The sequence below is a fragment of the Podarcis filfolensis genome, assembly GCF_964270895.1.
Source record: "Podarcis filfolensis genome assembly, chromosome: 8".
Taxonomy (NCBI): domain Eukaryota; kingdom Metazoa; phylum Chordata; class Lepidosauria; order Squamata; family Lacertidae; genus Podarcis; species Podarcis filfolensis.
The window spans coordinates 62289815-62575805 of NC_139611.1; the positions used below are offsets into that span (position 1 = coordinate 62289815).

At 43.7% G+C, this 285991-nt stretch overlaps 10 protein-coding genes and 4 long non-coding RNA genes across 30 annotated transcripts in view; 6 read left to right on the forward strand and 8 right to left on the reverse strand.

Moving 5' to 3' along the window:
• Positions 1-10112: 10112 nt before the first annotated feature.
• LOC310767964 (uncharacterized protein) lies at positions 10113-16810 on the forward strand (the record flags this gene model as incomplete). The annotated part of the gene is made up of 3 exons (XM_083625647.1): positions 10113-10463; positions 13424-13632; positions 14086-16810. 3 exons carry the CDS (start codon positions 10113-10115, stop codon positions 14087-14089), a joined length of 564 nt encoding a protein of 187 aa, XP_083481773.1. The 3' UTR covers positions 14090-16810.
• On the forward strand, positions 14104-16810 carry PNRC2 (proline rich nuclear receptor coactivator 2; the record flags this gene model as incomplete). The annotated part of the gene is made up of 1 exon (XM_083625661.1): positions 14104-16810. One exon carries the CDS (start codon positions 14104-14106, stop codon positions 14518-14520), a length of 417 nt encoding a protein of 138 aa, XP_083481787.1. The 3' UTR covers positions 14521-16810.
• A 3341-nt stretch (positions 16811-20151) lies between these two features.
• On the reverse strand, positions 20152-27803 carry SRSF10 (serine and arginine rich splicing factor 10). 3 transcript variants are annotated; one of them, XM_083628321.1, is made up of 6 exons: positions 27604-27803; positions 25813-25919; positions 24027-24128; positions 22571-22733; positions 22249-22302; positions 20152-22114 (listed from the first exon to the last, which is right to left on the reverse strand). In XM_083628321.1, the coding sequence occupies exons 1-6, from the start codon at positions 27666-27668 to the stop codon at positions 21820-21822; spliced, it is 786 nt and encodes a 261-aa protein (XP_083484447.1). In that variant the 5' UTR covers positions 27669-27803; the 3' UTR covers positions 20152-21819. The 3 variants fall into 3 exon arrangements, with proteins under 3 accessions (XP_083484447.1, XP_083484446.1, XP_083484448.1); XM_083628320.1 differs by having other exon boundaries at positions 27598-27803; XM_083628322.1 differs by lacking the exon at positions 22249-22302 and having other exon boundaries at positions 27598-27803.
• A 165-nt stretch (positions 27804-27968) lies between these two features.
• On the forward strand, positions 27969-31272 carry LOC310769306. 2 transcript variants are annotated; one of them, XR_014551608.1, is made up of 3 exons: positions 27969-28773; positions 29688-29750; positions 30926-31272. It is a non-coding gene; the product is annotated as an uncharacterized lncRNA (long non-coding RNA). The 2 variants fall into 2 exon arrangements; XR_014551609.1 differs by having other exon boundaries at positions 27969-28119.
• A 542-nt stretch (positions 31273-31814) lies between these two features.
• Positions 31815-37691, reverse strand: LOC310767973 (interferon alpha-inducible protein 27-like protein 2A). 7 transcript variants are annotated; one of them, XM_083625675.1, is made up of 6 exons: positions 37551-37669; positions 36780-36995; positions 34630-34661; positions 33532-33561; positions 32176-32337; positions 31815-32072 (listed from the first exon to the last, which is right to left on the reverse strand). In XM_083625675.1, the coding sequence occupies exons 3-6, from the start codon at positions 34643-34645 to the stop codon at positions 31996-31998; spliced, it is 285 nt and encodes a 94-aa protein (XP_083481801.1). In that variant the 5' UTR covers positions 34646-34661; positions 36780-36995; positions 37551-37669; the 3' UTR covers positions 31815-31995. The 7 variants fall into 7 exon arrangements, with proteins under 7 accessions (XP_083481801.1, XP_083481800.1, XP_083481798.1 ...); XM_083625674.1 differs by lacking the exon at positions 36780-36995 and having other exon boundaries at positions 37551-37691; XM_083625672.1 differs by lacking the exon at positions 36780-36995 and having other exon boundaries at positions 33532-33564; positions 37551-37690.
• A 3293-nt stretch (positions 37692-40984) lies between these two features.
• Positions 40985-54946, reverse strand: LOC310767974 (uncharacterized protein). The gene is made up of 5 exons (XM_083625677.1): positions 54785-54946; positions 44037-44066; positions 43212-43244; positions 41346-41507; positions 40985-41242 (listed from the first exon to the last, which is right to left on the reverse strand). Exons 2-5 carry the CDS (start codon positions 44047-44049, stop codon positions 41166-41168), a joined length of 285 nt encoding a protein of 94 aa, XP_083481803.1. The 5' UTR covers positions 44050-44066; positions 54785-54946; the 3' UTR covers positions 40985-41165.
• An 8421-nt stretch (positions 54947-63367) lies between these two features.
• On the reverse strand, positions 63368-70076 carry LOC310767972 (fatty acid-binding protein, liver). The gene is made up of 5 exons (XM_083625669.1): positions 69975-70076; positions 68087-68269; positions 66591-66763; positions 64424-64513; positions 63368-63494 (listed from the first exon to the last, which is right to left on the reverse strand). The coding sequence occupies exons 2-5, from the start codon at positions 68151-68153 to the stop codon at positions 63444-63446; spliced, it is 381 nt and encodes a 126-aa protein (XP_083481795.1). The 5' UTR covers positions 68154-68269; positions 69975-70076; the 3' UTR covers positions 63368-63443.
• Positions 70077-72841: 2765 nt separating this feature from the next.
• MYOM3 (myomesin 3) lies at positions 72842-218887 on the reverse strand. 4 transcript variants are annotated; one of them, XM_083625442.1, is made up of 38 exons: positions 118335-118532; positions 113962-114098; positions 113342-113416; positions 111467-111626; positions 109888-110045; positions 109225-109320; positions 108481-108569; positions 104985-105029; positions 103378-103518; positions 102692-102853; positions 101472-101613; positions 101187-101386; positions 99597-99653; positions 98175-98302; positions 96177-96360; positions 95328-95502; positions 93472-93593; positions 92708-92895; positions 92487-92613; positions 91772-91950; positions 90678-90792; positions 89627-89783; positions 89375-89484; positions 87989-88033; positions 86934-87070; positions 86035-86179; positions 85477-85536; positions 84418-84485; positions 83212-83322; positions 82896-82983; positions 82079-82117; positions 81680-81785; positions 79805-79968; positions 78586-78622; positions 77312-77334; positions 76572-76627; positions 74825-76018; positions 72842-74724 (listed from the first exon to the last, which is right to left on the reverse strand). In XM_083625442.1, the coding sequence occupies exons 2-37, from the start codon at positions 114066-114068 to the stop codon at positions 75743-75745; spliced, it is 4272 nt and encodes a 1423-aa protein (XP_083481568.1). In that variant the 5' UTR covers positions 114069-114098; positions 118335-118532; the 3' UTR covers positions 72842-74724; positions 74825-75742. The 4 variants fall into 4 exon arrangements, with proteins under 4 accessions (XP_083481568.1, XP_083481566.1, XP_083481567.1 ...); XM_083625440.1 differs by lacking the exons at positions 113342-113416; positions 113962-114098; positions 118335-118532 and adding an exon at positions 218812-218887 and having other exon boundaries at positions 111467-111845; XM_083625441.1 differs by lacking the exons at positions 113342-113416; positions 113962-114098; positions 118335-118532 and having other exon boundaries at positions 72842-74720; positions 74831-76018; positions 111467-111910.
• Positions 110242-162219, forward strand: LOC310767977. 4 transcript variants are annotated; one of them, XR_014551127.1, is made up of 3 exons: positions 110242-110379; positions 161742-161860; positions 161953-162219. It is a non-coding gene; the product is annotated as an uncharacterized lncRNA (long non-coding RNA). The 4 variants fall into 4 exon arrangements; XR_014551128.1 differs by lacking the exon at positions 110242-110379 and adding an exon at positions 111921-112053; XR_014551129.1 differs by lacking the exon at positions 110242-110379 and adding an exon at positions 141384-142663.
• On the reverse strand, positions 129132-148150 carry IL22RA1 (interleukin 22 receptor subunit alpha 1). Its single transcript, XM_083625543.1, has 7 exons — positions 147840-148150; positions 145212-145344; positions 137042-137220; positions 135779-135966; positions 134170-134305; positions 132997-133121; positions 129132-131742 (listed from the first exon to the last, which is right to left on the reverse strand). Exons 1-7 carry the CDS (start codon positions 147880-147882, stop codon positions 130795-130797), a joined length of 1752 nt encoding a protein of 583 aa, XP_083481669.1. The 5' UTR covers positions 147883-148150; the 3' UTR covers positions 129132-130794.
• Positions 155329-171852, reverse strand: IFNLR1 (interferon lambda receptor 1). Its single transcript, XM_083625545.1, has 7 exons — positions 171714-171852; positions 167913-168036; positions 165891-166084; positions 164647-164795; positions 162498-162645; positions 161699-161814; positions 155329-158124 (listed from the first exon to the last, which is right to left on the reverse strand). Exons 1-7 carry the CDS (start codon positions 171778-171780, stop codon positions 157258-157260), a joined length of 1665 nt encoding a protein of 554 aa, XP_083481671.1. The 5' UTR covers positions 171781-171852; the 3' UTR covers positions 155329-157257.
• LOC310767990 lies at positions 207142-230260 on the forward strand. Its single transcript, XR_014551147.1, has 3 exons — positions 207142-207379; positions 218334-218473; positions 229467-230260. It is a non-coding gene; the product is annotated as an uncharacterized lncRNA (long non-coding RNA).
• Positions 230261-257244: 26984 nt separating this feature from the next.
• GRHL3 (grainyhead like transcription factor 3) overlaps positions 257245-285991 on the forward strand; it is a 49753-nt gene continuing 21006 nt past the window's right edge. The window contains exons 1-9 of one of the 2 annotated variants that reach the window (XM_083625540.1): positions 257245-257411; positions 275045-275231; positions 276638-276699; positions 277938-278274; positions 279932-280011; positions 280967-281120; positions 281769-281880; positions 282436-282530; positions 284521-284679. In XM_083625540.1, the coding sequence (XP_083481666.1) occupies positions 257395-257411; positions 275045-275231; positions 276638-276699; positions 277938-278274; positions 279932-280011; positions 280967-281120; positions 281769-281880; positions 282436-282530; positions 284521-284679 (1203 nt within the window). In that variant the 5' untranslated portion in view covers positions 257245-257394. Of the gene's footprint in view, positions 257412-263468; positions 263592-275044; positions 275232-276637; positions 276700-277937; positions 278275-279931; positions 280012-280966; positions 281121-281768; positions 281881-282435; positions 282531-284520; positions 284680-285991 lie in introns of those variants that run through there. The other variant, XM_083625541.1, reaches the window with a different exon arrangement.
• Positions 285927-285991, reverse strand: part of LOC310767982 — a 20124-nt gene continuing 20059 nt past the window's right edge. The window contains exon 4 of the long non-coding RNA XR_014551137.1: positions 285927-285991. This exon is cut by the window's right edge and continues 224 nt beyond it. This is a non-coding gene — a long non-coding RNA (uncharacterized lncRNA).

Here is a 285991-nt window from a genome sequence, read left to right on the forward strand (position 1 = left end):
TTTGGGTTCCTTGTGATTACTGATAGAACTGTTTGTAACCTAAGACAGCCAATGAGAGAGATAGACGGAGTCAGGTGGCCAAGATGGAAGACAAGCCAGTGGAACACAATGTCAGGAGCTGCGGGGATCTGTGCACAGCTTGCCTCCTGTGGTGATCTGGTGAAGTGCAGGTAGCAACTTCTCAGCTCCTTTGGGTGTTGGACAATTCCTCCCATCCAGGCAGACCATTGGATCACTCTGGAAAAGGAGGAGTATAAAGGGCTTCCAGTTCCCACCAAGCCTTGTCTGAACTAGAAGGTCTTCCTGAGCTCTACTGTATTCCTGTAGCCATTTCACTTAAGTAAAGTATTATTATGTGTCTGCACCCCAATCTTTTAGCAGCAAGAGACTCCGGGGGGCAGGGTACTGTGCTTACCCCGGGTTTGGTTTCCAAATGATAAATGGGTTTCAAATAATAATTTCTCCCTTTCCCCCAGATATGTAGGATGCGAGTTCCAGTAACACTCAGAGCATTTAATGGGCCTTATTCCCATAGAGATACGGGTTACATACGCTTCAGGTTACAAACTCCGCTAACCCAGAAATAGTACCTCGGGTTAAGAACTTTGCTTCAGGATGAGAACAGAAATCGTGCTCCGGCGGCACAGCAGCAGCAGGAGGCCCCATAAGCTAAAGTGGTGCTTCAGGTTAAGAACAGTTTCAGGTTAAGAACAGACCTCTGGAACGAATTAAGTACTTAACCCGAGGTACCACTGTATATACTTATATTTGCAGCCTTTAGTGCCATTCCAAATGAGGAAAGAATTCTATGTATGCCTTTACAAAGAGTAATTCAGTGAAGTCCATTTCTGTCACAAGGACAACTAAGCAGGCTAGGACAAACATATATTTTTAAGCCTGGGATGCATAAAAGAAAGAAAGAAAGAAAGAAAGAAAGAAAGAAAGAAAGAAAGAAAGAGAGAGAGAGAAATATAAGGAGAAATAACTAACGCATCAAGCCCCTGACAGAGTATTTAGGCTATAAAGCCAATGAAATATCTTTGGCGCTGGCAGCGAGTGCTGAGTCTCCTGGCTGCTTGTTCAGACTAATAACTCGGTAGCCATAGAATTAAGTAATGGAGGCCATTATCCTACACAGACCCAACAGTAGGCAAAAATAAAAGCAGAGAGAAAGAGAGCAGATGACTAGGGAAGACAGGGTCCAGAAGATTTGTGCCAGTCTGCTTTGCAGCGGCGAGGGAGGTATGTGTGGGAAATACTTATAACACACTTATAGTCACTCTGGGCGCCTTCCAAGTTCCAACACATAAAACACATATAATTAAATAAAAGTTTTTAAAAAACCAAAAAAACTTTACAGGTATTGTTTATTAAAAGAATCTGGAACACAGTTAACATTGGCTTTTCATTCTGAAGTAAAACCTGCACTGCCAACTACTCTGCAGGGTAAAAACACCCCTGATTTGACCTTAAGGTGTGCATCATGGTTTCAAACAAAAAGGTAGATGCCAAGGCAATGTAATAATAATAATAATATATTTATTATTTATACCCTGCCCATCTGGCTGGGTTTCCCCAGCCACTCTGGGCGGCTTCCAATAGAATATTAAAATACAATAATCTATTAAACATTAAAAGCTTCCCTAAACAGGGCTGCCTTCAGATGTCTTCTAAAAGTCTGGTAGTTGTTTTTCTCTTTGACATCTGGTGGGAGGGTGTTCCACAGGGTGGGTGCCACTACCGAGAAGGCCCTCTGCCTGGTTCCCTGTAACTTGGCTTCTCACAGCGAGGGAGCTGCCAGAAGGCCCTCGGCACTGCACCTCAGTGTCCGGGCTGGATGATGGGGGTGGAGATGCTCCTTCAGGTATACAGGACCGAGGCCGTTTAGGGCTTTAAAGGTCAGCACCAACACTTCAAATTGTGCTTGGAAACATACTGTAGGGAGCTGCCTGATCCCAAAGTCGGACCATTGGTCCCTCTATCTCTGTATTGTCTACTGAGGTTCTCCTGGGTTTCAGGCAGGATTCTTTCTCAGCTCTACCTGGAGATTCTGGGGGTTGACTCCGGGACCTTCTGCGTGCAGATTGGATGCTCTGCCAATGAACCGTGGCCCTTCCTCTCCACCACCACCATGCGTGCAAACGCAGGCATTTCCAGTTAATGCTGATATTATTCCTTTCAATACAAATTGGAAGTACGTTAGCATGGAGACATTTGCGGGCATGTCCACAGTGGAGTAAACTGTGGATGCACACCGGTCTGTCTCCCCATTGATACAGAGAAAAGGACCAGGTAGGGCAAACTGGCTATAAGCTCCTCTCCTGCAGCTCATGTGTGTCCTGACAATGACATCATTGTTCCTGCTCTAAAAAGAGGCCCAGAATAGCACTGCCCCTCCACTACATCACTAGGAGCACTCCTGTGTTAGAGGATGAATGTAATACTCCAACATTTTGTTGCAGGTGCTACTGGTAATAATATCATACAGGAACTAGACGACTGGTAATTCTAATTGCACCCCAAAATCTGTCCCCTGAGGCAGGCTGCTGCACCCTGCCTTATGATAGGGCCGGCCTGCCCAGTTCTCCTCCACTATTCCTGCTCTGTGACAGTTTTATGATTCATCCAGTAGTTCTCTGACCGTATACCGCCCCTGAAACTAGATAGGGGCAGCAGCTGTCATCTCTGAGTCACTAAGCTTGGGTAATATATTTAGCCACATTTCCTGCTGGGAATTTTGCCAAGCCAGTTACCTGAGATTGCAACGACTGCACTGGATATTTTCTGTGTGGAAAGCTTCTGCTTTGCCACTGCCTCCCGTGAGAAAGATAGAGCCACCCTATTCTCCCTGGGCTGGGTTTGTCCAAGACTGAACCCAGGGCCTGTTTCAAAATACCATACATGTCTCATTTTCTGTCTTTAGTTTGTTTATTTAATAGCATTTATCAACTGCTTCATAGTTCAAAAGTCTCCAAGTGATCTGTAGTCTATAAAAGCAAATAATGCATCATTAAAACATTAACATGAAAAAACAGCCTAAAACCAATAAAACAGCAATATGAAAGGAAATAAAACAGATATCCAGAGGATTCAAACATGTAAAACAGAGTTCCATCTTATCAGGCAGAGAAAGCCTGGGCAAAACAATAAGTCTTCACAAAAGGTGTGGAGCAACTGATGTTTCTGCTCTTGGGCAAACAACTGCTTTGATTGAGGTGATTTAATCAGGGAAATGGTACCAGAGGAAAGGGTTAAACAACCCTCTCCTTCCAATCAAATCCTGAGCCCCCCTGCCACTGCTTTGCATATCTTAATGCCCTCACCCAGATCTTCACTATCTTGCATTTCTATTCTATTCTATTCTATTCTATTCTATTCTATTCTATTCTATTCTATTCTATTCTATTCTATTCCACCCTTCCTCCCAAAGGAGTCTAGGGTGCCAAACACAAAAAAGTTAAAACAATACAATTAAAAATGAAAACATTTAAACATATATGATCAATTAAAAATATAAAACGAAGAAGAAGAAGAAGTTGTGCCCAACTAAGTTCTACTCAAAATAGACTCACTGAAATTAATGCAACTAGGTTAGTCATACCCATTAATTTCAGTGGGTGTGCTCTAGCAAAACTTTGTTGGAGCCAAGCCCATAATGGTACTGCTGCTACTAATAGTAATTGTTGTTGTTGTTGTTGTTGCTGTTGTTGTTATTATATTTCTTCCCTACTGGGAGCTCAAAGTGGTGTACATGATTCTTCCCCTCTCCATTTTTTCTCACAACACACTGAAACTGTAGTTATATGAGGAGAACGGGGTGGGTGAGTGGGTGTATCTCCTAACAACTCTCAGCACCCTTAACAAACTACAGTTCCCAATATCCTTTGGGGCAGCCATGACTGTTTAAAGTTATATGTTACTATAAATGCATAATGTCAATGTGGCCTGAACAGTTCAGTAAGTAACATATGTATTCTGTCACTGAGCTTTGCACTCTCCCTGACTTGTGTAGGTTTGCAGAACTTATCAGAAGGACCAGGATGTGACTCATAAGCAGGTAGCAATGCTGAAGTGGGCACACGTCAGCAAAAGGCCTTTCCTAGGTTGCCTAAGAGAACATCCAAGTGACCTTAGGTGAGTGATTGATGTAGCTGAACTCAGCTTTGGTCTCACTAGCCATCTCCATGGCAAATGGCGCCCACCTGAGCATAGCTGTCAACTTTCGGATTTGAAAATAAGGGATCAGCAGCTTCACCTATCCCGGAGACAGTCTACGGGATATCTAACAATCCGGGATAGCAGCAGGAAACAGTGCTGAAATAAGGGAATTTCCCGCAAAAAAAGGGAAGGTTGACAGCTATGCCACCTGAGAGGTGCTGGAACTGAGCGGAAAAAAGCCCTGGGTGTTGTCATTCAAATGGTTTGCGTGTGGTGTGCCGCATCTTGTGATTGATTATTCAGGGTGGGGCTTACCTGCCCCCCATATTTTATCCAAGTTGGCGCCCCTGCTTCTGTTATACCCACATACGAGTGAGGAAGTTCCATTAGGACTTACTTTTAAGTAGACGTGTGTAGAATTGCCCTGTTAGAATTCTAAACCTCTCCCCCCCAACAAATTTGGTATTCACTGAAAACAATGTTCTACTCTGAGTAGGGCTTAGCTGGATACAACCCAAGCTTTTTATAACAAAATAATAATAATATGGGCCACTTTCATTTCTAGTTTCTATTTCTGCTTTTTCTACATGTTCCCTGTTGTTTTAGTTGCTTTTTCTTTTATTACTTGCCACCCACTACCTCCTCTGCTTTACACTTCTGCCCAGGTTTCATTTCTGGGATGATAGACATGCTTTGCATATCAATAACATCACAAGCACTTCCCCAAGGCCCAAAGAGGCCCATTGAAATACCAAGATATCCAGTTATTTCAGGTTTTTTTACTAGACTATCAGCCTTGACACTGTTTCAATCTTCATCCCCCATGAGAAACTTTCCTACAATTAGATGGTAAACAATGACAAGAGTTCCTTTTAAATCACCACAAGGAAACAAATAAAGGAAGTAAACTTGTTTTTACTGAGTCACCAAGAACCTTTACAAAGTCCAAAAGTCTAGAAATTGCATCAATGAGATTTAACAAAGCACAGCAGAATTTGACAGATGTATAGATATGGGTGACTGAGAATATGTGTGCATAAGTGACTTCATAAAGAATAACAAGTTTATGTTATGATTATGATTATTGAATTTATGTGTCAACTACACAGGAGCTTATTGCTAACTTACATTTAAAAACAAAACATATCTGTCTAAAGCGCAGATGATATAGCAGCCACAGTAAACAATATTTAGTCACTGGCCAAGAAAAAAACAAGTATAAATAACAAAAAAACTGTTGCATTGCTTAAAAAAAATACAATCCTGATTCAGGCTTTTACTTAATGTGTTCTTATATACAGTATTTTCAGTATTTGTTTTTGTAAATGTGATTTACTGTGTACCATTGAGTCTGTTTTGAATTTTTGCAAAGAACATTGGCAATAAGCAAAGAAGGTTTGACCTGCCCTGTTCTAGCTTTTAATACTAGAAGGAAAAGTCTTCACTTAGGGCCCTGGGCATGTAAAGTGGGTATCAGGCAAGTTTCCTTGGGGAGAGTGTTCCACAGGTGTGGCACCACCAATGAGAAATTCCTCTCTCGTTGCCACACTCAAAATCCCAGCAAGAGGGGGCACACTGAGCAGGACCTCCAATGACCTGAGGTAGGCTCATAGACCCTCAACATTTTACAGGCATTTACCTGTTAAAGGAACCCAGAGATAGATGTAGAAAGCTGGTCAGTGGTCAGCACTAGTGGACATCACACAAGTCTTTGTTCTTCCTGGGGTGCTTCTCAACCCATCAATCAGAAGTGACCTAACCCACATAATCCTGCTGTTGTGAATCACCTAGAAATGCCACAGCTGCCTGCTGGTAATCCCCATTAATTAACAGCACAGTCCTGTCTCTTCCTATTTAGGAGAACATCCCACTGGTGGATGTGTACACATTACTAGTTAGTCTGGCTCCAGTGTGGTCCCACTGTTGGTGTTTGGAACAAAATACACACAGTGTTAGCCACAATCCACAGGTGGTCTGTAGCTTCTTGAGAGATACTCCTGTTTGGCTCGCTTTCCCTTCAAACAGCCTCCATCACTTAGGAAACAGAAGCAGCAATTAATCTGAGGGGTGCACACTTCACACAATCGCTGCAGACGACAGGTTCAGTGAACTGGAGTTTGGTGCAGGGAAACAAATCAGGGTAAGACACCCCTGCCCCCTCTCTGGTATGACCAGCAACATTAAAAAGTGACTTGAAAAGCGGCATGTGGGGGGAATGTCACTGTGTTTTGAGTCACTAATATGTACATAGTCTGATTCCAGCTTAAACCCAGAAAAGTGGGTACAGGACTGGAGTGTAATTGTCCCAGAAGAACCTCTGAATTTAGCAGCCCTAACCATTTACAGCTGCTTGCTAGACTCCAGCTAATTATTGAACACCAAACATATACATTTATTGATGCTATGTCTTTTTCAAGGGGATGTACCCGGTTCTCTCCCTCTCAGTTTTATCCTCATAGCCAAGCTACCTCGCAGGGGTGTTAAGAGACAGCAACTGGCCCCAGTGGCGTAGCGTGGGTTGTCAGCACCCGGGGCAAGGCAAGTAATTTGCGCCCCCTAACCCGTGGATTTGCGCCCCCTAACCCGTGGATTTGCGCCCCCTAACCCATGGATTTGCCCTAACCCCAGATGTTGCGCCCGGTGCGGCCGGCCCCCCCTGCACCCCCCACGCTACGCCACTGACTGGCCCAAGGTCACCCAATGAGCTTCGTGGCTGAGTGGGGATTTCAACCCAACATCTTTCAAATTAGAAGCCAATATAAGCAAGAGCATTTTTGCTAAATTAGTATTTGAAAGATGGTGGAACTACCACTGAGCTTTTTGGCAGTGTAACCTGTATTATCTTCACTCTTCTTAACAGCAGCGAAAGTTTCCTTGGCCGTCAGCAGACATTGTGCTTTATGGAGTTCTCCCTGACCACAGCACAGGGCACATCGCTTTTGCTGTTGCTGTTGATGGCAAGGGACTTGTTTGCACTCAGCAGAAAATAAGAGAAGTGCAAGTGAGGCAGCCTATAATTTCCCCATGATGAGACAGGAGTTGTTGCTTCATTTCTATCAACCTTTTTGCGGAGCCGCTGACCCATTATTTTCCTGCTTCATCCTTCAGTAGTTTTGGAATTGGATAACTTTTTTTGCTATTGTAGTTTTTAAAGTGATATTTAGAATGGCAAGTAATTACATTTCTGACAGCCCTAAGGGGCTCAAGTCGGTGCCATTTAAAAAATGGAATTCTACCAATAATCCAGAGGCCAATCTGTACGGCTTTGAGGTGGCTTAGGCCTGTCTCTTGCTCACGATGGATGTGAATGTTTCCCGAAGTAATGAATCTGCATTGCGCAGATCGGTTAGCTGCTGTAGGGTGTGGCTTTCCAAAGGAGGACCTCTGTCTGGCACATGCAGCCTTGGGAGGGAAAAGAGCATGTAGACAACCTTCTTCATGCTCCATGGAAGTACATAGATAGGCCAGATGGCTAGACACCAGGAATTCAGAGCTGAAGAAGGCGAGATTGGCAATGAGACATTGAATGAATCAGTCATCAAATGAACTTTGACTAAGGCTATGTAAACATTACCATTAATGGCTCCAGTGCACTCCCACTACTGGTCTTTGAAGCCATGTATGCATGACTTTAGCCACAGTCCATATCTGTCCTGTTGTTTCTTGAGTAATACTACTGTTTGATGTGTTGTCTCTCAAACCAGATTCCATTCAATCTGAAAGCACAAGCTGCATTCATTTTGCAGTTAAGGTGAGGTGTGTATGTTTGAGACAGCGGTTGCGCATGTGCAGATGACAGCTTCATAGAATAGGAGTTCGACGGGCAAGGAGTGGGGCTGCAGGCATGGGAAAACATAAATGTGTGCCAGATTAAGACATCCCCACCCCTTCTCTGGGGTGTACAGCAACATGCAAATGTGACTTGAAATGCACAGGAGGCAGGAATAACCTTTCTGCATTTAAAGCCACTAATGAGTACCTATCCACATGTTTTTGAACACTTGAGTTGGGCTTTTGGCACCCATATAACCTGTGCCAAGAAATAAACAAAAAGTAGAGCCATAGCTTAATGGTAGAGCATCTGCTTTACATGTGGAAGGTCCCAAGTTTGAAGCCCCCAACATATTTCGGTAGGACTGCCTGAAACCCTGGAGAGCGGCTGCCAGTCAGTGTCTGCAATACTGAGCTGGATGCTCCTTGAAGCATCACTAGCTTGTCTCAATGACAAAACATATGTACTTGACCAGGTCTTTAGACATGCAGGTACCATACTTAACCAATTTGGCTGGGCCATTGTCTTAACAAAAATTAAATAGTTAAAAGAGTTAAATTCTTAACAAAGAGTTTGACAGTTTCTTATATTTATTGTGAGCCACCCTGAGGTCACAGAATTGGGCAATTCTATTTTTAAGTAAATAGATAAATCTTAAAAATGTTTGTAGGGGGGAAACATTCCATTTTTAATGAATAGAATAGGAGCTAAATTATCTGGAAAGTAAGCTAGAGCAATCCTTCCAATCAAACCGTGAGCCCCACTGCTGCAGCTTTGCATATCTTAATCCCTTCACCAAGATCTTCACTATCTTGCATTTCTATTCTATTCTGTTCTATTCCACCCTTCCTCCCAAAGGTGCCTAGGGTGCTAAACCCAAAAAAGTTAAAACAATACAATTAAAAATGAAAACATGTGTTATAGGAATTCTAAGGTCTTATATATATATAAATTAAATCTACATAAATGTACAAGGTAAACACATACATAAGTATACAAGCCACGTGTCTGAAATAGTGCAGGAGAGCAATCCTGATGCCATTTTGACTCTTTCAGTGACCTCAAATATTCCTCTGCAGTAAGGGAGGCCATTGGGAAAACCTTCCCATTGTCTTTTTGCTTGCAACTCCTGTCTTAAGGGCGTCTTATGGGCGTATTTGTGTATGAATAGGGTGAGCCTGTGACCTGGATTCAGGAGCCAAAGTATTAACCATCACAAAAGGATGGCCAGATTGCCCAGGTAATGCAATCAGTGACCATTATCAGGTATCCTGGCAGACAGTGATGTGATGTATGTATGATTTTTTTTGGGGGGTGAATGGGTCTTGGGCTACAGGGTGGGCAATTTCAAGAGTCTTGCTTGCGCACCATTGTTCAGGGTTCTCCTCCCTCCTGCGTGTGGTGAGTGGGGACCCTTTTGCAACAATTCCTTTAATAAAGATCAAGCTTACTAGCTGTTTTGCTTCTGAATATACTCTGGTTGGCCTCTGTTACTTTCTCCTAGGATAGGGAACCTTAGAAGGACTCTATATGGGCTCCTGGAAACCAGGAAAGAGGAGCAGTTTTTCTTACAACACTCTTTAACTTGAAACATGGTGAAACTTGATCCTTTGGGCATATTCTCCTTATTTCAACTTTGATATTTGTTACACGAAATTTTACAGCCCAATTCCTCAAGGGACTTGAGTCCATGATCGGTCAGAGAAGAATGGATGGAGGCAGGAACGAGTTTAAGAAAAGCAAGGCAGTTCTTTTAATTTTTCTGTTGCAACAGAGTTCCCCCTCCCCACTGCAAGACGAGGACCCAGAACAAGAGTGTGTAACAACTCTTACTTTAAAAACTGCCCAACCCCTTCGCCAAAGACCACCCAAAAGCATCATACACGCATTCTCCCCCAGAATTCATGAGAACCGTATTTTGTTGAGGCCGGTGCCGTGGAGTGTAACTGACGGGCCAAGCACAGTTTCCAGGCTTTTTTGGAGGGGGGACAAATGTACTCTAAATGTATGTTGTGTGATTGTGACCTAATGCACAACTATCCTCTGAACTGTTGATGAGTAAAAACAAGATACGTGCAAGACCGAGCAAGAGAAGCAGGACACCTCCCTCTCAGGAGCTGCTACAGTCCCTCCGCCCCACATCACATCCTCAGCTGCTCCCGCATCCCTTCATTTTCCCGACATGCCCCTCTCTCGAGAGGTTCAAATCGAACAACAGCAGCAAAAACAACTCCTCCGCCTGCGCCATCCTCCTCCTTTCCTTTTCCCTTTTAACCACTCCGAGTTCCCTCCCAAGCCTAGCAACAGGCGGACGCAATTCCTATTGGCTATCTGTTCTCAGACTTCGCTCTCTCATTGGTTAGCCCAAGCGAGAGAGGACGAGGCCCTGTTGTGCGTGGCTCCCCCCCCTCCTCGCTCGTACGTAAGCGGGGAGAATGTGGCCGCCATTTTGTGTGCGAGTTTGCTTCAGCGGAAGGCGAGAGCGGCAGCGGCGGGAGGCGAAGAGAGGAGCGGAGCGGGCTGCGCTTTAGCGGTGAGGCGAAAAGGACTGCGGCTCCCGCGGCAGTCGGGAATGTGTTGGGCGGCCGAGGGGAGGCTCTGGGTGCGGCGGGTGGAGGGAACCTCCTGGTGGGTTCGCCGCCATGTTGTGTCTCCCCCACAGGATGGTCTTTCTTCCCTAATCGGTGGTGGAAGTGTTAAGAAATGATAAGGTTTTTAAGAGGGGGGGGGAGAGGAATCCGGGGTAGCTGGCGCTTAACTCTCTGTCCGTGTTTATGCGGAACTGAACCTCAGAGGGTTGTCTCCTCCTAAGCTCTACTCTTGAGTAGGCTTATTGAAATGGACCTACGTTAGCCGCATCCATTGATTTCAATGGGTCTTTGAGTAAGAGCTCAAGTGGGCTGCGCCCCATAGAGTTCAGTGGGGGCTTTACTCCCAGGTACTACTGTGCGTGGGGTGCGCGAAAGAAACACAGGCAAAGGATTGGGAGCAGCTCGTTTCTTCCTTCCCTTTTCTCTAGGCGGAGGAGAGACTTCGGTTTCCTTCACTCGCGTGAGATAAATAAGGCAGCAACAACAGGGCCCTTTAATACCAACAGCTACAAAAACCCGCATCGGGTTGTTCCTGACCAAATCATACACTGAGAGTAGACTCGCTGAAATTGGTGGACTTGGGTGATAGACCGTGTCCCATCTATTTCCTGAGTATGACTTCGTAAGATACAAGCCCGTTTCAAGACGTTGACCAGTACAGGGCCCCCCCACTACTCCTAATAACGTTGGAGGGCTGTTTTCTTGTGGGAAAGGAGGAAATCGAAGCCCCCCCCCCCCGTGTTGGCGGCGGGAAGGGAAAGACTTTAGGCATCGGTTTCCCCGGAGGATTGGTGGTTTCTTTTTCAGTAGTGAGGCTTTACGAATTCCCCTTTGTGTTTGTGTGTCGCGGTGGTAAGGCTTTACTTGGGAAACGAATTCCAAAAGTGATAAGTATATAGGAGGTGGCTAAAATATCCTGCCTTGTTTTGAACCCAGGACCGATCCCCCCCCCGTAGTGGTAAAGGTGGTTAGATAAGGAAGCAGGGTTGGGGGGGAGGTCGCTATCAAAAACAATATGAAATAAAATTTGGTGAAGAGTTTGCCGTGTCCGCAGTTAGGAAAATATGTGATCCTGCTGAGGATTTTGTTTTTATTCCTTTGGTCATGTGAGTGGGCAAAGAAAGTGGAACAAGTATGTATCCTTGATTTAAAGATCTCTCCAAGTAGCACACGAAAGAAACTAGATAAAATGCAGCTTAAATCTGAAAACCAATCAGAAAACAAATATATATGAAACATTGTGATGGTGTTGTAGTGCTCCCTAAATAATTGAAATAAAGGGGTTTAAGATGCCACCAACTGCATATCTGTGTGAGAGTATACTTGGCAACGGTGGATAGAGGATTTGCTTGAAGGAAGAGAAGTGCTGCCATGTAGTTTCTATTGGAAGGAGGGAAGAAACGTTTTGCATGCAAAGGATACCAGGTTTGTCCCTGGCATCTTAGAAAAATAATAATTAGGGAGCAGAGCAGTAGTTGGTGAGACACCTCTTCTGGAGAGCCACTGCCAGTCAGAGTAGACAGCATAGGAGCCAACTCCGGAGGGCTTTGGCCTCCATAATAAAATATTTGGGGGGGCTGGGCCCCCACAAAGTTGATGGGCATTCCCATTCAAATTGTTTGTATGCACTGCATCATGTGATCGATTATGCAGGGGGTGGGGCTTATTTGGGCCCCCCACAATATTTTATTCAAGTTGGCACCCCTGGTAGACAGTCCTGGACTAAATGGACTGGGTATAAGACAGTTTTTGAATCTACCCCCCCCCTTCATATTGACTTGAATGGGAGTACTGGCTTCTTGAAGAAACTTCTGTTCAAAGATCTAGCTGTGCTTTCTTTTTAAATAAATAAATAAATTCTGGAATCTTACTCTTCCTGAAAAAGGAGGATTCTGGTAGTCATAATCTCAGGAAAAGGACTATCTGTTTTAAATTTGATTGACTCCAGTTAACGACCGTAATGATTAAATTGTTGGATACTGAGCTTGTTTAAATAGAAACTGTTTAAATTAATTAGTTTCAGCACTTGTTGCTAAATATCTTAACTACAAACCATTGAACATTTGCACTTATAAGGGTTTGTTGCTAAAGTTTTTTTTTCATTGACATGTTTCTGGTTAATGCAGCCTTCCTTAGCCTCGTGTCCTCTAGATGTTTTGATGGGAATTGTATTCAAAAACATTGGGATACAGCACATTTGAGAAGTCCAGGTTAATTTACTATTGTAATGAGTGGGGAGTTAAGAGAGTACCTTTTGGAGTTAAAAATAAATACAGTGGACGCTCGGGTTGCAAATGTCATCCATGTGGGAGGCACGTTCACAACCCACAGCACCATGTCTGTGCATGTGCGATTTAGCGCTTATGCACAAAGCGCGTTTTAGTGCTTCTGTGCATGCGGCGAAACCTGGAAATAACCTGTTCTGGTACTTATGGGCTCGGTGCGGTGCGCAACCCGCAAATGCGCAACCTGAAGCGTCTGTAACCCGAGATATGACTGTAGATGGACAAAGGCTGTAGTCCTGTGCGTACTTATTAGTAAGCTTCCTTGAGTACACTGGAACGTCTGAGTAAGCATGCATAGAACTGGGCTCTTCCAGATCCAGGCTGAAAATCTACAGAAACAAAAGTGAGATCTAGCCCACAAATTCTTATGCCACAGTCTATTTTAGTCTGTGCTTTTGCTAATATGGCTGCTCCTCTGAAATTTGATACCCACACTGAAAGAAAAATAATTACTAACTAGATGTTTTTTTAAAAATCAGATGCAACTGAAGGTTTAGAACAGAGACAATGTTGATATTATTTTTAAGAGAATCAAAATTCTATTTGTTCTCCAAACTGTATTTCTGACTAGGAGCTATATCTTATTTGTTTTTTTAAAAAAACCTTTATCTTTTCAGAGCTGGGACTTCTACCCTAGAAGCCCGTGTGCCGAGAATCCGATGTTGGGCTCGGCTTCGTGGCTGAAAACAGCAAATCGGCCCATGAGAACTACCATTCTTAGCCAAAGGAAGGGGTCCAGCAGGAGTCAGTATCTATTCCTTCAGGTCTGGCAGCAGGAAATAGAACAGGAGGTGGAGACTGTGGAATCTGAAGAGAGAACTGAAAGGTAGAGGACAAAACAGCATTGGAATATCACAAGTACTCCTAACCCTCTATAGTTAACACCTGGTCTTTGAACCACTTGAAACCTACTTATCAAGCTTCTTGAAGCCTTCAAATTATGTCTTTGGGAGGGACTAGGGATTCCTTGGCTTATAATGCAACCTTTAAAAAAGTTTGCAAATTAAACTTTTAAGTCATTATGACTTGTTACATGGTGTGCCTTGCGGCTCTTAAACCTATGGTTAATGCTGTAGTTTTATTTTTTTAAAAATAGTAGTGGTATGAAAGGCCAGTAAAGTCATTTAGATTTTTGTCTTTTCAGTTTGAAAACACAAATCTGATAAATAATTTAATCTCTTTAAGACTATATCATTTAGAGTGTGCTTTGTATCTTCAAGAAATTTTATCTAGTTTTCTATTGACAATTGCATTTGCTTTCTTCTCTGCCTTGCCCTAGGTGACACTTAAGTTGAAGATGGGGGGTGGAGAAAGGTTCAACATTCCATCTACCCAGCCCAGAAATACTTCGAAGAACCACCAACAACTGAACAACAGGAAAAAAAGCAAAGATCAGAATTCGCAGATAAAGAAAATCCACAAAAAAGAGAGGGGACATGGATGCAGCCCATCATCTGTAGCATGGCAGGCCATGCAGAATGGGGGGAAGAATACAATGCACTTCCCAACTAACCAGACTTGGAGTCCAGCTTTATCCCATTCCCTCTTCATGCCTCAAACCAATGAAAATTATGCTGGAGCAAAATTCAGTGAGCCACCATCACCCAGTGTTCTTCCTAAACCACCGAGCCACTGGGTAACTGTTTCACTTGACCCTGCTGATAAAGAAATCATGACTTTTCAACTTAAGACCTTGCTTAAAGTCCAGGCTTGAGATACAATCTATGAATACATTGGGATAAAAGATACATGTTATCATTTCAAATTCCATAAGGTTGGTCTGCATTGGGTTCCCAAATGCAAACCAAGGCACATCTTATGGAATTAATGAGCTGTGTAATAGAAGTTGGGTCAGTTTTTTATGTCATGCGGGGAATCCCCACTTGGAAACACCCGTTTGGGGGTTTTGTGCACTGGTTAACACACACCTATTTTGGGGTTCTGTGCACTTTTATCAACTTCTGTGCTACTGATGCACCATTGTAATCAGTATGTAGTCTGAAACAACTCCTGGTGTGGTACTGGAATTACAAACACTACCGGACCTTCTTAATAAATATTTCAGTTGCCTTCCCTTTTGGAACTGCTTGATGGAGCATGTATTTGGGGGAATTAAAATTTAACACCAGCTGACCAAATTTACAACCACTGCAATGCAAAGTAATTGCAAAATATCATTGATTTCCCCCACATACTGTGAAATGTTAGTAACTTTTTGCCTAGAGTTTCTAATTAAAAACACACAAACACCTAAAATTGTTTTAAGAAAGCCATTTAGATTGTGATGGATTTTATTAGTTTACGAGACCTGTATCATTTGAACTGGTGGTTTGGGCGGGTAGGCATCCATCCAGAACCCTGTGACCAAAATGTAAACACTTAAATTTGGAAATCTGTATAGAACTTGTTTAATAAGAATGAAAACATGGGCATGCACTTGATTTCTAGCTTTTTATACAACCATAGAAATGTATTGCATTGAGCAAGTCTATGTGTGCCAGGTCAAGAACATTTTTGCATTGCCGGTTGACTGCCAAAAGCTTTCAAAGTGTTTTTTGTTCACAGAATTTCACTGAGCTGTGTGTTTGAAACACATTCTGTATGTTTTGTATCTTTTGCTGAAACAGAACTGTTGAGGCCAGTCTGAAATTGGATGATATGAACTTGTTTAAATGAACTTAGCAAGTGTAAAACATCCTTTATCTAGGGAAAAAAGAGCCATGTAAATAAATGTAAAACTTTGTAGCATATGTAAATTTATGCTGGGCTTTCCTGCCAAGATGAAATATTTTTAGTACAAAACTGCTGAATGTAAGAAGACCATGCTAAACACATGGCATGATTTTTTTAAAATAAAAAAAAGTTTAAAAAAACCTTAAAAGCACATGTCTGTGCCATTGCACTCAAGTATCAGTGAGGGTATATGCCCCCATTTTTTGGCTTTGGTTGTTAAGTTGAATTTTAAAGTAACCTTGGTACAAAGAGAAGCTGCTTTTTAAAGGTAAAACAAGCATTTTTAAAAAAGTTCTGGGTGCAATGGAGCTGAATTGTGTCCTTGGGCAGCAATTCTAGGCACACTTAACTTGAAAGCAAGCCTGATTACATCTGAACTACTCAAGTGTGTTTAGGATTGGGCTGTTGAGGGAAGGCTGCATTGTAGCCAGTAAATGCTTTCATTTTGAATGTACTGAGTAAATAGCAGAGACAAACCATTATCAGAAATTTAAATACCCACAATGGTATTTAGTGTAAAATAACGATCTGCCAAAACCCCATCTTTTATTTGTGACAGTCTAATCTTAGTTGTGACTCAGGTTGGATATTTTATTTGGTTTAAGAGTATGCATTTGAACTCATTACCTTTCCTAGCAGTGTTGAATGATGCAATTAAGGGTTGTATACCATGTTAGTCACACTTGAGTAGATCCATTGGAATTAATGGGCACGACTAAACCAGGTCAATTAATTGCAGTGGATCTGCTGTGTAGAACTTAGCTCTCTCAGGCCTGTAGTTCAACTATCTCATGACACACTTGAAAACCAATTTTCAGTTTCTGCCAGCATCCAATAATCTACAGAATTGGATATAATTTCTTAAATTGTATGTGGTGCGTGACTTGGTAGCAATGGAAATCTTAAATTCCTTCCATGATGAATATCTGGTGGTGATACCAAAGGTGGATTTCTACCAGTAGTTACTAATAAACATGTTTAATTCATTTAGAAAGTCTCTGCAGCACTTGACAATACAAAAGTGCATGTTTTATCTATTTGTACATTCAAAATGTTTGCAACCGTGAATAAACTTTCCATATTCCCAAATGAAATGTATTGGGCATCTTGAAAAAACATAAGTATTGTTTCCCCAAATTGTCATCAATATGTTGAAATCATTGTTATAGCCCAAATGTAATTCTGATCTAAATTTCATGTTTGAAGTACTGCTTGAATTTGAATTAGAAACAAAATTTAAATAAAAAATCGTAATGTTTTCTCTCCCCTAATAATGTGTTGGCTTATTACTTTTACACAAGCTTTCCCTTTTCTGGGGTGTGGGGGTTCTACACACTTAAAATGTACTGTAAGCTGCAAGATTAAATCACTTGGTCACACTATTACTTAATTTGCTTTATCTTAGAATTATGGATTTGGGTTTGTAAATTGAATATGCCTTACTCTTCTCAATCTGAGTTTATTAAAGAGTAAAAGACTAGACCTTATGTATATGTTGCTAAAGGATCCTTGGAAAGAATGAATGGGAGAAAGACAACAGACAACTCAGGCTATGGGAGGGTAGCCTGAGTTTTCTGTTGTCTTTCTCCCATTATTCCTCTGCAACTGGAGCAAAGAAACTATTTAGACAGGATTTGGTGTGCTTAATAATAATAATAATGAATTTTATTTATATCCCACCCTCCCCAGCCAAAGCCGGGCTCAGGGCGGCTAACAACAATAAAATAGTGCAACATTCTAAAAACATTTCATTATGAAAATTAATTACCGTATTTTTCGCTCGATAACACGCACCTGACCATAACACGCACATCGTTTTTAGAGGAGGAAAACAAGGGAAAAAACATTCTGAATGAAACAGTGGATGTATCATTTTTGTGCTTCATGCTGTGGCCACAGACATGTGATCTGATGGTGAATTTGGGGTGACCCAATGCAAAAATCCTGAGAATCCCTGTGGATCCATGCTTTGTAACCACGTTTTTGCACCATTGCAGCCCCAGGCAACAGTGGGTGTGTGATTTGGGGGGGGGGCAGGCTGTAGCCATGGACATGCTATGTGCTCTGATGGTGAATTTGGGGTGACCCAATGCAAAGATCCTGAGGATCCATGTGGATCCATGCTTTTTAACCACATTTTTGCACCATTGCAGCCCCAGGCAACAGTGCATGTGTGATTTTTGGGGGGCAGGCTGTAGCCATGGACATGCTATGTGATCTGATGGTGAATTTGGGGTGACCCAATGCAAAGATCCTGAGGATCCATGTGGATCCATGCTTTTTAACCACATTTTAAGTGGGGAAGGAAGGAAAAATACAGAATGGACAAGGAGCACGAGAGGGGTGTGCAGAGAAGCAGCTGGCTAAGAATGCAGGAGAGGGGTATAACGGGAGGGAGGAAAGGAAGGCAAAAGTTTTCCCTCACCTACCCACCCAAGCCAGCCAGCTCTCTCTCTCTCTCTCTCCCTCCTGCATGTTTTCAGCAGCACCGGAGCACAGAGACGACACTCTGCTTTCCCCTCTGCTTGCCTGGAGGGGAGGGGCTTTCCCTGCTCTTTGTTCCGTTTGAGCAAACACAGCAAGGAAACAGAGGAGGGTGGGCAGTAAGACCCTGAGGCAGAATGCAGGAAAGCAGCCACTTCCTCTTTTCAGGTTTCCCTTCTCCGAGACGCGCGATTTGATTTTTGCCTGATTTTTTTTGCCATTTGGCTCCAGGGACCACACATTCGCTCAATAACACGCACAGACATTTCCCCTTCCTTTTTAGGAGAAAAAATCTGCGTGTTATAGAGGGAAAAATACGGTAAAATCAAGTTGATGGCAACCATAAGCTTAAGTTCTGTAAAGATTGCCAAAGGAGGGAGTCAGGCTGCGCCCTGCCAAAGGCCTGGTGGAACAGCTCTGTCTTGCAGGCCCTGCGGAAAGATGTCAAATTCCGCAGGGCCCTAGTCTCTTGTGACAGCGCGTTCCACCAGATTGGATCCGCAGCCAAAAAAGCCCTGGCTCTAGTTGAGGCCAGCCTAACCTCTCTGTGGCCTGGGACCTTGAGGATGTTTTTATTTGAAGACCGTAAGTTCCTCTGTGGGACATACCAGGAGAGGCGGTCCCGTAGGTACGAGGCTTAGCCGTATAGGGCTTTAAAGGTTAAAAACAGCACCTTAAACCTGATCCTGTACTCCACCTGGAGCCAGTGCAGCTGGTATAGCAGTCTCGCCGCGGCATTCTGCACCCGCTGGAGTTTCTGGGTCAGTCTCAAGGGCAGCCCCACGTAGAGCGAGTTACAATAATCCAGTCTGGAGGTGACCGTCACGTGGATCACAGTGGCTAGGTCAGGGCGAACAAAATTAAAAGCAACTGCACAACTTCAGAGTGCTCTTTCCCATCTCTGGTTTGTCAGGTCTGCATCGTTTGGATGACAAAATGCAACAAGGACTCATAGCTGCTCACTAAATCAAATGTGCATCCCAGGGACCTCAACAAACTTACAAATCAACCAAACCTAAAGTGATTGTTATGGCCAAATAAGAAGTTGAAACACTTGTCTGCCAGGAAACTAGTGGTTATTTAGCTTACAGTGTAGACACATGGGGAATTTGGAAGGGTGAGCAATGAGCAATACTGGCTTTTAGAATTATAATGTATTAACTTCATTTGAAAAGGAATAATGAAAGAACTGTAACTCACTTCTTGTGTGGTATGTAGCCAGTGGAAAATGATAGGAATTTATAGGACTGTATCAGTTTTAGGATACCTGACCCTCCAAAATCATCCCTATACCCAACAACCTCTCTTACTTGCATCATGGTATCTTGTAGCAGTTACATGGTTGAGGGATTCCCTGCTCCCTGTACCCACAAATGCAGCACTGGAAAAGCACACAACCCTGTTGTAGTAGCCAACCATTCTTTAATTTTCCAGGAAGCTTCTGCCATATAGTAGCCCCAGTGCACATCTGAACTGAGGTATGGCATGGATGTAAAGATAGCCTCTCTAGTGTAATACATATGTACACTGAATATAAATGCAGAATGAGCCCTTAAGACTATGAATATGGAGGTTTGTGCAGGATGCATTTGGCATGATTGTCTCAAAGGACTGCCTGTCATTGCATCAAGGAAACTTTGCAGAAAGTGTAGTCAGAGAACAAAGTTTGGGTCAAGAAAACTTTCTTTTCTTAGAAAAGGAATCCTGCAGCTTTATGTGCCACAATGTGACTATCATAGGGTCAGTTATTGCAACAGGACGATGAATGACTTCATATAACTTAGCACTGTGCTAGGGAGAACAGGAGCTTTTTAGGAACCAGGAGTTCTACAGTGAGCACTACAATCTGAAGGCTTATTTTAGCTACTTGATTTGACTAGCATTTTGTTTTTTAAACTGGTCAAATGCAATCCTATACAAATACCTACACCAAACTATCCCATAATAATATAAGAATTATTTTGTTGATCAACCTTCCAATCATAGTTGGAAATACATCATTGGTATGTCTTGAGCAATACAACTTAGTACCCATTTTTACGCAATACTGATATAAAATTTTATCCCTCAGCCACAAACCGATACATTTTAAACAGTGTTTGGAACAGGTTAAGATTACAATGCAGAATCACTGGATCTCTTTTATTACAGCATGTTTGCTAAATTTACAGCAGATAATAAGCTGGGTCCTCCTTGATCAAAACATTGATGTTTTAAAGTAGTACACAATATTTTAAAAAGAACATATAAAAATACCCTTTTAGAAGCCTCTATAAGAAAGGAAATACAAAGTTTATTTCCACAACTTTCATCTGACCAGAGCTGCACAGTAACGCTACCATTTTACACTTTGTTTTAAACTATACATCGGGGAAAGTCTACAAAATTAAAGGAACGCAGATATAAATGATTGCATAGCAGAACGTTAACTTTTAACATTAAATGAAAGTTAGAAACACTATCAAATATACAAAGGTTCTAGAATCACCTCTTAAACACATTCCACAGCCAGAATTTTAAAAGCCAGCTTTATTTAGAGTGGCCGGTTAGAACTAAAATTGAAACAAAACAATTCATCAACATTCAATTATCCTACCAGCATAAGTGGAGGGTCTTTAAGTGTTTGATACTGGCTTTCACATTTGAATTAAAAAGCTATGGTTTGTAATACAATAGAGCTCTCTGTAGAAAATACTTTGAGATTATGCCATGGCAACTTTTCATATTCAGTTCTGATACTGTATTACAACAAACCAAAAGTAGGATGTGGCTCTTCTTCATAGGGATGAAGAAGCTCACATTATGATAAACTATACTGGAACTGGATATGCTACATTGCAAGTGGAGCACAATTTATAATCACCTTCTGGGTAAACAGACTAGTTTAACCTACTATGATGTAGGTTCTGACATGTAAACTCAAAACTGTCAATTATAATTTTTAAAGATAGGAGACTAGAAATTGGTTCTTATGGATACACAGGCTACCTATGAAGTCATTGGCAAAAAATATTAATTCTTACATATTGTACACATTAATCAGATGTTTTCTTTGCAGTTTTACAGCAAGTAACCCTATGCAATTTTGAGGTCAACTGTTCACTAGATACAATACACTGGATATAAATGTATACACATTCACCTAATTATGTAACTAAATATTTTAGGTGTCAATATAGTAGCCGGCAAAAAGTACCTGGAACCTTGACAAATTCCACAACAGTCTCATAGCTGTTTTATCTCCTTTTCACTATGCTACAAGAACCATCCCTTCAGATGTTATCAATGAGAATCTTAATACTATTTTTCACAATGCCTTAGGAACGAGCCACCTTGGCACAAGTGGGGAAGAAAAATGCAAATCCCCTCCCTCTCAAATGTCAAAGTACTAATTTCTGATTTCACAGCAGTTACCAGTGCATCACAACTGCAGTTTTCCAACTGTACTGCAGGGATTATTGGACAATTTAAATATACATGAAACAGTTATTGTTTGTGGGTGAGTTCATTAGGACAAGCTGTAAACTACTGTCATAATCAATGTGCCATTGATATTTGAAGCATAAAAATGCAAGTCTTTTACAAAAATATACATAGAAACACCACAAGAACCTCAGTAGCTGCCCATGACATTTAACAAAGCGGACTCTTTTGTATAAGATTCTCAATATTGTGTTTTAATAGTATTAATTGTCTGCTAACAGGATAACTGACGAAAGTTATTTTATGCAATGTTGCAACATCATAACTCAACTGTGTAACTGGATGATACATGCCTAAAAAACAAGGTACATTGTTAGTGGCCACTGGACTTGGGACTAGCCCATGACCTGGATCTGGATTTTGATCTAGATCTAGAATGCGATCTCGACTGAGATTTGGATCTAGCTGGTTCTTTTTTCCTTGATTCTTTTTCATATCTTGAGCTGGATTTATATTGTGTTTTAGAATCCGTTTTAGAGGTGCCTCTAGATTTAGTGCGAGATGCAGATCTAGAACGTGATTTAGCCTTCATTTCTTTTTTGGGTGATTTAGATCGTGATCTTGAATTGGACTTTGACCTTGAAAAAGATCTGTTACGGTGTCTGAACCTATCAGAAAGAGGAAGATAATACATTTGAATATGGACAAGTTGCTAGGAGTTGGGTATCTCACATCAAAATAGCTTACTCTTGCAGGCACAGACTAGTCTGATTTTGAATTTGTTATATAAAAGAATGTTTACCTATCATTATCTGAACGACTTCTGCTACGTCGACGTCTTCCAGCAGGTCTACTGCTAAAAAGGTACATCAGAAAAAGTAAACAGTGGCATATACCTTTAAAATTATTCACACACACCCAACTACGTTAAGTTTCTTGAGAGTTGCATTTGTTTTTCATTTTTCTTCAGTGATGCACAGACTTTTGGATGGTCCATGCAAGGTACAACAACTTCCATGCATGTTATTACAAAGGTGACTTGATATCTAGAAGTGTCAAACAGTCAATATGATCTCTCTTCTCCATTACATGGCAGCATAGGTCAATCCAAGTACAACACTTACTTTCTAGGACTATAAGATCTGCGATAGCTGTAGTCAAAAGAGCGGCTTCTTGACCTCCTCCTTTCGTAACTGCGGCTTCTAGAACGTCTGTATCTGTCATAGTCATCGTAACGGGAAGAGCTGTATACATTTCTTCCTTCCTTGGCTTTCATTTGGTTTGGTGCTACAGAAGAACAGAACAGCAATTTTTTAATGTTACAATAAAAATTCTCAGTTGATGTTTGTAAAATGCAATACATTTTAATCATTAAGTAACAGACCCCTGAAATGACTTCCCCCCACCAATGGATCTTCATCTCTGAAATGGAACAATTTAAAAAACATACTATCCTGTCATTTCAGTTTATTTTAAGATATATGGAGGGCCAAATGTTTCCCATCCATAATCAACAGCAAACCCTTTCTATAGTACTCAATTACAGTAAGTTATTGTATGCACACGCAAATACATGATTATATGAATACATTTCCTAGCTGAAATACACATGCACCATGCAGAAATTATCAGAAACATATGCAAATCAACTTTGCATCCTTTATTCGGCATCCAGCATTCTAGTTTATGATCTGCACTCTTCTTGACAAATGAGGAAGAGTTGGACTATCAGACTTGGGTAGATACTAAGTTAGTTATATTAACTTCAATAGGTCTGCTTTTGAGTATTGCTGATATTGGATCCAACCCACTAGCTTTGCTTCCAGGATTTTCTCCTTGCCTCCAATCATACATGTTAGAACCTTAAAAATGGCAAGTAGCACTCACTCCATCAGCTGTTGTGATAGACCAACTCCATCTGGCCTCCTCTCCCTGGGAACAGACATTCCATCAGACTGTCTCAGTGGGATGGATAGGAAGCAGGGTTTATTCCACCCACTTTGCTGAATGCCTAGCTCAATCAGGCTTTCCATAATATTTAATAATAATAATAAATTAATTATTTGTATGCTGCCCATCTGACTCAGTTGCTCTAGCCACGCTGGCTGGCACCCAACAGAGTATTAAAAACACAATAAAACATCAAACATTAAAAACTTCCCTAAACAGAACCCTGAACTGTGCCATCTAGTCATTAACAACTGTTTAGGAATAGGTGCCTAAACCGTGCCTCTTCTGCTTCCCTCCATGTCCCTTTCCCTTTGTGTCATTTTTATTTATTTAGTGTAAGCTTGTGGGTCTTATTTATGTATTTCATAAAGTTTATATACCGCTTGTAGAAAACCCCCTCAAAGTGGTCTTGTTTTAATTTATTGTACCATTCACAAGCCATTCTGGGAGCCTTGTTGGCTGAAGATTGGGACAGAAATGCTTTAAATATTCTAATTTATTTATTTCGCAGTGCTAAACCCGCACCAGATTTTGTCTTCTTCTGACAAGTCTGACCACACATTTAATACATAGCCCTGAGTATTTGGCTTTATATTTTACACTACACAGTTGTTAAGACAGTATACATACTTTTACGATCTCCTTGAGCAAACTGGATTTCTATTTGGCGGCCACAAATCCACTTCCGGTCCAAATTATGAAGGGCATCTTCAGCATCACGGACATCTTCAAATGTGCTAGATGTTAAGGTACTTGGGAATTTGATGTATTTACAGCTACACAGTTAGCAAGCTTTGTCTTTCCCATAATGTCATCACACACCCTTGTTTACCAACTTGTCCTCATTTTTTGGCATGTTCTATGGCATAACAAAAATTAGCTGACATTAACAATATCTATTTGAGACAAAAGACAAATTTCAGTTTAAAATAATCGTTCTATAGTTGTCTATATGGGTATTTCAAATATAGCTTCTCTGAAAATCTGTTTTGCTTCCCTCAGCAGAGACTCATTAGAAGACATCAAAATGTTGCTTTTTGCTGATGAAACTAGTACTAGATGTTTCCTAGATTCTTATACAGTGGAACCTCAGGTTGCAAACGTGATCTGTGCGGGAGGCACATCTGCAACCCGCAGCGCCGCATCTGCGCGCGTTGCGATTTGGGGCTTCTGCGCATGCGCCAAAAGTAACCAGTTCCCGGTACTTCCGGGTTCAGCGCAGTGCACAACCCAAAATCGCATAACCTGAAGCGTCTGTAACTTGAGGTACCACTGTACTAAGGTTTTAAAGTATGAAATTATACCAAATTTTATTATATAATGTAATAACCCATATCCTGCATACCTCTAAGTAGCCTAAACAGGTTGTCCCTATATGTTCATGTACCAAATCCTAAGCCAAATTTCACCCTATTACAGGTATACTCATCTCAAATAATGAGTGACTGCATTTCACTGAGAACCATAATTTCAGAAGATACTACCAAAGTAAAGCAAATTATTACAGGGCCCACAGCTAGACTAAACCAGAAAAATTGATTGGTTAATCACTTACACAAGCAGCCAGAGGACAGCTCTTATTCTGTAGGATACATCAGGTTTGGCTCCTTTTATCTTGGCCACCAGTCAACTTCATCTTGACCTTTAACTCTTTAAGTGCTTGTCAGAAGGACTTGTCATGAGATGCTTGGTCAAAAGTGACAGATGGCTTTATCTTTATACTTTGAAAAACAACCTTTTCCCCCATTTGCAGATAAAGCGAAGCTTTGTCTCCCATTATGGCTTGTCCTTCTTCCAGCTTTTTCTTTATCTTTTCTTTTCCCAAACTTTCCCTTCTCTTCAAGCCTGATCCTTAAGAGGTCTTTGGCTTGTCTACTTGCCTTAATTCTTGAACTCTACTCTAAAGGTTCTTTCATGCTTTCTCTTTGGGGTCGCCATTACTGTACAGCTTTACACTCTGAGGCAACAACAGAGGACAGTAAATTAGGGGACAATAATCAGAGCAAAACTTTTCACCTCATTTTTATACAAATCTGCTTTTGATCAAATTATTCCAGTTTCCATGAAGTTAAACAATAAAATATCAGCCACATTTTGCTAAGCACAAGAACAAGTTTATCAATGCCAGTGATATAAAACTGCAACGATACACTTGGAGGCAGCAGCAAAGGCCATTTCAATGTTAAAAGCACAAATCTGTATATGAAGCTTGCAATAACAAAGCACATTTTACTTGATGCAATTTAAATTTTAACTTATAGAAATTTTGTAAAATAGTCATCTGTGAGGGAAATGGAGCACACTACAATGACAACACAGAAGAAAACAGCTTTTTCATTTAGGGTTGTTACCTCATACACAAACGTGAATTTCAAACTTCAACACCCCTCACTAATCAGCCATCTGAAGAAAGGATATTGAACATAAGCGAATCCTCTTGGACGGCGAGTGTAGAAATCCAGAGGTACATACACATCTACTATCGGACCGTAACGACCAAATTCACGACGTAAATCTTCAGACCTGAAACAGAACACTGACCATTTGAATGTCTTTACTAATATAATCAAAGCAAGCTGAGAAGAAACAGGCTACATGAACACATACTTAAGAGACAATTGCCAAGCCACTATTTGCACGTGTCCCCAAAATCTGCTTTGGAGAGGAGTTTTTGTGTGCAAGTGGAACAGTAATGTTGGATACAACCCTAAGGGATCTATCCAACTAAGTTAGGCTTAGAGCCACTGAAATTGATAGACCTATTTTAGCTTATGTCCACTGTCCAATAATATCAATGGCTTAACTTTGAGTGGGATTCATGTTGGATACAACCCTAAGGCTACAATTCCATGCTAACTCAACAGGGAATATAACCCACTGAACATAGTAGAACTTACTTTAATGTGGGACTGAAGACTTTTTCCTTAGCATTTTGTGGTAACAGTCCATTCCCAAATACAAGTATATCAAATTATTATCAAAGTGTATCAATTAGATGAAAATATTTTCAAGCTTTTTTTTTATAAAAAAAAAATCTATGCTAAAGTGTCCGTCAAGACTTTTAGGAATTATTACAGAATAATAGCGGATAAAAAAGCAAAGGAGCACATCCACCATCGCCAGGAGCTATGAACTGCTAACCGTAAAATACTTTAGAGTTGTGTTAAGGCCTATTGAAACAATGTACTTTAGATACTGAAGGAAACGGAAACTGAAAACCTAAAAAATTGTAGATTTGGATTAGAGAAGTAATTAAAACATAACATCCCACTAGATCAGGCCAATTGCCTGCCTAGTCCGGCAATTAGTTCTCAGGGACCAACCAGATGCCTGTAGAAAACCCTCAAGCTGGATTTAACCACAAAGTACTCTCCCTTCCTTATTTTCCAGAAATGGGTATTCAGAAGGATACTTCCTCAGAGACAGAGTATAGCCATCGCAGCTGGTTGAAAATATAGGCAAAACAATCTAATGAGGATAAATTCCAAACAGAAATTAGATGGTGCCATGAATAGAAAAAAAAGGTAGACGAGATTCAGGTGGGGATGAAACAATATAAAGAGGGAAAACGAAAGAGACGAAAAGAGAACAAGAGAAGAAAAAGGACAAGAAGTGCGCGCGGCGGGGGGAAGAGAAAAAAGTCTTTGAAAATAAACGCTGCTGCGATAGGGTTTTTAACATTAATTTGTAAGCTACTCGGGGGACTGTTCCGGCTGAAGAGCGGAGCCTAAATGCCTATTTTCTTATTGTGTTTTGCCAAGTCACGTTTGGCTCCAAACGGGAAAGCTTGAGAACAACACACAGAAGTTCAGCGGCGCTTACTTCCAGGGAAGCCGCGTGCTGAGACCTCAGAACGACATTGGCGGTTAAGCGCCACGGAACAAACGCGCTGAAGTGGGACGTGAAACGAGGGGCATGGTGTGCAGAGGCCCGACGAAGAGTACACAAGAAGCGCGAAGAGAAGACAAATGGCGGGAAGGCGGCTCGCGAAGACCTCCGCCGCGAGCTTTCCCCCCGGCTTAAACGGAGGCCTGGCGCATTCTGCATAATGCCTATGCGGGACGGGAAGAATCAAGAGCTAATGGCGGCGGGGGGGGGGGAGGGGGCTCCTCTCTCTCTCTCGCTCTCTCTTTCTCCGCGCCTCGGCCAGCAGGCCCAGCCAGGCGGCTGCCATGCCCTCTCCACCCCCCGCCTCACTTACACACACCTGGTGTCGTCGGCCACGTTCCGCACGAAGAGCGAGGTGTTGGGAGGCCGCAGGTAGCGAGACATGGCTCGTCCGGAGGCGGCTGGCTCGAAGGGAGAGCGAGGCAGAACGCGAAGGGAGGTCGGCGAAGCGACCCTCCGACGAAAGAGACACAAGCAGAAAGCGCCTCAGGCCAACCGCCTTGTGCTGACCTCTCGCGAGACTCGAGCCGCGCGGGGCGGCAAGACTGGCGCTCGCTCACAATAGGAGCGGAGAGAGTGCGAGCGCGCAGGCGCCGGAGAACTTTCGCCGGCCGTCTGCCCTCGCGGGGCCGTATGCGCAGGCGCCGAAGTTTCTCGCGTTCCCCATCCAGCTCCACCCATTTCCTTCTCTTTGAGGCCTCGTCATTTCTTATTCAAGCGGGTGCTCGCGGAGTACGCATGCGTATCTGTTGAAGTGGTCGCAAGTCTGTGGAAGCGAGGGGCTCATTTCCCCGCGTTTAAGGCGCGCGTTGTGTTGGTCTCTTCGGGGGTCGGGGTGAGAAGGTTGCTATTGGCCGTTGGCCAGGCTTGCATTCATCTGGGCACTACCTTGCAGGACACAAAACCTTTCAAGGATATATTTCTACGAAAAAAATATTTTCGTAATCTTTTGTAAACCTTTATTAGGTTGCATGTTATAAAAGGTGACCTTTAGAGGTTAACTCTTCACATAATGCTCATAAGCCCTCTGCATGGGCCTAGCGGGGGCAGATGCCTCCCTAAATAATAAATAATTACAAATCCCCTGCCCTTCCCAACAAAAGTCTGCCCCCGCCCCAAATCCTGGGTATGCCCATGGCCCTCTGGTTTCATTACATTGGTACAAACTAACTTGGATCCCCTGTATGGGAAATACACACTGTTCAGAGACACTGTGCCTGTGGTTTCACTGATTTAATAAAAAATAAAATAATAAATCTGGAAAATGCCCTCATTGGTAAAGGGAAGACATTTTCTGTTGAAGCAATACTCTGCATATCCTGAGAAGCACTTTGCCTGCCTGTAACCACTTTTGATTCTTTCACGCGTAAAGCACTGTCCAGTAAAGCCTGCAGCCTGGGGGGTGATTCATGCAATGATATCCTAGGACAGAGTGTTTCTGAGGCTTGCCAGTGGAAATAGAAAGATGGTGGAGAAAACTACAAGCAAGGTACTCAGTGCTGAGGCCAATGTAATGATTAGTGATTCTATGGCTACAATCACTTTGTAGTAGATACATAAAAGTGTTGCTAGTACATCACATAAAAGTATTGTGCCAAAGGTAATGAGTCGAGTGAATAAAGCACTTTGGAGTAGAAGCCTAGCTAATGTTTGGCTTGTGTATATTTAAAAAAACCTTCAACCAGATAGAGTCGTCACAAGTCTCCACATGCCCTTATGCTTCTGAAATATGATGCTGCCAGCTACAATGCGCTTGTTTTTCAAACCTCTTTAACGTCCTGCCCTTGCTGCTAATTATGTTTGGAATGCAGTGCCTTAAAAAATACATTTTCATTGAAAGTTTTTTTATGGTGCAAGTTACATAACACAAAACAAATCCAATAGGATAACAATATACTTCCCAAAAAAGTGCAGCAGTTTTCAAACCATGTTTTAGGGGAATCTTAGCATTCCTTTTGTTTCTCTGACAATATACACAACTTACATTTAAAGCGCATACCCTCTGGCAAAGAGTCATAGCGACTAGTTCATTCCTTACAGAGCTACGATTCCCAGCACCCTGGGAATTTGGAAGGGCTGTAGATAAGTTGTAGTGTATCTGCTTTGCATGCAGAAGGTCCCAGATTCAATCCTCAGCATCTCTAGGTGGGGTAGGAGAGACTCCTGCCTGAAACCCTGGAGAGCTGCTGCCAGTCAGTGTAGAGAATACTGAGCTAGAAGGATCAATGGTTAGGTCAGCAGGAGGAAGCTTCCTACATACCCTTAACAAGTTTCCAGGTTTCTTTGAAAATGGGGGAAATGTGCTTTAAATGTATGGTGTGTATATGCACCATACATACAAGGAAGCTTAGGATTGGTTATAGCTTCAATTTCTTTAAATACTTGTTTCTGCTCTTATTTCAGTCTACCAAAGTGAGTGGCAAAAGCACATCCAGTTCTGAACTTCAGATGGCAGCACAACCTATGGTACTTTTGTTTTTTCAGTTTTATCAGTTTTATCAGTGCATTTTTCTACACTGGATGCCATGCCTGTACATGTGTTTGCCCTTTTTACAAGACTGGTGCTGCTTTATGGAGGAATTTAAGCCAAGCTGCAGCAGAGCTGTGCATTCGACCCACTGAGATAACTTTGCTCCGCATTCCTGGGACTGACCTTGTTCCCTGCAGATACAGTAATCAGTGGCTGACTGTACTTTGCTGTCTGCAGCTCAGGGTTGCTGATGAACTCCAAGCGTGCTAGTCTGCTAGCCCATTGCCCTTAGTATGTGTTCCTTTCACAGCTCTTCCTCCCCGCCCCACCGCTAGCTGTTCAGCACAGCTTCATCAGTGTCAGATTCAATTCTGTGTACACACCAGGGGGCTTTCAAGGATGTCTACCCTGTGCAAAATGAACCTTGGCTAGTAATGAATTAGCAATGGCTAACCCAATTGGCATGAGCAGGTTTTCACAGGGAAAGCTCTGGGCAAAGGAGAGCGATCAGAACTTTAAGGCATGGAACTCAGTTGGTTAGTGTCTGGTGCTAAGAACTCCAAGGTTGCAGGTTTGATCCCTGTAAGGGACATTTGCATAGTCCTGCAATGCAGGTTGGACTAGGATGATCCTAGGGTCCCTTCAAACTATGATATATGACACGTGCCTGTAAAGAGCAGGGCAAAAAGGAAGTGTGGATAAGCCCTTTGTCTAGTCTTTAATGAGCATTAATTCTAATTTGTTTATGGGGCAGTTCTATCTGTTAGGATATTTCCGTTCCACCTTAAAAGGGAGCAGGCTATGTGAGTCACAGAGTCTGCACATTTCCTGTTCACAGGATGTTTATGTTTTCTATTGCTTTCGTTTCCCCCTTGGTGTCGAAGTCACTGAAGCAGGCAGTCATGTTTTTTTTTTGTTCTGATCAACGCTGAATAAAACTTGTAAATAATGCTCTCCTGAGTGTGACTTTTGCTGTGCATTATCTGCTGATAGAGTGTGCATGAGCTCAGGAATGTGGCAATCTATTTTCTGGAGCTCGTGTCGCTAATTGCTGAAACTGCGTATCTACGGGAGATCGGTGATCGTCCAGAGTCGACGTGGAGGCAGTGATGGCCTTTGTCTCCCTGGCAGTATCCCAACACTATCAGCATTCTTCTTGAATTGCTTGCAGGTTGTTTACATGTCTTCCCATTAGTCATTCATTCCACATCTTCCAGTGCATGCCCCTGTCACTCTTCAAACTGCAATAAGTTATTAAAAGAAAAATGTGGATTTGTTGCACTAGGGGAAGAGAGTTGTTTAAATGCATAGACCTCTGGTTCCAGTTTGTGCTGGAATCACTCACATAAAATACTGACCATCTGGAAGAACCCTAGGTCTCCTGTTTGTCATTCCCAGTGGTGTTCCAATTCTGTCTGGTGTTTCCATTTAACATTGTTGCTTTTAAGTAGCACATACCCTAAGTTCAAAAGTTCTCCAAACAGTTTGTGGTAAGTGCTGAAAGACCATCCTTGAATGCTTAACTGTCCTATGCCTGTTCCCAGTATAGTCTGCTCAATGTTCCAAATAACTGTTGTGATTAATAGTCATCAACAGCCCTTGGGGTCATAGAAGCATAGAGTTGGAAGGGACCCTGAGGATCATCTAGTCCAACCCCTGCAATGCAGGAATATGCAACTGTCTCATATCTGCCGTCCATCAATTGGTCTGATCCTTAATTATTATTTTTTAATGGCCCCTCAAAGCTATTGACCATCACAACTTTGCAAAGGAGTGTTTTCCTCTATTGGTTCTGAATCTATTGCCAGTTAATTGCACTAGGTGAATCCGAGCTCTATTACTGGGGGCCTCAGTACATGTCTGGACTCCAGTCAGAATGGGACTCTCAACTAAGAAGCTCATAATTGTGCAAAGAGGGGAAATGGAGTTTCCCCCAGTGCAGCACAAAACACTGAAGTCAAAAGCCTGCTAAGGAAAACATGGATCTTTTCCTCATGGGACAGCAAGTATTTTACATGTGTGTTGTATGATGCCACCGATCAGCTTTCTTGCTAACACACTTGTTGTTGTTTAATTCTCAAAGCTTTATTTGTTGTTGCATATCTCGGCCAGTAGGAACAACATAGCATTGATTAAAATCACATTTTGCTTAAGGTAATTTATGCCATTGACGGCAAAGCATAATCTTCCAAGTACTGCTTTTCCAAGTAGATATGGCCTCTGCGTATGTGTGTCTTCTTCTTAAGGGAAGATGGCAGCCAGCAGTGCTCCACCAGCTGTCACTGCAGCTGTGGTAGCAGTGGACAGCCCAGCAGCACCTAGAAGAAGATCAAGGCACACCATTATTGTGATGAAGAGCTCAAGGTGGGGAGACTGGCTCTGCCAATCATGTGGTTCTTGTCCTGAGAGCAGCAGACATACCGACTGACTGAAGTGCGGCAACAGCGCTCCCAGCGGCTACTCCTCCACCATTGGCGATGGCCGCTGCCGACATCATTTTTGCAGCCAGAGAGCCAGCTGCAATTCCAGCTCCAGTGAAGCCTGCTGCTCCCAGTGCTACTGGGACAGCAATTGTGGCCACTGCTGCAAGAACACAGAATAAGGAATATGTTACATGATAGAAGTAGGGGAACTGACTACGATATATCATCATCATCATCAAACCTTTTATTGCCATCACATACAAACATCCAAAACAAATCATTACAGAACTAACACTTCCCCAGTGGCACAAAACATTTGCTAAAAGAAAGGAGGCAGAGCAGACTATCATCACATCTCTAGGTCTCCAGGGAGATCAGACGTCTGCAGTGTATTTCAATGACAAAAAACCAAATAGCTATATTTAGCTACTAACTTGGTGAGGAGAGCTCTTGATCATTCCCCAGTAAAAGAAAATGTATGAACTCCAACTCTGGTTTCCATTTGGGGATACAGAGTTGATCTAGAAATTGCTGAAGGAGATCAGCATATAGTTTATAATGAAGAACAATGTGTGTAAGGGTTTCCACCAGGTGGTCTTCACATGGGCAAGTTCTTTCTCCTTCCACCCTAACTGAGAACCTTCCCCTGCCTGAGGTTTGATGGATTTGAATTAAACCTGGCCATCGAGAATGCCCTTTTTCTTGAGGGTTAAGCAGAAATTCAAGGTAATTGTGGTTAGTTTCATGTGCCCAAGAAAGTTGAAAATAAAGAGGGAAACATGTTTCCTCTGCTGCTGCTGCTAGTTCTTGTCGTTCAATATCCCACAACCTAGTTTTTAATATAGCCTTGGCAGATGGTAGGGACACAGATCACAAAAGTTCCACTGACAGCCTGAGTTGCAGTACCTTCTTGTTAAACTGTTGTAGCCCTGGGGAAAGAAAGGGATCTAACAAAACATTACTGAGGAGAGGATCTTTATCTGATGTAAGGCAGATGTTTAACCAGGATAGAAGAAATCTTGCCCAGGCAACAGCCTTTACCTTGTGTTGACCTCCCTCTAGACACAAGGCTCCATAGGGTGCACAGCGTGGGACTACTACAATATGTAGATATTTGCTTAATGCAGAAAGGGCATCCAAATTTTGTTAAATTTAATGCTGTTGGCTATCCCTTCAGTTATTCTGTTTTGATATGCCAGGTGTTCTGTCAAAGCCATTTCACAGATCTCATCAAGCCAGACTTTCATTGTGAACTCCACCATTTCCAATGACTTGCAAGCTTCATTCATGCTGCTGCAAGCAAAATAACCACCAAAATTTGCCTAACTGGAAATCCAGATTACTGAAGACTTACCCAAGCCGGCTGCACCTCCCAAAGCTGCAACTACTGAAAGAGAGACTTGTTTTAATAAGATATAATGGATCTCAAGTACATATACAGTCATACCTCGGCTTACGAACTCTGCTGGTTGCGCGTTTTCGGGTTGCAGACCGCGCAGAACCCAGAAGTACCGGAACAGATTGTTTCCGGGTTTCGGCACTCGTGCATGTGCAGAAACACAAAATGATGTCACACGCATGCGCAGAAGCTCCGGATTGCATCATGCATGTGCGCAGACATGGTGCTTCAGGCTATGAGCACTGCGGGTTGCAAATGTGCCTCCCGCACGGATCACGTTTGCAACCAGAGGTATGACTGTACAATGCAAAAAAGCATCAGGTGAGCTACAACTGTGATGGGCATATTTGTCAGTTTCAGTTACTTTCTGTTCCTCATGTTTTCCAGTCTTAGGTTCAGTTCACATTTCCATATCAGCTTGATTTAAAAGCAAATACAAATAAATTCTCATGAAAATTTCCTCACCATTTTAATGCTGATTTCCCAAAGTTGTACAAGATTTTAAAATACATCATTAGCATTTCGAGGTAGCTTGCCTGGAAACATTATTTCAGTTTTCTGATGACTTTTTATCTTCTCTGTGTGGTCTCTTTTTAAAAAAGAATTGCTTAGCAATGCTAATGATTCAGCGGCATAATGATTTAGCCCTAAATTTAACAAAGTCAAGACAACTTGTATTATGAGAAGGTGCTGGACCCAGGTAAATGTATATTCATGCCCACAAGAGACCTCCAGTTTCAGAAACAGGGAAATTCTAGTTGAGGTGTGAGACAACACACACATTTAACCAAGTACGGCCTACTGGTGTGGATGGGAAACATCAAGATAGATTTGGGAAGCATGAAATCAAAAGCACTTATATGCGGATGAAGGCGCACAAATACACACTCAGAAACTCAGAAACTGTTTCAAGCGGCTTTAAGAGAAAACGAAACAAACTCGCAAGACGTTTTCGTCTTGCGAAGCAAGCCCATAGGGAAAATCGTCTTGCGTAGCAACGCAAAAAACGAAAAACCCTTTCGTCTTGTGGGGCACCACTGTAGGCTCTCTTACCTGGAACACCCACCATGTTGGCTTTAAGAGACCTGAAGAGAGATGCCAGAAACTCAGTTAGGCTAATGCAGTATACAATTGTGTGTTAAACTATGGAACTTGATCCCACAGGAGGCAGTGATGGCCACCAATTTGGGTGAATTTAAAAAAGGACGGGACAAATTCATGGAGGATAAGGCTATCAATGTCTACTAGCCACGATGGCAGCAAAGCTTCTGAATAGCAGTTGTCTGAAACCACAGGAGGGGAGAGGGTGCTCTTGTGCTTGAGGGTTTTCCAAATGCATTTGGATGGCCGCTGTGATAACTGGACACTGTCTATTTAGGATACAGTGGCACCTCGGTTTACGAACTTAATCTGCTCTGGAAGTCCGTTCTTAAACCAAAGCATTCTTAAACCAAGGCGTGCTTTCCCATAGCAGCAGGGGACTCCTTTTACAAATGGAACACACTGAACAGGAAGCAGAACATGTTCTTATTCCAAGGCAAAGTTCACAAACCAAAACACCTACTTCCGGGTTTGCAGCGTTCTTAATCTAAGTTGTTCATAAACTAAGCTGTTCTTCGACCAAGGTACCACTGTAATTCTATACATCTGACAAAGTGGACTCTGGTGGTTTAACTACCAATCCCTCTTCCCAGTTAAGTCAGGGTATTGTAGTTTTTTAAGAGAGTTAATTAAGAACTCTCAGCACCAAGGCTGGCTCAAAACATTTTGGTGCCTGAGACGAACCAGAAAATGGTGTTGTTCCCTTGGGAATCCTGGGAATTGTAGTTTGTCAGTTTGTAGCCTGACATGTAGATAAACAAAATGCTGGGAAGAGGGTTCCCAACTCCGTCATCTGTCTGGCAGGAAAATATTAAGAAGAAGAATTCCTGCATGCCAGGTTGCTGCTAAAAGGCATAGAAGGACCAGCAAGTATGGTAGCAATCCCAACACACAATACGGGATAGTCTGAAGTCTGAAAATAGGCATATGCCCTGTGAAAGACAGGTGTACTCTTTTAAAGCCTTCTCAGACATGTAATTTTATTATGTACATTGGTTTTTTAAATCTGTTGCTTTTATCTCCATTTTATCTCAATCGGCTTGAAAGCAATATTGTCTTTATTGCTATATAAAGTCATTATTGCTATATGACTATTTCATACAATTTTATGTATACAGTTTAGAGGGGTTGTTTTTTTGTAAGTGCTATATAAGGGATGGGTTTATGCGTGCAGCACCTCCATTTTCAGAGGCAAATATACCAGCAGCTGCAAAACTGCAACTGCCCCAAAGAATAAATGCTGAGAAACAGCAGAAAGCCAAGATTTGATTTTTAAATGCAAATAAATAACCATGAGTATGAAATAAGGGGAAATAAAAGTGCTTGACAGCAGCACTGGACACCCACAAGCTCAGGAGGAGGATAATATTGCTTTTATTTGTGGTGTCTGGGATTGTCTGTAACAGCTGTGTGGCAGACAGAAATGCCAGAAGGCCAGCTCTCCCCATCAAGGCATCCTCATGCTGGGAAAAGCTGCACCCTGGTTTTTGTTTTTCACCCAGAAACAGATAACCTAAATATGAAAGCATGAGATGTCACCTTCCTTGCCTTTTTATCAGGAGACATAACACTGCAAACAGTGTTAGAAACTGAGATATGAAAGCTAGGAGCTACGTAAATGGAATCTTGAACCTTTGTTATGGGCGCCGCAACAGAATATCTAGGCACGCTTTTTTATAACAAGAATACAAAGCTGAAAATGAACGAACCGCAGCTAAAATCTTATGTTCATTTTTCACATGGTCTAGTCCTCATCTGAAGACTGCAAAAAACACAAAGCCATGCTTCCTTTGCCCACACTGCTAATATTCTTATGAGGGTCCCTTCGCCCATCTCCAGAGAGTGGCTGGAAGTGGGGAGGCAGAAAAAGGTCCTCCTTTCCTTCCAGCAGTGGCAGTTTTAATCTGAAATCTGTGGCGCAGTATTGCACCCAGAGCCCAGAAGCTGCTGGAAACAAATTCCCTGATGCAAAACAATGGGGAGTTTCGAGACAGAAGAGAGGAGCCTCCATTTCAGTTTGGATTGCGTCAGAATGACAGGATTCAAGTCTAAATCAGGGATGGCCCAGCCAGGCCCAAAGCCCTGCTCCCCACACCACCCACCTCTCTTTGTTTGCCTCTGGCTCGTTCTGCACAGGCAGCAGCTCCCAGCCAGCGGATGAGGATTTTTTCTCTGGCTTCTCCCCGCTCCTGCTGCCCCCAATGTGCTTGCCGCTCACTCTGCACAACAGCGGCTACTCCTCAGCTGGTGTCTTGGCAACAGAAAGCGAAGGCCAGAGGACCCCTATGCTGGCCCTGCAGTCCCCTGCAAGGCGTCACCTAATGTTTCCATATAGCTTTAATTGGTTCCAAAAATTTAACAAGCGGCTGCCGGTTATCCAAAGGGTCTCCTTGCTTCAATCCATCCAAAAGTGTTGCATAGAGCTAATACATTGCTAACAATATAAACAAGTTACCTCTTACCTGTGTTTCCTTTCTGAAACGCAAATGTTTTTGTAAAAAAATGGCATTCAGTTTTTACATTGCAAGCATCCTATTAACAATACTTTTACAGCTAGATCTTTTATTCTGAAAACATCCTTAAAGTTGTCTAACAGCAAAAACGGGGCCAGTGTTATTCTTTAATTCCTTTTACGCTATCCTGCCGAAAACACTGCATATCTGTACATATCGACCAAACATGCTTAACATCTACTTAATTCTTGGAAAACAGACATTGGGGTGGGTGTGATACTTGGTCTTGCATATGAAGAGAAGTCAGCTCTCCAAAACAGAAACATCTCTATGCTCAATTGCTGAGCTGGGGAAGGAACTGATCGAGTCACCAATTTCCCTTGATTGTTTTGCTTACCATTGCTAGAAGCTGCTACTTACCCACGCCTCTCCTCGGAAATCTGCAGCTATTTCCAGCACGTTCTCTATATTGGGGAGAGGCTAGTGATTGACAGTATCCTCCGCCAATGGAAACAGAACCTAGACTCTCGTTCCATGCTGAACCCCCCCTCCCCCAGTTTTAAAGTGATTCTCAGAGACCAGCCTACAAAACCTTTAGGTTTCTATTTCCCCGTCTTCTGAGGAGGAAGGGAGGAAACGAAAGTGGCATTGATACCACGTGGCTTGTAATTTAATGATTCAGTTTTCCCTTTTGTAGCTTGCCTAGGAGCAAGAAGAGATAGACTGAGCTACGTCTCTAAGGGAATATTCACAAATTAAGCATTTTCATCAGGAACCATGAGAACGTGAAAAGCATGAAACAAGGACTTGAGTCTATGAAGTGTTTTGAGCATATACTGGTAATGAACCCTATTAAAACACTTCTCCCCACCATTTTTTAAAAAAGGACAATCCAGTAACTAATTGTAGCTGTAAAATTTCAGGAGATGAATGGAACTATGTAGGGGAGGAATGAAATGATAAAGCTGAGTCATGATGAGATTTCAGTACTTGTATCAGAAAGGATTCAAAATTCTTCAGACAAATCCTGGGAGTGTGAAAGAGGAAAAATGTGGCAGTGAAGGGCTGGTATGGCTCTTTGTAATTATGCTAGAAGGTAATGGAAGCAATTATTACTGTGATTCTGGAAGAAAACTGAAGCCCAGGCAACACCAAGTAAAAATAAACCATTCTGCATCTGCAGTCAGCATGGGTGTTACTAGCACATTTTTGGGGTTGGGTGAGACTTTGTCACCCCAAAGTGGTGACATTTTGGTGAGTGATATTTTTCACCATTAACTTTCAGGAGGAGTTTTAAAATATTCCTGCATACCCATACATTTGATGCACTGGTAGGCAAACTCCGGCCCAATCGCCTTCTCAATCCGGCCGTGGATGGTCTGGGAACAAGCGTGTTTTTACATGAGTAGAATGTGTCCTTTTACTTAAAATGCATCTCTGGGTTATTTGTGGGGCATAGGAATTTGTTCACCCCCCCAATATAGTCCGGCCCCCCACAAGGTCTGAGGGACAGTAGACCGGCCCCCTACTGAAAAAGTTTGCTGACCCAATTGATGGCTGAAAGATACTACTCCCAGTAAACTAGACATTACTAGCTTTCAGAGCATTTCTTAAGTTTTTGGATGTTTTTAATGTTTTCATTTTATTTACAACTGTGTTGCAGACAAAAGGTCCAATGGTGGGGTGACCTGAGCCATTAATCACACCAGGATTGAGAAGGAAAGATTTAATCAGACAGCAGGAAGAAAGTATGGGGAAATCGAGTTCCAAATCCTATACGTACACCATTTGTGGCATGCTCACACAATTTATACAGTTAACTCTATATGTAGTAATACTTATGATGATTCAATTGGCTATCAGCATCGGCATATGCAATCCCCTTAAGCAACCTACTTTTTTTTTGGTCTTATCTTGCACAGCCAGCAGTGTGTTGTTGTTTAGTCGTTTAGTCGTGTCCGACTCTTTGTGACCCCATGGACCAGAGCACGCCAGGCACTTCTGTCTTCCACTGCCTCCCACAGTTTGGTCAATTTCATGCTAGTAGCTTCGAGAACATTATCCAACCATCTCGTCCTCTGTCGTCCCCTTCTCCTTGTGCCCTCCATCTTTCCCAAAATCAGGGTCTTTTCCAGGGAGTCTTCTCTTCTCATGAGGTGGCCAAAGTATTGGAGCCTCAGCTTCACGATCTGTCCTTCCAGTGAGCACTCAGTGCTGATTTCCTTAAGAATGGAGAGGTTTGATCTTCTTGCAGTCCATGGGACTCTCAAGAGTCTCCTCCAACACCATAATTCAAAAGCATCAATTCTTCAGTGATCAGCCTTCTTTATGGTCCAGCTCTCACTTCCATACATCACTACTGGGAAAACCATAGCTTTAACTATATGGACCTTTGTTGGCAAGGTGATGTCTATGCTTGTTCTCTTGACAGAACTCTATTAGCCTTTGCCCTGCTTCGTTTTGATCTCCAAGGCCAAACTTGCCAGTTGTTCTTTTTATCTCTTGATTCCCTACTTTAGCATTCCAATCCCCTATAACGAGAAGAACATCCTTCTTTGGTTGCAATCACAGAATAAAAAACTGTCAGTGATCTACCCCTTTTGGAGGTTGTTGAGCTTTTTTTTAGGGAGGAAACCCAAACTTGTAGAATTTAGGGGGGAAAGATAAAAGTCGCTTACCAAAAGAACGCTCAGGATCATGGCGAAAACTCTGTCTTCCGTACTAGCGATTGTACACAAATGGAGGACGGGGCAAGGGGGCGGGACCGGATGCTCTTTTGCCCCCGCAAAGGAAAAAGAGCCCAATTGGACATCCCTGCACGAGGGGAAGTGTTGTTTAATCCACTTAAATACATAGACCTTACGCTCCACTTTGTGCTGGAATCACACATAAAATACTGACCATCTGGAAGAACCCTTGATCTCCTGTTTGTCAGTCCCAGTGGTGTTCCAATTCTGCCTGGTGTTTCCATCTAACACTGTTGCTTTTAAGTAGCACATATCCCAAGTTCAAAAGTTCTCCAAATACAGTGGTACCTCGGGTTACATATACTTCAATTTACATATGCTTCAGGTTACAGACTCCGCTAACCCAGAAATAGTACCTCAGGTTAAGAACTTTGCTTCAGGATGAGAACAGAAATTGTCCAGTGATGGCGCAGCGGCAGCGGGAGGCCCCATTAGCTAAAGTGGTGCTTCAGGTTAAGAAGAGTTTCAGGTTAAGAACGGACCTCCAGAACGAATTAAGTTCTTAACCTGAGGTACCACTGTAGTTTGTGGTGCGTGCTGAAGGACCACCCTTGAATGCTGGCAATATAAGTTTTGTGAAGCTTAACAGGCAGGCCTGTCCCATACTTGTTTCCACTCTATTCTGCCCAATGTTCCAAATAACTGTTGTGATTAATAGTCATCAACAGCCCTTGGGGTCATAGAAGCATAGAGTTGGAAGGGACCCTGAGGATCATCTAGTCCAACCCCTGCAATGCAGGAATATGCAACTGTCCCATATCTGCCGTCCATCAATTGGTCTGATCCTTAATTATTATTTTTTAATGTCCCCTCAAAGCTATTGACTATCACAACTTTGCAAAGGAGTGTTTTCCTCTATTGGTTCTGAATCTACTGCCAGTTAATTGCACTAGGTGAACCCAAGCTCTATTAATGGGGGCAGAATGGGATTCTTAACTAAGAAGCTCATAATTGTGGAAAGAGAGGAAATGGAGTCTTCCCCAGTGCAGCACAAAACACTGAAGTCAAAAGCCTGCTAAGGAAAACATGGATCTTTTCCTCATGGGACAGCAAGTATTTTACATGTGCGTTGTGCGATACCACCTATCACCTTTCTTGCTAACACACTTGTTGTTGTTTAATTCTCAAAGCTTTATTTGTTGTTGCATATCTCGGCCAGTAGGAACAACATAGCATTGATTAAAATCACATTTTGCTTAAGGTCATTTATGCCGTTGGCGGCAAAGCATAATTTTGCAAGTACTGCTTTTCCAAGTAGATATGGCCTCTGCATATGTGTGTCTTCTTCTTAAGCGAGGATGGCAGCCAGCAGTGCTCCACCAGCTGTCACTACAGCTGTGGTAGCAGTGGACAGCCCAGCAGCACCTAGAAGAAGATCAAGGCACACCATTATTGTGATGAAGAGCTCAAGGTGGGGAGACTGGCTCTGCCAATCATGGGGTTCTTGTCCTGAGAGCAGCAGACATACCGAGTGACTGAAGCGCAGCAACAGCGCTCCCAGCTGCTACTCCTCCACCATTGGCGATGGCCGCTGCCGACATCATTTTTGCAGCCAGAGAGCCAGTTAGAATTCCAGCTGCAGTGAAGCCTGCTGCTGCCAGTGCTGCTGGGACACCAATCGTGGTTACTGCTGCAAGAACACAGAATTAGGAATATGTTACATGATAGAAGCCTTAAATCTAAATTGGCTAGACCACAGTGCTTAACCGTCTTGGCTGTGGGTCCTAGGAGACCTTGCAGGCCCTTTCCCACCTGGCCTGGGATGGTGGGGCCCTGACTGACAGACTCTAATTTCAAAAGCTAAGGCTCTTGGGCTGGGGTATTTAGGGCAGTGGTTTCCAGTTGGGGGGGTGTGTGGTCTGTTGCACCCCCCCTGAGAGAACGTGCTTATCTTGGTAATTGGGGAGTGAAAGCCATCTGTGGATCATTGAGCCTCCACGCACTATCAGGGAAAGTTGCTGGATGGCAAGAGAGTAGGGATTGGGGGAAAACCTCTGACATCATTTTATGGCTCTTGCAATTGGTACAAGGAGAGAGTGAGAATGCAAATTGCTTGCTCCATGGGGCAAATTCATGGAGCCCTGCTAGGACGAAAGGGGAAGCAGCTCCTGGTTGCTTCTCATCTAAAACAGGCTTCCTCAAACTTGGCCCTCCAGATGGTTTGAGACTATAATTCCCATCATCGCTGACCACTGGTCCTGCTAGCTAGGGATCATGGGAACTGTAGGCTAAAAACATATGGAGGGCTGAGTTTGAGGAAGCCTGATCTAAAATAATTAAACTAGGAGCGCCTAATTCAGACGACTTGGCGTGTAAAGCTCTCCACCTATCGTTGTCATCATCATCAATCCACCTTTTACCCCAAGGTCCCAAAGCAGCTTACAACAATTAAAACACAATATTTAAAGGCAATAGAAAACAACTTAATGCCATATGAATAAGGTGGATTTTAAAAATATGCCCAATCAAGCAAATGCATAATTTTGCGTCCAGACCTCATTGATTTTGGGAGGGGGGGGGCGGGCAACCAGGTGCCTAGAAACTTGGGCTTGGGGAGAATTTGGTTCAAGTCCCTTTTTCGCTTTAAAAAATCAGAGTAGCCCTAGACCAGTCACTGTTTCTGAGACCAGTGGAGTGAGGGGGGAACAAACCTTTTCACCAGCACTAGGTGCCTCCGTTGCTAGCACCTGCTCACAACAACTTGCCATAACTTCAGCTGCATTTCTGACAGTCAAGGCAGTTTGCTTCTCTCCTCCATCCACCCACCCCTGTCATCCTTCCTGCTTTGGCTATCCCGGCTACCAGTGCTTTTTTTCTTGAAAAAAAGGTGGGGGAACTGACTACGATATATAGATACAGTGGTACCTTGGGTTACATACGCTTCAGGTTACATACGCTTCAGGTTACAGACTCCGCTAACCCAGAAATAGTATCTTGGGTGAAGAACGTTGCTTCAGGATGAGAACAAAAATCATGCTCCGGTGGCCCGGCAGCAGTAGGAGGCTCCATTAGCTAAAGTGGTGCTTCAGGTTAAGAACAGTTTCAGGTTAAGAACGGACCTCCGGAACGAATTAAGTACTTAACATGAGGTATCACTGTATTTGCTTAATGCAGAAAGGGCATCCAAATTTTGTTAAATTTAGTGGTATTGGCTATCCCTTCAGTTATTCTGTTTTGATATGCCAGGTGTTCTGTCAAAGCCATTTCACAGATGTCATCAAGCCAGACTTTCATTGTGAGCTCCACCATTTCCAATGACTTGCAAGCTTCATTCATGCTGCTGCAAGCAAAATAATCACCCAGACTTGCCCAACTGGAAATCCAGATTACTTACCCAAGCCGGCTGCACCTCCCAAAAGTACAGCTCCTGAAAGAGAGACTTGTTTTAATAAGATATAATGGATCTCAAGTACATATACAGTCATACCTTGGTTTACGAACGCTGCTGGTTGCGGGTTTTCAGGTTGCAGACCGCGCCGAACCCGGAAGTACTGGAACGGGTTACTTCCGGGTTTTGGCCCTCATGCACGCACAGAAGCACAAAATGACATCATGCGCATGCACAGAAGCTTTGGATTGCATCATGCGTGTGCGCAGACGCGACGCTTCAGGCTATGAACACTGCAGGTTGCGAACGTGCCTCCCGCATGGATCATGTTTGCAACCAGAGGTATGACTGCAAAATGCAAAAAAGCATCAGGTGAGCTACAAGGTGATGGGCATGTTTGTCAGTTTAAGTTACTTTCTGTTCCTCATGTTTTCCAGTCTTAGGTTCAGTTCACATTTCCATATCAGCTTGATTTAAAAGCAAATGTAAACAAATTCTCATGAAAATTTACCAACATTTCAATGCTGATTTCTCCTAATATATACATTTTTATGCAATATTCCTTAGTGCACACATTTTTTTTTGCAAAGCAATTTCTCTAAAACAATACATTTTTTAAAATGTTATTTTTACTAATCTACACATTTTTAACACATTAATGCCATAGTGTCAACAGATCCTAACGGTGAAGCATGGTTCCAATTTTAATCTGCGCTGAGTGGGGGTGGAGGCGAGGAGAGTTTGTGTCACTGACTGAGAGTTTGAGACAACTGCTTTGGACTGTAAGGTTACAGTTACCCAACCCCCAAGAAAGTAAACAGGCTCTCTTACCTGGATTAACCATGCTGGCTTCCTAAAGACCTGTATAGAGGTGCCAGAAACTCTTGTTAGGATAATGCAGTGTACAATTGTGTGTTAAACTATGGAACTCAATCCCACAGGAGGCAGTGACGGCCACCAATTTTGGGTGGCTTTAAAAGAGGACTGGACAAATTCATGGAGGACATGGCTATCAGTGGCTACAAGCCACGATGGCTGTGCTCTGCCTCCAGTTCAGAGGCTGCAATGCTTCTGAATACCAGTTGCTGGAAACCACTGGAGTTGCGATTGAGAGTTTTCCAGATGCATCTGAATGGCCATTGTGAGAACAGGATTCTAGACTAGATGGACCATTGGCTTGATCCAGCAAGATCTTATGTTCTTAACTGACAACCACTCAGACTCCCACTGCGTCCAGAACCCACTCGGACATTATGCCACTACACTGTTAAAATGATTTGCTTAAAACAATTCCCAAGGTGGGAAACTGCTGTGTTAATTCTGTTTCACAGCAAAAGCAACCAAGAGTCTCATGGTAACATAAAGACTAGCAAATTATATCCAGCATAAGCTTCTATGAGTTAAAAAAGGACTCTGGTTCATGGGTGTAGCGGGGGGAGCAGCTCCCCCCCCGAGGAAGTAAAACAATATACTGTAAATACTTAACTAACTGACCAATCATGTCGGTTCTGCCCCCCTAACAAAAGTCCGGACCCCCCAACCAAATCCTGCCCCCCCAAAGATCCTGGCTACGCCCATGAGCTGGTTGACAGTATTATACCACTTTAAATGGTCATCATGGCTTCCCTCAAAGAATACTGGGAACTATAGTTTGTTGAGGGTGCTGAGAGCTGTTAGGAGATCCCTGTTCCTGTTTGAGAGCAACAAGTATCAAAGTGGTTTAACAGACTTCCGGGGGCGGCGCGAACGGTAATGGCGGTCTCCTTCCACTCGTGAAGGGGAAGCTCCGCAGAAACGGGTCGTCCGCTACGGCAAAGCGGAGACCCCTGCTAGAAACCCACAGGTGGGGATAGCCTGTGGTCGTGGGACTCGGCGGGCGCCTGTAGCGCTCCTCCGCTACGTGAAGGGACCCCGTAAGGAGCTCCGGATCGTGTCGGGGGTGGCGCGGCGTTGTGAGTCGATCGCTCTTTTTGCGGAGTGATGCCGCTAAGCTGCTGCCGGTGAGCGCTGACCCTTTTCCTGGGACTATTCGGCTACAAACTTCAACCCGTAAGTGGGGGACTTTATTTGATTTATGAAGACAAATTTAAGAATTTGGCACACAAGCGGGAGACGCAACCAGGAAGTCCGTCTCCCGGGTTTTGTTTCAAGAACAAAGCAAAGACTCTTTAAAAACCCAAGCCCCAGACTTTGGGATAAATAAGTTGCAAACTCTCACATCAAGCTTTGAAGACCCCCTCTCAATTTTATTGAGGGGAGGAGGGTGAAAAAAATCAGCTTTTTCCAGCCGATTCCTTTGAACTTCGGGACCGTAGAACATTGAATCCCTGGCTACTGAGCTGCCAGGGTTTGGAATTTGAAGGCTACTTTGGAACTGTTACTTTATATCTCGCACTTTGCTGAGACAACTTATCTTTGCCAAAGAGTAACTCTGTGGAAATTTAAGGAATTTAAGAGGAGTCTGAAGGTCTTTTATAAATTGGATATTGTTTAACGTCTAGAGGGAACTTTTAACTTTTATGAACTGCGACATTTCTGAGTTTTCCTGACTACAGTATCCCTCTAGTGGAATAATTTGGTTTGGCAACCTACTGGGGGAATTTTCCATCTGTTGATTTGGGGATTTCCATGAGAAAGACAGACTGTGAGAACGACCTTGACGTATAGATAAGAAGGGTTATGAGCGGAAGGACAAGATCAGCCAAAGCCAAAACACTGCAAACTACTTTAACTTCTCAGCTGCGCAGATCCTCTGTCCCCACAATCCCTGTGGCACAAGTGGAAGATATAGAACAACCTAGGCCGGAAGGAATGGCCTCAGGTGGGGACTTTACTTCAGTATTAAATAAAATATTTGAAAAGTTGGAAGGTTTAAGTAAACAAGTTTCTGACCAGTCAGACAAGATAGACCAAAACACCGCAAGCATTAATAATTTGACTCAACAAGTAAACTTAAATGCACAAACTATTGGAAAGTTGGTGGAAGACACTACCGCAAACCGTAAAATTGCTGAAGAGGCAAAGCAGAAAGTTGAAGAAGTTCAGGGAGAAATCAAACCTATGCGCAAACAGATAGGAGAACACCAGGCACTGCTGTCTATGATTGAACTGAAAAATAAGGAAATCAATTTAAGGATCAGATCTGTACCGGAAATTGACAACGAAAATCTAACTGAGTACCTCACGAAGGAATTTACACAATCTTGGCCCTTGGAAGAAGAAAAGGACTTTAAAATTGTGAGCGCATTCAGACTGGGAAAGGGAGGGAGGAAGATTAGGTCGAGAGACTGTCTAATCTCCCTCAGAACGAGGGAGGAAAGAGACAAAATCCTGAGTGCGCACTTTAAGACGCCATTAGAGATCCAAGAATCAAGGTTGGAAATTTATAAGGATATTCCTAAGCATTTGTTGGAGCTCAGAGGGAATTACGGTGATCTGGTGCAACTTCTGAGAAGCAACAGGATTATCTTCAGATGGGAATTCCCCCAAGGGATTTCCTTTACCTTCAGAGGGAAAAAAGTTAAAATCAAATCGGTGGAAGATAAAGACAAATTTTTGCACGACTACGGAGAAGACCTTCAGAAAGGGATTGAAGAGCCAAGCGATCCAGGATCGGGATCATCAAGTCTAATACCTGCACCTGGGGAATTGAAAGATCCTAAAGACACGCCACTTCTGGGAGCAACAGGAGGAAAATAACACCATCTCAACATGTCTCTGCAACTACTAAGTTGGAATACCAACGGTCTAAACTCCCCGGAAAAAAGGAAGAAGGTTTTTCATTTATTAAAAAAGGAACAATTGGACATAATTTGCTTGCAGGAAACACATGTGACTAGGCTGCACAGAAAAGTGTTAATTAATAAAAAATTAGGCCAAGAATTTATCTCATCAGATAAGGTTAAAAAAAGAGGTGTGGCAATTTATGCAAAAGAAAGCCTATCACCAAAGCTTCTCTTTAAAGATGAACAAGGAAGAATTTTGGCAATAGAAATCCAAACACAAGGAGAGAAATTTCTGATCCTAGGAATTTATGCACCAAATGAGGGGAAATCAGAGTTTTACAAGAAATTGCATGAGACGTTGATGGACTTTATTGACTATAACAATATTATTATGATGGGAGACATGAATGGAGTGGTGTCCACGAACATGGATAAAGCACAAAGACAGACCATAACGAAAGAGGGCAGACTACCAAAAACCTTTTTTGAACTGACTGACAATATGGATTTGATTGATATTTGGAGGACTAAAAATCCCCTAGGTAGAGAGGGAACATTCTTTTCTGAAGCCAAAATGACATGGACAAGGATCGACCAAATTTGGACAACTAGAGGCCTGGCACCTAAAATAAAAAAGGTGGAAATCTGCCCAAAAACCTGCTCCGACCATAATGCGGTAAAGATGGAAATGAAACTAACACCTATCGGCTCCTTCAGATGGAGGATGAATGACACCTTACTAAGAAACCAAGATATCGTAAGGAAGGCCCAAAAGACTCTGAAAGACTATTTTGAAATTAATATGAGAACTACGGTTGAAAAAAGAACGGTTTGGGACGCAAGCAAAGCGGTCATGAGAGGGTTCTTGATTCAACAGAATGCAATAAAAAAGAGATCTCAAAATGAGAAGAAAATGAAAATTTTGGAAAAAATAAAACAAGGGGAGAAGAAGTTAAGAGTTAAACCAAACTCAAAAGAGACTCTAAGAGAGATTAAGTTATATCAGGTGCAATATATGAAATTGATTAATGAAGAAATAGAGTGGAAAATTAAACAAATGAGACAAAAGACTTTTGAGTCAGCTAATAAATGTGGGAAACTATTGGCGTGGCAACTGAAAAAAAGACAGAAGTTAAATACGATCACAAATCTTGAGATCAACGGAAAAAACATACAGAACCCCGAGGAGATTAGAAGGTGCTTTCAGAGATATTTTAAACAACTTTATACGCAAGGGCCGCAGAAAGAAACTGAGATAGACCAATTTTTAAGAACCAATGGATTACAAAAAATATCTTCAGAAAATAAATTAGTATTGAACCAGCAAATTACAGAACAAGAAATTGAAGGTGCCATTCAGAACATGCAACTGGGCAAATCTCCAGGACCGGACGGACTAACCTCCAAATACTACAGAACTTTGAAAGATCTCTTAATTCAACCATTAAAGGAGGTGTGTAATGAGATTTTGGAAGGGAAAAAGGCGCCTGAATCGTGGAAAGAAGCATACATCACATTGATACCCAAGACAGAAGCTGAAAAGACACAACTAAAGAACTACCGTCCCATCTCCCTTTTGAATGTGGATTACAAAATCTTTGCAGACATTTTAGCTAGCAGACTTAAAAAAGTATTAATGGAAGTAATACATAAGGACCAGGCAGGCTTTCTCCCAGGCAGACACCTGTCTGATAATACAAGGAATATAATTGACATTCTGGAGTTGTTGCAAAGGAATATCAACACGAAAGCTGTTTTAGTTTTTATCGATGCGGAGAAAGCCTTTGATAATATCTCTTGGAGTTTTATGAAGAAGAATTTGAAAGGGATGGGAGTGGGTCAAGGGTTCGAAAATGGTATAGGAGCAATATATTCAGAACAAAAAGCAAAATTGATTGTAAACAATGTGGTGACTGAAGATTTTAGGATAGAAAAAGGAACACGTCAGGGCTGCCCTATCTCTCCATTATTATTTATCTCGGTCCTGGAGGTGCTGCTAAACATGATAAGAGGGGACCGATTTGTAAAAGGCATTCAGGTCGGAGCCAAACAATATAAATTGAAAGCCTTTGCAGATGATTTGGTTCTAACTTTACAGGAGCCGGAATCCAGTATGAAAAGAGCTTTGGAATTGATTAAAGAATTTGGTCATGTGGCGGGATTTAGACTAAACAGGGTAAAAACTAAAGTATTAGAGAAGAATTTAACTCCAATGGAAAAGGATAGGTTTCAGAATGAAACAGGTTTAACGGTGGTTAAGAAAGTGAAATACCTAGGGATTAATATGACGGCGAAAAATTTGAACTTATTTAAAGAGAACTATGAGAAATGTTGGGCAGAAGTTAAAAAAGACTTAGAAATCTGGTCTAACTTGAAGCTTTCCTTGTTGGGTCGAATTGCAGCTATAAAAATGAATGTATTGCCTAAAATGCTATTTTTATTTCAATCCTTGCAAATTTTGGACAAGATGGATTGTTTCAAGAGGTGGCAGAGAGACATCTCTAGATTTGTCTGGCAGGGCAAGAAACCTAGAATTAAGTTTAAAATTTTAACTGATGCAAAAGAAAGAGGTGGATTTGCCCTGCCAGACCTTAAATTGTACTATGAATCAGCAGCATTCTGCTGGCTGAAAGACTGGCTGCTTCTTGAAAATACAGACATTTTGGATTTGGAAGGTTTTAATAATGTTTTTGGGTGGCATGCATATCTTTGGTACGACAAGGTTAAAGCTCATAAGGCATTCAAAAACCATATTGTCAGAAAATCTTTGTTTAATGTCTGGATAAGATATAAAGACCTGCTGGAAAGTAAAACCCCAAGGTGGTTGTCACCTATGGAAGCTAAGGCTCAGAAAAAGCTCAATATGGAGGCTAAATGGCCAAAATATTGGGAAATTTTGGAACAAGAAGGTGACAGATTGAAACTGCAGAGTTTTGAAAAATTAAAAGACAAAGTGCGAGATTGGCTTCATTACTATCAAATAAGAGAGGCCTATAATTTGGATAGAAAAATTGGCTTCCAGGTGGATAAATCGAAATTGGAAACAGAACTGTTAGAACCAAAAACTAAGATTTTGTCAAAGATGTATAACTTGCTGTTGAAATGGAACACGCAGGATGAAACGGTCAAATCAGCAATGATCAAATGGGCGCAGGATCTAGGTCATAATATTATGTTTGCTGATTGGGAGCAGTTGTGGACCACCGGTATGAAATTTACGGCATGTATTGCCTTAAAGGAGAACATTATGAAAATGATTTACAGGTGGTACATGACCCCAGTCAAGCTTGCTAAAATTTATCACCTGCCTGATAATAAATGTTGGAAATGTAAAGAAGCTGAGGGAACATTCTTTCACCTCTGGTGGACTTGCCCAAGAGTTAAGGCTTACTGGGAAATGATATATAATGAACTTAAGAAAGTACTTAAAAGTACCTTCCCCAAGAAACCAGAGGCCTTTCTCTTGGGCATAGTTGGCCAATGGGTGCCAAAGAAAGATAGAACATTCTTTATGTATGCAACAACAGCAGCAAGAATACTTTTAGCTAAATATTGGAAGATACAGGATCTACCCACCGTGGAGGAATGGCAGACGCAAGTGATAGACTACATGGAGATGGCTGAAATGACTGGCAGAATCCGTGACCAGGGAGAAGAATCGATGGAACAGGACTGGAAAAAGTTTAAGGACTATCTACAAAAATATTGTAAAATCTTTGAGTGTCAATAGGATGTGGGAAGTAAAAGTAACAGGGTTTGTGTGACCTTGGCCAAAGGTGTGTGAAAAGAAGAATCTAAGAAAAAAAAGGATAAGGGGTTATGAATAGAACAATATTATGTCATACTTTATAAGATGAGGTACGGATTAAAAAATGGAAAATGGGGACATAATAATTAGAATATAACATTAAGTATGGTTGAAACAAGGTTTTGAATTTGCTGAATCTGATTGGAGTAAAGAGGAACACAAAAAAGGGGGATGTGAGGAGGTCAAGACAGAGGGGCATGGAACTTTACAAATTTAAGAAAGAGTGTTTTTCTTTTTTCTGTTTTTTATTTTTATTCTTTTATTTTTTTCCTTTTTCTGTTACATATTGTTGTTTTTCTTGAGCTTTATGTATGGAAATGATACATTTTGAAATGATGAATTCTTTGTTTTCTAAAACTTTAATAAATATGTATTTTTTTAAAAAAAAACAACAAAGTGGTTTAACAATCACTCCCTAAATAGTTACAGTGACAATTATCTGCTGGTCTCTGTTTCGGGAAGTTTTTACTGTGTGACATATTATTGTTTTTATATTTTGCTGGGAGCAGCCCAGAGTGGCTGGGTATTTATACCCAGAAGGGCGGGGTATTATTATTATTTCCCTTTACACGATTACCAACTGCCTGGTTTGTTTGTTTTTTGCATTTTGTTTCCCTCTTGACCTCTCCATACCCTCTGCCTCCCAAGCATTTGTGTGTACATCACTTGGCCAATTTAGGATAATTCTGCGCATCTGATAAAGTGGTTTAGCAATCAATCCCTCTTCCCAGGGAACTCAGAAAATGGTGCCCCCTCATGGAATCCTGGGAATTGTAGTTTGTCAGTTTGTAGTTTGGCATGCAGATAAACAAAGTGCTGGGAAGAGGGTTCCTCACTCTGTCATCTGCCTGGCAGGAAAATATTCAGAGACAGAATTAATTCTGCAGGCCAGGCTGCTGCTAAAAGGCATAGAAGAGCCAGTAAGAAGGGCACTGGTGGAAAAAGTTAGTTGGATAAAAAGTTAGTTGGGGGTAAGGGTGGGGGGTGGGTAGCCACATTTTTTTTTGCTGCCTCCAGAGGGGTGTCATTTTTATTTTATTTTTATAATAATTTTAAGCATTTTTGTTAGGGATTATAGGGAAAGACCTGCCAAAGAAGCTGAAAAACATTTTTATGTATGCGATAACTGTGGCGAGAGTCTTAATAGCACAAGGATGGAAGACTGAGGAAACCCCGACTAAAGAAGTATGGCAAGAGAAATTGATGGATTATGCAGAATTGGCAAAATTGACACATAAACTACGGGACAAGGATAACTGTGATTTTAAAGAGGAATGGGAACCTTTTACAAAGTACTTAAAGATGCAACAAAGTGAATTGGATTCCTTGGCAGGTTTTGAATAAACACTCACAAACTTTTTATTGATAATAACTAGTCAGACAAATTAAGGATCTATACAATTTTGTAGCATGCAGAGAATAGCATTTATAGAGAAACCAGAGATTGGAACTGAGGGAAGTCAAGGGGTGGGGTGGGGAGGGTGGATTGTTTTATGGGAGGGAGGGGGGAGGTGGAAAAATAGGGGGTAATTAAGGATGATATGTTTTAAGATAATATGTTTTGTTTAAATTCCTAATAAAAATTTATTAAAATATATTTTATAATATTTTTATTAATTTTCAATTATAATTCAATAATAGCCTCATAATAACAATACCAATTTATAATACAATTAATAATATCAATCATTAAGATACCAAATTATATAATTTAGATAAGGTGGCCCCCAGGTGCTGGAATTGATGATTTTCTTTATTATTGTGTTCCAAAATCTTATTGATTTCAATTACATTCCAGTCATAATAATCCCTATCCTGAGGGGTGTCATTGAGGCTCCCAGCCTGCAGGGCTTCAGGGATTAGCTTGCATGCCCAGTCTTCCTGTTCGTAAGTGAGCAATCCTGATTCACGTTTCCATGCACGTATATTGTTCTTTGCACTCTTATTCCCCACCCACCCCCATCCTCAGTCAGTTTGGCTCTGGCCTTTAATATATAAGAACAATTTATTTATCTCACAGCTAACCTGCAGCAAAAACATTATAATGCTCTAAATAGATATAAATTATATCCCCTAACACTGTAAAAAAATGCATACTTTTTATTACTTGTTGATAAAAGTTATTTTGGATATTCTGTTGTGTAAATTATGCTGGGTTTTTGTTTTTTTTTAAAGCAAAACTTTGTATTCAAATAATATTTTGTCTACTTGTTAGGAACAAATGTTTGAGATGTGTTTGTGTATGCAAATGCCTATGGCGTGTTTGTGTGTGTGTGCCAAACTGTGTCTTTGACCTCAGTGAAATAAAGCATAGTTTCACCCCGGAATACTGTACTGTGCTTTTAATATAACCAAATGTAAATTTAAAATGTGCAAACTTATATGATTAAAAATTCATAGTATCAGGAAAACAACCAACAGCCACCAGGTTATACTCAGGTGAAGAACGTCCTCGCAGCCAAAGAGTTACAGTGGTACCTCGCAAGACGAATGCCTCGTGAGATGAAAAACTCGCAAGACGAAAGAGTTTTTCGTTTTTTGAGTTGCTTTGCAAGACGAATTTCCCTATGGGCTTGCTTCGCAAGACGAAAACGTCTTGCGAATTTGTTTTTTTTTAAAAAAAGATATTTATTAAAGTTTTACAAAAACATAAATTTAAAAAGGTCATATAAAAAGAAAGAAATACAAAAAAACCATAGAAAAATACATGAAAAATAAAAAGAAGAATAAAAACAAATCCATTTTTTGTAACCCTAACTCATTATCTTATTTCCTTGGCCTCCTCACACCTCCCCTTTTTGTATTCCCATTTAAGTAATCAAATCAGCAAATCCTTACCCTCTTTCGTTTATCTTAACTCTGTATCTTAACATATTATAACTCTATATTTTCATCCATTATCAATTCAATTTTGCATACTCTTGTTAACTTTGTTGCTAATGCCACTTATTTTCAATCCAACATCATTTTAACATTCATTAATTTTACAGTGTTTCTGCAGATAGTCTTTAAATTTCTTCCAGTCTTCTTCCACCAACTCTTCTCCCAGGTCTCGGATTCTGCCAGTCATTTCCGCCAATTCCATATAGTCCATCACCTTCATTTGCCACTCTTCCAGGGTGGGTAAATCTTGTGTCTTCCAATACTTTGCAATCAGTATTCTTGCTGCTGTTGTTGCGTACATAAAGAAAGTTCTGTCCTTCTTTGGCACCAATTGGCCGACTATGCCCAGGAGAAAGGCCTCTGGTTTCTTCAGGAAAGTATATTTAAATACCTTTTTCATTTCATTATAGATCATCTCCCAGAAAGCCTTAATCTTTGGGCACGTCCACCAAAGGTGAAAGAATGTACCTTCATTCTCTTTACATTTCCAACATTTATTTGTTTCCTTTTTCTTAAAACCGGGCGCATTGCTTGAAGAGGTGCAGTTCTGTGCTTCGCAAGACGAAAAATTCGCAAGACGAAAAAACTCGCAGAACGAATTAATTTCGTCTTGTGAGGTACCACTGTAATCTTTAGAATTTCCTACCTAACATTTCCATATGACTTTAATCCAGAAATTTAACAAGCAGCTGCTTGTTTCAATCTATCCTATATATGTTGCATTAAGTTAACAAATTGCTAACAATATGAGCAATTGTATTAAGTTACCTCTCACCAGATTTTCTTTTCTTAAACGAAGGTATTGTTGCTTTTAAAAAGGCATTCAGTATTTGTGTTGAAAACAACCTATTAACAATACTTTAACAGTTAGATCTTTCATTTTAAAAACATCCTTAATGTTGTCTAACAGCAAAACCAAGGGGGCAAGGGAAGCTCACACCCTGCTTTTTCTTTGATTCCTTTTATGATACTTTGCCAAAAACACTACGTATCTTTACCTCCCCACCAAATAAGCTTAAAAGCTACTCAATTATTGGAAAGTACACATTCTGAGAAGTGATACTTGGTATTGCGTATTAAGAAATATTTCTCCAAAATAGAAACATCTCAATATTCAGCTGCTGGGGAAGGAACTGATGGAGTCACCAACTTCCCTTGCTTACCCTTTGGGTAATCCTCCGAGAAGTTCCTACTCACCCACTCCGCTTCTTGTGTATCTGCAGCCACTGCCACCTCTTGTTTATATCCTTCTCTGTAGTGGGGAGAGGCTAGTGACTGACAGCATGCTCCACCAATGTAAACAGAATCTGGACTCAAGTTCCATGCTGCAGCCCTGCTCTAGTTATTAATTAACGTCCAGGGACCATTCCACAAACCTTTAGGTTTCTATTTCCCAGCCCTCTGAGGAGAAGGAGGGAAACAAAAGTGATACACAAATATTTGAGCAAGATTGGATGACAGTCGCTAGAACACGAGACTCTTAATCTCAATGTTGTGGGTTCGAGCCTCACACCAGGCTCCTTCCAGCTCTACAATTTTACGATCATGTTTTTTTTTAAATGTATTTTTATTTTTAAAAATTATTGGTTTACAAAAGTATGAGAAGTGTTCCTCTTTCTTTTCTTTTCCAAGTAACATTTTTACAGATCAGTTTCATTTGTTGAGACATTAGTGTTACATTAATATGAAAAGGGGGAAAGAGGTGGAGGGGGGAAGGGCGAGTGGGGCTGGGGTGGGGTGGCAATGTTTCTATTTTACTTAATATATGTGGGGTTTTGTGTCAGCATCGCTTGTGCAGGTTCTCCGCTATTCGCTTGTGTTCCTTTGGTGGTGAGAGAGGTTGGGGTTGGCCTAGGGTGTGGTTGTTCGTTTGTGATTGGCTGTGGTGAGCTTTGTTTTCATGTGTGAGTGGGGTGGGTGGGTGTTTTGGATCAGGTTAGCCATATTGATTCGTATGCTGTTGGTGGATTTTTGCCGTTGTCTTGTGGGGCTGTGTATGTGATAAAGGGGAGCCATACCAGGGTGAAGGCGTCTTCTTCTATTTGTCCCTGTGTCAGTTTCAGTTTATTGGTTAATTTTTCTAGTAGGGCTGTTTCCCATACTATTTGGTACCATTGGTCCATGCTTACTCCTGACAGGTCTCTGCAGTGTCTGGTTATGATGTTTCTGGCTGCTGAAAGTAGGCGGGTTATGAGTTCTTTGTGATGTAAATGGGCATTATTGTCTTGGAAGATGTTTAGTAGGGCCAGTTCTGGGGTGATTTCTAGTACTTGCTTAGTTATTTTACATATTTCTCGTATGGCTGTTGTCCAGAATAGTTGGATTTGGGGGCATTCCCACCACATGTGGAGGTATGTGCCTGTGGAGGTGCACCCTCTCCAGCATTTAGGTGAGGTTCCTGGGCGTATTTGCTTCTGTTGACAGGTGTCTTTTGTACAGGTACTGTAACGAGCTGGGATTACAGGTAAGACCTCTCCCTTACAGCAGGTGCTTCTAATCTCAGCTCGTTACATACAGTGAAGATACCAGGTAGCCTGACATCTGGTTGGTTGATAGAGGATCAAATACTTAAGAACAACCAAAGCAAGAAGATTTGCAGGAGACTGTTTGATTACATTTAAAGATAAAGAAATGAGAAATATGATCCTACAAAAGAATAGAGAAAAGAGACTGTGTATAGATGGGATTTTCATGATCATTTTTAAAGATACACCAATCAGATTACTCAAACGAAGAGACCCATATAAACCATTGGTACAGATGCTGAAGAAAAACAACATTGAATTTAGATGGGAGTTCCCGGAAGGAATTTCATTTGCGTATAGAAGCAAGAGGCACAGATTGACAAGCCCAGAGGAGACCGGGAAATTTCTGAGGAAATATAAGGAATTAAGATCAGAAAAGGATGAAACCAAAGGAGCAGACGGAGGAGCACCAGGGGGGTCAGAACCAGAGGAAGAAGAGGGAGAGAATGGAAAGAAAACAGATGAGGAAGAAGAAGGGGAAGAAGAAGAAACAGCTAAATTATAGATATATAAATAAAAGTTATTTGAAATCAGGACATCATGGTGTTAAAAATTTGGAATTGGAATATTAATGGGATGAATGATAAAAAAGAGGAATAAAATTGAACAATTTTTAAAAAAGAAAAATTTAGATATCATTTGTTTACAAGAGACACATGTGGCAAGAAGACACAAAAAAATACTGATTAATAAAAGATTAGGAAATGAATTCATATCTTCAGACAAGGAGAAAAAAAGAGGAGTGGTCATGTATATAAAAAATAAAATTGAAGCTCAACAAATCTTTAAAGATGAAGAAGGAAGGATAATAGCAGCTCGGATCAAATGGCAAGGAGAAAATTTGATTATAGTCGGGATCTATGCACCTAATGGCAATAAGACTGAGTTCTACAAAACTTTGGAAGAAAAACTATTTGAGTACATGGATCAGAAAATTATAATAATGGGTGATATGAATGGAGCGGTCTCACTAGAAATGGATAGACTTAGAGAGGGAACAAGTAAAGAAGGGAAATTACCCAAATCTTTTTTTTCAATGATAAAGAATTGTAACTTGATAGACATTTGGCGACTTAGACACCCATTGGACAAACAATTTACTTACTATTCAGAACCGAACCAGTCAATGTCAAGGATAGATCAAATTTGGATTTCGAATGAATTGACTCCAAGAACCCTACAAATAGAAATTCAACCGAAAGTGATTTCGGATCATAGTCCAATAAAATCTGAACTAAAAGGTTTTGAGGAAAGAGCTTTCAGATGGAAGATGAATGACTATCTCTTAGATGATCAGAAAATTACAGAAAAAGCACAAAAGAGGTTAACGGAATACTTTGTTGACAATTGCAACAAGGGCACAAAGATAAATGTGGTTTGGGATGCAAGCAAGGCAGTGATGAGAGGATTTTTCATCCAGCAGAACTCAATCAAGAATACAAACAGAGAAAAAGGTAAAAAAGAAATTTTGAAGCAGATAATGGACAATGAACAAAAATTAATTAAGCAACCAAACAGTCAAAAAATAAAAGAAAACATTAAAGTTCTACAAACTCAGTTTGCAATGATAATAAATAGAGAAGTGGAATGGAATATCAAAAAATTAAGACAAAGTTTTGAATTTGCGAACAAATCAGGAAAATGGCTTGCATGGCAAATCAAAAAAAGAAAAGAGCAGAATACAATAATTAAAATTATAGTGGAAGGAGAAGAGATAGTCAATCCGAAGGAGATCAGAAAAGGATTCTTGGACTACTACAGAAGATTATATAAAAATAGAGAAAGAAACAATTTGAGGAAAATAGAGAGATTCTTGAAGGAGAAAGAAGTGCAGAAGATCCCGACAGATAAAAAAGAACAGTTAAACGCCCCAATAGAAATTGAGGAGATAAAAGAAGCAATAAAAGATTTAAAGAGGGGAAAGGCTCCAGGTCCAGATGGATTCACCGCAAGTTATTATAAAGAAATGAAATCTGTGTTGACGACGCCATTGAAAGAAGTAATGAATAACATTTTAAGGGAAAGAGACATTCCGGAAACATGGAAAGAAGCATACATTACATTTATTCCAAAACAGGATTCGGACTTAACTCAAGTTAAAAATTATAGGCCGATCTCACTGCTAAATACGGACTATAAAGTATTCGCAGGGATCCTTGCAAAAAGAATGAAAAGCATACTACTAGAAATCATTCATAAGGATCAGGCAGGTTTCATTCCAGGTAGGCAGATGAAGGATAATATAAGGAATATAATCAATATTGTGGAATATCTGTCTGCCAGGAATGAGAAACAAGCCATAATGATGTTTGTGGATGCAGAAAAGGCTTTTGACAACATAGCATGGGACTTTATGCTGAAAAATTTAGAATACATGGATGTTGGTAAAGAATTCTTCAATGGAATAAAGGCAATTTATACAGAACAAAAAGCTAAACTTATTATAAATAACGTAATTACAGAAGAAGTAAAGATATCAAAAGGAACAAGACAGGGATGCCCACTTTCGCCATTATTATTTATAACGGTGCTAGAAGTCCTTTTAAATTCAATTAGACAAAATGGAAAAATAAAGGGAGTGACAATTGGCCAAAATGAATATAAAATTAAAGCGTTTGCAGACAATTTGGTAATAACGATAGAAGATCCAATAAGTACTGCAAAAGAAGTATTGGAGGAAATTGAACAATTTGGAGGAGTGGCAGGTTTTAGACTAAACAAGAAGAAAATGAAAATGATCGCGAAGAACATGGACCAAAGTGTAATAGAAATAATGCAACAGCAAACAGAGATAGAGGTGGTTAAAAAGGTGAAATATTTAGGAATATGGTTAACCTCTAAAAATATAGACTTATTCAAGAACAATTATGAACCGGTATGGAATGGAATAAGAAAGGACTTGGAGGTGTGGGGAAGAATGAAACTGTCCTTTTGGGGCAGAATATCTACAATTAAGATGAATGTGCTTCCAAGGATGTTATTCTTATTTCAGGCTATCCCCATAATTAAGGGGAACAGGATTTTCAAAGAGTGGCAAAGAGCGATTTCAAGATATATTTGGCAGGGCAAAAAGCCGAGAATTCAATTTAAGCTACTAACAGATGTGAGAGAAAGAGGAGGCTCTGCCCTGCCTGACTTGAAATTATACTATGAGGCATCATGCCTTTGCTGGTTGAAAGAATGGATAAAATTAGAAAATAAGGAATTGTTAGACTTAGAGGGGTTCGATAACAGATTTGGATGGCATGCGTACCTATGGTGTGAGAAGAAGAAAATCCATAAAGGTTTTGAGAACCACATCTTCCGAGGTCCTTTAATTGAAGTTTGGGATAGGTATAAAAACCTATTAGAACCTAGAGTACCACACTGGTTATCTCCATTAGAAGTTATGAGTGTAAGGAAAATCAATATGAGAGGTAATTGGATCACATATGGCCAATTGTTATTTAAAGAAGGAGGAAAATGGAAAATGAAACCATATGAACAGGTTAAAGAACATGTATATGACTGGTTGCATTATTTTCAAATAAATGAAATGTTTAGGAAAGACTTTAAAGAATGCGGTTATGCAGACAAGGATTCAAAATTTCAGATAGAAATAATAAATAATGATTTTAAAATTTTATCCAAAATGTATAAGCTGTTGTTAGAATGGAATTTGAAGGATGAGGAAGTTAGGGCCAGAGATTTCGGTTATAACATGCAATTTGAAGACTGCGAAAGGCTATGGAAGGAGAATTTAAAATTTACAGCATGTATGACATTAAAAGAAAATGTTATGAAAATGTTTTATAGATGGTACATAACACCGGTAAAATTAGCGAAAATGTATAAGACATGTAATAAGTGTTGGAAATGTAAAGATAAAGAAGGTTCTTTTTACCATATGTGGTGGGAATGTAAGAAAGTGAAAGGCTTCTGGGAAATGATATATAATGAATTGAAGAAGATATTAAAATATACATTTATAAAGAAACCAGAGGCCTTTCTGTTAGGAGTTTTAGGAAATGAGATAAAGAGAAAGGACAGTAAATTTTTTCAATATGCAGTGACAGCTGCAAGAGTGCTACTGGCTCAGAAATGGAAACAACAGGAAATACCGACGATGGAAGAATGGAGAATGAAGCTGTTAGACTATGCCGAGTTGGATAAATTGACTGGGAAGATTAGATATTTAAGAGACCAAAAGTTCATCGAGGACTGGGGAAAGTTTGTGGAATATCTGAAAAGTATAAGTGAGGGACAGATAACGCTAGAGGGATTTAAAGAAGCACTGTGAAATGTGAGAAGTATTGTTAAAAGGGAATAGAAAAAGAAAGGTTCAAATAATGACAATACAAACCTAAGGAATGCGTAACTTAAATAATGACTATGAACGATTTACGGAAAAGCTAAAGGAAGTCCAGAAAAGAAATACTTTGTGAAAAATTGGATGTGAAATTATTGTGTGTTTTTGTTTTTGTTGTAAATTAATAAAAATTATTTTTTAAAAAAGATAGAGGATCAAATACTTATTTCACTCATTATAATGCACATCAATCTCTAACTTTTGTCTTCTGGGTTTCTGGGGGTTTTCCTGTTGTTATTCCATCTCTCACAGCAACAATAAACCTACCATTAAAAGTATGGACTGGTCATTTCTTCGTCAGAGGGCAAACGGGCAAATTTAGCAGGGGATCAAATACTTCCCCCCCCTCACTGTATGTCTGGCACCTTCGTTATACAGTTTTTAATCGTATGCTGATGATATGCCTCTTTGCCCTGGCTTTTGACACCTGAGAAGTGTGTTTTTGGGACCTGCCCTACTCTTGTGATTTGCTTAAACTGCTTTTAGCATTGCATTTTAGATTACGGTAACACACCCTGGGACCTGCTCGTGAATAAATAAATTTAATGCTAATAATATGACAGACAGTTTTTGCAAAGCAATTTTCCCAGACACAATGCATATTTGTATGTATGCATGTTTTTGTTTTTTGTTTTAGTTTTATTACTAATATATGCATTTTGTGGACGTTACTTGGCTGGAGAACTGCATTCCAAAATTCAAAGAAGTGCAGATTTTGAAGAATGGGTCTGTTTCACTTTGCATGTGGTTTCAGAATATGTGAATAACGTAGGTTTTGCTTTTAATCTGAATTGAATTTCTCCCAAATCTCTAGCTACATATGACTACTATAATAGGTACTGTTTATGTGCACAGTCAGACTAATTAAAAATAACAGAATCATAGACTGTAGAGTTGGAAGGGATCCTGAGGGTCATCTAGTCCAACCCTCTGCAATGCAAAATCTCAACCAAAGCATCCATGACAGATGTCCATCCAACTTCTGTTTAAAAACTTCCAAGGAAGGAGAGTCAACCATCTTCCGAGGAAGTCCATTGCATTGTCAAACAGCTCTTACCACCAGCTTGTCAATATCCTTCTTAAATTGTGGCACCCAGGACTGGACACAATATTCTAGGTTTGATATCACCAAAATAGAATAGAGAGCCGTCTTATTATTTCCCTTGAACTGGGCACTATACTTTTGTTAGTGCAGCCTTGAATAGCATTAGCTTTTTCCGCAGCTACATCAGATTGTTGACATGCTAAGACTGTGGTCTCCTAAGACCCTTAGATCCTTTCCACATGAACTACTGACAAGCCAGATGTCCCCCAATCTTATATTTGTGCAGCTGGTTCTTCCTGCCTAGTGTAGAACCTGACATTTGTCCCTATTGAAATTCATTCTATTAGTTGGGACCCAGTTCTCCAATCTGTTAGGATAATCTTGAATCCCGATTCTATCATCTGCAGCATTAGCTGCCCCTCCCAGTTTAGTGTCATGTGCAAAACTGCAGATGTGTGTGTGATAGTAATTCTGAACTTATTTTTAAGGTTCTTACCATGTCGTTAATTCTAGCGTTCTCATTTTTTTAAGGGTGCCACAATTACACTGGAGGCAGAATTGTGAATGGGTTCTTGGATGTATGGATGATGTCAATACCAGCACTTATCTATGCTGGAGGAGTGTCTGAAGTGAGCATTGCTATCCTATTCTAGTCACTCTCAGAGAGCTATTAGGTGAATGTACCAAGTTTTGGCCCTCTAGCTGAGGATTCACAGTAACAGTGTTCCTTGCTCTTCTTTCTTCTCAGCTGCTGCAGGTCTGTAATTAATTGGCACAGCTTTATGGGCAGCTATAGGGGCACTATTGGGAATCTTATATGAGGGCTTTGGCATGAAAGAGGCAAAAGGCAGGAGATGATGTCCTTTGCAAGAGGAGAGGCACTTGATGCTTAACGATGCATCTTTGCCATTTGATGAGAAGCCAACTTCACATGACTAATTTGTGGTTGTACCCAACTGAGTTTTATGTGGAGTAAAGCCATTGAAATGAATGGGCCTAAGTTAGTCATGCCCATTAATTTCAGTGGATCTACACTGAGTAGCACTAGCGTCGGCAGCAACCCATGCTAACTCTATTCCATTTGGTGACACCAGAGTTCTTTTCGTCCCAAAGCTTTCCTTGGAATCTTTTCAAAACTAAAGTCCTCTCAATTTCAGCAACGTCCCTTTACATTTCCTTTAGCATTGCTAAACTTAAGAAGAACCTTACTGCTGAAACACACCAATGGCCCATCTAGTCCAGCATCCGGTTCTCACAGTGGCCAATGAGATGCCTGGGGGGAACTTGCAAGTAGGATCCAAGGGCAAGAGCACTCTCTTCTCCTGCGGCTTCCAGCAACTGGTGTTCACAAGCACACTGCCGCCGACAGTGGAGGCAGAACATATTGATAGTCTTGTTAGGATTTTTATCTCACCAGCTGCTCAGCAAGTAGCACTATGGTTGTTTATATCATGTGAGTGTCTGAGAGCGTGAGACAGGAAGTCTCATTACTGTTGGAGTACTGATAGAGGTTATTTCACTTCTGTGTGAGATGTTGTTCTGTACTGATGCTGAGAGAGAGCAGACATGCTGTTGGAGTCTCTGTATATAGACTGTTAAATAAAGTAGTTTATAGCTACTCATTGTCTCTTTCTTCTGCAATGAGATGCCAGAAGACGAGCGTGCTCCTCTCGGGGGGGGGGGGTCGCTTATCACAGGTCTCTCTGGACTGAGGAAGATTTACAGCCAGAGAGTGACCACTGGAGAGACGCCCCGGTGTCTTGGGAAGGTAGTGGCCTTCCCGGGCATTTTTCCAACAAGTCTCACCCTCCATAAATAAAAGGAAACATTATCAGTGATGGACAGGGCACTTTATTCCCCAAATATAAAAAGTTTGCTACAAAACTGGGTTGTCTTTTGAATCTTTAAACCTTCCGGCTTCGTCTGGTGAATGTTGCTGAGCCAGATGTGATGGTCTGTGGAAGATAAATTGGAAGAGGTTTCTCTAAATTACCTCGTAACCAGCAGGTGTAAGACTTACCTAAGCAACGCAAAGTACATCAGAACGTGTTCCAAAACACTGCAAATAACCAGGTAATTGGGGCAATCGTTGAAGCCAGGGGACCAATTAAAAGTAGATCCCTTAGTAAATTAATTGACACATACAATTTAGCTTCAAAAACATTCCAATGAAACTATTTTGTTTGGGGTGAGTTTTCACCTTTGTTCAAGCCATGGCTATTGTTGGAGCATATTCCTGATGAGATCCAGTTTGCTGTAGTCTTGAATTGGGGATAGGGTGGCCATGTTCAAAATGCTCTTGTATGCATTAGCAACTAGACCTGCTTTGATTCTTTCTTTCACATTTGCAATAGTTAAAGGAGCAGGTGCCCTTTGAGTATGTGCAGAGTGCCTTTCTCTAGAAGGCCTGCAGTATTTTGCAGAACCATGTGGCACGATGCAAAATGCCAAAATAAAAGTGAGCAAAATGCATGATGTAAAATGCCAAAATAAAAGTGAGCAAAATGCTTGCATTCTTGACCAATACTTCCCACATATCTGGGATTGGGAGAACAGGAGCTTCCAAAGGCAGAGGCACAGACATTCTCCCAGCCCCTCTTTTGGAGAAAGTGACACTTCAGCAACTGTTCATCTTAAAATACAGTGGTACCTCGGGTTAAGTACTTAATTCGTTCCGGAGGTCCGTTCTTAACCCGAAACCGTTCTTAACCTGAAGCACCACTTTAGCTAATGGGGCCTCCTGCTGCTGCTGCGCTGCTGGAGCACAATTTCTGTTCTCATCCTGAAGCAAAGTTCTTAACCTGAGGTACTATTTCTGGGTTAGCGGAGTCTGCAACCTGAAGCGTCTGTAACCCAAGGTACCACAGTATCAGCATTTACTCACCTCCACCATTTCATTGCCAACTACTTGCTGCTCATGGACGAATTTATCTGCTTTGGCTATTAGTTTCCCATTTTCCAGGGTTACTGTGCACTGTTTTTTTAAAAAAGAAAAACCATTACTGCACAAGGTTTGGGTAGCAACAGATCAGATGCATAGGTGGCCACAGCCAAATGGCCAGCAGAAGGCAGAGTTGCACCAGAACGAAGGAAATGAATACAGGCAGTTACTGTTTTAGGCACCTCTGATATGTGCATGACTTCACATGTCCACATTGCACTGAACCCAGAAACACCCAGAAAATGTCACAAAAAAACATCACAAAAAAGGGGCAGAACAGGACAGGGTGCCTTACACAGGCACCACTGATGTGCGCAGGGGTCTGGAATGTAAACCCACACTCAAATCAGTTGCTGCCTGTATATACATTCTAAACAAATGTGTACATTATGGAGCCCCTAAAGCGAATAGAAGCTTCTCCATACACTGCAATGGGAAAGAAACAGGTGCCTCTTGGGAATACTGTGCCACAAAGATTAAGGGTTGCCAGCCAGGCCCAGAGTCTGTGACCACCATTCATTTATAGCACTTTGCTACCATGTTAAACAGTCATGGTTTCCCCCAAAGAATTCTGGGAACTGTAGTTTTTAAGGGTGCTGAGCATTGTTCCCAGACCCCTGTTCTCCTCCCAGAGCTTCAGATCTCAGAGTTTCCTATGAAGAGGGCTTGGCTGTTAAACTACTCGGTGAACTGTTGCTCTCTGAGGGGAGTAGGAGCCTCTTAATGGCTCTCAGGATCCTTAACCACCTACAGCCCCCATAATCCTTTGCGGGAAGCCATGCCTGTTTAAAGTGGTGCCATAGCACTTTAAATGTATGGTGTGACTGTGGCCTCTGTGTCTAGCTTTAAGAACCCACCCATGTGGGCTCTCACATGCAGGTATGAGTAGGGATGAGTGAACCTGTTTTTCATTGTTCCATTCTTCAGTTCTCTACATTTTCACATCGGTTTGATTTTTTTTAAATGTCCTTGTGAAAATTCACTAGCATTTAAATACAAATTTATCCTCAAATATATACATTTTAATGCATTTTTTTTTACTAATAGACTCAATTTTGAGAAGCCATTTCCCCAATATAATGCATTTTTTTCTTTGTTATTTTCTCCAGGATATGCACTTTAATGCACACTTCACCCTAGCAGATGCCTTCTCGTACCCATTACTTGACTGAAAAACCTGCAATGCAAAATTTGGGAAGTGTGGATTTTGAAGGACGTCTGTCTTTTGCCTTGCGTATTGTTTCAAAAAGTGTGAATGAGGTAGGTTCACCCTGAAATGAAAACTGGATCAAATTTCTTCCTCGCCTGCCTATTTCTCTGGGTTTGGCAACTCTACAGAGAATTCAGGACTCATGCACACTTTTGCTTGTCCTGTGCGTAGAAAGGAGACGTCTGAGTGCTTTCCTGCTTGTCCTGTATTTTCTAGGTGCAGGTCCAACAGGTTTTGCCTTTGTCCCACCACTTTCCCCCCAGGAAACCTGTATTTTAGTGCTTTATTGGAACAAGCAGCAATCTGAGGGAAACCTGACGGCCAGTTGTTCCAATTCAGCGCTAAACCACAGGTTTCCCCAGGGGAAAGCGGCAGGGCAAACAGAAGAAGTGTGGATGAGAACAGCAGCCAGGTGAGGCAGCTGCACCAAGTGGCAGCTGCATCATATGCCTCTGAGGATGGCAGAGTAAAAACAGGTAGGGCAGATTTGAGTCAGGAGGCACAGTCCTGTGGGATTTTCTCTTGCTCAAGCCCCAGTGAAATGAGCAGCAACTGCAGCTTAGTGTCGCAGGAGATTGTGCACCCTGTTAAATTCATTCACGTATGAGGAGCGATCAGTTTTCTACATTATGCACCAAAATATCTTGGACTGGCCCTTTTCTGTACATTACAAACAAGACAGTTTTAAAGAAGTGTGGTTATAATGTCTTTCCAGCAAAGAACCTTGGAAACTGTAGTTCTGGCAAAGCATCTGGGAATCTCCACCAGCCACAGTTTCCCAGCAACTCTCACACTGGAACCAACTCTGCTCTAGTTTGTGTTGCAGATGTGCCTGAGTAATTGATCGGCAGCGTCAAGAGCCACCTGCTAATGCTGTTAACTCTCAAAGCCCTTAGTTACCTTCACTTTCTTGCCATCCATGGTGGTCATTTCTGTTTCTTTTCCCAGAGTAAATGAATTTGTGACGGATTTGTTGGGGGTTTTGGATGTGACGACAAAGCTGTTCCCGGTTTGCTGGATTTCAGTGATGGGCTTAATGTCTTTAGCCGCTTTGATGATATCGTCTGACAAAGCTGGGGAGGTGGAGAGAGACAGAGACACACAGAGAGATGTGGTGGAACAAAAAATGGAGAACATGAAAGATCCTGACTGGATCAGATCAAAGAACTGCTTATTGGAGCATCCTGCTTCCCCCAAGATACCTCTTGGGACGCCTTCTAGTAGGAGCACAGTCTCCCCCCAATATTGCTCTCCTGCAGCCATTGTTCACAGGCAATGGAAGTTCCATTTTGCTATCATTCCTTCTATTTCCCAGGCTTCTGGTTATGAGTGCCAATCCTTTATGTAGCCCAAACAACACCACCTCAACGTGACTGGGAGGTATATCTACAGGCTTGTGGGGGACTCCAGATTAAAGGACCCCCAAACTGAGCATGCTCATTGACCACAGAATGACTGTAGGAAGGGGGAGAAGCCATAGGGGAGGTGGGGTTGGAATCCTGAACAGCAGCCCTAGAAAGGGCAACATTTGGTTGCAGGTGCCAACTGTGCATGGCTAATAGTCACTGCTAAGCCTCTCTTCCTCCATGTATGTGTCTCACTCATTTTTAGAAACACAGGGAGCTGCCTTGTACTGAGTCAGACCCACTGATTCATCTAACTCCATACCAACTGGCAGCAGCTCTCTAAGGTTTCAGACAGGGGACTGTCTTCCAGCCCTCCTCAGAGACCCTGGAGATTGAACCAGGATCTTCTGCATCCTTATCAGATATCTGCCATTGAGCTATGGCCCTTCCTTTTAGATTTAACACCTTCTAAAGCAGTGACCATCACCCCATTCTGTGGTGGGGAACCCTATGCATGCTTTCTGCCTGAAGGATTGCTTCCTCTTGCCTGGAAACAAGAAACATTATATTCTCAGTAAAAGAGCAATTCTGAGGTTGGAAAGGTTTCGGGAAGATGTCTAAATTGGGGTGATGGTGAATGTATGGTGAGGAATGATGTAGAATTGGAAGGGACCCTCAGGGACATTTAGTCCCACCCCCAGCAATGCAGGAATCTTTTGCCTAGCATGGGACTTGAACCCATGTCCCTGAGATTAAGTGTCTTAATTGCCAACTGAGCTATCCTCTAAAACTGGAGGGAAACAATCACAGAATTGTAGCAAAGAAGGGCTTTCTAATTGCAGTGAAAGATTGATTCTGTAGCAGAAGATGCTGCTCACCTTGATCTAGCAAAGAGGTCTGCATGGTTGCTAGCCCTGCCCTTTGCCGCTCTGCCCAGAGGACTTTACAAATTCTATTAGTCCTCAAAGCAGAGAGAGCAGGTCTCCTGTGGGACCCCTGATTATACTCCAGCGAACTTGTCTCTTCTGGAAAAAGCAAGGAGCTGCTTACCAATAGCTTTCAGGAACTCTTCATATTTCTCTTGGCTGTAGACCTGCCACGTGCCATTGAATGCCATTTTGGAAACCAGGAATGACAGGCTACTGGTGCAGGGCAAAAGCAGTTGTTGGTGTCCCCAACTTAACTGGGTGCCATTTATAAAGATGTGAATCCTGCATCCTGTCCAGATTCAAGCTGCAAATGATTATACTAGGAACTATCAATAATTAATCCTAATTTTTGGCTTTGTGGAAATAACCTTCCGGTCATTGGGTCGGTGCAAGCCTTGACTGATTCCTCACAGGAACAGGCATTGGCAAATCACACATTATTTCAAGATCCAGGGTTTATGTAACAATGAAGGCAGGAAGCCCCAATTTATTTAGGGTGGGTGAACCCAATGCAAAGGTGGTTGAATCTGTCAATTTCAGTTTCTCACTTTCCTACCCTTAAATTCATTTGCTACATCTTCACATCACTTGGTGATTTAAAAACAACAACATGTCCTCATGAAAATGCTATTTTCACTAATTAGGCATTTTTTGTGTATACTTCACCCTGGTATATCATATATCTCCTCCACCCTCACTTCAGATTTTTACCACAGAACACTAGAGATGGATGAATCTGTTGATTTTAGTTTCTCATTTTCCCAGTCTAAAGTTAAGACCTGCAGTTTGCATTTTTTAAAGTCCTTATGAAAATTTGCCAACATTTAGGTGCACATTTCTCCTAATACACACACTATTGTATGCAATTTTGACTAGTATGCACATTTTTGCAAGCAATTTCTCCCAATATATTTTGTGTTATTTTCATTCATGTGTGCATTTTTATGTATGCTTCCCCTAATATAAGCATTTCTGAACAAATTTATTTGGTTGGAGAACCACATGCAAAATCTGGAGAAATGTGAATTTCGTAGGATATTTGGAAGTATCTTAGAGAGCAGCTGCCAGCCAGTGTAGACAATACTGAGCTAGGTGTAAGGCAGCATCCTTTGTTCCTAGCATAGGCTTAAAAGCAAAAGCAAAAACAACAAACTACCTTGCAGCTTCCAGCTTGTGAGAGTTTTGATTCCTGATTGTCTAGAATCACCACAGGCAGCCAGGTGAATGTCTATTGAAAAACGTGGCCTATCAGGTGGGAGGACAGAATGCTTGATGATCGGTCCTTCAAAGCTGAGATTTCTGGTCTTCTGTTTGATGGGAAATCAAGTGGATCATATAGGACACTAGCATGGTGGCAACCTTCTTTCGTACTTAGACATCTTGGGCAAATTCAGAAGTTCATGGTCCGTTTATGATAGTCACAGCCATACCCCAGTTACAGCCACACCCTCTTCTAAGATTATACAATACAGTGGTACCTCGGGTTAAGAACTTAATTCGTTCTGGAGGTCCGTTCTTAACCTGAAACTGTTCTTAACCTAAGGTATCATTTTAGCCTCCCGCTGCCGCCACACAGCCATCATGCGATTTCTGTTCTCACCCTGAAGCAAAGTTCTTAACCTGAGGTACTATTTCTGGGTTAGCGGAGTCTGTAACCTGAAGTGTCTGTAACCCGAAGTACCACTGTAATAATAATTAGGGGCTAATTGCAACAATCAATGCAGATCTCCCTGTGTTGCTTTTCAGCGAGAGCTATTATTTTCTGTGCGTGTAAATGATTTGGAGTGCTCCAATATCTTCCTTTGCAGTGACTCAAGCTGTGTTTTCCTTAAAGTTCCATTGTGCATAACAGAACTTGCACACTATTCTCTTGAAAACAGAGGCACCTTGTATTTTCAGTGTTCCTAAATGCTCAGTTTTGGAGCATATGGAAAAACAACTCCTTGGTGTTCTTCCCATGTGCCTTCTCCAGGGTGACCCTAGGAGCCAATCCTCAGTGGCCAACTCACCTCCTTTCACTCCGATTGGCTCCAATCAGCACAAATGGTAAGAAGACTTCTTCTCAGTGGCTACGAAGCTCCCCTTTCATGTTGATTGGATGGCTCTAGGATACTGGAGACAGGGACCCTGCTGCAGAAATAGTAACAGGTCTTTGACCCCACCCCCCATGACTCCAGACCTCTACACCTTTTGGGCACAGGGCCAAAGAACAGAGATGAATCATCACTCCAGGACGATGGCTTGTTAACTTTGGCAGGCTTTACACTGCAGTGTAACCTTGTATGCCACAAGATTGCTTAATTGAAGTAGTATTTGTGTACTACCAGGTCTGACCTACCTAGGTCAACATTTCTACTCCTGCATACTACACAATGCACCCCCTTTTGATAGCAGAATGGAAGAGTAATACTTCCCCCTCTTTTTGTAGCTGTATGCAACTTGTTCCCCCCCCCCCAAAATGCCAAGAGGTGGAAACCATCTTAATACCCCTGCGCCATACTTTGAGAAACACCATACCATGAGTCCTGGTTTGGAGCAGCTTTGCACTCCAGGCTCTCACTAAAAACTCCTTGTTAGCAATAGCACCACGGGCTACTGGCCTGTTTCCAGGCATAAATCAGTGCTGGTTTTGACCTACAAAACCTTATATGACTTTGGTCCAGGCACTTTTGGTGAGGACACAAGAGAGGGATTTCTCGGTGGTTCCTCCCAGATGGTGGAACTCCTTTCCATGGGAGGCTAGGCTGGTCCCCTCTCTGCTTTCCTCTCACCAGCAGACAGAGAGCTTTTTGTTCAGACAGGCCTTTGGCTGTTATGGCAGAGCCTTCTGAGGGTGGGTCACAATTAGTGATCCTGCAGCTGAGGTAGGACATAAAAGTCTTATCTACAGGGTCCTGGAGCAACTGGCAGATGTACAGGGAAGGGCTGTAGCTTTGTGGTAGAACATTGACCTTGCATAGAAAGTTCCATCTTCAATCCTGGACATCTCCATGGATTGAAGGTCTGGGAAGGACTGCTGGCTGAAACCCCAGATCAAAAGTCTGGCTCAGTTTAAAGCAGCTTCATATATTTGTATGTTTCTATTTTTATAGCCTAGGTATTTATTGAGTAGAGGCCCCACCCACTAAATGCTGTATCTGGTCAGTTGATGGGCTGATGCCTTCTGTGGCCATTGGCTTCTGCTAGGCCCTGGGGTTTCAAGCTGTGGGGATATCTCCTCAAGGCTCTCTTCATCATCCAAGGAATCTGTTCTGGGGAGATGTGGACTCTGGTACACACAGTTCTACATGGCATGGACCAGGGAGTGGAGCCATCTTCTCCTCAGAGAACCTGCAAGGGTTCCTGGACTAGGACCAGTAGCAACTGAATCATGCAGACCATGCGTAGGAACACATTTTCAGAGCTAGCTTTGTATCAGAAAACATACGTACGTATGAGATGGAGATTAGGGCTCTCTCAGACAGGGTGGCCATGTCTTACTTTACAGAAGACAGTCATACATGGCTCTCCGGTTCCAGCCTAGTTTAAAAAGAAATAATATAGGAAGGGAGAGCAGGAGTGGCCTTGAAGAAGCTGTCCATCAACACTTAGCACCTTGACAGCAGACCTGGAGAGTAGGTACACAGGTCACTTGAGCAGTCTTTCCCACTGCAGTGAGAAGTATTGTGTTTCTATTTATTGTAATTATTTCTGAATTTGCATCTTTACATACAGTATAAGTTAGCATATGCCAATTTCTTAAAATCTGCCTCCTCTTTTGGGTTATGCAGTTCCTCTTCTCATGCTCCCCAACGGTATCGGAATTGTCCTTTTGTGCCTGAAGGCATTTAGTGCATAACAGGACATATTCAGCTGTAACACTGGAAAAGTTATCTCTTAAGCAATCCTGCTCAGTTCTGCCAGTTACCTCTTTTGACTTCTGCTGACCCTGGGGAGCTAAAATTTAAGCTGCTGTGTCAAAGGGACTGTGGCATTAGCTAACCAGCCCTAGCCACTAGAGTGGGTGAGGAGGACATGACAAATGGCCACAAATGCTTTTAGGAGCATTTATAACACAAAATAGCGTGGCAGATTTTGGCCACGTCTACACCTTATATTTAAGGCTAATGACTTTCCCCAAAGAATCCTAGGAACTGTAATTTATCCTCCCACAGTTACAATTCCCTAACACCGTTAACGAACTATAGTCCCCAGTATTCTGTGGGGGATCCCCGTGCTTTAAATGTATTACGTGCATATGACCACACTGTGGTCCATGGACCACTGTCAGAGAAACAGTATAGAAATGAAAGAATTAAAGAAAATTGAAATGTGTGTGAGAGGGGGTTGAGCAAGCGAAGGTTGTGTTTGCAAGAGAACTGTGAGAGAAGGGTGGAACAACAGGAGCTATCGCTGTAAGTGTTAAGGACAAAGGGAAGGGAAGCTAAGAAAGTTGCTATGTCTTGAGATCAAACCAGTAGAAGCTAGTAGAAAGAAGTACTGCCATATATGGAGATAACGGCCCCTTTGCTTGCACATGTACAAATGCTTGTGCCTTTTTCATATTTGGTGTGCCATCCTCTCAACTACTTGCTGGTTGAGGTAGCCTTGCAAAGCTTAAATAAACACCCTTCGTGACCGACAATTGAAGTATGGATTTTATTGGCCATCTAGGCTGAACTCATAGGGTCTTGGGTATTGAACCCCAATATTTCCCCAACACCAACAGCGGTCTGTGTGCTTCTTTCAGGTGGTCCGGTGTGTCTGCATTAAATATTCACCTATATTTGGCCCATGGGGGGGGGGAGTTGGGCAACCCCTGTTAGCCCTTTTCATAACAAAGGAGGACCTTCAAACTTCTTTAGATCTAGGTAGCACACAGGTGAGCAGCCATGACTTCGGGTTTTAGGCTTCTAGTTTATTAATGCATGCTTCATCATCAAGCATCATCATTTGCTCTTGTCTTGTCACATTTATCTGTTTTCTTTCACATGAATATTAAAAGCATAGCATGAACCACGAAACAGCTCACTACAGATTCTTGACCAATAACACCAAATAATAAATGCATCAGAAGTCCACTCAAGCCTTCTTTCTGAAAAAGTGTCACCTGGACTCTACATCCAGAATAGAGCCACCGCTATTAACATAAGCAGGTCTCTGACCTCAGACATATCAACATTATTCAGTTAAAACATACTTAAACCAAAGCACATGACTTTACCCAATGAATCCTGGAAGTATACCCCTCACAGAGCTACAATTCCCAGCATTCTAAACTATAGTTCCCAGGATTTATTTATTTTTTTGGGGGGGGAACCATGTGCTTTAAATGAATGTTGTGGATGTGACCCTAGTATATAGTGCTGTAGACTGAGACCTCAACCATCAAACTCAATAGGTGACCTTGAGCCACACACCAACTCTGCCACTAGCCTTCCTTTCAGGGTTGTTACTGTGAGAATAAAATTAGGGGATGGGAATAATGTATACTCTCCTGAGCTCCTTATAAGGTGGTATGATCATGATCATAATAATAATAATGATAATTCAGGTAATAATAATGCTGCTGCTGCAGACATTTGATTTCAGGTTTGTTTTTCATGAAAAACAAATTCAGCATCTTCTGTACTCTAGTTCAGGCCATGCTTGTCCTGTAAAGAGATCCAGCTGTAGGCCTGTCACTCTTTCCAGGCACCCCCCTCCCCCCCTTTCCCCATTCTCTAAAGTACACTTTCTTTTCTCTCTGTCTGCCAGGGCTGAGTCATGCATGCATGCTCGTCACTGGGCAACCGCAATATCATGTTATAAGTTGTGAATGAGCCACTGTAGACCTAACATCACTCTTAGACCTGGCTGACATACCACCCAAGTCCCTAAACTTTCCAATAAAGCTTGATTGACAAGTCCCTTTTTAACATGGTGAACCCAGATTTTTAAAATTGCGATTTCATGATGGGTGGGGTATAAATAATAACATTATTATTATTATTATTATTATTATTATTATTATTATTATACTATCGGGGGCGTCATATGCATTCCCACTATTTGCACCTACAAAAGTTGGGGCAGTCACACTATTTCATTTCCAATCAGTACACATCCTGTGACTTCCTGCTGAAATTCCTTGACTTTTCGTGCTACAAATGTTCTGGGTGTGTCCCACTTTTGTTCTTCTGCATGCAGCCTTTCCAGACATCAATAATGAGGTAGCATTGGGGAAGCATCACAGAACTAATGAGCAGAATAAAGCCACCACTAAAACATAATTATTGTGATAACACCCACAATAAAGCACCAGTCTGGAGGGGCCCTTAGCTTGCAGTCAACATTTTCCAAGTGGGATTTTCATGTACAGTACTGTTCCTATGGATGCTCTGATGCAAGTCCTCGTAGCTGTGTTCTGAAATATTTTCAAAAAGTGGGCTACCAAGGGATGTGGTGGTGGTTGGCACTTTCACAGGCTTAGATCACTACGACAAAATCAACTAGGAAGAGTCAGAAATTGTATGCTACAGAATACCAGCTACTGGGTGTGTGTGTTTAGGTGGAAGCACAATGTGGGGAGAGCTATTGCCATCCTGCCCTGCTTTTGAGTTTCCCATGAGGCATCTGTCTGGAAAGATGCTTGACTAAAGGTGGACCCTCATGTCCATTCATTGCAGAAGTGTCCTTCAGAGGGACTCAGTAGAATGGGGAAATCCATTGCCCATGCCTCTTACTTGTGTAATTCCTGGGTGCCCACAAGAAAACTGGGCTTCATTTCCAGCCTCCTAGCTTGACTGCAGGAGGCAGTGGAAGACAGGAGTGCCTGGCGTGCTCTGGTCCATGGGGTCACAAAGAGTCGGACATGACTAAATGACTAAACAACAACAACCTTGACTACCAAGTGCTGCCTCCAACCTCCAGCCATTTCATTGCAACTGTCCCTTGGCACCAACTGTTCTATGTTTATGAAGGAGGCAGTACAAACTGTGCATGCCCACTAGTTAGGATAGATAAAAAAACAGGAGGATGGATCCAGATTAAGGTTGACACCCCAAACAAATTTACTGGGTCAACATATGAGGAATTTTGCTGGCTGAATTCAAGTTTTATTTATTTCAATGCAAGTTACGGTAAGTCATGACTTCCCCAACTCATTGATTTCTATGGGACCCACATTCAATTAGCTTAGCCTGGATCCAACCCAATGACACTGTCCATCACAGATGGCCTTTACCATGTAAAAACAGATGGGTCTCCACTGGTTTTTGATTCTTCATAGGTATTTATTTCCTTCCCATGTATCTATCTAAGTGTGCATGCATGCTGTGTTAGGAAATACTGTCAGGATATTAATCAACACAAGAGTAGGGGCTGGGGAATTATTTCTTTCTAGTGTTTAATTTCTAAAAGGAGAGGAGTTGCGGCTTCAGGCAGTCGTAAGAACACAAGAAGAGCCCTGCTGAATCAGACTGCTAAAGGCCCTTCTAGTTGAGCATCCTTTTCTTACAGTGGTGAATCAGATGCCTATGAAAAGCTCAAAACCGAGTGCAACAGAGCTCTCACCCTTTGTGATTCCCAGCAGCTGCTATTCTGACAGTGGCCTCTGTCAGTGCCTCTGACAGTGGAGGTAGAACATGGCCAGCATAGCTGGTAGTCTGTCCTGGAAGCACCAATCCAGATATACTGGTGGCAGTTATCTGGCAGTGAGAGAAATGCTCTACAAATGGGGAAGGAAAATAAATCTCTTCTATCTGATTATTTTATGTGAGCTCTGGAGTTGAAACAAGGCGCTGGGCTAAGGCCTAGCTCAGATCAAGGCCTGCTCATCTCTTAGCTCCTTGGGCTCTTCTCCATGCTTGTACACACTGACGGTAACCCTGCCAGTTTCAGAGCCCCACTTGTTCTTGACAAAGATGCTGAATTTCCCAGAGTCCTCGCTGCTGACATTCTCAATGGTGATGGTGATAACGGTCCCTTTCACTTCCATCTTGTACCGATCTTTGAATGTAATGACCTGCTCGTTTTTGTACCAAGTGATCTCCGGATAAGGATCTCCAGATATGATGCATGTCAAGCAGAGAGTCTGTTTAACAAACAAACAAACAAATAAACAAACATAGCATTAGTGATAAGAATTCAGGTTTTACAAAAGAAAAGCAATACAGATAAGAAAGGTCTCTGAGTGGGAGAGTATATTAAACTTATGCCCTTATAAAATGGATGCAGCACCAATTCAGTTGTTATATGTAAGCCTTAGTGAGTGTTAGGTTCACATACTCCACCTCTGTTGCATGCAGAGGAGGTTATTTTAAGCTTCCAGACTCAGCTGGTAACAAACCATAGTTTACCATTTTCTCTGAATATGGGAAACTGTGGTTTGCTACTAATCACAATCAGGAGCTTTAGATGTCCTCCCTTTGTGTGTCTTTTCCCTGCCTCATACATACACAGAGAAATGTAAATATGAGAAAAATATTTAGACCATGGTCCTGTTAATGAATTAGGGTGCGGAAAGGGGGTATTATTGTATCCATGGTATTATAAATTGTAAGGGCTCTCAAGCAGTTTAGGGCATCCAGTGGAAGAAGTTGTTCCCCTACTATTAGGGCTAGAGTTAACCTGTCCATTAGAATTACCTTGTTCTCCATTATGGTGGCAACATCTGGAAGGCCCCGAACAACTTTTGCTCGGCCTAGCAAAAGATCAAACATCATAATTATTTATTCAACTATCACCTCACCTTTTCCCACCAAAAGAGGAATGTCTACTAAGCTTATATATTAATAATGTTATGACTGCTGCTTGACTGTTCCTTGGTTAGGCTACTGACTGTTTGACCAGGACATCAGCTGATGCTTCACAGCTGAGAGCTAAGGCCAGAAGATGATCTTGTGATAGCTGGGAATCTCTGTCAGTAGCTTTCAGAATGCATTGTACATCAAAGCTCGGAGAAGGTGATACTCCTCCAGCTGCAAAGAGGAGGCAGATAGACAGCAAAAAAGCAGCTTGCAGTTTGAACTTAAGAGAGTTTTCCACCTGGAGTTAATTGAAATGGGAGGAGCAGCCTTGATGGCAGGGGTGGAGTTGATGCTGCTGCAGAAGATTATCCCTTTGGACCTGCTGAAAGAGTGTCTGCTTGCTTCTTATATGCCCAACTTGTATATTGACGAGGATATTAGAAAGACAACTTTCATATTAGAAAGACAACTCTAAGTCTCCAATACTTTTGGATCCATAGGTAACTCAACCCACTGGTACTGCCCCCTAGACCTCCCCTCCATGACCAAGGGAAATGGAAGTGTGTCACAGTACAATATATAACACAAAACAATGCATTTTGGTTCAGTCAACAAAGATTGCACTTTTGTATACTCACGTTCTTCCACAACAGCTGCTTCCCTAAAATGAAAAATGATATTGTGAAATCAGCATAGGCTTTTTCTTATTAAATGAGTATCTAATACTCATAAAGAGATTTCCTTCCTGAATCTCTGCTTTCCCCTATTCTAAGGAGCCAACTCATTTAAGCTGCATAATAACCCCGTGATAAAGGTTGGAAGGAGGGGCAGATGCATGTGCCAATTCCAGTTTCTCTCAGTTTCTCATTTTTTTCCAGTGTTAAGCTCGGTTCTCCATATTTCCACACCAATTTGCAATTTTTAAAAGTCCAAATGTATACAATTCCAAATGCAATGTTGCCTAATATGTACATTTTTGCAAAGCAAATTTTCCTTAATGTAATGCATTTTTGCATATACCCCCCACTATATTCCTATTCAATGCACATTTTATTGCAAAAAGTGTATTTCTGTACCCCCTACTTGGCTGGAGAACTGCACTGAAAATTCAGAAAAGTGCAAATTCTGAAAATGGCTATGTTTTGGTTCTCATATTGGTTTCAGAAAGTGTGAGTTAGGTAGATTGACCTTTAAATGTGACCTGGGTTCAATTTCTCTCCCTCCCAGCCAGAAGAGAGAGTGTGTGTGACATCCAAGGCCCACCCAGTTGGCTTCATGGCTTCATCAGGTATTTGAACCCAGGTCATATTCAATGCTCTAGCCACTACACCCTGTACTGGCTTATTACATAAGATTAGAGAGTTCCACCATAAATATCCAAAGCCCTCCCATCCTTAATTAAAATTAAAACACTAACAAAGACACCATCACCCCAACTGTAGGGCAAATAAAACCCCCTCACATCCCTCAAGTAACTGGCATTTCAATCTTGCATGTCTTCCCACCCTACTTTCTGGTGTGTTTTTTGGTGTGTTTTTTAAACAAAGCTTGCCATCAGTGCTTTTTTGACAAGATCTAGTTTGGCAGCTGTTAGAAGAACAAATTACACCACCCTTTGTTTAATGGTAGGTCCAGTGCAGAGTACTTTGCTCCAAAGGGCAGGTACCTCTTAAAAAAAAATGTGGCTGCAAAGGATCACTGCAAAGGGTGAGCAGGCTGGTGTAGATGCCATACTAACTGCTTCCTATCTCAGGATGCACATTTTGTCATGAAGTACACAGGGCATCAGCTTCACACCCAGATGATTGGAGCATGCTCAGAAAGGAAGCAAAACCTTCCTCTGCATTGAGTCTTGGTTAAGTGACAAGTAGAGATTTTCTACGGAAAAGGAAAGTTTGGAGCAAAAACTTACTTGAGCCTTTGATGTTCAGCCAGCGCATCATCAAAAGCTGCAAAAAGAGAGAGATTTTGACTGAACCATGTTTTTCTTTACTGTTGAAATATGAAAACAATACCAGGTTCTTGTCCTCTATGCACAGAATTGTCATTCATCTCCAAGGAAGTGCCCATACTCTTTTCCCCCAATATATATATATATATATATATATATATATATATATATATGCTTTAAGGCAAATATACAAGCAGCCAATGAAAGGGAAAGATTGTCAGCAGTACAATGTTTTTTATTATCCCACCTAAGCCCATAAATCTGGATAGAAAATGCTCAGTGGCCTCTCTAACACAGGGAATTAGTCTCCATTAGTGAAAACAGAGCCTTGTTCATTGGGAGAGGAGAAGGGAAGGTACTTGTAGAAACTGGAGGTAAAAAATGTAGAGCTGAAATGACAGAGACGAGGAATTCTAAATTTCCTGCAACATCTCACGTAGGAATGCTAAGTAGGAACCAAAGTGTTATTGGAATAAGTACACGGAGGAAACCAGTTCTGTGGAACACCAACAAGTAACTGAAACATACAGCATAAGCCTATGAATGCCATTTAGTTCAGTGGGACTTACTCCCAGTGCATATAGGATTGCAGGTGCAGGGTAGCAGTAGCCATTTTGAATCTAGTTGTTGTAAGAGATGTAGTGTATTAAGTAAACTTTGTTCCATAGCTCAGTGACATCACATTGCTCCTTTGCAATAGCAAAAATTACATCTCCCTCAAAATCAAATATCAGTACAAAAATCTATAAATATCTGAAATTCAAAAAGTCAAATCTGACATCTGAAATGTTGTTGAATCTGTGGGAAATTTTCTTCCAACTCTAATCCTGCAGGAAGGAGTGTTAAACCAGGATCTCCTCTGAGATGGAGCTAAGTGAGCTAAGGCTGGAACTTAGCAAAGTCACAGAATGTTAATTTTCTAGGCCAGGGAGACTCATCTTTGTGGGGTGAGGAAGCAGGACTTTAGTCAGCAGGTCTTCCTTAGCTTCAAATGGCTGGAAGTGCAACGGCAGGGATCATTCAGTTTGCAATGTAAGGGTTAATTTTGCCAGTGTTAGAGGAAAACCAAAGGCCAGGCAGAGTGTTGGGTGTTGAGATGGAGGCAAAGATGACCCTTTGGGTACCTTCCGACTCTACAATTCTATGATTCTAAAAAAAAAGCTGTTGGCTTGCTGCTTACCTTTGCCAGACAGGTCAGTTGACAGCTTGCGTGATTTTTCTCCATCAAACAACTCCAAAGTATATTTGCCTTTGTCCGACTCCTTGGGATCCAGAATGTGGAGCCAAACCTGCTCCATGGTTGTTCCTGTTTTCAGTCGGTCTCCTCCTTCCACGCGCTTGTCGCTGAATAAACAGGATGACATTGGATTACCATGATTAAAAAACAAACAAACATTTAACTATGTCAGAGCAACGGTGCTGGGTCCTGACGTCTTAGTGCAGATGCCAGCTAGCCTCTTCTCTGGGGAATGTGTTTGATGGATTACTGCCACAGAGAGTTAAGAAGCTAGGGGTTAAGTTATGGAAAATATCTAAAATTGGGGTGTGCGGCCTTTTGCTACACTCAGAGGTTCCAATGTTCCTTTGTTCCTCCCTCCCTCCCTGATTTAAAAATAGGGGGCTGACCTTTGTTTCACTCCTCCTGAAGCAGACTAGTCCATTCCCTCAGTTTCATAGACAAAGAATTACAATTGCTGAACCAAACCCCATGCCTTTGAGTTAAGGCAGAAGAGAGCAGCAATTCCCCCTCTCATTTTACCAGAAGATTTGTCCCACATTTTCAGGTATGGAGGCAGTGACTTCTGACAAGCGGTGTAAAGGTTTCCTCCCTCCATCTTTAAAATAAAGCTCAATTGCTGAGAAGAGGTTAGACAAGTGGTGGCATGCAGGCAAAGGCTCATGCGTATACAGTGGTACCTCGGGTTAAGTATTCTGGAGGTCTGTTCTTAACCTGAAACTGTTCTTAACCTGAAGCACCACTTTAGCTAATGGGACCTCCTGCTGCTGCTGTGCCGCCAGAGCATGATTTCTGTTCTCATCCTGAAGCCAAGTTCTTAACCCGAGGTACTATTTCTGGGTTAGCGGAGTCTGTAACCTGAAGCATATGTAACCTGAGGCACCACTGTATTGGCTTAAGAAACCAAGATACGATTGCGCAAACCATGTGGACGTGTCATTTTTGAACATTTCCCCACCCCATGAGTACACATACCTCTTATGCTAATAATTTCCAAAAATGCTAGATTTGAATGTGAAATATTAGTTTTGAATGTAATTTCATTTTGAGAATCTTTTGCAATCCCCTGAACAACGCTTGGAGCTTTAGAGTAGGGGTATAAGCATTCTTTTTTTTAAAAAAAAAATATTAATCTTTATTAGTTTATAAGCAATACACACAGAAAAAAGAAAAAAGAAAGTACAACACCAAAACACACAAATATTACAAACAGACAACTTTCTCCACCAACTTCCGACCTCCTCAGCGTGGGTTCTTTGTTTCCTTATTAATTACATCTATTTTTCAATAAACTTAACCTGTATTAAATGTTGTTTGTGCTCTTTTTACCTTATGCTATCATGAGAGTTAGTCAAAGCATACTAAAGCTTTGATGTATATGTATAATCTGTAATTATAATCTGTAAATGTCCCATTCATTGTTAAACTTTTGGGTCAACTGATCCCTGATCTTCTCAATCATATTCTCTAATTCCATATACTCAAATAATTTAACCTGCTACTCCGCTTTTGTTGGTATAAGCCAAAGGTCAGCAAACTTTTTCAGCAGGGGGCCGGTTCACTGTCCCTCAGACCTTGTGGGGTGCCGGACTATATATATATATATTTGGGGGGGGGGGGATGAACGAATTCCTATGCCCCACAAATAACCCAGAGATGCATTTAAATAAAAGCACACATTCTACTCATGTAAAAACACGCTGATTCCCGGACCGTCCATGGGCCGGATTTAGAAGGTGATTGGGCTGGCTCCGGCCCCCGGGCCTTAGTTTGCCTACCCATGCTAAATCAATTAAGTACTAATAAATAAACACATACTTGTGGTCCCAGGTTGCTTTCATGGCATCTGTGTAATATTTCACTTCGCTGTAGATCTTGATGCCTTCTACAGTAGGCTGGACTTTCAAAGGTGATGCAGAAAGAACTAAACAGAGAATTATGGGGAGGGAGGGGTTGTGGGGATGGAAATGCAGTTGAGAAAGATGATCAAGCCTCCTATTTTTTGCTTTTCTTTTAACCCACATTTGTTTATTTTCTTTCTGCCTTTCTTCCATGATGATAACAAAGGATAACAATGTATACATGTCGTTCTCAGAGGGCACTGACCAAACCCAGACCTGCTTAGCTTCAGCAAGGCGGCAGTCTTGTATCTATTTACATCTTTAATGTAATGTTATTGATACCACAAGGATGTGGGTTTAGAAGTAAATAACTTACCGCTGATCCTGGCAAGTTCCTTGAGGATGTCATCAAACGCTGTAAAACACATTTTAAAAAATCCTTTTAAGTAGATAAAAACAAACAAGCAGCAGCACATAGCAAACATATCAGAATGGCAATATTTTCAAACTATGTTCTGGATAACCATGAGATTACTTGGAAAAGAATTAGGGGTTATTCAGTTAGAATTTCACTGAGATCTCGCCCTTCCTCCAAGGAGCTCAGAAGAATGTGCATCAATCTTCTTCAGCCTGGTACCCTCCTGATGTTTGGGTCTACAGTTGCCATCATCCCCAGCCAACACAGCTGTTGGCAAAGTGCTGGCCACACAAGTCTTTCTTCCTCTTATCCATGCAACAAATCCTGCTTAGGTAGATTAGGCCAAGAGAAAATGAGAGGTCAAAGTCACCCAGGGAGATTTATGCTGAGTGGGAATTTGAACCCTATCTAGTACCTTCCAGATGTTCGGGGCTACTTATAAATAAAACAAATCTTTTTTAAAAATGCTATTACCTCCCAACACCAATAATAATTATTATAATTTCCAGAGCATGTGAATGAAACAACCCATATTTGTACTTCTTGTGTGTATGTATAATTTTCGTTTTCATTCGGTTCTGCTGTTTTTGGTTTTTGTTCTTGTTATTGAAGTGCATACTCTTGTTTAAATAAATGAAAATATTTTTTTTAAAAAAACACCAGAGTGTTTTGCTTGATACACTCTGGATTTGTGTTGATAAAGGGCAGGTTATAAATATTTTCTAATGAACAGACAACAATATATCTCCTGCCCAAGGAATGAAGAGAAACATACCTTCCTTAGAGAGATCAAGCTGAGTTGTATCTTCCCCTCGGTCATCAGAAACCACAGCTTTGTATATTCCCTTATCTGCTTTGGTAATCTAGCAAAATACAGACATACAGACATATATTTATCTATCAAGAAATGAAAAAAGCATTGAGCATCATTGATGTGTAGGGTGATCAGATGCAACAAAGGTCCATGTGCACCATGATTACCTGGGCAGTCTTTCATTCCCCCCTCCCAATTTTAGCATGCAGTGTCTAGAAATCCATTTTAATTCCACCCTATACATTACTGACCCAGTTGGCTATTTCATACCCTTTACCTTCTTAATCCGCAGGACTCCAGCACCTGTCTTTGGGTCATACTGACCATCTGAACGAGGTTTGTTATCAAAGAACCATTTGAAGGTGCTCTCCTTCTTCATGTTTGCTGCCTGTTGAAAGGAAATGGGTAGGAGGGTGGAGGCTTACTTGAAATCTGGTTAGGGGAAGCAATGTAGAAACTCCTCCTCTCTGCTGCTATAGCATCCCCTAGGGCAGCCCTGCCAGGGAATCCTATTTCTGGCACAATTAATGTCACAAATAGTTTAGCTTTCAGCAGTGGTAGTGTGGAGGGAGAGTGCAAGGGAGCACAACTCCAGGATATTTTACAGGGCCAACGCAATGACAATACCTGCAGGGAATACAAGGGAATTGACGAATTCTACTTGCTCCGGCAAGTGAAATGAGTGATAAAGAGACTTTCAAGTACAATCTATTGTCTGGGACAGAGAAGCATAGACGAAGTCAGAGAAAGAGGGAAATACATAAATAGAGGCTAGGTACTGCTTTGCTTTTATTGGATGGGATGACTGCTTCATGCTAGTGGTTTAAACGGTAACTTATTGCAGCTTCCTTGCAAGATTGAGTGCATTTTTGTTGTTGCATTTCAGTTGGCTGACTATCTTTTCTTAAAGCTCAGCGTCATATACAATATGACGCTATGCAGTCAGAAGCAAGTACCAATGAGTTCAATGAAATTGACTTCCTGTAAGTTTACTCCCAGCAGGATTACAGCCCTGCTGGTCCTAATAAATTGAGTATTGTGGTATGTACTGCTGCTCTTTGATGAGTGTATAATATAGAGTGGATCACTAACAGCTGCTTGCATTGTTGGACTTTCCTTGAGTTCACGGTTACAAAGACTAATGATCTCTTGCACTTAAAAAATCTACCACTATACCACTGGTCCACCAGCCTCTGGTAAAATGGGAACAAGGCTGAGATTGTGGGGATAGTTTTATTTTGTTAACTGAGACCAGGAGACAGAACGTTTTGCATCTTTGTTATGCCAGAACAATAGGCTTCACTCCCAACCCCACTTACCTGGAAGTAAGCCCCATTGAATTCAACAGGACTAGGCATAGATAGGATTGCACTCTTAACTGCCTATTAATTGCAGATATTGTCTCTCCTCTTTTCTTTTCCTTAATAATAATAATAATAATAATAATAATAATAATGCCAGTGTCCGGGATTGTGCTATTTACCTTGCAGGTCAACAGGACTTCACAGTCTTCAGTGACCTTCCACTGTAGCTGTTCAATAAAATGTGGACCTATTAAATGGAAAGAAACAATCTTGGTCATCTGCTGTGCTCAAAGTCATTTTAGATTTGAAGAAGGGGTTGGTTTCTAGGCATCAGGTAAAGGTAAAGGTCCAATCATGACCGACTCTGGGGTTGTGGCGCTCATCTCGCTTTATTGGCCAAGGGAGCCGGTGTACAGCTTCCGGGTCATGTGGCCAGCATGACTAAGCCGCTTCTGGTGAACCAGAGCAGCACACGGAAATGCCGTTTACCTTCCCGCCAGAGCAGTACCTATTTATCTACTTGCACTTTGACATGCTTTCGAACTGCTAGGGTGGCAGGAGCAGGGACTGAGCAACGGGAGCTCACCCCGTCGCAGGGATTCGAACAGCCGACCTTCTGATCAGCAAGTCCTAGGCTCTGTGGTTTAACCCACAGCGCCAATAGTTGAGCATAATTTTCTTCTAAAAACAGTCAAGGGAATCTTGACTAGGCAGAACTAGGCAGGTGATGAGATGGGTGGAATTTTGAGCACTATCACTTTGGGGACAGGATTTCTTCTTCTTTTGCTTCTTGGAATTAGGCATTTTCCTATTTTAAACAATTTTAAATGGAAATGTCAGAAATCAAAGACCCTGGTTTTGAAAAATTCTTAGATGAGAATGAATCAGGCATCCAAGTGGGGAGGTGCATCCGCTGGCCCACACTGGCTCAATGTCCCTACAGCAGAAGCCATTGGGGATTCATTGTTCCCCTTCACCATCCACACCACTGTACAAGTCTGTGTCCAGCTTTGGGACTGTCTCTAAAGTACAACACACTGTACAAAACTCTTGCTAACTTTTCAGCTCCTCTACCTGTAACCGTGACCTACTTTGCCTCATGTCAACAAATGCCATTTGGTATCACAGCTTTGTTCCCCCACTTCCCCATCCCAGGTGCATTTTATGGGTGACCCCTTTTGCCACAAACGCGGCTTCTCAAGCCAGGCATATAGCCACTGACTGCAAGGATATCTTACCATGCTTTCTCTTCCATTCTCTCTTCTTGGCATCAGCCTCTGCTTTAAGTTTATCAAAATCTGGAAGAATAAATACACCATCAAATCAGTGTGTGATGGCAAGCAAAGATATCTTGATTCATGAAGGATAGTGTTGGATGTTTAACACTGTGCTAAGATGAGTAACTTCCCCAGATGTGTTGATCTACTAGGTTTTCCAGTAGATCTATTAGGTTTTCAAGATCCAAGGGCATGAATACGGAGCGAAGGTGGGAGACTGACTGCGAGACAAGAGAAAGTAATGATACTTGCCCGTGGATGGTAGGGATGGAAGAATATTTCCATTTCAGTTTGTCTCAATTTCTAATTTTTCCAATCTTGTGATTCACCACATTGCCATAATTTTGTGATTGGTTGTTTGTTTTAAAACCCAGCTATTTAAGAGCTGTTCCCTAAACACTGCATCAAGTTCAGACACTTCCTGAACATTTAAAAAACGTGGTGTCCTCCAACTGTTTTGAACCACAGTTCAAGAGACATTTGCAGCTGCCTCCTTTTGCTTCCTGACCCTCCACTTACCGTCCCCAACCAGAGCCAAAGTAAACTGGTTTTCAGCTTTGCCGTCTTTCAGCTTGGCAGTGTATGTCCCCTTGTCGTCCTCGGAGAAGTCTTGGATGATCAGTTCCACAAGGCCTTTTGCTTTGTCAAAATTGATCTTATGTGTCTAAATGTAAACAACGGCAACAGCAACACAAGCAAAAATAAGTTGTTAGCAAAGGAGAACATGGCTAGTGAGGAACTGAACAATGCATTTTAAAATCCCACTAAAATCACAGCAAAAGACAACCATGAGAATAAGAAGGAACCATTTATTTATATCAGCTCACTACTCCAAAGACTTCAGAATTGAGAAATGGGGTTTGTAGCATCCAGAAAGGAAGAAGGGAGCAAGCAGGAAGGGATTCTTAGGGGCAGAATTGCCGCAAGACATTTTGTGGCCTGAAAAGTACAAGATGGAGCTCTCTCCATTTTTCATTTTTCATACAGAAGGTGGCTGGACTGTCAGCATCTTCCACTGGACAACCTCTTCCATTGCATCTGAGGGAAACTCATCAGCTGATGAGTGTGTGTGTGTGTGTGTGTGTGTGTGTATTTCTGCTGAAATGTCTGCAGACACCAATTCCCCACAAGGAAATGCCTTACAAGGCAAAACTGAGCGGGATTTAACAGCCCCATCAGCTAATAAGCTGGGGTGTCTGTGTTAAATTATGCTTTATTGGATGCTTGCCCCAGTTTCTTGGTGCACAGCCAATGCAGACCTGAACCTCACTCCTCTGCCCATCAGCTGACGTCACCAAGTGACATCAGTTGAGTGACAGGTTTGGGGGAAATGGCATCATGGACCAAACTGGATCCCAGATTGGCCGCAGGGCAGCGGTTCCTCACCCTTGTTGTAAAGCAAATGATGGGAAACTCACTGGAGTGCTTGAAAGCTCCTTTCCGTTGAAAATCAAGTGCAGCTCTGCCTCTGGGGAGAGCTTCTCAACCTCCAGCCACAGCCGCACCTCCCCTTTCTCCAGAACATCAATGTTCCATCCAGATATCAGGTCAATTACTGAAAGGAACAGAAGAAGATGTGACAGATTATTGGACTCCGAGAATGAAGAGTGAAGCTCAACTTGAACTAGCAACATTTGATGGATTAAGGCTCATTGCTGAACTCCTTGGGAGGCTTGCAAAATCTAAAAAAAAAAACCAACCCCATAATTATTTGGTCTGATTTTCCTTTAACACTATGCCAATCCATGGCAAAACCAATGTCCAAGGGTGTGAATACTCATAGTAAAACACTTTTGACTTAGCATTATGTTCATCTCCTCCAGACAAACCATGAGCAGTAAGTGAAGAACAAACCTTGGTTACAGCTTGTGGTTTGGAGCGAAACCGATTCTGGGTTTGGCCACAATGCTAAACTAAACCATGGCTTGGTTCCAGATAGGGTGGTGGAGGAGGAAAGTGGCCAAAAGTAGATGCCTGTATGCATTCACCCTTAGCCCTGGTTTGGCTTGGCTTTCTGTGCAAACTGGGCCTACACAACACACCTAAAACAAGCTTGCCTGGTTGCTGAAGGCTGATATAAAATGTACAAACTGAAAATATACAAAAATATACACAAAAACCACTAGGAGTTATTTATTATTATCTATTTTAAATTTTAATTACAGTGGTACCTTGGGTTACAAACTTAATTCGTTCCAGAGGTCTGTTCTTAACCTGAAACTGTTCTTAACCTGAGGTACCACTTTAGCTAATGGGGCCTCCAGCTGCCGCCACACGATTTCTGTTCTCATCCTGAAGTAAAGTTCTTAACCCGAGGTACTACTTCTGTAGTAGTCTGCAACCTGAAGTGTTTGTAACCCAAGGTGTTTGTAACCCGAGGTACCACGGTATTTTTACCCTTGTTTTTGTTAATCCCCTTGGTCACTGTTTGTAGCTGCAAAGTCACATATCATTTTTTAAAACAACAACTTACAGGGGTTGCGGATCTCCTGGCTGATCTTCCGCAGCTTGTCCAGTTCTGAAAAAAATGCAATGAACAGAAGTAGGCCTTAGACTTAAGAGAAGGACCCATGCACATCCCAACCCTTTCCCCATTGGGTGCTGGTGCTTTGGTTCAGTTGCCAAATTTCTACTGCGCTGAATAAATGAGTGGTAGAACTTCTGAGACAGCCTTGGGAAGGAGCTGATTCAGTAACTAATAGAAAACACTCAAGGGTGGCACACAGCAATGGGTGGTCTGAGAGATGGCCCTGGCCAGGCCAGGCCAGGCATGAGTCCCCAAGGGATAGGCAGGCCAGGAGAGCCTCATTCAGCTCATGGGCTAAAGGTTCTGTACACCTAGTCTGGAGTGCTTGAGTGCAATGCCCCCACAATGACATTGGTTCCCTCTGATTGCATTGCCTTAGACTGGGTAACCTGGAACCCACCAAGTCACGTAAAGTTTGCCTGCCACATACAGTGTCCTGTTGGGTGTCAGGAGGTAAAGTGCCGGGCCCCTTATGTGGGCTGCCTTTCATGGCTGCTTAGCTTAGTTTGGGTTGGTGGATCACAAGTTGTGCAAGGTTCCTCTTAGAGCAGCCTCTCTCAACCAGTGGGTCCCCAGATGTTGTTGAACTACAACTCCCATCACCCCTAGCTAGCAAGGCCAGGGAGTTGTAGTCCAACAACATCTGGGGACCCACAGGTTGAGAACTGTTTTAGAGGATGATGTGAATGAAACCAAAGTAACCATGCAGTGGAGACTTGATTGGATTTTGCTTGAGGAGACATCTTTGTGGAGGTAGAGGATGTAAGAAGGCAGCAATTTCTATTCTGACCTATATTCCTCTCAATCAGTGCTGTTTCTCTTTTGCTGCAACTCAGTTTCTGTCAGATACTACAGTATTTGTCTCACTGTCTGGTATATAACATATGTTACATAATTAGTTAAGTTACTTATATACTTTACCTTCATTTCAGTGTTTAAAAACCCCTCATGCCATACTGCTTGAGGACTTAAAAAGAACAATGTTGTGAATGAATACTGGTAGTATTCACTTGACTGGTTCCATTCATGACCATAGAAGAGCACACGCTATTTCTGCTCCCTTTTCCATTTTTGTCAGAATTCTCCAACATTACAAGGTGCAGGAAGAAAACATTCACCAATCTGCACTGAGACCTCTTGTCCTCGTGAAAAAGGAGAGTCTTGCAGAATAGAACCTGCCCACCTCAACCTCTTTCAGGCACATTTGAGGATGGAGCACAGAGGACGCACAATTTCAAACCTAGCAACTTGGGAGGAATTTATATCTGAGCCTCCAATCATGCAGAATTAGCTAGATTCTTTTTTTTAACCCTGTAAGGATGGATTATTTACCTTCCTGGGTTAAAAGATGACTGGCAGAGATGTCTTCATCAGTGTCTGTTACTTCTACTGAGTATGTCCCCAGATCTCTTTCAGTGGCATATTTCAAAATGAGTTTAGATCTTAAAAGAAAAGAAAATGCAAACATGCAAATTAAGACATATATATGCAGCTGTAGTTAGGTTCTCAGGGTCCTGTACTTTGGGTGGCTTTTAATGGTACAAAAGCACACCTAATGAAAAACTGGCAACACTGCAAGCTTACTTATCATCTTTGTTTACAACCTCGACCCTGTCAGGATTTGGTGGCCCTTCGTAATCCTTAGACCAGATAAACTCTGAGGTGTCAACCATTTCTGGAGCCTCAAAGGCCATATAGATGAATCCTTCTTCATCCACTCCAACTTCAATTTCTTTTGTGCCTGCAAATTAAAAGAAATAAATAATTTAATTTTTCAACACAGTGAAACAACTTTTATCACCTTTTCTCCTTGCCCAATGCCATTACATAAGAGGAGCCTGATGGATCAGGTAAATGACCCATCTAGTTCAACATCCTGTTCTCACACTGGCCAACCAGATGCCTAAGGGAAGCCAGCAAGATGGACAGGAGCGATGCCCAACTGCGATTCCTAACAACTGGTATTCAGAAGCATGCTGCCTTTGACTCTGGAGGAACAGCACCGCCATCGTGACTGGTAGCCACTGGTAAACTTGTCTTCCATGAATTTGTCCAATCCTCTTTTAAAGCCATCCAAGTTGCTGGCCATCACTGCCTCCTTTGGGAGCAAGTTCCAATAGTTTGACTACCTGTCCTGCATATTCCAACATTTAGCTTCCTTGGATGTCCATGAGCTCTAGTGCTGTGTGGGAGAAAAACCTTTGTCTATCCACTTTCTCCATAAACTTCTATCATGTCACCACTTACTCTGTTGTTTTCTAAACAAAAAGGTCCCCAAAACTGCAGCCTTGCCTCATAAGGGAGTCACTCCATCCCTTTGATCATTTGGTTGCTCTTCCTTTTTCCAACTCTACAATATCCTTTTTGAGGCGAGGTGACCAGGATGGTACACAGTATACCAAAGGCCGTCACTCTATAAATTCGTATAATGGCATTAAGATTTCTGATGAAAGGTCTACCTTCCCTGGCCTGATGGCCTCCTGAGGTCTTGGACTACAGTTCCCACCACCCCCGGTCCACTGACCTAATCTTTCTCCAAGGAAATGCAGACTTTTGTGAAGAAATGTGGAAATAATAAAAAATGTTGAGAGAGGAAAGGGAGAGGAAGTGGAGGGCAGAGGCAGGAGCTTTGTACCTGGTTTGGTTTTTACCACCACAGGATCTGATGGCAAGGATGGTGGGCCAACTCCTGCCTTATTCAGGGCCCGCACTCGAAAAATATAGCACTTCCCTGTCTCCAGATCAGACAGCTGTCAAGAAAAATGTAAGAAAAAGAGCAGGTAATAGTCAGAGGTAACTTGCCAGAGGTGCAGAAACTCCAGTACTTGCTTTCATTTCCCCTCCCCGTTCCTTTTTCCTTTGGTAACAGTCAGAGATAACATGTCAGAGGAGGGCATGGGTACACACACACACACACACACACACACACACACACACACAGACGGGCAGAGAGTATTTTCCTCCTAAAATAGGAGATATTCTTCTCTTATCTCTATGCTGCTCTGTGGTGGAAAAACATTAGTTTCCCTCCACTGGCCCAGCACTGCTGTGGGGTGGAACAGCACCACTGGAAGAAGTTTTTAGAGTGTTTCTGATATCTCTAGAACTTACTGTAATGGGGCCATCAGAACCGGCCCAGCCATTAGGCAGAGTGAGACCATCGCCTCAGGCAGCAGAAGCCCGAGGCAGCACCCCCATGGGTGCCCTGGCACCTCCACCAGTGGCAGATAAGCGCCAACCACCATTGATTTCAGACAAGATTGCATCCAGTTTGGGTGAGATCTCACCTCTGAGAACTTTCAGAGTGCACAATATCTCACACAACTTGGGTGATATCTCACCCAGAATTGGTGCAATCTGCCAGCGGTGGATGCAGCAGGGCGTGTGGTAGAGGCCAAGTGGGTGGCGTAAGTTGTGGCAACAGCAGCAGATGTGGTGGTGGCGGCAGGAGTGGCGGCAGTGGCGGGACAAATTTCTGTTTCGCCTCAGGTGGTCAAATGGGACACACCATCCCTGGGGACTGTGCAGTAGGAAGAAGAGATATTTTTTCCCAAGGTAAGAAGAGAGCGTTACTCTCTGACTCCCAATTTTGGCAAGAGGGCTGGTGGTACACTAGAACTGGCTTCATGGGCTGGATTCAGCCTGCAGGCTTCAGTGGACCTTGGCGTCAGAGGAGCAACGACAGCTGTAATGAAGATGTAAAAGGCACAGGAAATACAAGAGAAAGACCTTCATGTGGGTGCTGGATATTGGCTGCTTGTTCAGTTGTTCCCACGTGTCTGATCCCTCCTCACAGGCATCCACGTAATAGCCAGTGACAGGGCCTGCTCCAGTATACACAGGCGGCTCCCAGTGAAGCATCAGAGATGTGTCTCTCACTTCTGTACACCTGACATCGTAGGGAGGTCCTGTTTCAAGGGCAGATGAAATTTCAAAGTATGCGCAAATGAGAAGGTGGGAAAACAGCGGCAAGGAGCACACATGCCCCTTAATTTCATAGAATCATAGAACCATAGAATTGTAAAGTTGAATCCCTGGACATACATTCCCCCCCCCCCACTTGCCAGGAGGGGGCATAGTTAGACCACCGTTCCATCTGCTTGGGAGTCATCTGCCGTAACAACCTCACAATTGTCCTAAAGCCCAGACCTTCCTGGTCAGGCATTCTTCTCCTGCTGTTTCAAATTCCAAGGTGAGACTGGGCAAGATGCTTTCACCTGATGGTACGATTTAAGAACAGCTTTGGGACTCTTAATTGGTGTGAAGCTGGTTTGGGGCATAGCCCATCAGATAGGAGTTGCAGCAAAGTACAGGGCGTGTACGCATTTGGGATCACATTGTGAGACCACAGATTTTAAAACCCAGCACTGGAAATGCAGAGAGTGCGCAGTAAATGGGTGTGTGAAGACAGCAATCAGTCTCAAGGCCTGGCATTGACTTTTACCTGGCTCTGGCATTGTCCACTCCTCGCACTTGAATATGTCACTGGGTTCTGACACCTTCCCAACACCAACCACATTCATTGCATAACCACGGAACTCATAGAAGTGCCCTTCATCCAGGCTGGTGACCTATATTGAAAGAGAGCAAAAGTCTTGCCTAAAAGGTATAGTAATTTATTTACTTATTTCTTCAGAGGCAAACTAATGGCACAAACACCCATACCGTGTAAACACGCTGAGCAATTGGCTTAATGTTGATCTCGTGCCATTCAATCTGTGACACATCGTGTTGATCCAGGAAATAGCCCAGGATGGTTGTGCCTCCTTTGCGTTTGGGAGGCTTCCAAGCAATGGTCATGTTGTCTTTCCCGCAACTCAGCAAGGCAAAGGCCCGCGGGGCTGATGGACAAGCTATGCAGGAAATAAATTAAAGGATAATGAAGGTTTAGAATCTGATCGGCATGCAGCTGCTCTCTCAAGTTGTAGTGGTTTCAGAGGATAATATGTACGCCATAACTAAGAGAAATTTGAATTGGTTTGCCTTTTAAGGAAAAAGGACCTAATTCATGCTTCTCAAACCAATTCATGAACTAAAGCACAACTATCCTTCAAAATTTGCACTTTCCCTAATTTTGAAAAGCAGTTCTCCAACCAAACAACATGCACAAAGATGGCTGAAATGTGACATATCAGGCTGAAATGTGACATATCAGGCTGAAATGTGCATAAAAATGCACATTTTAGTGAAAATAACACACACAAGCATTGTATTACGGGAAACTGCTTGCAAAAGATGTTAATATTAGTCAAAGCTGCATACAAAAGAAATTCACACTAAAATGCCAATGAATTTTCAGAGTAATTTTCTTTTATTTTAAAAAATGCAAGTTCCTGCAGAAATGCAGAGAACTGAGTTTAAAGTAGGAAAAATGAGAAAGCTAGAGGACAAAAATGGATAGATCTGCCCACCCCAAACACAATACTTACAGATAGCCTGCCTCACAATGATGGCATCTGATTCAGGGGAGCTGTCACCCACGCCAGCTTCATTGACACATTTCACACAAAAGACGTACTCTTTGCCTGTTTTGAGCCCTGGAACGGTGAACCTGATAAACAATTGAAACCCCCCCCTGCATGGTCATTTCTTAGCACCTTACAAGTCACCTTCCAAACTCAGAATGTAAAAGTGCTTGCAGTGTTCAGTCTATTTATTTATTTATTTATTTATTTATTAACATTTGCAGACACAAACAATATTGAAAGCAGAATCGCACATAACCACCATGATCAAAACAAAAAAAATTTTTCCCTTCCAGTAGCACCTTAAAGACCAACTAAGTTAGTTCTAGGTATGAGGTTTTGTGTGCATGCACACTTCTTCAGATATCTGAAGAAGTGTGCATGCACACGAAAGCTCATACCAAGAACTAACTTAGTTGGTCTTTAAGGTGCTACTGGAAGGAAAAAATTTTTTTTGTTTTGACTATGGCAGACCAACATGGCTACCTATCTGTAACTATAACCACCATGAATACAAGTACAGTGGATGCTCAGGTTCCGAACGTGATCCGTGCGGGAAGCACATTCGCAACCCGCAGCACCACGTCTGCGCACGCGCAGGTCGCGATTCGGAGCTTCTGCGCATGTGCAAAGCACGATTTAGCACTTCTGCTCATGCGCAAGTGCCGAAACCCGGAAGTAACCCATTCCAGTACTTCCGGTGTTAGGCGCGGTGTGCAACCCGAAGCATCTGTAACCCGACGTATGACTGTAATCATGATTACACAATAAAAAGAGTTTCTGGAGCAGCTCCTAGTGAATTCAAAACGACTAGCTGATTGGAGAACTGGGCCCAAGCTAACAAAATGAAGTCAAATAGGGATAAATGTAAGGTTCTGCACTTAGGCAGGAAGAACCAGCTGCACAAATATAAGATGGAGGACACCTGGCTTACTAGTAGTACATGTGAAAATGATTTAGGGGTCAGCAGTGTAGCTAGGGGGCAGGGGGAGGAGTGGGGCGCACTGGTGCCACTTACCCAGGGGGGCGGCATTTACCGTGGGGCCTGCAGTGTGCCTGAGCCACATGTCTCTCCTGGGAGTGATGTGGTGGCTCAAGTGTCTGCAGGCACCACGTCGCCCTGCACCTGAGGGGGAGGCGGTGGGTGGACTCCTGTAGCCACTGCGCTGCCTTTACATGGAAGATGGAGCAAGCTTGTTTTCTCCTGCTCTGGAGGGTAGGGCTTGAACCAAGGGCTTCAAGTTGCAAGAAAGGAGATTCCAACTAAACATCAGGAAAAACATTTTGACTGCAAGAGCTGTTTGACAGTGGAATGGACTTCCTCAGGAGATTGTGGACTCTCCTTATTTGAGGTTTTAAAGCAGAGGTTGGATGGCCATCTGTCATGGATGATTTAGATGAGAGTCCTGCATTGCAGGGGTTGGACTAGATGACCCTTCCAACTCTACAACTCCGTGATTCTATGATTCCATGAATCACAGTGTCTTGAACTTCTCCCAATGAACTCAGCGAAACTTGCTTCTGAGTAGACATGCACAGGATTGCCCTGTACACCAGTTACAGTTAGATCCCATTGAGATAAATGGGACTTCCAAATAAGTCATCATTTGCCTTTCATTATTGATTTCAATGGGAACTCAGTTTAGCTAACTTACCTGCCTGTATCCAACCCAATAACGTCATAAAATAGTACAAACAAATGGAATTTCCCCCTCCCCTGTTTCAAATCTCAGAGCTGGGTGACAGGATCCAGCCCATGCCCTCAAAGAAGGTTAGAGAGGAGATGCAGAGAGGGATACCAAATTGCTTTACCAACTTACTCATTACATGTGACGGGTTTATTGTTGACCGTTTGCCATTCATCTGTCCCAACCTCCCGGCAATATATATAATAGCCAAGTGGTTCCTGGCCCTCCTTTGGCTTGCTCCACTTCACGAAAACAGAAGTGTTTGTGTCTCTGAAGGTCAGCACCTGGGATGGAGGTGGGAGGGGAGCTGAAGAAGGAAAAAGAAGAGGGATGGAACCACCAAAGAACAGCAGCTATTGGGAGCCTATTATGTAGCTCCTTCCAGGTTCAAGTTGGGTGCTATTGTTATCAACCATAGGTAGGGATGGGGAAGAAATTGGGTTTGGTTCACATTTTAATGCAAGCCCACCTAATTTGCATTTCCCGAAGCAATATGCGAACTGATATACAACTAACCTTTGAAATTCGCCCTTCTCCAAATTTTGCAATGAAGTTCTCTAACCAACGTTTGTAAAGAAGTGTATATTAGAAGAAAGTGTGTGTAAAGATGCATATACAGTGGTACCTCAGGTTAAGTACTTAATTTGTTCCGGAGGTCCATACTTAACCTGAAACTGTTCTTAACCTGAAGCACCACTTTAGCTAATGGGGCCTCCTGCTGCTGCCGCGCCGCCAGAGCACGATTTCTGTTCTCATCCTGAAGCAAAGTTCTTAACCTGAAGCACTATTTCTGGGTTAGCGGAGTCTGTAACTTGAAGCATATGTAACCTGAAGCGTATGTAACCCGAGGTACCACTGTACTAGTGAAATTAACATACCAAAACGTTTTATATTCAGAGAAATTGCTTGTAAAATGTGTGCAAGCAAAACTGTATCAAGGAGAAATGTGCGCTGAAACGATTCCATTAAAAAAAAGATTACCTATTTTTTCTCCAGAAGAGATGGGCTCACTGGGCAAGGAAGGCTCGCTCACTCCATACTTGTTCACAGACCGCACTCGGAAGCAATAGGACTTCCCTTTGTCCAGATCAAAGACAGTGAATGTTGTGGAATTCACTGGGGTGTCCAGATTAGCCATCTGCCAGCTGTCGCTGCCTGCTATCGACTGAGAAGATAGGAAGTGTGATTTATCAGTGGCTAATTGCTATAAACTAGAGACAGTAGCGCTACAAGGATAAAGGATAATTATTAATGTTGTTTATTTGATTTATATACGACTCTTCCTCCCGAAGAAGCCCAGGGCAGCAGACACCATAATGATAAAGCATTTGAAACATTCTAAAAACAGCTAAAAACATTAACTCAACCAAGTGACCTTGGGGTTGCCAGGAACTGTGCATTTCTGCCATCCACTGCCTGGGCAAGCAGGAAGGCTTTAAGATTTCTCCTGCAAGTCAATAGTGAAGGAGGCAGAGGAAGGGCATTCTGCAAATGGGGAGCCACCACTGAAAAGGACCCATCAGGAGATAAAGAATTACACAAGTTTTAGAAGACATCTGAAGGCAGCCCTGTAATGCTTGATGTTATGTTTTCAGATATGCTGTAAGCCACCCAGAGTATTGGGGAAACCCAGCCAGATGGGCGGGGCATTATTATTTTATTATTATTATTATATAATGCCAACAGGGCAGCCTCCAGTGGTGGGACCACTAACAAAGCCTCTCCTGCTGACTGTAGGATCCAAGATGGTTGAGACTGGGGAAGGTGCTCTTTTAGGTACTTGGGTCCGAAATTTAGTCTGGCCCCCCACAAGGTCTGAGGGACAGTGGACTGGCCCCCTGCTGAAAAAGTTTGCTGATCCCTGATCTAGCTCAGCATTGTCCACACTGACTGGCAGCAGTTTTAGGCCCGGGATATCCTCAGTCCTACCTGGGAGTGCTTGGGGATTGAACCTGTGACCTTTTGCATGGAAAACAGCTGCTCTATGACTGACTTGGAGCACTTGGAGCTGGATCAGATTAAAAGGCCCATCTAGTCCTGTTCTCACAGTGGCCAACCAGATGCCTCTGGGAAGCTGCAGGTATCATAAAAGCTGCTACTTTTGCACTCAGCACAACAGAGTGACATATAAGTAAGGTAAAGGTAAAGGATCTCTGGATGGTTAAGTCCAGTCAAAGGCGTCTAAGGAGATGAGAGAGTAGCTTGGAAAAATTACCCAAGTCCTTGCAATTCGGGGGATTGAACAATTTGAATAATTTCTGAATTAATCCATGGCACACTTGGAAGCCCTTGCCCATTTCTAATTAATTTTATTAATTAATTGAAAAGCCATTCTAGGCCATTTATTTATTATTATTTTTTTTAAATCCACAGTGGAATACAAAAGTAGCACTATAATCAAAACAGTAAAAGAACATTATGAAAACAGGAACAGTTAAGAGAGAAATACAGAAATAACAGAGTCAAATCCTATAGGTCAGGGAAAAGCCGGGGCAAAAATATAGTGGGATCTTTACAAGATCTTTGAAGCAACTAACAGGAATGTAGGACGGCACTGACTTCAGTTCTGTCCCGTATTTGCCAAAATGCAACACGGTTTCCATTCTGCTGCAGTTCAACTTCCAACAAAAATGACATCTTGCTGTCCACTGTGGTGAAAGGTTATGCAATCAATCAAACAATTAATTAATCACTTTACCATTACATTATTGCACATCATTCATTATAGCGCAAAGGAAATGCAATACACATTGTGGGTCGACAGCGGAGTCATAAATAATGTATTGTTAGGTATTGTTTGAGACTGAAAAACACAAGAGCAGTGCTACTGATTGCATTCCCTGGGTTGGTTTTCGTTCCAGACATGGGATGAATTAGGGAACATCGGCAATTTCTACTCCCATTTCCGATGGACTTCTCCAGCATCCATAGCAACTAACAGATGGTGCCTCTTGTATGTTCTCTGTGCCCTTTCCTTACCTTTTCAACATAGTAACTCAGTGGCTCTTTGCCTCTAGGGTCTGGTTCATCCCAAGAGAGGACAACATATTCTTCCCTGATCTCACTGGCATGAACATTGGTGGGTGGCAAAGGGACTTTGATCTTGGCTGTGGGAGAAAAACAACAAGCTAACATTTCAGCAATTTAATTTGGAATAGAAAAGGGTTTGCAAGGAAGACCAATTAACAGCCAGATGGATAAAAGTCACCAGATGGAGCAGCCCCCAAAATAGCTGATGAGAAGTACAACTAGAAATTCATGTTTGAAGCCAAATTTATCAAATTCGCATTTCTGAAACATTACCAGAACTGAAACACAGCCAGATTTCAAAAAACACTTATCTGAACTTTGCAATAGAATTCTCCAACCAAATATTTGCAAAAATGCATATACGTATTAGGGGAAAATTGGTGAAAATGCATTATATGAGAAGTTGCTTGCAAAAGTGTGCACATCAGTCAAAACTGCAGATAGGAGAAATTTAAAACTAAAATCCTGGAGATTTTTTCAGGAAAACCTGCAAATTCAGAAAACGAAAACAAACACCCTTGGCAATTGCTGCAGAAACTTGCGGAACTGAATTGAAGAAAAATGAGAGACTTGCAGAAATGAAATCGACAGATCCTTCCATCAGACCCCATGGATATAATTTTCATTCTGCTGAAACGCCCAATGTTTTTCAAAGGAGACAGCAGCAATGGTACCTCAACTCTGCTGCCAGCATTGCTGCTAGACATGGATGGGATAGGACAGTGGTTAATCTCTGCATCCAGGGCCAGCCCAGGGGGTTTTGCCTCTTGAGGCAAAAAATGAAAATGTTCTCCTCCTTCTCTGCAGCCCCCCGTCACTATCTCCTTCTCTGCGCTCCCTCCTCAGGTGCCTGGAGGTGGACTAGGGCAGCCCCAGCGCGCTGAATGCAATGAGGGAGTAAAAGAAGGTGGTGGGTGGTGGAGGTGGCAGGAGACAGTGAGTGGCACACTTCTTAAAGCCCGCATCTCCTGCCTGAGGCAACTGTCTCACTGCGCCTCATGCATGGGCTGGCCCTAAGTGCATTCATGCAGCCCCCTCACCCCCCTCCAGTACCATCCAGTTAAGCAACAGCGATGGTGGTGTGGGGAGGGCAGCTCTGCAGTGTCACCCAACCACACACCCCACTTCTAGGAACTAGGGCTCCTCAGGTATTTAAAGTACAGAGAAATCAAGGGAAGTAAATGTTTTTGGAAAACCCCCTTGTTTAACAGAAATGCCCATTCAGAGCCACTTCCATTTTGAGCAAAATATAGTTATTTGGGCATTTCTAGTCTGCTAAACTCCTAAGTGATTATTAGTTATATAAAAAAGTTCTCAGGCACGACATTAATCATTGGTGGGGGAAAGGACAAAGGTCACATGTGAACTTACGTTCCAGTTCATCTTTGGAAACTGTAATTGTCCTAAAACCATCATCGTAAGGGATATCTAGACAGGGAGCAGAGAGGGAAAGAGAAAGAGATGGGGACAAGTGGGGAATCATGAAAAGATTTACAAATTGCGTTTGGGGGCAGGGAATGGCCAGGATGCTACCTGGCTTGACTAGGGGGCTGTGGCTGGGAACTGACCAGCCCCCATTATGGCCAAACAACATATATGTGAGCTCGCACCTCTCTTAGTGGCCTTAAATCCATAGCGGGGGTTACTCTTGAGCACGGTGGATGAGTTAGTCCCAAAGATCTTAAGCAACCATCCAATGATGGTATAGAACAGAGCTTTCCAAACGTTTCATGATGGTGACACACTTTTTAGACATGCATCATTTCATGACACAGTAAATCAATTTTGCATCATTTTGCAACACAGTAGTTCAGCTTTACTAGCAAACCGGAGGTTGAACTAACCCCTTTCCAGCCCTGGGATGAGTGTGGGGAGCATTCATGTGACACACCTACACACTGCAGCTGACACACTAATGTGCCGTGACACACAGTTTGGAAAGCTCTGGTATAGAAGCTAGAAGGCTGAAGCTTGTGCCCTTGCTCCTTCAGCTTCCAAAACAATCATGCAGACTTGTGTTAAGCTTGTCCTAGGCTAAATTGGTGGGTGTGGGAGCCTACATGGTGAGGAATAGGGAACAGGGTTCAGAAGATACATGCCTGATGAGAGCATCCTCAAAGACCAATTCTGCTCTCCTGGGGTCCTCTAAACGGCAAGGGGGCAGAATTCTTCAGGGATAGTCAACATGGCACCCTCCAGATTTTGGTGGGCTCCAGCTCCCATCAGCCTCAGCCACCATGGTCACTGGGCAGGGATGATGGGAAGTGAAGTCCAACAACACCTGGAGGGTACCACTTTGGATACCCTTGGTTTAAGGGACCTTAAAGTTGGGAGAAGCCCCCCCTTTCCTTACTGTCACCATTTTGAACTACAGTGGACTCTTGTATGCAAAGTGTTGCAATTGCTAGTCTTTTTGTTCTTCTTGTTTTAGGCTGGGCCAGAATAATCAGCCTAGATTTTTTTCCTGGTCACTTTTGGGGTATGGCAATAATCTTAGGGAGTTGTTTAAAATGTGTTAATTTTTGTCAGGGGGGCTTACAAATAAGATGAGGTGGAAGAGAAGTAGAAGAGGATTTTGTCTTCTCTCTCTGTTTCATAAACAAGGGGGGGAACTATGTTGCTGAGCTGCTTTCAAAGCAGACCAGTGATATTTCCACATGTCTTCCAGAATGGATCACTGGGAATGATGCTCTGTTGTGACATAGTGCCATTGCCCAGGGCATTCTTGGGGGGACGATGACTGCCCCCACCAGCCACTTTTGATAGGACATGTGAAATTACTCTGAGTGGTCCTGCAGAGATCTATTGCTCTTAAAGTCTGCTGACACAGGGTAATTGTTCTGTGTTTTGAACATTAAAATTCTTTTATTTGGGATTACTGGTGGGTTTTATGATCTTGGAGGCTGCCTTGGATGTTAAGAAAATAGCAATTGTCTTGGAGCAATTAAAAACTCAATGTACTTAGCACTCTTTTGCTGTCATTTGGGTCTATCATTGTCACTGGGTCGCTGGCCTTCGATGGGTTACTGATGCCTGCACGGTTGACGGCCTTTACTCGGAACTGGTATGTCTTCCCTTCAGTGAGGCCTAAAACAGGAGATCTGCAGGTTTTCACGAGCTTATCATTGCACAATACCCATTCGTCTGTGCCTGCTTCACACCTGGAAAAAGAAGGACCTTACAGTTTGGGTGCAACATGATCTGGGAAAGAAAGAGATAACAGATCTGTGGCTTCCGAGGGCAGACCTCTCAATGTAATAGCCGATGACAGGACTTCCACCATTATCACTGGGAGTAATCCAGGAAAGTATGAGACTGTTTCTATTCACGTCATGGCATTGCACGCTGAGGGGTGACCCAGGAGCTCCAGCAGTTTCAGCCTCAGCATCTAAAGATAAGAAAAAGCCATGCTTAGATGGTTTCCTGTAGGTCAGGTTGGCCCATAAGCTAGAATGGCTCCCAAGTTTATCTTCTGGCCCTTGAAAGCATGGTCAAATTTTAGAGAAGCCACTGTACAAAATTTGCCTATAGCAGGTGGAACTGAATCCAGGTGGAACTGAATGTGGAACTGAATCCGACCCGGGGACTGGATCTTTATCTTCCTCCACTTACCCACAGGTCAAGCTTGAAAGGTAGGTGGGATCATTCACTCGATCTCACAATGACAACAGGTGACTCATTTTTGCACAACGCTCTGTAAACCCTGACAATTAGTTGGTTGTCGGGAAGCTCTGGCAATCAGCTGATCAGGAGGGCTTGCAAAGCAGTATGCAGAGAGCCAGTGTGGTGTAGTGGTTAAGAGTGGTGGACTCGTAATCTGGTGAACCGGGTTCGCGTCCCTGCTCCTTCACATGCAGCTGCTGGATGACCTAGATGGTCACATGCAGCTGCTGGATGACCTAGATAGTCACACTTCTCTGAAGTCTCTCAGCCCCATTCACCTCACAGAGTGTTTGTTGTGGGGGAGGAAGGGAAAGGAGAATGTTAGCCGCTTTGAGACTCCTTCGGGTAGTGATAAAGCGGGATATCAAATCCAAACTCTTCTTTGCAAGCCCTGACAATCAGCTAATTGTTGGCACTCACTAAGCACGATGCAAGGAGCTGTGAAGGTGCCACTGATCAGCTGGCGGCTGGCACTTGCGAACCCTCTTTCAGCCCAGATGCATCTTTACCTGCCCTGCACTTGACCTCCTCAATGGCATCAGGTGTAGGGCTGGTGCACGTGGCTTTGCCAAAACAGCCTCATGGGCTAAATGGGAAGACCTGGTGGACCTAGGCCTGTAGGCAAGAGGTTCTTCGCCACTGACCTGTGGTTTTGCTTTTGCTTTCTCTCTAAAGACTGTAAGGCTCTAAGCAGGACCTACATTCTTTTTAGTTCCATACAGACCATTGACATTTTAGGGCCTTTGTAAATTACAATTATAAACCAAAGCCATCACCAAACAGCAGCAAACAAGTGCACCTACCCCTAACAAACACATAAGCTCTTTGCTCGTTGTACCCATCAAGTGTCGGTATGCGGATGCTGTAAAACCCTTCATCTTCTTTGTAAGCGCAAGAGACTGTCAGGGAAGCCTCCTGGGCCTCACACTTTATTTGCCGGCGATCAGAATCTCTCAGCAACTCACCTGAGCACAAGAGAAAGATGGTAACTGATGACTTACTTGGTCGGTGACTTCCTACCAGAGCTAAAACGTAGCAAAATTTCAGAATGTGAAATTATAATTCCAGCGCTATTTGGGAATGTTAATGGAAAATTAAATGCAGAGGGTATTCTTGCATAAACACTCAATCTTGGATAATTTGCTTAAGAATTTCGTCCCCAGATTCATTTAATCTCTTCTTCCAGTATTCATTTGGGAGAAGCCAGGTGCCTTTCCCCCCTTTCCCCCAAGAGAAATTTCCCTGTAATTAGTACCAGGAACCAGGTATGTAGCACCAGGAGCCATGTGGCCCCCAAAAAGTTCCCTGTAAGGGAATGTGGCCCTCAGGCTGAAAAAGGTATTCCAACCCTGGTCTGAAGTGTTGGCTGTATTGGGGCCCCACTTCAGACAACAAAATGTCTTGGGCCAGGATTTTCTTAATACTTGTCAAATGGCAATAGTCATGGATGGTGGGGTTTTTTGGGGGGTGGGGGTTTACAAATACAGACCATCTCTGAACCAGCGGATGTCTCGTTGGTATTCCTGCAAGTCTGAAGTAAAAGTGCAGCGAAGAGTGAAGGGCTCCTTTTCTCTGGAAAAGACAGGCCTCAAAGTGCTAGCAAAGTCAGCTTCCAGGTCCCTGAGTGACTCTAAAAAGAGAAGATGAGGTGAGGTAAGAGCATCTGGCCTTGACAGATGTAAGGAGATAGCGATTTCCATCCAGTGCATCTGGCTGCTAACCAAAAGGTTGGTGGTTTGAGCCACCCAGGGACAGCTGTAGGCATGATTCCTGCATTGCAGGGGGTTGGACTAGATGACCCTTGGGGTCCCTTCCAACTCTACAGTTCTATGATTCGACGATCTGTTCATCACAATCAGTGCTATTTCCATTCAGCTACAGTTCAGCTTCTGCTAAAACCTAACTTTGCTCATCTCGCTGTCTCCTATGGCCAAAACAAATGTGATTAATGATGCAATTAATTAATAAAAATGTATTTCAGAGGAAGGGAAATGTAAAACACAAAGCAGAAAACAACTAATTGTTTACATAACATTTGCAGATCAAAAACCCCAACCATTTCCATTCGGGACTTCTAATGAACATGTGAATTGTAACAATTTCTGCTCCGGTTTTCCATTTCTGTTAGAACTCTCTAGACATCTGCAGCTTTCGGTTGCCACAAACAGCCAAGCTCACAAGCAGAAGACAGTGCATGGAGCTATTCTCTGCTCTTTGCATCCAGTTTAAGGAAAGTGTGGAACAGCTGTGTTTGACTCATTCATTCTTTTCATTGGGCATCTATACAACCCCCTCCTCCAATCATATCTATGCTTTTTTTAAACCCACTGTAGGGCTCCTCCAGACAACTTGTTTATTGAGCATTTATCCTGATTTGCTTACAAAAACGCTTGCAGTACTTGGAGTTTATATAGTGTACAGTCTTTATTGAACATTCATTCTGGTATGTTTGAGGGAGGTTATGTAGCTTCTAGCATTCATCCTGATTTGCTTGCACCTACCCTCCTTCTTCCATTCTGAACAAGTACCAAGAGGTTCTCTCCGTGAGCAAATGTGTTGTGCCACAAATCCTGTGGCAGCCATTTTGTGACTGGTGCTCACAACACTTTCTCAAAATTCCAAATGCGCCCACAGGCCCTGAAAGGTTGGCAACCCCTGGAGTAGGGCTTATTTGGAACAGGATCCTTTCTCTCTCTCCACAGAATAGACATAGACCTCCTTCCCAGTCACCATTTAGACATTATTCCAGTGGCATAGCAACCCCTGCCAGCACCTGGGGTGGACCAATGATATTGAGCTTTTGGGGGGAAATTGAAGTTGTTGAGCCCCCTGAGGAACTGCAGTGGTGTCCGCAAACTCCCCCGACACACAGCAGCCAACGTAAAACACTGCCGACCCCCGTGCTGCCCTACAGAGCCCCATGACGCCCTATGGGTGCCCCCCTCCACCCCTGGCTACCTATGCTACTGCTTTCTCCCCAGTATTCCCACCTCATCATTTGGGCCACAAAATGGCCCCAAACTGTACTATGAAGTCACGTGCCAGGCTAAAAAAAATAAAGAGAAAACCACAAAATAACTACAGTTTTGTACTTACTTTTATATATCTCTGAGTCAAATCCAGACTCCTTTCCATAATATTCTACCAAAACAAAGAGAGGAAGGGAATTGATGAGATAGGCATTATATATACTTATTTTTTATTTTATTTTTATAAATTTTTATTAGTTTTTTAACATATCATTTTAAACATACTTTTACATCTTATTCAATTTTTTGACTTCCATCAGTCCTGTCTGAAAATTTTCCAATCTAATCTCTTAATATGCATTTCTCATTTTCTTATTTTCCCTATTACATTTCAAACTCATAACCAATATCTCTATCTTTTTCTACTTGGTAACACTTTGTATATTTCTCCTTACAAAACTTCTTGTAGTCCTACTAGCGTAATTTGTTGGTTACAGTTGCTCTTCAAATAATTCATATACTTCTTCCAGTCTTCTGTAAATCTCTGGTCCCTCAGGTTTCGAATCCTTCCTGTCATTTTGTCCAATTCTGCATAGTCCATTAATTTCGTTTGCCATTCTTCTTTTGTCAGAATGGCATTATATATACTTATAGCTGGGATGAACAATCTGTGGCCCTTCAGAAGTCGTTGGTCATCCTCGACTTCCGGTCAGTGCCAGTGACAATGGCGGATTTCCCCTGATCTTCCAGGGGAACCGCTCCGGGGATTTAGGGTCTCTCGCTGCGGCGAAAGCGGAGACCCGTTAGAAACCACAGGCGGGGGAAGCCTGTGGACCTGGGATCCGGCGTGCACCTTTTGTGCCTCCCTTGCTTGCGAGGAGTCCTTTTTTTGAGGCTCCGTTGCAAGGCGGGGTGAAAGATCACTCAAATTACAATTATAACCTTGGAAACCTAACTGAATTGCACAAAGGATGTAACTTCAATGTCAGGATGGAATACTTCAGAGATGAGTCAGTTGGTATTAAAGAATTTAAACAAAATCGGCAGAAGGGGCCTGGAGGGGACTTAAGAGCCTCTGATATTAGATTTCCAGATTGAGAGACATCAGGGAATGGACGGAAAGGACAGGCAGTTTTTGGGACCAGGGGGATGCTGAGGGGGAAAATTAGGGAAATTCAAAGTGTATAAAATATATATTAGGCTCAAAGTTTAATGTAAAACAAAGTAAAATATTTGCGAGATTGAACAACGGTGGACAGACACTCCCTGGATTTTGTGTAAATGATGTGAGAGTTTATGTAATTATATGTGGTTAATTATATGTGGTTAATTTAAAGTTTAAAGAAGGTTGAGGAAAGTACGCTAAGTATACAGACAAAATTTCTGGTAAAATGGGAGGGATTTGCTGAAATAATAATCTGAAGCGGAATACAAAAAAGGGAGGTGTGAGGAAGTCAAAGAAACAAGCAAACAAAAGTATGACTATGGATGTTTTAATTTGTTTTTATGTATTGTCTATTGTTGGATTTTTCTTTTTTTTCTCATTTTTGTGTTTTTATTTGTTATAGTTTGTGTTTTATCTTTTAAAACTTAATAAATATTATTTAAAAAAAAAACAGAAGTCGTTGGTCATCCTCAGTGAGCACAACCAATGGTAAGGGATGACTGGAGTTGGAATCCAACAACATCTGGAGGGCCATAGGTTCCCAGTTCCTGGTTTATAGAATTGTATTTCAGTTCTCAGAGTCTAAATAATAATGCCCAGGAGCTGATCAGCAGATCCTCCAAAGCAGTGTTCACATTCCCCATTTCCCCCAGGGTCATAGCTCAGTAGTTTTGCATGCAAAAGGAATAGGTTCAATCTCTGGTTTCTCTAGGTAGGGCTGGGAAAGACCAGTCTGTGTCTGAAATCTAGGAGAGCTGCTAACAGTTTGTGCAGCAACAATCCTGAGCTAGATGCGTCCATGGGCTGACTTGAAATAAGGCAGCTTCCTATGCTCGTATCAACATTGAAGAATTCCAGAAGCAGTTCTGGTGGGTTTCCTTTGGATGAGAGGATGCTAAAGCCTTGGAGGGTTCTGCATTGTTTGGTTTATTTTGAAGTATACAGGCAGAGCATAAGTGAAGGTAGGCACTCTTGGAAGGCAGCAGGTCTGCTAACTCACATTAGATATCTAGAGCAACTTTCCCCCAATCAGGTGTCCTTCAAATACTTTGGACTGCAACTCCCATCAGCTCCAGACAGCATGGCCAATGCCCAGGGATCATGGGAGCTGTAGTCCAGAACATCTGGACAGCACCAGAACGCTGCCCAAGAGAGAGGCCCTATGTCTCCACAATGTGCTTAGAGGTCACTGGCAGATCTCACTGTCTCAGCCTCATAGCTGTAGAGGAAAATCTCCTATATACCACCAAAGGAAAATCCCAGTGGGTTACAGGGATCCATAATTGAAACAAAATAAATAAATAAAAATCCTTCCAGTAGCACCTTAGAGATCAGCTAAGTTAGTTATTGGTCTGAGCTTTCATGTGCATGCACACTTCTTCAGATACACTGAAACAGAAGTCACAAGACTCTTATATATGGTGAGAGCGTGGGGAGGGGTATTACTCAGAAGGGTGGTGGGAATGGTTGATTGGCTGATAGGTGTGGTAAACCTGTTGACGACTCTTAACGACTGCAATTGGTCTTACAGGAAAAAGCAAGGGGAGAGATGGCTACAAATAGCTTTATCATATATAATGAGATAAGAATCCAATGTCTCTATTCAGACCAGGTCTCTCCATGGTTTTAAGTTTGGTAATAAATTGCAATTCAGCAACTTCTCTTTCCAGTCTATTTCTGAAATTCTTTTGTAATAAGATAGCTACTTTGAGATCTTGTATAGAATGTCCTGGGAGACTGAAGTGTTCTCTTACTGGTTTCTCTGTCTTGTGATTCCTGATATCAGAAGGGATCTATAATGGAACAGATGGGGCCTGAACCAAAGTAAACACAGGAAACAATCTGGTAAACATCGTGGATGATTAAATTATATGTTGCTTCTGTTACAATGGGTCGTTGCTATAACAGCAGATTAAGGTAATTTTGCATCACATGGAAAGTCTTCCATTTCCATTTTTACTGCAAGGAACTTCTTCAGCCTCCTGAACGAAAATTTTGTTTTATCATTATGATGATGGTTTATTAATTTATATACTGCTTACTTGCCAAGGTGGCTTCTAAGTGGAAGAATTTAGAACAAAAACTAAGTTATCAATAAAACAAGGTCAAAATAAAAATTTCTATGAAACATAGAACATATGAAACCAGTAAAACTTTTAAAAACAAATATGCATAATTCAATTATGTTGCCTAGGTAGGGTTGCTGAAATAAACAGGTTTTCCCACAGGAGTCTAAAACGATACAGCATGGCCACCTGCCTAATCTCAATAAGCAGGAAGTCCTAAAGTACAGCTTTTACCAGGCTAAAAGATTATCTTCTCGCAAATGAGAAACAAACATAATGTGCAAACCCCAAACATTTTGCAATGAGGAAGTTGCAAGGAAGGTTCCTGAGAGAGTCCTAAAGCATTTTAGAGAGAAAAGAAAATCACTTCCCCCTTGCGCACGTCCACTTACTCCTGACGAGCACCGTGGCAAATGAGTAGGCTTCGCCATAAGCGTTTTTCACTTCTACACTGTATTCGGCAGAATCGTCCAAGGAGCACCTGAAAGAAAGAGAGGAAGCTAAAAGCACCTGGCCCTGAGGGGGTCCCAGGAGGCCTCAACAGCAACGAGAGCCAGACCAGAGTCCATGGGCAGGAATGGGATGCCTTTTTCAGCCAGAGGGCCACAATCTCTTGCGGGGAACCTTCTGGGGGCCACATTCAAGTGGTGGTTGGGGCCAGAGGCAAAGGTGGGTGGAGCAATTGACAGGATTCTTAACTTTGCAGACTAGGCTGTATTCTAGCTGCACAAAAGTGAAAGGTGTACCTATACACACACACCTTCAACCTTCAACCAGGAAAAAATAGCCATCATTGTACTTCAGGGACCCATTCCAGCTAGGCAAAGGCACTTGTGTAGGGTGAAGAGGAGGGCGAGGGATGGGGCGGGGCTTGGGATGGGGCGTGGCCTAGGGAGAATACCAAGGGATAGACAAAGAGGTTGGGAGGGTCGCAGTCTCTTGAAAGTGTTGGGGTGCCCCACGGCTTTCAGTTCGGAAGCCCCGATTCCTAATACACAAGTGAGTGCTTATTTTTAATACCTGTGGTTGGACTATTAAGACATTCTGCAGACAGCTCAGAGGAGAAATGGCACCTGATGTTTCAATAAAGGTAAATCACAATCTGGCTTTTCCTTGCTTTCATGCAAGTCTGTTACCTGCTGATGTCCAAAGTCAGCATTCCAAACTCATTCTTCATCTTATATTTCCCCGCTGGAGCCAGACGAGGGTCAATCCGAACTCCATTTTTATACCTAGTCAGGTGCAAATAAACAAACACAGAGACATGAAAATAAGCAGCAAGGCCAGATTTCAGGTAGGGATGGATGAATCTATAAATATTGGTTATCTAAGTTTCTCGTTTTGCCAATTTTAAATTCCGTGCTCCATGTTTCCCCGACATTTTGTGGTTTTTTAAGAAATGGAAAGAAGTCCTCATGATAATTTGTCAGCATTTTAGTGCCAATTTCCCCTAAGAAGCATATTTCTGTTTGCAGTTTTTAAAAATAAACTATTTTTTTTGCAAGCCATCTCTCCTAATATAATGCATTTTGTGTCATTTTCACTAATAAATGCATTTGTGTGCACATTTTAACCAAGCAGATACATCTTCATACACTTTACTTGGGTGGAGAACTTCATTTCAAGTTTCAGAGAAGTGTGAATGTCAAAAGAATGATGGTGTTTCCCTTTGCATATTGCTTCAAAAAGGGTGGTTTTAGCAGGGTCACCTTTAAAGGCAGACTGAATCAAATTTCCCACCCGCCACCCTAATTGCAGAGGGTTCTTGAAATCAAATTCTTCCATCACTGCCCACTCACCAAGTCACCTCTGGCAGAGGAGAGGCCAGAACTGTACATTCCAGTTTGACGCTCATTCTTTCCCAGACGGCGTGAGCCCGGAGAGGGATCCAGAACATGGGCGGCCGGCAAGAAAGCAGCTCCATGACCTCCTTTTCCAACTGTGCCTTTGCTTCAGCCTAGGACAAGGACCACAAACTGCTTTAAAACTTTTATCTTAGTGTTCTATAAATACACTTGCAGGAATTGGGCAGGCAACTCTTAACACCCTTCTGTTTTCTGCTACAGAATAATCAGGCAGGCCCTTTCTGGAAGCTGCCTTAAAAGGAGTCAGACTATTAGACCACCTAGCTCAGTATTGTGTACACTGGCTGGCAGCAGCTCTCAAAGGTTTCAGACAGAGCGTCAAGCCTGTGAAGGTATCTCATGGAACAGCTCTCCCAGGAAGCTTAAGTTTGTCAGCCTTTCATGGGAGGGATTCAGGAGCATACTGTTAATTTTAAGTTTGTGCAGGTAAGATGCCGCCTCGGTGCACTAAATCCAAATATATACCTTTGTAGCTAGGAAAGGTTTATCCACTGAAAAGTGTGGGATATAAACAAATGATTTACAGGAAGTTGTCTGACATGCAGTTTACCTGTCACAGTATTTCTATTTATATCATAGAAATTTGTATCTATACATATAAATCTGTATATGCAGATATGTGTCCTCCTGGGTTGGATCCACTAACTTCTACTCAGAGTTGACCTATTGAAATTAATGGTCATTGCTAACTTGGGTCCATTAATTTCAGTGGATCTATTCCAAGTAAATGTTAGTGGAGAGCAGCCCCCTCCTTTCTGGAGATATATAAGTGGCCACTGTATGGAAGTCGCATGTCCACAATTTTGGAAATCTAACACGTTCCTTTATCTTATAATGTACTGTTTCACAGAGCTACAATGGTTAGAATGGTTTAACAGTAAACCCACCTTCTCTGGGGGCTCTGTGTGGGGTAATGGTGGTCCCCTAACAACTCTCCGCACCCTTAAACTACAGTTCCCAATATTCTTTGGGGGAAGCCATGACTGTTTAGATTGAGATGAAACTGCTTTAAATGTATAGTGCATATGGGGCTGAAGGGGCTTCAGGACTCAGAACTAACCAGGAGGTGTCAATGAACACTGAGATTCCTTACTGGCTTGGTTATTTTACCTGCTGGTTGTTAACCCACTTGCTATAACAACAGAGTATCTACATACAACAGTCAGGCTCTCTTTTCGCAAACCACGCAGCGCTGACCCTTTCTTATCCCATCTAACATGCATAACTTTAATCTGTTGCTCTGGCAGAAATCACTGCCGGAAAGCAATGGAAAAGTATCCACACATGCGCAGAGCCAGACAGTCCTCCTCCGCAAAGCTGCAGCCTTGAGGCTGATCTTCATAATACAATCTGCAAGCTTCCAGACTGGCCCCAAGCTGGTGGATAGATGTGAGCTGAAATGCTACGCAGCAGTTTCACTGAAAGTTTGTATCCGTCCAATGAACTTTGCCTCTGTGGATGCTGCTGGCTCTTGACTCTCAAACAACCCACTTTAAGCTGCTCCTCCCCTTACCTTCCTCCGCAGGGCCTTTTTGTCAGCTCTCACACGCAAGGCCCGGCAGTTCCAAATGACCGTTTTCTCCAGTTTCTCCATTTCGTTCCCAAAACGAACTCTCTTCTGTCCTCTTTTCTCTAGCTCCAAAACAGTAGTCTTCTGCCTCATTTTTGTTTCCCTGGGGACAGAAAGTATAAAATATATAGCACCCAGCTTTCCATGTCCTCTCGCAGGGTTCAGGTTTTGGGATGTAATCCACTGAGAGCAGTCAAGTACAACATTCCTTGTTTTCCTAGAGTGGACATGCAAAGGAATGTTTGGTCCAGCCAGGCGAAACTTCCTGTTCCTCCTGGCCTGGAGCATCCTTCCTTGCATGTGACTAGTGGGTGGGTGTGACCTTTCCAGACCTGGTAAAAGGACAAGGCATGCTGCCACTCTCTCCTCTTCCATCTTCCTTTCGTCCTGTGAACTTCCTGGAATGAACTGCTGGCTGCCAGCCAAGCAGTCCCTCAGGTCATCTCCCTTATGGGGTACACCTCTTTTATACGTTTGTAACTTTAAGCCTAAAGCCTGCCTTCAGGGATCACACTGTGCTCTGCCTGATCGTGAGTAAACTTTCTTTTTACTGCTTATGAATAAGACTGTGGCGTCTTTATTGTTTTAGGAGAGATTCAAGGGGTCTTACCAGGAAAATATTAGAACACATTTCAATCTGGAGAAGCCAGATTGAATCACGTATTGTCTTAAGAAACTCACACGAGTTTTCAACTAGTTTTCTGCTGTGTAGAGGGGAATGCACTCTGCTGAATAAAGGAACTTGCTGTCAGGAGCTCGTCCTACACTCGAGTAGGACCCTGGCAGAGACACATGCCCGACTGGCATGTTCTCTCCCTCCTGGTTGATCGTCCGGGAGCTTCAAAAGCTTTATTCTGCCCGAACATCACAGCGACCAATGCCAACAGACATTGGCACACTTAGGGATCCGCAGAGTCTTCACAGCTTGCGTAACAGACCTCAGCAACTCAGCATTTTGGCTAATCTACTTTATTTACATATAAACACACACAGAGCACTGTAACATGGCTCCCTCTCTCAGCAAAGAGAAAGAACAAAGGACAGTAGTCCCACTTCACGGAACACAGTAACACAAACATCCTGTCTCCGTCACTTCCCACTCTGTGGAGTCAAAACATACACCATCATGTGATAGACAACAATCCCATGACTGTAATCATGGAGCAGGAATTCTAACACTTGCTAGTGCAAGTTAGGAAGGATATTAATAAACAATATATCCTCTTGGGGGCCCCTGAACATTCCCACACAGGTTTTACCCGAACTAGCAATCTTTATCCTTTTTCATTCTCTCTGCCTCTACAGTCAGAGGCAGTAATGCTTCTGAATACCAGTTACTGGAAACCACAGGAGTGGAGATGGCTCTTGTGCTCATGTTCTGCTTGCCAGTTTCCCACAAGCATTTGGTTAGCCGCTGTGAGAACAGGAGGCTGGACTAAATGGGCCATTGGAATGATCCAGTAGGCTCTTCTTATGTTCTTAACCTATGAGCAGGGCTCTAGATGGCAGGCAGCCAATATGGTACCCTCCAGATACATTTGGACTCTCAACGCACATTAGTCAGCATGGCCAATAACCAGGGATTTTTGGAGCTGAACCACATCTGGAGGGCATCGCATGACTATCTCCTTATGCTTGCAGGTATGGCTCCAGAAAATTAATGCGTCCAAAGGTTTGCTGGTGATATCAGTTCACATTCACACAGCAGGCAGGTTTTATGCAAATGTACACAGTTCCATCACTAAGATAACTGACCCTAACTGAACTCATTATGCTTTAGAATTTTGGAAAAGTTTGCTCTAAAGCTACTGGACCTACCATGATTTTTCCGATGTCAATGCAAGTGCAGATGCTATGGACAAATCCAGATGTGTGAAGCCCTCTTCTTCTTCACTGTTGCCCCCAAGGTTGAGAAAGCAGATAGAAATGAAAGATTTCATTAATACCAAAGAAGTACTACAAGGTGCAGCAAGGGAGATATGTAACGGGACAAGTTCAAAAACAAAAATGTTTCACATGGACTAGAGGTGCCAAAAACCCCCAGCCTGTTTCTAAATACAACAGCACTATACTCAGTTAGGGATGGGTGAATCTGTCAATTTCAGTTTCCCATTTGTCCAATCTTAAATTCAGATTCCTGGCATTACAAATGGCAACTCCGCTCATATGATATGCTGAATATCCAAACTGTAGTGGCATTCTCACGGGAATGCTAGCAATCCCTAATGAGTTTTGTGAATCTTCCAAAGCTTCGCTCTTGGTTTTCGTAAACTCACAAAATTTATCACAAAAGGTTTACATTATTTGAAATTCTGGTATTCATTGTAAGCGCGCGAGCACACACACACACACACACTATATATATATATATATATATATATATATATATATATATATATAACACTGGGTTTTGTCATTTCATTCATTCCTTGGCTAACCTGGTCCTGAACTTTGCCTTCCTTGTTCTAGAGCTCATTTGTAGATTTCTGTGCCTCTCCTCCTTTTGCTCTTCTTCCCTGCGGTGGGAAAAGCTTCGGATTTCCATGATGGACCCTTATGGGGTGGGAGGGAATTCCTGTCAGAAACAATAACCTCAAATGTTCATGAAAATAACAGACAAAAATGCAAAATTGCATAGAGACATTTGTATGTATGGAAAAATTCAGACTAAAATGCTGGTGTAATTTTATGAGAAAAGAAGATGGAAAATGATGTGGAAAATGTAAAGAACTTGCTTGGAAAAAAATGAGAAACCGAGAGAACTGACAATTGATGAATTTACCCATCCCTGTTGAAGAAGACACACACTAATTCACCCATTCATTCATTCATTCATTCAGTTAGTTAATTAGTTATTTGCTTTCTCTTGCCCAGGATAACCCAAAGCAACTTGCAACCAAACAGACAATAAGCCCCACCTAGATATGTTAAAACCAAGATAAATTATTCAGGTGAATTATCTCAGAAATTGCTCAAAATACTTGTTAGATAACACAGTCTCCAAATCTGTAAAATGAAACTCCCATTTAACTCACTGGATTTAAATAGGTTTTTTTTTGTCTTTGGCATGTTGGTTTTATTGTGTGTCTCAAGTTCTGTTTGGAAGATGCATTTTCTGTTTTAATTAGAACATCTGAGGCTAATACTTTTAATAAACTGTTTACGCTTGAATGCAAGTAACGGGTTTTAAAATAGCCCATGTGTTAAACTGTTGCAGTGAACACAAAACACTCAGACTTAACTGTGCATGTGTTCCCATCACTCTTGCATCAACAGAGCTCAGGCAAGTGGAAGCATAAGAACTTCAGCAAGTGGAAAGACAATTGTCTTAAATTCGGGATGAAAATAACACTTAGCAGCTGCGAAATGGATATAAATAAATTAGTATTCTTTAGTATTACATTATAGACTTTATTAAGACATTATTTAGACTTTAGATTATTAAAAATGAGGTCATTGCTTCTTTAGTCCAGAATCCCAGGTGTGTAACCTGATATCTGTAACACCTAGCACTGAGGTCACCAACCCAATGCTCTTGAAGGATTACACTGGAGCTGCTGGGCAAGTTCCCCAGACTCTGAGCTTTCATTTTAAAAAAGACATCAGTCTCTTGCCCTCCTAGAAAGAAAGTTACGGGATAAAATTTGCAGGTACCTTCAAAATGACTTCTGCGAAAAGAGAGTGCAATGTGGACACAATGTGGACACATGGTATACTTTTCCTGCTACTGAGGGAAAACACACACACACACACACACACACACACACACACACACACACACACCTGTTGTTATTAGATAGCAATAGCAAAAGTGTATGCATTAACTGTTAAACCACTCTGAGAATTATAGCTTTGTGAGGAGACCAGGGGCCTCCTCATAAGTCTCGTTATGATTAATCCCAGAGTCACCTGTGAGAATAGGATACTAGACTAGATAGGCCATTGGACTGATCCACTTAGGTGTTCTTTGCGTTTTTATGTTAATAAACTATAGTAACCAGAATTCTTTGGGGGAAATCAGATAGGTTTAAAGTGATATGATGTGGCTTTAAATATATAGTACAAGGAGTCCCTGATTTTTAGGGGCCACGTGGCAATCTAAGGAACTACTGCGGGCTCCACAAAATTCATTTGAACTAAAGAAAGACTGCTGCTGCCCACGAAACAGGCAATCACCTATATACCGACCAAAACAAAACAGACCAAAGAAGCAGGCAACAGACACCCCCGCCCCTGCCCCATATCAGGCACTTCCCTAAACAGCCATCAGTAAAGAGTCAACACCCCTTTCAATTTTAAAAGCTGGAAGGGGAGAGGCTGTTGCCAGGCACCAAGTGGGAGGGCATTCGATGGTGCCATTTCTGGGACTCCAGCAATATACTCATGAGCAAGTCCTCTTGACGTACTCATAAATAAATGCCTTCGTCTTGAAGGATTTGCTGTACTCTGGTGTACATTGCTAGATGATTTAACAAGAAGTTCAGGAGATGAGAACATGCAGTATGCTCCACTGATTTGTAATGAGGGTCACCCCGTAAATAAATAAATACGGGAGAGGTTAATTCTGTGTGGAGAGGGATGCCAAGGGTCTGACCATTTTTGTTTCCCCCCCTCCCCCCAGTCTTAAGTTCAGTCCTTCACGTTTCATCAACAGTATGCATTCTTTATTTTAGAAGTCGCCATGAAAAGCCACCAGCATTTTAGTGCAAATTTCTCCTAATACATTTTTGCAAAGAATTTCCCCACTAACGGAATCTTTTATGCATCCTATTTTCACCAATATATGCATTTCTATCAGGGCCTGCCCTGGCATTAGGATGGGTGAGGCCACCATCTCAAGCCATGGAAGCCCCCAGGGTGGCAGGGGCAGGGCAGGGTGGCACAAGCAGTGCAATGGGATGTGCTGCTCCTGATTTCTATGCACACCTTACCCAAGTACGTACATTTTTGTACACATTACTTGGCTGGAGCACTGCACTGGAAAATTTGGAGAAGGGATGGCTGTGTTTCATTTTCCCTATTATTTCAGAAAGGGCATATTCATTAAGTTTTCTTTTAAATGCCTCCTTTGTCCGTATTGGCACACAATGCTAAGCACACAATGGCTTAGCGCATACTACGCAACTGTCCCGTTTTAAGCAGGACATCCTGGATTAACAGAAGCCTTTCTGACTCTTGATCCCAATCCTGGATGTGTAGTTTTTGGTTCTGCGCTGTGGTGTGAGTCAGTTGGCTCACACCAGAGCACAGCACCAAAAAAACAGAGCTGAAAGATGCTCTCTTACCTTTGCCTCCATTAGATTTTTTTTCAAGCCCCCTACATCTTCTTTAGCACCACCGCTCTCCTTTTGCGTCGCCACTGGCAGAAGCTGGTGCTCAGTCAGAGTGAACTCTTCTTTTCATTGGCTAGCCGTACAGCAGGTGGGTGTTGCTGACCTTAGCCGTGGCCACTTGAAACATTGCTGTTGCCGTTGAGTTAGAGGCATTAAAGATGGAACGGTGGGGCAGGTGGGGTGCAGCAACCCTGAAGGTGGTTACCTGCTGTGGACCATTGTTCATATATTGTACCGTCATACTGAGAAATAAATGAGAACACTGGGTCCTGGCTGAGGTTTTGGAGCAATGAGAGATGGGCGGGTGATGGGGGGTGGGGAGAAGCAGCGTGAAGATCAGGCAGGTGGAGGCCAGAAAGAGTGCAAAAATCAGGCGGGAGAAGAAGCATGGAGTTTGGGCAGATGGGGAGGAGCAGGAAGATGGGTGGGAAGGAAGGTGTCCCACTGTGCTCTCCCAAAATGTTGGAGGGTGTGAGTGCAAGTGAACAGATGTGCAGACCCTGAAGTGGAGTAGCTGCTTCGATTCTCCTCCAGTCATTCCCTTTCGATAAATACTTTGGTTATACACTCAAGTTGGGGGTTTGCTCTCCTTGGAGGCAAGTGAGCAGAGACAAGGTGGTGAAGTTAGGAAATTTAATGGGTTTTGAGATGGGAATGCCCATGGAAACATTCTTTGTCCATGACACTTGTTGGAGCCTCTGGGAAGCCGCAGAAGTGGTTCAGCTATTTTGGGCAGCTATGGTTTAGTATCTTGCGAGTGAATAGTCTTGGGGTGCAATTCAACTACGTGCTAATATGGTCTTTCCATCAGCGCAAGCATTTCTCCTCCCCACATACTGTTTTGGTGGTTCTCACCATCCAGGGCAGATTTGGGGTGGGGGAAGCCGAGTGGGAGGACAGCCCCATTCTTCTAGCAGGAGTCCTTGTCCTAGCTTTTGTTAGTGCACCACATTGGCTGAATCTGGTGCGTAATCTTATGCATTCATCCACATTGTTCCTGCCCTCTCTTGCCAATCAAGACTAGGAACTTCTAGTTCCTGGTTGCAGGAAACCATAGTGTGCCCTTTAATCTGATCAGCAAATTAGAGTTGGCACATAATCTGCAAACTAGGATTGTAAAACTAGGATTGGTGATGTTGCCCTATGTCCATAACACCCCGCTGCTTCACAGGGTGGTTTTAATATAGGATGTGTGAAGTATGCCAGAAATGATAAATAGCAATAATCAAAGAGATCTGAGCTAAATAAAAGAGCAGAGCATTCTTTTTAGTTCAAGAACAGGGCAGGGAGGAACCGCATTTCCCTTCCAGGCTAAATTAAAATTATATTAAATTTAAAACCGAGCAAAAGAATTCCTGTGAAACAAAATGTAAGAATAGCAGCAACAATGAAAATCAGCTAGTCTTTCATACGACAAGAATCACAAGCAATCTTTAAAGCAAGATACAAGTTTGGGGCAGGCGGCAGGAATCACGTACCTTCCCTGAAGTTGGGGGATCTTCTAAATCTTGACTTTGCTATCCCAGTGTAGAGAAAAATCAGAGAGCAGGTTGGCAAGGGAGCTACTCTTGAAGAAGAGAGATAAAGGACAAAGGGAAGGATGCCTTCTCCCTGCTTCATGGCATTAAGAATGACTGTCCCGGGAAGAATGTGTCCAAGGGTAAACTGCCCACCCTTGCAGCCTTAAATATAGCATTATCTCATGTCATTTCAATGACAATGGAGAGAACTATCTAGGATTTATGATCCCCAAACAGCTCTCTGCACGGGTAAAGCAAGATCATTTTTCTAGGTCAGAAGTATTCATGGCCATTGTCAAAGCAGAACAAGGAAGAAAAGCTGCAGGCTGATTTTCCAGGCCCAGAATCTACGGATTTCTTCTGTTTGGGCTCCCAGAAAGATTTATTTGCGCAAATTTAAGCCGATGAACAAATCTGTGGATTTGTGCTCTGTGTGTGAGAGAGGCGGGTCGAGAGGGGGGGGGGAGAGAGCGCAGGGCTCCTCCAGATTACCTGTTTATTGAACATTCATGCTGATTGCTTGCACAACGCTTTTGTGCAAAGCAGGGTTTTATTGACTTCTTTTTAAAATTAAATCATTTTTATTAAGTTTCCCATTTTAACAATCCAATCAAATCACATTTAATGCTCCAAATTATACAAATACATATCAAATAGTCCAAATATTCTGCCTAAATTATAATTTTTTTTTGTCGGGACTTCCCATGCTTCAAGTTTGGGGAGGCTCTGATCATCTCATATCTCTGCTGCCTTGAACAGTCTTTCCAATAGTTCCTTTAAATCTTCCTGTAGGGTTTTATTGACTATTGGACGCAATATGCCTCTGAGTACCAGGTGCTAGAAACTGCAGGAGGGGAGAACGTTTTTGTGCTGGAATCTTGCTTGCAGGATTCCCACAGGCACCTGGCTGACCACTGTGAGCAGGGCCCGGCTGGAACATTTTGCTGCCTCCTTCTCCTCCTTGTTTGCAGTTGAGAACTGTGGGCGCACCCACGATGGGGGCATGGTGGAGTGGAGTGCACTTGTGGCAGAAAGGGTGGCCATGGTGTTCGCGGGGCATGCCTGTGGCAGAGGAGGCAGTGGGGGGCACCAGCCACATTGGCAGGGTGCTCCCGTGGAAGCTGGGGCAAGGAAATGGCACTGGCAGCGAGTGGCACAGTCCTTAGGCCCAGATCTGCTGCCTGAAGTGACCGCTTCACATCGCCTCATGGGCTGGCTCGCCCTGACTCTGAGAACAGGGCATTTATCTTTAAATGTTTGAAACTGTTTTCATTGATGATTTCAATGTTTTACTACAATCAGGTGGCATATACATTTTGTTAAATAAATAAATAGATTGTGCTGGACCTCGTTGTATCTGGGGGGAGTCAGGAGTTTCCTGTTGTCCTTCTTTAAATATCCGAATGGCTGGACCTGCCCCGGAAGGTTCTGGACTCATTACAGTGGTACCTTGGGTTAAGTACTTAATTCGTTCTGGAGGTCCATACTTAACCTGAAACTGTTCTTAACCTGAAGCACCACTTTAGCTAATGGGGCCTCCTGCTGCTGCGCTCCGCCGGAGCACAATTTCTGTTCTCATCCTGAAGCAAAGTTCTTAACCTGAAGCACTATTTCTAGGTTAGTGGAGTCTGTAACCGGAAGCGTATGTAACCTGAGGTACCACTGTAGAAGTTTTTTAATAGGAGTCTGGATTGCCAACCATGAGAATGGACTGGTTGCCCTTTCGGGATCTTTTCCAACTCTATGATTTTATGATTCTAAGAGAAGGGCTGATGGGAGTTGTGGTCCATAACATCTGGAGGGCCAAAGACTCCTTATCACTACTCTAAGCCTTCCATGACATGGTGTCAGCTGTAGAGTTTCAAGGCCTGCAAATTTATAAGAAAACAAAGAAAAAAGAACAGCCTTCGCCTTTCATAATTCTGGAGGGTGGCCTGGGTTGAAACAAACAAACAAACAAACAAACAAACAAACAAACAAACAAACAAACAAAGGTTTGCTGGAGTCCCTGATAATACGTAATTAGAAGGTGGGTCCACCAGTGAACTCTCCATTTTGTATCACTCCTTCAAATGGAAGGCCTCTCCCCCTTTGGTCCAGTGGTGTCCCCACTGATGGTTCTGTGTGTGAGGTTTCCTTTTTAAAAAGTGAGCAGGAACAGGCTCCGCCGTGGCATTTAATCACTGGCTGAGTGGCATCACCTGGCATGCTGCTGACATGGGATCCCCGGGCTATTGCTCAGAAAAGCATCCCACATCAAGAGCTTGGAACGCGGCCCCTGGCAGGGCAGCCTGCCCCCTTTAAAGCCCCGTCCTTGCATGGAAACCAACAGGTGGCCGGCTGGGCTGTCAGCAACATCTGCAGCTGCTTGCCCAGGGTCAGGGAAGGAGGAAATGGACTGATGATGATCCCACTAAACGTTTCCCCAAGCTTCAGACAGCGGCACATGCCCCTTCCTTTAGGGTCACAACCACTCAGCCTCTCTCTTGACGAGGAATGTGTGGATTTCAGTTTCTCCCACTTTCTCATTTTTCCAGTCAGTTCTCTACATTCCCACATGTTTGTGATTTTTTTTTAAAGAGTCCTCGTGGAAATTCATCAACGTTTTTGTGCAAATTTATTCAAATAAGCACATTTTTGTGTGTAGTTTTGACCAGGGCTTACATTTGTGCAAGCAATTTTCCCCAATGTAATGTGTTTTGGTATGTTACTTTCACTAATATATGCGTTTATATGCCCGTTGGGGTTGAGCCATACCCATACAGTGGTACCTCGGGTTACATACGCTTCAGGTTACATACGCTTCAGGTTACAGACTCTGCTAACCCAGAAATATTACCTCGGGTTAAGAACTTTGCTTCAGGATGAGAACAGAAATCATGCTCCTGTGGTGCAGCAGCAGCAGGAGGCCCCATTAGCTAAAGTGGTGCTTCAGGTTAAGAACAGTTTCAGGTTAAGAACGGACCTGTGGAACGAATTAAGTACTTAACCCAAGGTACTGCTGTATATCTAAAGTGCACTCAGCACACTTTTAAAGCACATGGCAACTTGAAGGAAAGAAGGAAGGAAGGAAGGAAGGAAGGAAGGAAGGAAGGAAGGAAAGGAACTGTAGTTTTTGTTAAGGGTTTTGTGAATTGTAGTTCTGTGAATGGTAATCAGTTGCAAAGATTATTTGTGGCGAAGCCATGTGCATTAAATGTGCTTGAAATATAAGTTGTGGTTGTGAACTGCTGCTATTTACTAGATGTAGCAAAGATTATTTATTTTCACACACTGCTTTAGGTCATAAGTTGCCAACAGAGGCTTTCTCTGCAGGGTCCTGTTCCCCACCCTCCCTAGCTGAAATTAGGCTTGGAAGAAGTGTTTTACTTTGGTTAAGGCTTGTTCCAAGTATAATTGCAGCTTGTGTTCCTCCAGTTTGCAAATGTACCCGTGGGCCCCAAACATTTGGCAACCCCTGCTTTAAGGCATGTTAGTGATGTGACGTTCTTTCACTTGGGAGTGGCCCCATATGAGGTGCAATATCTGACTCATACTTAATGGGGCATGTTTTATAACCTCTAGGACGGTTCCTATCTTTGTATCTCGTAGATGTTAAAGCATGCTCCAGCAAGCTGAGAAGGCCTTCCCGCCTACTGAAGAGACTTTTTGAACCACTTTCAGAATGTTCATTTTCATAGCTCTCCCTAACTCACAGGAAAACTGTACCTAAATATTGATTTATTCAATGTTTATTGTGAAATGTGGACCCCTCCTTTCAACCAAAGAGTGGCCAAAGCAGCTACCAAACAGTAAGAAAGGGGAAAAGCAAAACAGTAATGAAAAAGGAACAAAAACGGCAGGTGAAACATGCGGCTAAAATCAATAAGGACAGCAGCCAGATGAACGAATTACAACATACCAGCCACAGACAAATCAACTTATCAGGGCAAAGTTCTGTCTGAATAAAAACCCATTTACCTGCTGCCAGAAGGTCACCATATGGACTTCCTAGCAGAGAGTTCCAGTTGTCTTGAACAGAGATGGACGAGCTTGGCCATTTTGGTTTCTCATTTGTCCAATTTTAGTTCAGTTCTCCACATTTTTCACATGAGAGTGTGTTGTTGTGGTTGTTGTTTTTTTGTCCGCCTGAAAATTCACTAAATTTGCATTTTAGTGCAAATTCCCCACATGTCATTTCTATGTGTTTATATGCATATTTTACCCTAGTTTATGCATTTTCTTACAAATTACTTGGCTGGAGAACCACACTGCAAACAAAGGGGAGCGCAAGCGGTGAAGAGCTTATTAGGAGGTGTCACAACTATAACATCCCATGGAAGGTGGGGGGGGGAGGGAGGGATTTTGGTGTCTCACAGGGCTTCAGTGAAATTTTACAGTCTGCCACTACTGCAAAATTTCAAAGGATGTTGGCATTTTTTCTTCCTATACAGTGGTACCTCGGGTTACAAACACTTCAGGTTACAGATTCCACTAACCCGGAAGTAGTACCTCGGGTTAAGAACTTTGCCCCAGGATGAGAACAGAAATCGTGCGGTGGTGGTGTGGCGGCAGTAGGAGGCCCCATTAGCTAAAGTGGTACCTCAGGTTAAGAATGGTTCCAGGTTAAGAATGGACCTCTGGAACGAATTAAGTTTGTAACCAGAGGTACCATGCAAATTGAGATTAATGTGAATTAATTAAATGTGAATGGTAGCAATTTTCTCGCCCTGCAGCTACGTTTGAGTTTCTGCCAAATACGCTTTAGATGTTGGCAGGGCAAGAGTGCTGCAAAGGTTGCATGCCACCCCACCCCACCCCACCCCAATCTCTGCTGAGCAGTAACAAGATTCCAGGGGGTTCCAGGTGCTCACCTGGAGTGAGCAAAAGGGTTGTGCTTTTGTTGGGAAAATCAAAGGATGGTGAAACAGAGAGGTAGTTTTACCACATTATTCCATACAGTGGAACCTCTGGTTTTTGAACGTAATCCGTTCCGGCAGACCGTTCAACTTCTGAAATATTCGAAAACCGAAAACTGAAAACGGAAGCCTCAATACAATAGGGAAACTCAAAAGGGAAGCCATGTGGCATGTTCGGCTTCCAAAAAATCATTTGAAAACCGAAGCAGTTACTTCCAGGTTTTCGGTATTTGGAAGCCAAAACATTCGCCAATAGAGATGTTCGAAAACTGAGGTTCCACTGTGCCAGCACCAGATTTAGAGCTGTGTGGCCAGTTCCCCTGCAGAGGGTGCCAAGCCGAGGGGGCGCAAAATAATAGTAATAATAATAATATTTTTTTAACCTATATTTATACGGATACCTCCTGAGAAGATCCATTAAAAAACCAACTGTACTGAAAGGAATTATTGTGAAAATAATAAATATTGGGAGGTGGGAATTTTGTCCTTGCTCAGGGCACCGTACCACCAAAGTCAGCCACTGCCTACACCCTACATGGCTTGAGGTGGAAGTGAGGATTGCATTGCTTCGTCTGTTTGCTAGTTAAAACAAAAGTGGAGTGCTTTTCTTTTTTTGATTTGCCAGGCTAGCCATTTTCCTGATTTATTCGCTGATTCAAAATTCCTTTGTCTCATTCTTTTTATGTTCCATTCCACCTCTTTATTAATTATCATCGCAAATTGTGTTTGCAACGCCTTTATATTCTGTTTGACTTTCTCATTATTCGGTTTTTTAACCAATTTTTGTTCATTGTCCATTATTTGTCTCAAGATTTCCTTCTTTCCTTTCTCTCTACTTTTATTTTTGACAGAATTCTGCTGGATAAAAAATCCTCTCATAACCGCCTTACTAGCGTCCCAAACCGTGTTGATTTTCGTGCCTTTATTGTAATTGTTTGCGAAATAATCTGTCAGAGATTTTTGGGCTTTCTCCACAATTTTTTGATCATCTAGAAGGTAATCATTCATTCTCCATCTGAGTGTTCTCTCTTCATATCCTTGTAGTTCCAATTTTATTGGGTTGTGATCTGATATTACTCTTGGTTGGATTTCTATTTGTTTGATTCTTGGAGTTAGCTCATTTGAGACCCAAATTTGATCAATTCTTGACATTGACTGGTTCGGATCCGAATGGAATGTAAATTGTTTTTCCAATGGGTGTCTCAATCTCCAAATGTCTATTAAATTGCAGCTTTTTATCAATGAGAAAAATGTTTTTGGAAGTTTCCCTTCTTTACTAATTCCTGCTGCTCTCAGTCTGTCCATTTCCAGTGACACCACTCCATTCATATCCCCCAGTACTATTATCTTTTGGTCTACATATTCGAACAGCTTTTCTTCCAAATTTTTGAAAAAATCAACCTTGTTTCCGTTTGGTGCATAGATCCCGACAATTATTATTTTTTCGCCTTGCCATTTGATCTGTATCGCAATAATTCTTCCTTCTTCATCTTTAAAGATTTGTTGGGCGTCAATTTTACTCCTCACGTATATTACCACTCCTCTCTTCTTACTTTTGTCAGAAGAAATGAATTCATTCCCTAATCTTCTGTTAATCAAGACTTTTCTGTGTTTCCTTGCCACATGAGTTTCTTGTAGGCAAATTATGTCCAAATTTTCCTTTTTTAAATATTGTTCAATTTTATTCCTTTTTTTCCTATCATTCATTCCATTAATATTCCAGTTCCAAATTTTTAATGCCATTTTTGCCTCTTAAATTAAATATCTTCTTTTTTCCTCTAAATTTATTGTTCCTTTGCTTTCCCTTCTTCCTCTTCTTCTTCTTCTTCTTCTTCTTCCTCCTCTTCTTCTTCTTCATCTGTTCCTTTTCCTCTTTCCTCTTTTTCTTCACCTGCTCTTGAGCCCAGTCCTCCTACCGCTATTCCTCCTACAGCTCCTTTTTCTTCATCTTCTTCTGTTCTTAATTCTTTGTATTTTCTCTGGAACTTGCTTGTCTCTTCTGGACTGGTCAATCTATGCTTCTTGCTTTTATAGAAGAATGAGATTCCTTCAGGAAATTCCCATCTGAATTCTATTTTGTTTCTCTTGAGGATTTGTACAAATGCTTTATATGGCTCTCTTCGTTTCAACAGTCTTATTGGAATATCTTTGAAAATGATGATGTAGTTCCCATCAATATTTAGTCTTTTTTCTCTGTTTTTTTGTAGTATCTGATTCCTCATGTCTCTATCTTTAAACGTGATTAAACAGTCTCCTGGTACTTTCCGTGTTTTAACTGATTTTACTCTCAATCTGAATGCACTTTGAACTGTCTTCGCAAACTCTTCCTGCTCTATCTCCAGCCATTGTGCCAATTCCTTTATTAATTTCTCTTTGATATTCTCTCCCTGTGTTTCCGGTATTGCTCTCAGTCTCAAATTACCTTCTCTCTGTCTTAATTCATTCATTGCAATCGAATCTAACACTTCCTCCTGGGTCTTATTCATCTCTGACATACCTGTTTTCATCCTCTCCTCCTCTTTTTTCATATCTTTCATTTCTAGTTTTGTTCTTTTCCACCCTTCCTCTAATTTTTGTGTTCTTTTAGTTACCTCTTTTATTTGCCCTTTAAGTTCATTAACTGTTTCATCAATTTTTTTGTCCATTTTACCAATTCTGTTATCCACCTGTTCTAATTTGGTTTCTAAATTTTTTTCACTTTCTTTAATTTCTGCAAACATCCTCAAAATTTCCGCTCTAAAATCAAAATCAAAAAAAGAAAAGAACAGAGCACAGTCAACAAAATCATCGTGGAGGGAGAAGAAATAGACAGCCCAAAAGGCATCAGAAAAGGATTCTTGGATTTTTACAGACATCTATATAAAAGAACAGAGAAGAATAATATGAGAAAAATAGAAAGATATTTAAAAGAAAAAACGGTGCAGAAGATCCCGACAGAAAAAAGAGAAAGGCTGAACACCCCAATTGAATTAGATGAAATAAAAGAAGCTATAAAAGAACTTAAGAAAGGGAAAGCCCCAGGACCGGATGGATTTACAGCAAGATATTATAAAGAGATGAAACACATCCTGTCGTTGCCTCTGAAAGAAGTTATGGACAATATTCTTAAAGAAAGAGAAATCCCGGAAACATGGAAGGAAGCATTTATCACATTTATTCCGAAACAAGATTCTGACTTAACACAAGTAAAAAATTACAGGCCTATTTCATTACTCAACACAGACTATAAAATTTTTGCAAGTATTTTGGCGAAAAGGATGAAAAGAATATTAAAGGATATTATACATAAGGACCAAGCGGGCTTCTTACCTGGCAGACAAATGAGAGACAACGTAAGGAATATAATAAATATTTTGGAATATTTGACTGCCAGAAATGAGAAGCAAGCGATGTTAATATTTGTTGACGCAGAAAAGGCCTTTGACAACATATCTTGGGACTTTATGCTAAAAAGTTTAGAATATATGGAAGTAGGGGAGGAATTTCTCAATGGAATTAAAGCAATCTACACGGAACAGAAAGCTAAATTAATTGTAAATAATGTGATTACAGAGGAAATTGGGATATCTAAAGGTACACGACAAGGGTGTCCGCTTTCACCACTGTTATTCATCATGGTACTGGAGGTTTTTCTAAAATCATTAAGGGAAAATGAGGCAATAAAAGGGGTTGAAGTAGGCCGGAATGAATATAAAGTGAAAGCCTTTGCCGACGATCTGGTTATAACAGTAGAAGATCCCTTAGAAAGTATGAAAAACATACTTATGGAGGTGGAGAGATTTGGTCAAGTGGCAGGATTTATACTGAATAAGAAAAAGACTAAAATAATTGTTAAGAATATGGACTCAGATAAGATTGAAAGTATACAGCAGCAAGCAGGTATAGAAGTGGTGAAAAAGGTGAAATATTTAGGTATTTGGATAACCCCCAAGAATATAGATTTATATCAGAATAACTATATACCAGTGTGGAATGGGATAAAGAAAGATCTGGATATGTGGGGACGAATGAAATTATCATTTTGGGGAAGGATCTCAACGATAAAGATGAGTGTGCTACCAAAATTACTGTTTTTATACCAAACAATTCCTATAATTAAGGGGACTGGGGCCTTTAAGGAATGGCAAAGAGTAATTTCAAGGTATATCTGGCAAGGAAAGAAGCCAAGAATTCAATTTAAATTACTGACTGATGCAAAAGAAAGAGGAGGCTTCGCCTTGCCAGACTTGAAATTGTATTATGAAGCCTCAGGTCTCTGTTGGTTAAAGGAATGGATAAAATTAGAAAATACGGAATTGTTGGACTTAGAAGGATTTGATAATAGATTTGGATGGCACGCATATTTATGGGCTGGAAAGAAGAAAATCCATAGAGGTTTTGGAAACCACATTTTCAGAGGACCGTTAATAGAAATATGGGAGAGGTATAAAAACCTACTCGAAACAAAAACTCCACACTGGTTGTCGCCATTAGAGGTTATGACGGTTAAAAAAATTAATATGAGAAAGAATTGGATTACATATGGAAATTTGATCATTAAAGAAGGGGGGAAATGGAAAATGAAACCCTATGAAGAAGTGAAAGAATTTGTGTATGATTGGCTGCACTATTTTCAAATAAATGAAATGTTTAAGAAAGATCTTAAAGAATATGGATATGCAGAGAAGGATTCTAAATTTCAAATAGAAATAATAAATAACGAATACAAAAATTTATCCAAAATGTACAAAATATTGCTGGAATGGCACACAAAGGATGAAGAAGTTAAATCAGTCATGATAAAATGGGCCAGAGATATTGGACATAACATACAATTTGACGATTGGATAAAACTATGGAATGAAAGTATTAAATTTACTGCATGCACTGCATTAAAGGAAAATGTTATGAAAATGATATATAGATGGTATATCACACCAGTAAAACTAGCAAAAATGTACAAAACATGTAAGATGTGTTGGAAATGTAAAGAAAAAGATGGTACATTTTTCCATATGTGGTGGGAATGTAAGAAAGTGAAAAGCTTCTGGGAGTTGATATATAATGAATTGAAAAAAATGTTGAAATATACATTTGTTAAGAAACCAGAGGCTTTCCTCTTAGGAATAATTGGTAATGAAATAAATAGAAAGGATCACAAAATTTTCCAATATGCAGTGACAGCGGCAAGAATACTATTGGCCCAGAATTGGAAACAAGAACAAATACCAACGTTGGAGGAATGGAGAACGAAGCTGATGGACTATGCAGAACTTGATAAACTGACTGGGAAGATCAGATATCAACGAGATCAAAGGTTTATCGAGGACTGGAAAAAATTAGCAGACTATTGGCAATGTATAAGTGATAACGAAATAACGTTAGTGGCATTTAAAGAAGCTCTGTAATAGAATAAGAAATATTGCAAAAAAGCAAAATATAAGAGGGGGGTAAGCATAAAGGTAATATAAAAATTTGGAAATGTGTATTAAAAAATTAGAATTCGAACGATTGGCAGAGAAGCTGAAGGAAGTCTAAAAATCGAAAATTTATTGTAAATTGCTAATATGATATGAATATATGGAAAATTAATAAAATATATTTAAAAAAAACAAAAACAAAAGTGGAGTGCTGTGCTTTTTTTTTGCTTGTTTTATTCTCCATTGGAAACAATGAGAGATAAAAGGGAAGGGAAGATTTAGGCAAGCTCTGAAGCACACGTTCAAATCCTCTCCCTGTTTCTGAAATGGGGGCATTTGGAGCCCTAGGGACGTTGCAGCTCTGATGTCAGATGCTTCATGATGCTCCCACAATGACAAAGAGGATTTTCCTCTCTGACATCAGAGCAATGTCAGAAAAGTAGACCCATTCCATCCTATGACAATGTTGATGTATTTTATTTACTTTTTATTTCATAAAAATTTATACACTGCTTGACTGTAAAAATAAAATTCTCAAAGTGGTTTACAAAAGACAGAACAGTAAAATCAAGAAATATTTACAACCCCATTTTAAAACATACAAAAGTTAAAATACTAAAACAGCTTAAAATTACCTTGTGCTACATCTATTGTTAGCAATACTCAGAGTAGATCCATTAAAATTAAGTGATTTAAATGGGTCTGCCCTGAGTAGAACTTAGTGGGCTGTAATTCTTCCTTCCTTTAAGAGCTCTTTTAATGTTTTTATACTTGGCTCCAGAAAATTAATCATCTGAGTATATACACCCTTCCATGGAATTATGGAATCATTGCCTCAGGCAATTTATTAATAAAGCTTTCCTTACATTCCGTTGTGTTTGGACCTGGTTGTTTGGTTCAGTGCATTTTGCAGGATCAAGTTAGCTGTGAAGTTTGGAACACAGACAACTTCTCAAAGGGTATAGGCTATTTTGAACTATAAATACAATTTTTAGCTCTCTGTAGACTGAAAATAAGTCAGACTAATAATAAAAATATTTATTAGTAAAGTACAAAGATAGTACATACTTCTCCCCCCCCCCCCCCATGTAAGACAGAACTGGGGAAGAGTCACCAATGTCTCTGCTGCTTCTGTTCCTGTCCCTTTAACTCAGGAGCGGCCAAACTTTAGGAGCCAGTGAGCAAATGTGGAATTTTGAGGAAACAGACACCAGTCAGAAAATGGCTGCCGTGGGTATGTGGCACGCGACAAAATGGCTTACATCTAAAAGAGCAGAAAAAGAGATGGGTCCACAAAATGGTGGAGGCATTCAGCCCATCAACAGTCCTGTCATCCATGAGGAAAAAGGTACCTAATCAGCCACTGCCATGCTTGCTCACAGAGAGAAGCTCTTTGCAGCAACCATCTGTTCAGAATGGGAGGGCAGGAAGGTGTCCAGCCCTGGCATCCAATGAAATGTGAGCATGTTTAAGGGCGGTGTGCAATGTAGGAGAGGCCAAGTCAGTGCAAACAGGAACAGAGCAAGAAGAACAAGCAGTCTCTTGCAAGCACTGTGGATTTGTTTGGTGGAAATTTACTGAGACCTTTCGTGGGCACCATAGGAGGAACTCCCAGGCACCCTGGTGCCCACAGGCGCCACACTGGTGGTTCCTGATCAACAGCAGCAGCTTCTTCTGCTGACATGAGCAGGTGGTTGTTCTTATCGCCATGCCATGTAAAGCGTCGCCTCCCGACTTGCAGGCAAAACTGCAGTTAACACAAAGGGAGGCCAATCTGTGTGTTTCCCCCCCCACCTGATCAGCCGGCAACTCAAGTTTGGGGTATCTGCCACAAGATAGGACCAGCACTGTCAGGATTCCTTGTGCAAGCTAACCAGCAATGTGTGAGGGACAGAATCACCTGGGAATAATCATGCCAGCAGTACCCACCCAGTTGGCAGGGTACCTATCAACCACATTTAGTTTTCCTTTAATGGGCTGAAGTGTGATTCACAAAGAGGATTCAGGAACAGCTGGGAAAAGATATTTCCTTTCAACTCTGTCTAGGAGGGAGACATTTCCACCTCCCTTGTGTTATCGCCTCCCTTCGCTCCATTCCTCAGCTGCCGGATGCGTTAACCATTATTCCTCAGACGCTTGATCCCACTGCACCTTCAGCTCCAAGTCTCTGAACAGGCTTGTGAAGAGCCCATTGCTGTGGGCAGAGTCTAAGGTATCTGGGTTTGTACCAAGGAACCCAGGCTTGTTTTCCAACCCCTTGCTCACTTGAGTTATGCAGTCCGATACAGGGAGTCCCAAAGGCTGATGCTGGGGATTCGTCCAGGCTGTCAAATCCCAGGCCACCCACTGCCCAGGGTTCTGATCTTGAATGAGGCTGCTGCAGGTGCGATGTGAAAACAAGGATGGTGGCACGCTTGACAGAAGATTGCCATCTGAGATGGCATTTTGGTCGAATTCCACTGCAGATGGTTGCAATTCTGCCGGCTGCTCTCTGTAGCTCCCTGTCTTGTTGCCTCTTGTGGCAGGTACTGTCTCTTCCAGAAGGGGTGGAAGCAGCTGTGGCATATCTTGCATGTCTTCCTGAAGCAGCAGACATTGAGTTCGCTCTGCATCTCCCAACACAGGCACCGGCATCTGTTGGGGCTTGTTTCCCCACAATTCTCTTTTGATCTGCTCTGGCGGCTGTGCTTTATAATGCTCGCTGCTCAAGGAGCCCTCAGCTAAAGAATTGAGCTTCCTCACTTGATTTGCTGAAGAATTCGCTTTGGTGCAGCTGGTGCCTTCAAAACACACTCCATATGTTAAAGGCGAAGGACCTGGTGTGCATGGTGGGTTGTTCTTGGCCATTTGTGGTGTATAACCTGCATGCTGAGCAATGGTCTGGAACAGTGGTGCGTTGGCCTGTTTCTGGTAAGCTGTTTCGGTCAGGCTGAATACTCCCTGATGTTGGGTGATCTGTGCCTGGTGCTTCTCTATAGTAAGTTGGACAGGCTTGCACGATTCATAGGGGTTCAGAATATGTTCCACTCTCGGCACGAGAGGTTGGGAGCGTAAAATATCCTTGAAATCCTATCAGGGAAGAAGGATTAAATTTAGTTGCCAGAGATAAGCATCAGCATAAACGTAGGCAGCTAGAGAGATGAAGCAGAGTGGCGGAAGGACCGAGTGGTGAAGCAGGAAGTCCCCACCATTAAGCAATCAAGTTCACTCTCTGCCGCGGGGCCAGCATGGAACACAGGAAGTTGCCTTACACCAAGTCAGGCTATTGGTTCATCTAGGTCAGTATTGACTACAGCAGGGGTAAGGGGAACCTCTATCAGCCTGAGGGCCACATTCCCTTCTGGGCAAGCTTCCAAGGGCCACATGCCAATGGTGGGCAGGGTGGAGCAATGAATGTAAATTTCACTTTTGTATACTAATTTCTACAGGCACTCACACACTCCTCTTTAACTTCCATCCAGGCAGGCACAAGACATTACCAGAGTTCAAGGTCACATCCCAGCTGGGCAAAAACATTCAAGGAGTGTGTGAAGCAGGGCTGCGGCCTGGTCAGAGGGGGTGTGGCCTGTGAAGAGTTTGAGGGCGAGACAGAGAGGACTCGAGGGCCACAGTTGGCACCTGGGCCTGAGGTCAAATGTGACAGGCTACAGGGATGGGCAGCAGCTTACCAGGATTTCAGGCAGGGGTCCTTCCCACTGCTACCTGGAGAAGCCACGGGTTGAACCTGGCATTTTCTGCACGCAAAGCAGTGGCTCCACCATTAAGCTATGCTCCTTCCTCTAAGAGGAAAAAGTTTTTCACTTCAGGGTGAGAATCAACTTTGCCCTCAGGGAACCTTCCGTGAATTTAGGGGAGGAGAGAGAGGGTACTTATCCCCTTTCATAATGGGCTTTGTAGAAAGCACTGCTTCTATTTTATCCAAAGCCCACTGCAAAATGATCCTATCTCTTCTCCTGAGTTCCCTTGAGTTCTCCAAAGAGCTTGAGGCGACCACAAAAATCACAGGTGGCTACTAAGCCAAGCCAAAATATGGGAACTCCTGGTTAGTAAACACCAAGAACTGCCATGTTTTGTTTACAAGAGTAACCATTCCACCAAGTCTCTCCACTTGCAAAGAAATTAATACAAGAGAAATCAGACTATTAGGAACCCAGGCAGTGCAACAATTTCTCCAGCATTCCTGGGTGGGGTCTACGGCCTTCTCCTTGCCCTTCAGGCGCCACTCTTTTATGTATGAACAATGCCCAGCAATTAAAAGCCCAGGCTCATTAGTAAAAAATCCAACAACCTTCCATAAAGGGGGGGGGGAGGTACAGTACATACCAAAGACGTGGGTTGCTGTGCGGCGTGCTGTTTAATATACTTGTAAATGAAGTAATATATTGTTCCAAAGATCAACAGTGCTGCAAACAGAGCTACCGCGAATAAATATGCAAACCAGGTGGTATCTGGAGAGAGAAAACAAACCGTTAAAGATAGCAAGACCAGGAGAGTTGAGAGGGCAGGAACAGATGGCATGCATCGTCTAGTCATTCTGGCTCAAGAGTTCATAGGATTGGTCTGAGCTTTTATAAAGGATCATCATCTTTCCAGCCGAAGTAAAGGGAAGTGATGAATCTCCATAGGGACAAAGGAAGCTGCCTTAGTCAGAACATTGGTCCATCTATCTTAGTATTGTCTACACTGGCTGGCAGCGCCTCTCCAAAGCTTCAGACCGGGGTCTTTCACAGCCTTACTAGGAGATGCTGAGGGTGAAACATGAGAACTTCTGCATTCTGCTCTACTACTGAGCTATGTGGCCCTTTACTTTTTGAACTAGCAAATGCCCTTATTGTGGAGAGCAGAAAGAAAGTCTATGAATGGCAAAGATGCCCACAGGGCCTCTGTACATACTCAAAGAACCTGGAGCACCAGGGGCAGTTTTACAGTGGTGTCCAGAAGTGTAACACTTTCCCACAGGAATGAAGCATAAGTCTTTATTTATATGAGGGCAGGTAACAGGTCTCAACATTTGTGAGATGGAAGCTGCTTCCTGCTCCTGGTGTCCCCTGTTTCTTGTGGTGGAACAGGGTTTGTCTCCTGCAGGATTTCAGCCCGGTGTAATTTAGTCACCCTGCTGTGAAGGGTGCCTCTTGGTTAATGCCTCTTGGTTAGCACTTGCAACATCACCAACCCATTCCAAATCCCTCAAGCAGTGTTTCATTGTTTGCAAAATATTTGTGGCTTTCTTGTTGTTAAGATAAGGGCTTAACTCACATTCATGGAAAGGTATATGTACCTGTGTAAAATAAATAAATACACTGAGATTGGGGGGGGGGGGGGACAAAGAGCTCCATAGACTCATTTGTGGCAGGCAAGACTGGGGATTGGTACATTCCTTTGTGATGCAAGTTGTGCCACTAGGTTCACAATGGGAAAATTCCCTGTGGTGACTACTTCATCTCTAATGTTTTCAGCACTTAAGATCTGGCAGCATTTCATAACAATGTCTCTCACCTGATAATGTTTTTGCCCGAAAAACATAAGGCTTGCTGATTTTGTCTGAATATCTTATGTGTATTGTTCCATTGTATTCGGTGTTGGGATACAAGTCAGAGATTTCAAATTCATTGTTGTTGTTGACTTTGACCCACTAGAGAGAAAGAGAGAGAGAGAGATTTGTATTTTAAGTAGGGAAAGTGGTACTTTGTGTTATCTACTTTCAAAGCTCCGCTAAGGGCCAAACTGTATGTTATGCTTAATGTGTAGTATATAGTTGTGTCTTCTGTTTTCAACCCCCTGATTTCCACTCCTGGTGGCAGCTGGGGATAAACCTGCCCTCTCCAGACCATCAGGGATCCTTGCACCTCTGATTCACTCAGGAAAAACAGAGGATGTAGCTGCATGCTGTGAACTGAGCATAACATGAAACTTACTCCTGACACTTCATAAAACAAGGGTGTTTCCGCATGAATATGTATAACAACACAGAGAGAGCTAAAGACTGAAGCTGAAACTTTTGGTTACCCTCAGTTTCTCATTTCTCCAATCTGAAGTTCAGTTCTCCATGTTTCCACATAAGTATGAAATTCTTTTAAAAAATGCCCTTTGAAAATTCAGAAATGTTTCAGTGTAAATTACTCCTAATCCACACATCTTTGTATGCGTTTTGCCTAATCCACACATTTTGGCAAAACAATTTCCCCTAACATAATGCACATTTGTACGTTATTTTCACCAATGTATGTATTTTTATGCACACTTCAGTATGTGCTTTTTTTGACAAATCACACGGCTGGAGAACTGCACTGCAACATTCAGAGAAGTGCAAATATTGAAGGGTGGATGTGTTTTGGTTTGCATATTATTTTGGAAAATGTGAATGAGATAGGTTTGTCTTTAAATGAGAACTGAATTGAATTTATTTCCCATTCTTAATCTGTATGGAATAACACTCCACTGACCCTCAAGAAGTGTGCAGTAGGAAGGTAGCCCATCTAGGAGAAGGAAGAGTTTGGATATGATATCCCACCTTTCACTCCCTTTAAGGAGCCTCAAAGCGGCTAACATTCTCCTTTCCCTTCCTCCCCCACAACAAACACTCTGTGAGGTGAGTGGGGCTGAGAGACTTCAGAGAAGTGTGACTTGCCCAAGGTCACCCAGCAGCTGCATGTGGAGGAGCGGGGAATCGAACCCCGTTCACCAGATTACGAGACTACCACTCTTAACCACTACACCACACTGGCTCTCAGGAAAACTCTGACCCTAAACCTCTGCTGCCTTGCAGGATATCTTTGGGAGAAGAAAAGGCCAAAGAGGGAACCCTACACAAATCCAGAGTGGAGTCCCTAAGACAGTCGGATGGTGCCTTGTACACCTCCTTCCAGCAACTAATGTCAAACATATTGCTCTGCTTTTCTTTGGACCACACTTTGTCATCTGGGCACACTGCTCAGGCTTGTACCCTGGGGAGGTCACTTTGGTGTTGCTAACACAGCAGTTTGACTTCACCCCCAGAAGTGCATTCCATTGTCTCTTGAGACGGACAACAACAGTCAAAGAAATAAGAATTGGGTACTTTCCCCCCAAAGTTACCATTTTCTCTCATACACCTCCCCCCCCTTACCTCCTGCTTTGTCTTTTGGCAATGTATCGTTAATTCGTATTCAAAAATCGTTCCAATTTGACTGAAAATGTCTACGACGGTCAGGATCTGGTTATCCTTGTCTCTCAGAGGGGTAGCAGGAGGTTGTACATAGAACTTTATTGAATTAACACTGGGTGTGTATTTCACATCAGGACTCCCAATAATGGCTTGGAGAGAGAGAGAGAGAGAGCAAGAGTGAGAAAGCAAAAGGGATTTGTTTAAGACTGAAGAGTTTAGTGATAGTAGTTTTGAGAACTGGATAACTGAGGCATTTAAAAAGAATTGGCTCAGTTTCTTCAATACTGACTTCTCATTGTTAGCACCCTTGGCCCTCACATGATGTCTACACCATGTATTTAAAACATTCATACGTATATGCATAATTTTATTTGTATGCCACCTTTCCACAGTTCAAACCATGATCAAGGCGGCTTACAACATGAATAAATACATAATTACAGCACAACAAAAGCAGCCATAAAGAAAACATCAAAAAATACACAACCAAATTGAAAAAATACACATAAATCATATTAAGATCTAAAATAAACTTAAGATAAAATAAATTAAAAATTAATATCAATAACAGCAACAACACCCCCTAAACGATTCCCCAACCAACCCAAGAGTAAACACTCTTGTCTTCTCCCCCAGGAATCCTGGGAACTGCAGTTTGTTAAAGGTGTTGGGAACTGGCCCAGTGCCATTAACAAACTACAGTTCTCAGATTCTTTGGGGAAAGCGATGAGTGTCAGAGCAGTGTGAAGAGGACCAAAGCACAGGAGTGCAGAACCTTTGACCCTCCAGTTGTTGCTGAACTACAACTCCCATCAGCCCCAGCAAGCACGGCCAATGGCCACAGGTGATGAGAACTGTAGTTCAGCAACATCCGCACAACCTGCAATAGCTGCACCTGCTGAATGAGGCAGCTTTCTTAAAGAAACATGAGGCCTCTCTTTGGGGAACATGTTTACCTTACTCCTGCAGCTTTCAACTACTGTATGGAAGGGAGAATTTCAACAAATGCATCTTACCCCATCATAGTGCCACAGTGGCGAGACACCCTACAAACTGTTGACGTTTATTTTCTTGTTTACTTTTTAACAATGTTTCCCACTTTTCCACTAAAGTAGAGGAGAGAGTGTGTGGTTTGGAGAGAAGTTTGAGGGACAGGTGCTTTGGTAGACATTTGACGGCTGGGCCAGAAGTTCCCCAACCCAGTTTACAATATTACCCACTTACTGTTTTCCCGGGGATAGAATCTTGAGGACTCAGCCCATTCGGAGACGCAACAGTTAGGGACGGTGGCTCTCACTCTGGCGTAGTAGCACTCGGTGAAGTTTTCTGTTTCAAGCGTGAGATTGCAGGAGCGGCGTGTGATGTTTTGGCACTCGCTTTTGTTCTGCCATGCATCCCCGTACCTATGAACAAAGGTAGCTGAGTCAGGCCAAAAGCCCATTTAGCTCCGTATTATCCAGAGAGCGCCAGTGTGGTGTAGTGGTTAAGAGTGGTAGACTCGTAATCTGGTGAACGGGGTTCGATTCCCCGCTCCTCAACATGCAGCTGCTGGGTGACCTTGGGCTAGTCACACTTCTCTGAAGTCTCTCAGCCCCACTCACCTCACAGAGTGTTTGTTGTGGGGGAGGAAGGGAAAGAAGATTGTTAGGCGCTTTGAGACTCCTTAGGGTAGTGATAAAGCGGGATATCAAATCCAAACTCTTCTATTATCCAAACTGACTGGCAATAGCTCTCCAAGATTTCAGGCTAGTGTTTTTCCCAGCCTCACCTGAAGATGCCACCAGGGATTGAACCTGGGACCTTCTGCATGCAAAGCAGATGCTCTAGCTCTGAGTTACAGCCCTTGCCCCACAACCACTGCTCCCCATCTGCTTTAGGCAATGTGTGGGTGGAGAACAGCAGGCAGTGGCATAGACAGCACACGTCACTGTTAAACCACAGGGAAGGCAATTCAGGTCTGAGATAGACATCAGTGAAAAGGAGACACGTGCCTGGATCTGCCATGGAGCAGTGTGTGTTGCAAGCTGCAATGCTACCAGCCGCTTGGCTGGCTGTGCTATTGTTGCCGGGATTCCAGCTTAAGACAAATAAGATGTGAGGGTTTTAGAGCAGTTGGGCCTATTTGGAAGTGAGTTTTCTGCATTCAGCCCTGCATTCACTCCAGGGTTGAGTTCAGGAACCTGTTTGGTTCGGCAAGCAGCAGAACTGAGCACTGCACAGCACCGATTGGCCAGCGCCTTTAACATCACCAAGGCAGCTCTCACCTCCAATCTCTAGGACAATTTTGCTTTTAAAAAGCGTCCTTTGTAAACAATGCTAAGGTGGCATATGACAGATACTTTAGGGGTCAAACAGGCTGCCACCTGGGACACAGTGGAGTTAGTGCAGATCACATCACATAATGTGGGCCACTAAGGTCAGAAGGCAGGTTTCACCCTCAGCCCAATGGTGTCCTTAAGAAAACTCTATTACTTTTTCCTGCGTAAGTGAAAATAATAATAATAATAATAATAATAATAATAATAATAATAATAATAATAATTTTTACCCCACCCTCCCCGGCCAGAGTCAGGCTCAGGGTGGCTAACACCAGTAAAATTGCAGTAAAAACATAATGGGGGGGGGACCAATTTAAAATACAGGTTAAAATGCAATTTAAAATGCAGCCTCATTTTAAAAGTAGCCCATAAATCAAAACCATAAGGGGAGGGAAACATAAGGGTCAGACTGAGTCCAAACCAAAGGCCAGGCAGAACAGCTCTGTCTTGCAGGCCCTGCGGAAAGATGTCAAGTCCCGCAGGGCCCTAGCCTCTTGTGACAGAGCGTTCCACCAAGTCAGGGCCAGGACTGAAAAGGCCCTGGCCCTAGTTGAGACCAATCTAATCACCTTGTGACCTGGGATCTCCAAAATGCTGTCATTTGTGGACCTTAAGGTCCTCCGAGGGGCATACCAGGAGAGGCGGTCCCGTAGGTACATGGGTCCTAGGCCGCATAGGGCTTTAAAGGTTGAAACCAGCACCTTGTACTCCACCAGGACCCAGTGCAGTTGGTAAAGCACTGGATGAAAAGAGCAGAGGGTGTCATGTTACACTGAATCAGACCTTGGGTCCATCTAGTTCAGTCTCGCCTACATTCACTGGCATCAGCTCTCCTGGATTTCAGACTGAGGTCTCTCTAGGCGCAGTCTGGAGATGTCAGGGATTGTACCTGTTTCTGCATGCATTGAGCCACTGCCTTACTTTCAGATGGCTGGTTGCCATCCATTGCTGCCCTGGGCTGCTTTGGGAGGAAGCGTTGGCCATAAACTGAATAAATAATGACAATAATACGAGGAAGAAGAGCATACTTCCCCACCACTCTGGTAGCTGGTGGCCTTTGTCAGTAGGAATCTCATGGATGGGGTGCAATGCAAGAATACAAGAATACAATGCAAGAATTCTGGTCAAGTTGCATGGAATCAATTTCAATCCGTTACCCCCGAGGATGTGGACAGGCTGCTTGGACGCATGAAACCAACCACCTGTCTCCTTGATCCTTGCCCATCCTGGCTAATAAAAGCAAGCCGGGAAGGGCTGGGCGATGGGCTCTGCGGGGTGGTGAATGCTTCCCTCTGTGAGGGAACATTCCCAGATCCACTGAAAGAGGCTGTCATTAAACCGCTTCTTAAAAAACCATCTTTAGACCCGGCCAGTATGGCCAACTATCGCCCAGTCTCAAATCTTCCATTCTTGGGCAAGGTGATTGAGCGCGTGGTTGCTGAACAACTCCAGGCACGCCTGGAGGATGCGGACCATTTGGATCCCTTCCAATCAGGATTCAGGCCTCATCATGGGACTGAAACTGCCTTGGTCGTGCTGGTTGATGATCTCCGGCGAGCTAGGGACAAAGGTGAGAGTTGTTTCCTAGTTCTGCTGGATCTCTCAGCGGCCTTTGATACAATCGACCATAACATCCTTCTGGACCGTCTAGAGGGGCTGGGAGCTGGGGGCACTGTTATGCAGTGGTTTCGCTCCTTCCTCCTGGGCCGTGCTCAGAAAGTGGTGGTGGGGGATGAGTGCTCAGACCCCTGGGCCCTCACTTGTGGGGTGCCTCAGGGTTCCGTCCTCTCCCCCATGCTTTTTAACATCTATATGAAGCCACTGGGAGAGATCATCAGGGGGTTTGGACTGGGTGTCCATCAATATGCAGATGATACCCAGCTCTACCTCTCTTTCAAATCAGAACCAGTGAAGGCGGTGAAGGTCCTGTGTGAGTGCCTGGAGGCAGTTGGAGGATGGATGGCGGCTAATGGATTGAGGTTGAATCCTGACAAGACAGAAGTACTGTTTTTGGGGGACAGGGGGCGGGCTGGTGTGGAGGACTCCCTGGTCCTGAATAGGGTAACTGTGCCCCTGAAGGACCAGGTGCGCAGCCTGGGAGTCATTTTGGACTCACAGCTGTCCATGGAGGCGCAGGTCAATTCTGTGTCCAGGGCAGCTGTCTACCAACTCCACCTGGTACGCAGGCTGAGAAGGGTCTGCCCGCGGACTGTCTCACCAGAGTGGTGCATGCTCTGGTTATCTCCCGCTTGGACTACTGCAATGCGCTCTACGTGGGGCTACCTTTGAAGGTGACTCGGAAACTACAACTAATCCAGAATGCGGCAGCTAGACTGGTGACTGGGGGCGGCCACCGATACCACATAACACTGGTCTTGAAAGACCTACATTGGCTCCCAGTACGTTTCCGAGCACAATTCAAAGTGCTGGTGTTGACCTTTAAAGCCCTAAACGGCCTCGGCCCAGTATACCTGAAGGAGCGTCTCCACCCCCATCGTTCTGCCCGGATGCTGAGGTCCAGCGCCGAGGGCCTTCTGGCGGTTCCCTCATTGCGAGAAGCAAAGCTACAGGGAACCAGGCAGAGGGCCTTCTCGGTAGTGGCGCCTGCCCTGTGGAACGCCCTCCCATCGGATGTCAAAGCGATAAATAACTACCTGACATTCAGAAGACATCTTAAGTTCAGGGAAGTTTTTAATCTGTGATATTTTAGTGTATTTTTGGTTTTCTATGGAAGCCGCCCAGAGTGGAAACCCAGCCAGATGGGCGGGGTACAAATAATAAATTATTGTTATTATTATAATACAAAAAAGGACACATGGCACCTCTGTGCAGGCCCTCCTTCCAGACAGCCTCCACCCATCATAATAGCCCATCATTTTGTTTGTTTCATCATCCTCGGCGCAGGAGGAGTGGCTCCTCTCATATTCCTCCCTTGAATGAGGCATGCCAAATATGTAGAACAGGGAAGGCTCTCTCTCTTGGGGTGCCAGCTTGTCACCATTTTAGTTATTCGGCTATCAAGTTTCCTTTCTGCCCTTTGCTGCAGAGTCCCAGGCTGGGTTGCAGCAGCACAAAAAACCAAAAAAACCAATGACATTAAAACCGGTTAAAAGTATTTACATCAAAGAAAATGCCAGAAAAGTACAGTGGTACCTCGGGTTACATACGCTTCAGGTTACATACGCTTCAGGTTATACACTCCGCTAACCTAGAAATAGTGCTTCAGTTTAAGAACTTTGCTTCAGGATAAGAACAGAAATTGGGTTCTGGTGGCGCGGTGGCAGCAGGAGGCCCCATTAGCTAAAGTGGTGCTTCAGGTTAAGAACAGTTTGAGGTTAAGTACGGACCTCCGGAACGAATTAAGTACTTAACCCGAGGTACCACTGTATATGGAAAAATAGAAAGGGAAATTGAGTAGGTCCTAAAATATATATGTCAGAGGGCCAGGGTAGAGTGGTTTGTCTTCAGTGCACAGTGAAAACAATGCAGTGATGGCACCAAGTGCATTTATTTACCGTCGCAGCAGGCACAAGGCCTGGGCAAAGGGGTGGGTGTTTCACTAAGGCAGAGGCAGCCAACAGTCTTTGGATTACAACTCCCATTATCCTTGGCTCTTGGGCATGCTGGCTGCAACATCTGAAGGGCACCATGCTGGCTACGCTGACACTAAGTTGCCGTGTAGTATACCTTGCCCGCCATATTTGACCTGATGGTAGGGATGGAGGGATGGAACTCAGTTTCTAATTTTCCCAGTCTTTGATTCAGTTCTCTACATCGCTGCAGCGATTTACAATTTTTCGCCATGAAAAGTTGTCAGGATTTTAGTGCAAATTTCTCCCAACAAACATGTTTGTGTGCGGTTTTGATTAACGGACTCATTTCTGTGAGCAATTCTCCCCAATATAACACACATTTATATGTTATTTTCATAAATATATGTGTTTTAAGCACTCTTTCCCCTAACATAATGCATTTTTGCAAACATTGTTGCAAGATTGGGAGAAATACGGATTTCAGTGGATGGGTGGATGGGTGGATGGGTTTTGGTTCTCATATTGTTTTTTGAAAGTGCAAATTGGGCAGTTTCACTTTAAAATGAGAACTGAATCGAATTCTTCCTCCTCCCAACTTTCTAAAAGCCCCTGCGAGCAAAACAAAGCTGCAGTTAAGAGGAGACCAGGTGTCCCTATAGGCCAGAGATGCACTGACTGTAACCTCCTCCCAACTTTCCAAAAGCCTTTGTCAGCAAACAAGGTTTCAGGTGAGGAGTTTTTTTAAAAAGTCACCACCCTACAGTGCAATCCTAATCATGTCTGCTTACAGTTAAGTCCTACTGGGTTCAGTGTTTACTTCTGTGTTATTAGGATTTGGATTGCAGCTTTAGCAAAGCAGCAACAGCAGGATTAGAGGAATAACCCAACTCCTCCTCCTCCTCCTCCAGACTTTCTGCCAGCAATTTCATGGGTTGACAGAACAGAAAGATGACAACTGCAACTGTCTGCTACCAAGTTTGCAAAAGGCTTTGTGGGTAAATATGCTTGTGGAAGAGGAGGGCAAGTTTTTAAAGAGATGGTGTCACTTACTGCGAAAGCCATAAATATGTTTTCATCGTCGCCAGTCTCTTCATCAGTCATCCATTCATTATGTCTTGGTGGGTGTTCCCTAAAAGTGTGTGTGTGTGTGTGTGTAGCTCTCAAGCTATCTAGTGCCCTTCAGATCAAATCCAGGGATCTCTTTTCCTCCCTGTTTTGCATCTCGAAAGCAGGCAGTGGTGTAATTTATCTGCATATTTTTCTCCCTCTGCTCTTTAGCTTAATTGCTACAATGAATATTCAATTTAGGTATTAAGGTTTAATGAGAATTTCATAACCCATCTATGGATTGCAACCAGAGGGTTATGTTTACTGGAAAGATCAAAGGAGAAAAGTGTCTGGGTGCCAAGTTCTCCAGCTTGTGCAACAGAGGAAAATCTACAGTACGATGCAGTTCAGGGGGACATCAGCTATCTCAGCAATGTGATGGAAGCAAATTGGGTGAAAGCTGTCATCAAGAGGATTTGTTTACACGCCACCCCTACCCAGTCATCTGAGTTAGATATGTCTTTGCTCATTTTACAGTTATTGGAAAACATTCAGATTGGGTCTACTTGTGCAACAGCATGAAGTGGACTGTATCGTGGGCATGCATGATGAAAAGAGAGCTCTTTTTTTATCTGTTCTGCCAGAATAGGAATAATTCTTGCATATTTTGTGCATTATTATAATATGCATTTTATGCACATATATGTATACCCCAAGTTTCCTAGTTACCAGCACATAAACAGATACCTACAACAATGTGTATAAAAGGGTACTTTGCATTAATGCTTATACAATTATGTTGCAGAAATATAGTACAGTGGTACCTTGGTTTGCATATGTTTTGGATTACAAACACATCAAACCTGGAAGTGCGTGTCCCGGTTTGCAACCTTTTTTTTGGATTACAACCCGTTGTTTTTGGATTACGAACAAATTTTTTTTTTGATGCCTCATTGGCAAAAGCGCGCCTTAGGTTACAACCTGTTTTGGTTTACAAACAGACCTCCAGAATGGATTATGGTTGTAAACCAAGGTACCACTGTTTGGTGTATATATATATTGCAGAAATATAGTGTAGAATTAGTTGGGTTTTAACAAACCAACAATACGGATAATGCCCAAGTGCTCTATGCAAGAGCACTTGACTGGGGCTGAATCTACACACAGGAGGGGAAACGCTATAAATAAGCCATGAATTCAATCATTATAACAAAAGAAAAAGCTCTATGTAAAATTGCATAGACAAAGTTTTTTGCTCTACAGCAGCATCTGGTGTTACATGTTTATAACACATTTAAAACACTGTTGGTTCTCTAACGTATCTGAGTCCTTTGTCAGGACCACCAAACACCGTGCATAAATCCATGGAAAACAGATTGGTGAATGTGTGTACTTCCATGTTTGCTTACATGCCCGCATGCTGAGCAAGGGGAAGCAAGCAAGTCTTGCAAGCAGCACCAGTTCCTCCCACAGCTACAGTGGCACTGCAGCTCCTCAAGGCTGCCTCTCATTTGCCAGTTGCATTCCAAATGGCAAAACTACTTCTGCACCCTGCCACTTAGGTGTGACCTGAATTCCTTGCACTGGGAGTATTCACATTGCGATACTGGCACAAGGCAACCAGTGTGGTGCAGTGGTTGGAGCGCTGGAGACAGGGGTCCACACCCATACTCAGTTCAGTGGCAGAGCTTTGTGCTCCGGCACTGTGGGGCGGAGAGCAGGTGGGGGCGGGGCTGGTGCGCATCCTGGGGGCACACCACCTACAGGGGTGTGGTGCCCTGTGTGGGTGGGGAGGGCAGCCACGATGGCACCCTGCTGGGATCGCGCTGCCGGGGGTGGTGCGCTCCCCCCCCCGCACTCCTCTTCCTCCGCCAGTGACTCAGTTATCAAGCTCTCTGTGTGAACTTGGGCCAGTTACAGCCTTTCAGCCTAACATGCCTATTTTGCAGATAAAATGGATAGGAGGATCAATTTATACCACATTGAGCTCCTTATAAATGTAATAACTGGGGCTGTCAACGCCCATTAGTGAGAACCTAAAGCTACACAACAGCCTCAAAATATGGCCGTATCCAGAGCCGCCTCAACCATTAGGCAGAATAAGTTTATCATTTCAGACGGCAGATACTGGGGGTGGGTGGGGCCAACAATGGCAGTCCCCTTCTAAGTCCCCCCCCCCCCGCAACTGTTCCCTTCTCTTACAGGACAGAGCTGTGTTTCTCCATATGTACTTGCTGCCATCAAATGTGGCATAGGACGCTGTCCCATAGACAGTACTGAAAAGTCCAATTGGCTTCTGTTTCTAGAATGGGGAGGACACATCATCTTGCCTGTTGCCTTGGGCAGCAAAATGTCTTGGGCTGGGCCAGGGTCTGTTTCTTCCTTGGACCTGACACAATGCTATTCCCACAGCAAAGTATTTTTCTCCCTATCTGAGATCTGTGGGTTCAAAGAGTAACAGTCACACCAAGTAAGGAGAAGGAATAGTCTTCTTACTTCTTATACTGTACATCGTACACCGTGCCTGGAAGTGGCTCCCCCCAGCTCTTCCAAGCGAAGATATTTTCAAAGTTTGTGGACGAAAAGGTTGGTTGTTGAATGAGTGGTGATCTCTCTGCTAGCAAATTCCCTACAATGAAGAGAGAGAAAAAGATTATTAGAGGTTAACCGTAGAACGTGCAGTCTCTGTACTTAGGCTGTGTATATCTTACCAACTTAAAAGGCAGCTAGGGTCATTCTTTTTCTCAATTCAGACTAAAGCTGGTTGCACGTGGTGGTGGTAGGGACAACGACACATTGAAACAAGGGGTGGAAGGATCAATCCATTTTGGCTCTCTCAATTTCTCATTTCTCAAAATTTAAATACAGTTCTCTACATTTTTTCAACAACTGGTGGATATATTATTTTTTTGGGGTCAAAAATCCGCATGAAAATTCTCCAGTATGTTTGTGAGTAATTCTGCAAATAGATATATTTTTGCATGCAGTTTTGACTAACAATATATTCCTCACAATATAATGCACCCAGTATATTATTTTAACTAATATATTGATTTTTTTTTTGTAAAGTTTTCCTTAATATATTTTTATAAACCATCTGTGATTGGAAAACTGTATTGCAAAATTCTGATATTTGCGAATTTCGATGAACTACCCTGTTTTAGTTCTCATATTGTTTTAGGAAGATGCAAATTTCATAGAATCAGTTATCAATGTGAACTGAATCAAATTTATCCCCCATCTCTATTTTTCCCCATACAGTATTTCATAAGAAATGACAGGATAGATATGGCTAATGATAACATTTATTATCCACCTTAATGTTTGTGGCTAATGTCATGTGTGCACCACTTCCCAAACCGGCAGTGGGAGCACAGAACAAATGCAGAACGAAATTCCCCTCAGTTTGAGAACCCCTATTTTAGAGAATTTTATTTGCTGCTTTTTGTTGCAGTATTGCTGTACATTGGTCTGGGATTTTGTAGGTGGAAGGGTGGTGTAGAAATGCAATAAAACTCAGGCCAGTGGGGACTCCATACCACTTTACCTGGCCCTCTCAGGCCTTGCTTTGCCCCCTCCTTGAGGGTTTTTGCCTCACTGGACAGTTTCCTTGGAGTAGGCGGAGGATAGGCAGAGATATGTGCGTAGAAACTAGCTTGCTGTACAAAGGTAGCATTTACACTCATTGCTTTGCTCACTTTTGCCTCTAGCCCCTCCCACCACTTGCATGTAGCCCTTCAAAAGGCTGCCTTGGGCTGAAATGGGCTCTCCGCCCCACAAACAAACAAACAACGGTTTCAGGTGGGGAGCTGGCTATTGCCTTAAACCTGTCAAGCATTCTCAGCTGAGTGGTGTTTTGGCAGCAGTGATCAGGAAATACAGACCCGCATTGTTTAAAAGGTTTACAGTTGTTTTTTAGAATTGTAAAAGTGAAAAACATGCAGCTGGGATTTCCCATACCTCATTACCCTCGCCTCATGGCAGCGATGCAAACTGCCGTGTTGGGTGTTGGCTGTAGGAGTCAACTCCTAGGGGTCTGGGGCCCCCAAAGTTGATGGGCATTGCCATTCTAATGGTGTGCGCGTACCGTGTCTTGTGATCGATTATGTGGGGCAGGGCTTACCCCAAATAATTTATTCAAATTGGCATCCCTGGTGTTGGCTCCAGGTTTTGCAGTTCCCATGGGCAAGAGGACCTCTTCAAAGCCCACTCTCTCAACAAGTCCAGCTTCTATTACCGGATTCTTGGTTGTGTGTGTGCTTTAAAAGTGTGTTGTGTACACCCTCAGAGTTTCACAAGCAGCAAATTGCAATAAGGATGAGAATTAGAGTCTAGCCCACATTTCTCCCTATTCAAAGGGCAAAACCTCCCATGGAGGGAAAAGGAAAAACAACTCCCAGCTTGGACTCCTGCTTTGACAGTGTAGTGAAAAGACCTAAGAAATACTTTGATTTCATTTCAGCTTTCTGTTTTGCTTCCCCCCCCCCAGCGCCCCAGATAGGTTGGAGACCACCTATCTGTTGAGAGGAAAACTTTCCTCTTTAGGACTGAAATCCTAGGCTTAGTGCATACCATACCTTCAAACCCGTATAAAGTTAAGATTAGTAAGATTATTTTATTTTAAACATTTCCATAATACAATAAAATTAGGAATAGAAAAGAAGAGAAAAGGACAATAGAAATAAAGAAAATAAAAGGAGAGAGAGAGAGAAATAAGATAGGCAGCTCCAGTCAGAGGTAGATAGAGGGGAGTGCGACTTGCTTTGTCGCAGAGCCTGGGGGGCACAGCAGGAGATGCTGCAACTATGCTGCATAATGGAAGGCAAGAGGTGGGGGCACTGAATTTTGGCGTCACACAAGGCACTGCTGAATTTTGAGACCCCAGGTCTGCCACTGGCCCCAGTTGCCATAGATGAAGGCTGTTTCTACCTGCGTGACAGTTGAAACAAGTGAAGCTATGACAATGCCACTCCAGGGCGTAAGCTCGAAACAAAGGTAATGGGAGCAAGAACCCACCACGGAGATCACGTTTGCCTGCTTGGTAAACTCTCGCTACAGCTTAAAGAAATTCAGAGATCATGAAGAGAGGCTTTAATAAAGAGGAGTCAAAGGCTGGTTACTTACCCACTAGGGAGCACAGGGCCCAGAAGACGAGAAGTTCCTTCATTAATAGCACGGCACAAAGAGTCGTGGTATGGGGCTAGCTGTCCTCAACACTGGCTGAATAAATTTGGGAAGGCTCCAGGCTGGTGATCCTGGACTACCCTGTCTGCCTAGGCTGAAGAGATAATACGGTAACGCTGTCCCCACTGCAGCACATGGAATCGAGCGAGCTTCGTCGGAAACGTCTTCTTTGCTTAAGTGCCAGAGGCATCAGGGCATCCAGCAGTCTGAAGCCAAGCCAAGCATATTTCCTGATAAGGGACTTCCTGCTGACATTCCACACGAGAAGTCAGGAACTGGTTTTTCTGGTCTAGTCGCCTTTTTCTTCTTCATTTACTATTACCTCAACCAGCAGAAACAGGGCTCCGCACTTCAGCCTGTGGCTACAGAACTTCTGCAATTCTTGTCGCGCAAGCTGCTGTCACACTGGTGAAAAATAAAAAAAAACCTTTTGAAAAGCCTGCACAAGGGAAGACAGTGTCAGGGTGTTGTTTTGAAACAGCCTTTTACTTTGGTTTGCTTTTTAAAAAAGCGACATCCATGCATTCCTAAGCCTGAGGTGAGCTGAGTTATAAAGTAAAATAAATAATATTAAATAAAATGTGAGTTCTTGTTTGAAAGCTACATACTCTGAACACTTATATTATCCTAAAACAACTTGCATCTGGTCCACACCATACTTTTGAAGCGCATCCAATACACAATACATACCTGCAGGAGCGTCTCCACCCCCATCGTTCTGCCCGGACGCTGAGGTCCAGCGCCGAGGGCCTTCTGGCGGTTCCCTCATTGCGAGAAGCAAAGCTACAGGGAACCAGGCAGAGGGCCTTCTCGGTAGTGGCGCCCTCCCTGTGGAACGCCCTCCCATCAGATGTCAATGAAATAAACAACTACCTGACATTCAGAAGACATCTGAAGGCAGCCCTGTTCGGGGAAGTTTTTAATGTGTGACATCTTAGTGTATTTTTGGTCTTTGTGGAAGCCGCCCAGAGTGGCTGGGGAAACCCAGCCAGATGGGCGGGGTACAAATAATAAATTATTATTATTATTATTATTATTATTATTATTATTATTATTAAGAGCACATGACTTCCCAGAGAACTGTAGTTTGCTCCTCACAGAGCTACAGTTCCCAAGGATATTTGAGAGGAAGCCATGCACTTTATATGTGCATTGGATATTATTTAAAAGGTGGGGCGTGTCTCTAGACTTTGTTCCCTCCAGATATTGTTGGGCTACAATGGGGTGGAGAAGTGAATGCAGGCAGCAGGCTGAATCTTGGCCTCTCCAATGACCATGGGCCATATTGGCAGTTGGGTGGGGCCATCCCCTGTCAATTAACTGATGTTACCGTATCAGGTGAAGCATTTTCCTTTGCCTTTATGGTTTGAATTCAAACTGTGCAGGCAAAGGAAGAGAGCTTTGTTTATCAGCAGTGCCTGCAAACCCTTCTTTGGGCAGGGAGCAGTGGCTGTACCTGCCTTGCACCTGATGATATCAGGTGTAGGGCAGGTGGGCATGGCTTTGGGAAAACAGCCTCAAATTAGGTCTGTGGATCAGAGGTTCCTCACCACTGGGCTACAACCCCCAGCATCCCTGATCATGGATGCTGATGCTGGTTGAGGCTGATGGGAGTCTAGCAACATCTGTAGGGCCACGGGTTCCCCATCCCAGTTCTGGAGGGTGCCTTGCCTTCGGCATGGCAAAGAGAAGCAAATGGAAAAGGGCTCAGTTTTGTTTGGATGCCAAAAAGGTTGTTAAGTGGTGTGCAGGGAGAGGGGAGGTTGCTCAGAGGGACAGAACTGACATTGTCGTGAATCTATCACAGAGTGGGATTTAGATGGGCTCGCAGTGATGGATGTGCGAGTGAGAATCCCTGTTTTATGGCAAATGGGATTTCAAGGAAGGGCCAAAGCCCAGTGGTAGAACAACTGCTTTGCACAGTGAAGGTCCCAGATTCAGCTGGCCCTAGCCAAGCAGGACTTCCTGACAGTGACTCCTACAGAGACCAGCTGCATGGCGTTCCCCCCCTAGGAACTCCCTAGCGCAGGTGTGTCTGTATTGAAGGAGGGAGGAAGATGGCGGCTGTAACAACTTCTCCTTCATGAACCCTCCGGATTACAAACCTTTTATAGCCTTTTATAGCCTTTTACAGCCGTCTTTATAGCTGTTTTTATTAGACTTTTAAATCATTTTACCTCTGTTAAAAGTTTTGATCGTTTTACTTCTATGGTTGGCCAATATACGTATTAACAAGGATATTCAAACCTTCTGCTGATTAGTAACGCCGCCTTGAAGATTGGGTTATGCTGAGCAGTGGAGGAGGAGTAGCAGAGGAGTTGCGTCCATAAAAGATAAGTTCTCTTTTATCTCCGTTTACCTCTACTTTGAACCTCCGTAGTCAGTGAGACAGCAACAAATGGGTCATGGCAAGCGACCAAGATCTGCTGAGAAAGGTTGTTCACCTCCAAGAGTAAAGCAGTCAAAGCTTGAATCTCCCCCACCATCTACTAATAATAACAGCAAAACGGAGCAAGTAATTGTTTCTGCGGTCGAAACATACAACCGCTTCTGGCCTCTGTATGATCAAGGAGAGTCGGAAAAGCTAGCTGATCCAGTGGGGGATGGAAGCCATAGGGAAGCCCTCCTCCCTGACACCTTAATTACCCCTCTGTCACTGAAACGGGAAACATTAGGGCAAACTGCCCATGAATTAGTACCTGATCAAATACAACTGGTAATCAGGACTTTAAGCTTCATTTTCAAGGAATTGGAGGGGATTTCTTTGTCATTGAACAAACTTTCACGGGCCCTTCTGGCTCATCTACCTTCCTCAACTGAGCTATCTAATTTGCATCAATCTCCTGTGCAGCTTGTAAGTGCCTTAAAGAGACAACTTGATCAGAAATCTCTCCTTAAGGGCCTAAGATGCAGGCTGCCACTGCTCCAAAGGAATAAGCAATCTTTGATTTTTCAACCTAACAAAATATGTTTATCCCGTGACGCCCCCAGTCTTAGGTGGAATAACCTGAGGATGGCTAAAGGGTACCTACGTGATTTGTTAAATATTCCTTTTTTCCAGATAGATCTTATATCTGTAGCACCCCTAAATGCCACACTCTGGCCAAGGAAATTTATGCTCTCCTTCCAGTCTGCAAGGATCCCACATCTTCTTGCAAGACAAAAAGATCGGCTGGCACCCTGGGAGATTGTAACAACAAGAGTCTTTAAGGACACGAGTGTTAAACCTCTTTTTGCCAACATCTTAACTGGCAATGAACGCTCGTTTCCTTCTTCTGTTCCTATAATAACGGGAAAAACACCTAGCCGGGTATCCCCTGTTCCACCTGCGACCCCAAGTGCCCATCTAGTTACGTTGAGGAATGATCCAATTGCAAGCGGAGATTGGAATATCCCTGAAGAGAGAAATCTTATCTCCTCTTATGGAAAACTCCCTTCAGAAGAACAGCAGGCTATTCTCGATAGATTGGATCTACTCAGACAAAGACTTCTATCGCAAGGGGACCCCGTTATACCGATGAGAGAGGAGAGCAGGCGCTCCACGTCCCACATGGTGTCTCCATCAAATGCCCTGATAATTTCTCAACCTGTTACCTTATTACCCCCTACTGATCTGAATCAGCAGTCACCTGTTGACCAACAGCACCATTCTACCGTGGAGGAAGTCGATAAACTCAATACTCCCGTCTTAGACCTTATGCCCAATCAAAAAATGGAAGTTGATGACTCCTTTGCCTCAATGCCTGAGCTAGAATCTACCCTGCCTGAAGATCACCAGGAAATGACTATGCATGCACCATCCTCACGTTCATGTCCTTTAATACGTCTGCGTGATAATTCCTCTTCATCTGCGCAGCAACTACAAGTGATGGCTGGAACACCTCTTAGCGCTACCCTGGTTAAGACTGATAATTCTGACGGTTCTACTAGTGTAGCCCATCAAAGACTTGTTACTACTCACCTCAATGAACAGCATCCGACCTCACCAACTTTGCCTAATTCTTCCTTCCCGGCAAAGCCCTTCCTGCCTGTTAATGTTACCAAATCATCCATACAATTAACACAGAAGAAGACCTTATCCGTACAAACTAAATCGCCTTCTCTACTATTTCTGTTCATAGTAATTGTTTTTGATTTGCATCTATGCATATAAATTAGCATGTACAGGTTTCGTGCAAATCTGTGTCCTCTTTTGCCTTTGTTTCATTGGTGCATTTTCTTGTTTTTGGTGATGCATAGGTAAGTCAACTTATGGCCCCAAACAGACCCTGCACCAGGGGGAGGGAACCTCCAGTCTGCAGGTCTTATCAGGCCCACCAAACTTCCAGATCCGGCCATTTTATCCACACCACGCTCACTTGCCCTACAACTGATGTCATATCTGACTTCTGGTGTGATGCAGGTAATGACCTGGTTCAGCCAAAAGGGGATTGCAGGGATCAGCTGATTGGGGGTGCCAGCAAAGACCTGAGTAAAGCTCTCCAAAGACCCCCACTAAGAGCTGATTGTCAGGTCATGTGGAGTGCTTTCCAACAGGCTTCACTAGACTGGAGAGGTTACTAGGTTGCTGAAGGCAACCTACTCACAGACATTACAGTGGTGAGTAACCTGCTTGTCTGCGTGTGATATATGTGTATATATATAAAGGTTATCACTCATTTGTACTTCCTAGAGCAAGGAGCTGCCACATCCACCTCCTTGACAAATGAAGCTGCCCAACAGGTCTGTTAGTTAATATATACAGCTGCTCATCATCAACGGCCTCTTTTTGGACTTGTCATAAGAAGGCAGTCACTGTGTCAACAGCTGCCTGTCTCTGTTAAAAGATGTACCTGCCCTTCAACTCACTTGGAAGAATTTTTCCAGCACTAAGAAAATTTCAGAGGGCACAGTCAGTTCACAGACCCTTTCCGCTTTCAGGTTCTACACCGTGAGAATGTGGTGGAAATTCATTTTACCACTTTTGCTTTGTCTGAACACTATCATTATGCGTCATGTGCGCTCATTTCCCCTTTCTTGCACTTTGCCTGGCAAACAGCTAACTTTTTTTCTAAGGTCCAGAGAATAAGGAACTATGGCAGCCACAGAATTGGATAGCAATTCTCCTTTTCTGTCTGGAGGACCCTAATATTGATTTCAGATGGGAATATTGAGAAAGTGGTGTGGCCAAATGTCACAAAATGGCTGCCTGGCCGGTGGGGAGGGAGAGGACATGGCCCAGCACTGAAGAGCTAAAGCAAAAAATGTCTTTGTTTTCTCCATCCCCGGCCTAGACAGACTTGTAGAAAAGCAGCCATCAAGAGCATAATAAGGCCCTTACGTACTGTCAGCATCGCCCTTGAGCCAGTGTCACCAACTGGACTCATCCACTTCTGCCCCGACTAGGCTAGGCGAGCTGGGTAGCACTTCCAGAGACCACCTTCTGCACAGGAACAGGTCAAAGTGCTGTGGACTCCGGATTGTGAGCACCGGATTCACTCCAACAAGAAGACAGTCGTCGCACAGCAGAGTACAGCAGAGCATAAACGACTCGGAGAGCAGCTCTGTAGAATATCTTCTTTTATTCTATCTACAACTATAATACACAATTATGTACAGAGCTAAATGAGGTCTAAGCGAAAATGCTGAACTGCACTGTCTGCAGCTGCTCTTAGCAGCAACCTTATCTATACACACGATCTCTAACACTCAGTCTCTCTCTCTCCGACACACTGACTGACTGACTGACTGACTGATGTTAGGCTGGAGCGGAATAAGTAGAGAGCAGAACACCGCCCTCCTCTCTGGAAAATCACCAGACTCATCAGCAGATTCTTGGACATGGGATCAATGGCCCGTAAGAGCATAATAAGACCCTTACGTACTTCTGGATCAATGGCCCGACTCGTCCACCACCCTGTTCACACAGTGGCCTAGCACAGACCTTTTTGCAAAGCAATGTTCCCTGATCTAATGCATATTTGCATGTTAATGAATATATGCATTTTATACAATAATTACCTATTACAACTTGTGCAACTGGAAAATATAAGGAAGCTCCAATATGCAAATCAGATTCCTTTTCTCACAGGGATGCATCTTAAGTTCTCTTGCAATGCTGATTCAATACCAGTCTCCACTATTAGGTTGCGGCAGATTACATTTGTCTGAAACAGTGGTTCTCAAAGTGGACGTTACTGCCCCCTGGATGGGGGGTGGGATTAGTAAGGGGAGGCACTAAGAGGCAAGAGTGTGGCAGGGGGTGCTGAAAAGCACGCACCAGAGGGTCAGGTTGATCAGTTTTGTTGAATCAACTGAACTACAGTCATACCTCAGGTTGCGAACGCTGCAGGTTACATCTTTTCAGGTTGCGTCCCGTGGTGACCCGGAAGTACCAGAAAGGGTTACTTCCAGGTTTCGCTGCTCTGTGGTTTAACCCACAGTGCCACCTGTGTATCTAATGTGTCCTAAGAATAGTGAGTGATAGCCCAACATTAGCCACGCTTCGATCCATTGAAATCCGTGGAATAGCAAACTGCTATTCTGAATGTTCTTTAGAGGGGCACAGAGGATGAGTTTATGGAACCAGAGGGGAGGGTGTAGCCTGAAAAAGTTTGGGAACCACTGTCCTAAAAGTTCTACCTCAGGGGTGAGGAAGGTTTGGCTCTCCAGAGGCTGGTGTTGGACTCCAGACCCCATCAGCCCCAGACACTGTGGCCAGTGGTCAGGGACAAAGGGAGCTGTAGCCCAGCAGCCTCTGGTAAGCCACAGGCTCCTCACCCCTTCTCCATATATGTAACAGATAGACCTTTCCTCAGTCATATGCAGGGCAGACCCAGCCTGTTAGGCCCACTTGTCGTCCTGTATGAATTGGGGGTGGGCCCTAGTACACTCTTCTTTGGGTGCAGTGGGAAGCCATTGCTTGTAGTGACGGGGAAAGCTGTGCATTTGGAAAAGCATTATGGATCTTCTCATCAAGGAAACCTTGAGAAGCTCCCAGTGACCCCCAGGCCACATTCACACCATACATTTAAAGCACCATCATACCACTTTAACAGCCATGGCTTCCCTCAAAGAATCCTGGGAACTGTAGTTTGGTAAGGGTGCCGAGAGTGGAGTTAGCCTGAGATTTCCCTGCCCTGCTCTGGGTTGTGTTCAGTAAAAAATATTGCCTGCTGGCACTCCTGGCAGCTTTATCACCACCACTGTCAGGCTTATGAAATATATATTGGCACCAGCAGCAGAAAAGGTGAGCCGGGGTGAGTTTCGTTCTGTATGAAGACTGTCACATACACACCCTGAGCCTCTCCTCCATTTCAAGCTGAAAGTTCTTAACAATGTTTGGCTCAGCCCTATTTCAAAGTGAACTTGGTTGTTATCATCACCCCTGCGTTCCACAGAAACATGTTCAAGATCTCCCCTTTTGACCAATTGAAAAACACACACAAAGTTTTGAATAAAATATTTTCCCCCTGTAAAAGTTTATTTGTAGCCCATTTATGGCTATAAAAACATACATTATTTAGCAATGCAAATAACAATACAATTCAACATTATACACATACAGTGACACACTTCCCATTTTATTGATAGGGTTGCCAGTTATTATTTATTGAATACGGCCCTATACCTGGAAGTCTCAGTTTCCAAACTGGTGATTCCTCAACCATATTTTTCATTCTAAGGAGAAATACCACCTGTCAATATGCATGGAAAGGAACCACTTCTCCTGCCTGAAGAAATCAAGGGAGAAGAACGTGCAAGGTTACACTTCAAATGTGTTCATGTGTCAAACTCTGTTGCGGCAAAACTTCCTTTAGAAAATACTGTTTGAATTACCCAAAGTGTTACCAAGGGCGGGTGTGCACGGTGGTTTCAAGCACACTTGGCTTGGCAATGTAAGGATAAAAGGGAAGGTGGGAAGCAGCTTTGGACGAGGTAGGTTTGTTTTCTCTGGAGGAATCATAGAATCAAAGAACTAGCTGATGTCCTTGAACATAATATTCATGTCTCGAAATGTGGGAGGCACAACACAGTAATGGAAGCATCTCCGGCTTAACGGATCTTAATCTGGGGCTCAAGGAGAGCGGTGATGCTCATTTTTCCTAGCCCTTATCTGAGCATGTGAGCCCCAACACTGTATAAACATGTCCAAACAACTGCACATCAGAAGCAAAAAGGCTGTAACAACAGCAAGGCGTGAGGAAAGGAAGGAACAGGGAAGGGAGCAGAAGGCTGTATTGCTTTTATTATAATACTGTGAAAACCCAAATAAAACTTTCTATCTATCCAAAGAGGGATTAACACCAGGAAGAGTCCAGATCAAACACGCCCATTGAGGGCTGCTATCTTGACCTCCATTTGCCATCTCCTCTCTCCCTCCACCTCCTTTTAAAGAGCTGGGGCTGGAGAGAGAAAGATGCAAGGGAAAAGAGCCTTCCCTCCAGGTACCTGCCACACATTATCCTCATCCCAATAGCTAACCTGCTTCAGGTAATGTGAAAGAGGATAGGAGACAAGGTTGTCAGAGAGAACAATGGCTGGATTTTTTGGTTTGGACCGTCGTACCTTCAGAGCAAAGCTTCTTGGCAAAGCTAGCTGCCAGCCTCAACGCAAGGTTCACAAGATTCAGCAGCCTGTAGGGCCAGCTGTCACCACCAGAGGGCGACAGTGCATGGTAAACTCTGTGCAAGAGTCTTTGCCAACCTGTTGCCTTGCAAATGTTTTGGTTCACAACTGCCAGTGGCCCCGCCAACACAACCCTGGCTGGGGCTGATGGGAATTGTAGTCTAAATGGGAACTGTCCAAAATATCTGGGGCACCAGATTGATAAATATATGAGGTATGTACACACATCTAACGATATATTAACAATATAAATTAACAAATGCATTTAGAACACTTACAACAGCTTGGGACTTCAGAAGGCCTCTTGTGCTCAGCAGAGAGGATTTGTTTTGGTTCCAACAACGGAATTTAGATGTAGATCTATTTATTTTATTGACAGTTCCACCCTGTGCCCACGACATAGTTCCAAGTGAGCATATATAGGATTGCACTGTAAATTAACACATTTATTCTCCTGGCTTTCTTTGTGACTGCTGAGCTGCCCCTTGGAATCAAAGCTTTTGCTACAGCATGGGGCTAAAACTCTGAAGCAGGAGGCACCTTTCTCTTCCCACACCTTGTTCATTATGGGATGGGGGTGAGGATTAAAGGAAACAACATGAGCTTGGACTGAACTGGATTCTGTATAATGGTTAACCTCCCTATTGTAGAATTCAGATCTTTCAGTGCAAAGTTCACCACCCTGGTACTGGTGAAACGGCTGTGATCCTAAGATTCTATGACTAGGGAAATCTATTTCAGAGCATCCAAATCAGGTTCTTGCAATATAATGTCTGTGCCTTGGCCGATACCCATAGAATTTGGGTTCTGGAGTACGGCCCGATTCCAAGTCTCTGTTTTCTCCAAGCAGCCCAGGTTCTAAGGCTCCCATGCAAGGCACGTCCAGAAGAGGTATTTCATCCACAAGACTTCCACAACCACTGGAGTCCTTTTCAGAACCTCTTTCGTCTACAAACTGCTCCTCAAAATGGAACCCACAGGAGTCCTGGTTGCCTAGCATCCCAAAGAGAGGTATCTTCAAGTCCTCCAGCCTTGCACAGTTTTCTTCAGGATGACCTCTCACAGGTGTGAATTGCTTCCCAGTGGAAAGGTTAATGCCAGAACCTTCTATCAATACCGACGAGAAGTCTATATCTTCATCCCATCCTTTTCCTCCAGCAGTTGGAAAGCCAACTGGAAACCCAAGGGATTCCTTCACAGAGGAACTCTCAGAACTTGAGGTCCCCTCTTGGAACCCAGAAGAAGACTCCCCTGTCACCCACTCTGTTGAAGCAGGGACCCCAAGCACAGTTAAATCTGGCAAACCCGACTGAGAACTTCCATAGCCGGAAGATGGCAGAGGTGCTTCCAGGCACATGTTGGCCATTTGCCAGTTCAAGCTTTTCTTCTGAAATCGAAGCACTTCCGTGTAGGGTATGGGGCTTCCGCTATCGTCATCTTCCTCATCTTCCTCACTTTCTTCTGATGGCACAGAAGGACTCAGTGCTGAGTGTTTCTGGGAGCCAGTCCTGTTCCTCCTTCCTGATTCCACAAGTGCTGCTGTACACGTGATGGGATCCAACTTGATTGCTTCCCTTTCACCAATCAACAGCAACTTTGTTGGGCCTTTGGAAAAATCCTAATTAGGGAGACAGAATGTGGTTGACCATTTTAGAGGCATATGGCTAGATATTTTTAATTCTGGCTATAACATTTATGTAAAGGTACCCCTGCCCGTATGGGCCAGTCGTGACCGACTCTAGGGTTGCGCGCTCATCTCGCTCAAGAGGCCGGGAGCCGGCGCCGTCCGAAGACACATCCGGGTCACGTGGCCAGCGTGACGAAGCTGCAACTGGCGAGCCAGCACCAGTGCCGCACACGGAAATGCCGTTTACCTTCCCGCTATAAAGCGGTACCTATTTATCTACTTGCACTTAGGGGTGCTTTCGAACTGCTAGGTGGGCAGGAGCTGGGACCGAACGACGGGAGCTCACCCCGCCGCGGGGATTCGAACCGCCGACCTTACGATCAGCAAGTCCTAGGCACTGAGGTTTTACCCACAGTGCCACCCGCGTCCCAGTACTTATACACTCCTTGACTGCAAAAACAAAAAAACCCTCTAAGCAGTTAACAGGAAGTATTTAAATTATCAGTAAAAACAGTTAAACAGAATTAAAAACCTTTTTAAAAATAATTAAAATGAACAGCAAAATAGATTAAAATATGTCAACATTTCATCTTGAAGTCACCATGACATACGACTTTAAACTAGGACTGATTATGCGACTGGTCAATAGCTAAGGAGATTTTCGGGATGGGGGAGAAATTAGCTTGCAAACCTACCTGGTTTGCACTTCCTAAATATATATTAAATTCACACGTCTCTGCATTTTGAAATGCCATTCTCTGACCAAAAAAAGTAATGTGTTAGGGGGGAGTGTGGGTAAAATTGCGAATATTAGCGAAAGTAACATACAAAACTTCTTTATACAATATGGAAAATTGCTGTCAAAAATGTGTGCGTTAGGCAGCGTTGCATTGAAAAAGACATATGATAGTAGAAATGCACACTAAAATGCAGAAGAATTTCCATAACGCCTTTTTTCCATAACACCTCACATATATATGAGGTGTGTGTGTGTGTGTGTGTGTATATATATATATATATATATATATATATATATATATATATATATTAATGATATCTTGATTTACAAAAGTATGTGCAACGTCCGCTTTTTCAAGTTGCGTTTTCTACAGATCAGTTTCATTTGTTGTGAGACATTAGTGTTACATTAGGAAGAAAAGGGGGAAAGAGGGGGAGGGGGGAGTGGTGAGTGGGGTGGGGTGGGGTGGCAATGCTTCTGTTCTACTTAGTGTATGTGTGGGGTCATAACACCTTTTTTAAAAAAAAATGCAAAATGATGTAGAAATGTGGTGAGCTGAACTTAAGGTTGGAAAAACGAGAAATGGAGAGAAAGTAAAATTGACAGATTCATCCATCCCTAAGAAATGGTGCGATCAAGTGCAAAGCAGAAATGAGTGCTTGCAAATATTTAAAATGTAGCAAAATTGCCAGCTCTACTATCCTTGCATTCCTTCCTGTCTACCAGGAGCTGTAGGTAGTTGCAACACTGTGTCACATAGAGCAAAAGTGTGTCTGGCTTAGTACAGTGGTACCTTGGTTCTCAAACTTAATCCATTCCAGAAGTCAGTTCCAAAACCAAAGCATTCCAAAACCAAGGCTTGCTTTCCCATAGAAAGTAATGCAAAATGGATCAATCTGTTCCAGACTTTTAAAAACAACCCCTAAAACAGCAATTCAACATGAATTTTACTATCTAACGAGACCATTGATCCATAAAATGAAAGCAATAAACAATGTACTGCAGCCACACAATCAATCAATCAGTAGCTGAACTGGGTTCCACACAGTCGCAAAAACAAACAAAAAAGCCGCAAAAACAAAAGCGCAAAATAAATAGGAAAAACAGACATACCTCAGCGTAACACTCAAAACGGAAGTGTGGCACTCAAATCGGAAGCGCAACTCTCAAAACGGAGCATGTTAGGCTTCCGGAAAAAGTTTGCAAACCAGAACACTTAATTCTGGGTTTGCAGCAATTGGGTTCCAAGTTGTTCGAGTACCAAGGTGTTTGAGAACCAAGGTACCCTGTATAAAGCAGCACTATCTGTTCCGTATAAAAGGTGTTTCAGTCTTTGGTTTCTAATGCAGAAGTTCAGTCAGGTTCACGTCTCTGGCAAGAGGAAAGAATCTTGCCATTTGACAAAAACCACAGAACAGGGAAGTAATCTACCTTCCTCCTCCTCCTCCTCCCGTTCTTCAACATCTACACAAAAACCCCGACTGAGGTCATCCAGGATTTTGGAGCAAGATGTGAGCAAAATGTGGGTGGCACACAGCTTTGGTTCTTTTGACATCTGCAAGTGTGGCAGCAGATGTGCAAGATTGGTATGTTGTCTTGGTAAATGTCTGGATGAGATCCAATCAACGGAAGCTTAATCCTGACAAGGCCAAGGCACTGTTGGGGGGGGGGGGCTAGATCAAATGGATGGTATGCAGCCTGCTTTGAGTGGAGTTATGTAGCTTGGGGGTACTAATGGATCCATTACGGTTGCTTGAGGCTCAATTGGCCTTGGTGACATGGAGCACCTTTTATCAGCTTCAACTGGTGGCCCAGTTGCACCCCTATCTGGACAGGGGCAGCCTAGCTTCTGTCGTCTTCAATCTGGTAATATCTAGGTTGGGTTATTTTAATGTGTTATTTGTAGGGCTGCCTCCACAGTCAGGGAAGCGGGTGGCGCTGTGGGTTAAACCACAGAGCCTAGGACTTGCCGATCAGAAGGTCGACGGTTCAAATCCCCGCCACGGGGTGAGCTCCCGTTGCTTGGTCCCTGCTCCTGCCAACCTAGCAGTTCGAAAGCACATCAAAGTTCAAGTAGATAAATAGGTACCACTCCGGCTGGAAGGTAAATGGCATTTCTGTGCACTGCTCTGGCTTGCCAGAAGCGGCTTAGTCATGCTGGCCACATGACCCGGAAGCTGTACGCCGGCTCCCTCGGCCAATAAAGCGAGATGAGCGCCGCAACCCCAGAATCGGTCACGACTGGACCTAATGGTCAGGGGTCCCTTTACCTTTACCTCCACAGTTAGGAAACTGCAGCTGGTACAGAATTCAGAGTCCAGATAGTGAACCAATTTTGGTATGTCTGCAGTCACTACCAGTTAAGTCTCCAAGCTCAATTCAAAGTGCTAGGTTTGACCTATAAAGCCTTATGTCGCTCAGGACCCCAATATCTCAAGGACTGGCCTCTCCCCACATGAACCAATCCAGAACCTGACAGTCATCACCAATGGTCGGTCCAGAGGGTGGCAGTACAAGAAAGGGCCTTTTCCATGGTGGCTCCCCACTTCTGGAATGCCCTCCCCACGCTTGGTGCCACCTTCATCCTTTTTTAAGTGCCAGGCTTTTGGCTCTTGATTTGAAGGGCTTCAGGTATTTGTGCCCTTTTACTGGAAGACTTGTTTTTTATTTGTATAGCTGTGTTTTTAGATTTTTATCAGCAGTTTGTTATACTTGAGTTTAGTGTTTTGTTTTTTTGTAAGTTGCTTTGGGTCACTTTTGTGGGGAAAGTGATAAATAAATAAATAAATAAATAAATAAATAAATAAATAAATAATCACCCCATACCAAAGCTTGAGGCATCTTGATTGGATTATTCATCTTTTTGTAGCAGCAGAAGACAATAAAGGCACCAGCAGGGAGCATGAGTAGCAATGGAACAGCAACAAAGACCCAGTTTTCTGCTGCAGAAGAAAGCAAACAAACGAAGCAGTTAATACTGTATTTGGGGTAAGTTCTTCCCCTTTCTCCACTTCAGTCTGTTTTATTGTTCTGTTCTTCCTGGTCTCTTAATTAAAAGTGGTGTTTTTTGTTTATCACAGACAGAATGAAATTTTCACTGAACCAGGGAACCAGGCAGAGGGCCTTCTCGGTAGTGGCGCCTGCCCTGCAGAACGCCCTCCCAGCAGATGTCAAGGCAATAAACAACTATTTTACTTTTAAAACACAACTGAAGGCGGCCCTGTTTAGGGAAGTTTTTAATGTCTGATGCTGTATTGTTTTAAATATTCAGTTGGAAGCTGCCCAGAGTGGCTGGGGAAACCCAGCCAGATGGGTGGGGTATAAATAATAAATTATTATTATTATTACTGATAAAACAAAGCTTCCTTGGCACACAATGTCTCTGGATATATTCCTGGAATGTGGGGCTACCCAATATGAAGCCACAGGGATCTGTTCCCATCTACATAAAGAGGCAAAGCTATCTACTTTAGCTGTGTGATCACAATGCAACTTCAAACATTCATTTGCACCCATCTAAACTGCATGTGCACAAGTCTGTCCTGCACGTGCTGGATCAGGGCAAGTATACAAAATGGACAGTAAAGTCTTCACAAAGGCACCCCCGTTTCCTCTTTCCCTGTACCTTTTTCATGCAAGAGAGTGCAAACTGGTTTCGAGTAGTTGCTCCATTTTTCACTCATGACGGCACGGGCACGGAAGCAGTATCTGCCACTGCTCCAGTGTGTCGTGTCAAAGCCCAGAACATTCTTCTTCATCTCAGTGTAGTTCCTCTGGCAGATAAGAAAAGCAAAGGGGGTTGAAATCGACAGTGTCAGGGACCATGCAGAGGAAGGCTGCACTGAGGAGGAACGGTGGGAGCCTTCCCCTCCCCCTGCTCCTGATCAGGATCCTGAATCTTCCCAGGAGCAGGAGGACAGCATAGATTTGGAACAGTGGTTTGCAGAGGGGCATAGTTCTGAAGGCAGAAGCTGGGAAATACTGGCTGGGGGACAGCTAGGAGGAGAAGAACTGGGAGAGAGAGAGTTAACAGACTCACTGTTGCTTGAAAGCGTTCATTTGCTCAGCCCAAGGTCAAGAAGAGCAGGTAAGAAAGCACAGTGGTTGCGAGCTCAGGTTGCAAGACGCGGTAGTGATGTGGGTGACTAGGGAGGAAGTGGGTGGAACCCTTAATTGGGAGCACCTTCATTTCGATGAATGTATTCTTTGTTCTCTCACTGTGATCATTAAAGTTTCTAACTGGTAAGAGACTCCTTTCTCTTTGTTCTGCTTATCTTTTGCCAAAAGGGGGAAGGTTTCATGGTCCGGGTTACAGGCAGTCGGAGTCCCGGCTTGGTACGTCGGGACCGGGGTAGAGGTCGGGAAGCAGGAATCAGCAGTCCAGGGGTCCACGAATCAGGAAGCCAAGAGTCCGAGGGTGAGGAAACCAGGAGTCAGGAAGCCAAAGCACAGCTAGATGGGTAGCATGTTGCTGTGGCAAAGAGCCAGAGGGAAATGCTGGTCTTATATACCCCTCCCGGCCCTTGCCACCAGGTGCTACAAGTCTTCTGTCAAGCCTCACCTGTGCGGCTGTGCCTTGCCCTTCCAGGCCAAACTCAGGAAGGCCCCAGTCCTGCGAGGCCCTACCAGTCACAGGGCCCGGCTCCTGCACACACTCCTAACAGAAGGAAGCCAATTCCCTGAACAGACAGGGATATCAGCAAACATAAACTTTGGCTGAGACTAGGGTTGGAGAGGGGGGATGCTCAATTTTTATTTTACATTTAGAAACTTGCATTTCATTGGGAAACCGGGGACAAATTCACACTTTTTTTATACATATAAAACACAAACTGAAACACAGCGAGTGTTTGAAAATTTGCGCTTTCTGAATTTCACCATGCACTTCTCCAGCCAAATAATGTGTACAAAAATGCATACATTGTGGAAGTTGAAAATAACAGACAAAAATGCATTATAGGAGGGGAAATGGGGTGGCAAAAATGTGTAAAATAGTCAAAGCGGCATGCAAAATGTGGTTAACAGGAGAAACGTGCACTAAAATACTGACAAATTCTCACAAGAATTTAAAAACAATGGAGGGGATAAATTGCTTCAGAAATGCAGAGAACTGGACTTAAGGTTGGAAAAAATGAGAAACTGAGTGGAACTGAAATTGACAGACTTGCCCATTCCTTGTCCACCAAGAGGCATTAGCATGGTTCAAGAATGATTTCAAGCCAGGCAAAAACAGCTGGGGTGCAAGGCAGGGCCAGTGAGGGGGTATGGCCTGGGGAGAGTGTTATGTACTGAAGTTCTCACCCTGGGCCAGCAGGGGGATACTGTAGATAGTTATGCAAATAAGGGATTGAAAGTGACGTTCAGTGATTGGATAGTTTTAGAAAATTGTTACAGTTATGTTCTACTGGAGCTCTATATAAGCAGGCTGACTGAACCCTTCAGTTCTGTTCTGGCCTGTTCACCCACAACTTAACAGAGAGTACCAAGGGCCAGACAGAGAGGCTTGGAGGGCCACATTCAGCCCCAAGGCCTGAGGATCCCCGCCCCTGGTTTAAAGTATACACCAGCACTCCCTGCTGCAGCTGCACTTTGAAGAGGTCCACTGCACCACACACAGGAGGCTTTTCAATGGAAGGAAGGGTGGGATACAAGTTTAATAAACACTCCCTAAGCAAGCCCTGAAATGAAGAAGGATTGTTAAATGTAAATGACAATGACTTTCAAGAAGGACGTCTGCAGATGATTTTGAAGTTGCATATCCACCACCTACTTACTGGTTTCCCTGCTCCATCGATGCCATACTCCAAGTCATAGGTCAGGTCTTGAAATGTGGCCTTTGCACAGGATGGGTAGGAGAAAGCAATGCTCACATCAAGAGCATTTTCAGTCTTTTTCAGCTGCAGAATTGGGGGAGCAAGTTCCACTGGAAACGATTGGACAGATGTTAGGGCAATATTGAGAGAGACAGAGAGGAGTAAATACCCCCACCCCCAAATGCTTGGTTGTTGCCAATGTATTCCACATCTCAATTATGCAATAATACACATCATTCCGCTTTATCTGTCATTCTGCAATGCTTCCTGAATGATACCACATTACTACTGTCCGGTACAAAACTCTTGAGCTATAGAGCAACAAAACTGGGACATTCGTGGTATAAAAAGTTACAGGATTTCAGCACGAAGCTGCAGGGCATGTGCTGACTGGAAACGAAGGCAATATGCTTGATCTGAAACTTTTGCAGGTACAAGTAGTATTTGGAAGAGAGAATGCATATAGACACCTCAATGCCACCCTGAGCACAAATCATCATGAGTGCACGATTTTAATAATATGTCTGGAAGTGTCCTGAAATTCCTGCTCATTTATGGGCCTGTCAGGTGAGCTACCTGGGCCTTTCTAAACCACAGCATTTGCTCAATCTCAACTTCCCCAACCTGGTGCCCTCCAGATATTTTGGACACAGTTCCGTGTCTTTCTGCTTCACTGCCAATGAGTGCTAGGTTGGGGAAGGTTAATCCCATCAGGTATGTTATGTACTGAGTCGAACAGGATCTAAAAGGCAGCAGTCTGATTGGTCCTAGAACAATGCAGCAGTATGATTGGTCCGCAGGAGCCACCCAATCCAGCTCCAGGTGGAAGTGAATCCACAACCTGATTGGCCCACGGGAGAATCCCGGAATTAGCCAATCATGTGCGGCCCATTGTGTAAATAATGTATATAAAGCAGATATTTTATGGGAACTTTCATTCCTCACTACTATGAGCTGAATAAAGAGCATGAAATCCACACTCGACTCCGAGTATATTTCAAGGCATTAGTGTTTTATCCCTATCTGCCAGGCTGTCTGGAGAGAAAGGAACCTCTGGCCTTATAAGAAGTTCCCCTCCTCTCTTTCACTTATTAGGTCTTCTGGGACAGAATTGTGAGCAGAACCTTCCATTTCACAAAATAAAAATTGGCAGCATTAGTACAACCGCCCTCTGCACCTTGATCTCAGGGTCCTACCAGCCATACCATGAACAGTGTAGTCAATATTATTCAGTTCCACCCATTTGGAAGAGGCCATCCCAGAGCTATTCTTCATCTGAGCTTTCACGTGGACTGAGTATCTGTTGTCCAGTTCTGGAGACATGCAAGTTATGTTGCAGACTGTTTCAGAGATGTCCCTACAAGGTAAGAAGTCGTCCCATTGAAGTCCGTAAGGCTCCCTGCAGGAAGAAGCCACAGCGGTGGCAGGTTAGTATTCAGATTCACATGAGGATGTGACGATTTCAATTCTGAAGAACAGTCAGCAGCCAATTGTCGCCTGGGGTGGAGATTAGACGGGGCTTTGCCAATACTCAGTCCCTAAAGGATCGTCTTTGTTTTTAAATGACAAGCTCAACAAAATATCTGAAAAAGTGTACCATTCTTTATAGACGTATGATTTAGAAGAGCTGTCACGAAACAAAATAACCTTGCCTGCATAGCAATTTTTTTTACAGAATATAAATATGGTTTATATGCAATATAAACATACATATACATACACATATAGGCCACTTTCACACTATATATTTAAAGGACTATGTTGTCGTTTTAAACAGCCATGGCTTCCCCCAAAGAATTCTGGGAAGTGCAGTTTGTGAAGGTGCTGAGAGTTGTCAGGAGACCTGTTTCCCCTCACAGAACTACAGTTCCCAGAGTTCCCTGTGAAGAGGGATTGATTGTACTGAGAACTGTCGCTCTGTAAGGGGAATAGGGCCCCCCTAACCACTCTCAACACTCTTAACAAACTAAAGGTAAAGGTAAAGGTAACCCTGCCCGTACGGGCCAGTCTTGCCAGACTCTAGGGTTGTGCGCTCATCTCACTCTATAGGCCGGGAGCCAGCGCTGTCCGCAGACACTTCCAGGTCACGTGGCCAGCGTGACAAGCTGTATCTGGCGAGCCAGCGCAGCACACAGAATGCCGTTTACCTTCCCGCTGGTAAGCGGTCCCTATTTATCTACTAGCACCCGGGGGTGCTTTCGAACCGCTAGGTTGGCAGGCGCTGGGACCGAACGACGGGAGCGCACCCCGCCGCGGGGATTCGAACCGCCGACCATGCGATCGGCAAGTCCTAGGCGCTGAGGTTTTACCCACAGCGCCACCTGCGTCTGTAGTTAACAAACTACAGCCCCCATAATTCATTGAGGGAAGCCATGACTGTTTAAAGTGGTCCAACAGTGCTTTAAATGTATAGTGTGAAAGTGGCCACACTTGTTTCCTGTTTTGTTTAATGTGTGCATGTAACTATGCCCTTCACCCCAGAAATATATTGTCAAAGGATAAAAATGGAATGCCCAACCCAATAGCACTGTAAATTTCCAAACCAGTCTGAGCCTGACCTATGGACTAGGCCGTTCTGACAAGCGACTGGTGTTACACAACGTATTCAGTCAAAGGCCACTTCAGGCCAAAGCTATTTTTGCAGGTGCGATTCCACTGCAAACCACCAAATACAAGTCATGCAATTAATGAGTATTCGGCGTTCTTGGACAAAACACACACACACACACACACACTTACTGCAGTAAGGAAAGTGATGGGGAAATGCTCTGGAAAGTGTGGGGTGACAATTACTTCATGTGACATTGGATAAGCTCCCTGCAGTGAACACTCAATAAATGGTGGGCATGACAGCACCTCCCTGTAAACTTTGTGCAGACAAATCAGGTGTGAATGCTCAATAAAGAGGTCATCTGGGAGACTGTCCTCCCCACATTTTCTCTGAGAGGTGTGTGAACCTAGCTCATCCTGCACAAACTAGAAGATGATTTTTTAATTGGGAGACATAAACACACCCACTGCCTCCAATTTCTTATGTGCTAGTAATATCCCAGAAAAATCAAGTGGAAATTATAATCCAGCCTTTCCCAATCTGGTGTCCCTCAGATGTTTTGAACTACAACTCCCAGCAGCCAGCAAGTTGGTGGGAATTGTAGTCCAAAACATCTGGAGAGCTACCAAACTGGGGGAAGGTTATTCTAGCCATTGCTGTTTTCTTTGATGCTCACATCCATTGAACAGTGTAGGTTACTCCAGGAAGGTCATCAGCAGCTGGCAGCCATGTCAAGAACAGATGGAAATCCTTCGACACGAGCATCAGATTTTGAGGAGGTGATAGTAGGAATTCTTGGCCTGTTGGAAAGGAAGACTTCCTTAAGTGCCATGGGGTTCATTTTGTCTTCACAAGGCTAGCCCAAGACTTTTCCTTGCTCAGGCAGAAGATCCAAAGGACAACCACCCTACTATTAATTCAGATAAGGCAAAGCCCACAGGGAACATCTGTGAGGAAACCTTGCAATCTGGATGAGAATCCCACCCGTTGGGCCTCATTTATTCATTACCTGAGTTGATAGTATTCTTATTAATATGAATTAGTTGCATTCTTGCACTCAAGTGCCTCAAAGCAAATCACACGGTTAAAAAAGAACATAACAAAAACATTTAAATCAATTTTAAAACAGCAATAAAAAAAAATTAAAACACTCCCCCAATAACCTATTTAAAAGGACCTTTCCTACCACCTTACCTAAATGCATTTCAAGCGCGGACAAAGGCTGGAACTGTGGAGTATCTTTAGTACATATGATATAGGCCTGCCTAATGGTTACCCCTCTCTGGTCCGAGGTCCTCACACATGTTAATCTAATTTTAGAGAAATGTTTGACATTAGTGGATGTTGAACTGTATCTCGGTGTAACAGGACTTCACTGAGGGGCAGTGAATCTGGATTCTGTGGGTGCTGACGCTGCAGTACAGTGGTACCTCTGGTTATGAACTTAATTCATTCCGGAGGTCCGTTCTTAACATGAAACTGTTCTTATCCTGAGGCGCGCTTTCGCTAATGGGGCCTCCCACTGCCGCTGTGCCACTGGCGCGCGACTTCCGCTCGCATCCCAGGGCAAAGTTCGCTACCAGGAGCATCTACTTCTGGGTTAGTGGAGCTCGTTACCTGAAGCGTTCATAAAGGGGACGATATGTAACCCGAGGTTCCACTGTATTGGGAAGAACGCCTCTTACCCCCAATTGTACAGCCATCAAACGTTCTGTTAACATTGGCGGCGTACAAGCGGGCAGGTTTACACAGGCGGCGGCAGGACAAGAAGTTCTCTGACATTTGGCCTGCGTATAAAGGCTTATTTGCCTGAACTGGAGTTGAGCAACGGGCTTCTTCATCTAAGGTGGTTTGTTGAATTTGGGAGCTTGAGCAATAACCCGTGGCTTTCCCTTGTGTGTGTCTGCGTATGCGTGTGGATAAATGGATGGTACACACGAGTGCCTGTCTTTTGATACTGATGCAGTGTCATTTTGGTACCTAATAAAAACTATAAACAAGTTTAACCCACAGCGCCACCCACGCCCCATAGACTCCCATTATACAGCTGCAAATAAAACGCTTTTAAGTGTGCTTTAAGTGCACTAGATGGTGATGGTGAACCTTATGGAAAATTCAAAGTATGTTTTTTAAAAAGCATTTTCAGAACGGTTTTTATATGTGTGTAGATTCCACGTCAATATCCATCTTTGGTCAGGTGTTTGTCTACCCCACATTGCTGCTGCTGAGCAATTTGGATAAGGAAGTGGGGGAGAATACAAACTTATTTGCAAAACAATATTTTACTAAACTTCCCTATAGGGCAAATATATGTAATTGGAAAGCGCCCAAACCACCCAGCAGGAAATGATAGTCTAGTGTATATATAAAAAAGGGAAGTGAAGATTATACAAAAATGATCAGATCAAAAGAGAGATGGTGAACCAATCTTGCACAGCTGCCTGGCATTATCCCATTTCATATGTTGAAACACCCAGTTGATAACTTTAGGGCCATATCTGGAATTCTGTGGCTGAAATTCTTTTGGGAAAGTATCTGCGGGGTGTCTGTGATTTGGACAGGGGCAGTGCAAAGAGGTGAGAGTCACTTCCGCACCCAAATGCTGAAAACTCACTTTAAAAAAAACGAGTGCCTATTTACCTGTTAAGGAAAGTCCATAGGTGCCTGTAAGTTTCCCTTAACGGGGTGTGTAGCAGCCAGAGTTAGTATGTCCCATTTCAGTGCACCACCCCCACCACAACATCCCCTCCCTAGGTTACGTAGTGACACAAAGCAGCAATGGTGACAGCAGGTACTGACAAGATCTTGCAATCACCAAATGCTGTGGCATTTGTTAATGGTGCTGAGAGTTGTTGGGTGACTCCTATTTTCTTCAGAGAGCTACAATTCCTACAGTTCCCCAGGAAGAAGGATTGGTTGTTAACCACCCTGGAATAGGCCAACATGGTGAATAGGAGCAGCCAACGTGTTGCCCTCTATTTATTGCTTGGAATACAACTCCCACCATCCCAGGTCATAGGCCATGCTGGCAGGGGTTGATGGGAGTTGGAGTCTGACAACATCTTGAGGTCACCACACTTGAATAGGCTAGGGTTACCAGATGCCCCCGTTTCCCGGGGAGAGTCCCCAGACTTGCAAATCTGTCTCTGCACAAATTCCGTCCCTGGATTTCATTAAACATCCCTGGGAAAAGTGACATCCTGGTCTCCTGGAGTAAAATGCAGCTGGAGGGGTGGGAAGACAGTTTCTGCGCAGGCAGAGGCAGAGGTGGGGGGGGATCGAAGAGTGCGAAAGAAGGCCTTTGCACCTTGCCCAGCAGAGAAATTGTGTGCCTTGCATCCGTCCTGGGCAATGGCGCGCCACCTGCCTGTGACTCCTGAGCCTCCCCCAATCTCCTACCCCCTTTTTTTTGTGAGGTCACGGGTGGGCGGCCATTGCCCAGAAGGGGTGCAAGGTGCGCAGTTTCTCCGCTGGGCAAGGTGCAAAGCTCTTCTTTCACACCCTGTGAAACTCTCAAAATGAAGGGGGAAGGGGGCAGGAGATCGGGGGGAGGCTTGGGAGTCATGGGCGGGAGGCGTGCAGTCACCCAGGAGGGGCGTGAGGGGCACAGTTTCTCTGCTAGGCAAGGCATGGAGGTGTGAGATGACTTCGATCCCCTCAGCCAACTGCAGCGACTGTGGAGCTGGTGCAGAGCTGGGCAGCTGAGCGTGAGAGAGAGCGTGAATGAAAGCGTGTCCCCGACGGCCGGGAACTGCAGAAGTCAAATTGGAGCAGGGAAGCATTATGTTCTTTTAAGTTGAGGCTGCTTGAGTTGAGGTACCTTGAGGGGTTGGCCTAGATGGCCATCAGAGGTCCTTTCCAAATCTCTGCTCATCCCACAGTTGTATTCTCAAACTCTGCTTTCAACTCCACCCCCCAGGTTTCTCTCCTCTTCCGGACTTCTCAAGACAGCAAAACAGCTGATGTATAAATGTAATTGGGGATAATAAAGCATGTAATAATAATAACAATAAAGTGTCCCCGGATTCATTGAACAACATCTGGTAACCATAGAACAGGCCCCTGCAGAGGGTTCCTTCCACTGTGCAGAAGCTCAAAGCATTCAACACTGCACATGGCAGCCCTCATAACCCTGCTGCCCTCCCGATGCTTTCGACTGAAACTCCCATCAGCCCCAGCCAGCGTGTGAGAAAAAGGAAATCATTTTACACCCCATTTTCAGCCAGACATTCATTCCCACATCTCCTTTCGCCCTGCTGTCTTTTTCCATTTGAGTGTACTCCTTCCACACTAATAGACCGACAACCTTGTTCCTTGCCATAAATCGTCACTCCCTGTCAAATCCGGCCAGCAGCAGAGAGGCTTTGAGAAAGTGGACCCAACAGCAGGCTCTCCTTTTTAGACTTTGCACCCTTTGGAGGATAACCCAGCAAACGTATGAGTAGAAACGAAAGAGCCAGAGGGAATTTGGGCTTACCGACTGTCCCTGAAGCCTGTCCGAAGGAAGCCAGCACCACAAGACAACAGACCCTCAGAAGAGACATCCTGGAAAGGAGCGCAGCAGCTCATGTTTGGGCCAGGAACTTCTGTTTCTTACTTTCACTTTGAGGTTTCCTGGCAGGAAACAGCACCTGTGGCACACGTGCCAAAGCACAGCAGCCCCCTAGAGGACAGGAAGCACATTTACTTGCTGAATCTCCTGGATGTACATAAAAAGGCACCTTTGGCTGTGGTACTTAAGAACCTGCTGCACTATCCATCCCTGAAGTGTCTCTCTATACGATATACAATATCTTTATTGTCATTGTCCCATGCAGAACAATGAAATTGAAAAACTACATAAAACTACATAAGAACTACATAAAACATTCAAAAACCCCTAAAAACTCTGAAACCCCATTTTAAAATACACTATACTATAGAGACCCCTTATGCTGCATTTAGAACCAGAATTGCATTTGCGTAGAAACTGTTTCTCAGGCGGCTAGTCCTGGCCTTTATAACCCTATACCTTCTTCCAGAAGGCAGAAGCTGAAAGAGACCATTTCCGGGGTGCATACTATCCTGCGCTATCTCTGCCGCTTTCTTATGGCACCTGGCAGCATAGATTTGATCTAAGGTGGGAAGAGTGCACCCAATAATTCTCTCTGCAGTCTTTACAACCCTGGATAGCATTGTTTTTTCCCTGGCCGTGCAGCTCCCAAACCACACACACAGACCATAAGTTAATACGCTCTCCACAGTGCAATGGTAAAATGCCATCAACAGGTCCTTTGAGAGATTGTTTTTCCGGAGGATTCTCAGAAAATATAACCTCTGCTGTGCTCTCTTCACCAGGTCTTTGCTGTTTTCTCCCCAGGTTAGGTCGTCTCTCAACTCCATTCCCAGAAATCGAAACACCGAGACCTGTTCTGTTCTCTATCCCAACCCCTGCAGGCTTATTTGCTTGCTGCTGTTGCTATTGTTGTTCATTACATTTATATCTTGCCCTTCCTCCAAAGGATCCCAGGGCAGCAAACACATCGAGACTAAAACTGCAACTCAGACGTCTAAAAAAAGTTTAGAACTCCTAAAAGCAACCAGGATCCCCAAGGATGTGCGGTACACAGTGCTGGATTTATGTATAAGCTAAACAAGCTATAGCTTAGGGCCCCACTCTCTTGGGGGGGCCCTAAAAATTTAAAGGAAAAAACACTGGATGTACATTTCCAAAATATAAGATAAAAAACAAATAAAATAAAACCTACATACAGCAACAGTGTTTTGTGTTGTGTAGGCTCCTGTGATGTAAGTAATGGGCCCCGCCTGCTAGCCTGCTCCCTAAAATATCACTGGTTTGCTCATTTCTATATCAATTACTTTGATAAAATACATATCTTGTTATGTGCAAATGGCTTTAGAGACCTATTAGGTCCATAAATTACCATATAGCATATATTCAACACAAAAAACCAGTGACAATTTGTTGCTGACATAGGTTAGCTAGATATATAAAGGGCCCCATTACCTTCAGAAGCTTAGGGCCTCACCAAACTTAAATCCGGCCCAGGTTTTACAGGGAGCTGGCTTTCGGCACCGGACCAACTCTGCACTACAAAGATGTCTGCAAATGTGCTATGAACCCTGCCTTGTGGGAATCTGTTGCAGATGACTGCAGTGCCTGGAAACAGGCAGTCGAGTCCATAGCTGTCAATTTTTCCCTTTTCTTGCGAGGAATCCTATTCGGAATTAGGGAATTTCCCTTTAAAAAAGGGAAACGTTGACAGCTATGGTCGAGTCGTGTATCCATAGCAGTGGCCCGAGGAGAAATGACCACTGGGGAGGAGCACAGAGAGAAGAAACGCCATCTGCAGCAGCGCAAATAGATGCCTTCATCTGCCCTAGCTGCAACAAAGCATATCTCTCCCGCATTGGTCTCTACAGCCACAGCGGGCGCTGCAACTGTCCAACAGCTTGACCCAAAGGCGCACTCCTCCATTGTCTCCCGAGACAGGTGGATGTCAACAAGTCTCAAAACTAGTAATTCAAGGTGGCCAGAGAGAGATCTTTCTGCCATCAAATGCCTGGGTAAATTTCTTTCACAATCCCACCAACGTCTTCAATACACTGTATCTCAACAACTGCTCTCTTTAGTGCTCTGCCTCCTTGTGGTGGAATGTGTGAATTTCCCCAAACATTCCCTTTGGCCACTAGCCAGAGACATAGCAAAGGATACCATCCACGTAAAGCACTCTTATACCACTTTAGCAGTTATGGGGCCTAGAGGTGGGGGAGAAATTCTATGCAGTTCTCATTTTAAAGGAGGATCCATCCAATATGTAGTTTTCCAAAAGAATATGTGAACCAAAACAGAGCCATCCTTCCAAAGTCACACTTATCCAAATTTTGTGATGCTGTTTTCTACCCAATGTTTACAAAAATGCATATATTAGGGGATAGGGGATATAAAAATGAGTATTTTTTTTTAAATGAAAATGTGTTATTTAACAAAATTTATATGCTGCTTGACTGTAACACATCCTCTAAGCAGCTTTCAATAAATGTTTAAACCCATGTGTGTTAAATTGTGATTTAAATGTATGATGCAGATGCGAAATTCCCCCCACAAATGCACACACAATTTGTTTCAACTTGGATATTAACATAATTATTTATTTACAAAAGTATTTGTGTACTGCTCTACCATTTTTTTAAAAAAAACACAACAAAGCAGTTTGCAGCAATAAAAACTTAAACCACAAAATGAAATAAGGAGTGAGTTAAAAACCTATAGCAATGTGTTACCCGCCCCCTTCTCAAATACTAGTAACTTCCCCAGGGTTATGTGTTCAAGCTGGGAGTGGCAGCCTTGAATCCCTGCCAGGTTTCATCCACCGTTGCTTGAACATCTGGAATGAAGGTGCCACCAGAGTCCCCTTTGCGCAAACAGTAGCAAGTGAAAATGAAATGAGGCCGGTTGGTTTGTCGACTTTGCACATTCCTTTATCAAACCAGACTACAACACCCCAGGCGCTAGGAGGGCAGAGCCCGAATGACGTGGGGATTTGGGTGCCGCCTGCTTCGCTGAACAAGCACAGAGGAATTGGGGGCCGGGCCAAAGCAGTGGACTTTTAACCTTTCCCACTGTCGAATGTGTACAAGTATATTTTAATTGCACTTTGTGGAAAACAGACCAGATCAGGGTAGCCAACGCAGTTGACACCGACCACCACAGGGTTCATGGGACTAGGCAGGAGGTGAATAAAACCTAGAGACTGAAAGGGGGTTGAGAAGGGCCTAAGTGTGGAAAAGAATATTGCGTGGTATGTTGTGAAAAATTTAATTAGGTACTATGATCCTTAGAAATAAGGGACAGGGGCATGTACAGAGTGCACCTCCCTTGCCAGTGAGGAGCTTCTGTGTGGTGTTATTGTTTTCACTTGATTTACATCCTTACTTTTTACATGTTATTATTCCTAGTAATAGGGACTGATGATGAATAAATGTCAATTATATATTGCTCTTTCTTGAGTATTTTATTTACATTCCTAAGAATTCAGGTTGGGATCAATGACGACTTTGTAAGCCAGGGGTGGCCCGTCCTGTTTTTGCCACCTGAGGTGAAATCCTTTATCACATACACAGCCCAACAAGACAATGACAAAAACCCAGCAACAGCATACAAATCAATATGCCTAACCTGATCCAAAACACCCACCCACCCCACTCACACATGAAAACAAAGGCCACCACAGCCAACCACAAATGAGGCCAATCCCAACCTCTCTCACCACCGAAGGAACACAAGTGAACAGCAGAGAACCTGCACAAGCAACACTGACACAAAACCCCACATATATTAAGTAAAATAGAAACATCACCACCTGACCCCACCCCTACTCATCTTCCCCCCCTCCACCTCTTTCTCCCTTTTCTTCCTAATGTCTCAACAAATGAAACCAATTTGTTTAAAAAAAAAAAGTTACATGGGGGGAAAAATACGAGAGAGACATTGCACATACCTTTGTAAATCAAGAAAATCTTTAATAAAAATACATTAAAAAAAGAAAAGAAACACCAGCTGGCTGGACAGGCACTTGGGCAGCTACAGACTCTTGTGGTTTTCTCCTACCTGCCTCCTACTGAGCCAGACCACTGGCTCATCTTGCTCCATATTGTCTACACGGACTGGCAGCGGCTCTCCAAGGATTCAGACAGGGGTCATTCCCAGCCTTACCTGGGTGTCCCACTGGGGACTGAACCGGGGACCTTCTGCGTGCAAAACTACAGACCCAGCTCCATGCCCTCGTATCATTCGGGCTCTGGCCTGGGATGGGTAATTTGGCAGCTCATCTTTCAACCTGTTAAAACAAACAAATACGGATAAGTTCTGGAAAGAGCTGCAGCAGCTGTAGGGAGAGAAAGGTGTCTTGGCAACCTCAGAGGCAGCAGTCAATCATCATTGTACACAGCTAGTTTCTGTTGTTGCAAACCCCACCCAGCTTTTGACCCTGGAGAGAAATGCATGTGTTAAGTTGTGGGTGAACATATCAGACGACACAGTGATTCTTCAAACAGCTCTTGTTTATTCACAGGCCAGAACAGAACTGAACTGAAGGGTTCAGCCAGCCTGCTTATATAGATCTCCACTAGAACAAAAACAGTAACCATTTTCTGTAACTATCCAATCACTGAACGTCACTTTCAATTCCTTATTTGCATATGTGGACCTGAGTGAAAACTATCTACAGTATCCCTCTGCTGGCCCTGGGTGAGAACTTCAGTACATAACAGCATGCTTGTGCTGATTGCAGGGAAGACACACTTTCAAAGCAGGCTGCATACACACCATACATTTAATGCACGTTTGAAGCCTGTTGACGTCCCCCAGAGGATCCTGGGAATGTGGTTTCCCCTCAGAGAGCTGCAGTTCGCAGAACACTACAGTGCTCAGGATATGTGTGTGTCTGCAGCCTCATGATGGGAAAGGGTCAGAGCTCAGTGGAAGAGCATCTGCTTTGCATGCCGAATGAAATATACTCAGAGTCGAGTGTGAATTTCATGCTCTTTACTCAGCTCAGAGTAGCAATGAATGAAACTTTCCCCAAAATGTCTTGCTATATATACATTATTTACACAATGGGCCCCTAATTCCGGGCTGCTCCTGCAGGCCAAGCAGGTTGCTGATTCACTTCATCCAGGAGCCTGATTGGCTGCTCCTGTAGGCCAATCAGGTCGCTGATTCACTTCCACCTGGAGCTAGATTGGGTGGTTTCTGCGGACCAATCAGACTGCTGCATTCTGGATCCTATTGATCTAGGATTCAGCTCAGTACATAACACCGAAGGTCCCAGGTTCAATCCCCGACATCTCCAATTAGAGCTGGGGCAGGGAATTTTGTGTGAAACCCTGGAGATCTGCTGCTAGATGGACTAATGGTCTGAATTGGTATATAAGGCATGCTCCTATTGTTCTCCAATGACGTGGGTACCTTCATCATGTGTTTTGTTGGACAGCTCTCAAGGTCGAACCACTCAGTGACTCATTCAGAATGATAAACTGGGCCTATTTATTATGTGGGTGTGCCAGAGTCACAAATCCCTCTGTTCTAAAAACCAAACAAACCAGCTAAGACCTAAATTCAAGCCATCCAATATTTTTTAAGTCATTATTCAGTTGATTGAACAATGCTTCATTCATTTGTTAGTTTTTAATTTATTAAATAATTTGAATCAGACAGCCTTTAATCAGAATGCAGTTAAGGGCGCTCCCGGGCCGTTGCTATTGTCGGATGAGATTCAGATTCAGCCGCATCTAGTCAAGTCCAGGTTGTGCAATTAAACTGATTTGGAGCTGTTCTGCAAATAAAGCCACTTCCCTCAAAAGCAGACTTTTGTGGGTATAATGAAAGTTATGAGGAAACACACTGGAAAGTGTGGGCTAGCAGTTGCTTTGAGGCGATGCTGTTTCGTTTCCCCACCAGCAAATCAGAGTGAAGGCTTATTAAATAGCCAACATCATCTCATCTCCCTAAAAAGAAATCTAGGTAAATGCTCAATAAACAGGTCAACCAGAAGCACTTTAAGAATAAGCATCAACACATCTTTTTCTTTTACTTCTTTATTTTTTCTTTGTTCTTTTTTCCTTTTTTCTGATATCTTATCTTTCATTTCACTCCTTTATTGTGAATAGCATTTTATGTTGTTTAGTCGTTTAGTTGTGTCCGACTCTTCGTGACCCCATGGACCAGAGCACGCCAGGCACTCCTGTCTTCCACTGCCTCCCGCAGTTTGGTCAAACTCATGCTGGTAGCTTCAAGAACACTGTCCAACCACCTCGTCCTCAGTCGTCCCCTTCTCCTTGTGCCCTCCATCTTTCCCAACATCACCCTGTACATATTATATAGTATATGTTATATTCATTCATTTTCTCTCTCTCTAATGTGGCATTGCAATGGAAAGCAACTGCCACTAGATGGCACTGCTTGCCACCTCAAATGCCATTTGGGAGCAATAAGGAGAGAGAATGAAAACTACTTCAGCCTTGAAACTTCTTTTAGAAACTTGGAATGTATGTAACCTTATTATCTCCCAGGTCAGTCTCATAAGCAGCTTGGGTTTACATGTTACGGTACTCTCCACTGTTAATTCTCCCTGTTTTATTTATTTATGTGGCCATATAGATTCTCTACTTCTGCTTCATTGACTGTGCAAAAGCCTTTGACTGTGTCGACCACAGCAAACTATGGCAAGTTCTTAAAGAAATGGGAGTGCCTGATCACCTCATCTGTCTCCTGAGAAATCTTTTCCCCCCTCTGGATGGCAAGACTGTGGTAGCATTGCAGAACATCGCAGAACCAACTGAAGGAGACTAAAGCCACCACTAACACAGTATTAGAGCATGTTGCTGAATACCCACAAAATAAAACATGTCTGGGGTAGTGGGAGTCCCTCTCTTTATAAGAGCCAGTGTGGTGTAGTGGTTACGAGCGATAGTCTCGTAATCTCGTGAACCAGGTTTGCGTCTCCGCTCCTCCACATGCAGCTGCTGGGTGACCTTGGGCCAGTCACACTTCTTTGAAGTCTCTCAGCCCCACTCACCTCACAGAGTGTTTGTTGTGGGGGAGGAAGGGAAAGGAGAATGTTAGCCGCTTGGAGACTCCTGAAGGGGAGTGAAAGGCGGGATATCAAATCCAAACTCTTCTTCTTCTTCTTATAAGTGCTTTTAATTTCCAAAGTGCTTTAAAATTGTATTGCTCTCATCCTCACAAAATCCCTGCAGTGTAGGTCATTATAATTCCCTTGTATCAATGGAGAAATGAAGCCAAGGCAGGCTGGTGTGAACACAGTCCTCTTCTATGGGTGAGGTATTTTCTTTCTTTTTTCACGATGCAAAAGTGGCCACCCAACTCCTAAAGGTTTTAGCCAAAGGGTGGCCGACATCTCCTTCCAGGTGTTGCTAACTTCCGTGAGAAAAAAAGGTTTCTTAAAAGTTTTCCCCGCCTGCTTCTGGTTTCTGTCTTTAGGGTCTGATGAGGCCCAGCCATTTCTCGTCTCTCCAGAACCCTGAAATTGAGAGGCTGAAAATTCCTCTGCATTCTACAACTCCCATCAACCAACACGGCCAGCGGTCAAGGCAGAAGGGAACTGTAGTTTGGAAACATCTGGAATGCTCTCTGTTAAGTTGTGGGTGAACATATCAGACGACACAGTGATTCTTCAAACAGCTCTTGTTTATTCACAGGTCCAGAACAGAACTGGGCTGAGGGGTTCAGCCAGCCTGCTTATACAGAGCTCAACTACAAAGCAACCGTAACAACTTTCTGTAACTATCCAATCACTGAACGTCACTTTCAATTCCTTATTTGCATATGTGGACCTGAGTGAAAATTATCTACAGTATCCCCCTGCTGGCCCAGGGTGAAAACTTCAGTACATAACACTCTCCCTTGTTGACGTGTGAGAATCAACTCTTGGGTTGTATTCTTATTCAGGCTTGCAGCAGAGTTTCTTTTTACAGAGAATCTTTATTATTTACCCAAAAAAATTACACTTGTCAAATAAAGCAACATAATTCCTTCTCCTCTAGCCATCCGGCTCTGAGACTCAATTGCTGACTCATTTACAACTCTGTTCATTAACACACTGACTGACCTTTATTTACCTACATACCTTTAATAAAGGAACCTGTTACTGGGGAGATTTTTCTGTTGCCTAGCAACCTGTTCAAGACCAATTCTCAAGTTCTTTCTAGAATATTCCAACATCCTAACCTTAGCTTTTCTTTAGGGAAGCTGCTGCAATGCCCATTTTAGATGTCCATTTTAGTACCTTTTTTCCAGCTCTACAATATTCTTAAAAAAATAATAACAGAAAATAGTGTTCTTGGTCCCAAATTTGGTTTCCTTGCCTCAAAACCTGGATTTCAGCAGTGCAGAAAATCAACTCTGTTGTATGTATAAATTTAGCAGAAAAGATTCCTTTAAAACAAAACAAAAACAGAAGTTACCGGTATATCATTTCCCAGAATGCTTTTAGAACCTTACATATGATAGAAGGTGCCTTCCTTTTGCTTACATTTCTAGCAGATATTTGCACTTGTCTTATACATTTTTGCAAGCTTACTAGGAGTCAAATACCACCGGTACATCATTTTCATATAATTTTCTTTCAGCGTACAACACGCTGAGAATTTCACCACCTCCCAAGCCTCCCTTACCTGGATTGTGCAGTGGTGCCTGGCAGCAACAATGGCAGATTCTGGTGAGCTCTTCTCACTGAGCTCTTGCAAGATCTTACAGAGTTCATGAGATCTTGTTCAGGAAGATCTCACAAGATCTTGCTAGCCTAATACTGCTATTAAACCAACTAGATTTAGTAGGATTATGCATAGGGTTTCCATGTTGTGTTGCAGCTAGCACTGTTGGCAGGGTAAGGTCCTGGCACTTACACGACCTCCCACTACTGACATTGCTGGTGCTGGCAGGGTTTAGTAAGGTTGGCACAGTGCAAACACACCGGTGCAGCCAAACTGGTGCTCATGTCAGTGTGTTTGCACCACATCAACCTCACCTCCTTCCTCCTCTACCTTCTTGTAAGCCACAGTGATGTCAGCGTTGGGAGATATGCTAAGTGCCTCCCCCCACCAAATGCTACTGGTTTGTGGGTGGCCTATGATTTTTAAAGATTCCACCTTCTTCCCAAGTAGTGTTTTCAAGCGGCCATTGTAACTGTGCTTTTAACAGCAGCTCGACATGCAGACATAGGGTGATAGTCACTTAAATAATTGCATGAGTGGACCACAATGGGACTTTCCTTCCTCTCTTCCCCCTGTGATCCCCCAAAATCCTTTGTACGGGTTTCCCCAAACCCAGATTCAGGGACAGTGCAGTGTTGGAAGAGAGGAAGGAAAGTCCCATTGCAGAAGTGGAAGTTGCTCTGCTCATGAACTTATTCTGCCAAATACTGCCTATAATCCTGATCTCAAAGGTTGTCCAGAACAGGCCAGGAAGTCGTGTTGACTTTTTCCAGATCAATTGGCAGCAAGATTCTGCTGCCAAAATAGCTCCTCCTTCACAGGCAGGCCATTGGCCTGGGCAGGCCAGGTCTTCCTGTTATATACCTGCTGGGATAGACAAGGCATATGACCCTCACCTGAATCTCATTTAACTCTTGGGGGCAGGAATTAGCATCAGGCCTCATGTGCATGGAAGTTGCAAATCAATTAACAAACTAGGGTTACTGTTAATAGCACCAGTTTTCCTATAACTTGATATTGCTGGATAGTTCTGATGAACTGCAAAAGCATTTTTAGTTTGCTTTCTGTTGCCATCCTGGAACTTTGCTTTATTAGTGCCACTTTGTTTTGTATGATTCCTTGCAAATGAAGGAAAACAACTTTTCTCCTTGTATATGTTGATAATATGTTTTTGGTTACTGAGAACAAACAAGAGTGTACAGAAACAAGATTGGGTGCAGGCCTGGCCAGGACATAGGCGTGACGCACCTGTGACAAAGGTGACCTGTGTGCTTGCTTGATTAACAGCTGTTGGGAACTTCAAGGTCCCTGCTCTCCCTTCTTATGGTCTTTATATTGGACCTGGAGACTCCAATAGAGAGCATTCCATGTCAAGAAGGAGAGCAAGTGGGCACCCCATCAAATGACAGGGCAGGAGCTACACAGAGCAGGGCCTTTTCACTGGTGTTGCCCATTGTATGGCTCACTCTTTCCAGACCTGCTCTCTTTTGGCCTGTATTTTGGAGCTTTATAATCTAGGAAGACTTTGGAATAACAGGTTGACAAGTCTTATCAGTCGCTGACGTATGAGCAGATTTTATTTGCTGTTATTCTGGGTTCCTAGTGCACCAGGGTTTACACCAGCGTAATAGAGTTGGCCAGGACGAAAGAAGGGATACAATTTATGAGCTTTCTCCATTATCTGCACAGCAGGGGGTGTTCAGTCAACAGTGCAAAGGCTGAGCTGAAGCGTTTCCTGCTGGTTACCTGCTTTCAGCAATAGGGGTCGCTGTTTGGTAGTACCCAATTGGTTAGCTGTCAGATTCTAGAACTCCCTATTGGTGGCTCTTAGGTAATTCAAAAAATACAGCGTCCATTAATAAAACACAGTGTTCATTCATAAAGCAGTAACATAAATCTCCATTGCTACATATTGGGTGTGTATTTCAGCAGTTGAACGTACAGCTTTATGGCCATGCTGTAGTGTAGTGCTTATGCGACTGTGAATAAAAGGTGGCTGGGCTCATCATCCTGGAGTTGGGGGGGGGGGAGGTGACAAAACTGATTTCCAATAAGTGCCCCCCCCCCATTTCCATTACAAGTCCTTGATTCTGTACTCTGAATAGTGACACCAGGGACCTAGAAGGTGCAGGGCTTGTCAGTCCAACCCCTAAACAGACTTATCAGGGCTGAGCTGACCTTAAGGCAATTGGAACAATTGGGCCAAACTGGGTCCTGCAGGCCGCTCCTAAGGGGGCCCACACACCAGGGGAATCTAGATGGATTTTATTTATATCTATGAGATTTTGCGGACTTGGGCTGTGAACTGGGGCTCTGGTAGGGACTTTGTCTTCTTTCCATCTCTGGGCTAGTAGCATCCACATTGCTGTTGTCACATACATGAAAAGTCTTTTCTGTTCCTTTGGAATGTCGATACCTACAATTCCTAATAAAAGGCTTATGGGTTTGTTTGTTTTTACAAAAGTTATTTTAAACATTTTTTTCAGTTCATTATACCGTATGTCTCTACACCACCAGCACCACCCATTTGTGTTCACAGTAATGCAGCGAGTGACAGACAGGACACATTGAAAGAGAAACTCTGGCAAAAAAACAACAGCAATAGAAAACCCCCATACAAACCCATTTTCAGATTTAATGGAGGCATTTTTGGTTATGAAAAATGTGTGGGATTATAGCCTGGTCTTGAAGGACCAAGGCTGACATTCCTTCCAGAGCTGCCTGTCAAAGATGCTTTAAATGCTAATTACCTGGAAACAAAAGCCAGGTCAAGCAGCCTAAAGTGGGAAGAGTCCACAGGCCATGCCAAATGATTAAAAAATCAAATCTCTTAGTGCTACACCCACAGTAGCCGGGAAGCAATGAGCTGGTGGTGTGAGACACAGGGAAATGTTCTTATGAAAGGATGCATTTGAATGTGTTGCTTGATCATCATTTTTTAAAAAAGAGAAGTGTATTTTTTATCAATTTTCATTCACAAAACAATTTCAAGCAATAAGAAAAAACAACATAACAAAATTTAAATGCACCCCTTAGAACGTTTTAATCTGAAGACTGATTGACATTAATGCAAATTACTTGGGGGGCAATTCTAATGCTTTTAATTGTTTTCCATTTTGATTGTTTTGGTGTTGTTGTTTTTTATCCTTTTGTTTATTTCAGGTGTTTATATAAACTGGGTGGGCTGGAGCAGGAAGGGAGGGCCCAGCTGGTGGTTTTCCTGTTTTTATATATTTTAAAAGAGCAGAGCATCACTATCAACTAGATCCCTTCCTTCTTGCTTAATTAAGCACTTCATTTGGTTTCGAAGCTTGTAGTGCTGTTTAAATACTTTGGGTTTGAGCCAGTGAAAGATACCAGCTCCTAACAAGCTCTTAGGGATAGTTGCTCAAATTCAGTTTACCTCAACCTGATTTAAGGATACTGTATGGTGCAAGAGTTTGTGATGAAACAGATTAAACATTTTAAGTGCAGTGCGATGTTCCTGCCGCTGCCCTCCAAGGTCACTTGAAAATGACCTTGAGCATTCCACCTGATTTGTTTGCAGAGAGGTTAGATTACATCGTCTTGAGCCAACGTTATCCCACACTTTCCAATGCATTTTCCTTCTCACAAAAAAAAGTTTGGTTTTTTTGCGGCGGGGGGGGGGATGTGGGTTTGTTGCGCAAAAGCTCCAAATAAACATTAATTATGTAACCTGAATTTGCAGATAGGTGACTGAATCCCATATGAAAATAGCAGGGTGGAAGCATCCATATATATATACACACACATGAAGGGCGCCCGGTGCCAGCATGGGGTGGTGATCCCCTCAATATTGGGGGGCGCTGCCCCCTGCCAAAAAATATTCGGGGAGCTGAAGCCCCCTCTGCCCTATATACCTGGCTCCATTGGCTCCAAATATCAATTTGCAACAGTTTTAAAATATAAGTACATTTTATTTGTTGGAACACTGAAGGATGATTCCAAGTACACACACACATCACTGCATTGCCCCTTCTGCATTACAAAGCAGTAAAGTAAGGTAAAGGGACCCCTGACCATTAGGTCCAGTCGTGACCGACTCTGGGGTTGAGGCACTCATCTTGCTTTATTGGCCAAGGGAGCCGGCATACAGCTTCCGGGTCATGTGGCCAGCATGACTAAGCCACTTCTGGCGAACCAGAGCAGCGCATGGAAACGCCGTTTACCTTCCTGCCGGATTGGTACCTATTTATCTACTTGCACTTTGATGTGCTTTCGAACTGCTAGGCTGGCAGGAGCAGGGACTGAGGAATGGGAGCTCACCCCGTCGCGGGATTTGAACCCCCAACCTTCTGATCAGTACCATACTACTTTTCTCAGTCATGACTCCTTCGCCCAAATCATTATGGAAACCTAGTTTGCAAATGGTGCTGAGAGACCCTTATTCCCCTCAAGGAGCTACAATTCCCAGAATGGTTTAACAGTTGACTGCTCTTCCCAGAGAATTCTGGGAATTGCAGATCTGAGAGGGGAACAGGTGCCCCTTTAACAGCTCTCAGCACCTTTAACACACAACACTTCCCAGGCTGTTTTGGGGAGAGGGAAGCCATGACAGTCCAGAGTCTTAGGATACTGTTTTAAATGTTTAATGCAGATGGAGCTTAAAAGAGAGACAGCCTACTTGATGTCCAGCAAGCGAAGGAATACTGAGAATCAGCTCTTCTTATGCGAAGCAATTCACGAAGCCAGTGTTCCCCCACCCCAGAATGCATGTCTCTCAAACAAATGGCAAAGGTGCGTTCACATCATGTGTGAGGAATGCGCTGTGGCTGCTCTAAGCAAACAGTGCATCTTCACCTACCTTCTTATATAGGGTGCTTTCAACACTAGATGCCGAATGAATGTAGAATTACCACCCTTTGTTTACTCACTTTTTATGGAGCATCTATGTTGGGTTGAAATAACGACAGACAGGTAGCGAGTGTCATCTGGGAGGCATCTCCTGAGCAAGTCTCAAGGAGCCTCTTTTATTGAATATTACAGCATTGCCACATATGTGCTTATTGCTGATTGGTTAACACAAGTACAAAGCAAAGGTTGCATTAATCACCAATAGATTAAAGACTGGGAAAGGGAGCACAGAACTGGACAGGCGTGAAAACCTCCTTATTAAACTTTTACTAGTGATTGATATAGCATTCATCCATAGATGTGGTCAACTATGCATTAAGAACAAGTCAGGTACGAACTCAATGTGAACTGAACATTCTAGGAATGTTTCAGCTTAGAACGGTTTGCGCAGCATCATATGCAGAAGCGAAGCTTTCCTTCATCTCCTCCTTTCTTTTTTATTTAAAAGTGAGTGGGACAAAAATACTTCGGGATACGTGGTTTGCCAGCGCATGCCCGAAATAATTCAGCCCACGTCTCCCCTTATGTTTACTGTTGGTGCTGCCATTTTGCAAAGTAGGCAGCAATAATTTTATTGGGTGGCTGAGGAGGAGAAAAACACTGAAACCAAAGGCATATGAGACCAGGGATGCACTGGATGAAACAACATAGCAAAATTAATATACATATTATGATAATAACATATTGAAAAAGATTGCGAAGCCAATTCATATTTGGCAACCAGCCAGTGAGCCACTGGGTAAACGAATCCCAGAGGCCAGAAAGTCCAACGTCCTGTTTGATGTGATGTGTGAGATTTTGCAAATGAGAAATTTGCGTTTGAATAGCTTTAGAATTGTCAATAATATTGAAACAGCACATACCATCCATTTGTTCACAACCATAATGATGAAGCATCAGCAAATAATCTATTGCAGCGCGATTCTGTAAGAGTCCGTGACGCAATTCACTCTGTTCTTTATTCAAAAGGTGAAGAGCTTGTGAGGTAAAGTTCAGAGCTTTTGCTGCGGAGCAAGCTAAAGAGTTAATATTCCTGCTATTCCGTACAGCCAATCCAGGGACTCCTAAGAGAGAGACAGCTAGAGAAATATATTCAGATCTGCTAGGGAGAGAAACAGAATCATCACAATCATTAGTCAATTCCACAGAGCGTCGATATCGAGAGCGGGATAAATGATGCTTCTTGGGTAAAATGATAGACAAACGGCTTAAGCAGCAAGGTGTGCCATGGCTAATGTTCGCTGGAATATAATTGAATGTGTAGCCTGGACACGACCAGAACCAGCCTTCAGGCAGCTCTGTATATTTATATACATAGGAAATATTTACATAATCAAAGCAGTTAAAATTATCCTTGCCCATTTTCACACAGTTGGTTTTTGTGCAATTGATCATACGGGCGCAAGTGATATTAAAAGAGGCCACGTATGGGGTCAACAAATCAATGGCCAGAGATGGGCGTCGGCGAACTTGGTTACCCCAGTTATGGTAACCGGAATAACCAAGGGTGCGGAGAGAATCATTTTGGGGTAGGGATGAATAAAACCAGGTATCATTTTGCAAATCGAGAGGGTCATGGCAAACAGGGATGAGGCAGGAGCCAAGGATTTCACCTATTGATACCTGCTGAGTTAGGCAAAAGGATGAAACATTGAGGGTTTTTGCAAAAGATTCCCACACATTAATTGGTGTGGAATCACCGCTATTAGGAGCGGAAGCAGAGAGGGGCAAAAACAAAACACTGAAAATGAACACTATCATGGAATTTATATTAAGGCAGGAAATGAGACACAGAAGCAAATCTCCATTTCCCACTTTTCTTTTCTTTTTTTGATGAAGATGGGGGTATTATCCGCCAGGGGCTCTGCATTGTTTAGCAAAATGACCTGGGTGCTTGCAGTTGAAGCAGTTGCCTGTTGGCTTATTGCCAGCTTGGATGGCACCGGCAAGCAAAGACATTGCATGGCTCTGGCTTCCTACATCGGCACAGGTTTGAATCATATTGGCAAGGTCATATTTGGGGCGATGTACAACTGACTGCAATGCCTTCCTGCAGTCGGTGTTAGCATTTTCAAAAGCCAATTTTTTCATCAATTCATTTTGAGCTGTAGGGTCATCTATCTGCCTGGCGATTGATTCTTTCAATCTATCTATAAATTGATGGTAAGGCTCCGAATGCTGTTGCTTAATATTAACAAAGGAGCTCAGTGGTTGCCCTGAGACAGGGACTTTCCGAAAGGCGTGTTGCACGCAGGTCGCGGTGCGACTAAAATGCAAAGGTGTTAATTGCGCCTGTGCTGGTATAGTATCATACAGACCAGCACCAAAGAGTTGAGCGGCTGAATGCTCTGGATCAGCCAGAGCTGCTGCGCTATGCTTAAATTCGCTTTCAAAAACTACATATTGAGCAGGAGATAAAAGCATGCGCATCAAATCCTTCCAATCTTGGGGTAGCATTGTGTAACCGCTTGCTATCCCCTCCAGCATCCCCAGCACATAAGAAGATTTGAGGCCAGAATCAGTAATGGCTTTCCTTAATTCTCTCAGAATAGAATAAGGAAGCGCCTCGTACATTATCTGTTGTTGCGCAGTGCCTGGGATGGTATAGGAGATAGGGAAAGCAGATGGCATTTCCCCAGCCCATTCAGACTCTTACTCTAAGGACAGGAGCCCTTTCTGCCTAGCTAAAGAAAGCGCGGCGCGCACAGCTCCTGCAGGAGAGCACGCAGGGGCTGGGGCAGGCGAAGGAGGGATGGGGGGGTGGATGTGGGCTGAGGCGTAGGGAGGGGCTGGCAAGGTTGCGATGGAGGTAAAATCTTGGGGTAAGGTGGGGGATTGTCTGCAACTGACAAAAGAGCAGGTGCCGTCGGGGGCTGAGATACCTGAGGTCCTAATCTAGCGACGGCATCTGCACATTTCTGCCAAGTGAGCAGACAATGAATAGGAGCCCTCGGTTCTGCAAAGAGGGTTTTTCCGATCTTTTGCCAAGCCTCTGACCCTAAAGACCCCGATTCTGGATACCAGGAACATTGGCAAGCAATCTCACATAACAATTGTTCAATTTCTTTCAAAGAAATATGAACACCCGCCACCCGCTGTCTAACGAGATGGAGCAACTCCTTGGCATGCTCCTGCTGGAACCTAGTCACTTCCCCCCCCCATACTCACGAAGTAGCGCACTGAGACTTTTCCAGTCGAGTGAAGTACAGGGGCTTGGCTGCGTAAGGGATCTGGCACGTCGGGGTCACCAGATGTTGGGTTGAAATAACGACAGACAGGTAGCGAGTGTCATCTGGGAGGCATCTCCTGAGCAAGTCTCAAGGAGCCTCTTTTATTGAATATTACAGCATTGCCACATATGTGCTTATTGCTGATTGGTTAACACAAGTACAAAGCAAAGGTTGCATTAATCACCAATAGATTAAAGACTGGGAAAGGGAGCACAGAACTGGACAGGCGTGAAAACCTCCTTATTAAACTTTTACTAGTGATTGATATAGCATTCATCCATAGATGTGGTCAACTATGCATTAAGAACAAGTCAGGTACGAACTCAATGTGAACTGAACATTCTAGGAATGTTTCAGCTTAGAACGGTTTGCGCAGCATCATATGCAGAAGCGAAGCTTTCCTTCACATCTACATGGCACTGGCATCAAATTGCTGTTCTCCTGTGCTTTCCCTCTGCTCCTTATAACTTTCTCCAAGCCTTGTGACAATTTGAAGAGCACCACTCCTGCCAGCGTAGATTTCTTTCTCGGAAGCGATTCTCTTCCTTTTGAAAAGGAGACAAGTTTTTGACGTGTGTGCACCAGTGTGTCAGGCAGGTGAGCCTATTGTCGTATTTTATTTGCTTTATTTGTTTGTTTGACAAGGGTTTACATCTCATCATCAGCACAGATACCAAGGCAGGGCAGAGCATAAAACAGAATAAACAAGCAACATATCTAGACAAACAACAATAAAAGGGTAGAAGAAACTAAAAAGAAGAAGAAAAGCAGAGACAGCTAAAAACAACATATCAGGGGAAAACAATCACCCGGTTAAGAACACTTAAAATTCCTACGCAAACAGGTAAGTTTTAACTTGACGCTGAAACCATCACACACAGCTATGTCATAGGAACATAGGAAACGGCTTGTGGTGTGAAACAGGCCCTCCTTCTAGCTAACTCAAGATTGTCTACATGGAGAATAGGGAACCTTTTTGGCCTGATGGGCCAGATCTTTATCTCCCTCACCTCTGTGGGCTATATTTGGTAGGTGGACAAGACCACCCACCTGTCCATCATCTGATATCATAAAAATGCCAGGTAATTGACACCTGTCAATGTTTGGACCATGGGGGTGGAAGAAGATAATTTTCTGCAACATTCCCCAAAGGCTTGGCAAGCAGCTGGTTGTTGGGTTTCGCGGAAGTGCTGTGCGTAGGCTTTGCAAAACAGGTTGCTCAGTGCTTCAGTGATATCGGGATAAGGCAAGTGGATGTTCCTTCCTCAAAATGGCCTCATGGGCCAAATGGGGAGGACTTGTGGGCTAATTTTGGCCTCTGGACTCGAAGGTCTCCACCCCTGGTCTACACAGATGGGAAGTGGCTCTCTGCTGTTTTCAAGAAGGGGTCTCTCCCAGCCCTGTCAGGAGATGCCAGGGAAGGATCCTGGGACCGACACTGAGCTACACCCCAATAGCGTGGGCAGAACATAGACAGCCTCCACATGTTGTTGGACTACAACTCCCATCATCCCATACCATTGGCCAGGCTCACTGGGACTGATAGGAGTTGTAGTCCAAACCATCTTCCTGAACAAACCCTTCCTGCTCAGTCAGCAGAAGATGACTACCTGCACTGGCAAAGAAAAAGAAAAAGGCAATGAAATATGTTCACAATGAAACAGGAAATCCACTGCAGTGCATAGCTGGACCTATTGGTCTATAAAGCTCTCAACAGCCTGTGACCACTTTACTTGGCCTCCTTACCCCACAAGTGCTCATTTTGTCACTTCGATCTGAGGACCTGGCACTGCTACAAGTGCCACATAACATTTGCTCTGCAGTGGTGGCAAATCCTTTTTATTGTGGCAGCAACTATTACCTGGAACCACCCCACCCCCCCATCTAATAATATGAGGGAGGCGACTTTGATGTGTTATTTTTGATGTGTTTAAAATATATTTTTATTTATTTAGGCAGCAAGCCTTCCCAGCATGTTATTTTAAAATGTGTGTGTGTGTGTGTGTGTGTGTGTGTTGATTTTATCTATCTTTGGATAAAGTTATTATGTCTACTTGATTTTAAAAGTCTGTTGATTTTATCAGTATTGCCTTATGAATATTTTATGTAAAACGCTTACAGGTTGTCAGGTGGTTGTTGGGTTTCGAGTAAGTGGGTATAACTTCAGCTTGTTGAATGAATGAATGAATAAATAAATAAAACTACAACCAGCATTGTGTTTGTTTGTTTTTTGTGGGGGAGAAGCCTAGTAGGCTGTATCCAACTATGTTTTCCCCATTGAAATGAAAGGACCTAACTTAGTCATGGTCATTCATCTCAATGGGACCGCTCTGAGCAGGGCTAGCATTGCTTTGCTGGCTCTCAGTTTGTTCTCTGGGTTTTAATTCTCTCCGTTTTGTACAAGGCCTTGACTCCCTCAGGGTCCTGGCTCCTAGCCTCAGCTCAGCAACACTGCTCCTTGAAAGCAAGCAACAGGAATATGGGGTGAGGGTATGGTGGCCTGCCACATAATGGCATCAAACAGGGACAGGGCAGACATTTTGGTTGGTTCATATCGTTGAGGTGAACCAAAACGCAGCTATCCTTCAAAATGTACACTTCTCTGCATTTTGCGATAATAGTTTTCACTAGGAAGAAAAAGGTGTACAAAAAGTATGTATAAAAATGCATTAGAAAAATTGCTTGCAAACACACACACAGCAAAATTGCAGTGAATATGCTTAGACTAGGAGAAATTCACAATAATATGCTGAAACGTTTTGTGAGAAATTTTATTATTTTTAATTGCAAACAGATGTGGAAATGTGGTGAAGGGAACAAGAAACTGAGCGAAGTGGACTCACCAATCCATAGCATCAATCCACAAGTTCAGTATACGTATTTTGTGAGTACCTCTAACACCTACCTATGATAGACGGCCCTGGGATGATTTGGCTTCCAGGGGTGCAGTTTGCGACATTTCCTCATGGCAACCCTAAAGCGTGTTCCTCCTGCTCATAAAACTGAACACCTTTTGCAACCATAATTCCTCTTGTTCTACTGACGCTGGAATGACACCATGCTTTAGGGCATTATGGAGATTCTGGCGGCAGTTGTTGGGTAGAGCTGCTGTTGACAAGCACATTTCAGAGAAAAACGTGCTGCAGAAAAAACCCCTATGTCCTTCTACAAAATGTTAAGTAAATGATTAACTTTGGTTATTCAAACCTGAAAAGCTTTTAAAAGCACCTTTAGTCTTTTAACATGTGTACAGTACAGTATGTATCTTGTATGCTTAGAGGCAAGTTGGCAGTGGTGCTGTCGGAGCAGGACCCTGGGGCAGAGGTCCACGATGAAAATAGGGATGTGCTATTCCATCATCATCATCATGTTATCATTTATCCCCGCCCATCTGACTGGGTTGCCTCAGCCACTCTGGGCAGCTTCCAACAAATATAAAAAACATAACACAATATTAAACATCTGAAAACATCCCTATACAGAACTGCATTCAGATGTATTCCAAAGGTTGTATAATAATAATAATAATAATAATAATAATAATAATAATAATAATTTATTATTTATACACCACCCATCTGGCTGGGCTTCCCCAGCCACTCTGGGCGGCTTCCAAAAAAATATTAAAATACTGTAATACATCAAACATTAAAAGCTTCCCTAAACAGGGCTGCCTTCAGATGTCTTCTAAAAGTCTGGTAGTTGTTGTTCTCTTTGACATCTGGTGGGAGGGCGTTCCACAGGGAGGGCGCCACTACCGAGAAGGCCCTCTGCCTGGTTCCCTGTAACTTAGCTTCTCGCAGTGAGGGAACCGCCAGAAGACCCTCGGCACTGGACCTCAGTGTCCGGGCTGAACTATGGGGGTGGAGACACTCCTTCAGATATACTGGACCGAGGCCATTTAGGGCTTTAAAGGTCAGCACCAACACTTTGAATTGTGCTCGGAAACGTACTGGGAGCCAATGTAGTTACAATGTATAGTTACTTATCTCCTTGGCTCAGAGGGTTGCATAACCCCATACCCTCCAACATTTCTCCAATGAAAATAGGGACGTCCTAAGGAAAAGTGGGACATTCTGGCTTCTCTAAATCCAGGACTGTCCCTGAAAATAGGGGCACTTGGAGGGTCTGCATGGAATCTGCTCATTATTTTATTTTTAAAACAATTATACACTAATTTTACTTTCACCGCAACTATCTAGGTCTGCCTTTCTCTCTCACCATTCATTCCCTTGCTGGACCAGACCAAAGGGACATTAAAGCCCAGCTGCATCATCCTTTAGAATAATGGGATGTTGCCTTATAGTGAGTCAGACCATTAGTCCATCTAGCTCAGCAGGGCCATGCTGTCTGCGGCTGATGGGAGTTGTAGTCCCAAACATCTGGAAGGCACCAGGAATGGCCAGCTTTTCATAATGCGAAGAGAGGGGGAAAGAGTGGAATTTCTTCTTAAAAGCTGCCTCTGGTCTGGTCTGCTTTGTATTGGTCTCTGGCAAAGGGACCCTGTAGCAACAGAAAATTATAGACAGTACTAGTATGAAGCATGTATTTTTTATTTCCCCTAGCAGCAAATTTTAGAAATGCAGAAAGTAGGCAAGGCCTCTCTGAATCAGCCCATGAGTATGCGCTCTCCTCCTCCAACTGCTCATCACCACTTCGTCATCCGCTCCAGAGACAGTTTCGCAGGGCAAAGGCTTGTGTCACGAATATGTTCCGACTGGCCCTGTTCACCAGGGACAGTCCCTCTTTTCTGACACTTTCCTGACAAATGGTGCTATAAGGTCACATTCATGGCATACATTTAGAGCACATGGCTTCCGCCCAAAGAATCTTGGGAACTATCACTTTCCCCTCAGCGAGCTACAATTCCCAGCACCCACAACAAACTACAGCTCCCAGGATTCGTTAGGAAAAGCTATGTGCTTTCAATGTACTAAAACAGGGGTCAGCAAACTTTTTCAGCAGGGGGCCAGTCCACTGTCCCTCAGACCTTGTGGGGGGCCGGATTATTTTTGGGGGGGGGGTGAATGAATTTCTATGCCCCACAAATATAACAGAGATGCATTTTAAATAAAAGAACACATTCTACTCATGTAAAAACACGCTGATTCCCGGACCGTCTGTGGGCTGGATTTAGAAGGCAATTGGGCTGGATCCGGCCCCCGAGCCTTAGTTTGCCTATCCATGTACTAAAAGGTAGGGGTGCCATATTTCAAGCAGGAAAAAATGAAGTTTTTGAGCTATTTTTTAGAAAAACTGCCCAAAACAACATCGGCTACATGGGCTGCCATACCGGATTTCCCTGGACATTTGAGCGATTTCCACCCAGACACAACTTCCAACTGCAGTATTCCAGACATATGGCAATCCTATAGGCCACCTGTCTGGACTAGAGGTGCGTTGGTACATCCAGCCTTTCTGAAGAAAGTAATGCTCCTGGAAGTGTCTACTTAAAAAAATAAAGAAAATGAAAAGTAGAGCAAATCTTTCAGTTGTGCCTATTAAGATCTCTGCATTTCCTCTAGAATCTCAAAAGAAGGAAGATGGGGGCTAGCAAACACTCAGTGCTCTGTGGTAGTCTTATAGATGTCTATTTGGAGGAGTGTCTTGTGACCCGATGCCTCTGCGAAAGAGATACTGGCTGTGCCTAGCTGAACTTCTGTGTCCTCTTCATCTCAGAAACTGCAGGCACTGGCCGTATCTGCACCTTACACTTAAAGTGCTATTATATCTCTATAACAATCATAGCTTCCCCCCAAGAATCCTGGGATCTGTAGTGTGATAACAAAGGAGTGGTTTAATAAAGGAATTCTCTAAACTGTGCTCCGTGAACTTCATTCATGTGGTCACTGGCATGTCTGTAAAAACACAGTTAAAAATCATATTGTGTCTAGCACAATGCATTAGAATTGCTACAACAAACTGGGGGGGGGGGGAGGGGATAATTCAGTCACCTGTCAAGACCATCAGTGATTTGCAGGTGGTCTATAAAGAGGTGGGAAATGGGAACCGCTGGTTTAACGTCAATCCCTCTTCCCAAAGAATGGTGGAAATTTTGGTTCTAACAATTCTCAGAACCTGTAACAAACTACAGTTCCCAGGATGCTTTGGGGGAAGCCATGGCCGTTAAAGTAGGATCAGAGTGCTTTGAATGTAAGGTGCACGTGTCACCTTTGCAAATTTCAAAATAAACAGATAGAGGTGAATTTGTTTATTGACCTAAAAGCTCACAGCTTCAACCTGCAGCCCTTGGAAGGCTGCATAGAGGGGAAAGCAGCCCTCAGCCTGAAAAATATTCTGCACCCCTTGTCTGGATAATTGACCTATATCATGTATAATGGAGAGAACCTCTTGCCGATACCATGGACATGGGAAAATCGGGAGAGGTAAAACTTCCTGCAATAGACAAGTTCACTGGGTGGTCACTCCCTTAGGCCTAAGGGCCTAAGCTATATGGATGCGTTGGAGAAACCCCTCCTTCCACCACATCTGCAGGTCTTTGAAGTCAAACCTCAAGCCTTGTTTATTGCCAAGGAAAGAGAAGCAGATAAGTCTTCCCCCAGCTCAGCCCTCCCTGTTTACAGTAAAGCACGACTGTTCAGGCTTGATGAGTGTTTGCAAAACACATCTTGAATTGGGCTTGTTCACACTTGCGGTTTATTGACGCTTAATCCCACTAATTTGCACACTTTAATGAGGTGTGAATTAACCCTTGCTACTACTCCCTCCCTTGAATTCCTCAGAGATCTTGACATCAGTGTTTCACTTCCACGCCTTCTCTGCATCATCAGCTTAGAAAGGAGAGGCGGGTAGGGATGTAAAAACTGGGAACGGTCTCGCCTACATGCTAGAGCACCATGGGGTGCCCTCCATAGGTTTGCTAAACTGCAACTTCCATCAGCCCCTGCCAGCATGGCCAATGGCCGAGGTTGAGGGGAACTGTAGTCCGACAACATCTGCAGGTCACCGCATTGGCTACCCCTGTGCTAGACAGCCATTAAAGGGACACGGGTGGTGCTGTGGTCTAAACCACTGGGCTTGCCGATCAGAAGATCGGCAGTTCAAATCCCTCTGACAGGGTGAGCTCCTGTTTCTCTGTCCCAGCTCCTGCCAACCTAGCAGTTCAAAAGCACACCAGTGCAAGTAGATAAATAGGTACTGCTGCGGCGGGAAGGTAAACGTCGTTTCCGTGCGCTCTGGTTTCCGTCACGGTGTTCCGTTGCGCCTGAAACAGTTTAGTCATGCTGGCCACGTGACCTGGAAAGCTGTCTGTGGAGAAATGGCTCCCTTGGCCTGAAAAGCAAGATGAGTGCCGCAACCCCATAATAGACTTTGGCTGAACTTAACCGTCCAGGGGTCTATTTGCCTTTACCTTTTTTAGACAGCCATTTCAGGCCACGAAGTGAACAGGAAAGGTAAAAGCATCATAGCTGTTCTCCTCCCCCAGGTGCCAGAAAACAAGGCAGTAAAGTCTGTATTTCCACTGACCACCTGAAAACATAGCCCTCCAGGTCTCTTGGGCGGCTCCTTGGGATGCCTCCAGGCCACCCCTACTCCCTAGCTATACCCTCTCTTCCCAGGTCCCACCTCTTCACTGGCCCTCCTTCACATCTTCCTTGAATGTGTGTGTCTGGCTGTGTCACATGCCAGTGGGTGCTCTCAGGGTTCCAGGGCCAGGAGATAGAAGCCTTTCACTAAACTACTCATCAATCAGCAGGGTTTCTGGTGCAGTCCAGGCCAAACAAGCAGAGGTCAAACACGGTATGGGTGCCAACAGTGCTTCTTTCCCCCTCTAAAAATGTGTTTAGGGGGTATTCTGATTTTGACTCAAGAAAATCACCATTTTATAGTTCAAATTGGGAAAAATAAATACAGTAAATGGACAAAAGTACAAAGAACATGCATTACCTCATATTACATAGCTGACAGTTCACAATAACTTCCCCATTAGCGTGAGGTTGTGTGTGCTAACATCCTCCCGATTCATCTGTAAAACACCACACATCCACATTCCACACTGCTTCACACATTAAATGCTTGTTTCCGTCTGAGACTCAGGAAACACTAGGAAAGGAACTAAGGCTGCCATCGGGGGTAGCAATGGAACTGCCGATTCACCGTGTTACCGAAGAAAGTAAAAAAATTAATTTTTTTGGTTTCTTCTCCTGTTAGAGTCACAAAATGTTTAGGGGTATGCGTACCCCTGTGTCCCCCCAGAAAAAAGCACTGGGTACCAACATGAACCAGAAGATCAGGAAACAGCCCAAGGTCAATATCACACAGTACAACACAGCAAGGAGCCTCAGGCAGCTGAACAACTTGAGCCGCCATTGCCCACAGACCAGGATCCTCCTTGCCCTGGTAATCAAGTGGTCCTGGAGAGCCACTCCTATTCTACCACCTGCTATAAAGTGCTGAGGCGTGCTGTGCTCTCAGTCTGGGAAACTTTTTGAGGGAAGTTATGCTCACCTTCTGTGTTGCCTGGCTAGCTAGCTAGCTTCCATCCATGATGTACCCACCCATCCATCCATCCATCCGGCTGTATCAGTGGCAAGAGATGAGAAGCAGGGCTCCTTCCATCATGGCCAGCTCTATCAGGCACTTCCTACCTTTGAACTATTTCTATGCCAGATGATGATTATAAGATCTACTATTGTCACTGGAGGCTAGGAGTCTGGTTCACAGGGATAGCCTGACTACTGTAGTCCATGCATTGGGAACCTTGAGGCTGGACTACTGCAATGTCCTCTGTGCTTGGACTTGGTTCAGAAGCTTCCACGGGTGCAGAATGGAGCAGCCAGATTGCATCAGGCCAACAACAGGTCCTTGAATTAATTTGCAAAGCCCTGAACAACTTAAGTCCAGGGTATCTCAGGGACTTCCAGCTTGATCACTGGGATCATCTGCAGGAGCATCATTGGCCATTTCCCAACAATGAGAAACCAAGCTTTTTGTGTCATCAGCCCAGTCTTGTGGAATACTCTGCCTTCTCTTTCAATTTTTTTTTTAAATAATATTTATTGGAATTTTCAAAATGTTACAAAATAAAATAAAGACAAAAAAATGCAGATTCAAACAAAAAAAAAAAAGAAAAAAAGAGAAAAAATACAACAATACATCACAAACAATTAAAAACATTTAAAAAAACAAAATCATTATTTCCAAATCCTCAACTGTCATTACCTTCTTTCTTAGACCTCCTCCTCCTCCCTTTCTTTGTATCCTAGTTGTTAATTATCCCAGCAAATCCTTTCCATATTTCATAATATTCTGTCATTACATTACCCTAAACTGTTTTAATCTTATCTTTCTATGATAAGATAAATCTTAAAGCTTAAAACTTAAATCTTGTCCTTACCAGCTTCTCATAACCCTAACATTCTTTCATAATTCTTTAAACATTTTTGCTAAAGCCAAGTAATTTCATTCCAACATTTTTCTAATGTTCATCAATTTTATAAAACGGTTCTAATGGTAGAAAAAGGAAATACAAACAAGTCCAATCTTCATCCAACGTCCCTTTCTCCTGGTTCCGGGTTTTGTCAGTCCTTATTATCACGTCGATCTAGCTCATTAACCTGGCAACCTTATATCCGAGGCCCTCAAGTCTCTTCCATGTCCCTTCCGCAGCTCTTCTTCATATTTGTAGCTGTATTTTCCCTTGTCTCCTGCTCGTGATAGCTCCAGCTTGGCAATATTTTTAGCCCTTCTCGACAGATCAGCCCCTTTTCCATATTCAACACTAAATTCCATATGGTATTTAACAGCATGTTTCAAAAACCCTCCAAGATTAGGAGCCCCCACAATCCCAAACATCTCACGGCCCATTGTCATATTTGAAAAGTCCAGACATCTCAGCATAGGGGGGTCAATCCAGCCCCCCATTTCCAAGCCAAACCAAACTTTTTCTTTCCAAATGTGACTTTTTCCAAGTTCATTTGTCAAGTCCGAAAGCTCATATTCCTGTTGGGCCTGTTCTGTGAAGACACACTCCTGATTTAATTCCTGAGTGGGCTCCACATATTTTCCCACTGCCTGTTCCAAATTTCTAGCCGAGGTCGCCATCCAATTCACCTTTTCGTGTAATTGTTCCAGTAGGGCATTTGTTTTATAAAAGACACACAACAAGGTTTCTGAATACATTGTCCTGCAAGGTCAAATGTCTGTTTCCACGATTGTAATCTATAACAGCTGCCGACTCCCTGGAGTTGGTTACAGTTTCACAGTCTCCCTCTAGGGGGACAACTTCTATTTGTACTTGCAACAGAGTTTCCCCTTTTAAGATACTTTGTCAATATTTATTCCTTTCAAATGCGAAGAGGAACAGTGGAATCACTATGTTTCTCTTCTTTTCACTATCTGTCAAAAACACTTATTTCTGGTCAGTGAGCTTCAAACGTTGGTCCTGACACCCCCGCTCCAGTATCAGGACGGAGGAAAGTTACTTTACTTTAAATTCACTTTAAACAGTCTAAAAATGATCCTCCCCCTTCTCCTGCTGTCAAAGGGGGGTTCCACAATTATAAATGATGGAATCCAGTCCTTTAGAGACGATTTTCTTAGCTCTAGTTTATATTGTCTTTGCTTTATTCTGTTTACAAAATAACGGAAGGCTGACTTCCTGTTTAGACCTTCCCGTTCCATACCAAATTAAAATAGGTATTTTAAGATCCAATTCTTTTCTGCTCGCTAGTCCTTATGTGGTGTCCAATTGTTCAAAATCTAAGTACTCACGGGTGCTTGTTTTAAAGTCCAAATTGTCCCAGGAAAGAGGCAGTGCTCTCCGGCAATGGCTATGCGGCTTCGCTCCACGGAAATAGCCGTTGACTCTCAGCACCGCGCCACTTCCCCCTCTTCACTTCGGAGCCCGTTAGTGGGTTCCTTAGCGAGTTGGGGGGCGCTAAAGGTGCCCACCGAGTCCCATGTTCACAGGCTTCATCCGCCTGTGATTTTTGAAAGGGTCCCCGCTTCGCCGTAGCGGAGAAGACCCGTTTCCCGTGGAGCTATTCCCTCCAGTTCAGAGGGAGTCCGCCATTGCCGGTGGCGCCACCCCGGAAGTCCTCTCTTTCAATTTTTAAGTAAACTTTTGTTTGTTTGTTTATTCTGTCAGGCTATACGGGCAATTAAGAACACATCCTTCCATAATAGCTGATTTCTGGTTGGGGCTTTTGTTGTTTGGTTTTTATTGTATGGTTTTGTGTACGATCGTTGTAAACCACTCTGATTTTTTTATTTCTTTTTTACAAGTAACAAAAATAAAATGGTGTCTGAGTTTGCTTTCCCCCTCTCTCTGTCCTTGTGTGCCACTTTCCTTCGATTGTAAGCCTGTTTGAATTGATTGTACCTCACCTGATCTGGGAGCCTTTGGGGCTGATGGGTAAATAAATAAAATGCTCCTCTGCAACTGGGTGGGGTGGAGTGGGTTGGATATCAGTGCCCCACATGTTCTAACTGCAGGATCTGGGTGTGTCTGCCTGACCTCAGATTTATCTAGTGGAGGAATCCATCTGAGCTTTGCCTCAGACAGCCCTCTGCATGGCACAGCCAGCCCTTTTCCTCCAGGCAGGGCCATGTTTTTTGGTGCACATTGGAGGTGTAATTTTGGGGGGCGAAATTCCTTGTTGCTACAGCAAAAGCAGGAGACTTGCCAGACGCCTCGCTGATGGAGCCTGGAGAGATAGGTGCAACAGCATCTCCTAATTAATTCTCCTTCTTTGTTAGGCAGAAAGGGAGGTCACCGGCATTTTCTGCAAGTGTAGGTGTGTAGGATGGGTGAGGAATATAATCTCTGCTTCAAGAATGATAAACGGATTCCTGCTTTTGCTGGTGTTGACTGTTTGTTGCACACTAACTCTGTGTGTGCTCAGGCAAACAGACCCACCCAGGGGCTGGGAGGAGGGGGGTATGGTTTTGATTGCATTTTTTTAATCGCATTGGGTGAAACTTGCTTCATCTGCATAAAGCCAGCGTTACTGGAGGCTTTTCCAGGGCTGGGAAGGGAGGAGTGTAAAATCCTACATCCAGGCATTTCTGTTTGCTGTGGCCTCTTTACTGGAGAAAATCCAAACACTGCACTGCCTCCCTAACCAAAGCCAGGCTAGATGTTTTTCTGATGGGAAGCAAACTCTTCTTTTCACTACTTCTTCCTTCCTCTGGGGAACATGGGCGACACCAGAGTGGGGCAGCGGATCAAGTGTACCCCAAGCAAGGAGCTCACCCCCACTTGCCTCCCACCAGTTGCTGGACTCTCTTCCTCTCTTGCTATGCAGAGAGACTGCACTTTTCAGACTACATATATGAAGAAAGACAGGAGGTAATAAAAAATTGTCACCCTCCTTAACTGGTCCAGGTGAGCTCTCCTCCCTCCAACATGGTGACTGCATTTCTCAACCCCCCTCAGCAAAGCAGCAAGGCCTCTTTTAGCTTAGTTCTTAGTGGGAGATAAGAAGAGCCTGCTGGATCAGGCCAATGGCCCACTTGGTCCAGCATCCTCTTTGCACAAATGGCCAGCCAGACGCCCATTGGCAGCTGGATCCCCAGCATTTGACATTCAGAAGCAGAACGCAGCCGCTGAAGGTGGTAGCCATTGATAGCCTCTCCTCCATGAATTGGTCCAACCCCCTTGTAAAGTCATCCAAGTTAGTGGCCATGACTACCTCTTACAGGAGCAAATTCCGTCGTTCAGATATGTGTTGTGTGAAGAAGGTACGCACGGCTTGTACATTGGTGGTGTGTGGCTTTGGGAAGCTGAAAATGCTGAGTGCTCACACCTTGTGGAAGGAGTGGGTGAGGAACACCCATACGACAAGGCTGGGAAGCATGAATGTTACCAGAATGTTACCTTTGATGCTGATAGTGCTTGGATGTGTGTCAGGAGCCCTGAGTGATGGTTGTTTTTTCCAGCTGCAGCTCTGCCCTTTTAAGTAGAGAACATTGCATTCTGAAGTCATACGCGCTGTACCAATGCGGAAGGAGATCAGATGTTTAACTAGCCTGCGGGCTTCAGAGGCCCAGCGTTGTGAAACAGCATTCTTAGCATGCAATGCCGGCATTAAGCAATGATGCCAAGCTAAGACAGGTGCTGCTGAGATCTTTATATATAGAGCAGAGAGGGTGTCCTAACCTATGGGGAGCAGTTATTGTAATTACAGTGTGCTAATAATTACTAGCAACACAGCTAACTGTGCTCTTCAATCCACCCCGGCCCTCTTCAAAGGCCTCCTCAATTAATAACGCCTTCCGTTGTTTTGCAAATTTAAATTGTGTGCCGCTTAGGCAGGGCGAATGAATGGGAAGTCCTGTTGAGAGGGGTGGCATGCACAGCAGAAACTGTACCATTGTCTGACAAGCCAGCTGGCAAAGCAAACCCTTAATCCCTGTGGATGGTGTGGTGGCAGGAGGATGTTTTTGCAGATGGTTTTTGTCCTCATTTAAGGGTGACAAACCTTAATTTGGGGACGCGGGTGGCGCTGTGGGTAAAACCTCAGTGCCTAGGACTTGCTGATCGTAAGGTCGGCGGTTCGAATCCCTGCGGCGGGGTGAGCTCCCGTCGTTCGGTCCCAGCTCCTGCCCACCTAGCAGTTCGAAAGCACCCCTAAGTGCAAGTAGATAAATAGGGACCGCTTTCTAGCAGGAAGGTAAACGGCGTTTCTGTGTGCTGCGCTGGCTCGCCAGATGCAGCTTCGTCATGCTGGCCACGTGACCCGGAAGTGTCTTTGGACAGCGCCGGATCCCGGCCTCTTGAGCGAGATGAGCGCACAACCCTAGAGTCAGTCACGACTGGCCCGTACGGGCAGGGGTACCTTTACCTTTACCTTTAAGGGTGACAAAAGCAGACATGACTTTCATGGGTGCTGGCTTCTGGAAAAATGTATGTACAAGCACTGGGTGAAATTTCTCACAACTTAATCGACATTCTTGGCTAATTTGTGAAAGAATCTTGGGATTTTTCATGCCATGACTCACTGCACTCAGGAAAGGTTCTCCATGCCCCTTCCCCACAGCATATGAGCTTGGGTTTCCCCCTTGCTTCCAATGTCTAGGGCAGGCAGATCCAAAGCACAGCTTTGACTCCAGCTTGCAACAGTGAACCACATAGCTTTTTATGGGATATGCTCCTCTTTTTCTCCCTCCCCCATCATCTTTCTACTTCTCTTTTAAAAAAAGTGCTGAACAAAAAAAAAGTGATACGGCTGTTGCAGCCCATCTTAGTTTGGAGTGGAAACCACCTGTGGGTCTTAGGCAACCAAGCTTAGTGGTAAAGCACCTGCTGTCAAGCATCAGAAGACCCAGGTTCCATCTTCAGTGTCCCCAGGTAAGGCCATGACAGACTCCTGTCTGAAATCCCAGAAAGCCACGGCCGGTTGAGGTAGAGAGTACTGACCTAGGAGGGCCAGAATTCATACCTGATATGAGATACTATGTTCCTGTGATGAATGCATTGCATTCACCAGTAGCCAGGAAAGGCTGGGCATTTGCTGGAGCCTAAAGACCAGTGAGATGTGATCCTGCTAAGCCATGGAGGTTTCTCAAGGTGGTTGCTCAGGGATGCAGGCACACCATACCTTCAAAGCACATTCTGCACCCAGTGGCGGAGCTTCATGCTCCGGCACCGGGGGCAGAGAGCAGGCAGGGGCGTGGCTGGCGTGTGTCCCGGGGGCGTGGCGTGTGTCCTAGGGGCATGGCACCCAGCACGGGGGGGGGGAGCCACGATGGCACCCCACCGGGATTGTGGTGCCAGGGGCGGTGCGCTCCCCCGCCCCCTCTTCCTCCGCCAGTGTCTGCACCCACTCCCAGGAAATAATCCTGGGAGCTGTAGTAGTTTATTCAGGGTGCTGGGAATGGTAGCTCTATAGTTCCTGGGACTGTTGTGTGAATGTGTCCTTGAAATGTAACTCATTGCACCACTGGTTCTGTTAGGTAACCAGCATTAGGGTTGGAAAGTCATAAAGCCAAGTTTCTATCCTACCTCCGCTCCTTAATTTATGAGATTCTGACCTGGCTTTACCTGTCCTAGCTCTGCCTCCAGACACCTCCCCTGCCTTCCAGAAGACATTCTTTTTCAACTCAAAAGTTGACATCTCAGCAACTCAAAAGTCGGCTGACATTTAACACCTGGCTCATCATTCCTGCTATATTTTTGTATTTTTAAAAGTTACGGATAACCTGTCTTTCTCTTTAGCACTGGGAACCTGTGTGGCGGAGCAGGCGAGTGCCAGACTCAGGAACAGTTTCCAACTAAGTTACGGAACTCAGTGGGTGACTTTGGGCCATTCCCTCCTTGCCTAACCTACATCACAAGATATTTGTAAAGATAAAATGAGAGAGGCAGGTAAGAACACACAAAAACGTAAGAAAAGCTATGTGGGGTCAGGCAAAAGCCAAGGGTCTTGTCCAGCATCCTGGTCTCACAGTGGTCAACCAGAAGCCGATGAGAAGCCCCTGAGCAGGACCTGAGCACAACAGCAGCTATTCCCCCTTGCAGTTCCCAGCACCTGGAATTCAGAGGCCTGCTGCCTTCAACGGTGGAGATGGAACATAACCATTGTGGCTAGAAGCCATAAAACGTATGCTGCCCTGATCTCCTTGGTGAGCTATAAATGCTATTAGTTGTCCATATTCCCTTAGAGAAAATTAGAAACCAGCACTCATTCAACTATTTGTGCAAAAAGAAGATGTCCCAAACAAAACTGCTTGTGGATTTTTGCTCTGGTTTGGGCGAAGTTAAGCGGGGAAAACCAAACACCTGCAACATGCAGATATTAAATTCCCTCTTCGGACCACCAGAGCCTAACCCAAGCCTGTCCCTCCTACTTCTCCCTCCCTGCCTCTCTGATGCATTACGGTTGACAGCAGTAATTTTTAATGACAGATACAGAATTCACCTAAGGCTAAAGACAACAGTAATGGAAGTTTCCTGTGGGAAAAAAGGCTTTTTAAAAGCGCTTAGAGTTTTTTTTCCACCCCCATCTGGTTTCTGTCTTTAGGGCCTGATTTCAGGAGGCCCAACCACCCCTCAACTCTCAGAAACCCTGAAACTGAGGCTGGAAATTCTTCAGCATTCTATGGGATGGGGGCCCCCAATCCAGAAGTGAATAAAATTTGCAAATTCTATGCAAATGGGTGCCCTCCTTTGGGGGACCTGCCTAAGCAGCCAGCCTAGTGAGGAATCTGCGGCTCTCCAGATATTGCTGGACTCCAGCTCCCATCAGCCCCTGCCAGCATGGCCTGAGGTTGGGGTGATGGGAACTGTAGCTCAACAACATCTGGAGAGCCACAAGTTCCCCACACCTGGAATACATATTCCATCAGACTTGGTTGTTTTAATTAATATTTTGTTTTTTGGAAATACATAGAACATATCAACCAAAACAGAAGTAGAAAGAGGCACCACCATACATGTAGGATTGTTCCCGTAGGTATAACGGGCCCATGTTATTCAACAATAGCATAATATCAACTATGGTAATAGTTTGAAAGCTTGTGCCATTGTATCTTGCCATCAAAGTCCATGCATTGATAGTTCTTGCTAATTGTGTTCCTTATCATCTATCTATATTCTAAGGCATTGCCAACATCTCCAGGCCAAGACTGAAGTGTGGTGGCTCCTTATCAAAGAGATGTTGTTTGCAGATGCCACAGCCTTGACAGCACACTTCAAGGAAGCTCTACAGAGACTCATCAGCTGTTTTGACCAAGCCTGCAGGGAGTTCAGCCTCAGTGTCAAACCAATATATTTGGTCTGGACTTTGCCAAAGCATCAGCTTTGGTGACCACATGCTTGAGGTGGTAGACAATTTTGTCTGTCTAGGTTCCACCATAACCGGCAGCAGGGCCGGATTTAGGTTTGACAAGGCCCTAAGCTACTGAAGGTAATGGGGCCCTTTATATGGCCATCTGTCCTTTGTCAACAACAAATTGTCGCTGTTTTTTGTGTTGAATATATGCTATATGGTAATTTATGGACCTAATAGGTAATCTAAAGCCATTTGCACATAACAAAATATGTATTTTATCAAAGTAATTGTTGAACTGAAATACAATTAAGAAGAAGTATATTAACAGTGAAAAACAACCCGATATATAGAAATGAGCAAACCAGTGATATTCTAGGGAGCAGGCTAGCAGGCGGGGCCCATAACTTACATCACAGGAGCCTACACAACACAAAACACTGTTGCTGTATGTAGGTTTTATTTTATTTGTTTTTTATCTTGTATTTTGGAAATGTACATCCAGGTTTTCTTTAATTGGGGGGGGGGGCAAGAGAGTGGGGCCCTAAGCTATAGCTTGTTTGGCTTATACATAAATCCGGCACTAACCGGCAGCCTCTCCATCAATGCAGAGCAGGACAAGTGTATTGGCAAGGCAGCTACAGCAATGGCTCGCCTCTCCAAAAGGGTATGTGTTATGTATTGAGGTTCTCACCCTGGCCACCAGGAGTATCGTGTATATAGTTTTCACTCAGGTCCACATCAGTTACTTTAGGCGGGAAACCCTGGGTTGTTGTTGCTACAATGTTGACAGCCTATAAAAGCAGGCTGGCTGAGATGTTTGCTCTTTAGTTCTGTTCCAGCTTACAAATAAAGAGCTACTTTGGAGAAATCGCTGCGTTGTCTGCTATGTCTACCCACTATTTAACAGTATGGGAGAATGGGATGCTAATGTCCAATACCAAGATGAATGTCTACCAGGCTTGTGTGTGGAGCACGCTGCTTTATGGGAGTGAGTCATGGGCAACTTACAAACTTCAGGAGCGATGCCTCAACGCCTTCCACATGTACTGTGTCAGGAAATTTTGGGTATCAAATGGCAGGACAGTTTCAAACAAAGATGTGCTCTCCCAGGCCCAAGTTCCGAGCATGTTCAGATTGTTTCAATTGCAGCCAAATTAAAAGAGGACGGTTTGTCTGCAGCAGGGATAGGGGAGAAATCCAATTCACCTCACATTTAAAGGGAAAGCTACCTAATTCACACTTTCCAAAACAATACACAAACTGAAACACAGCAATCCTTCAAAATTCACATTTCTTCAAATTTTGCAATGCAGCCAAGTAATATTTACAAAAATGAATGTGCTACATTAAAGTTTGCAAAACCAAAAAAAGAAAGAAAGAAAGAAAGAAAAAAGCATATACTGGTGAAAATAACATGTTGTTGTTTAGTCGTTTAGTCGTGTCCGACTCTTCGTGACCCCCTGGACCAGAGCACGCCAGGCATACAAATGCATTATATAACGTGAAACTGTTTTGCAAAAATGTGTGTACAGTATTAGGGAAAATCACATACAGACATGTACGTTAGGAGAAATTTGCACTACAATGCTGACAAGTTTTCATGGTTCCTTTTTTTTTTTTTAAGTAGGGGGGAACTGCAAATTGATGTTGGAATGTGGAGAACTGAAGAATGGAAAAATGAGAAACGGAGAGACATCAAAGCTCAAAGCAGAGATTTGTCCTGGTCTGCGGTATAATGAACTGAATCACAGGAACCTAGGAAGCTGCCTTGTACCGAGTCAGGTTATTGGTCCATCTAGCTCACTACTATCTACACTGACTGGCAACAGCTCAGTATTTCAGATTGGGGTCCTCTCTGAGACCAGCCTGGAGGCGCCATAGGTTGAACCTGAGACCTTCTGCGTGCAGAGGAGGGGCTGTGCCACGAGTGGCATTCCAGCGGCATCCCCACTTCCTTTCCTGAGCAAACAGATTTCAGAACTAGGACATTCATTCAAATGTACTGGGGTTATCTCCAAGGCCGCACCTTGATACGAAACGTCATCTTTTGCACAGTGGCTGAAATGGTGAGCTAAAACTGGAGTTGAGCAACCTTCCACCTCTAATCTTGAATGGGAAGATAACTTGTGAGTCACAACCAAATTGCTCGTATCTTGATTGGCAGAAGGCTGTTTTGGCAATCAGAGTCTGTGTGGAGTGGGAGGGGGGATTGATATCAGAGCTTATTTGCATGCATGCAATAACTGTGAGCCAGATGCTTACTCACTCAGATCTTCATTTGGGTTGCAGCATTGAGTAAGGAGGACATAACACACTGGGGACAAACAAGGAGAATACGAGCTTTGTTGTTGTTGTTTAGTTGTTTAGTTGTGTCCGACTCTTTGTGACCCCATGGACCAGAGCACGCCAGGCACTCCTGTCTTCCACTGCCTCCCGCAGTTTGGTCAGACTCATGTTTGTAGCTTCGAGAACACTGTCCAACCATCTCGTCCTCTGTCGTCCCCTTCTCCTTGTGCCCTCAATCTTTCCCAACATCAGGGTCTTTTCCAGGGTGTCTTCTCTTCTCATGAGGTGGCCAAAGTATTGGAGCCTCAGCTTCAGGATCTGCCCTTCCGGTGAGCACTCAGGCCTGATTTCCTTAAGAATGGAGAGGTTTGATCTTCTTGCAGTCCATGGGACTCTCAAGAGTCTCCTTCAGCACCATGATTCAAAAGCATCAATTCTTTGGCAATCAGCCTTCTTTATGGTCCAGCTCTCACTTCCCTACTTCACTACTGGGAAAACGATAGTTTTAACTAACATACGAGCTTTACACGTCATCATTTCCCTATATTCCAATTCCAGTTCCGTTCTCCGACAGCCCCTCCAACTCCTGGGGGTTTTTCTTGCCAGTGTGATTCTGCAGCATGCCATCGACACAATCATAGTGCATCCATGGTGGGTTTATTGTTGACCAGGGCGTGTGGGGAAGCTGTTTTGCAACACAGTGCAACAAAAGTGGGACCTGGAGCTGTTCCTGTATTCACTTTTCTCAACCTATAAAGCGAGAGTGGTCAATTTGTGGTCCTTCAGATGTTGTTGGATGGACTCCGACTCCCATCAGCCCCAGTCAGCATGGCCATGGGTCAAGAATGATGGGAGTTGTAGTCTAGCAACATCTGGAGGACTAGACTTCAGTCATCCATGCTTTATGGGTCAGGAGAAGTGGATGCAGGGCCAGCTCCATGGGAACCCCCCTCCACGCCCTCAACTACTAATTGAGTCTACCTCCTCACTGCCATGATCACCAGCTCCCCCTCCCCCTCCTCTGTCTCATCATTGCTCTCACCTGCTTGCTGGCCATGAAGAGAAACAATGAGCAAGCAGGCAGCAGCAGGAGGCCCCATTAGGTAAAGTGGTGCTTCAGGTTAAGAACAGTTTCAGGTTAAGAACGGACCTCCAGAACGAATTAAGTACTTAACCTGAGGTACCACTGTATCTGTATTGAGTGCTGCAAAGATTGTAAAATGTGAATAACAAACTAATAGACTCAAAAAGTGGGTGGGTGGTTTTAATGTGTGCTTCAGGTGGCCTGTTCTTGTGAATTTGTTTCAATAACTTCAGTAGATTTAATGAAGTAATGGGCAGATCCACCTGTACTCTGATATGCTCTGTGTCAAGGAAGGGACACCTACATTCACTGCCATATCCCATGAGGGCCCCAGACTGAGTTCTCCCCACCCTTAGTGCATTCTGCAACAGCTCATTGATGCAATAAGTGGTGAATTTATACTGGACCACCCACATACCATTCCCCTTCATTAGTTCTCTGTGATGCTTTCCCAATGTTATTGCATTATTGCCCTCTGGAGGGGGACTCCTGCAATAAAACAAGGACAAGAAGAAGAAAGAAAACCGGAATATTTGTGGTATAAAAAGTTACAGGATTTCAGCAGGAAGCAATGAGAGATGCACAGATTGGAAAGGAAGCAATATCTCTCTCCCCTCCCCCGCCCCCATCACTTTTGCAGATGCAAACAGCATTGAAAACAGGTCTGTGTATGACATAGCTGTCAACTTTTCCCTTTTTTAAAGGGAAATTCCATTATTCTGAATAGGACTCCTCACAAGAAAAGGGAAAAGTTGACAGCTATGGTGTATGACCACTCTGACACCATCACGGGCACAAATCATCATAAATGCAAAATAAAAAGGACACCTGGAGAGCCCCTATATGTACACATGCTACTCTAATAAAGCCCTAGATAGCGTAAAAGGGGCAGGAATGCCCACAGCACCCTTAACAATGCCACCAAAGTCCATCAATCAAAGCCAGTGTGGATCAGCTGACATGATGATGTTGGGGAGACTTGTAAGACGTCGTGGGAATGATGCAAAATGTCACGTCAACTTGGGAAGAGCCAAACCATTCCACTCCTGCGGACAGGGAGATGCCCTTGTTATGTCCTCCCACTCCCACTCCCGCCCCCCACCCCACCCCTCTGCAGCACACACAACACATAACCTGCTCAGATGTAATTAGGCAACAGCGCAGTCCTATGTGTGAGTCACTTTGGCACAAGCAGGAAGGTGCTGGCAACTAAGAGCCTTGGGCATCTTTGTGCAGAGAAGTCCAGTTCCCTTTATACCGCCGACTGTGTTTATGATCACGATAGCAACCAGCTTTAAGAGCCAGTCATATAGGCTGTCTCATAGCCAGGACTCGTAGATCTCTCACACCACTTGCGAGGAACAAACATTTTCTTATGTTTTATGGAAACGGCTTAGAGCTTCTTTTAATTAAGTGATATCAGTGGCGTAGCGTGGGTTGTCAGCACCCAGGGCAAGGCAAGTAATTTGCACCCCCTAACCTGTGGATTTGCGCCCCCTAACCCGTGGATTTGCGCCCCCTTACCCTAACCCCCAGGTGTTGCGCCCGGTGCGGCCGGCCCCCCCTGCACCCCCCACGCTACGCCACTGAGTGATATGTAAATATTGTTAAATAAGTAAATAAAACTAAAAGGTGGGAAGCGGCTCCTATTAGGGAAGAAGGGGTTATTGGTTTTAAACAGGTTAAAAATATGATGTTAGCAGTTCAAACCCATTCATACGCTGCCTGTATCAGACTGCCTCTTACACCAAGTGGCCACTTCTGTCCTAGCTACTCATGGTTGCTGTTTCTTTCTCTCTCTTTTTGATAAAAACCACAATTTTATGCAAAATTATACAGGAGGGGGAAATTGCATATATTACATATAAAAGAGCCAAGCCCCATGTGTTACTATAGTTCTGCAGTGTAATTTTACAATATGTACGTAAGTACGGTATTTTAAGAGTTAGATGTTGTATGTATCTGTTCATATGTGCATAGGAAACTTGGCGTCTATATGTGCATAATATGATACATATCATTTTTAGCAGAACCAGCAAAAACTCATAGGAGTAAGACAGGAATTAGGGAAAAGATCCATGCGGATATTTTCAGAAAATGCCATCCTCAGGCCCAGTTTAGCCAATCATGAACCAATAATGGACTTCTCCATGGAGGGAACTTCTCATTTGGTTCATCCTCCCACAAGAGTCGATGGGGCCCCATTTTCAATGGCCCTTTTCAACACCCTTTCCTTGTGGGAAAATAATTCATTGGAAAATATAATTCCTCGGCAATCCTTTCTCCCTCCTTCTCTCGCTCTTTTTTTTCTTTCTCCCCACAGCAACTTAGTGTAGCTCTTAATTCCAGCAATGACAATTTAATCCTTTTTATCTGATGTAATCCACTCCCATCCCATCTCTAGGGCCTCCTTTCAACATTAAGGTAGGAGAACAACAACAATAAAATCTCAACCAGCCACCCAGAATCCCACCCCTAGTAAAAGCAGAGAGAGAGAGAGAGAGAGAATGAACTAGACCAACAAGAAGAGTGACTGTCACAGGAAGAGCCCTGGGAGGAGAAATTAGTAAGCAATGCTGCTAAAATATAAAACAGATCTACTGATCCCCTAAGGTGTGCCCTGACCAGAATTATGCTGGCATTAATTAATTAATTCAGGCATGAGAGCAGCGCAGAGTGAGGACTCCAGAGTTGTTGGGGCTTGGAAACTGCTGTAGCTGCAGAAGAACCTCCGACTAATTATCTTAAACTACAAAAGTCTGCAGCAGCATAAGATATCACACTGTGATATTGCCCTGTGAGCCCAAGGCAGGAGGAGATACTCTTTTCCAACTATATGCCACTGAAGAAGACTTTGCAAACAGAAATGCACCTGACATGTTTTCTGAAAGACATCTCTTGTAAAAACAGCCTTCATTTTCAGGATTTCAAGGTTTGGGGCAAACATATCTTTGCAATTCTGACCTTTAAAGCCCTAAACGGCCCAGTATACCTGAAGGAGCGTCTCCACCCCCATCTTTTTGCCCAGACACTGAGGTCCAGCACGGAGGGCCTTCTGGCGGTTCCCTCATTGCAAGAAGCAAAGTTACAGGGAACCAGGCAGAGGGCCTTCTCAGTAGTGGTGCTCGCCCTGTGGAACACCCTCCCACCAGATGTCAAAGAAATAAACAACTATTGGACTTTTAGAAGACATCTGAAGGCAGCCCTTTTTAGGGAAGCTTTTAATATTTGATTAATGATTGCATTTTAATATTTTGTTGGAAGCCACCCAGAGTGGCTGGGGAAACCCAGCCAGATGGGCGGGGTATAAATAATTTTATTCTTCTTCTTCTTCTTCTTCTTCTTCTTCTTCTTCTTCTTCTTCTTCTTCATTTCATCACTGTGGCACAGTCACCATTATATGCATATATGTGTGCGTGCGTATGTTTTAGAAATACATTTATTTAGTAACTGGACTTTATTAACCATTTCACAAGAATTAATCTCCTCCTCATCCCACTATTAATCTTTGCCTAATTTCATTATAGGTGCTTCCCAATCCCTGGCCTGCAGTTTTGCATCTTACTTTCCCCCTCTTACACTGCTCCACTTCTTCCTAGTTCCAGATCTCGTCTTCTTGTGCCTATCCCTGTATCCCCAGCACCACTTTGCCTCTTGGAAATTTAGGAAGCTGCCTTTTGAGGGGGGGCTGCTTCGGTTGCCACCCCACCCCGCCACCAGAGTTTTGGTGAGCACAGACCATCCAAGTGTTCCTATTTTCCCGGGACGTCCGTGATTTAGAGATGCCATCCCTATTTTCATTGGAGAAATGTTGGAGGCTTTGGAGTTATCTGAGTCATCTGAAGGCAATCCTGTACTGTATTATAACAACAACAACAACAACAACAACAACAGCAGCAGCAGCAGCAATTTATTTATACCCCGCCCATCTGGCTGAGTCTCCCCAGCCACTCTGGGCGGCTTCCAATCAAGTGTTAAAAACAATACAGCATTAAATATTAAAAACTTCCCTAAACAGGGCTGCCTTCAGATGTCTTTTAAAAAGAAGATATCTGCTTATTTCCTTCACATCTGAAGGGAGAGCGTGAAGGGCGGGCGCCACTACTGAGAAGGCCCTCTGTCTGGTTCCCTGTAATCTCACTTCTCGCAATGAGGGAACTGCCAGAAGGCCCTCGGCGCTGGACCTCAGTGTCCGGGCTGAACGATGGGAGTGGAGACGCTCCTTCAGGTATACAGGACCGAGGCCGTTTAGGGCTTTAAAGGTCAGCACCAACACTTTGAATTGTGCTCGGAAACGTACTGTACTGTATAGGGAAGTGGTTTCTAAAAATGTTTAATGTTTTATTATTATATATGTTGGAAGCTGCCCAGAGTGGCTGAAGCAACTCAGTAAAATGTGTGGGGTATAAATAGTAATGGGACGTCCCTATTTCCATCAGAGAAATGTTGGAGGGTATGTGAGCAGCTTCTGGCCCTGCCCATTTTCCCTTCTTGCTGCTCCCTTCATGCTCCAGAGCTGCCGCAAAGCACTCCGCTCCCACACGGTGCAATTTCCCACTGTACGTCTACAGGCACACAGTCTAATTTAGCTTGATTGTTTTATTTCTTTAATCAATCCACGCCGCCTCAAGCGCATGGGGAATTGGAATGCAAATGTTTTTTTGAATAAATGGATTACAATTATAATGTGTTTGCTCCGTAATTGGCCTCTTTTCTTTCCTTTTCAAAAATAAATTTGCAACAGCCTCTAAGAGCACCCGGGAAGGTATGGGCGTTGTCCTTGAAGATGCCCCACAGCCAATATCCTGCAGTCACCTCCAAGACAAGGTAATAATCCCAGTGCAATGTAATATATATAGTCATGCCAAACTGCAGCAGCAGCAGTAGCAACAACAGCATTAACATTTTATGCAATGAAACTCCTGCTTCCTCCTCTATGCAGATTACTTTTGCAAAAAAAGAAAAAAGAAGAGGTGGCTGCAAAAACAAACAAACAACTTGTTCTCATTTTAATTACTAGATTGGTTTTAATTAAGTTGTTTGTTAATCTCTGTACTTTCCTTGGGCTCCATCGAGTGGCCTGATTGGGCAGCGACCGGATAGCCTCAGGTCTGCCTTGGTCCTCTTTACTGATTATTACTACCTAATAACAGGTTGGGACCAGAGTGTTTGTCTCACTCTCCTTTGACCTCATTTACAGGCCTTCCATTGAACGCTAAGGAACGGCTGCTCACTTGGTTGCCGCTGGTGGGACTGGCAGGGCACTGGGCTTGGTCTTGCAGGCAGCAGAGCAGCACATAGATAAAATACGGACTTGGCTTCCAGAAGATGTGGTGGCGGCCAAAAACTTGGATGGCTTTGAAAGAGGATTTGGCAGGTTCATGAAGGATAAGGTTACCATTGGCTACTTGCTGCTACAGCTATGCCCTGCCTCTACTGCTGGCTGGCCTTGTACAAATAGCTCATGGTGTGCAGGGTCTTCAAAGATGTGAAGTCATTAGTTCTTCGGGGAACCCTGCTACCAAGCGTCAATGTTTATGTACCTTTTAGTGTCTACTGGACTGTTGTTGTTGTTGTTGTTTAGTCGTTTAGTCGTGTCCGACTCTTCGTGACCCCATGGACCAGAGCACGCCAGGCACTCCTGTCTTCCACTGCCTCCCGCAGTTTGGTCAAACTCATGCTGGTAGCTTCGAGAACACTGTCCAACCATCTCGTCCTCTGTCGTCCCCTTCTCCTTGTGCCCTCCATCTTTCCCAACATCAGAGTCTTTTCCAGAGTCTTTTCTCTTCTCATGAGGTGGCCAAAATATTGGAGTCTCAGCTTCAGGATCTGTCCTTCCAGTGAGCACTCAGGGCTGATTTCCTTAAGAATGGGCAGGTTTGATCTTATTGCAGTCCATGGGACTCTCAAGAGTCTCCTCCAGCACCATAATTCAAAAGCATCAATTCTTCGGCGATCAGCCTTCTTTATTACTATCCAGAAACAAGCATATTGAAGAACAGCAGTTTTTAAGTTGAGAAGCATTTACTTGCTGTTCATGAACACCTTCCTTACACATACAGTCATTTCCTTAAGGGACCCGCCCCCCTATTACACACCCTGCAGTGTCCAGAGTCACAAGGAGCTAACAGGAGGTTTGTCCAAAGGTCACTTAAATGGAAGGGTGATAGTGATCTATCAGGGAGAACTGTGGCCTCTTCTCCTGGGCTGCTGCTGAGCAAATGTGAAGCATGATTGCAGGACCCAGGTAGCATTAGGATTGGTATCATAAAGCTTGGGTAGGAGCGTAAGGAGGCAACAACTTCTGTCCCACCCTGGATTCAGGGCAATCGGTGCTCTTTCATTTTTTTCCTAAATAATTTTGTTATTTATACTGAAGAAAATGCAGTGTCAAAAACATTTTGATTTACGGTACATGCAGAAATATACCATCTTTGGGGGGGAAATATTCAAACATAAGGTTTAAAAAGGAAATAAATAAACCATATGTTTATTAGAAATAGATAAACTAACAGATACCAATGGATAGCATATTTGTACAATAAAATATGTAGCGTTTTTATACAGTGGGCGGAAAATAGTCGTATGCAGTAGCTGAAAAGAGAAGTGAGAAGGGAGGGGAAGACGCAACATCATTAAGTTTATCTTACTGAAATAACCAAAATCTGTTAAATGCTGAATGCGGGATTAAGTTCTATGAATTGTCACCAATCAGCACTGTTTCTGTTCCACTACAGATCGGGTTCCACCTCACTATCCACTATGGAAAAAACGAATGAATTATGGAGTTAAATAGGCTGTATTCTGAGACCCTTATTCTAACCCCTGGATCCAGCAAGTATTAAAATATAAGCCTGGTGAGGTGATTGTTTGGGGGTTGGGGGATTGTAAGGGGGAAATGGCTCTGTGTGAGATGGCAAATGGGGGAGAGGGCTCCCCCAAGATTTGGACTCCCTCAACTAGTGAATGTTTAGAAGGACAAAGCGAGACTTGAGAGCAGAGTTGGCAGTAATGTGGGCCAAAGGAAAAGCAGCATGCTAGTGGAAGACAGAGAGACAAAGCAATGCTTGACTTCTGTTTGAATCCAAGGCTGTGGTTGTGGGGTGTGAATGTTGTGAAATCCTCCTTCATAGGCTCAGATTGTACATATGTGTAAATAAACCTTATATCCCAAAGACTTCATGTTCTCCACTGTGCCTCATTCCAAAGAAAACACGAAGCCTGGGTCCCTTTACCTTTACAGTGGTACCTCGGGTTAAGTACTAATTCGTTCCAGAGGTCCGTTCTTAACCTGAAACTGTTCTTAACCTGAAGCACCACTTTAGCTAATGGGGCCTCCTGCTGCCGCCGCGCCACCGGAGCACAATTTCTGTTCTCATCCTGAAGCAAAGTTCTTAACCCGAGGTACTATTTCTGGGTTAGCGGAGTCTCTAACCTGAACCCAAGGTACCACTGTACTGCTTGGAGATTGGGGTGGGGTACAACACCATGATTGGATCCCCAAATTAACACCTCACATGCCCCTGAAGAGAGGCCCATGGTGGACTCCTTGCTACCCAATGGTTGGCTTGCAACATCAGCCAAAGCAACATCAGAGTTGTTGTTAGTGAAGAAGCTTAAATCCCATCAGGATCAACTGAGGCAGTTGAGTAATGGCCGGGCACGAGTGAAGCATTCCTTCTTTGTGCCTGTAGGCTGCCAGCACATACCCCGTGGCAGCAGCTTAGGTTGCCTCCATCAGCTCTTAACCTCGCCTTTGATCTCTCTTATACAATGGTTGTTTTGCGGTTGTAAAAAACTTTCCAGCCCATTTTGTAAAACTTGAGACATGTTTGTTGCTTCTCTCGGCGGAGTGATCCTCCTGCGGCTGCGGATTCCACAGGGTGTCACGGACGAACTCCGCGTGTGCCCGTAATTTCACCCCTTCCACTGTGACCCCCCTCCCCTTCGGCTGGGTCCCTTTCGGGCACTATTGTGCAAAAAAGCCAAGAGTCCCTCCAGTGCCTCAGTGACGCAGGTGGAAGATAATGGGTACTTCTACTCCTTGCAAAACAAAGGAAATTTGCTAGGGGAAAGGACAGCCCTAAGAAAACGGTGGCTTGTCGCACTTCTCCAGTACAGAGAGTTTAGACCAACTAGGAACCAAGGTTATGGTTTGTTCACCATATGGGTGCCTTTCACCGCCTCAAAAATATTGACACCCCACCTGTGCTCATCCAGGGCAAGCAGAGTTTGTCATTGCACCAAGGTCTGACAAGCTGCTCTAGCAGAGCTCTTCTTATGCTACGTAAGATGGGGTGGCACATGGCAAGTCCTGGAGGGAGAAGCTAGAGGTACGGGAGGAGGGGTCCAAGGCATGATAGCAGGCAGTGCCAGGCCACAGCCACCGAAAATACAGAGCTGAAAACTTTTTTATTTTAGTCATTTATAGCATCCAAGCTGCCATCCTGTACACACTTACCTGGCAGTAGTCTCATTGATCTTGGTGGGACTTACAGTGGTACCTCTGCTTATGAACTTAATTCATTCCGGAGGTCCGTTCTTAACCTGAAACCGTTCTTAACCTGAGGTACCACTTTAGCTAATGGGGCCTCCCGCTGCCACCGTACCACCGCCGTGCGATTTCTGTTCTCATCCTGAGGTAAAGTTCTTAATCCGAGGTACTACTTCCGGGTTAGTGGAGTCTGTAACCCAAAGTGTTTGTAACCTGAGGTGTTTGTAACCCGAGGTACCACTGTACTTCTGAGAAGGCATACATAAGATTGCTATGTTACACCTGGCCTTTTGCTACAGATGACCTCAAGGCAATTAAAAGCAATAAAGCACAATAAAACTTAGCACTAAGCCAACATAATCACAGAAATAAAAAGCAGCAGAACCAGAAGATTATGTGATCAGATGATCATGTTTAACTAGCTGCCATGAAAAGCATCGCTTGCTCATTGAGAGCAGATTGAGAGCAGATCTGCACCATATTTTTAAAGCATATGCAATGTACAAACATGATCCCCGCCCCCAAATCTGGGGAACTGCAGTTTTCCCCTCATGTAGGTGTCATTCCCAGCATTCTTAACAAACAACAGTTCCCATGATTCTTTGATGGAAATCCTATTTGTGCTTTAAATGAGCATTGGATCTGCATTAAATCTACGGCAGCATCCACAATAATGGATGTATACATTGTCACACACACACACACACACACACACGGCTTCCCCCAAGGAATCCTGGGAACTGCAGTTTGTTAAGCATGCTAAGAATTGTAGCTATGTGTGTGGGGGGGTAAACTATAGTTCCCAGGATTCTTTGGGAGAGGAAGCCATGAGCTTCCAATGTACAGTATACTACTAGTGATGGAATGTATACAGTGGTACCTCAGGTTACATATGCTTCAGGTTACATACGCTTCAGGTTACAGACTCTGCTAACCCAGAAATAGTGCTTCAGGTTAAGAACTTTGCTTCAGGATGAGAACAGAAATCGTGCTCTGGCAGCACGGCGGCAGCAGGAGGCCCCATTAGCTAAAGTGGTGCTTCAGGTTAAGAACAGTTTCAGGTTAAGAACGGACCTCCTGAACGAATTAAGTACTTAACCCACGGTATCACTGTACTACTCTTTCCTTTTATCTTTTTTTCCTTGGCCCCTCTCAGCCTTATTGGTCTCGGTTTTGACATGCTGTGACGACGTTCAGGCAGCTCTGAAAGGAGAGGTGGAAGGAGCCCCACCCAGGACAACAAGCCCCAGCCTGCCTGGCTACCTGAGGAAGTCCACCTGTCATCAGTTGTAGCAGGTACTGTGATGCGTCATGTTTGGGCCAATGTTTCAGGATTGGTCACAGATCGGGAGGCCTGGGCGAGGGAGGTTATTTAAAGCAATCTCATTTCAAATGGAACCAAATCCATTAGGACACACCCCTTCTGTTTCTTTCATAGGAGGAGTTCCTCCTCGTCTTCTGTTTGCCCACAGCTCTTAGAAACATAGGGAAACAAATCCTGTTTTTAAAGAGAAGAACCAACCTGCCCCCCACTCCAGAGGGCCAAAAGGGCCGTGGCTCAGTGGTAGAGCATCTGCTTTGCATGCAGAAGGTCCCAGGTTCAATCCCCAGCACCTCCAAGCAGGGGTAGGAACCAGTGGCGTAGCGTGGGGGGTGCAGGGGGGGCCGGCCGCACCGGGCGCAACATCTGGGGTTAGGGCAAATCCATGGGTTAGGGGGCGCAAATCCACGGGTTAGGGGGCGCAAATTACTTGCCTTGCCCCGGGTGCTGACAACCCACGCTACGCCACTGGTAGGAACGTCCCCCTTCCGAAATCCTAATGTGTTGCTGCCAGTCATGTAGAAAACACTGCACTCTATGGACCAATGTACTGACTCAGTGTAAGGCAGGTTATTGCATCTCTAGGATATTCTTTCAACCTCCACCTTTCACTAATAGGTAATTTGTAAAATGTTCTCGAAGCTACAAACATGAGCCTGACCAAACTGTGGGAGGCAGTGGAAGACAGGAGTGCCTGGCGTGCTCTGGCCCATGGGGTCACGAAGAGTCGGACACGACTAAACGACTAAACAACAACAATTTGTAAAAAGGAGGGGGTGCTGGAATGGGCCTGGAAAACTTGATCCCAAATCTGTGGAGAATGTTGGGGTTACTCATTATTGAATAAAATACACTCTGCATATTCTCAGGGGTGCTTTATTTGATATTATTTCAAATGTCTCAGGAATTTGGGACTGGGTCCTGGCTCAGTTAACCAGGGGCAACAACTTCTTCAAAAAAGGAGGAAATGTTGTGGGAATAGTTTTCAATGTTTTGAACGTTCAAGGGGAATGTATTACTATAACACTGGCTGTGCCCTGGACCCTGAATTTATGGGCCATGCCAACCAGCGTGCTTCCTTGTACAGTGGTACCTCGGGTTACATACGCTTCAGGTTACATACGCTTCAGGTTACAGACTCCGCTAACCCAGAAATAGTGCTTCAGGTTAAGAACTTTGCTTCAGGATGAGAACAGAAATCGTGCTCCGGCAGTGCGGCGGCAGCAGGAGGCCCCATTAGCTAAAGTGGTGCTTCAGGTTAAGAACAGTTTCAGGTTAAGTACGGACCTCCGGAACGAATTAAGTACGTAACACTCACATGATTATTGATTACATTTTAAGCCAACCTGTCTTCCAATGCATCCAGGAATGTGTACAAGGTGACCCCTCCATTCTATCCTCACAACAACCCTGTGAGGTGGCTTATTAAGCTGGCAGTTAGTGATTGACTGAAGCACACCCAGGGCGCTTCCAGACAGTTGCCATTTTTTTTTTGCTGAGATCGAATCGCATACAGGCAAATTCAGCTTGCACAATTATAGTTGATTGGGAAGACTTGCGCAAAAGACCCACTTCCCCAAAAGATCAGACTTTTCGCAATGAAGGAAGTGATGGGAAAACGCACTGGCAAGTGTGGAATAGCACTGGCTTGGATGCAACATCATCTAACTTCCCTGCAAACAAATCAGAATGGATGCCCATTATATAGATGTCATCTGATCTCTTTGCAAACAGGTCATATGGAAGCCAGCGAGTTCCATGGCTGAGCAGGGTTTTGAATCCCATGGAAGATCTCTCTACTGCAAATCCAACATGCTATCGTGTACTGTGGCTCTAAATATGCGAACTCCATGTTCTGAGATTTCACCCGTTTGTGTTCCCCCACACTTTAGCTGCTTGAATTATTATAAAATTGCAAATTATTGTAGAGCAAGGCCACGCACATATTACCAGCTTTGAATGCAGTGAGGTCATTCTTTTTTTATTTGCTTCAAAGCGCATTGGTGTGCCATTGTACATGTTATCGTGGTTTTGATGTGCATCTGAGTCGCTGCTATATGTGTCCACAGCAGTGGGTGGAGATGGGGCAGGGATGTCTTCACCCAACAAGCTGGTTTCCCCACCCCTCCAACCACCCAGATGTCATCTTCATCCAGGTGTCCTCTGCAGATACACAGCCAATTGTTTACCTGGGCATGCCCACCTATATGTATATTTTTCTGTGTCCACACTGCAAGTGGGACGCTCGTCTACAGTACATGCCTATGCTGATGTCATCCTTGTAGAACTGCAGGAAAGGTGTATTTCAAAGCAGTATGTATGTGGGTTGAAGCACAAAGTTCTCAGGTCAGATCAAAGCTGGTTTGGGGAGGAAATGTAGCATTGCATAAGAAAGAGGAGGTTAGAGATGGATTGTGGCAAATGTTGTATGTACCCCGTTTCCCAAACCAGCAGTGGGAGCACACTGGTTACACAGTAAACAGGAGTGTGTACACACAGCCCAAACATGATGTGGTAGAATTGGTGTGGGGTATTGGTTAGAGTGCTGGACTAGGACTGCTGAGACTCAGGTTCAAATGCCCGCACAGCTAATTGGGTGACCTTGGTCTAATCACCATCTCTTTCAACCTGCCCTACTCCACAGGGTTGTTGTGAGGATAAAATGTGGCAGGTGCTACCTTCAGCTCGTTGGAAGAAAGGCAGGATATAAATGCAACAAGCAAATAAATAATTAAAAGGTGGGGTGTACATTGTTTGGAATAAGTTATTATATAAGTACCTACATACATGCCATTATATTCAAGGTAATGTTGTGCAAAAGGTGGTGGTGTAACAAGATACAGTGGTACCTCAGGTTACAGACGCTTCAGGTTACAGACTCCACTAACCCAGAAATAGTACCTCGGGTGAAGAACTTTGCTTCAGGATGAGAACAGAAATTGTGCTCCAGTGGCACGGTGGCAGCAGGAGGCCCCATTAGCTAAAGTGGTACCTCAGGTTAAGAACAGTTTCAGGTTAAGAACGGACCTCCAGAACAAATTAAGTTCTTAACCCGAGGTACCACTGTATTGCTTCTGATCACCCATGATGTACGTAAATGGTTTGTGGTGGTGGTTGCGCTCTCTGGATCAATCAAGGGGAAAAAATATTGCATAGTACAGTTAATAACTCAAAAATGTCAAAAGAGATGGAAAGTGGAAGCAGAAAAAATGTTACACATGGACACACTAAGCAATTTCAGATGCGCTCTATCTCTCTCTCTCTCTCTCTCTCTCTCTCTCTCTCTCTCTCTCTCTGTGTGTGTGTGTGTGTGTGGCTTTGAGAGAGAAATGACAAAACTATATGCATCCCATGCATATAAATCCTTCCTGTCTCGCCCTCTCACCTTAGAGGTTTGCAATGTTCCCAACCCTTATTTCCATGATGAGATAGGGACAGAGGAGGACGTTCAGCAGCGGAGAAGAAGGGTGTCGCCAGCTGCCCTACATACAGTCTCCATGATCAACAGATTCATGCAGGTGCCTGAGGCAATACAGGCATATTTTCATCTCGGAAAAGCTACAAGGATGTGGTTTAGCGATAAATAAGGGTTGTTGTTTATTGCCCCTTCTTACTCCATCCTCCTGGGAACTGTAGATGATGGGGAAAGATGTTCAAAAGATACACAAGATGCTTTAGGCACCTGCCTACAAGCCAAGCAAGAGGGGATTGCGTTCAGAAACTGATCTCTCATTTTTTGTGTCTTTGAAAAATTTCCCTTTCTGGTATAAGTTTATTATATGATTCTATGGCCCTTGGGGTCTTAGCTCCATCCAGGCCTTTAAACTGTACTATGTACATGTGAAGGAATTACCCTGTTAATATTTTTTCCTTGTTGGCAGTAAAACTGTTTACAGAACAATCTGCTTTGGCTTTGGGGGGGGTAACTATGCTATCATTCTTGTGGTTATCAACCATTGTTGGCTGAACAATTTGCCCCACACTAGCTAATATTCAGAGCTCAAAAGAAAATTCACAAATATTTGAAATGTTCCACGATTTCCTGTTTTACCACTCACGTTCTCGTTGTGAAATATTACCTCAGAATGTGAGTGAATGTTGTTTTATTTTACCTGAGCATTCACGCTTGCACACAAACCTGGTTGATGATTTTAAAAATGAAAATGAAATGTAAGGGTGATTTTAATAAACCCAAAACGCATTCATTTCCAGTTACAGTTTGGAGCACATGACACATGAGAAAATGCTGATGGGCACATGTCACATGCAGAGAAGATTGGTGCCCGGGGGGGCTGGTGGGGAGAAGGTGACAGCAGTTGAAATCTATCTTAAGAGGCAAAGAACTGCTGTTTACCAGAACCATGGAGGGAAGAACAATAGGGTAATTGGGTTCAAGTTGCAACAGTTTGGTTGGCAATCAGGAAATGCTTTGTCACACTCCAAGGATGGTTGGAATGGAGTGAAATAGTTGTCCACGGGGGCTGTGAGACAACATCCTCTGTTTTTCCTGGGGGCCTGTTCACATGAGACAGTTCAGGGCCTGTACGTAGGACAGAGCAACAAGTGTAGCTTTCCTGGGGCACAGCTCTCTAGCTACGCCTCTGAGTAAGAAGCAGAATTATAACACTGAAGAAGGTCTGGTAGGCCATATATCCTTGTTGGCATCTGTCTGTCTCGAGGGACAATGGAAGAGTGTACCATCGGGGTAAAGTCAATCCATTGAGAGTTACAGAGCCTGCCCTGTTGTGGCTATAGAGACCAATGCAGGAGATGAAGGCGTCAGGTTTCCCAGTTACAGGTGCATCATGGCGTTTCTTTCCTCTGTGCTCTACCCTAGAGGAAAGTAAGTCGTTATTCCAGGGCCTCAGGGCCTCTATTGATACTCCTGCCATGCAGGAGAGAGTGAATAATGGCTGCAAAATCATTAGAGGGAACCCTCCCAGCTCTGAGGAAAGGCAATCTGCCTTTGGCACGATGCCTCCTGCCCTAACTATAGCCATAGCTGTCAACTTTTCCCTTTTCTTGCGAGGAATCCTAGTCGGAATAAGAGAATTTCCCTTTAAAAAAGGAAAACGTTGACAGCTATGACTACAGCTTCACATTGTGGTTTGTTGTCAGAAAGTGAACCATGGTTAGTACGCAGAGCTGGTTTGGGACATTCAAAGACCGTGACTTTAAATAAAGTGCCTTCAGTCACATACTGGAACATACATTTGAGAGCTAGGAATTTACATTTACATACCCACCAAGTGTCCTGGGAAAAACCAGGACATCCCATTTTTTGGTGAGACATTGCAGCAAACATTTTGGGTGCCACAATTGTGCGTTGCGCTCTCACCCCCCAAAAAGCACTTTTTGGGGGGGAGCAACATCATGGCACTGGTCGTGTGACTTGCCCAGGAGTGTGCCCCAGAAGCCACGCATCCTGGATTTTGACCTAAAAAGGTTGGATGTTATGCATTTAGAATCATTGCCATCATGTTTATTTATTTGCCACCTTTCTACAATACTGGTCAAAGTGTCATACCAAGTGAACAATAATAAATACAACAATTTTTTAGAAACGTATTAGGAGCAATTAGAAATAATTATAACGTGTTCAGGGGTTGCATAAAATAAACTTGAGTGCTGAACCGCTCCTTCTTATTCAGCCTTTCTGCTGAATCTTTCGGAAGCAGAACAATCCTGTAGTCAATACATGATGCACGTTAAGACTGCAAAAAGCAGCGCCGGGACATTCTGTTGCTATGGATTTTTCTATTCCTAAAGACATCTGTGTAAATTTGGTGGATTTTAAGGAGCTGAAGATTTAGTACACAGATTTCAGTGCCTGTAATTTACATCAAAAGACACAGTTGTGCTGAGAGGTGGCCACACCTCAGTTTGGAGGTATTATAGTTTGCTCCATCCTGCTTTGAGGTTCTTCCTTCAACGCTATGATAATTGATTTGTGTGGGTTTTTTTAAGCACATGAGAAGAGTTCCTTCTTCTGAGGTTCCCCCGCCCCCCGAAGTGTTTTGACCCTTCAGCTCATTATGTTTCACATTCCTACGCAGCCACCTTTCTTTTAGGAACCAAAGCATCACAAGACATTTCAAATGTTCAAAACACTTTGTCATGTGTTACCTAATTTGTTCTCGACAAATTACATGAGCTAGCATAGAGCAGATCTATAGATCCACTGGCCCAGTTCACATAATGCAGTAAGCTAGGGACACCCAGGGATATCTTTTCAGATGTTGTTGGACTACAACTCCCATCATCTCTGGCCATTGGCCATACTGGATAGGGCTGACAGGAATTGCAGTCCCATAACATGTTAGGGGGACTCAATTAGTTATTCCTGCAATGGCTTACCATGAATGCACCTATCTTGCCCACTTTGCTCCTAGTGGCTAGCACATGGGAGGAAATAAATCAGTGTGAGGGTGAAAGAGGAGAGCGCAAAATATGGTTTGAAGCTCAACATCAAAAAAACGAAGATCATGGCCACTGGTCCCATCACCTCCTGGCAAATAGAAGGGGAAGAAATGGAGGCAGTGAGAGATTTTACTTTCTTGGGCTCCATGATCACTGCAGATGGTGACAGCAGCCACGAAATTAAAAGACGTCTGCTTCTTGGGAGAAAAGCAATGACAAACCTAGACAGCATCTTAAAAAGCAGAGACATCACCTTGCCAACAAAGGTCCGTATAGTTAAAGCTATGGTTTTCCCAGTAGTGATGTACGGAAGTGAGAGCTGGACCATAAAGAAGGCTGATCGCTGAAGAATTGATGCTTTTGAATTATGGTGCTGGAGGAGACTCTTGAGAGTCCCATGGACAGCAAGAAGATCAAACCTACTCATTCTTAAGGAAATCAGCTCTGAGTGCTCACTGGAAGGACAGATCCTGAAGCTGAGACTCCAATACTTTGGCCACCTCATGAGAAGAGAAGACTCCCTGGAAAAGACCCTGATGTTGGGAAAGATGGAGGGCACAAGGAGAAGGGGATGATAGAGGACGAGATGGTTGGACAGTGTTTTCGAAGCTACCAGCATGAGTTTGACCAAACTGTGGGAGGCAGTGGAAGACAGGAGTGCCTGGCATGCTCTGGTCCATGGGGTCACGAAGAGTTGGACACAACTAAACGACTAAACAAAAGCAACAGAAGTTCACTAAGTTAAGATGGGTCAATTGCACACTCTCTCAACCTAAACTATCTCATGGGTTTGTTGTACAGATAAAATGGAAATCACGCTACCCTGAACTTCTTGAAGCAAAAGTAGATATTTTTTTTAAAATGAAATGATAAATATATTTAGAATGTTTGTGGCAGGATTACAGAGAGGCCCAAGGTGGATCTAAAGTGGACTTTGGACTGAGGACACTTCCAGACTGTTGATTTTTTTCGGATGGGATACATTCATATACCAGCAAGCTCAGGTTTCACAATTAGAGCTGATTTGAATCTCTTCTGCAGCTAGCAGCTTCCCCAAAAGATTGGACTTCTTGCGATAAGGAAAATTATGGTGAAATGCCCCGGAAAGTGTGGGATTTACATTGATGCAACATCATCTAATCTCCCTGCAAACGTATCTTGATGGATCTCAAGAAACAAGTTGTCTGGAAGCACCCTTGGTTCAAAAACTTCACTCAGGCATAAAACTCACTAAGGGATACTAAGTCAACCACTATGTCTCAGTCTAGCCTGATGTGCCTCATTGGGTAGTTGTGGAGGGACCTCAAAGTTTTCTTGGAGGAAGGATGGAATACAAAAGTCATAAATCAATGAGTATTTTGGGTACATTGTAAGTCTTTCCAAACCAGGAAAAACCTAAATATACACTGATATGCTTGAAGTCATTAATGCATTAAATACTTTTGATTTTAATAAAATAATACTATATTTTGATACATTTAAAAATGCCAGGTGTTCTTCATTCAACCCGGTTTCTTTGCACTCCTTTGCCTGAATGAGAAATGGACACATCTGTTTGGTTCCAGCTCATTGCAGTTTCAGCTGTGTTCATTCAAAGTCCCTTCCATCCCATTTCTCCATCATTCTGCTAATTGTTTTTAAACCAAAATTTGCATTTTGTTCACATAATATGTATTTATATTTTTTTTGCACTGAATCATACGCATTTTTGATACACTTCTTGAGCCATGAACTGTCTCGTAAAATTTGGAGAAATGTGAAAACTAAAGGATAACTGCATTCCAAATCTGCACACTCATCCCCAAAAGTGAAAATCCATTTTCACAGAGTAATAATAATAATAATTTATTATTTATACTCCACCCATCTGGCTGGGATTCCCCAGCCACTCTGGGCTTGTAAAGTGTGTGCATATGTATATTTCTTTTATATAGATGAATATTGATGGCCTCCCATGCCCATGGGGTGACCAGACTCAGTCCTGTAGGCTTCAACAAGTGCTGATCAGATGGTGGCAGCATGTGCCTTCAAACCATAGCCTTGAAAGTCCAGTGGGGCAAACCGGGGACTGCCCCACCATCTTGATTCATCCAAGCTTGCCTGTCTTCTTACTTAACAACCAGTCCAAAGGAAGACCCTGGTTGTCTGCTTCCTCCTAAGACCCAGATTTGCCCTTGTACACCTCAGCAAGCAGAAACATGGAGACAGAAGCAGGATTAGTGGACGGTGCTTGTCACTGGCTCTGACTTCATTGGCTGTTAGTCTCCCTGCCTCCACCCCACCTGTCCTGCAGGGTACCTGCCACTGCTGTCGAAGCACCTGTCCTCCAGAGTCACCTGCTGACCCCTCCACTCCCCTCCATTCAAAGGGCACAGCTACACATCCTATGCATGATTACTGCTCCCCAACCCCCTCGGAAAAACACTCTTTAGCACTCAATCAGAACAAACAGCAATTTAGAGTTTCCCCGGATTGCCATTTGTTCCAATCAATGGCTAAAGAGCAGATTTTCCCTTGGAAAGTAGTGTGGCAAGGTTAAAACTGCTCGGACCCAGGCCTAAAAAGTGCAGAAAACAACTAGGTCCTGTGCTTTTTTGGGACGGCACAAGCAAAAGTGTGGGTGAGCCCTTAGGAAGAGTTCAGTAAAAATTTATTCCGAAGTGTCTATAGGACTGCTGCAGCCTTAAGATGATTTAAAGGTTACAGTCATACTTCGAGTTGAATGTGCTTCGGGTTGAGCATGTTCAAGTTGTGCTCCGTGGCAACCTGGAAGTAACGGAGCACGTTACTTCCGGGTTTCGCCGCTCGCGCATGCACAGACACTCAAAATGACATCACACACATGCACGGAAGTGGCAAAACGTGACCCGCGCACGCGCAGACGCACCATCGCATCTTGCGTTCCATTCAGGATGCGAACGGGGCTCCAGAACGGATCCTGTATTTCTTTACCCTCAAAGGGCCCTGGGAATTGTAGTCTTGAGAGGAGGGTGAAGCGAGAGGTATCCAAATGGAACATTATCGGCATCCTCACCAAATTATAATGTGTCAGACACTGGGCTCTCAAATTTCAGCAGCTCCCTGTGCGATGCTAAAATTAGTTGTGCCCCTGCCTCTCTCGCTCTGTTCTACAGCATTGTTCCCATGCAGTGCGGCGCCCAGTGCCATCGCGCCAGTTGCGCCAACCTTAAAACTGCCTCTGCTATAATTCCCAGGAATAAGCCCTGTGAAACTGATAGAAACTCGATAAACCTTTTGCAGTATAAAGAGGGCTTTTGAATCCCAATGTTAATCACCAGTCTAAGAGGAACATGGAAAATGTGCTACGGGAGGCATGCTAAGAAAACTTGGATTTCCCAACAAGAGAGTTAAAAAAGGCAGCATCGCTGTTGGGCTATTTCCCATTGCAAGCCCACACATGGATTGTCGCCTTTGGACAAGCACCGCTTTAGGTTTGGGCTGATAGAGCAAGTTCCACTCAGAGCGCTGGGAGCTTCTCTGGTGGCGATGTTGAATCATTGTCAGCCCTTCCAGAGAGGATATTCTGCTTAATGTAACTCAGTGGAGGCAATTTGTAGGTCTTGCCAAAAAAAGACGCCTTAATTGCACTGGTGAGTTCAGAGCAACCCTGTGGTGCAGTATGCCGGATGTTCACACACCCTTTTATCATTAGCGATTTCAAAATAGCCCAACCTGTTTACTCGCTGTGGTCAATAACATGTTTATGTTTTTCCCTCTAAAAAAAACAAAACCCTTCCTCTTGTTGTAAGCCACGTAAGAGAGAGAGAAAGGTATGTAAGGAAACAGAAGTTGCCCTGTATTTAATTCTAATCTATATCTATTTAGCACCACCACTTTCCTGTGAGGCTGAAACTCTTTTTTAAAATTGGATATGAAGTGCTAGCACACATAGTAGATGCTTCTGAGCATGTGCAGAGTGTGCCAATTAATTGCATCCTGCCTCACACACTGAGATGTTATTTCTCTATAATTGCTTGAACTTATATCACATCCAGTGCTGAGTTAACCAATAAGCACACTTACTTTGGGCAGCAGCAAAGCAAGGGGTGCACACACAAAAATGAGAAATTGTTTTTGGAAAGTATTCGGCATTTCATACTTCAAAAAACAAGCCTCGAAGTAGTTGTCATGGGAGAAAGCAGAACTTTGTTAGACTTTGTTATACGCTTTGTTACACGGGGACGGGGAAGCACCATCATATTTTCAGTGTTTAGGGCCTATAAAGGTCCTAATCTGGCCCTGATCTCACCTTTCCACATTAGCACCTGCATTGGCTTGCAAGACGTTTTACAAGAAAAGTGTAACAACGTTAAAATCAAAGCAATTTGTAAAATAAAAGAGCACAGAAAATCAGTCCAGTCCAGAGCAGCCGCCGGTTAAGCCTGGGTTACTAAGGCAAGTTGCCAGGCTCCACCCAGACCTGAGCCCTGGCACCTCTTCTGATTTTATTTAGCACATTTCTATCATGCCTTCTACCAAGGAGCTCAAGTTGGGACACCTGGTTCTTCACTTTTACCCTCACAACAGGTTGTGTATCCACAACAGTGACCAGAGGAGGGATGACTATTGGGAGGAGCACAGAGAGAAGAAACGCCATGGTGCATATGCAGCGGCACAACCGGATGCCTTCATCTGCTCCAGCTGCAACAAAACATGTCTCTCCTGTATCGGTCTCTACAGCCGCAGCAGGCAATGCAACTCTCTAACGGTTTGACTTCACCCCCAAAGGAGCACTCCTCCATTGTCTCCCAAGACAGCTTGATACCAACAACAATTCTGGATGCCTCCTAATGACCTGTTTACTGAGCATTCATTCTTTGGCTTTGTACGCATTAGCAGCTTCAGACACAGTGAGGTCATCCCTCCAGCCCTCTGGCTGCATCTCAAGTCACTTTTGAATGTTGTTGTTTGGACCACTTGAAGATTGCTGAGGGTCTCGGTGTACTAACTTAAAGATTTTCCGGCTTGTTGTAGCAATTGCCATGCGCTGTGCCAGATGCTGTGCGGTTTTTAAATTGCATTTTAATTGCTTCTTTTATTTCTTATATGCCATCCTTATAGAAATCAAATTGCAATAAAATGCAATTTAAGAAATAAACGGAGCAATAAGAATACAGTTAAAGACCAAAAGGAATGCTTGTCTCTCGCCTTCAACCACAAATCCGCAGACACAATGTGGGCCACCCGAATGAAGCTCTCAGGCCACATTTTGTTAACCCCTCGACCTAGACTTTCTGACTCTAGCTGGCCCCTTTCCCCACTGCTGTAGGCCACTACAATTGTGTGGCCTCTGGAGCAGGGAGTTTTCGGTTGCTTTCAGATTAGAATATACTGTAAAATTAAAAAGCACTTTGTCCCTTAGTCTGCATTTCCAGTGATGCTTGCTTTCTCTATCTCTCAACTTCCAGGCTGCCTTTCAGCAGAAAACTGCAAGGCGAGTGTACATCTGATAGCAAAATTACAATGAAATGAGCAGTAAATTGTGATAATCATACTGAAACTCAGGAAGATAAACACTGCAGTGAGCAGTAGGTGGCCTTGCACCTGTTTTGAAGAATCATCATCTCAGCAGGTGAAAAAAAGGTTTCCACAGTTGCTTTAAGTAGCTACATTTCTTTTACTCCCATGACAATGGTTTACTTTTGTCCACATTGAACACCCACCCAAAAATAACAACTGTCCAACAGGCCCACCTTTGGGTTTGGTCTAGCTGCTCATTGTTTCTGTTCTGATTATTTCCCTCCCCGGCCCTCCAAAAGACCTCCCATCAGGGTTAAATTAAGTGACCTCACATTAGTGCTAATTTAGGGGGCTAGCCTTTCTATTCTGTATGTAACAAAAGCAGCCAGAGACACGACCACACGCAGCCTCAGCGCAGGAACATTCCGGACATCTACAAACCTTTCTCTAGTTCCTTTCACACATCTTTTTTGGAAAGGGGTGGGGATTGACCGTAGACTTTAATTGCTGTGATTTGAGTTAGGAGGGGGTGACATTCACCTCCCTCAATCACTATAAAACTTAAGTGCCACCTATAATTGTATTGCCATTCTCTTAGCCTTTGTCCTAAGGATGCCAACCGGCCAGAATAGAATTACAACCTAGATTTCTCCTCTGCCCGTTGCTTTGCACTGAGGCTGGTGTAGAAACATAAGTGGGGAGCATCCAATGTAGTGAAAGCAAACCGCTCAATTAGCATAAAGGTTTCTGCTTGTGGAATGGAACTTTCCCTCTTCTCCCCTGTGCACCCGCTAAATCTGTTTTGGGGTTTTCCCCAAACCTCTGGAGCATATTTCAGGGCATCATTGGGGAAAGAGGGGAAAGCTCTGTTCTGCAAATGTAAATCCTCATGCAAATGGAACAAGTGCATTGGATACTGGCCATTGTATTTAGGCTTACCCTCCTTGTTTTATTGACAATTTAGCAAATGGAACGGATGGCAGACACAGATTGAACAGGTGAGAAAGCTTTACCTGTCATGTAGATGGATTGCTATGAGCTGCACCTGCTGAACATCTGCCTGGCATGCTACATGGAAAGGCATGGAAGTCCTGCCAGGGGAAAAAACGTTGGGAATCTCATTAGAACATAAGGGACATGAAGCTCCTTCGCCCTACCTTTTTTTCCTTCTGTCTCATACACTGAGCATTTTTATAACACATTGCAGATATCTGCAGTCTGATTCATTTTCCTTCAAGCCAATCCTGTATTATAACTAGGGCTGGGTGATAGGGGTATGTGCCTCAGGCACAGCCTGGAAAAGGGCACAGAACTGCCCGCAAACGTCATGCAATACTCTTCGTGTTTCTGACACTCATTTTAACAGTGCTGTGATGGTTTTGTTTTTAGCTTGATGTTGTTTCAAAGTAGTAGATAAAAAGGTAGATTATTGGTGGTCATCAACAGCACAGCAGCTTCTCACTGGCTCTGTCCCCACAGCCTAACACAGTCAAGCACATTTGACCACTGAAAGAGACACCTTCCAGAAGTACTGTTGAGGGGATGTTGTCTAGCGAAAATGTAGGATTTCCACAGGAATATCCCTTAAATGTCTGCAGACATTCTGAACTCACCCTGACTTCAGTTGCTCTCACAGTCCAAGGGGTAACAAGCAGTATTACAAGGTCTGCTTTGTTTGGTCCAGTGGTACCGTATAACCTTTGGAACTCCCGCCTGTTACAAGTGCTTTCTCTCCTGTCTTTGTAAAGGTAAAGGGACCCCTGACCATTAGGTCCAGTTGTGGCTGACTCTGGGGTTGCAGCGCTCATCTCGCTTTATTGGCCGAGGGAGCCGGCGCACAGCTTCCAGGTCATGTGGCCAGCATGACTAAGCCGCTTCTGGTGAACCAGAGCAGCGCACAGAAACGCCGTTTACCTTCCCGCCGAGCGGTACCTATTTATCTACTTGCACTTCGTGCTTTTGAACTGCTAGGTTGGCAGGAGCAGGGACCGAGCAAGGGGAGCTCACCCCATTGCAGGGATGAGCCGACCTTCTGATCGGCAAGCCCTAGGCTCTGTGGTTTAACCCACCCGCGCTTTGGAACTCCCGCCTGTTACAAGCACTTTCTCTCTTGTCTTTGTAGCATCCATTAAAGACTTCCCTTTTCCAACAAGTCATTTAAGTGGAGACCCTTGTCCCAGCCCATATCTGAAGTGGAATTGAAATAGTTTTTATATATGTTTTCATTCTTGGTGTTTTTATTGCTAATCGCTTCAGGACGCTGCGTGGGAAACAAACCATAGATGAAATTAATGCAAGAGATAAAATAACGTTGAGGAGCAGGAGTGAGTCTAGGGGGCTCTTGTCATTAGGGCCTCTGATGTCAGGTGGGGTTTTGGCAGATGCCTGATCATGCCAGCCCTGAGTGCTTTATGCTCTGCATAAAGTATGGCAAGCTCACAGTGCTTTTACACATGTAAAAAAAAAGGAGGTTTAACAAACTGAAGGACATCATCCTCTTTCTATGCTCCTCCCAATAGAAGCATGCAGATGGGACAAAAATACCCCTGTTTTAAGTCATTTACATACCGTCTTCTCTTGAATATTATTTACTACAAAGCTCAATGACTAAGCTCTTTAGCGACGAAACGTCGGATTATCGGAACGACATTCGAGCACTGAACCACCGGTATATCACAAGTGGACTCTTTATTACTACGTTTGCAATAGTTCAAGATAAAATCTATTTTGGAAAGAGAAGAAATGAGCACTGAATCACTTTAGTGAATCACAGTAGCTTTCCATGGTTTTTAGAGAAGTAGTGTTTTCAAATCCTACCTGGAAGTGCAGAAGATTGCGCCCGCAACCCATCGCTTGCAAAGCATGCACTGAATTACTGCCCTTCCCCAAGGTGTTCTCTGACACTATTAAAGCTAGATAATTGCTAGAAAAATGGGAACTCCGAGCAGGGTGTAGGTGGGGAAGCAGACAAAAATAGCCGCTATGGTGTTAATTAGCACGTCTGAAGGCACTCTGCCGAAGACCGAAACTTTCAGCTTTCAGTTGCTGATAAGCATCAACAGATGTGATGGAAGTTAGCGACTTCCTTGCGATAGTACAGCTGTGTCGCCCAAACACTTGTTTATACAGAGCCATCCTCTTAAATACTGTCGCAGCCTGAACTTGCTTATTACATCACTTGTTCACCTAAGTTAAGGAGAGGCAAGGCTGGGATGGGGTAAGAAGGAATGAAGTGCGATGGGGAAGGCGTGATAAAATGATTTCACGTTTTTAGCATCGTGCGATAGCTGCAGGACGTCGAGCAAAGGACTGTAAGCTGCATTCCTTCATCATAATCGTGTCATTTCATGTTTAGCTTCCTTCGGTGTTGTGATTTTACCATCCTGACTGTTTTAAGAACCCACGAATGAACTTATTCACATGTGGTGGGAATGTGTCAAGAGTAAGGCAGTTCTGGGTTTGGGCATCTCTGGTATAACTAGCCAGATTCTGGTCCCAGACCCTGGGGTGGCCTTTGCTCTCGGCTGAAAACGAACAGAATGCCTTGGTGTGCCATAAATAGCAAGTGTCACTATTGTCAGCTACACGGATGGAGGGGCAGTGTGGAATTCAAGTGGGGCCAAACTGTGAGAAGGGGCTCCCTTGGGACTCTGATGATCATCACAGTAGAATAGGAAGAAGTGTAAACATGAGGCAGCTTAAAATAAAAGTTTTTTATTAATGTAAAATCGAAAGTGTGAAAAATACATAATCAAAACTGCAAATGGGAAAATCTCTTCCTGCTACCACAGCCCACACCCTTTGGGGTGTTATCACCTTTATTAACACAAATAACGCCTCATACCAGCCCCCACTGATCCACATGATGCGGTGGGGGATATTTCATGGCAAGCAAATTATAGTATTTATTCGAGAATTGTATACTCAGTAATTTTCCTTTGTAGTCTTGATAAGATTGCCCTGTCTGTGAGTTGCCATCGGTGATGGCATGTTTCTGTTAATGGCTTTCTTAACATTATGAAAACTTAACAAAACTTGATTTAAAAACCACAACACATGAATTATGTTGCTGGATCAGTCCTGATTCCATCACTCAGGTGCCCCTCAGAAGTTCCCAAAGGTGATGCTTATATTTATTTATTTACTACACATCTGCACACCCGATAACCAAAGTTCTCTGGGCGGTTTCGAGAAAAGGTGAAGAACATTTAGAGCCCAACTAAAATGGAACAAAAAAGCAGCACGATACAAAAACCGTATCAATCAGCTGCGATTCCTACATTGCAGGCGGCTGGACTAGATGACACTTGGGATCCCTTCCAACTCTACAATTTACAATTTGATGGTTCTGTGAATAGCAGCAGTTTGCAAAGCTAAGGAACACTGTTGAAACACTCTCAAAAACCTCAAAACCTTCTTTCACCATCCAGCCCAAACTGGACTAAAATCCAATGAATAGGTACAACCAACACCCATCAGCAATCCCCTCCCCCCCAAAAAAAACCTCAAGAAAAAGCTGGTGAAAACAAATGGGCCTTTAGGGCTGCCATAGAAGCTGGCAGGCGCAGCTACCCCAGGTAGTGTGGTTGCTGACCTTGAGCCAGACATCCTGGAAAGTGAAGTCAAATGGGCCTTAGAAAGCACTGCAAATAACAAGGCCAGTGGAAGTAATGGTATTCCAGCTGAACTATTTAAAATTTTAAAAGATGATGCTGTTAAGGTGCTACACTCAATATGCCAGCAAATTTGGAAAACTCAGCAGTGGCCAGAAGATTGGAGAAGATCAGTCTACATCCCAATCCCAAAGAAGGGCAGTGCCAAAGAATGCTCCAACTACCGCACAATTGCACTCATTTCACACGCTAGCAAGGTTATGCTTAAAATTCTACAAGGAAGGCTCAAGCAGTATGTGGATCGAGAACTCCCAGAAGTGCAAGCTGGATTTAGAAGAGGCAGAGGAACCAGAGACCAAATTGCAAACATGCGCTGGATTATGGAGAAAGCTAGAGAGTTCCAGAAAGACATCTACTTCTGCTTCATTGACTATGCAAAAGCCTTTGACTGTGTCGACCACAGCAAACTATGGCAAGTTCTTAAAGAAATGGGAGTGCCTGATCACCTCATCTGTCTCCTGAGAAATCTCTATGTGGGACAAGAAGCTACAGTTAGAACTGGATATGGAACAACTGATTGGTTCAAAATTGGGAAAGGCGTACGACAAGGCTGTATTTTGTCTCCCTGCTTATTTAATTTATACGCAGAATACATCATGCGAAAGGCTGGGCTGGATGAATCCCAAGCTGGAATTAAGATTGCCGGAAGAAATATCAACAACCTCAGATATGCAGATGACACAACCTTGATGGCAGAAAGTGAGGAGGAATTAAAGAACCTTTTAATGAGGGTGAAAGAGGAGAGTGCAAAATATGGTCTGAAGCTCAACATCAAAAAAACGAAGATCATGGCCACTGGTCCCATCACCTCCTGGCAAATAGAAGGGGAAGAAATGGAGGCAGTGAGAGATTTTACTTTCTTGGGCTCCATGATCACTGCAGATGGTGACAGCAGCCACGAAATTAAAAGACGCCTGCTTCTTGGGAGAAGGGCAATGACAGGCCTAGACAGCATCTTGAGAAGTAGAGACGTCACCTTGCCAACAAAGGTCCGTATAGTTAAAGCCATGGTTTTCCCTGTAGTGATGTATGGAAGTGAGAGCTGGACCATAAAGAAGGCTGATCGCCGAAGAATTGATGCTTTTGAATTATGGTGCTGGAGAAGACTCTTGAGAGTCCCATGGACTGCAAGAAGATCAAATGCATCCATTCTTAATGAAATCAGCCCTGAGTGCTCACTGGAAGGACAGATCGTGAAGCTGAGGCTCCAGTACTTTGGCCACCTCATGAGAAGAGAAGACTCCCTGGAGAAGACACTGATGCTGGGAAAGATGGAGGGCACAAGGAGAAGGGGGCGACAGAGGATGAGATGGTTGGATAGTGTTTTCGAGGTTACCAGCATGAGTTTGACTAAACTGCGGGAGGTAGTGGAGGACAGAGGTGCCTGGCGTGCTCTGGTCCATGGGGTCACGAAGAGTCGGACACGACTAAACGACTAAACAACAACAACAGAAGCTGGCAGTAATTTCTATATGTATGGGGCCACCACAAAAAAGGTCCTCTCCATTAGAGTTTCCAGACTGACTGTTCTCAGAGGTGGGCCTAAGCAGTGGCGTAGCGTGGGGGGTGCAGGGGGGGCCAGCCGCACCGGGCGCAACATCTGGGGTTAGGGCAAATCCATGGGTTAGGGGGCGCAAATCCACGGGTTAGGGGGCGCAAATCCACAGGTTAGGGGGCGCAAATTACTTGCCTTGCCCTGGGTGCTGACAACCCACGCTACGCCACTGGGCCTAAGCAGAGGGACTCTGCTGCCAATCTTATGTGACAGGCGGTTATGGCTGAAGGAGATCTGTCACTGTAAATCTCAGCTCAGCTGGTACTCTGGACATGCCTTGGAACTGTGTGACAGCTTTGGCTTAGCACTGTGCAAATCCAAGCAGAGACCAGGGCCACGGCAGGACTGCTGGCTAAACCTGAAGGAAAATCCCCAAGAGACCTCAGCAAACCATCTGTCTCCATCAGCTTTCCAGGGCGAACCATCAAATTTTGTCTCCTACCTCTGCAGAGGTTAAAGATAGTTTGAAGGGCAAAACTCATCAGGCAATTCACGATTTATTTATTCATGCAACAAGATTTATTTACTGCTTGATTGTAATTAGAACCTCTATACAAAATAAAACAAATATTAAAATTGTCAGTAATAACAGATGTTAAAAATAGGTATCACCATCATTAACAACAGTTAAACTGATTAAAATCCAAGTCAACTTCTACTTCTCGCTTGGACTACTGCAATGTGCTCTATGTGGGGCTACCTTTGAAGGTGACCCGGAAACTACAACTAATCCAGACTGCGGCAGCTAGACTGGTGACTGGGAGCGGCCGCCGAGACCACGTAACACCTTGAAAGACCTACATTGGTTCCCAGTACGTTTCTGAGCACAATTCAAAGTGCTGGTGCTGACCTTTAAAGCCCTAAACGGCCTCGGTCCAGTATACCTGAAGGATCATCTCCACCCCCATTGTTCTGCCCGGACACTGAGGTCCAGCTCCGAGGGCCTTCTGGCGGTTCCCTCACTGCGAGAAGCCAAGTTACAGGGAACCAGGCAGAGGGCCTTCTCGGTAGTGGCACTCGCCCTGTGGACCGCCCTTCCACCAGATGTCAAAGAGAACAACAACTACCAGACTTTTAGAAGTCATCTGAAGGCAGCTCTGTTTAGGGAAGCGTTTAATGTTTGATGCATTACTGTATTTTAATATTTTGTTGGAAGCCACCTAGAATAGCTGGGGAAGCCCAGCTAGATGGGTGGGGTATAAATAAATTATTAGTAGTAGTATTAGTATTAGTATTAGTATTATACATTTCCAGATAGATTTGCCTGAACAAAAATGTTTTTAGCAGGCGAAAAGAGTAGAGTGAAGGCACCTGCCTGATGTCAATAGGCAGGGAGTTCCAAAGGAATGATGCATTAAGATTACAGGTTCAGAAGAAGTATTATGTGGCCCCTGCAGCAGTGCCAGTTCTGGAGATCGAAGCAGTGAAATGGGCACATATGGAGTCAGGCAATTCGTCAAGTTATTATTCCATCCATACCCATTAATGGTCTTTATCTCCTCCACCCACCCACAGATCGTTATTCTCAAATCCTATACAGAAGACCAGATCTAAATCAAGCCCAGACACATATGTGGGCCAGAAATTGATTGACGCAGTCTCACTTATGGCCATGACACCCTGAGCTGCTCCTGGCAAAGTGACCTCAGTGTGACTTTTAGAGAATATTAAGCTTCTCCAAGATCACCAGACTTGGGGGCCTGAACACCACATTTGAGACCACTGGGACGTCTAGGCAGTGGGGTACCTAAATCCCAGTCTTGTTTCAGGATCCCAGCACCAGGTACGCACTTCAAAACTGGTCAGCTACCAGAAATCCTACCTAACCTTTCTCCCGAAATGACTCACATATGCTCCCAATATGTTCTCTGCCACCATGAAGACTAGATACTATACTTGCTTTTTCACTTGAGGGGGTGGGGAATGAAAGTGTAGAATGTGTGCCTGATCATAGATCAAACTCTGCATGTGTGGAACATACATAGTCGTGCCTGTTGCCATATCACTAATGTCTTAGCTACAAAGCTTTCCTAGACAGACTTTAATTAAAAATATTCTTAACATGATAGCTAATGCTTTAATGACTTTCGACACTGAATGATTTCACACTGAACAACACTGATGCAAATTTTATTAATCCTGACTCTGAATGAGTAAAGTGAACTGACATTTCGGTCTTCCTGGAACCTGGATTGATTCCTTGTTTCACAGTTAAGAAATACCCAGCTGCCAGCTACTCAGAAGGGCTGGAACCTCCCTTGCCACTGGAAAAGGATTTCACATCCGTACCAAGTCCAGGAGATGAAACTTGCAGTCACCAGGTTAAGCTAATTCTTTGTAATTTCGAATTCATCTCAGGGTTGGATTTCCAAAATGAAAGATGACAAGGAGTCACATTCCTTCCTACAGAGCCTCTCCCCTGATGACACTGCTCCACTGCTTCACTAGTGAAGGGAGAGTACTTTGCACATCCTCAGAGGTCCTCTTGTCTCACTTATTTTACATGAGGTGGCTAAGCTATTTTTGGCCTGCAGGCTGTTTTGTCCTGTTGCATCTCCTCCGGGGAATGCATTCCAAAATGATTCCTGAAGTAGGTGTGGTCAAAAAGTGGGGGCGCAAATGGGCACACTCACCCATGTATCACTAATGTGTGGGAAGGTGAGAGGAGGCAGGGCTGTAGGGGCATCTTGCAGTCCCTTTCAACATGCTTTAGTCCTTCATGTGAGGAACACACCTTTTCCCATCTTTTTCTTTACTTTTGCTCTCTGCCTTTCAAAGTACTTAACATGTTCCAATAAGACTTCATAGCAGATCAAGATGACTGCCTTTTAAATTTGTTTCAAAGGAACAAGCTTTGTCTGTGAAGAACACTTACAGGAACAGCTGTGGGGGGGGGGGAAACAGCAGCTTTGAAGACTGATAACTTCTTTATTGATTTATTTTCAGTTGTGTTGTACAGATTTATAAACCTCTTCACAGCTAAGGCTATCAAAGCTGCGCACAATAAGATGAAGTGAGAAAAAATTCAAAAGACACAGATTTCTAAAAACTATAAAACCATTACTACAACTGTACATGTAACATTCCATAAAATGAGTGTGTCACACTTAAGGGAAAGCCTTCCTGTACAAAAATCTCTTCAGTATGTACACAACTAAACCCCCTTAACATTGGGAAAGGATATCTAATTTGCACCAACTCCAGTCACCAGGTTACGCCTGTCTAATTTTAGCTGGCAACTGATTCCAGAGGGCTGGAGCAGCAATACTCAAAGCCCAGCTTCTAGTAAAAACTAAGTGCACCTCGGGGGCATGTAGAATCATAGAATCATAGAGTTGGAAGAGACCACAAGGGCCATCGAGTCCAACCCCCTGCCAAGCAGGAAACACCATCAGAGCACTCCTGACATATGGTTGTCAAGCCTCTGCTTAAAGACCTCCAAAGAAGGAGACTCCACCACACTCCTTGGCAGCAAATTCCACTGTCGAACAGCTCTTACTGTCAGGAAGTTCTTCCTAATGTTTAGGTGGAATCTTCTTTCTTGTAGTTTGGATCCATTGCTCCGTGTCCGCTTCTCTGGAGCAGCAGAAAACAACCTTTCTCCCTCCTCTATGTGACATCCTTGTTGTAGTCTTAGCACTGCCATGGATGATGGGAGCAGCATTGGGAGGGGCAAAGTTCCCCACTCTTGTCTTCAATCAGCCCCAGCCAGCATGTCAAAGCCCCAGCCAGCATGATAGGAGTTGTAGTCCAGTAGGGTTGCCATATTTCAAGAGGTGAAAATTGGGACACAAAAGTTGCTGCAACTTCTGGAGAGCACCCTAATGACTAGAGGGAAAGGGCAGCTGTATCCTTAACAAGGAATTTCAGTAGTGTGCAGGTTTCCAGTCCCTGTGACATTATGGTCATATTGTTCTCTATTCCAGGCCTGGGCAGAAGGTATATTGGGATCATCTACTAGTAGATCTCTGGGCAGTGCAAAGTAGATCAGCAAAAGTTTCTGACTCCAAGTTATTAAACAATGTTTAACAATTATGCCTCTGAAACTAAGAAAGCCGGGGTGGTATCTGGAGTAGATTTTTTATGTGGAAGGACTGCGAGCTCAGTTCAGCCTTGGTACTCAGAACAAACACCCAGGCGAAACATTATTTAATTCTAAGAGAACTTCAGCACTATTTTGCAGGTGCAATCCAAGCGCATACTGGCCAGTTCAGGTTGCTCAGTTGATGTGGATGTGGTGCTCTAGCGCAACAGACCTGTTTTGTTTTGTTTTGAATCAGACTTTTTGGCAGCAGGATAAAACGACAGAAAATGCACTAGAAAGTGTGTGGGGTAAAAGTTGCTTGGCATGAAGTCATCAACATCAACCCTTCCTGCAAACAAATCAGGATGAAGGTTCAACAATCAGGATTTCTGGAGATGACTGTCTTTTACACTTGGCTCCTGTGGATCTCCAGACCCTCCTGTAAAAAACAAAGTGGGTCACTCCAGCCTAAAGTGTGCCCCCCTTCGCTGCTCTAATATCTCTTTCTTTCCATCATTTGCATCCTTGACTTTCTGTGACCTTTGGAAGGATTGGAGGGAGTTCTTTGAGGACCAGGAAAGTTGATTGCTCTGAATTAATCCTATCTGCATCTGAGTGCAATAGTGGTGCTGTGTCCTTAAGGCACAAAGTGCCCTGTCCCTTTTACCATTGCCCTTTTGCTGAACCAATGCAAGTGAGACATAAAACACAGATAAGGGCAGTAAGGGTGGGTGTGGCAGTCTGTGTGTGCCTTTTCTGTCTCCTGATGAGAGATCAAACAGACTGAATGCACGTCATCATCGCTGGACCCTCATTTGCTGTCTGGGGATTTGCTGCCTCTGATGTTGGTTGGTCCTGGTGTCCACTTTATGCCTGGAGGCTGGGAATATCCAAGGGACTTTGCAGTCTTAAGCATTCTCTCTGTCTAGCCCTTGCAAGCTGACGGGTACCCCCTTGGCTGTATAGCTGAAATAGTCAACAGATTGAGACAGATGAAGTGCAGTATATAAATTTATATAATCATAATCATAATCATAAACAATTCACTTTCTGTTAAGGGAACTGAAAAGATTAAGGTTTTAGGGCTTTGTAGGGGGTGGAACCCAGGCTGCCTAAAAAGTAAGATTTAGGTTGCAAAAAAGTAACCTCACTTACCTGGGAATAAACGCCAATTGAGTTCAGTAGGGCTTACCTCAGAGTAGACATGATTAGCATTGTGCTGTTGTTGTTGTTTAGTCGTTTAGTCGAGTCCGACTCTTCTTGACCCCATGGACCAGAGCACCCCAGGCACTCTTGTCTTCCACTGCCTCCCGCAGTTTGGTCAAACTCATGCTGGTAGCTTCGAGAACACTGTCCAACCATCTCATCCTCTGTCGTCCCCTTCTCCTTGTGCCCTCCATCTTTCCCAACATCAGGGTTTTTTCCAGGGAGTCTTCTCTTCTCATGAGGTGGCCAAAGTATTGGAGCCTCAGCTTCACAATCTGTCCTTCCAGTGAGCACTCAGGGCTGATTTCCTTAAAAATGGATGTGTTTGATCTTCTTGCAGTCCATGGGAGTCTCCTCCAGCACCATAATTCAAAAGCATCAATTATTCGGCAATCAGCCTTCTTTATGGTCCAGCTCTCACTTCCATACATCACTTCTGGGAAAACCATAGCTTTAACTTTACGGACCTTTGTTGGCAAGGTGATGTCTATGCTTTTTAAGATGCTGTCTAGGTTTGTCATTGCTTTTCTCCCAAGAAGCAGGCGTCTTTTAATTTTGTGACTGCTGTCACCATCTGCAGTGATCATGGAGCCCAAGAAAGTGAAATCTCTCACTGCCTCCATTTCTTCCTCTTCTATTTGCCAGGAGGTGATGGGACCAGTGGCCATGATCTTTGTTTTTTTGATGTTGAGCTTCAGACCATATTTTGCGCTCTCCTCTTTCACCCTCATTAAAAGCATTTGTGCTACATGTCCTTTATTCCTGACATTGTTGAGGGGAACGTTGTTGTAGTTTCTTAACAGTGCGACCCTTAATCCCCCTGCAGAGCTACAATACCCAGAGTTCCCTAATTTTTTGGAAGCCGCCCAGAGTGGCTGGGGAAGCCCAGCCAGATGGGCGGGGTATAAATAATAAATTATTATTATATTATTAAACTACTCCTGGGAATTGCAACTTTCTGCCCCCTCAGTCTGGATTTTTTTCAGGGTGGAGAAGAAAACAGGAAAAGGAGATCTCCACCCTCATAATTCAGCCTGAACACTGAGGTCCAGCTCCGAGGGCTTTCTGGCAGTTTCCTCACTGCGAGATGTGAAGTTACAGGAACGAGGCAGAGGGCCTTCTTGGCAGTGGCACCCTCCCTGTGGAGCTCCCATCAGATGTCAAGGAGTTAAATAACTACGCAACCTTTAGAAGATATCTGAAGGCAGCCCTGTATCGGGAAGTTTCTAATGTTTGGTGTTTTAGTATGCTATTTTAATCTGTTGGAAGCCGCCCAGAGTAGCTGGGGTATATAAATGATAACAGCAACAACAACAACAACTCAAAATATTCCACGATATGAGAAAATCTGGACTGAGAGAGGAGAGACTATGAGAAAGCAATGATATGGAGGGGAAGTCATATAGAATTAATGGAGGTACATTAAACAACGGTATGGATGAGCCCTGACTGGCAGCTGTTGTTGAGGGTTTCAGACTGGGGACATTCCTAGGCCTACCAGGAGATGCTGGGGATTGAACCTAGGACCTTGTGCATGCAGAGCAGGTACTCTGCCACTGAGCTACAGCCCTTCCCTGAGTTGTATTAGATGTGACACAGGGGGAGGGTAGACTCAGGAAGAGAGGACTGTTGACTTTAGTGACAGCCACATGCTTACGAGAAGTATAGCTTTGGCTCCTAAAAGGGGAGGGGACAACGAAAGAAAGAAAGAAAGAAAGAAAGAAAGAAAGAAAGAGGCATCGGAAGCATCCCTGGGCTAAGTTCACATCAAAATACCTGTTTGTCCTACAAATTAAAAAAGGAGAAGAAAAGAAAGCATTCCTTTTGCAACATTTGGCTGAAGAATGGGGCACTAAAAACATCAGAGATGGCAGTTAGTAAATGTTACTGCTGGCCCCTAAGGGTGTGGGGATTTTCCCTCCTGGTGGAAAATGCCAAATGCGGCACCACAACATTGTCGTTACAAAACAAATATGCCGCTGCTATAGCATTGAAAAGAAGGCAATGTGTTATTCATGCCACTCCACTCTCCCTCTGCCCCCTGAAAGCATCCAATCCTATTGAGGAAGAACATATTTGGTAGAGATGGGGAAGATTCAGAAAAGGGCAGGCAAAATGATCAAGGGGGCAGAGGGACTCCCTTTGGTCTGACTCAGTTATAAAGCAGATTCCTGTGTTCCTAGATTCCCTCAACCCCACCCCCAACAGGGTTTCTGCTCCCATGTGTAGCCCACTTTTAAAGCCACCCAAGTCAGTGGCCACCACTGGATTTGTAGGAGTCCCCTATCTATCTATCTAGAGCATTTATACCCTGCTCTTCAACCAAAAAGGCTCCCAGAGTGGCTTGTGTGAAATCAAAACAAGACACTTCATACCTGCAGGCTTACATTCTAAAAAATAAAATTTAACAATAACAACACACAAGGAACAAGGGACCGGGAGGGGAGAGGAAAATAAAGCTCCAAACTCAGGCACCAGTTGTTCCTATATTGACCAGCTGGCGTAGTTCAATTCCATAGTTTAACTATGCGCTGTGGGGGAGGGGAAAATATTTTGTCTGCATAGAATCAAGAAGGTATCTTCTCTCTGAGGAAAGAAGGTTCCAAATTCAATTCCCAGCATATCTGGGTAGGAGGAGGAAAGACTTCTGCCTAAAACCCTGGAGAGCTGCTGCCAGTCCGTGTATATCATACTGAGCTAGATGGACCAATGGTCTGACTCAGTATGAGGCAGCTTCCTGTGTTCCAGCATTCAGATATTCCCTGGTTGTAGCTTTATGAGAGAGGGAAGACAAATTCCCCCTCTCTGCTTCCTCCACACCTGCCTACCTTCCCATCATGTAGATGCCCATTAAAAACCATTTTATACCTTTGAGCTTTGGGGAAAGTCAGCCTCCGATCTTTTGTTGTGGCTTCTTGGCTGCTACTCTTGCTACTGATGATTCTCTCCCCGTGTTGTTTTGTTGTTGTTCCTTAATTCACGTAGGTTTTATTTTACAGTGTTTTACCTTGGTGCGTTTTCCACTTTGAAGAATCCGTGGGCTACAAATGTGGGTTACACATGTTTGAAATAAATAAAAATACAAAGGGGGAAACATCGCTGAGATTGGCGCCCGTGAATTTGGTCCAAGACGACCAGCCAAAAATCAGACAACCTAATCTAGCCTGAAATGAGCCTTGAATGGATTTCCTAGCGGATGAAAGCAGCCACCTGGGCTGTCCAGACACAAACTATTGGAAATGGGAAATCAGGAGGAACGCTTTTAAGGTCAGACAGCCCATTTTGTTTTCAAAGGCGAAGAAAGACCCAGACACGTGTATCAGAGAGAAATCCTCCCTCCCTTTTGAAAGGTGGATGGTTGGGGGTGGGGGACAAAGGGAAGACGAAACAAAAGGTGTGGAAGAACAAGCGATCCAGATTTGCATCTTGAGAACGATTTTGAAAGAGGCTTCTTCTCAGGGGCGACTTGGGGGTTTTCAGCAGCCTGCTTTGTATATCCTGATCAATCCAAATTGGTCCATGCAGCTGATAAGTATCGCTGAGTCACCGGGAATCTTTTCCAGGGTTTCCCCAATTGCCTTTTCCATCTGAGAGAGGCGGAACGAGATGAATCAGGGCCGGGTAACAAGAGAATTCTGAGGGTGACTAGAAGCAGTCTTTCTTTCTTTCTTCCCCTCCTTTCTTTTTCCTAACCGAAATGTACTGTGCAGGTGACTAAGTGCCAATCACTGGAGTTTTTATTATTACGAACGGGACCTGCAAGGAAATGTTGCCGCGCGCAGAGCTCTGGTTCAAGATTCCAACCTGCCTCGCCCCTTTCCCGAGGACTCCATTCCGTTTCCCCCTCCCCCTCCTTTTTCCCCTCTGGAGGGCACCAGGTTGGGGCAGGCGCCATCAGCCTGGTGTCTGCCATTCTGGGGTCAGAGAGGCGATGGCCGTCGGGTGAACCGTCCAGTGCGCTCTGAGAATGTGATACAATCATATCCTGTGTGAATCAAGAACAGGACGGGCTGTGTAACTTACTCCTGATGACAACGGCCAGGCACTCTCCTATTTATGACCAGCTCCTCCATGCACTCCTTGGGCAACACCCCAGGATGGCTGGCCTCCTTCCCACAATCTGAATGACAGCCCTTAAAAAGTGAAAGAGGAAAGCTCTGTGGAAAGGGCGTTTGCATCGCATGGGTCACTAAGTGCTTGGCAGCTGTTTGCACACAACTCCTGGTCAGAGTCCCCCTGCCCTAGAAAAGTCAGCCTCTCTGCTTGCATGTATTTAGTGCTGTCATGGTCCTTTGCAGAATAACATAAGTGAAAACACGGGGGGGGGTGTATTCAACTATGGCTGCATGCACACCATACAGTTCAAGTACATCTAAAGCACCACCTCCAAAGAATCCTGGGAATTGTAGTATGTTTAGGGTGCTGGGAATTATAGTTTCCATGATTCTTGGGGGTGAGGGAGAAATATGCTTCAAGTGGGGTGGAATTCACCATGCCGCTAAGCAGAATATGCCCATGGGGAACAAGGTCCATTCATACAGTGGGGCTTTCCTCCCTGTCCTAAACTTGTCCTGGGGGTTCCTCCAGCCCTCAAGTAGATTTAACAGGTGTGGGGCAGCCCATGGTGGGGAGAGGGAGGGAAGTCCCGTTGCCTGAGTAGACCTCATCGCACACACAACAGCTTAGCTGAATCCCATCCACGGTGTGCATGCAGGCCTAAGTATTACTTAAAGTAGACCCATTGGTAGACTTAAGAGAGTCGTATTCATTCATTCAAATGGGTCTACTCTGAGCAGGACTAGCTTTGGCTACAATTGACAGGTCCTTGATTCAGGGAGCTTACAAAATTGGATATAGTTTGGAAGGGATGTCTCACTGTAAGAACGTAAGAACTTTGAAAGACAGCCTTTATTGATGATGTTGTGGGCTCTAGCCCATACTGTAGATGCTATTTAATATTTGCATAACCATATTCCACACAGCTTACGGCTGCAGTACACCTGCTGTCTTGTTTTCTGCTTCTGTTTTCCTTTTGCACAACCAAAGCTACTAGCATATCTAAGTACCCACCCAATAAAAAAAAAACCATAAGCCTGGATAAATAAGAATGTTTTTGTCTGTTGCCTAAAAACAGACAGTGATGGTGCCAGGCATGCCCCCCTGGGAAAGCATTCCATAATCAGGGAGCCACCACAGAAAAGGCCCATTCTCGTGTTGCCACCCTCTGAACCTCCTATGGAATGGGTACACAAAGAAGCACCCCAATGATAAACTCAGGTTCTGGGGTGGTTCATGTCAGGAGAGGCACACCTTGAGGTATTGGCATCCTGAGCCTCATAAAGCTTTAAAGGACAAAACCAGTGATATAACCATTTGTGATAGCTCAACAACCTGTTTGAATGAAACCCCTGTACGGCTCCAGCTGCGTTCTTATTTATTTATACAGAAAGATTTACAAACAGCTTAATCAAGGAGCTTTCTGCGCATAACAGAATTGAAAACAACCCACAGCTGAAATCCACAAAGCTATTACAAGCAAGTGTACATTAGATAATTATCATTAAAGCACAGATAACATCAGTGCTTTTAAAATGAATATAAGTGACGAAATTATATGTCTGGGCAGGCTTGCTGAAGTAAAAGCAGTTTTCAGCAGGCGTCTCAAACTATGCAGCAAGGGCGTCTGCCTAATGTCAAATATTTCTTCCGGAATAAATGGCTGCAATCTTGTGCATAGGCCCCAAACGGCCTTCTTCTTTTCTCCCTTTTCCTCTGTGCTCTTTGGGGCACTCCAGATGTTTTGAACTACAACTCCCATCAGCCCTCAACCATGTGGAGTGCACCAGGTTGGCAAAGCCTGCTCCATACAGCAGCTACCTTGGCTGTTAACCATGTCAGATCTCTGATTTTCCAAAAAGTGACAACAAACACCTCTTCCTAAACTAGGTGAAGGGTGCATCTGAAAGTAACCTTAAACTGAAATGTGCCCTGTGTGGGACATGTTATTTGTTGACATATTTAAACTGAAAGCAGTTGCCTCTAAGACACTTACGCTGTTTACAATCTAAACTCTTTTTTTTTTCCCTATAAGAAAACTGGTAGAACGAGATGCAAAGGAAAGGGAAGAAAACACTAGGAATTTTCCTACCGCCTATCTTTTGCAGAGGAGGGCAACACGACTGGTACATATCCCTTTGAGCAGGGGAAAGAGAATGCGGATGGGGAGGGATCACCTTGTTTTTTCCATATCCTGGCTTCTTGTCATCATCAACGCCGTCACTTATTTATATGCCAGCCTTCCATTGAAAACTACACTCACAAGGAGAAAAATATATAATTCACCAAGTTACAAAATATAACAAAATGTAAATGTTAATGAAAGCATCCCTTTTTAACATATGAGATTACAGTTTTCCATAATGCAATAAAATAACAACTACAGAAAATGCAAATAGAATAAATAGAATATGGAGTCATCTCTTAAAAGTATTCATTAGCCCTTACCACCCACAGCTTCACTGGATGTCCAAGAGAGAGAGAAAAGCTTTTATCTATTCATTTTCTCCATGTCATGCAGAATTCTAGAGCTTCCATCATCTCTTACTCACTTTTCTCTAAACTAAAAAGTCCCAAACACTCACAGAACAATGACTTCCCTGGGTCACTCTGCTTTTGCTTGTACATGTTAGGGCAGTGGCAACCAATGTGATGTTTTCCGGCTATGGTTGGCTCAAAACTCACATCAGTACTAGCCCGCATGGCCAGGAATTATGGGAGTTGGAGTCCAGCGACATCCGAATGGCACTGAGCCAATGCCCTGTATCTGGTGTCCACTGACATCCACAGGCAAATGTAAACAACTCCGAGCCAATGTTGAGCCCCTGTTTTTATCCTTGTGATTTTGCTCACTGTTTGAGATGGTATTCTATTGTCTTCCCTGTTCTTGGCAAGCTCTTGCCATGAAAAACGGGATGGCTTGCTTGCTTGAATCACAGATTTTAACACCGCAGACTGCATGCTTGTGTACAAAACAAAACGCTTTGCTAGTGGAACCCATTAGCTCCAGTCCCGTTTAGCTCACTGTACAGTGGTAACTCTGGTTACAAACTTAATGAGTTCCAGAGATCCGTTCTTAACCTGAAACCATTCTTAACCTGAGGTACCACTTTAGCTAATGGGGCCTCCCACTGTCGCTGTGTCACCACCACACGATTTCTGTTCTCATCCTGATGTAAAGTTCTTAACCTGAGGTACTACTTCCGGGTTAGCGGAGTCTGTAACCCGGAGTGTTTGTAACTCAAGGTACCACTGTAGGCAATGTATTTGCATGCATGTGTGCCTGAGCTTTTATCTGCTCCTGCAACTAGAGTTACCCTCCAATTGCCAGTGAAATTGCCACTTATTACAACTATTGATTGGTTCTAAAATGATTAGCCGCTCCACCTGTCACCAGTCACTGCTGCCACCCTTTGAAGCGGAAGATTTATCACAACCCTGCCACCCTCACTGCCTGATCTTTGCAGCTGCTCCTGCAGCCAGAGTTAACCAGTTACTGTGGGTGATATCTATTAAGCTTTCACCACCCAACCCTGGCTTACTCAGAGATTCTATTTGATCATTATTGAGCATTCATTCCTATTTGTTTGCGGGGCAGTTATATGACAGTAAACATTCATCCTGGTTTGCTTGCAGGGTGTCTACATGTCTCCCTGTTAACCATCAGTTCATTCTGTACTTTCTAATACATTTCCCCATCACTTCCCTAACAGCAAAGAGTCTGTTTCCTTTTTGAAGCAGATTTGTTGTGCTACGGTGACAAGAGACTTGAATCCACTTTCACTGCGCAAACCTAAACTTCCCAGTGTGCGCTTGGATCCCTCAAATACTGACAGTCCAAAGGTGACTCCAAAGGTACGTGGTACCCAGCTCATGCTTTCTCACCCTCACATCTGAGAGGCATCTCAGTAGGTCCTGATCAGCTTGCCACAATTATATACACTGTTAAATGTTCTGTTCTGTAGGCTTTCAGATTTGTTACAATACGTACTGCAGTGCTTTCATTTCTTCTTAAGATTTCCCTTGAAATACCAGCTCGGTCCTGGTGCCGTTCATCTTAACTGCCTGTCTCGCTTTTATTTTTAGAATATCATAAAGGGCTTTTGTTCCAAGGTATATTTAGCAGGGGAGTGGAAAGGGAGTGGGTCACCCTTGTGCATGGGAGAATGTCTGGTTCTTCCCACCCATTCCCCCAAACACTCTGAGAAGGTGGAGTATCAGTTGCTGTTTTTGAAAAAAGACAGATGATACAAATTCAAAATACCAAAATCAGAGGGAGGAAAGGAAGGAGAGGGGGGGGGGGGAGGGTCTAATATTTAGGTGCCCAAGCCTGGAGGCATCTTGGCAGCTTGTAACAGAAATTATTTCAACATGCTCCTATTCATGTCTAGGACACAACAGGGTCTCTTATACATCTCTCTGTGTTACGGAGATATTCACTTGGCTAGTAATGACTGCACAAATGCAATCCCACTGCTGGGCTTCCATTCCCCCCCCCCCACATCTTCAGGGTGGGGTGAAACTGAACAAGCATGACCATCTTCCCACCCATCCCACCATATATGTGTGTCAGGCTGCAGTTTCTCCTGTCCGATTTCTGCCTGGCATGCATAAGAGCATAAGAATTTTATTGTCAGTGCATAGTATACATAAAGTCATTGATTCAGTTTATTAATTAATCATGGCCCATCTGATTAGAAGCCAGCACTGCTTCTGAGAACAAATCCCTAGGCTCAAAATGTGCTCAAAGGTGCCCTGTTCTTTAACTCTTTGCTGGCCGGCATCAGACCTGAAAGATCATCTCACCCCTTGTATACTTAATTGAGCACTGTGAGAGGGCCTCCCGCAGATACAATCTTGGGAGGAGGACTGTTCTGTTTAGTGTGGTGGCACCTAACTCCTGTTTTACATATCAGACAGGCACCATCTCTGTTGCCCTTCTGGGGTCTGCTGAAGATTTTCCTCTTTCAACAAGCCTTTTAAGTGGAGATTTTTATCCCATCTGTCATATTGCAACTATTTTTAGCTGCTTTTATATGCAGAGTTCTTCTTAACTGTGCTGCTTCTATATATGGGATCTGTTTTGTTTTAAGCTGTTTTATGTATGTGGTTTCCCCATGGCTCAGATGTCTACCAGGAGCACTGCATTCAGGTATTGTGGCCCCAATTTTGTAGAACTGCCTTCCACTTAAGATCAACTCTCCCTGTTGAACTTCCAGAACCTACTGAAGATTTTTTTTTCTTCCAGCAGACATTTCAACTCGTCAGATTTTATAATTTTAACTCATTTTTTTTTAAAAAAATCATTGTATTCAGGTTTTGCACACCTCCTAGAGATGACCGTGATTGGTATACCTAAGTTGTTGAAATAAATAGCAAATAAATAGGTATATGCAACAGCTTCTAATGATTTTTGCAGTATTCTTGCTTTATGGTTGGTAAACAGAAACAAATATGGTTTATTTGTTTTATACTTGTGTGTTTGCTGTTGTAAAGGGCGGGTAGGAAATCTGAAAAAATAATAATGAATGAATCACTGGGCACCAGCTGTCGCTCCTGTGCTCTGCTGAACAGCATGAAACGTGGACTTCCTGCAGCCAGTTCTGGCTCCCTCATGAGTGTCCTTTGATGACATCCAGTGTCGGATTTACCGGTACATACAGTGGTACCTCTGGTTGTGAACGGGATCCATCCCAGAGGCCTATTCGCTACATGAAAAGAATGCAACCCTCAGCAGCACGTCTGCACACGCGCGGGTTGCGATTTGCCGCTTCTGCGCATGCGCGTGATGTCATTTTGCACTTGTGTATGACTGTATAAGCTAAACAAGCTACAGCTTAGGGCCCCACTCTCTTGGGGGGGGGCAAAAAATTAAAGGGGAAAAAACTGGATGTACTTCGATAAAATACATATTTTGTCATGTGCAAATGGCTTTAGATACCAATTAGGTCCATAAATTACCATATAGCATACAGTGGTACCTCGGGTTAAGAACTTAATTCATTCTGGAGGTCCGTTCTTAACCTGAAACTGTACTTAACCTGAAGCACCACTTTAGCTAATGAGGCCTCCCGCTGCTGCTGCCACGCCGCCATCGCACAATTTCTGTTCTCATCCTGAAGCAAAGTTCTTAACCCGAGGTAATATTTCTGGGTTAGCGGAGTCTGTAACCTGAAGAGTATGTAACCTGAAGCATATGTAACCCGAGCTACCACTGTATAGTCAACACAAAAAACAGTTACAATTTGTTGTTGACAAAGGACAGCTGGACATATAAAGGGCCCCATTACCTTCAGTAGCTTAGGGCTTCATCAAACCTAAATCCGGCCCTGATGACATCGCATGCTTATTTATTTATTTTGCTCTGTTTCGTTTCGCTTCCCGTGAAACAATTAACAATTTAAACAATCCACAGAGCGCAATATAAACATTCCTTAGAGTGGACCAAAAAGACAGTCAAGATGGCACCTGTCTGATATGTAACAGGAGGGAGTTATATCACACCAAAAGCCCAGTTCCTATGTTGTACAGAAGAATGGACCTCTTGATGAGATTTGTGTGCATACGGCCATCTCCTGCAATTACATTTGTCTCATTCACACATTACATTCTGGGATATAAACTTACACCCCCCCCCAAAAAAATACCCTCAAAAAGACATGCACACACACAAAAAGGGTTCTCAGGTTACCTGGTTTTGTGGTGACACAGCTACCAAAGTCTGCCCTGCAGCAACATCCCCATTTTTCTCTGCTCCCCTGAAGGTTACTCGTTCACCATACCCTCCAACATTTCTCCAGTGGAAATAGGGACGTCCCATTCCATAATAATAATTTTACTATTTTCCCATTCCATAATGATAATTTTACTATTTATACCCCACACATCTTACTGGGTTGCCCCAGCATATATAGAAACATAACAAAACATTAAACATTTTTTAAAAAACCTTCTCTATACAGGATTCCCTTCAGATGGCTTGGGGGCAGATAACTCTATACCCTTCAACATTTCTCCAATGAAAATAGGGACATCCTAAGGAAAAGTGGAACATTCCGGGATGAAATCAGAAACCGTGACAGCTTCTCTAAATCAGGGACATCCCTGGAAAATAGGGACACTTGGAGGGTCAGAGGCACATCCATCGGCGGTGGGGTGGGGGTGGCTTTGTATTTTCGTAAGCATTTTTAAAGCTGAGGCCCCATACGATATAAAATTTAAGAGGTCCAAAACATTACAAGAAAAAGTATACAGGCTGCATCCAATGCAAGGTCTACTCAGACATATGTACACTAATTCCAGCTGGACATAACCCTATTATTTCATTATTTTTCAGCCAGTTATGTAACCCTTGAAATTTACTATACGTGTGTGTGTGTGTGTGTGTGTGTGTGTGTTTAGAGGCCCCTCATAATCTGAGGACCGAAACTGTCGTTTACTTAGCTTGTGTGTAAATCTGGCACTGTTTAAGCTGCAAGTCTTCCCTAGAGGGATAAGATGGAAACACTTTTGTTGATAAGAGAGAGAAAGAGAGATGGAGGGAGAAGGGAGAGGGAGGGTATGCTGAACTTTTTCCTTCCTTTCAAATCGGCTTGTTCCGACATGTCGCTTGGAATCCTCCGCTGAATTGCCTTCCATCCCCAACTGAAGTGAGTCAGACGCCAAGCCCATCCACTTGCCTACTCTCGTTTGCAACGTGGGTGACAGAAACTCTCCAGGAGGATGGGAAGTGCTTGAATACTTAATTAGTTTTGTTTCTGTTGCATAAATCTTAACTTCTCAACAATAGCCGAGTTTGAAGCTGTGGCTGTGTTGAGGAGAGGGAGCCCAAAAGACAAACATCTGTGCATTGGAGGAGTACAGTTTATGCAGCCAAATAAGCCAACAAGGTGTTTAATTGATTAATTCATGGGTTAAACGTGAATCAATCTGCACATTTAAAAAAACAATAGTTTGAGGAGGGGGAGCATACAGTTAATTTTTTAGGTGGCACATTTCTGCATATGTGGCACCTCCTGCTTTATATGTGTGTATGACAGGGGGAAATGCCTCTTCTAAGATGATGCTTTTCTAAGATGAGCATTTAAGAAGTAGCGAAGTAAAAACAATTAGCATTTTTGCAAAAAAAGAAATGGTTTAATTAAGCAGCAATTATGAGCCCTCAGGTGGCGCAATGGGTCAGTGAGTCTGGCTGTTAACCAGAAAGTTGGTGGTTTGAGCCCACCCAGGGATGAGTGTGGGCAGAATCCCAGCATTGCCGGGGGTTGGACTAGATGACCCTTGGGATCCCTTCCAACTCTACAGTTCAGTTCTGTGTCTTAAATCTGAGGTTCCCCGCCCTTAATCTATCTGATTAAGGCTGCAAATCTTAACTCGCTTACTGAATTTATTGGGACTTACTGCTGAATAAGTATGTGCATCATAAAGGACTGCATTGCACAGAGAACAGCTCTATTTATATTTTGTTTTGTTTAAAACTTTTGTTGTACCCAACCTTATCTCTACCAAGCCTTCAAGGCAGCTAACAAAGCTGAAACAGAGCCACAAACAATGAAATGACAGCAGCAGCCACAACCACCTTGAAAAAACCAATCCAAACATAAATTTGAATGTCAAGAAACATTATGTAATCAGATAGCTGTAAGGGAAATAATAATATTAATAATAATAATAATCTGCTAAATGTTCAGGGAAATAAAACAGTTTTGACTTCTTGCCCCACAGATGGAAGATTAGTCACAAAATAAATGTTCCACAATTTCTGTGCCACCAGAGTGTGCCACAATCCCTGGTCGCCGCCGGCCTAATTTCTGCAAGCAAGGAGACCTAGAGGAGGACACCCTACGATGATATTAAGGAACAGGGAGGTTTATGTGAGAAAAGGCAGTCCTTCAAATACCCTGGATTCTGGACTATTTTGAGTTGTATATAACAGAAATGCATAGACTTTCCCACTAAAAAGCACGGCAGATTCATTTCTATTGGGTGTGCCAGGAAACAGGATAAAAGCACAGGGATGATGTCCGGAAGGAAATCTTCTTAAACATTTCCTTTGAACTGGTGACACCAATAACCACATGTGGGTTCAATAACTGGAAAGTGCTGTTACTTAAGAGCAGTGATGTCAAGTCTCTTTTTATTAAGGGGTGTTCAGGCTGTCCCACTGAACACTCTCTTTGCTTGTAGAAACCTATCACTACCTTGTGCTGATTTGTGGGCCTGAAATGGAAGTGGCTTTAGCCTCTTTGGCTAGATTGTCCTAAACGCCACAGCTTGGAGCAGCAGGTTACTCCTGGGAAATGGATGGCTGACCTCTGGGAAAGAAAGCCATCAAAATATAGACTCAATGTACACAGTGGCTTGCGTGGGGGGTGCAGGGGGGGCCGGCCGCACGGGGCGCAACATCTGGGGTTAGGGCAAATCCATGGGTAAGGGGGCGCAAATCCATGGGTTAGGGGGCGCAAATCCACGGGTTAGGGGGCGCAAATTACTTGCCTTGCCCCGGGTGCTGACAACCCACGCTACGCCACTGAATGTACATATGGTGGCAACTCGGACCAGGATAACTTGTCTTGTGTCCTGAAAGGTGGGATCTAAAGAATCGTGAGAAATGAATGATGTGGCGTTGCACATGCCCCGAGTCTCTTTTTAACAGCCCTCAGCCATTTCACTTGGTAGTGTATCAGCGCAGCACAGTGCCTGCCAAGGCTAATAAACTCTGCGGTGTGATCATGGACGCTCAGGTCAAAGAACCTGGTTTGAAGAAAGCCATGCAGCATGGCACAGGACTTGCCGCCTACCATCATGTTTACATTAGGAAGAGGAAGGAAGAGGAGGAGGTGGACAACAGCACATATGCTGCAATCCTAGCCGCACTTTCCCAGGAGTAAGCCCCATTTAATTCAGTGGGACTTACTTCTGAGTAGACATGATGAGGAGTGCAATTAAAAGACACTTCGTGGGGAGGAAAGAATTGGCACATGCATTGTATGCAGAAGGCTCCAAGTTCAATTCCTGGCATGCCTAAGGTCAGGGGTAGGCAACCTAAGGCCCGGGGGCCAGATGCGGCCCAATTGTCTTCTCAATTCGGCCCATGGACAGTCTGGGAATCAGTGTGTTTTTACATGAGTAGAATGTGTCCTTTTATTTAAAATGCGTCTGTGGGTTATTTGTGGGGCATAGGAATTCATTCATATTTTTTTTCAGAATATAGTCTGGCCCGCCACAAGGTCTGAGGGATGCCACCAGCTGAAATAGGTTGCTGACCCCTGCCTAAGGTGGTCTGGGAAAGACTCCTGGTTGGAAAGTCTGGTGAGGTGCTGTTGGGCAGTTTAAACCACAGGGAAATAGATGGATCAATGGTCTGGCTCAGTTGGTGGCATCTTCTGATGTCTCCCCTGTAAGGTGGCAATGATAACATCTCAAAGTGATCTGCCTTGATCACTTTGTAAGGCAGCCTCCCCCAACCTGGTGCCTCCCCCTATGTTTTGGACCGCGGCTTCCCTCAGCCCCAGCCCCAGCCAGCTGCGAGCTGAGCTTGCATACACAAGAGAGAATTTCATTCTGTGCAGCTTCTCTGAACGAAGTACTTTAAGGGTGGGAAAACTTGACTTTAGTAAACAACAAAAGGCAACAGACTTTGACTCTTTTGGCATTGCCTTTATTTGAAAAATGTATATATTTGTTTATATATTGTATGCCAGTTTGAAAAGCAACCAACAAGTTTAACAACAACAACAACAACAGCAATAATATGTCCACCAGTACAGATTAGTTGACAATGTGCATGAAAAATGTACCAGGATTTAATTTTTAGCCATTAACTTTTTAAATTAAGTTATCAAGAAGTGTTGGTACATATTGACAGATGCAAAGCATTTCACTGAATCACTATAAGACGACAACAAAACTACCTCGCACATATTGTCCTACATTTTCATGATTTTTCGTTCCTTGCAGACAAAAGGCTTCCCCCACTCCCCTCTCTTCCAAGAGTAACAGGTGGACAGCTTCACCCTTGCATTGTCTAAAAATCCAAAACTCCTGACAATGAACACAAACCCAAAAGATTTCATAAGAGAATCCACACCACTTTTTTTTTTTTGTCTTCCATCTTTTTGCCCTCCAGGAATTTTCCTTATTCTTTTGCCTCCTCACTCATCTCCCCCCCCCCCAGCATTAAAAAGGTAGCTCCTTGTCTCAGTAACTGGCTGCTCGGTTTGCAAAGGGTTAACCCTTGCACCTGCTGAGGTGTACCTGTCTTCTGGCACCTGTCTCCTCCGGCCAATCAGAAGCAAGCCTCGAGAGACCTTACCTGTCAGCAGAATGCCTGCACCACACATAAACCTCTAACTTGAATCCAACTCTTCACTTTCCAGGTGATGTCTCTGTTTAGAAGACGGTATTAGTAGAGGTTAAAAGAGGTGGAAAAATATCTGAAGATCTTACTGTTGGCGAGGGAGTGGAAAACGTTGGGGGAACATGTCTAATGAGATCGAGTAAGTTAATTGCTTTTTATTACTTTGAGCGATCGCGTTTTTCAGCGGAGACAGATTTTAAGGCTTCCCACTCGTGCTGTGATTTAAGGTAGCCACTTCTCCAATGAAAGCTCTTTAAGAAAGAGCTGGGAAATTCAGTCTTTCCGCCTTCTTGCCTAGCATTCTCTGATGTCCTCCTTAATAACAACAAACCTTGAGGCTGTGTGATGTTTTAATGCGCTGTTTATTTTATTTCTAAAAAGAAGAAAAGTCGGTGTTTTCTGGGTAAAATCCAGCCGAAACTGAACCCTTTTTAAAGAAACTTGTGCGGTGGTGGGTGGCAGCCAAGGGAGCGTGCTTGACTTCCGCTCTGAAGTAAACTGAAAGTATTTAACTTCGGCTGGATCGTGTCCTAACATTCTAAATTCTGGGGGAGAAATCGCAAGTGTCGCCAGTTTCCTTCGTCTCCCTCCTTCCTCGGGATGTTTAGTGTGCGGTTATTTTCCCGAGGAGTGTGTCCGCTCTTATTGGTGTGTGTCCGCTCTAGGATACGGTTTCCCTTTACCGCGATCTTTCAATGAGGTTTTCCCCTGGATGTGTGTAATTTTCGATAGACTGATTTCATAGACACAGTGGGATATGGAAAGTGGTTCTGAGTTGAGTGTGTCTCTGCGTGTTCGTGCGCGCAAGGACTGTAGTTCGTTCCCAAATGTTGATGAAAACACACCTTTGGGGAGAATCTTGTGGCACCTTAAGGACTAGCACGTTTATTAGGCAAGAGCACTACATCAAGTGCTTATGGAAAATCGCACTGCCAGAAGTCCAGAATGGAGGGCCACTCCTCTAGGATCATTTTAGGACCCACTCTAGTTGCAATTATGATTTGTTCTTAACGCTATATTTTATATTGATGTAACTCACCTTGTGACCTAGTGAAGGGTGGGTATTTAAAATTAATCACAATAATGTCATCTGAAGTCAAAGGGAGATGCCCTAGCAGACTTGAAGCTTGCTTGCATATGATTCACCCCTAATTACTTCCTTAGCAGAACTGAGTGATGAAAATTAAGACTTTTTAGTTACAGTCAGACCCAGGAAAGTATTATGTGGAATATTATTGACGTTTTTCATTGGAAAGTTGAAACCTGGAAAATCTGCCTCCTGTACACATACATTTGGTATCACGTTTAATTCCCAGACCTGAATGTCATGATTTCATCATTAAAGGATGTGGGAAGACGTGCTCTGAAACAGGGGACACCTATTATGTTCAGCAGAATTCAGTATTGTGCTCTTTCAGATGAGGAACATCTGGATATTTTCCTTTGCATGGGTAGCTGTTAAACCTACAGAATATGAAAAGCTTTCCTATTGGACTAAAGTTTAGTTGAAGTAATGTGAGAGCTTTCAGGTTGTGCAGTGACTCTAAGCTGGCTACTTTCCATTCAGCCTGACAATGGGCCATATGCAAATCACAACTGATTCCTCTCCCAAAAATGTAACTATTGCTTCAGATAGAGTGTGGCCACCTTCAGGGTTCCAAATGCGCAATGCAAACGCATCTCCTTTCAAACACAGAATCTCCTGTGGCCACCAGGGGGTGGGGCACAATGAGGCTATGCCTTCAGATTACTATGCCCGTGTACACATTACTGGTTTGAAGTACAGTTTAGGGGGGGGTGTTAATGTTCCAGGAATTGCACCTAAAGCCAAAATCGCACCTAGCAAAAAACACACTGGGTTCAATGGCAGGTGGAATTGCCAAAGTCTTTTCCCTGGACACCCCTCCCCCTCTTTCCGCCCCCTTTTAAAAAAACATTTCTGGCAAGCGTGCAAAGCTGAACGTGCAAAAGTTAAATGTGCACAAGTTTCGGGCTTACTGTACAGCTAGGTCTTCTCAGTTTAGATCAAAGCTGGGGGTGGGGGGAGGGATTAATCAAAATGGGATATTTCACAATAAACCACAGGATAGATACAGATTGTGACTGATGTGTGTACATTGCCTCGCAAACCAAGAGCTGGTATGTGCTAGATGTGTACACACAGCCCATATCTTGCACCAACTCTCTGTTCACTAGTAAAAACTTATTCTACTGCTTTTCCCTCCTTGGTACGCATATTTTCTTGAGTTAGCTTATTCATTTGTATTTTGAAAGATGAATGGTGTACCTGATTGCCTGTCTGTCTGTACACACAGTTGCCCTTAGGTTAGGGCTGCTAATTTTCTCTACTAGAATTGCTCTTGTGTCTTTAATAGCAGCTCATTCTAAACAAGTGGAGTTTTTGCTTCAATTGAGATGAAGTCATGGGAACAGCTTGGTTCATTTAATTTTTTGTGAACAGACTACAATTTATGGCATAGAAGCAGGGCCATGGAACAAGCTGGCAACCCCATTTTAAGGCTCCTGTGTGTCTTCTGTTTTAAGAAACAGGCCTTACTCTCTTTTTTAATGGGAGTGACTTCCCCACATACCTTTCATTGGAAGTGCGTTTTATTGTATGAGGAAGGTCCCAGGTTCAGTCTCTGGCATGTAGGCCTACAGCTAGGATTGAGAGAAAACTCTATATCTAAAATCCTGGGCAGCTGCTGCCAGTCAGTGTAGACAATATTGTTGGATGGACCAATGGTTTGGCTCAGGAAAAGATGGCTTCCTGTGCTCTCTCTTATTGCTATTTTAATGACTATTTTATACCATTTTATGTGAACTACCTAGATATTTTTTGATAAGTGGTACATAAATAATGCTATACATTTTAAAATGGCTCTAAGTGTCTTGCATGTGTAATTTCAGCAGCCTTACAGAAAATCTACAATTTTGCCTTTGTTACTACAACATTGGGCAACAAGATTCCTACATTGCAATGGGTTGGACTAGATGACCCTCAAGATCCCTTCCAACTCTACAATTCTGTGATTCTATAACTTTTCCCATCCGTGCATGCAAGCTTTCCGCACCTTCTCTGGTCATCTGGTCATGGCATGAAGTAGGTTGTTGCCTGCTTGCGTTTCTAGTTTGTGCTAGAAATTGATTTGATCCTGATGCTTTGTTGCTGCTAAGTTCCTATAGCTGGAGGCATCTGTTGCATCTGCCTCTATGGTTCTAAGCAGTAGCTAGAGGGAAGTTTATAGATCAAAGGAACTTTAGCTTGCCTTAATTATGGCACCCGGACCAAATGCAAGTTGCCGGCTGTAAAATACTAGCTTGTGTGCAAGCTGTAAAATGTGTGCATGTGCACTCCAGTGGTATCATAATTGTCATCACTGCTGTTGCAGGATAGCCTGTGTACAAGGCACCTTATAAAGCAGGGCTGGGGGCTCTGTGCCCCTCCAGAGGTTGCTGGACTACAACTCCCACCATCCCTTAACTACTAGTCATGCTGCCTGGGACTGAGAGGAGGTGGAGTCCAACAGGAGTCTGGAGGGCCACGGGTTCCCAATTCCTCTTCTAAAACAGCCTAACCAAAAGAGGATCCTGTTCTGAAGAACTGCCAATCAAGCCCATGTAATGAGCAGGTGTTTTCCCTTGTGAAGTCTTTGAATAGTAAAAGTTTGAGAGGCTTTTCTAAAATGGTGAGTGTGTGTGAGAGAGAGAGGAAAGGGGGGGGGGCTTAAGATCAGGCTAATGGCCCACTAGTCCAGCATCCTGTTCTCACAGTGGCCAATCATTTAGTTGTGGTCTTGGCTTTTTATATACAGATATACTGAATGGCAATTCAGACCAAAGAGATTGTGTGAGTCAATGTCCCAGCTGCTTCTGGCTCCCTCAGAATTAATGGCTTTATTACTCCATCCTCCCTTCTCTTTCAAAGGAAGTTACTCACCTCTTTCTTTTGTGATGCTGAATGCTAATGGTTGGGGGTTTGGGGGGGGAGGTGCTGTTTAAAGTATTTTCTGCTTTCTCTCCTGTCTTGAGAATCGTGGCTTCATTTGCTTTGATGCTTTCAGCTAAATGGATGCAAGTGAGCCTGTCTGCCACCTCTATTCTGTTTGAACTGTGTGGCTTATGCAGGCATGTGATGGGCAAGCTTATTCCGAATGATTGATCAGGAGGATGATCAATGGCCAGACTTTATATGGGTTGGTTTTGACCTGAAGGCGTGGGCAGCAGAACTTTGGGAGAACTGCAGGTGCCTTCAAAGAGACCTTCTTTGACAAGAGCAGAAGAGACAATGCCCTCGACGTCAAAATCATTTGGGGATGGGCTCGGTTCAATAACCATTTCCAGAATAGCCAGGAGGGCTTTGAGGAAGGGATGAGCAAAAGTGAGAAATGAACTCCCTTACCAAAATGGCAGTTCAGCCACAGTGTTCATGTAAATTGCTTGTTCGAAACTTTGGCGCCCCCACAGCGACTTGGGCTTCTGGGAGGTTCAGACCTTGAGGAGGAAAGTGGCAAGAACCCCTGCCTCATACTTTGAAGGAAAGAAATATCAAATTGTTTTAATTTGTATTTTCTTAGGAATATTTTGTGTTATGTAACCCACTTGCAAGTTGTTGTTCTTTTAAAATTCAGCCTCTTATAAACCATGTTAAACAACTAAATAAGATAGTATTATTTCGGGGATAGGAGAGACCCAGAATATGGCTTGACATGGTAGCCCCTGTGGTCAGGCAATAGTTTTCATTGCTGTTACCCTCCCACCCTTCCTCTGAAGCAGGGTTGGGGAACCTGTGGCCCTTCAAATGTGGTCGGACTCCAATTCCTATCAGCTCCCATCAACCTGGCCAATGTCCAAAACATATGGGGTGCCACAGGTTTCCTGTTTCCACTCTAAAGAAATGTAGGAGGCATTCGTGCTTTCCCTGATCCTCACAACATCCTTATGAGGTAGGAGGTTAGGCTGAGTTGGTGACTGGTCCAAAGGACACAACACTAAACTTCCTGGGGGTGTTAGCATTTGAACCTGGACCTTCATGCACTTCCTAGTCTAGACACTGCACCATGCAGAAGAAAGATGAATAGTGTTCAGCATCCTTCTGAGACAAGGGACATAATTTGTGGCTCTTATGTCTGAAATACAGAACTGGAAAAAAAACTTGTGGAGAAATGTTTTCTTCCTGGATTTCTTTTCACTAAATGAATGGATTTTGGCACGTGCATATTTAGATGAGCCCTTTTTTGGGAAAACCTACCCAATAAAGACACTCTACGTTGACTTGTGTGAAGTGATGGCAGCCTGCACCAGAGGGTGTGTGGAGGCTGTGAATAACCTGTGGCCCTCCAGATGGTTCTGGGCTCCCAACACCCATAACCCCCAGCCCACACAGTGAATAGTCTGAGGTGACCTGGGAATGGAGCAGGAGGAGGTGGGGGCGAGGGAGCAGGTGGATCTGCCCCCTGAGGCAACCACCTCACCACATGGGCAAGGAGGCCCTTTCCCATCACTCCCACATGCAGTACTTTTCTATGAAGAAAGTTTACACATTCCACTGTCATCCAGTGCTGAAAAAAATCCAGTAACGTACACACGTGTGTCCATACTTATTAGGAAAACCAGGGCTGGCTCTAGCTGTCTGTTGCGAATAGCGTGCAGAGTTCATGAGAATCTAGATTGTGACAGCAATGGCAAAATGTGGCAGGAGACGTCCCAAAGCTCTTTAAAGCTGCATTCTATTCAATGGAAGGAAAAAAATAGGTTGAAAAATAGCACCTTTGCATGTGATCCAACATGGGCTGCCTTTAAAGTGTAGGACCTCCCACAAAGAATCCTGGGGACTGTAGTTCTGTGATGGGTAAACTACAGTTCCCATGAGTCTATGGGGGAAAGTCATGTGCATTAAACGTGTGGTGCGCACATAGCCTCAGACAAAGCTTTTAACAAGCAGGGCCTTGTCAGCAAGCCAGAAGTGCGTCGAGGCAGCAGGCAGCCCTGAAAGAGTTAACCAAGAGCTGCTCCCTCCTGTGGTTTTGTGGTCGAAACCATGATTGCCAGGAGCAAATTTTTGTCATGCAACAAGGCGTGCTATTAAAATGTTGAGTTATGTTTTTGGTGAATGAAAAGGTTAAAGCCCTTCATTAAAGCACAGAAGGGCTGGTCCCTGCCGAGAGAGAGGGATCTGTTTTACAGTCACGCTGCTGCTGCTGGGTGTTGTTTCCCTCTCTCTCCCTGTCTCTCTCTTATTTCAAATTAAAATTACACACAATGCTGTTTGAAGAAGATAGGAAGGTAGGGGCTTACAACTGGACCTGGTTTTTTAAAAGTAAGTCCAGTTCCTGTTTTTTCTTAGGTGTATACATTGGAGGAGAGTCATGTCTTAGTGGTAGATAATCTGCCTTGCAGCAGGTAGTGGCAGGAGAGACTCCTGTCTGAAACCCTGGAGAGCTGTTGCCAGCCAGTGTCCACAGTAGTCATCTAGGTGGACCAGGGAGAGCTTCCTATATCCCTAGGTTCTTTCTACGCTGTTACTGTGTGCCTAATCCCATGATTTTCCTTGCCAATTTAAGTTGAAGGCAGGGTGTTCTCTGAATTGGGGGGGGGGGTGTCAGTGCATATGGTGCTAGGCCAGTGAACCCACTAGCCAATGTCCAGTTCCCATAGGGTCACTTGGGCAGTGGCGTAGCGTGGGTTGTCAGCACCCGGGGCAAGGCAAGTAATTTGCGCCCCCTAACCCGTGGATTTGCGCCCCTAACTCATGGATTTGCCCTAACCCCAGATGTTGCGCCCGGTGCGGCCGGCCCCCCCTGCACCCCCCACGCTACGCCACTGCACTTGGGCAGCAGCTGGGGTTGGAATTCCTGCAAAGAATACACACCTCAGCAAATGGGCACACTTTTTACCTTCCAGCAGCACACTTTTTACCTTCTCATAAAATAAGGCATGTTCTGCATAATTTAAGGCAGATAACCTGGATACTGCACACCATAACATTTCAAAGCGCATAATGCTGGGAGTTGTAGTTTGCTAAGGGTGCTGGGAATTGTAGCTCTTGGAGGGGCAAAGTGCAGTTCCCAAGATTCTTTGGGGAGGAATAATGTGCTTTAAATGTTTGGTGTGAACACAGCCAAAGTGTGGAGCAACTGCCCTTTGCTTTGTAAAATTAAATCCCACCACGGGGATTCAAACAAAATAAGAGAGTGAGTGGGTAGGTCACAGAAGACTGATACCAGCCCACCCCATCTCTAAATAATCAAATTTTTGCACTGGGGTAACCAAGATACTTTTTCCGATACCAGTGTTTGTGTTTGTGAGGCACCTTGTGCCCCTTAAAAGCTTAATTTTAAGCAAGCCAAGAGCCAAATCTAATAAAAAGCTTTACAATGTTTTACAAGGATCAAGACTTCATCCAAGCCATAGGTGTGGCTTCTGGAAAAAAGCTTCCCCCCAGTACCAGGGTTGGAGCGGCCTTTTTAAATCCTGAGAATGTTCCCATGCTTTTAACATCTGTATTCAGCTGAAATTCAGAAGGTGTAGCTTTCCTAGTTCAGAGTTCAATGCTTGCAAACGTTTTACAGAGCTGAAATGATTTTTTTTCACAATTTCAAAACGTTGGCTACATTTTTGGATCGAGGACTGACCTTATCAATTCCAGACATTTTGAAATATACTTGTAAATTCCCCCTCATTTTCTCTGGGGTTTTTTTTAATCCCTAAATCTATCAGCATCTAATTTTGAAGCAGGAGAACCCTTGAAGAATAGGATAAAAATTAAAATTTCTTCAACAAATGCATGCTAAACGAATTTGTTCCCCCCCCCATAAAATTAATTTCAGCTGTAACAATAAATTTTGGTCAGTCATGCAGTCTTACCTGTAACGTAGTTCTGGAATATGTGGAAGAGTTGCCTTTGAGTATGCATGGTGCCCCAGAACCCAGACCTAAACATCTGGGATTTGTAATTCAGAGTTTTATCTCTAGGTCTAAAGGTGTAGAGTTCAAAACGGATTGAGATTCTTAAAGGCATTTGTTTAGTCTTCTCTCTCTCTCTGTGTGTGTGTGTGTGTGTGTGTGTGTTAATTAGTGTACAATTGTCTAAGTGTTTGCCTTGATGTTCCACCAGTAAACTATAAAACAACCACAAAAGACAATGAGAAGCAAGTACAAGGCTGGCTTTTAATAACGCTTTTATTAAAAAGAAAAAATATTTTCCGGAGCTCCATGAAGCGTGATGCCATCATGTCACACAATCTGGTTTTAGAAGTTATTGCATCCCATGGCACTCGCCTAATAAATGTAAACCACCTGCGACTCTCTTGTTGTCACAGTTTGGAAACTGTACACTTAGTGCAATCCTATAAAGATTTTCTCAGAAGTGTTCGGTGGGCCTTACTGTCCAATAAGTAGATTTGGGACTTTTGCCTAAAAGCTGTACCGACTTGCAAAGGGTTTGGTGGTGGTGGTGGTGGTAGTAGTAGTAGTAGTAGTAGAAGAAGAAGAAGAAGAAGAAGAAGAAGAAGAAGAGGAGTTTGGATTTCATGTCCGATTCATGCTACCCTAAGGAGCCTCAAAGCGGCTAACAATCTCCTTTCCCTTCCTCCCCCACAACAAATACTCTGTGAAGTGAGTGAAGCTGAGAGACTTCAGAGAAGTGTGACTAGCCCAAGGTCAGCCAGCAGCTGCATGGGGAGGAGCAGGGAATCGAACCCTGTTCACCAGATTACAAGTCCACTGCTCTTAACCACTACACCACACTGGCTCTGGTAGGGTTCTGGACAGTCTTACTGCAGGCTGCAGGGAGAGGAAGCTCTATTTTTGACTGCCCCACCCTGCATAGACCTTCTTGCATGTGATAAATAAGAGCACCAGGGAGAAGTGGTCTTCTTTCTCAGTAATGTGTCTAGAACAGGTTAGAAGCTATGGCTCTAAACACTAAAGGGGAACCTGCACCTCCACAGATGTTCCTATATTTGCCAGGTATGAAATTGCTGTTGGAGAAATGGATTCTGGTTTTGAAGTGTTTTGATCTGGGCCTTAATTTCAGTCTAGACCTGTAAGTCGGTTTCCTCCAAAGAATCCTTGGAACTGTAATTTGTTAAGGGTGCTGGGAGTTGTAGCTACAGTTCACACGATTCTTTGGGGGAAGCCATGTGCTTGAAATGCACGCTATGGATGTGGCTCCAGCTGAGATGGCCCGCTTGCATAGGTGCAGTGCAGCTTATTGGATTCCACGTACAATGTGGCCCCTGTGCCCTTAAATGGTAGCATGGAGGGGAGCTGAGTGCCTTCCTTTGGAAATCCTGAGAAGCCTGATGAAATCTGGAGATCATCAGACCTTGAGAACTAGTCACCGTAGAGTCAACTCAGGAATGGCAGTGAGTGTGTTCATATGCTGTTATCCCCCAGAACTGGGGGGGAAACCAGAGTGTACACGAACACACAAAAAAAAAGGAAGGAAGAGGAGGTCATTCTTCTTCAAATCTTTCCTTCTGTATTTTAGATGTGTGATGTGCATTCAACTTTAGTGTGCTGCCTGAATCCAGAATCATGACTTAAGTTCTCTACTCCTAAATTACAATCTGCAACAACTGACCCTGATTCTGGGTTCAGACGACCTGCTCGCTTTGCCAAGCCTTGGCTTAGCCATCACACGTCACTGAGCTTAAAAGCTCAGGAAGGAGTTCAAGCTTCTCCTTGGGAACCAGCACATTTACACCAAGCCAAAGTTTGGCTTAGCATTACGTGCAAGCACAAACACTGTCGACTTGAAGTCACCCTCTACCTGTAAGGATGTCTGGTCTGGATATGGGCTAAACGGAAGAACTGAACCAAGGGAGAGCAGCAGGGCTTGGAAGCTGCCCGTCCACAGTTAGCCCTAGGGAGCAGAGTAAGGTGGATGGCATGAGTCACCTGGGCACAGTCTTCCTTGCTATGATGAGATGGACTGTATTTTGATACTAATTATACTAATTATACACTTGCATTGATACAATTAGTATATGTGAATTTTATGAAAATGCTTCCTTGCTCCTTTTTCCTTGTTTCCTCTTTTTTTTTGCAATGTATTATAGCCACCCGAACACAGGTTCATCACATGACCAGGTGGGGGCAATACGGACGCCCCCCACCCTCTTCCGTTTTCCTTCTGGTTGCCATCTGAAAAGCCTTTTTCATTTTATTTATATATCCTGCCCTTCTGTTTTACAAAACCTTTAAGGAAGCTTATAATAATTGTGAGGTAATGATAGAAGATTCTTTTTTTAAAAAAATGACTAAAAATCTGCACTTTTAGGAAAGTTAAGAAGTCTGAACCAAGTAAAAGTTCTTTATATGGTGTCAAAGGGCAGAAGAGTACCTGGCAAGCCTCCTTATTGAGAAGAAGGTTCATAAATGGGGTGCCCATCACTGCAAAGGCCTTTCCCTGGTCACCACTCCCTGCTTGTCTTGAAGGGCCTCAGGGGACCACGGCCATGTCTTGGCTTAATAAAATGTACTGGCATGTGAGCAGAGGGCACACAGCCCTGATCACTCCTGGAAGTGAGTGGGTGTGAGTGGGTAAGCAAACAAAGAAGAAAATGGCCTAGTGCTAAAGCCAAATCTGGAACCATGGTTTGTTGCTCCCTCACAGACCATGATCTGTAAGCCAACAACAAACCATGATTTCAGACTACCTGGTGCTCGTGAATCATTATGGTGAAACGAACCGCAACCTTGACTTTAGTGGACACGATGCTAGCTGAGTGATCCTCTTCTTAGTGTGTCAGCAAGCACAGTATGCCTTATTAATCCAATAGCCTTGACTTACTGTTCTGTGTGAATGCAGCCATTCCTAACCCTGCATGTCTGAGTGGGAGCTAATGCTCTTTCCCATATTCTTAAAAGGAGGTGGGCTTTGTTTTTAACCGTAACTTGGATGGCACAGTGCTTTCTTCCCAAGCAGGGAGAAAGGGCCACCTTGTCTGTGTTGCAAAACTGTGGGTTTTCCCACCCTGACCCCACCCGCTTCAATCTCCCCCTTTTAGTCTGACAGCTGCACAAAAGAGAACAAGCTTGTAAAAGAAAGAAGAAGAAAGTTTGTTTAACCACACAGAATTGCCCACAGACAGAGAAGTCAAGGATAGCATGACAAATATTGCAAAGTGAGTGGGTGGGGTAGGAGGGTGGGATTGCTGCTTAGAGAGGATTTGGGGGCATTTTAAAAAAGGTGAGGTGCTATATTGGGGGTCAGGGGTGCAGGGAACCACAACCTGTCGCAGAGTACCTTCCCACTTACATCATTCGGCCCCACAACACACAGATGTGGAGAGTTTTGTTATTCACATTTGGAATTAATGCAGAGAGTTTGCAACTCTGGGCCTCTTGGAAGAACTTTTTTAAAGGTGTCTTATGTTGTGGGGGGGGGAGACTCCTGAACATCTCATTCTGTATTAACCTTTTGCTGAAAGGTAGTACAGTATATAAATATTCTACATAAATATGAATAATGTAACCAGTGGAAGCTGGTACCTGTTGGGAATGTTTGGACTGGGAGGTAGAGCCAGAGTCCCCACTGGACTGGTGTTAAGTACGGGGGCAAGCAGACAGGGGCTGGTGGGACAGCACCTCCCTCACCCTAGTGGACCAGACCAGCCCACACTGAATGTAACAATCTGGAGTACAGCTTAGCTGATCAATAAGGTCACATCACCAGGGATGATGGTGGTGGCCTTTGCAGGGCTGGAGGGATGTCAGGAGGAAGCTGACTGGGCAAATAGGGAAAGTGAGGAAAAGATGCTCTACCCTGTGTAAAACCATTAAGTCTCGAGTCTAAAGCTATATACAGATTTGCACAGTGAAGTGTTCCTCGCCCCGCTGCCTTTCAAGTCGCTTTCTCACACCAGAGAAGGGCATGTCTCCACCCAATGCACATTGCTCGATTTCCTGCGCTGAACTCCTGTTCAGTGAAGCTGCCTGCTGGGCCATGGGCATGGGCTGGAATGTACACACCTGAAGCTGAACTGCAGCTGCTGTTCTCAAACTGGATGGAAGCTGGTTTGAGGGAAGGCAGTATTTCCCCAATAAACTACAGGATATCTATGGATTGTGGCAACGCCATGTGTTCTCTGCTTCAAACACCAGTGGTGTACACAGCTTAAATTGCTGAACCACATCGCTGCATCTGCAAGGCACTTGCAAACCTACACATGTCTCCTCTGATCCTGTGCGTGTGTCCTGATCCTGTGTCTACCCTTGTGCGCACCTACCCCCAAAAGTTCAATGGTTCTACGCTCCTGAGAATATGTCGTAGCTGGGAGCAAATTGCTTATGCACATTAGTTCATGCTGTAACTGTGGGGAGATGCTGAGCATGCATGCATTGCTTTGTCAGCTTCAGATACAGCGGCAGACCGTGGGGAGCCTAATTAAAAAATAAATAAAGGAGAAGGGAAGTCCAGGCAAGGCTTGGAGAGAGCCCATCCCTGGGCTGAATAGCCCTGCTGCTGCTTCTCTGCCCTCCCCCTTACTCCTTTTCATGTGAATATTTTGGATTCAGTCTGGCTGAAGGTTCTTGTCTGAACAAGATTAAGCAGAGTTGATGGTGGTGAAACCTGAGTCATCCTAACGTGTGCTCCTTGGAGACAGTGGGGCGGCACTGAAGGGGAGGGAGGGCTGCGTGAGAAAATTTAAAGACAACGAAACTTCCACTTAAAAAAACGCATGAAAAAAAACCACCTGTTGGTGTTTTTATGCAGTGAAACTGATGAGCATTAGTGCCATCATGTCCCGTTGGGAGAGGCTGGTGGGGAAGGGGCAGGTTTGTTTGCTCAAGAATGGGGGGACGTAAGCTTTTGCTCTTAGGCACTTCGGCTTGGATTTCCCTCCTCCTTTCTTCTGATAGCCATACTTAGGGAAAGGGGAAGCAAAATTCTGGAAAGAATAATAGAGGGGGACCCCAAGGGCCACCTAGTCCAACATTACATTTTTGCTGCCATAGTGAAAGCATAAAAGCAAATAGATTTTTTTCTAAACATATTGCTGAGTATGCACATCAACATGCCTGCTGTGGCCCTATAGTCGCCCCAACTTCTTTTCTTACAGGCCTCTGCTCTTCTGCTTTTAAACAACAGCTTCACATGCAGATAAACTCTAGTGATCATTGTCACCTCCAAGTTGTAAATAAAACTTTTTGCAGGCAGAGCTGCTCTGGAAGGCATAGAATCATCCCAGGCTGCAACTGCTGCTGCTGTTTTTCCCAGTCACTTGACAGTGCTTAGTGGTCCTTGTTGATTAGAGGCTCAGAAATAGTTAGATGATGCTGGCTGATAACCACGGAGATGGTTTTCTGTTGCCTGTGATGACTTGGTTGCTTGAGCCACCTGGGTTTCTTTGGCCTGGGGCTCTTCGAACTTGTTGCCTCCTAGTACTTCATGTTGTTGCATACTCTACAGCTGTTTGGCAGTTCTAATGGCCAGGCTATATCCATCATGCATAGCGTAGGTGGGGCAGGCGGGCTGTTTTCTCACTAGATCTCTGCCTGTGCAGGGATGGCGTTAATGATCTGGCCCTCCACATGTTGCTGGACCAGTTCCCATCAGTCCCAGACAGCATGGCCAGTAGTCAGAGATGAGGGGAACTTAAATCCATCCAAGGTCTGGCAAGCCAGAGCTTCTCCACTCCTAATTCTGGCTGAACCACTGGCATTCCCACCCCCAACCCTAGCAAGTTGGCTGTCAGGCTTTAAGAAAGGCCATAGGGCCTTTGCCAGCAAGATGATGAACTGATAAGCTAAGCAAGCAGTGAGGGTATCCCTATTCCAAGAAGGCCACATTAGGCCTTAGTGATTCCTGAGGGCCACTGTGGCTGTAAGCATTCCAACTGGCTCTCTTTTCCCCCATGAGGTAAATTCATTGCCTTGTATCCAAGTAAGTTCCACTCAGAATAAACCTGCTGAAATTTATGGACCTACATTGGACCACATCAGCACTTATACAGTACACTTAAAGCAGCATAACAGCACTTTAAAAAGTCATGGCTTCCCCCAAAGAATCCTGGTTGTCGCTTGTGAATGGTGCTGAGAGCACACCCTCCAACATTTCTCCAATGAAAATAGGGACATCCCATTCTATATTGATAATTTTACTATTTATATGCCACACATCTTACTGGGTTGCCCCAGCCATTCTGGGCAGCTTCCAACATATATTAAAACATAATAAAACATTAAACATTTTTTAAAAACCTTCCCTATATAGGATTGCCTTCAGACGGCTCGGGGGTCAGATAACTCCATACCCTCCAACATTTCTCCAGTGAAAATAGGAGACATCCTAAGGACATTCTGGGATCAAATCAGAAACTGGGATGGCTTCTCTAAATCAGGGACATCCCTGGAAAATAGGGACACTTGGAGGGTCTGTGAGAGTTGTTATGGGATTCCTGTTCCCTTTACAGAGCCACAATTTTCAGAGTTCTTTAGAAAGAGGGATTGATTGTTAAGCCACTTTGACAATTGTGGCTCTTTGAGGGGGATACAAGGTTTCTTCACAATCCTCAGTCCCCTTAACAAACTACAGTTCCCAGGATTCTTTGGGGGAAGCCTTGACTATTTAAAGTGGCGTGATACTGCTTTAAATATAAAGCACAAATGGGATCTTGGTCATGTACATTAATTTCAATGGCTCTACTCTAAGTAGGGCTAATATTGGAGACAACTCATAGAAAAGAGAAGGAAGGAATTGGATGAGCTCCTTGGAGGGGAAATATGCCTTGAACTAGCGGGAAAATAAATCTCCCCACGTATAGAAGCTCTTTCCTTTGCAGATGTAGCCCAGATCTTAGGGTTTTGCAAACTCTCACAAAAAGGTGGCTCCTGGGCTGGTGGGTGACTCATCCCAGCCAGTGGCATCAAACTAGACTTGCCTTAAAATGCCCATCCACTGTTCAAGACTGTTATTAGCCAGTAAGTAATAGTTGCTGTTTGATTCTGGGACTGTGGAGTCAACAATGATCTGAGAAAAACTTCTGCCCCTGAGGTGATGGTGCCTCTGAAAAGTGCGCTAGTGCCCAAGGGTGGGGCTTAGCAAGGATTTATTTGGCTCTGTCCCCTCTGGCAACGGAGCTCTTTATTTGTTCTGATTGTCCTCTTCCCCATTAGCTCCTCTGAAAAGAAAAGCTCCAAGGAGGAGGTTCTCTTCCCCATGTTTATTAGGGGCGGGAGGTGAGGTAAATGTGAGAGCCTCAAGATCTATGGCTCTGTTTGAATCTGGGTCTCCCAAACCCAACACTCTATTCACTACTAGACCCTTTAAAGTAGTGGCTTTCCCCAAAGAACACGGGGAATTGTAGTTTGCTAAGGGTGCTGGGAGTTGTTAGGAGACCTCTATTTCCTGCCATTGCTGCCTGACACACTGCACCTCTCTCCTACACAGATATTACAAGGGGTCCTCCTTTACATTTGGGCTGCTTACACGCTCCCAAAAACACATTCCATAACTTACTTTTTAGGAGCGCTAGAGGCTTAAAAAAAGAAAGAAAGACAGCTCAGAGTCCCGGGAACCTGCTGGAGGCACCAGTAAAAGTCTTCATGGGCCCCACGGCACCACCCACAGGAAGCGAGATGGCAACCCCTGACTATACATCTAGCTACAACATTATTGGGCAGGTGTGCCATTGCTGGGACTGCTGACTTCTATTTTCAAATGGACACACTGCAGAATAATATGGAATGAGCATTTATTTTCAGAATAAAACCAGTTTGTTAGAGGCAAAAAATATGCAATAGATCTAGATTGTGTGTGGACTATGTTGGGGGGGGGGGAAACAAGTACTCAAGCTTCCATTGATTCCAGAATAAAATGTGTGTTCACAGCTTCAATGCTGGGTTTCTCCTCACACTTGGTTAGCCCTTCATCAGCTGTTCCACATGGAACTGAATTTCATTTGTATGTTAAAACATTTCTGTGCAGTCTTTCTGTTCGCAAAGAGACAGCTAGCGCATTTCATCTTCTTGGACAGATTTCAAAGTCTAAACATGATTGTTGTTCAGAGATGTGTGTTTACTTAATACCTTCTGATTCTGGAGTTGCCTTGGTCCCATCCCATGCCTTTGGGGTGGGATGTAAATCCCAGAAACCGAAATATCAGCAGAACATTTAGGCAACTAAAGTCAAAAGGGTAACAAGCCCAGATGTGTTGGGTTACTCTGTTCTCATGAATCCCCCTCCCCCTTCCCTGTATTTCATAATATTCCTGAGGAGCTGTTCCAGGGTTTTCTTCATAGTTAATATGATTAATCCTGAAAACGTCATGCTGCGCAATCTATATAATCATAACTCCAATGCAAATATAGAGGATGCAAATAAGCCTGAGAGGGAGAGAGATTGTCAGAGCTGAGCCATCGGTTATTGAGTGGGAACCAGAAACTAGGGGACAAGACCAGAGGACAAGCCAAGCATCAACCAAAACCTACCATTGCCCAAGTAAAATCTCAGCCTGAACAGGAAGCGTTGGAGCAGGCGTGGGAAACCTTTCTCAGCCTGAGGGCCACATTCCTTTCTGAGCAACCATCCCAAGGGCCACATATCAGTGGAGGGTGGAGCCAGAGGCAAAGTGGGTGGAGCAACAAATGTAAATGTGATCTTGGTACAGTAGGCTGCTGTCTCCCATCCACACCATACACTTAAAACACATTATTTCCTTCCAGAAATCCCGGGAACTGAGCTACAATTCCCAGCACCCTTAACAAACTAGAGTTGCCACAATTCTTTGTGGGGTGGGGGGAGCCAGGTGCTTTAAATGGGTGGCGTAGATACACAGAGAGACAGATCTTGGATGAAAACCCAGTGGAACAGTGACTTTTATAATTTTCTATTTTAAAAAATTATTACACTGTACCATCCCACGCTCTTTGCTTTTCTTTTTAAAAACACTCTCAATTCACAAAATAATCCTCAAAGGGCATAATCTACTGGGATATTGCCATGACTGGCTTCCAATTGTTTCTGGGCAAATTCAAGGTTTTGGTTTTAGCCTATCCAACCCTATATAGATTGAGTCGAGGATGCCAGAAAGATAGCTTGCTCTCATATGAACTGGTCCACCATTAACCTCTGGGTACCCTAGTCTTTAGCGGTTAAGTGGACAGCAACTGGAGAAAGGGTGTTGTCATCAAGAAGTCCCCAACTGTGAAATATTCTCTGTAGAGAACCTTTGCATCATTAGCTTCCATGCTGTCAAATTTCTTCCTTGATTTCCCCTGGTTTTTAGTGAAAGATATAGTATTGCTGGTCTTGTTCCTGCTCCTCCTGTCGCAGATGGTTTTATTGTTGGCCTACTCTTTTTTAATTATTGTTATTGTTCTGTTTTGTTTCAAATTGCTTACATTTTTTGTTGTTGTGAAAGATAGGGTAGAAACATGCTAATTGATTCAGGGCTTGGCTCCGGAGCTAGGGCTGGACTCTATGAAAAATATGAAGTAGGAGTAATCATGGGTTTACCTGTTTATAGTAAAAAAACAAGGAACCCGCCCTTCCGTCCAATTTAAACTCAATTAGGGCAGCTCAGAATTATAAAATAAAACGATGACAACACAACAAATTACCATAATCTTTGGCTGGGAAGAAAGACAAAAAACAGGGATAAGAAGTTTCCTCCTTTCACTGATACAATCAGGTTTTTGTCTCTCACCCCCAGCATGTGCAAATGTTTTGCAAAAGGAAAGGAAGATATGAAATTGCACCCTTTTTTAGCTTCCCCAGGAAACATGCTAGAAATAAACCATCTGCTTTGTCTTCCCACCCAGTTTTAGGTCTGTGCGCTTTCTGAAGAATGACGGGATGGGCTTCCAGAAATACCCCTACGCGAATGAAGACGAGGCTTGGAAGAGCTACCTGGAGAACCCTCTGACAGCAGCCACCAAGGCTATGATGAGGGTTAATGGAGATGACGACAGCGTGGCTGCCCTGAGTCTCCTCTATGACTATTACATGGTATGAAAAGCGGCCAGCGTGACTCAAGGCCCCGAAAATGACATTTCCTGCCGTCTTCCCCCAGCCACACCTAACCATGTGGTGGCTGGGGCTGGTATAGAATCATAGAATTGCAGAACTGGAAGGGAACCCTGAGGATCATCTAGTCCAACCCCTTGCAATGCAGAAATATGCCGCTTTCCCACATGGGGATTGAACCTGCAACATTGCCGTTGTCAGAACCAAGCTGTAACCTACTGAGCTATCCCCATTAGCAGTTGTAGTACAAAACATCTGAAAGGCACCAGCTTGGAGGAAGGCTGGTTTATTGTGCCCCTTTAAGTTCTTCACAGGGAAAAGGCCTGTAAACAAGGCCAGGTTACTTCAGGTTGAGTATTCTTGGCCTGTGATAACTTCGTGGTCCTTACCACGCCCCACCAAGCAGTAACAAGAACTTCACCACAGATCAGGTGGCGATGGTAGTTGTCTATAATCACTCTGTTTGGGTCACAGCCACACTATACCTGTAAAGCACATGGCTTAGAATCATAGAATTTAGTCCATCTAGTCCAACCCTCTGCAATGCAGGAATCTCAGCTAAAGCATCCATGACAGATGGCTATCCAACCTCTGCTTAAAAACCTCCAAGGAAGGAGACTCTACCACCTCTCGTGGGAGTCTGTTCCGCTGCCAAACAGCTCTTACTATCAAAGTTTTTCCGAACATTTATAAAAATTTTGGAACTGCGATGTGTTTAGGGTGCCGGGAGTTTTAATTCTGTGAGGGGTAAACTTTTTCCTTGCAGAACTATGGCACCACTTCTGTGGTGAAAAGCCCCCAGGACAACAGGAAAAGCTCATAGGACCACACTTGGGGTGAAAAGCAGTGCAAGAGTTGCATAAATAAATGCAAAATTGCAATTCCCAGGGTTCCCTGAGAAGAGGGGATGACTGTTAAGACAGTGTTGATATGCTCTCTCAGATGCCTGAGTCTCACAGAAGGAAGGAATCCCATTCCACGCTTCTGTGTCCACACAGAATAAGCAGACACCTTGTCTGATCAAACAGATTTGCTCTGCAGTAGAATCGCTAACAATCACGTGTTGGCAACACATTTGTTGTTCATTGAGAAAGGATGCTTTTCCTGGCATGGATGTGAGAGGCAGGAGATTATTATTATTATTATTATTATTAATTTAATTAATTCATTCATTTAAGAACTGCTTTCTATGAAGCATCTCAGAGCAATTTCACAATATAAAGATATATAAAACAGTCGCCCTGGACCATGGGGGAGGGGACGTACTGACACTAAGGAAATGGGGAAATTAAAGCACAGTTAACCTATTTTGACAGTAGCTAACCCAGAAGCGTCTCTCTCCCTACCTGTTATTCAGGGAACATTTCTGTTTTTTGCTAACTTGACAGGTTCCAAAGGAGAAGAGGATCCTTCCGTCTGGAACAACGGGGCGCAATGAACTTGGGAAGAGGTGAGAGAGAATCCTACCCGGGGAGGCTTCCAGAGTTTGCAAGTGCAGGGAGTCAGCTTGGCTCGTGACTAACTAGCTTTCAAATACTGGCCCAGCAAAGGGTTAAAAACATTAAAAATGGGGGGAGGGTCAAGAGATCCAGAGCCCAAGCTACTATACCTTTAAAGCACATCCCCTCATTGCAAGAATCCTGGGAACTGTAGTTTGCCCTCACCGAGTTATAATTCCCAGCAATCTTAACAAATATAGTTCCCATAATTCTTTGGGGTGCTTAAAAATGTATGGTTGCTTGCACGAAGCCAAAGACTCAGCCTCCGCATGCCTCTGCTACCCACCCAAAGTCACTCTGAATGTTTTTGAAATGGTATACTGCTTCTGGAAGACATCAAGGCCCTGACTTTGGCATGTCTTAAGGGGGAGTGAATTCCATAGCTGGGGGACAGGAACTAAGAATGCCTCTCTGGACAGCCTTCAAAGATCTGATCGTGGTGCATAGATGTTGTGATTCAAGAGACTGTTCCTGGTTGATCTTACAGGTTTGTGGTAGGTCAGTGTTGAAGGTGGCCATGGGTATTCTGGACCCAGGCTGCCAGCAGCACTTTTAAACGGAGCTGGTGCAGCAGACCCTGGAGCACTGTTTCAAGAAGTGTGGGGCTCCAGAATATGGTTCAGCAGGACCCCCTCCCTCCTCTCAAATCCCCTTTATTCTAGCCTGAGGGGGGGATTGAACTTCACCCATGTCCCCCATGGCAGAGGTAGCAAAGGACAGAGAGAACTAGGAGAGAGAGGCTCGCTGTGGCCTTTTTCTGCACTGAACGTGAAGGTGATAAGCCTGCTTTTGTTTCAACTGCTTCCAAATCGAGCAATGTACTCCCTTTCATCCTCCTTGGCTTCCGTGCTTTTCAGATAACCCTCCCTGAAATAAGTTAACAGTCGGTTGGCATCTTCCAGTTTAGTCCCTCAATTCCTGGACTCTGTGTACCCCTGAGCTATGTGTTTTTACATGCCTATTTCTGAACCGTTGCAGTGGGGTCATCGTGAAGCGTGGGCACTGCCCAGTCCCACAAGGGCTGGGTGGGGAGCGGTTAGATTTAACTCTTTTCCTTGCTTGGGAATGATGAACTTCCCTTGCCCAAATAGTTGCCTGTGTTCTTTCCTTGTGCCTCAGGTGCAGATGAGTGACCAAATGGTCTTGCATTCCTAAGTATTCTTTTGTCTGGCTCCTCCTCCGCCTCTAGGCACTGCCACGGGATGGAGTACGAACCCGAGATTTCCTCCTTCGAAAACTCCACTCACATCATGAAGCTCCTGGCCGAAAATGTTTCCATGAACCAAGAGTATCTCGATGTGCCCAAGAAGAATGGCTTAGGGATGGAGGGCATCCCCTCTCCTCACAAGCCGCCTGCCTTGCCCCCGGGCACCAGCAAGCTAGAAGCCAGTCCCGAGAACTATATGCTAACCTCGGGGGATGTGTATGACAACAGCTCGCTCAATTCCCTCTTTGACGCGATCCACGTGGCTCCGCCGCAACAGAGGTGGCAACCGGACAGCACCTTCAAAGAAGACCCTCAGGAGGTCAGCACTGCGCCCAGACATCTGGGCTTGCCAAAACGTTTCTAGAACAAAACTCTGTGGTTCTGCCCATCTCTGGGCAGGATGTGACATGTATGGTATAAATGGGAGCAGCACAAATTGCACTAATTAAGCGAGCAGAGGGAGTGTCCCTTATGTGCCAAGTTAGCCGTCATTGAGATTCAACAGGATGAAGTGGCTTATTTTGTTGGAAGCGCTTCTTAACATTCCCTCCATCAGCCCTTCTGCTTCCTGAAATAATCTTCTCAGCCTGTACGCAGGCTAGCCATGTTGTCGGTCTTCTGTAGCTTATTGCCGAATTTCCACCTCCCTCCCTGCTGCTACATCAGGGCTGGTCAATCCACTGGACGTATGCAAAGCAAATGGTGGATGAAAGGAGAAGAGGAAGACTTAAGCCATGTCCATCCCCAACAACCACTGTCTCTCCCATTGTCTCCATCTGCCACTAATGAACACTACAGTCACAACTACACCATACATTTAATGCAATATTATACCACTTTAATAGTCATGGCTCCCCGCCTCAAAGAATCCTGGGAGCTATAGTTTGTCAAAGGGTGCTGAGAGTTTTGAGGAGCCTCCTTGCATAACTATAATTCCCAGCACCCTTAAGCTTCAGTTTCCAGATTCTTCATGGAAGCCATAACTCCTAAAGTGGTAAAAGAGAGCTTTAAATGTACCACAAATATATTGACAATATTGTTGAAAAGTTGGCTAAGGGTGGGTGAAAAGGGATCTGCCATTTAAAGTTGTAGAGTTGAAAGAGTGTCTTTCAAGGGGGGCTTCTGGGGAGAAGTGTATGTGTGTGTGCGAATGAAGCCACTTGCTATGTCCCCTTTCACACATGTCAGCTCCTATGGCTCAGATGTTTTGCTTCACATCTAAAGTAGGAAGAGGAAGTGCACTGTAGCTTCCTGTTACTGCCTTGCCTGATCAGGAAGTGGTTTGGGATGTGGTTCATAATGCATTCATTTGGCAAAGCATTAGCCTTCCCCCGAGGTGGGAAATGAGGGATCCAAGAAGGCTATGGGTCATTGTAGGTACAGCACCTATAACCCCTGACTATTGTCTCTGATGGCTGGGACTGATGGGAGCTATAGTTCAAAGTATCTGGAAGGCACCAGGCTGGGGAAGGCTCTGCTTTATATAACAATCCTCCTCCACTTCCATCAAACCCCTAGAATTTCCTTGCAAGGCTAGTTGAAAAAAATACCACCGAAGAGCTGGATTCTTGAATTCCCTCTCTCCTATTCAGGGCCTGATCCTATGGCCTTTAGTAGGCTCACTGGATTAAGAGTAGGGGATGGATTCCAGCTGGGCATGCTAACTTGTTTATTATTATTATTATTATTATTATTATTATTATTATTATTATCCCTGCTTTTTGACAGCAGCCTGGCACAGTTTAGCAGCAGATGAAGCTTTCCCCTAGGACTTTTAGAAAACCTCCACCTGCTAAATTATTACATGTGGATAAAAACAGCGAGGCATACGCCAGTTTTCAAAAAATTCAGAACGAATGTTTTGCCTTGGTTCCAAATGGACCTGAATGGGTTTTTGAGGTGTTTTTATTTCCATGGGTGAACTGGAATACAAAAGAATCCATATACAGCTGTCCTGATTTTGTCTCTCTCTGCAGTCATTGATCTTCAATGATATCCTGAAGTCCCAGACAGATGCACCGTGTTCAGAGAGTTATTCTGCCAGTGATGCCAAGAGGTAACAGCAAAGGCTTTCTCAAATAATATGATCGAAATGTGTTTCTCTGAAGAAATATTCCTAGTAAATCAAGGTGGAAGTTTAATGAGAGGGTACTTCTGTCTCATACACACACCTCTTGGGCACTGTTGTTGGTGAGAAGGGAGAATAACTTCGCTTGTTTAATCCGTGTGTTCCATTTTATTTTATTTTATTTTATTTTTTAAATGGACCCCCTCCAGTCACCTACTTTATATATAACAGGACAAACACATGAATAAATACATAGGACTATCCTGCCAACCTAGCAGTTCGAAAGCACGTCAAAGTGCAAGTAGATAAATAGGTACCGTTCCGGCGGGAAGTTAAACGGCGTTTCCGTGCGCTGCTCTGGTTCGCCAGAAGTGGCTTAGTCATGCTGGCCACATGACTCGGAAGCTGTACGCCGGCTCCCTTGGCCAACCCCAGAGTCGGTCACGACTGGACCTAATGGTCAGGGGTCCTTTCACCTTTACCTTCATCCTGCCAGACACCTAGTTTGGCCTTCAGATACTTCTGTCAATTCACCATTCAGGTGAATAAGGCACTGTCCCACCTGCCTACCTTTTTACTTGCACCCAGTCCAGGGACTCATAGAATCATAAAGTTGTAGAGTTGGAATGGACTCCTGAGGGTCATCTAGTCCAACCCCCTGTGTCTTCCTTCTCCTCCTCCTCAGGCTCAGTGTTGCCCTTGCAAAACTCATCAGGGAGGAAGGTGGGGCGGAAAAGAGAATTAGTTGGCTCACCCTGCCATGGGCCCTGGCTCCACTTCCTGTTGGCCCCTCTGCCTTCAGCCCTTACCAGTTCCAATGGTCCCCAGCCGCCACTGACTTCTTTGTCTGTGTTTTGGTGTGTCTTGCAGAGTAAAATAGTATAAGTGGTTTATTTAATCTCTGCCTTCTCCCTCTCCCTCTTTTTTAATTGCTCTATTTAAGTGACTTTGAATATATGTTGGGATCCCCTAAAGCTATTCACATCAAATCGGGTGACTCACCCATGGCCTACCTCAACAAAGGACAGTTCTACCCAGTCACGCTGCGGACAGCTGCAGAAGCGAAATGTTTACACCTGTCCTCTAATAAAGTGAAGGTAAGTGATGTGCCAAGGAAAGTTCCCAGCAATATATGATGTGGAACAGCTGAAACAATGGTGATGGAGGTGGTCCCGTCCCCCCCCAGTTTTCTGAAGCCAGAGATATTACAGCCAATCGCTATGGAGGTTTCAGAGATTATAGCATATGCTTTAAAGCAGAGGTCAGGGAAGTGCTGAGGGCTGCATTACCCAAATGGAACTCACTAAACCCAGCACAAGAATGTGAATAATATTGATTCACAGACGAACTGCAATCCTTTGCTGACAGTTATTCAAAACCTCAAACATGCAGTTGCATCCTGACAATTGCAGTCATGCAGTTGCAAAATGCATGGGTGCCTTTTCCATATTTCCAAGGTACACCAAGCTTTCTCTTTGCTTGGACATTTTGCTTTGGTTTTCCTGCTATAGGTCCTGAAAAGGAAAGGAGTGGCAGTTGCATACATTACACAACAGCAAAGCCCTTTTCCCTTTCAGCTGCTCCCCACTGTGTGGGAGGGGATGCATACCAGCCCATGGGCTGGAACTCCTGTACTAAAGTGTTTCCCCAAGCTGGATTTGATTTTGCAAATGAATACATGTTAATACTATGTATGCTATTATGTATTGAACAGTGATCCAATTGGCTTTTCCCCTTTCTCCCAGAGTGTTGTGATGGTGGTTTTTGACAATGAAAAAATTCCAGTGGAGCAGCTCAAGTTCTGGAAGCACTGGCATTCACGTCAACCTACAGCTAAACAGAGAGTCATCGATGTTGGTAAGGAGTAGAGATGCTTTCGGATTTCTTGTCTAGGAGGGAAAGGAAACAGATACAGTGGAAAAAACCCTCCCCCTTTTATTTCCAAGTGAATGCAGTCCTTATTAGCACTTAGGATATTAAATCAAACTGGTCGCTACTCTGATTTATAAGAATAAGAATTTATTATTTATACCCCGTCCAGTGTTTACAGGGTTTTCATCATAAAGATTCCTAGGATAAAGGGGTGGCCTTGTGTGTGTACATAGAAAATCATGAATAGCTTTCAGCTACCCAGTTTTAATACCAGACTTCTGCATCCCTTGAAAGCTCTGGAAAGTTGCATGAGACACAGGGGTCTGCCACCAGAAGGAAAAATCAGCAATTATCTTCCTGGCCCTGGCCCCCGCCTATAGATCTGGATCTTCACCTTAGAATCCAGAAGGAGTTTAGGAGTGGTTTCCGGTAGCCTTGAAGGGTGGGGCATATCACACCTCTTTAAGGGTATGGTTGTTACTTAATTCAAAAGTTATAATTGGGCAACTGAAGAGTAACTGCATGTTTCATGCCTTCCAGCTGACTGTAAAGAGAATTTCAATACTGTGCAGCATATTGAGGAGGTGGCTTACAACGCCTTGTCCTTCGTCTGGAACATTGCTGAAGAAGCAAAGGTATGATCAGCCCCGTGCAAAACGTGTGGTCCCCGCTGTACCGCAAACCTACCTCCATTTCATACCTGTAGTTCAGCCACATCTGGAAGGCCACATGTTCCCCATTCCTGCTTTGGCATTCCAACATTAAACCGTGCTTCAAACTCACAGTCACTTTTCATCAGCACCCTTTCACCTGGGTTTGCTAACTCCTCTGCACACATGGAGACTTCAGTTTGCACCCTTGTGTCTTTTATGGTTTGTTCTGCTATCAACTCCAGTCAAACAGGCATTGCAGGGTTTGAAGTGCTACAGAAACCTGTGAACAGACACTGAGTTGAGACAGGTCTGCACACAGTAAGCAGGGATGCCTCTGTTGTGCTGCCTTCAGCTCTCTTTCGCTGGGGGATGACACCCTATTTGTCTTCAAAGGTGAAACTGGGGGCCCCTCCCGACTAGTGTTTTATTGCTGGTATCTTCTGCAGCATGTTCTGCCTTGACACAACAGTAGTGCATCAGTGGTGGATTTCCCCAAGGGGCTGTAACACTACAAAAGTGGGACAAAAATGAACCAGAACATTCATGGTATGAAAAGTTGCAGGATTTCAGCAAGAAGCTACAGGACATGCGCTGATCAGAAACAAAGCAGTATGTCCGCCCCAAATCTTTTGCATGTGCAAATAATACTGAAAGCCCGATTGGATATAACCACCGCAATATCAACATGAGCACAAACCATTATGAACCCACAATAAAAAGGATGTCTGGAGGGATTTGGCTTGTCTAAAGCTTTCATAAGAGTTCCTGCCCGAACTGAGATTTAAACTAGTCACATGTTGTGCTATGTTAGTAGTTCTTTTAAGCACTACACCAGCAGCTGACTCCAAACTGTTAGCTGGGCTATAGGGGGAAAGTTTCCTGCCACAACCCTGAGACTATAAACTGCCATTTATTAGCCTGCAGATTAATAAGGCTCTGCAAGTTGTACTCTCCCATAAACCCAGACCAGATATTCAAGGTAGCTTTGTGTTGCAATAGGGAATAAGGCCTCAACATACCCACCACAGACATGAACCGTGGTCTGTTGGTGCAAAGCAATCTTGGGTTTTCAATCCCAGGAAAACAGCAAAACCAGGAGGTGGACTCTGTTTAGCTTGGTAGGTCACAGGTAGTGCTGGCTTGCAACAGAGTTATGATGCGCAGGACAGATTGTGCAGGAGGTGTAAATGAAAAACGCTAGATGAATTTGCAGTGTGTACTCTACTGCAAAATAAGTTCCATTGAGTTAAATGTGGCTTACTCCCAAGTAAGTGGGCATAGAATTGCAGTCATAGGATATCCTGAATTTAATAGGGCTTCTGAGTAGACATGCATAGTAATCCTGCTGTTTAGTGACTCTGAAACCTGATCAGTTGATAGGTTTTTTTGCTCTGAAATTTCATTGGGTCACCTTTCTTTTTAGCCTAAAGGTAGCCATGGTCTTAAAAAAAACAAAAAACCTAAAAACGGAGAGGTTATAAGCCATCTTCAAAGCATCTTCTTCCGCTTCACTCTCCCTCCATGGAAATATTCCAAGCATGTGATAGTCATCTGGGGCACTTAGGTTAGATGTAACTTACCAGAAACCTTGTTCCCCTTGCCGCCCAGGGGGCCGTTGAAGGCTGATGCTTCAGAGACATAAAATACCTGGGAGTTGCTGTTGAAGGCCTTTTCCTGCATCTTCCACCTGTCTCTGAATCTACCAGCCTCTAAATAATGGAGCCAGACTCATTCTTTTCTATTTGCAAGGTTTAGCTGTGCTCAACTTTGGACCAGAAGATCAGCAGCAGCAGCACCCCAGGGTTGCAGCCTCCCATCCCTACTTGGAGATGGGCAGGGGTTGAATCAGGTGCCGCCTGCATGCAAAACAGATGTCCGACCATTGAGCTACAAGCTTCTTGGATTTTGCTGTATCTTTCAGAGCAGTGCTTTGACTGCCACTGCATCCTGACTCTGTCCATTCTTCCTGCAGGTGTTTATCGGCGTGAACTGCTTGAGCACAGATTTCTCCTCCCAGAAAGGCGTCAAGGGAGTCCCTTTGAACCTCCAGATAGACACTTATGACTACAGTACTGGGACGAACCGGCTTATTCACCGAGCTGTCTGCCAGATCAAAATATTCTGTGATAAGGTAGAGTGAAGCCTTTGGAAAAGAAGTTATGATGTGAAGGACTTCCAAAAGACGTGTGTCTGAGTGATGAGAATAAGGGGTGGTAAGAGCATTGAACTAGGGCAGGCATCCCCAAACTCAGCCCTCCAGATGTTTTGGGACTACAATTCCCATCATCCCTGACCACTGGTCTTGTTAGCCAGGGATGATGGGAGTTGTAGTCCCAAAACATCTGGAGGGCCGAGTTTAGGGATGCCTGAACTAGGGCTTGGGAGACCCGGGTTCAAATCCCCTCACACTGGATAGCCTTGGGCCAGTCACTTTCTCTCTCAGAGCTTTTGTGAGGCTCAAACAGGAAGGAGATAGCCTTGTATGCCATCTTGAACTCCCTGTGATCGAGGCAGGAAATAAATGTAAGCAGTGCTTTTTTTCTGGGAGGATGCAGGGGTGCCCCTAAACATTTTGTGAATCTAAGTTTGGCCTCATTGAGAGGCAGTATTTCAATAAGAGTAGGAAAATTAGAGTACCCTTAAACCTTGTTTTAGAAAAAAAGCACTGAATGTAAGAAATAAATAAATAAGCTTCTTAAACAAAGACATGGCCTTTTAAGAGCAGCTTTGCAAGAGCTGAACTGCTAGCTGAAGAACTTGGCTCTGATGAAAGCTTTTAAACGTGAATAACTTAAACTGTGCAAGAGTTCACCTGTAAATCAGTCAAGACTGGAATTCACTGGTGAGCCTCCAGTTTTCAAATGCTAGGAGGCAACATATAATAAAAATGTTCTAGGAGCTTAATCTGATTCAGTATTAGCCCAGAGGTGACATTCCACGTTCTGGATCCTTTCAACAAGGGCCAGACTAGATGTGATGTTAGTCGTGTGGGTGCAATTGGGACGAAGGCTTAAAAAAGAAGAAGTTAATATCGCCTGCAGGGAGGCCAAGCAGCAGGACTGCAGAAGGTGGGGAGACTCTCGACACTTACCGTGCTGCTGTGATTCTGGCAATAATAACTCTTCTGAAGCTGCTACATCACAAGGGAAGCCTCCATTCTGCAAACATTTTTTAAAATGTGCATGTTAATTGCATGCACACACATATGTGCCACACATGTTCATACCGTTAACATCACATCTAGACTGGCCCTCAGACCGGTTCAGCTAGATTGTTTCCTCACTAGTCGAGCTTTCCAAAATTTGAGGTGAGAAATATGTGCAGGCCTGCATTCTGCATTTTTGGCTCCAGTTATAGGCTGGGACCCAAACAACTACTTTGGGTTTCTCAAAGGCTTTTTATTTTTTTGAACAGCAATTTGACATACACAACCCTGACCTCTT

Bases quoted from the DNA above. Each gene is read 5' to 3' on its own strand.
- IFNLR1 (XM_083625545.1), bottom strand. From the start codon at position 171,780: ATGTCTCTTCTGAGGGTCTGTTGTCTTGTGGTGCTGGCTTCCTTCGGA. The intron at 168,037-171,713 runs GTAAGCCCAAAT...CCTTTCCAACAG, and splicing joins ACAGGCTTCAGGGACAGTCG to GCCAAGAATTCCTACTATCA. The intron at 161,815-162,497 runs GTACAGGGAAAG...TTTCTTCTGCAG, and splicing joins CACTCTCTTGCATGAAAAAG to CAGAAAACTGGGTCTTTGTT.
- MYOM3 (XM_083625440.1), bottom strand. From the start codon at position 218,864: ATGTTGCGCCCGGTGCGGCCGGCCCCCCCTGCACCCCCCACGCTACGC. The intron at 91,951-92,486 runs GTAAAAGTCAAT...CCCTTGAAACAG, and splicing joins GTGGACAATGCCAGAGCCAG to GACCTCCCTACGATGTCAGG. The intron at 83,323-84,417 runs GTAAATAGCACA...TCCTTTCAACAG, and splicing joins AAGTCCTGTTGACCTGCAAG to GCAGCAAACATGAAGAAGGA.
- LOC310767974 (XM_083625677.1), bottom strand. The intron at 41,508-43,211 runs GTAAGTAATCTG...GTGTTCTTGCAG, and splicing joins GGGAGGTGCAGCCGGCTTGG to CAGTAACCACGATTGGTGTC. The intron at 41,243-41,345 runs GTATGTCTGCTG...ATCTTCTTCTAG, and splicing joins TGCTGCGCTTCAGTCACTCG to GTGCTGCTGGGCTGTCCACT.
- LOC310767972 (XM_083625669.1), bottom strand. From the start codon at position 68,153: ATGGCATTCAATGGCACGTGGCAGGTCTACAGCCAAGAGAAATATGAA. The intron at 66,764-68,086 runs GTAAGCAGCTCC...CCACCTCCCCAG, and splicing joins AGAGTTCCTGAAAGCTATTG to CTTTGTCAGACGATATCATC. The intron at 63,495-64,423 runs GTGAGTAAATGC...TATCTTCCACAG, and splicing joins TTGGCAATGAAATGGTGGAG to ACCATCACATCTGGCTCAGC.
- SRSF10 (XM_083628320.1), bottom strand. From the start codon at position 27,668: ATGTCTCGCTACCTGCGGCCTCCCAACACCTCGCTCTTCGTGCGGAAC. The intron at 25,920-27,597 runs GTAAGTGAGGCG...GTTCTGTTTCAG, and splicing joins GCCGACGACACCAGGTGTGT to GTCTGAAGATTTACGTCGTG. The intron at 24,129-25,812 runs ATCCTTTCTTCA...CATCTAGCACAT, and splicing joins AGGATTCGCTTATGTTCAAT to TTGAAGATGTCCGTGATGCT.
- LOC310767973 (XM_083625670.1), bottom strand. From the start codon at position 36,510: ATGGGCGAAGGGACCCTCATAAGAATATTAGCA. The intron at 32,338-33,531 runs GTAAGTCTTCAG...GTGTTCTTGCAG, and splicing joins GGGAGGTGCAGCCGGCTTGG to CAGTGGCCACAATTGCTGTC. The intron at 32,073-32,175 runs GTATGTCTGCTG...ATCTTCTTCTAG, and splicing joins TGCCGCACTTCAGTCAGTCG to GTGCTGCTGGGCTGTCCACT.
- IL22RA1 (XM_083625543.1), bottom strand. From the start codon at position 147,882: ATGAAGGAACTTCTCGTCTTCTGGGCCCTGTGCTCCCTAGTGG. The intron at 137,221-145,211 runs GTAAGAAGACTA...CTTTGTTCATAG, and splicing joins TACGATGTACAGTATAAGAA to GTACGGGGATGCATGGCAGA. The intron at 135,967-137,041 runs GTAAGTGGGTAA...TCTCTCTCCAAG, and splicing joins ATTCTATCCCCGGGAAAACA to CCATTATTGGGAGTCCTGAT.